Here is a 270,972-nt window from a genome sequence, read left to right as displayed (position 1 = left end):
GTTGGCCTGCAAATTAACAAGTCATACCTGGTCTGCCCTCACTGAAATATTTGAACCTGCCTTTGGAAAGATTTAATAATTATTGGTGCTAAAAGGGAAATTCACATTGGTTTGGTTTCAAGATCATGGAGGTGGGGAAGCTGGAAAGTAGGTGGCGTTCAGACATTTTAAAAACTGATTGAACTGCTGTGATTAGCTATAGGAAACAAAAGCTTGCAGTAGATTCAGCTAAAGTCTATGGAAATTGCTGAAGGAAAGCAGTCTCTATAAAGCACTGAATGGACATTCTTGACAACCACTGAGATGATATAGCAACATTTACTGTTCAAAATGCTTGTGGAAAATACCTGTTCCGAAATGTTGTATGAATGCTGAAACTGTAACGCAAGGAAGCTTGTATGCTTATTTAGCATAAATACCAAAGATGGTGCAAGATCATGTTTTTTTCTTCATAACCACAAATTTCTACTTATTTTTTTACAAATACAAATACTGGAAACTTAACATTAATACCGTCACTCACTTCTCAGCTACTGGTAGACCAGAAAGACATTTCAACATTTGCACTTTTTGATTATGTTTGCTGTTGAATTTGTATATAAAAGCGTATTTTTAACTGACTGATTTTTGGTGTGGGGATGGCTGGGGGTGGGGTGGGGTACGCCCTGATAGAGCTTTGTAAGACTTGTTTTGCAAAGAACTGGAATAGACTCAATGAGTTTACCAGCCTCCTTCTCAGCTGGTGAGTTACTTAATAGGAGGGATGACTGCTTATTAAATGCCTTATTAACTGCACATCTCACTTCATTAATATGCAGCTTACTAAGCTCGCCAAACAAATTGGACATCAAGAATTCTCTACATGGAAGTCAGAACGGGTAATTGTTATTTGAATGTGCCTGCAGGTCAGCTGCAGCTCAGAGAAGATGTTTCCACTGATATGGGGGAACTAAAATCAAGGGTCACAAATATAAATGAATCACTAATGAATCCAACTGGGAATTCTGGTGAAAATTCATGTTTATAGTCTTATCACAAAATCATATGTTGATAGTGTTAAACAGGTAAAGTTGCCGTAGTCCTACCAGAGTACAGGGTTGCTCTGTCGTTAGGGAGAGAGATAGAGGATAGTGATTTTAACTGGATGGGTTACCAAGCCTCAGGCAAGGCAAGAAGTTGAGAAGATGGAACCTTCTTGCTGACCTCACCTGGTGTGAGAATTGAACCACCATTTTGGTGTCACTCTGCATTGAGTGACAGCCACTCCATGTAAATCCTTGGTGCAGTCTTTTCTCAATTCCATTTTTTTTCAAGTCTTTAACAGAAAGGTAGACCAGTAAAACTTACGAATGAGACATTTTGTTTTTATTCATTCAGAAAAAATGTAGCCATCGCTGACTGGGCCAGCATAAGGATTGCCCAGCCCTAATTGTCCAGAGGGCAGATAAGAGTCAAACACATTGTTGTGGGTCTGGAGTCACATGCAGGCCAAAACAGGTAAGGATGATTGTTTCCTTCCCTAAAGTGAACCAGATGCTTTTTTTTTTCCTGATGATCAGGAATGGTTACCATTCGACTCTTAGTTCCAAATTATTTTATTGAACTCAAACTGGATTCAAGCCCAGGTTCCCAGAACATTACCTGAGTCTCTAGATTAAAGCCATGTCCTCCCCAAGGTCCAGTTGATTCAACTCATCTTGCATATTTCAAAATGGAGTTCCAGTACAATGTGTACACACATTTGCAAGAATTACTGTTTATTTAAATGAAAGAGTCATGTATCTATACATAGTGCCTTTCACACCTTCTGGCACTTTACATCTTTTCTTAGTGCCATCAGTTCAAATAAGAGTCAGACTGGGCTCAAAGCATTACCTCTGTTTTTCACACTTTAGATGCCAGCAGACGCGCTGAGTTTCCCCATACATTTCTATTCCTCAGCATCTGATGTTCTTTGTTTTATTTAAGACTGGTCACAATGTAGGATGTTTGCCAACAGATGATCTGTGATGCTACTTGCTTGATAAATATTGGATAAAAATACAATGTTCTTCTTCTGAAAGGTGTCCAGAAACCTTTTACATCCACCTGAAAAGTTAAGCAGCATCTCACTTTGTGATGTCAGCTGAAAAATGGTAACTTCCCCAAGGTTACCCTAGAGGGAGGGCCTAGCCTTTGAGCTCACTACTTTGGGTTTTAAAATCCTCAGCTAGTTCTCAAATCCTTTCATGGTCTTGGCACTCTCATCTCTGTGACTTTCTCCAGCACAACAACTCTCCAATATTATTAGTGGAATAATGGTAAAGGGGAAAGTGCAGGCAAGTGGATGTGAGCCATGATCTTATTGAATGGCAAGGCTGACTCAAAAGGCCAAATGCACTACTCCTGTTCCTTTTTCTTATGGTCTTATATCTCTACATTCCTCCAATTCTGTTCCTGATTTTAATTACTCAACCACCAGCAGTTATGCCATATGTTATGATGTGGAGGTGCCAGTGTTGGACTGGGATGGACAAAGTTAAAAAACACATGACACCAAGTTATAGTCCAACAGGTTTATTTGGAAGTACAAGCTTTCGGAACACTGCTCCTTCATCAGGTAGCTAGTGGAACAGGGTCATAGGACACAGAATTTATAGCAAAAGATCATAGTGTCATATAACTGATGCAATTTATTGAACAAAACTAGAGTGCTGTTAAGTCTTTCATCCTTTAGACTGGGTTGCAGGTTTGGATTCATTTCTATGTGAATCCCTGAACTTCTTTCAAGTCACATTCCTGAGATAGCTTAAGGTTTTATAAAGAAGGGTTACAGTTCAGACAATGTATGAAAGATGTGGGGTATGTCCTTCAAACGAAGCAGCAGCATCAAGTGCACAACCTAAGTATCTGCTCATTCAATACACTTTCTTCCTCTTACAGAAAAATGTGTCCATCAGCAGGGGGTGAAATGATGCTCAAGCTCAGCATGTCAAGCTCCAAATTGTGGTGGTTACAATTGCTGGACTATTGGACAATGCTCTCTCTATCCAGTAGACCATTAATGAGCAGTATGTTGACATATGGGGTGTGCCAGAGAGTTTCAGCATTTCTCAGGACATGTTTATTTGACGGCTGCTGAAAACTAACACATTTTGTTGAAGCTCTTCATCTTGGACTCATCAGGAAAATTCCAATGCAAGGAATGCCAGTGGAAAGAGAAAACAACAATTATAGCAGATGGTGCTGTGAAGTCAAAAGAGCTCTCTCTCCTTGATGAAACTACAACACAGGAGGACCTTTATGCCAAACAGCAGAAGCAGCATGCAATAAACATGGCTGAATAAATATACTCAGTGATGTGCACCTCTATGACATCTTTGTCAGGTTGCTTCAGGATTCTGAAACCCTTCTATAACCATTTTCATTCCAAAAATGTTCACTCCAAAGATTGGAAAGAGATGGATGCTGATAGCTAATCTGTCAGTTTGATGGTACCATTCCTTTGCTGAGCCATGTCCGAGAGGTCAGTTCAAGAGCTGACCAGCCATCGATACCTTGCTTGGCTAAGTTAAAGTCTTATTAAGGACAAATATTATAAGTGAGTCTTCAGGACTTCCTCGGATATTAAGAGCTGGGCAGTTGTCTGAAGCTGGTGATAATAGAACAAGTTAATATGAGCAGCCTGGCCATGTATGAGCAGGTAAACAGAAACATCATTAAGAGCTGCCCCAAATCCAAAAAAAACACAAAACAGAATGGAAGCAGAGATTATAATTTGAAATGGTTAAACTCAATACTTAGTCCAGAGAATGCTATCACCTATATTTTTAATTCTCCCAACCACTCCCATTCTATCGTCTACCAACCAAATTACCTGGTGACCCTGAATTTATACCCCTGCTTATCCTAACATTGACAATATCCAAAATGGCATATTAAATAAATTTGTAGGTAAAACTTTGTGATGGCTATCCAAAAACGCATGCAGGCAACAAAAAAAGTAAATCAATAAATTAGTTTCTCCTGCAATTTTACTCATCCTCCACAAATACCAACATGTATAAATATAAGTTGTTGTTCTCATCCCAAACAGAAATGTTTTTAACATCTAGAAGGCGGACAAATTTCAATCATTTGTTGTAAATTTCAATATGTTGTTTAATCTGTTGTTTCACAAAAACTTCATGCAACAATAATGTATTCATACAAAATAGACAGGCTATTGAATAACTATAGATGCATTAACTATTATTTTACATGATGATACATCATTACCTGGCAGTTTTGTTTTACATTCACTTAGAGGATGTGGGCAGCAATGACAAATTCAGCATTTATTGCCAATTCCTAATTTTCTTTGAGAACACAGTGGTATGTTACATTTTTGAACAATTATCATTCGTGTGGCATAGGGGCATCCACAGTGTGGTGAGGGATGGAATACCAGGCTTTTAAGCCAGCCCCAATGAGGGGACAGTGATATATTTCCAAGTCAGGAGAGTATAGGACTTGGAGGGTAACTTACAGGCGCTGGTGATGATATCATGCATTTGTCGCCCTTGTCCTGTGTGGTAGAGGTGACGGGTCTGGAAGGTGCTATTGAAGAAGTCTTGGTGTGTTCCTGCAGTGCACCATGAAGACAGTTCACAGTGCAGCACCATGTGTAATGGTGAATATTTAAAGTGGTGGATGGGTGTCAGTCAAGCAGTTTACTTTGTTCTAGATGGCATGAAGTTTTTTTTAAAATTGAGACTTATTGTGCAAAAGAGCAATCGTTGCAGATTTAATTTTCAAAATGAGATCAGATAAATGCTTGAAAAGGAAGAAGGTGCAAGACTTGGAGGGTCGGAGGAGTAAAACTAAAAAGTGGAACTAAAAGAACTGTGCTTTCAGAGAACTGGTAGAGGTACAAAATAGAAATGTCCTTCTAGTGCTGTACGATTATATGACTCGTGCAAGTCAGTGTTAAAGTGTTAGTTTTGACATCACTCCTCAAACAAGGGAAATACAAGCAAAAAATATTTGTCAACAAATTGTATTTTGATGTAACATTCTCCAACTACCAGATTTCACATGTCTGAGTTAACTCCCCCTGAGATTCAAGTGATGTGTGAGAAATTACAACTGTTTTATCAAATTGCAATTTGGGTAGAGAACAAATAGGATTTTTTATTTTATGTCCTACAACACATGATTAAAGCTAATTTTCCCAGACCAAGCTAAGTCCAGACATGGAAAAATAATGAAAACATTCTAAACTCTACCTGTAAAGCAACTGAGAAATGTTGACGTGGTAAAGCCGCTTCTGAGAAATACTTGCGATTCAAGTACCTCTTACAGAACATCACTGTTGTACTTCCCAAAGATGTTCAGTCAAAAAGCCACACAGATCATTATCAGGTATAATCTGTTTGGTTTTATCAGATGGGGTGCAATATTTGATCAATACAATGGTACATTCTAGGGTTTCCTGCTTAGTATTTCATTGTAACTTTATCTTTGATGGATTTTTCAAACTAGCCTCTTGATTATTAAAGCTTGAACTATCAAATGAATGAATCCAGTTGAAAACTTGAATCACAACACTTTTGTGCATGAGTAATTCATTGTCCCTACATTATAGTAATGAGTACATCTCAAAACTAAATTATTGAATGCAAAGTAAGTGGTCTGTTGAAGGTTTGAGAGTGAGATAAAAGAAAATAATACCAGGAATCAATAAAACTGGTTTCACAGCTTCCTTAGCTTTTGTTGTTTTTGCTACAGATTCCAGCATCGACAGTAATTTGCTCCTACATTGTGTTCCTCAAAACATTCAAAGATGGATCATTCATTCAATTCAAAGCATTGAGTGGCATTCAGTTTCAGTGTACCTTTCTACTGCATGTTTTCTTGATTTGTAAGTAGGGATATAGTCTCAAGAATTTTTTAGCCATGAAATTCCACATAGTGGGATTCACCAGATCTGTGTCAAAACATCTGCTCTTGTATTTGTCCATATTTGCAGATCTTTCCTTGTGTTTGTCTACTCATGCATGGAATGTAGGTGTCACTGGCAAAGCCAACATTTATTGCCTTTGGTTTAATTGCTCTTCTTGAACCATGGTAGTCCATTTGATGATACTCTCAGAATGTAGAGAGTTGCAAGATTTTGATCCAGCAACAATGAGAGAACTTATTCATCAGTAACCCACTCATTGATCCTCAGTTTGGGTTCCACAAGGAGCATTCAGCTCCAGACCTCATCAGAACCTTGCCCAAACATGGATTCCATACAGGTGAGAAGAGAATGACTGCTCATGATATCTTGGTAATATTTGACTGAATGTGGTGTCAATGACCCTCAATAAAATTTACTATCGATGGAAATGAGGAAGAAAGTTTTTTTCTGGATGGAGCGAAACCTTTCACAGTGGAAGATTGGTGAAGTGATTGGACTTCACTGGAGACATTCCAAAGAGAAATGTCCTAGTTCCCACCATCTGAGGTCAGGAGTCAAGTGGTCCCGGAGGAACCCAAACTGAGCATTGGTCAACATATAATTGTGAATAAGTTTGGTTGACAGCATTACTCCTAATGATTGAAAGTAGACCAATGGGGTGGTAATTGGCTGGACTGGATTGTCCTGCTTTCTCTGGACACAAAATTTAGAAAGTTTCCTATTTTGTCAGGAATATGTCAAGGTTGTAACTGGAATGGTTTAACTAGATGCGTACAAGTCCTCAGTAATGCAGCGAATAATTTTATAGAATCCTTCCATGCCAGGTGGAGGCCATTCAGCCCATTGAGTCTGCTCCAACCCTTGAAAGAGCATCCTGCCCAAACCCCTCCCCAACCTTTTCTCTGAAATCCTGCATTTCCCATGGTTAATCCACCTAGCCTACACAATCCTGGGCACTATGGGGCAATTTAGCATGGCCAATCCACTTAATCTGTACATCTTTCGACTGCCGGAAGGTAACTGGAGTACCCAGTTGAAACCGTTGTAGACAGTGACCCAAAGCTGGAATCAAACCCAAGTCCCTGGCATTGTGAGGCAGCAGTACAAACCACTGTGCCACCATGCCAAGTTGTTGGGCACTTGACTGATACCAAGTGAAGTGAATCAAATTGACTGAAGGCTGGCATCTGTGCTGGTGGGAATCTGAGCAGGAGGCCACATTCAAACATCTCCTAAACATTTCTGAATAGCTATGGCTGCAAATACTTCAGCCTTTCCATTCATCGAGGTTTTGAGTCATAGAGTTATACAGCAGTTCTACAGATATATTTGGTTTTATATCCATTGTGTATGGAGTGGGTCATAGATGCGCTATGGTCACACTGAGTGACCAAACAAGTTTGAGTGGCTGAGTGTCCTACATCAATTCCTTAGTTTTTAATGGTCCTTCTGATGATCTATGCCTGTCAAAGCAGCCCACACAGCGTAGGTTTCAAGACATATGCCTTTAAAGATGATCTATTTGGCTTCTAGTGTCTACCACCAACATTATGAGAAACAATTAACTTAACTTTTCCCTTTGTTTATTTACAACCAGTTTATTTAAGGTTATTCTTTGGAATCTCAGTTTTGCTTTTCACTGATGACCTGATCACATTAAGCTTAATAATTCCATGACTGCACATCCTACACACTAGATGTGTTGTCTAGGTCATTATCAATTATTGACTAAGACATATTGTTTCCTGAATGCAATGCATTGATTTGGAACAATTTGGAAGTTGCCCTTTGCTGGGTCAAAATTCTGGAATTCCCTCCCCAAAGGCACTATAACTCTACCTTTACAGATGGACTGCAGCGATTCAAGAAGACAGCTCAATACCACCTTCTCAACGGCAACTAGGGGACAAACAGTAAATGCTGGTCCAGGCAGTGAGGCTCATATCCCATGAGTGAATAATATTTAAATTAACCTGCTTTAAATCAGATCTTTAAAAGCTGAACAATTAGTGGCATTTGATTTTATTCTCATTGCTGCCAAGAAGTGTGTCATACCTTGCCCAAATGATTGATTTAAAAAACTTAGAGTTGAGAGACATGGCCTTGTGGTTGTATTCTCACAGCAGGGTTTGAAGGGACAGGTTCACTGGGCCACCTTGTCCCAGGTGTGGGGTGTAAAGTTTCCAAATGGGTTGACTTAAGAAATTGTTGAAGAAGCAACAATAAATCTGTGCTGGTCAGTCTCTGAAGTATGACTTTTTTAAAAAAATCACCATTGTATTTTCATCCCTCTCATGTGTTTTAGGTAAAATGTGAATGCCATGAAAATGGTGGGGAATTACCTATTGCCCCTTTCCTGCTGGAGTGGCAACATCAACTGGGAGTGCGTTGGGTCAAATAGAGCCCACAACCCTCAAGCCCTTGAGTCAAGTGTTAGAAATTAAACTTTGATGGAAAACACCCCGCTTGCAAGAAGCTCATCAATGTCCCATACAAAGTTGTACCCTTAATTGTAGCTGCCAAGGAGAAAATTTTCTTTGGCTTTACACATAAACTCTTGTCTGATAAAGGCTAACACACTGTCTGCCTTCTGAACTGAATTCTATAGCTGCCTGCTAGTTTTCAGTGACGCATGAAGGATATTTACATTGCTTTGTACTTTCCAATCTCACATCATTTAATAATTACACGGCATCTTTGATTATCTTGCCAAAGCAGACAACCTCACACCTACTCCCATCTGCTATGCTCTTGTTCAGTCACACAGCCTATCCACATTCCCTTGATGCCTCCTTGCATCTTCCTCACAACTTTTATTCCCACCAGATTTTATATCATATGGAAAACTGGAAAGATGACAATTTGCCCCGCACTCAAATCATTGATATAGATTATAAATAGTTGGGTCCCAAGCACTGATCCTTGTGCATCCCAGTAGTGATAAGCTACCAAGCTGAAAATGGCCCATTTATTGCTACTCCCTGCTTTCTACATGCTAACAGGTCATGCTAATATAATACCCAAAATTCCACGTGAAATAACTCCCCAAAAGACCAGTATCCCATCACCAAGTCAACCTTTATTTACAAGTGCATAGTGCATGATCCAGCAAGCACAGAGCTACTCCTAGAGTGAGCAGAACCCCTGACTCTCCTGTTTACATGAGTCAGCCAGAGCTCCCTGACTGAACCTGCTTAACAGCCTCAGTCAAGGAAGTCACATTCTATGAGGCCCACCTGGCTGGCCTCATTAGAATCACTTCACCATGTTCTTTCATTTTGTTTACTAACCTCCTTTATGGGACTTTTTCAAAAGCTTTCTGAAAACTGAGATTCATGTGGGAGTACAACAGCATCAGAACAAATTATTTCCAGACATCGATCATCCATTTACAATAGTTAAGAAGTCTGAAGTTCACAGTGTTGAGAAAAGACAAGCTAAAAATGAGGTCTGCAGATGCTGGAGATCACAGCTGCAAATGTGTTGCTGGTCAAAGCACAAATGCTGCCTAACCTGCTGTGCTTTGACCAGCAACACATTTGCAGAAAAGACAAGCTAATCCTACAAAGAAAAACCAAAATAGTACATATGCTGGAAGTCAGAGATAACAGAAAAGTGTTGGGGAAATGCAGTATGCTTGGCAGGGTCTGTGAAGAGAGAAACAGAGTTCTAGAAAATTATGGGTTTTATGCTGTTGACAGAGGGGAACAAAGAGTAAATGGAACAGGTAGTGAGGCTACTCAGAGCAAAAGACAAAGGCAGTGATAATTCAGGAAATGAGAAATAAAAATGTAAATATTAATGATTTTCAGATAATCATATGACTAGGTCATCAGAATAGCACAGTCAAGAAGGCAGCTTGTCCTGTGAATTGATAGGATGGAGAAGGCAAAATGGGAAAATTTTTTCTCATAGATCATAGAATCCCTACAATGTGAAATGAGGCCCTTTGGTCCATCAGGTCCACACTGACCCTCCAAAGAACACCCCACTCAGAACTTCCCCACCTCAGCCAGTGGGGAAAGAAAACAAAGAGTTCATTCCAGTGAAGACATGGACACTGCAGAACAAGCTCACCACATGCTCCATCCTGAAGGAACACTATGACTAACGAGACCCCCCCTGCATCAAGGGAAATGATTTGAGTTCGGGCTGTAGACCACGAAAAGAAACAGGCAGCCTCAGGAATACGTTGTTTTAAACAGGAACAAGAGAGGCAGTGCTAAAATCTTGGCGGCACATTGTGGTATGCAAGCCCTTCCCATTTAATTAAAAAAGTGGGAAATTTTGCACTATCGGACTGTGTGATAAAAATACAGAGAGTTGGAACTTCTATGCAGAGAGATTCCATTATATTGTTCAAACTACCAACGTTGAAGGAATTTTAGTCATCTGGCATTCCTGATAATTATAGTCATGGTGGGGTCTGAGGACCTTTAACCTCCTGAGGAGTCTTGTACAAACAGGGAAAACTGTTTCAAAGGTTGTGAAGATAGGAATTCTACAGAACCATTTTTCATTGAAAATATCAGTAATTGCCGTAAGTTTCAGATTCCACAAACTCAATTTGGATGATGATGAATCTATCTCCCAGTTCGCAGCAATTTTACAGAAGTTGGTAGAATTTTGCGTATTTGGAGTACATGTAACTAATGCTATAAGGACTATATTCGATGGCTCAGTGGTTAGCACAGCACCAGGGTCCTAGGTTCAATTCCAGCCTCGAGCAACTGTCTGTGTGGAGTTTCCACATTCTCCCTGTGTCTCTGTGGGTTTCCTCTGGTGCTCCGGTTTCCTTCCACAGTCCAAAGATGTGGAGGTTAGGTGAATTGGCCCGTAGTGTTAGATGCATTAGTCAGGGGTAAATGTAGGGGAATGGGTCTGGGTGGGGTTGCTCTTTGGAGGGTCAGTGTGGACTTGTTGGGCCGAAGGGCCTGTTTCCACACTGTAGGGAATCTAATCTAATCTAATATTAGTGTGTGGGTTAAGATATAAAAAAAATACAGAAGACATTACTGACGAAAAGGAATGTTGACTTTATGAAAACACTGGCAATAGCTGTCTCGATGGAATCCTTCCTATCATAGAATCCTTCCTCTATGGAAAAAGGCCATTTGGTCAAACAAATCCACACCAACCCTCCAAAGAGTATCCCACCCAGACCCATTCCCCTATCCTATTACTCTACATTTACCACTGACTAATGCACCTAACCTACATATTCCTTAACACTATGGGTAATTTAGCATGGCCAATTCACCTAACCTGCTATATACCTATAGATAATGAAGCTCAACAACTGAGCTTGGTGGTTGAGAGACGAGCTCCAACACAGACTCTAAATTGTCATCAGTACAGAAAAAACATTACAGAGCAGCAAATTTCTGGTAAAAAGAAGCTGTACTCAGAAAATGCAGTGGAAAAGGGCAGGTTGAACGGTGTTTGAGGAAGAAACATGGACAAAATACCATAAAAGTACAGACAGCAAAGAGTAGGAACAAAACACACATGATATAGAAAAAGCAAGAGAAAAGCCAAGACCTACAAGCCAAAGAGGAGCTGTTATTCAACATACCGCCCTTGCTGATGACACTAACCAATACTGGGTCAATAGACAATAGACAATAGGTGCAGGAGTAGGCCATTCTGCCCTTCGAGCCTGCAGCACCATTCAATATCATCATGGCTGATCATCCTTAATCAGTATCCCGTTCCTGCCTTATCTCCATAACCCTTGATTCCACTATCCTTGAGAGCTCTATCCAACTCTTTCTTAAATGAATCCAGAGACTAGGCTTCCACAGAGCATTCCACACAGCCACCACTCTCTGGGTGAAGAAGTTTCTCCTCATCTCTGTCCTAAATGGCCTGCCCCGTATTTTTAAGCTGTGTCCTCTAGTTCGGCACTCACCCATCAGCGGAAACATGTTTCCTGCCTCCAAAGTGTCCAATCCTTTAATAATCTTATATGTCTCAATCAGATCCCCTCTCAGTCTTCTAAACTCAAGGGTATACAAGCCCTGTCACTCCAGTCTTTCAGCGTAAGGTAGTCCTGCCATTCCAGGAATTGACCTTGTGAACCTACACTGCACTCCCTCAATAGCCAGAATGTCTTTCCTCAAATTTGGAGACCAGAACTGCACACAATACTCCAGGTGTGGTCTCACCAGGGCCCTGTACAGCTGCAGAAGAACCTCTTTGCTTCTATACTCAATCCCTCTTGTTATGAAGGCCAGCATGCTATTAGCCTTCTTCACTACTTGCTGTATTTGCATGCTTACCTTCATTGACTGGTGTACAAGAACACCCAGATCTCTTTGTACTGCCCCTTTACCTAAATTGATTCCATTTAGGTAGTAATCTGCCTTCCTGTTCTTGCCATCAAAGTGGATAACCATACATTTATCCACATTAAACTGCATCTGCCATACATCTGACCACTCACCTAACCTATCCAGGTCACCCTGTAATCTCCTAACATCCTCCTCACATTTCACCCTGCCACCCAGCTTAGTATCATCAGCAAATTTCCTAATGTTATTACTAATACCTTCTTCTATATCATTAATATATATTGTAAAAAGCTGCGGTCCCAGCACTGATCCCTGCGGTACTCCATTGGTCACTGCCTGCCATTCCGAAATGGAGTCGTTTATCACTACTCTTTGTTTCCTGTCAGCCAACCAACTTTCAATCCAAGTTAGTACTTTGCCCCCAATACCATGTGCCCTAATTTTGCTCACTAACCTCCTATGTGGGATTTTATCAAAAGCTTTCTGAAAGTCCAGGTACACTACATCTACTGAATCTCCGTCGTCCATCTTCAGAGTTACATCCTCAAAAAATTCCAGAAGATTAGTCAAGCATGATTTCCCCTTCATAAATCCATGCTGACTCTGACCTATCCTGTTACTACTATCCAGATGTGTCATAATTTCATCCTTTATAATAGACTTCAGCATCTTTCCCACCACTGAGGTCAGACTAACTGGTCTATAATTTCCTGCTTTCTCTCTCCCACCTTTCTTAAAAAGTGGTACAAAATTAGCCACCCTCCAATCCACAGGAACTGATCCCGAATCTATCGAACTCTGGAAAATAATCATCAACGCATCCACGATTTCTCGAGCCACCTCCTTCAGTACCCTGGGATGTAGACCATCAGGCCCCGGGGACTTATCAACCTTCAGACCTAACAGTCTCTCCAACACCAATTCCTGGCAAATATAAATTCCCTTCGGTTCAGGTCCTTCAGCCATTGTTACCTCAGGGAGATTGCTTGTGTCTTCCCCAGTGAACACAGATCTGAAGTACCAATTCAATTCTTCTGCCATTTCTTTGTTCCCCGTAATATATTCCCCTGTTTCTGTCTTCAAAGGCCCAATTTTAGTCTTAACCATTTTTTTGCCTTTCACATATCTAAAAAAGCTTTTACTATCCTCCTTTATATTATTGGCCAGTTTACCTTCGTACCTCATTTTTTCTCTGCGTACTTCCTTCTTAGTAATCCTCCGTTGTTCTTTAAAAGCTTCCCAGTCCTCCATTTTCCTACTTATCTTTGCTATTTTATACTTTTTCTCTTTTAACTTTATATGTTTCTTAACTTCCCTCGTCAGCCACGGCCACACATGCCTCCTCCTAGGATCTTTCTTCCTTTTTGGAATGAACTGATCTTGCATATTCTGCATTATACACAGAAATATCTGCCATTGTTCCTCCACTGTCATCCCTGCTAAGGTATTGCACCATTGAACTTCGGCCAGCTCCTCCCTCATAGCTCCATAGTTCCCTTTATTCAACAGAAATATTGTCACTTCCGATTGTACCCTCTCCCTCTCAAATTGCAGATTGAAGCTTATTGTATTATGGTCTCTACTTCCCAATGGCTCCTTCACTTCAAGGTCCCTGATCAATTCTGGTTCATTGCACAATACCAGATCCAGAATTGCCTTCTCCCTGGTAGGTTCCAGCACCAGCTGTTCTAAGAATCCATCTCGGAGGCACTCCACAAAGTCTCTTTCTTGAGGTCCAATACCATCCTGATTCTCCCAGTCTACCTGCATGTTGAAATCCCCCACAACAACTGTAGAAACATCTTTGTGACAGGCCAATTTCAGCTCCTGATTCAACTTACATCCAGCATCCAGACTACTGTTTGGGGGCCTGTAGATAACTCCCAAGAGGGTCTTTTTACCCTTAGAAGTTTTCAGCTCTATCCAGACTGACTCTACATCCCCTGATTCTAGGTCCCCCCGCGCAAGGGACTGAATATCATCCCTTACCAACATGGCCACCCCACCCCCTCTGCCCGTCAGTCTGTCCTTACGATAGCACGTGTAGCCTTGAATATTCATTTCCCAGGCCCTGTCCACTTGAAGCCACGTCTCAGTTATCCTCACAATATCGTATCTGCAAATTTCCAAAAGAGCCTCAAGTTCATCCATCTTATTTCTAATGCTTTGTGCATTCATATGCAGTATTTTTAATTTGTTACTGCCCTCACCCTTCCCATCAACTCCTATTTCACTCAACCTTACAGCTTGATCCCTTTCTGAGTTTTCTGCCTCATTGATACCGTTGTCTTTCTTGACTTTCCTTGTTCTAACTTTCCCTTCAATTTCCTTCTTAAGCATCCAGTTTGTCCCCTCCCACCGCTACTTAGTTTAAACGCAGCTGTGTTGCAGTAGCAAACCTGCCTACCAGAATGCTGGCCCCCAACCTATTAGGGTGCAAACCGTCTCTCTTGTATAATTTATGCTTACCACAAAACATACCCCAGTGATCCAAGAATTTAAATCCTTGCTTCCTGCACCAGTTCCCCAGCCACATGTTCAAGTCCATTATCTCCCTGTTTCTGGTGTCACCAGCCCGAGGAACTTGGTGCAAACTGGAGATAACCACCTTGGGCGTCCTGCTTTCCAGCCTTCTTCCTAGTTCTCTGAAGTCCCGCTGTAGTATGTAGCTCCTCTTCTTCCCAACATCATTTGTGCCAACATGTACCACCACCTCTGGCTCTTCACCTTCGTCCTTGAGGATTTCCTGCACTCTGTCTGTGATGTCTTTAACCCTGGCACCAGGAAGGCAACACACCATCCTTAAGTCCTGCCTGCTGCCACAAAAACCCCGGTCAGTTCCTCTCACTATGGAGTCCCCTATTACGACGGCTCTGTACGATGTCCGACTCTTCTGCTCTGCCTCCAAGCAAACTTGGCCGCCTCGCCGCCTCGCGGACTGGCAGTGTCATCTGTCTCTACTGTTTCCAAAAGATTCAACTTGTTCCTGACAGGTACTTCCCCCGGGGTCTCTTGCACCTGTCTCCTTTCTGCCTTCCTCATCGTCTGCTCTCTTCTGCTCTCTTCTGATATGGTCGGTGTAATAACCTCGCTGAAGGTCTTGTCCAGAAAGATCTCATTCTCTCGGATGAGCCTAAGGTCTTTGAGTTCTTTCATCAGTGCTGCAATATGCTCTGTCAGTAGCTGAACATACACACACTTTCCACACTTATATGAGCCAGACACACCAGGGTCGTTGACCTCCCACATCAAACACGTAGCACACTGAACCAGCTTGGCAGTCATGTCTTCACACTCTTCAACTGTGGCATAATCACTTCACTCAACCTCCTTATTGAATGGCAAAATAGTTAAAATGGAGGTAAAAGCCTCAGTTTCATTGGTGCCTGAAAGTGTGTGTCGGGAGCTGTAGAGTCACATGGAGCTGCAACCCTCAAAAATTGTTCTAAGAATTTAGTATTTTTTATAATTCTCTGCAGGTAAAATGGTGCCCTGAAGGGAGTTGTAACAATGTGAATGTCCAATTATGTGCTCACTCTAAAGATTAGGCCATATACGTTGACAAAAGAAATCTTTCAGCTTCATAGAGAAGAGCATTGTTGGAGAAAATCAAACTTAACTCCAATTGCTTGTCAGATTCTGAGGCTGATCTATCACAAATTCTAAAGAAACATCCCACTGTTTTCAATGGAAATCTGGGTAGCATGGAAAGGTTCTCTGTGGAACTAAAAGTCAAGGACGAGAACCAAAAAAATTACAAGCCTAGTTCAGTGCCTTCCATAGTCAGGCAAAAGGTGTTGAGAATTAGAGAGGCAAGTCAAGACTGGAGTTCCTGAACTTGTGAATGTGAGTGTTTTGGTCACGCCTAACATAGCAGCAAAAGAAAGAAAGATCTGTAAAAATCTGAAGTGATTTTAAGGTCACTATCAATCTGGCACAGTTGGTTGAGCAGTATCCTTTGTCCTTAATCAATGATCTTTATGCATAATAGCTGGAGGTTAGTTTTTCAGTAAAATTGACCTTAGTCAAACCCTATCTCCAGATGAATGTAAACCCTGAGTCACAGAAATACCTGATTAATGTAATGCATAATGGACTGTGCAAATACAAGAGACTTCCAGTTGGAATCACGTTTGCATTTGTATCTCCATTATTCCAACATGTCATGGATCAGACCTTAAGTGGATTTGAAAGGGTCCTGTGTTACATTGATGACATTTGAGTCAAGGGGAGAAATGGAAATGAGTATCTTTGCAATTGAGATGCTATTCTGCAGAGACTTGAAGATTATAGACTGAGAATGAGGAAAGACAAATGTGAATTTTTTAAAACCTTTCAACAAATATTTAGGCCATGTCATTGATGCTTAGAGAGTACACAAGTCATCTTAAAAGTAAAATCCGTAACTGTGGCACCAATTGCAATCATTATTGAGCTTACTAAATTACTATGGCAGGTTTGTCCCAAATTTCAACCTGTTGCATAATGTATTATACTAGAATAAGAATTGAAACAGGGAGATCAATATGAAAAGGCCTTTACACAAACCAAAGAATCTTTATAAAAGCCAGAAGTTCTGACCCAATTTGACCTAAAGTTATCAGTGCAACTAACATGCAGCATATCACTGTCTGGAATAGAAGCAGCTGTTCCTCACATTTTACCTAATGATTAAAAAAAAGGAATTGCTTTTGCATCAAGATCATTAAACAAAGCAGAAACAAAGTTCACAAAGATAGAGGAAGAAGTTCTAGGCTTCATTTTTGGCATTAGACAATTTTACCAATGCATATATGGCCAGGAATTTACCCTACTAACAGACCACTGACCATAACACTTGGGTCTCACAAGGAGATACCTTCTCTGGCAGCAAGCCATCTGTAGAGCTAGATGTTGTTACTATCAGCACACATACATATACAACGTAGTATCAGTAATCTAACTTACATAGGAATGCCAATTAGCTGGAGAGATTATTTTTGCTAAATGAGTTAACTACAAACAGTGCTTATGTGGACTCTTCTACTTCAAACAAGTAAAGAACAGTCTAGTAATGGTGCAACAAATTAAGAAGTACACTGAAAATGATCCACTGCTACCAAACGTGATGGACATTTCACTTTGTACCAAGATTACAAGAACTACCCCAGAATTGAAGCTATATATCACATAGAAACTAGAACCATCTGGACAAGTAGGATATCATCTGTGGAGAATGAGGGTTACCATTGCATTGCAGTTAAGGTAGCATGTTTTTATAACAACTATGTGAAGGTCAGTCGTCATCGTCAGAATGAAGGAGATAGCCAGATGCAATTTTTGGTGGTAAAAGGCTCGATTCTGAAATTGAGGAAAAGGCAGGGGGTATGTACAAGTTGCACAAACGTTCACAAGCTACTTCCATCAGCACCACCACACCCAGGGGAATGGCCAGAAAAGCCAGAGAAAAGAATCAATATTGACCATACCAGATCTTCTAAAAGTGTGTTTCATAGTGATTTACACACATTCAAAATGACCTGGAGTTGTCACTATAAAGACAACACCTTCAGAGAGAACTGTTGAAACATTAGGGTAAATTGACATGAGATGTGGTTGTCCAGAACAACTTGTTAGTATAATTTGTTCCCAGTTTATAGACTACCTAAAGCATAACACAATTCAACACTGGAACAGTGTCTTATCAACCAACCACAGATGGTTTGGCAGAAAGGACTGTTCAATCAATGAAGTATTTCTTAAAGGTAACTCGAGAACAAGAATTACTATCGAAAGTATGCCTCAGCTCCATGTTCGGCAACTGGATCCTCAGCTTCCTAACCCACAGACCACAAACAGTGAAGACAGACAACTGCACCTCCTCCATGGAAATCTACAACACTAGAGCCCTGCAAGGATGTGTTCTCAGTCCCTGACTATAATCCCTGTACACCCTGTGTAGCCAAATTTTGTACAAACACCATTTGCAGGTTTGCTGATGGCATGATAGGCTGGGGTGTCAAACAATGTTGAGTCAGAATACAGGAAGGAGATAGAGTATCATGATGCAATGATAACGATCTCTCTCAATGCCAGAAAAACAAAAGAACTAATAGTCGACTTCAGGAAGAAATGAGGAGGACATGCCCCTATCAAATCAACGAAGCTGAGGTGGAGAGGGTCAAGAGTTCCTCAGAGTGATGATAACCAACAATCTGTCCTGGACTTCCCACATAGACGCAACAGTCAAGAAGGCACAACAATGCCTCTTCTTCCTCAGGTGGTCTAGGAAATTCAATATATCCCAAAGGACCCCCACCTACATTTACAGATGCACCATAGAAAACATTAAATCCCAACGCATAACAGCCTGGTACAGCAACTGCTCTGCCCAGGACCATCAGAAAGTTGTGCGCACAGCCCCGACCATCACAGAAGTCAATTTTCCATCCGTGGACTCCATTTAGACTTCTCATTGCTGTGGAAAGGCTGTCAACATCATTAAAGACTCCCTACCATTCTGATAATGCTGTCTTCTAACCTCTTCTATTAGACATAAAATACAGAAAGTTGAACACACACACACACACACACACACACACCCAACAGGTTTAAGAACAGCTGAATGGCCCCTCTAATTTCAAATAATGTCAATCTTGCTTTGTGCCCCTCCTGTGCAGTGCAAACTGTATGTCTCATTCTGCCTAAGAACCTCTCTATGTTCTCGTTTGCTATGATCTGCCTGTACTGTTTGCAAAGCAAAACTTTTCACTCTACTTAAGTACAGGTGGCTGCAATAAATCAAATCAAATCAGAAAAGTAGGAGCCAGTTATTGTTAATGTACTGCATTGCAAAGCACTTGACAACCCAAGCGTTCTCCAGCATTGCTCACAGGAAACTGTCATTTGCATATGATTTCTGGAGCATCCCACGGCAAAAGACATGCTTGACAAGAAACAACAGAATCAGGTTTTCCCATTAGAGAACAGGGCCAACCCTGTTTCCCACAAAGGTCAAGATGTTTTGGTGTGTAACTAGACTATTGGTGAGGAGTAGGTACCAGCCACCTTTGCATACCAGGCTGGAATGAGCCCCTGCACCATACAATGTAGCATGGAGAAGCCATGCAGATCAACTCTTGGCAAAGAGCCAAACACAACATTAACTGAAGATCTGCAAATAACTGTGCCTAAACAGAGATGTGGATCTAACAGTAACTGCAGCATGTGAGGGAGACATTAGCTTAGCAGAGAACACCATGGCATTATGTGAACCTCCAAACATTCAGTCTTCTCAGGAAAAGACAATGACAGATGATGTTCCGAATACACCTAAAACAGCAGAGGTTAAAGGCAACGAGAAAAATAAACACAAGTCTGAAGTGCACTGACAGCCACACAAGAATCAATGTCCTCCAGAATATCTTACCTACTGACTGTTGTACGTAAGGTTGCAAATATTGTGAATATTGAATTGCAGGACCCTCTGATGGTAAAGGAGTAAGGATATTGTGTAATCGTGAATGCATGGTGGACAGTCACTTTAAGATGACATAATCGGATATTTTGGAGGGAAACGGTTTTGTTTAATCGTGCTGCTTGCAAGGTGTACATTTCCTTAATAAAGCTCATGTTTTTTAATACTTTGGACTCCTGGTCTTTCCTGGAACTTAACACCACTTCTCACCAAAAGATCCATTGAAATAACTCCACTGAGGCCAGTATCCCGTTACCAAGTCACCCTTTATTTATACATGGAGAGCCCTTGACATTGACCCAGCTAACTCAGAGTTGGCTTTTAGAGTGAACAGAATTCTTGACACTAATGCGGCTATGTCAAACTCCGTTCCTGGCCAGCAGACATAACATCGCACTGACACCTCATTTTGAAAACCACTGGATGGCTCCGGTGGAGTTCAGCTAGTATCTGGCAGCAACATTTGCTTAGGAGAATCACTCTTGCCGCCCATAATAATATGCTATACTCCATGTGGCCCAGACCCTCCTGGGCCATAAACAGTTTCAATTCTGGTTGTGATGGCCCTTCCGTTTCCCCCATCACCGCCGGCCATTTCAGTTTTGCCAGGACCAGGTCTTTCTGCACCCAAAGTCTGATACTGTCAGCTGTAACTGGAAATGTATCCAAAAAAATTTAAAACCATTGCGGACTCTTCCGGGGCATTACCACTGGTAGCGCATCTGCCAGTGGGAAATATCGCACGTCAGCGCCACATTCATTTGGGATCAGAGTGGGCCAACACCTTAGATGAAGATGGCTGCTTTTTCACTTCCCTAAAGTCTACATCTTGACTACGGGACCATTTTCAAGGCTGACCCTTTGTGAATAGCAGGTATATTGGTGCCAAGATAGAGGCCAGGTTGTGTATGAATTTTCCGTAATAATTCACCAACCTAAGGAAAGACTAAGCTCCAGTGGGAGCAGGGTATCTTTGATTGCCTTCACTTTATCTTCCAATAGGTGTAACTCCAGTCTTAGTGACTCTGTAGCCCAAGTAAATCACTTGGGGTGCCGTGAACACACATTCCTCCCTTCAAAAGCATCCACCTACCTTGGAGAAATATTTAACTCCAAGTTCTCTAAGTGCTCTTTATCGGTCTTCCTGGTTATTAGCATGCTATCCAGATACATGGCAAGCTGAGGTAGACTTGTAAAATGTTCTCCATTGTCCTCTGGAAATGGCACAGATTGACTATACCCCAAATGACAGTCTTGTTTATAAGTACAAGCCTTTATGGGTATTAATTGTAGTGGGCTTCTGGGAATCTTCATCCAACAGTAATTGCAAGTCCGCATGGCTCATGTCCAGCTTTGTGAAGGACAACTCCCTTGCCAGATTTGCTATAAGTTCTCAATGTGAGGAATTGGGTATTTATCCAACTGTGAGGGGCAGTTTATCAATTGTTTAAAATCCCCACAATGGCAGACCAATACCTTGGGCTTCACGATTGGTCTGACCAATGCGGCCCATTCCACAAACTATGCTGGTTTGATGATTTCTTCACTTTCCAGCCTTCTGATTTCTGTCTCTACTTTTGCCCGTATGGCACTGGGAAAGCCTTGCAGAATCATGGAATTGCTTCCTGTTCGACATTCAAGGTGGTCCTGGCATCTTTGATAGTTCCTCGATCTTCCTGAAAAATCTCCAGGTATTTCATTAGGACTTCACTCAGGCAGTCATTTTCTAATCGAAAAATGTTGAACCAGTCGAGGCGTATCTTTCTCAACCAGTGTTGCTCCCACAGGCTGGGACCTGAACCTTTTGACTGTGGTAACTGAACCAGCTGCTTCTCTTAAGAAATAGCAACCAAACTTGTACGCTTAATCTGTAGGGGTTCCCCAGTATAGGTTCTCAGTCTGGCTGAGATTTTACACAAATTTAAGGAGTACAGAGCTATTTTTGTTAAGGACTGATTCTGTAACCACTGATACCCGCCATGCTGATTTCGCCATCCATTAGAACCGGGTGAAAATTTAATCAGATATTTATTTTGATTGGTTCCAATTTGGATGTTGCTAAACAATTTAGCTATAGGTGGACTTTCCAGGGTGCATAATCTCCTGGATAGCAGCCTTTGAGTTCTCTTCCTCAATTCAGGCCTAGTTGGACTCTTGTTGTCTTGAGTCTGCATACTGGCAGCAACTACAATGGACCGCCAGCCCAGATCCTGCAGAATATTTTAACCATTTGGCCGAGACTTGGCTTTGTTTTAGGGTTTCGCTGATGATTGACCTAGAGTCCCTCTGTTCAGGATATTTCCTGAGGAAGGCTGTGCAATTGCCTTCATTCAAGTGGTGCTCCCCAATCTCAGTCGGCATGGCGAAGGTGTCCATTTCCATCAACTGTAACTCATAAGCTCTACTTGTCACATTTTCCAATGATAAAGCCAGTTGTTGTGCCTGTTTGAAGTGCAGTTCAGCTTCAGCCAGTAGGAGCGCTTGTATGGTTACATCATTAATCCCATATATCAAATGGCTTCTCAGAACCGATTAAGGATTAAACCAAAGTCACTTGTCCATGCCAGTTGTATTAACAAAATTCCAATACGGATCCCTTTGGTTCTTGAACTACTAAGTAACACCGATAGCATTTCAGAATTAGAGGAAGCTTGAGATCATAATATTCCTTAATTAAATCTGTAAACTCTTGAAAGGTTTTGGTATTTGGTGCCTCAGGGAATGTAAGGCTCCCAATAACCGAAAAAGTTGCAGGTCCACAAGCTGTCAGGAGAATTACTCATTGCTTTTCACCTGCTCCAATTTCTCTATTATTTTGGAGTATATAGTGCATTCGTTCCACATTCTGGGCCCTGTCTTTGACAGCAGAATCAAACGAGTCGAGTTTCCCAAATAGTGGCATGATACCAGAAATGCTTACCCCAAAGATGACTACTGCTAGTGAATCTTTTAAGGGTCATGTTTCTCTCTTGTCACCACTGAAATAACTCCACGAAGGCCAGTATCTCATCACCAAGACTCCCTTTAATTTCAAGTGCATAGTACATGATACTAACCCAGTTAGCTCAGACCCAGCTCCTAGAATGACACTCCTGTTTATAGATATCAGCCAGAGCTCCCTGATTGGACAAAGTTAACAGTCCCAATCAGGGAACTCATATTTTATGAGGTCCACCTGGCTTACCATGTTACAATCACGAGCATGCCCTCCATGTTGTAAGAGCTGGTCATTAACCCATTACATGTTTAGATCCTAAAAGAATTTGGAACAAAAAGGTAATAACACATTTGCCACCCTGCCCTGGTCTGACCTACATGTGATTCCGACATACAGCAAATGTGGTTGGCTCTCAGCTGCTCTCTGAAATGGCCCAGTGTTCAATCAAAGGCCTGATGAAGGACTCTGGCCCGAAACGTCGAATTTCCTGTTCCTTGGATGCTGCCTGACCTGCTGTGCTTTAACCAGCAACACATTTTCAGCTTCAATCAAAGGTAACCGTTTCCGGATGGTTGCCTGGGCCATGCAGATTGGAGAGTGAAACACAAGGCTGCCATGGTGAGAACGGGGGTTTTGATTCATGAACCCTGGCCACAGTAATCAGGTTCCATTGGGATGAAAACTGAAATTGTAGCTTCATGTCACTGTTTGAGGTGGATGACAAAGTTATGCTTCAGGTCATCCCCAAAATTGTCAAGTTTGCTCTGAAGTTGGCTTCAGTCTTACCAGAATTTAGTTGGAGAGGTCATACAGTACTGATGATTGAACAAAGAGATAGGGGGGCTTGGGGTAGGTGCCATAGGTTTAGGGCTGCTATTAGCAGATTGGTTAAATGTCATCTCCAATTTTCTCTGTGTAAGTGGGGAGGCAGGCGGAGATTTGGATGGGCACTGCTGGGCAACGTATCATGAAAAACTATGATCCTGCTGGCTGACTTTGTTCTGATCAGTACACCTCCAAACCTGAACTAGTTATTCTCGCAAAACCCCACCACCACATGCCCTCCCCCCCATCCCACCAAGACCACACTTTCCCCAACCACCTGCTTAACCCCATCCCTCCCAACAAGAGCTTATGTTTTGTGCCCATCCCATACACCATTATGCATGTGCGTTATTGATCCTTGAAATACAGTGCTCACAGTTGCCCTTCAATCACTGCAAAGTGCCAGAATATGGATGGCAACTACATGACCAGTATCCCAGTAGGAATCAACAACTTCAGGTGGGAATATCAGGAGATCCAGAAAATTATGCAGCGCAGAGGAGGCCGCTTAGTCCATCGTGTCTGTCTGTCTCATTTAAAGGTGCTGTTCATTGAGTTCCACTCCTTTTTCATTGGCATTCAAATGTTTTATTTTCAATTAAGGATTCATTTCTCTTCCAAAAGTGATGATTGAATTAGTTTCTGTCATGCTTTCAGGCAGTGCATTGCAGATCACCATGTGAAAAGAAAAATTGCCCCTCCTCTCTCTTCTAGCTTCAATTATCTGAAATTGGTGGCATAAATTGTAAAGAAGGAGAGACGGTGCAAGTAGATTAGAATGAAAACCACATCAATGGATCAGTAGACTGCGTCAGCTCATGCCTAACTGATCTCTGATGCATTCAGCTCCTTCCTCCCACACAAGTAATGACATATACCCCAATAGATACATATCTCATCCCTAATAAAATACCCAAATTGTCCCCAGCATCAAAAGCAAATCTTCTTGTAAATTACTCCAATCATTTGAATATTTGCCAATAAGTCTGCTGATTAGAAAGAAACAAGAATTAAAGCTGTGGTTTTTATCTATACCAATAGACGCAGATAACTTCAGTGCCTCCACTTAAAAAACAATGTGGCTGGACTCTGTATTCAAAATTTTGTCTGTATTTTGTATAGGAGGCTGTTTTCCTTTTATCGCCATTTTGCTATAAGGTTTGCTGAGCATTAACTTCATCCTTCCCAGAAAAAAAACTACGCAACACCTCCAACTTTTAGGAATAATACCCACATTCCTGAACACATAAATGAGGGGTTTTTGTAAAATTCTGGGGGTCCATTCCTACGCTTAGCCAATTTTCTGCAAAATCCCTTATCTATCATGAACATAATTTGGAGATGCTGGTGTTGGACTTGGGTTTACAAAGTTCAAAATCACACAACACCAGTCAACCACCTGATAAAGGAGTGGCACTCCGAAAGCTAGTGCTTCCAATTAAACCTGTAGGAATATAACCTGGTGTTGTGTGATTTTTATCATGAACATCGTACCCTCCAGAATCAAATATTCCATTGAGATTTTGGCCTCTCATCTGCTGCCTTAAGAAACTAAAGCCATTCCAATATTTTGATGTCCATAACCTAAATTTCTCCAAGTCTCAATCATCGATGTCAATAAAATGTGGAACTGGAGAAAGTACAGCAGGTCAAGCAGCATCAGAAGAGCAGGAGAGTTGATGCTTCGGGTAGGACCCTTCATCAGGACTCATCAGTGCACTTTCTAAAACTATGCTGGCTCGAGTCTAGCAATGTCTCAAGTTTGAAATTACCACGTTTCTGTTGAAATCTCTCCATTAATTCTCTCTTCTCAATCACTATAACATCTTTGAGCCCTAAACTTCATGCCTCTACAACTGTTGGCTGACTGTCTTGGTACCTACATATGGAACTTGATGCCAAATTTCACATTTCATAGCAGTTTGGGATCTTTCACTTAGCTAAAGGCATTGCGTGAACACAAGTTGCTGATGTTTCCTTAGAGAAAGCAAAGTTTTTGAAAACAGTGCAACCTCTGAAATTGTTAGGTTTGTCACGTCCGGTTGTAGTTTTGTTGGTTCGGCAGCGGTATACAATGACAGGACGGCTAGCTTGTGAGATAGAGCGATGTCAACAGCACAGGTTCAATTCCTACACTAGCTAAGGCTACCATGAGGACACTCCTTCTAGACCTCTCCCCTTTCCTGGGGTATGGTGACCCTCAAGTTAAACTATCACCAGTCATCTCTCTCCAATGAGCGAGCAACTCTTTGGTCTGGCAAGATTATATGATGTTCACCATTTCTTTTGTGACATTTATCGAGGGGAGCAGACTCAGTCATTTTGGGACTGAACTCAAACTGAATATGTTGCAAATCATTACATCATTCAGTGCCAGCATGGAACTATGACATGGAAATATGAGCATCATCGTATGGAAAGAGGCCGTTTGGCCCAACAAGTCCACACCAAAGAGTATCCCACCCAGACCCATTCCCCTACCCATTACTCTACATTTCCCATGACTAATGCTTGATGAACAAATGAACATACAAAACATGAGCTGAGGTAGATCATTCAGCCTCTTGAGTTTGCTCTGTAAGATCATGGATAATCTTCTTCTGTTTAGAAATGTTCCTATCTAACCTGATAACCTTTTATTTCTTTTCCAGAAAGGAATTTATTCACCTCTGCCATTAAAATATTCAATGATGCCACCTCCAACATTCTGTGAGGTAGAGTTCCAAAGTCTCTGAGAGAAAAAGAATTCTCATCTCTGTCCAAAAAGGCTAACTTCTAACATCCATATAGAGCTCCCCAGTCCTGGACTTACCATAACAGGAAGTGTCATTTCCACTTCTACATTTTCCAGACAATTCAGGATCTTGTGCACTTCTTCCATGTCAACCCCCCAGCCCTTCTCCCCCACCCCACTCCAATGGAAACCTTTCCTTTTAAGATGACCCATGGATACCAGGCATCGATATACAATATCTGATGAACTAAAGGACAGATAATGGAAGTTGAATTCAATAACAATCTGGAAATAATTGTCTAATGATGACTATGAAACCAGTGTTAATTGTCAGCAAAAATCCCATCATGTCCTTAAGGGAAGGAAGTCCATCACTCTCTCCACTGTGCCTTTGGGCTAACATTCATGTCATGAATCTGCTGTGATGTTCCAATGAAAGCACAGCATAAGCTTGATGAACAACACCTCATCTACTACTTAGACACTCTACAGCCTCAGGGACTCAATATTGAATTTCACAACTTCGGATCCTGACTGAACAGTATCTGATCTGCATTTTACTTAGGTTCCTTGCCCCAACCCTAAGCCTCACCACTCCCACAAACTTGTTTTTGTTTTGTTAACATTGTGATTGGAATGGGTTGGCCTGGTGGATCTCATTAAGAATGAGTTCTCTATTTGGTTAAAAATCACACAACGCCAGGGTTATAGGCCAACAGGTTATGCCACAACCACCTGATGAAGGAACAGGGTCCGAAAGCTAGTGCTTTCAGTTAAACCTCTTGGACTATAACCTGGTGTTGTGTGATGTTTAACTTTGTACACCCCAGTCCAACACCGGCATCTCCATATCATGACTTCCCTATTTGGGGTTGTTAACCTGGGTTAATCAGGGAGCCCTGGCTGACAGATATAAACAGATATAAATAGTCTACATGTAGCTCCAGAGCCACAGCAATGTGGTTCACTCTTAAAACAAAAACAGCAATTGTTGGAGAACCTCAATATGTCTGGCAGCATCTGTGGAAAGAAAGAAGAGTTAATAATAAGAGCCCGGTGACTCTTCATCAGAGCTTTAACTCCTTCTGGTCAAATAGCAACACACGCTGATCCAGCCAGTGACACCTACTACCTGTGAATGAATTTAAAAAAGTAAAATAGTTTGGATATTGGAAATCTGAAACAAATGTCGAGAAGCTGGAGAAACGCTGCAGATCTGGCAGCATCTGTGGAGAGATAAGCAGAGGCAACAGTTCAAGGCCAGAAAACTTTTTTTTTCAAAATTGAAAGGCATTGAAAATGTTTTTTTTTAAATACTTTTGACAGAGGCGGAGGAGGTGTTTGGGGTCACATGGAGTCCCAGAGTAAAAGGTAAAAGGGTAGTCAAAGCAGTGACTGTGATAACAAAAATGTAAAATGCGTGTACAGTAAGGTGTAAAAGGATTCTTTTTTCAAGAGCACTTTTAGCAAGTAAACTGAAACATCTCCACGGAGCCTGGTATCCTCTCACCAATTTATTCTTTGTTTATATGTGCACAGTACATGGGCTCTGACCAGCTAGCTCAGAGCCAATCCCTAAAGTGAGGAGAATCTCTGAGACTCCTGTTTATATCTGTCAGCCAGGGCTCCCTGATTAGCCCAGGTTAACAGCCCCAATCAGATAACTCATTCGCAATAAGATCCACCTGGCCAAACTCATTCCAATTGCTATGTAAGCAAAAAAGCCAAGTTTGTGAGAGTGGTGAGGCATAGAGTTGGAGGAAGGAACATAAGTAAAGTGCAGGACAGATTACTATTCAGTCAGGATCTGAAGTTGTGGAATTCAATATTGTGTCCCTGAGGCTGTAGAGTGTCTAAGTGGAAGATGAGGTGTTGTTCATCAAGCTTATGCTGTGGTTTCATTGGAGCATCACAGCAGGCTCATGACAGGAATGTTAGCCCAACATAGGTGATTTATTGAAACGACAGTGATCGTTAACACTAGAACTTTGAAGCAACTGCACCTGTGCCCTCACTTGACAGTGTGCATACATGCAGCTCCGAGCCCTGGATGTTGTTGTGAGATATGCAAAGTCTGCATTGCCCATGAGCACAGAACGTGACGTTGAAAGAGGAACTGACAGAGCTTGGGGTAGAGATCGGCCCAGACAGGGGTAGAAAACAGATGGGGGTTGGTTGGTGATGGTGAGTAAGAACGAGCTGGAGGGGAGTGAGAGAGAATGGACAGGGTTTGTTTTTCCAACCTCACCCAAACCTCCTCCTGCAAACCCAATCATCCCCCTTAACCTCTTCTCTTATGCCGCCCAACCCTGACCCCCACAGCAGCCCTGATCACCACCTCCCACCTCCAACTGGACTGCTCTTATCCCAACCATATCCCTTTCCCCAACCAGCCCAATATCTTTACCCCAGCCCAACTCCATCCTTCCCTAAACTGTTCCCTGTTCATGACCCAAACTGTTAATATGCATGCATGTGTTCACAGTGAATAGTGAGCATGTTCTGCAGTATGGGTGAACGCAGCCTTATTGAAGGGACAGGTAACTGAGAGGTCGATATCATTTTTACGGGCTGAACGGAGGTGGCCCACAAAGAGGTCACTCAGTCTAGGTTTGGTCTCGCCAGTATAAAGGAGACAGCATTGTGAGCACTAGACTAGATTGAGAAAGGAGCAGCAGTCAGAAAGCTTATAGAGTCATAGAGATATACAGCATGGAAACAGACCCTTGCCGACCAGATATCCCAACTCAATCTAGTACCACCTGCCATCACCCGGCCCATATCGCACCAAACCCTTCCTATTCATATACCCATCTAAATGCCTCTTAAATGTTGCAATTGTACCAGTCTCCACTACTTCTTTTGGCAGCTTATTCCATACACATACCACCCTCTGTGTGAAAATGTTGCCCCTTAGGTCTCTTTTATATTTTTCCCCTCTCACCCTAAACCTATGCCCTCTCATTCTGGACTCCCCAATCCCAGGGAAAAGACTTTGTCTATTTATCCTATCCATGCCCCTCATAATTTTGTAAACTACTATAAGGTCCCCCGTCAACCTCCGACGCTCCAGGGAAAACAGCCCCAGCCTGTTCAGCCTCTCCCTATAGCTCAAATCCTCTAACCCTGGCAACATCCTTGTAAATCTTTTCTGAACCCTTTCAAGTTTCACAAAATCTTTCTCACAGGAAGGAGACCAGAACGGCACGCAATATTCCAACAGTGGCCTAACCAATGTTCTGTGCAGCCACAACATGTCCTCCCAACTCCTGCACTCAATACGCTGACCAATAAACGAAAGCATACCAAATGCCTACTTCATGGGTGGCACGGTGGCTCAATGGTTAGCACTGCTGCCTCACAGCACCAGGGACCCAGGTTCAATTCCAGCCTCGGGCAACTGTCTGTGTGGAATTTGCACATTCTCCCCATGTCTGCAAGGGTTTCCTCCGGGTGCCCCGGTTTCCTCCCACAGTCCAAAGATGTGTTAGGTGAATTGGCCATTCTAAATTGCCGATAACATTAAGTGCTTTAGTCAGAGGGAAATGGGTCTGGGTGGGTTTCTCTCGGAGGGTTGGTGTGGACTTGTTGGGCCGAAGGGCCTGTTTACACACTGTAGGGAATTTAATCTTCACTATCCTATCGACCTGCGACTCCACTTTCAAGGAGCTATGAACCTGCACTCCAAGGTCTCTTTGTTCAGCAACACTCCCTAGGACCTTACCATTAAGTGTATGCATCCTGCTAAGATTTGCTTTTCCAAAATGCAGCACCTTGCATTTATCTAAATTAAACTCCATCTGCCACGTATCTGCCCATTGGCCCATCTGGTCAAGATCCTGTTGTAATCTGAGGTAACCCTCTTCGCTGTCCACTACACCGCCAATTTTGGTATCATTTGCAAACTTACTAACTGTACCTCTTCAAATCGTTTATGTAAATGACAAAAAGTAGAAGACACAACATCAATCCTTGTGGCACTCCACTGGTCACAGGCCTCCAGTCTGAAAAACTACCCTCTACCACCACTCTCTGTCTTCTACCTTTGAGCCACTTCTGTATCCAAATGGCTAGTTCTCCCTGTATTCCGTGAGATCTAACCTTGCTAACCATGGGGAATCTTGTCGAACGCCTTAGTGAAATCCATATAGATCACACCTACCACTCTGCCCTCATCAATCCTCTTTGTTACTTCCTCAAAAAACTCAATCAAGTTTATGAGACATGATTTCCCAAGCACAAAGCCATGTTGACTATCCCTAAGCAGTCCTTGCCTTTCCAAATATATGTACATCCTGTCCCTCAGGATTCCCTCTAACAACTTGCCCACCACCAACATCAGGCTCACTGGTCTATAGTTCTCTGGTTTGTCCTTACCACCCTTCTTAAACAGTGGCACCACGTTAGCCAACCTCCAGTCTTCTGGCACCTCACCCGTGACTATTGATGATACAAATATCTCAGCAAGAGGCCCAGCAATCACTTCTCTAGCTTCCCATAGAGTTCAAGGGTCCTGATCAGGTCCTGGGGATTTATCCATCTTTGTGCATTTCAAGAAATCCAGCACTTCCTCCTCTGTAATATGGACATTTTGCAAGGTGTCACCATCTATTTCGCTACTTTCTACATCTTCCATATCCTTTTCCACAGTAAATACTGATGCAAAATACTTGTTTAGTATCTCCCCATTTTCTGCCGCTCCACACAAGGGCCGCCATGCTGATCTTTGAGAGGCCCTATTTTCTCCATAGTTACCCTTTTGTCCTTAATATATTTGTAAAAACCCTTTGGATTCTCCTTAGTTCTATTTGCCAAAGCTGTCTCATGACCCCGTTTTGCCCTTCTGATTTCCCTCTTAAGAATACTCTTACTTTCTTTATAATCTTCTAAGGATTCACTCGATCTATCCTGTCTGTACCTGACATATGCTTCCTTTTTTTCTTAAGCAAACCCTCAATTTCTTTAGTCATCCAGCATTCCCTATACCTACCAGCCTTTCCTTTCACCCTAAGAGGAATATACTTTCTCTGGATTCTTGTTATCTCATTTCTGAAGGCTTCCCATTTTCCAACCGTACCTTTACCTGCGAACATCTGTCCCCAATCAGCTTTCGAAAGTTCTTGCCTAATACCGTCAAAATTGGCCTTTCTCTAATTTAGAACTTGAACTTTTAGATCTGGTCTATCCCTTTCCATCACTATTTTAAATCTAATAGAATTATGGTCACTGGCCCCAAAGTCCTCTCCCACTGACACCTCAGTCACGTGCCCTGCCTTATTTCCCAAGAGTCGGTCATGTTTTGCACCTCTAGTAGGTACATCCACATACTGAATCAGAAAATTTTCTTGTACACACATAACAAATTCCTCTCCATCTAGACCCTTAACACTGTGGCAGTGCCAGTCTATGTTTGGAAAGTTAAAATCCCCTACCATAATCACCCTATTATTCTTACAGATAGCCGAGGTCTCCTTACAAATTTGTTTTTCAATTTCCTTCTGACTGTTAGGAGGTCTATAATACAATCCCAATAAGGTGATCATCCCTTTCTTACTTCTCAGTTCCACCCAAATAACTTCCCTGGATGTACTTCCAGGAATATCCTCCCTCAGCACAGCTGTAATGCTATCCCTTATCAAAAACGCCACTCCCCCTCATCTCTTGCCTCCCTTTCTATCCTTCCTGTAGCATTTGTATCCTGGAACATTTAGCTGCCAGTCCTGCCCATCCCTGAGCCATGTTTCTGTAATTGCTATGATATCCCAGTCCCATGTTCCTAACCATGCCCTGAGTTCATCTGCCTTCCCTGTTAGGCCCCTTGTATTGAAATAAATGCAGTTTAATTTATTAGTCCTACCTTGTCCCTGCCTGCCCTGACTGTTTGACTCGCTTCCGTTCTCAACTGGAGCAATCTCAGATTGATCTCTTTCTTCACTATCTCCCTGGGTCGCCCCCCCCACACACACACCACATCTTAACAGTTTAAATCTTCCCAAGCAGTTCTAGTAAATTAGTCCCCTTCCAATTTAGGTGCAATCTGTCATTCTTGTACAGGTCACTTCTACCCCAAAAGAGATTCCAATGTTCCAAAAATGTGAATCCTTCTCCCATACACCAGCTCCTCAGCCATGCATTCATCTGCTCTATCCTCCTATTCCTGCCCTCACTAGCTCGTAGCCCCAAGAGTAATCCAAATATTACTACCCTCAAGGACCTCCTTTTTAAATTCCTGCCTAATTCTCTGTAATGTCCCTTCAGACTCTCAACCTTTTCCCTTCCTATGTCATTGGTTCCAATGTGGACAATGACCTCTTGCTGGGCCCGCTCACCGGTGAGAACATTCTGCACTCTCTCTGAGACGTCCTTGATCCAGGCACCAGGGAAGCAACACACCATTCTGATTGTTTGCTGCTGGCTACGGAAACATCTGTCTGTACCTCGGACTAGAGAATCCCCTCACACAATTGATCTCTTTGAACCCGACGTAACACTCATTGCATTAGAGCCAGTCTCAATACCAGAAACTTGGCTGTTCGTGCTACGTTCCCCTGAGAATCCACCCCCCCCCTACATTTTCCAAAACAACATACTATATTTTCAAATAAACCTGTTGGATTCTAACATTTGTCATGGGATTTTAACTAGATTGAAAGATGTACAAGTAAAATTAATTCTGTTAATTCTGTTTGTCTTTCTATGGATGTTCCAAACATGCTGAATTTCTCCGGTGCATTCTGTTTTGTTCACTTTCCATGCTTTTTATTTTCCCCGGAGAATCACTGAATAAGAGTGAGAAGTTAGGGGTAAGAAATCACACTCAATAAACACTGTTGATGGAAAAATTATTAAGATTCTCAAAGAGTTTCAGAGAGAGGGAGATTGTAGGTGATGGTGGATGAGTTGGGGAGCTGAATTCCTACGATGGGTAAGAGTCCTGGTTTGGCTGAAAATTGAGATAGTGGGCGAGAATGGTGTCCATGTCACTAATGTGGATTGTACCATCACACTTGCTGATGCTGTTTTAAGACACAGACAAAGGGAATGTTGATGATATTTTGTTTGGAGAACTCTGGATACCCAAATGGTGTGATTTATTCTGACCTCTTGTGCTCAAACATTAAATGGCCGCAGGAAGGAGAACTCATTTTGTCAACATTCTATCATCTTGACTACTCCATGTATAGCTTCTCTTTCCTTATTTATTGATGTCTCCAAAATTGCTCAAGTGACTTGAAGATACAAGTTGCCAATTAAAAGCAATTTGCAAACAAACCATGCTGTACTCATTGAATCACTAGCAGTGTGCAAGCAAGCTATTTGAGTCCTCCAAAGAGAATCCCACCCAGACCCAACCTGTCCCTGTATCCCTGCATTTCCCAAGACTAAATCACCTGAGTGCACATCTTCGGACTGTGAGAGGAAACCAGACTACCCGGAGGAAACAGGGAGAATATGAAACCTCTACATGGACTATCACTCAAGGGTGGAATCAAACTTGGGTCCCTGGTGCTGTGAGGCAGCAGTATTTACCATTGGGTCATTGTACTACCCCAACTGCACCATAGGGTGGAATATCCTGAAGTTAAGCTTTGATTTTTAATGCACACCAAGCTAATTTGTTATGTTCCTTTGCTTAAAAACTTGAGGTCATCTAAAACTCACTGCTCCTATCCCTAATTAAGGATTCCCAATTAAGGAACATCTTGATCCTAAAATTCTCATTCCAGTTTCCAATCCCACCATTACCTAGGCTTTCCCTGTCTGTGTAATCTCCTCCGTCCTCACCACCCACTGAGAACATTGCACTCCTCTAACTCTATCCTCCTGATGATTCTTGATTTTCATCATTCCACTAATGGCATTCAAGACCCTAAGCTCTGGAATTCTCTTCCTAAAGTTCTGGGCCTTGTGCCCTCCTTTTAGCTATGTAATACAAGTTGTTGTTGCTGAGTCACTAATATTAGTCATCAAAATCCACCTGCACAATTAGTCATCAATCAAATGTACATTAACTCTGTCTTCTTTCCACAGATGCTGCCAGACCTGCTGAGTCTCTCCAGCAATTTCTACCCTTGTTTTTGATTTTCGGCATCTGCAGCTTTTGGTTTTTAATCAAATGAATTACAATCATTCTTGGTTCTGCTGCTTTTAGAATACTGTGTAAGTTCCTGGCTGCCCTTCTGTAGGAAGGATGTTGTTAAATTTGAGACGGTGCGGAAAAGGTGATGCCAAGACTGGAAGGTTTGAGTTGTAGGGAGAGAGGGAATAGGCTGGTGCTTTTTTCCCCCGCGGGTGACCTTCGGGAGGTTTATAAAATCATGAGGGGCATGGATAGGGTAAATAGCCAAGGACTTTTTTTCCCAGCGGAGGGGAGTCCAAAACTAAAGGATATTGGTTTAAGGTGACAGGGGAAATATTTATAAAGGACCTTAGGGGTAATTTTTTCATGCAAAGGGCAGTGCTTGAATGGAATGAGCTGCCAGAAGAAAGGGTGGAGGCTGGTACAATTACAAAATTTAAAAGGCATCTGGATGGGTCCATGAATAGGCAGGGTTTAGAGGGAAATGTGTTAAATCCTGGCAAATGGGATGATGTTAGCTAGTCAGCGTAGATAATTTGGACCGAAGGATCTATTTCTGTGCTATTTGACTGTATGATGCTATGGAAGACATTTTACATCGATACATGTGATGTGACATCTACCTGCTTTTCATTGCCAGATGCCTCAGCCACTATTTGCCAGATTTAGCATACTTCCCTCTCTCTTTGCTATTTTTGCATGTCCAATTCGCAACTATCTGCATCTATTTCTCATTTCTGGAATTAGCGCCTGTCTTTTTCCTTTGCGCCTCCCCCCTCCCATAACCTGATATTTAGTGAGTGTGACTTGGATTTACCCACCTTTCTGAGTAAGAGCTGTGCCCATCACACTGCCCCATTGGCGAGATTGCTCACTGGATTGGGTGCCAATCAGTTAATTAAGAGCTCAGAGGAAAGTGACAGCAACTGTCTCACCCTATCAGGCACTTCCATACTGGGAACATGGGTCATTGGAAACTGCTGACCAATCAGGGGCTGGCAGTTACGATGAGGTAAGATTTTCTCATTTTCTTGAAACGGGGTTAATGGAAAGAAGAGGGTCAGAGGCATGGGTAGGGGGCTGGCTTATTTCAGACATTGTCCTCTTGCTCCCATCTGTCCCTCTGATTGTCCCCATACTGGGTCAACTGGAAATGCCTCCTTAATTTGCCATGGTCTCCCAGTTCAGAAATTCACCACTTTTCTAGCTTTGTGAGAAAGGCAAGAGATCATCAAGGTGATGAATTAAGGCCCTTCAGGCTCATAATTACTGGTGAGTTGAGAAATTTGCCTATAAAACCTCTCACCCAACATTTAATGCACAATTGACAGGTTAGTCTCCAGGGCCAACCTGCCCCAACTTCCTTGCCGACTCTCTCACCATCTCCATGGAGAATAAAATTCTGCCCACATCCCCTATATTCCCAAATCATGTTATACTCGTTTGTCTGCAACTCGTCATTTTGCCCCTCATTGCCTTTGGCTCTGTAGTTGTTTAAAAACTGTTAACATCTTCCTGTGCTGATGGAGGGTACATTATTGACATGAAATCCCAACATGTGTTTCTGTCTCCATAGATACTAACCGAATGCTTCCTGCATTTTCTGCTTTTACTTCCTACAACTGTTCCACTGCAGTTATGCATCAAAGCTCCGCGTGCAGCAGTTAAATGACTCAAGCTCAGCTGCTTTTGCAAAGAATGTGTTCCTCACGTAGCTTCAAAAACAATGCTTTCATAACCGACACCAGCTTTTTTTGTGGCTGAGTCTTTGTCACATACAATATGTCCTACCTGCATGAGTTTGATCTCTGAGCTGGTTTCATCCAGTTCAGGGGTATCACTGTGAAACTTAAGTACAGTCCTTTCCGCTACAACACGTTTTTGTGTGACCTCGTGCTGTAGAAAATCGCGCAATAAAAATAACAGGGCTTATGGAAAAAAAATAGGGTTGGGGCAGACCACCAAGTATTACTCAAAATCGAAACAAATATCGTAGTTAGGCTAACACAAAGGATATCCCAGTTTCAATAAATGGCGTGAACATTGTATTCCTGCACGCACTGCAATGCTCAAAGTGTTGGGGATGGAATAGCATAATAGCACCACAAGTTTGCGAAAGTTTGTGTTTCACAAACAGCATTCACCCATTCATCAATCGCAGTACAACCAATTCAGGTGGACGAAACACATATAATAGCAAAGAGGTCTGAAATGTAATCCAATCAGACAGCATAGAAAGAGATCATTGAGCCCAGTACGCCTATTCTAGCTTTTTGAAAGAGGTATCCAACATGCCCCACTTCACAGCTCTTTCCCCGAAGCCCCATAATCTCATTTCTTCAAACTTTCCATCTAATTCCCTCTCTGCAAGTTACAATTAAAGCTTCATTTCTCAGGTAGGACTTTACCAGTCACACTGCTATTAACTTTTTAAAAACTTTTCAAGTTACCCCTCTGTCTCTTTTGGCATTTATGATGAGCGCGTCACAAAATCAGAAATTGCCAGAGAAACTCAACAGGTCTGGCAGCATCTGTGGGGAGAAAACAAAGTTAATGTTTTGAGTCCAGTGACCTTTCATTTATGCTGAGTTTCTCCAGCAATTTCTGTCTTTGTTTCAGATTTGATTGCCAACTCTCACAGAATTGTAGAATGATACACTCCAGAATGAGGCAGAAGGTGGATACTGCAGATGCTGAAGATTAGAGTCAAGGTTAGAGTGGTGCTGGAAAAGCACAGCAGGTCAGGCAGCAACTGAGGAGCAGGAAAGTTGATGTTTCGTCAGGAATGAGAGGTGATGAAGGGCTTTTGCCTGAAAAGTCGATTTTTCAGCACCACTCTAATCTCAGCTCAGAATGACAGCATTCATCCCATAATGTCCGTGCTGGAATTTTGAAAGAGTTATCAATCCCATTTCCTACCTCTTTGGCCTAGGATCCAGCAAAAGCTTCTTATTCTTCTCGCATGCTAGTGGACTTCCTCCCTATTAACACCATCGAACCCTTCAAAGTTGGGAAGGAAGACATTAAAGAAGACACCCATGATCAATTTTGATTTACAAGGATTCTCCTTTTTTTGCGGCTTTATTCCACAATGAGCGGCTTAAAATGTTTCTACTTTATATTGAGAGTAGCCACACTTATCATGATCTCAGTTGAATGCCTTTCACCAGTATTTCTCTGCATGAGATCTTGAGCATCTCATAGAGAGACAGACCCTCACTGATGGAGTGCTACACAGGGCTCATCAGAGATGCCTCTGACAGAAACTGGTTACGCACATCTTTTATGTCCCAGAAGTACACCCCAACTGAGCAGCAATGGAATGGCCATACCAGATAGGAAAATACAACCGAGAAGGCCAAAGAAGTCCTAACAAAGTACATTTACAAAGAGGATCTTCAAGAATGGGACACCATTAGGGCTAGAGCAAAAGCAGTTGTGAGGGACCAAGAGAGGTGGCAGAGCCTTGTTGCCCATTGTCCTACACAGGCTTGGAGGAACTAAGTCAAAATTAAGTCCCATAGCTAAATTGCAGGGTCAATCAACTCTTAAGCAAAGAGCTTGACACAGCAGATGACAGAAACTAGCTAGAACAAAATCCAAAATTAAGCAAATTTGTTGTTTTGGAGATCTAAAGAGCTGAAACAGAAATTGCTGGAGAAATTCAACAGGTTTGGCAGCATCTGTGAAGAGGACATTTCAAGTTGAGTGATCCTTCATTAGATGACTTAAACGTTAACTCTGTCTCTTTTCTCTCCATATGTGCTGCCAGACTTACTAAGTTGGGCCAGAATAAAATCCATCCTCATCGAATAACCTTCTATGTCTTTATCACCTAACTCATGTTAGCTATTTAATTGACTCCAAGGTATTTGAATCTTTACTTCATCCAATATTTCCTTTCTTAAGTGAAGAATTTCTGACTGTGAGGTTATCACTGTGTGGAGTTTGCAAGTTCTCCCCATGTCTGAATGGATTTCCTCCAGATGCTCTAGTTTCCTCCCACAGTCTAAAGATGTGCAGGCCGGGTGCATTAGCTATACAGGGTTACAGGGATAGGGTAAGGAGCCTGGGCTGGGTGGGATGCTGTTCAGAGGGTCGCTGTTGACTCAATGGTTCGAATGGCCTACTTCCACACTGTAGGGATTCTATGATTCTATTTCTGCCCTTTCACAACAAGACCTTCCACCCCTCCTTGCATTGATCATGAAATGGGAAATAAATCTCCAACCTCCTCACCAGCTGAATGTTGTGCATTATGAATTTTATTGCACTGCTTGTGTTCCTAACCTTTCAGGTAAAGAGAAGTTACTCAGAACATGATCTATGGTGATTCTGCCTCTCAACAATTGAGCAGTTGGGCAACATTCAGTTTTTGCACACATTGAACCATTGTATGCCTAAGAAACTGTTACTGAAGGAAAGTTATCAAACCCTTTGATGCAGGCAAATCAGGGTGCATGTAGAGAGAAGGTGAAAGTAATAAAGTCGATCAACTTGCATCACTGTTTCATTTAAGAGGTGCTTCCTTAGTGAAATTTTTTTGTGGCTGTTTAAGAAGCCTAGAAAAGAGAAGAGAGCTGTAGATCTGTGGCTTCATCACCACTGATGTCAGTATGGGGGTGGACCTGGTGATCTGACCATCATACAGCCATTGACGTAGTATGTTTTTTTTGAGAAACCAAACAGCCCTTTTTTGTGGTATGCATCACCAGGGTTGTGATTTCACAAATAGCCATTAGCAATTTGGGCGAGTTTGAAATCATCCAAGGAAAGGACGTCTTTGCCTTTCTAATTCCTCCCATCAACTTGTGAAGCTCACACTATGTGATAGACCCATTTGCAATGCAATTCAGGGCCCTTCAAAAGCCCCCATTCCTGTAATTTTGTTCAGGTTGTAACTTCACCTATCCAAACTCAGGTCATCAACATACAAATTTTGTTGTACCTACAATGGTGCAATACTGATGGAATTGTCATTGTCAGTGACACAGTATTTCAATGTGGTAACAAATTCATTTTTTTGTCTGATTGAGGTTTGTATCATTTGAAGAGAAAAGAGGCAGAAGCAACAATTTTATAACAGAGGGACCTGGGGTTCAGGTACATAATTTTTTGAAGTTTACATGACATATAGACAGGGTGGTTAAGAAGGTGTTTAGCACGCTTGCCTTCATTGCTCAGTCCTTTGGATATAAGAGTTAGCAATGCTGAAAATGTGTTGCTGAAAAAGCGCAGCAGGTCAGGCAGCATCCAAGGAACAGGAAATTTGACGTTTCGGGCATAAGCCCTTGAGGGCTCATGCCCGAAACGTCAAATTTCCTGTTCCTTGGATGCTGCCTGACCTGCTGCGCTTTTCCAGCAACACATTTTCAGCTCTGATCTCCAGCATCTGCAGACCTCACTTTCTCCTACAGGAGTTAGCAAGTCATGTTGAGGTTAAACAGGACATTCATGAGGGCTCTTTTACAGTATTGTGCCAGTTCTGATCACCCAATTATAGGAAGGATATTATGAAACTAGAGAGGGTTCAGAAGAGATTTATGAGGACGTTGCCAGTTCTATAAGGTTTTAGTCATAAAGAAAGGCTGAATAGACTGGGACTTTTTTCACTGGAGCATAGAAAGTTGAGAGGTGGCCTTGGAGAGGTTTATAAAATCATGAGGGGTGTAAATAGGGTTAATGGTAAGTGTCTTTTCCTGAGAAAGGGGGATTTCAAGACTGGGGGCATATTTTTAAGGTGAGCGGAAAAAGATTTTAAAAAGATACGAGGAGCAAATTCTTTACACAAAGGGTAGTTCGTGTGTGGAATGAACTTCCAGAGGAAGTGGTGGATATGGACACCATTACAACATTTAAATGCCACTTAAATAAGTATGTGAATAGGAAAGGTTTGGAGAGACATGGGACTAGCTTAGCTTGGGATTAAGGTCAGCATGGACTGGTTGGACCAAAGGGTCTGTTTCCATGCTGTATGACTCTATGACTCTGTCAGAAGCTCCACTAAAACGGATGAATTAATTATTACAATTTATTCTTTTGGGAATAATTCAGGTGCTTGGGTCACTCCTCCTGAACTGGATAGCCAATAAGAGCCCTGCATCATTTCTTTAGAAAAGGCCTGAGAGATTAAATGCCGATGGAACATTTAAATGGGAAGTCACCAGGATGAAGAACCCTGAGGACAGAAACCCTGCTTTGGGCCTACACATCCTTGCAGACAGTGCAACCAGGGGTGGAGTGGTAATAGTTGGCAAATCACCAACCAGAGGTCTACAATCTCACTGACCCTGCGCCTCTGAGGAATCCATTGCTGGAAGCTACCAATGGTCTCCAGGTGGCGCTGTCTTCAACTTTGAGTTACTGGACTCTGATTGACTGGCAGCTTCTGAGAGGTGGAGCATTTCTACACCAGGGGTTCTTAATGGCTAATGGCTATTTGTGAAATCACAACCCTGGTGATGCATACCACAAAAAAGGGCTGTTTGGTTTCTCAAAAAATGCCTCATGGTGGCTTTTTCCTAAAAGGTGGCAATACGGAGCTCTCAGCAGCTCTCTGGAGGAAGATGCCGGTTCCTGGCTTAATATTCCATTCATATTTAACATTTAAATTGCTGATGATAACTACCATATGGTAGTTTCCAGTGATAATAATGATTAAAACAAACTGTTCCTTTGGCATTGGATTCAAAACTAATACATCCAGTTCCGAGAAAGTATACACAAGTTTGTGCAATTGTCAGACTAAAGGAGTAATTAGCCTAGGATGATTCACCTTGAATGATTCACCTTGAATATTTGCCTATCATAAATAAGATATTGTGTAGATTAAAACTGAACATGTCAAAGTGTTGCTGAACTTGCCTTTGGAGTAAATACACAGAAATTACTCTCAGAAATGAAGTGCAGATAAATCAGTTGAAGTTTTTGCAAGATTGCCTAGATCTGTGGAAAGATCAGGCTTGATTGGACAAATTACCTTGTTTTCTTCCAAACCATCTTCTCCTTTGTGGAGGTTTGAGATTGTCCTCCAGCAGCACCAGATGTTTCATGGCCAATTTTTAACTTTAAAGCGAGCGGGATAGTTAATGATTAGCCACATATGCTGAGGGCTATGGGGCAAAAGCAGGTACAACTAGAGTGACATAAAAGCCTGCAAAACCTGAGACTGAGAGCAGACCAGATGTCAGAGCTTGCTGGTTCAAGTGGGGTCAGGAGCCATTTCGGACCACAAGAAAGGACAGACATGCAAAGCTCATAACAAGGCAGTAGCCACTGACATAATGCAATACTTAGCCAAGCAATTTGGTAAGACATTTTATCGATTTGACAGTCATCCAAATTCATCATTTAAAAAAGTCTGAATTTTTGGACATTGTCGGTTTTTGGAGAGCCGGATTTGAGACACCTTTACAAAACATGCCAGAATGAACTGTTACTTTTGTAAGAGACAAATCCTTATCACCGGAAATGCCTATGTATCATATGATCAGGAAACAGTTTCACTGTTGAGGTTTTGGTTCTTCCTCAACACAGCTCACTCTCAAACTTCCATGACCTTAAACCCCCACTCTGTGCCCCCGGCCTTCCCCACGCCTATCCAATCTGTTTACTGATGTAATGCTACATCACTGCAAGAGTCCACAGAGAAAACTAAATGTATACATTCTCTCAGATGACTGCATGGAAACACACCCAAAAACTTTCCAACTTTTTTGCAAAATGGACTGTTGATTCACTCAAGGATCCAAAAAACACAATCAGCGACAACACAAACCCTGGCACCTGGGAGGCAACACACCAACCGTGAGTCTCTCTCATTCCCACAGAACCTCCTAACTGTCCCCCTAACTATAGAGTCCCCAGTGACTATTGCTCTGCTCCTCTTCTCCAATCCCCTCTGAGCAACAGGGGCAGACTTGTGCCTCATTGCTTACTCCTGGTAAGTTGTCACCCCAACAGTATCCAAAGTGGTATACTTGTTATTGAGGGGAACCACCACAGGAGACCCCTGCACCACCTGCCGGTTTCCTTTCCTACCCTTGACGGCAACCCTTCTTTATGTGGCTGTGGAGTAACTACCTCCCTGTAACTCCTCTCAATAGCCTCCTTCACCCATCGAATGATCCGAAATTCAGCTCCAGCTCCAGGAACTAAATTTAAAAGTAAATAACAAAAATAAGAAATACAATTAAACTTAATTGTCCAAATTAAGAATTAACTTGGAAAGGAATTTAATAGTGCACCAATGAGGGAACCAGCTTTTTACTTATGGCTTTACTTCCATGACTTGTAGCAAAGAGTGATATACTGATTTAATTTGGCTTAAAGTCCAGCACATGTCGTACCTTTCTGTGGTGTTTGTGTTTTGTCACTGTAGGGAAATTTTACCATTAACCAACACAGATGACAAATATAACATTCAAACTGAACATTGTGCCAACTCTTGTGGAATAATGTTTGGTTTTCTGTCGTCCCAAAATTAGAAAGAATTAAAATATCACATTATTGCCATTGAATATTTGTTTGTTGCTAAGCAAACATTGATGACATAGTTTCCCTCAAGGAGAAAAAAGATTTATCCCTTTGCTACAAAACCATATCTCAATTGAAGCAAGTCTCTTTGCAGAGTGAAAGTATGGTAGTTCCGTAACTGTTTTCACATTCCTCCTTCAGAAAGTTGTCATCAGTGTTGTAAATACAAACAAAGTGTTTATTTGTTATTGACAGGATGTTAGTGTTGCTGGTGGAGCCAGCATTAATTATCCATCACTAGCTGCCCATGGGAAAGTGGTGATGAGCCACTGCAATCCGGGGGTGGTGGGGAGGAGGTGGGATGGCAGATATAACCACAGTGTTGCGAGGGAGTCCATTCGCAAATGATGACCCAACAACATAAGAGCAACAGCAATACAGTTCAAAATCGGAATATTGGGTGCAAGTTGAAAGGGGTCTTGTCAACCTCATGTTGATGGAAAGTTGCTTTTGAAACTGAGAGTAAGAGTGGCTATGAAACCATTCCAGTGGTAAACTCACGTTTGCACTCTTGTGCAAGATATAAAGGGCCACAGCATCTTAAAAAGACAATTACGAGCTAGAATGTTATTAATCCTGTTGCGAAATGGAAATGTCCCATCGACAGGAATTGTAAGAGCTTGCAAATTCACTGCTGAGGGTGTGCAACTGCTCTACCCTGACTTGAGGTGGACAAGGATGTACATTTTGAATGTAAATTCCCTCGCAGCTACATGATGACTACAAGAGGCATTTATAGAGCACAGCAAATAATCCACAAGTGCTACATCAAACTGTAGAATGAACAAACATTCAGGTAATAAAAGATACAGAGGGATCAAAACTTTGATCAAAAAGGTGAGTTTTAAAGAGAGTGTTCACAAATGAAAGAGAAAAAGAGAGACAAAGAAATAGAATACTTTAGGAGATCCAGACAGAGGGAACTAGGCAGTTGAGAGAAAAACAGAGATGTACTATGCCAAGCATAGCATCAATGAGTGCTGGCAAAATTGATGTCAATGATAATCAGGGGAAAAGATCTTCATTGGTTGGAACAATATTTAGCACAAAGGAAAATGGCTGCAGTCACTGGATGCCATTGCCTCAGTCCAATACACCTCCTTGCCGTCGTATCCTCAACCCAACCACCTCCAGCTGCTTCAGCAGTGACTGTTCTCTCCATTATAAAGTTAAAAGTGGGATTTCTGTTGATGATTACACAATGTGTAGTATTATTCTAAACTCCTTTAGATACTGTGACTGTGTGTATCTAAATGCGGCAAAAGTTGGACAACATTCAGGTTTGGACTAATAAATGGCAAAGCATATTTGTGCCACAAGTGTGTCAGGCAATGACCACTTTCAACACGACAGGATTTAACCATTGCCCCTTGACATTCAATGGCAAGACCATTTCTGAAACTTCCACTGTCACCATTCTGGGGTTTTCCATTGACTAGAAGCTAAACTGTACTGTGGCTACAGATGCAGGTCAAAGGCTAGATTTTCTGAGGTATGTAACTCATCTTCTCACTCCTTAAAGCTTGTCAATCATCTACAAGGCACAAGTCAGGATTGTGATGGAATAATCTTCACTTTCCTGAATGAGCACAGTTCCAAAACCTCTCAAGAAGCTCAATATCACAGGAAAAGCAGTCTGCTTCATCATTGAATCCCTACAATGTGGAAGCAGGCCATTGGCACATCAAGTCCACACTGACCCTCCAAAGAGCATCCCACCCAGATCCAATCCCCCCTACCCTATCCCTGTCACCCTGCATTTTCTGTGGTTAATTTACCTAGCCTGCATATCCCTGGGCACTTTGGAGCAATTTAGCCTGGCCAATCCATCTAACTAGCACACCTTGGACTGTGGGAGGAAACCAGACCACCCAGAGGAATCCAATGCAGACACAAGGAAATGTGCAAACTCCACACAGACAGAATCGAACCCAGGTCTCTGGTGCTGTGAGGCAGCAGTGCTAACCACTGAACCCCTGTGTCACCCATTGCTTAGAACATGCACCAACCTAGACCTGCATTCTCTCCACCACCAACACATAATGGCAGTCAGTGTGTGTACCATTTACAAAATGCACTGCAGAAACTCATCAAGGCTCCTTCAACAGTATCTTCTCAACCAAGGGACAAGGGCAGCAGACATATGCTGCAAGTTCCCATCCTAGCCAGACATTATCCTGACTTTGAATTATATCACTGTTCCTTCAATGTTGCTGAATCAAAATCCCAGAACTCCCTTTCTAGCTCTGAGGGTGTCCTTGAACCAAAGCAGTAGTCCAGGTTAGCAGCTCACCACCTCCTTGTCAGGGACAACTAGAATGGACAGCAAATGCCAGCAACACCTACATCCCATGAAACAATTTTTAAAAGACACTTAAAAATAAATGGAAAGTCTGTTTCCTGTAAAGGTTGTCGGGAAATGGTTGGGTTTTTTATTGTGGTTTTGTTGGTTCTCAATTACTCTGCTTCACGAGTTAGCTGTCTTGAGTGTAAACAAATACCAGAAATGGTCATATCATTAACTATTAATGTTGGTTCAGGCCTTTATAAATGTTCTCTCAACTCTTTTCCTTTTCTGTGAATAAGGACTGCAATAACATTTCTAATTAATAGGATTGGAGCCATGTAGTGGAAACTCATCCACCCCTAACTCAGGCCAAGTAGAGGTCACCAACAACTGCAATTAATCTCACCCATATTATGATAACAGCCTTTTTAGCAAAATACGTTTTCTTTTAGAAAAGTGCATTTGCTGATTGGGGGTGGAAACTACCTGCTTAGATTCAGTTTTAGTCTTGAAAGATGAGATGGAGAACCATTTTTCCGCAGTGTTCATAAGTAAAATAGGCTGACACATAGACTTGTCAGGTCTTATTTTTCCCTCAATGACATCCTGCAGCCCCACAACCCTCCAAATTCTCTGGTGTGCGACAGTTTTTGGTTTATCCACAATTTTCAGCTCTGCATCTTCAGCTTTCTAGTTTTTTTAGGCAATCGAAGCCCCTCCTCAAACCTCTCCATCACTCTCTCTCTCTCTCTCCTTTATGAAGCTTCTTAAAATCTACTTTTTAAACCGGGCATTTGTCACCTATCTCACTGTGGCTCCCCATCAATGATTTTTTTTCTAATAAAATCCTTACAAAGTGTCTTGGGGCATTTAGCTACATTAACAACACTATAGAAATGAAAAGTTGGTATGAGCAGACAGATGCATATGTTTCCAGATTGTTGATAACTGTCGAGATGGAGATTGAAAAGGCACTACGGACTCCAGGTTAAATAAAGCGAAAATTACTTATAGCTCCTGCTTTCCGTTGTTTTGGATTGTACTGTATGCCTGGGCAGGCCCACCTGAATAGACAGCCAATGTTCATCCTGCACAAACCATTCCATGTCCCCTACCATTCGGAATGGAGAAATTCAGACAGCGTTTACCATCCCAGTACACTTCAGCTATGCAGGGAAACCATTATAATTTGATATCAAATCTACACTTTTTGGGCCCAATCCTTTGTAAGATATACATCTTTCAATCTATCATGGCCAGCACTTTTGATGCTTCAGTGAAGTAATTTCCTTATTAACCATTCTTACTGATATCCAAATTACGGTATGTTTCTTGTTAAGTATTTTAATATCAATGAACTCATGGCCAAAGTGGAGTTTTCCCTGCTTAGTGTGACCTTTGTTATTTAGTTTTCAAGATCCAAGGTCTTTACATGATAAGGGAATTTTAAAAAAATATTTGCTGAACCTTTAAAAACTTCACAAATGAATGCCAGTTTGTTCAATAAATTTCCAATTATTTTTATTGAAGGTGATAAGATTGTAAAGAATTCCAATTTGTAGATTGGTTACAAGAATCCTGTCCTAGTAGCAAGAGAAGCTAACAACAAAATAAAATTTTGCCAGTAAGTGGTTTTCACCTGTACCATTCAGCCCTTCTGCAAAAATGTTTGAAATCACCCTAACATCTTTCCATCTACTATTGTTTAGGTTTTTAAAAAATGATTATTTAATAGGACATTGGCATTCTTGCAAGGTCAGTGTTTATTATCCACCCATAATTACACATGAGAAGATGGTGAGCTGCCTCTTTGAATTACTGTAATTCCTCTGGTAGGGTACTCTTACAATATAGTTAGGGAGTTTCACAGTAACACTGAAGAAACAGCACAAGGTCCAACTGTGGATGTTGGTGACTTGGAGGAGAACTTTCAGGGGGTGGTGTAACCATAGATCTGTTGCCCTTGTCTGTCTGGGTGACAATGATCATGGGTTTTGAAGTGCTGTTGATGGAGCCTTGGTGAGTTGCTGCATTGCATCTCATGTCTGGTACACCCAGCTGTCACTCTGCATCAATGTTGTAGAAAGTGATTTTCAAATTAGTGGATAGAGTGCTGATCAAGCAGGTTGCTTCGTCCGGGATGGCGTTGAGTTTCTCGAGTGTCGTAGGAGCTGCATTCAGGCAGATTTATTCCATCACACTCCTGGATTGTGTCTAGTATTTGGTACATAGACTTTGGGGAGTCAGGAGGTGAGTTCCTCTCTCATCCTAGCCTCTGATCTGCTCTTGTAGTCACAGTTGACCCAGTTCAGTTTCTGATCAATAATAAACACAAGATGTTGACAATGGGAGAGAGGATTCTGGGGAATTCCCTCTTGAGTTCAGTTACTTTGAGATTAGATTAGATTAGACTTCCTACAACATGGAAACAGGCCCTTCAGTCCAACAAGTACACACCGAACCTCCGAAGAGTAACCCAACCAGACCCATTTCCCCCTGACTAATGGGTAAGTTAGAATAGCCAATTCACCCGACCTGCACATTTTTGCTCCTGTTTGGGTCAAAGCTGTAATGGGGTGTGGATCAAGCCAAGTGAACCTGGAGGAATCCGAACTGAACATTGATGTCTAGGTTATCGCTGTGGATATAAACTGGATAGCATTGACCACAACCCTTTCCATCACTTTGCTGACAATCGAGAGGAGGTGGACGGGACTATAATTGGTTGGCTTGGATTTACGCTGCTTTATGTGGATTGTATGTCTCTGCACAACTTTCCACATTGCTGGGTAGCTGTCAGTGCTGTAAGTGGACCAGAACAGGAACTAGTTTTGGAATATAAGTCTTCCAGACTGTTGCTGGGATGTTGTCACAGCCTTGGAAGTATCCAGTGCCTTCAGCCATTTCTTGGCACTACATGGAGTGAATCAAATTGACTGAAGGTTTGTACCTGTGATACAAAAGGAGGCTGAAATGAATGTAGATAGTTTCAAATACTTCAACCTTGTTTTATCATCTATGTGTCGTACTTATCCATCCTTTAAGGAGCCTCCTCCTCTTGCTAGTTACTTACACGTCCATCATCTTTCACAATTGGATGTAATGTGGAGATCCAATCTATCCCTTGGTGTGGGATTCCTTAGCCCTGTCTATTGCATGCTTCTAGCTTTTCACATGTAAGTATCTTCACCAGGTTGAAACCACAAGCTCACATTGCTTCTGGCATGCCTTGCTGTCTCTTCATTGAACCAGCCTGATCTGCTGGCTTGATGGCAGTGTTAAAGTGAGGGACATGATGGGGCCATGAGTTTACAGATTGAGGTTGAATACAATTGCAGATGGCTAGGTCTGTTCTGAATTTATCTAGTTTAGCCACACGATACAGAGTATACTCAGTGGAATTTCATCTTCACGAGGCTTTTGTGAAGGTCGCTGCTAACTATACTGTCATAGACAGCTGCACGTGGGACAGGTAGTTTTGTGAGGTTGAAGTCTCATAGGTCGCTTTCTCTCTTTTTAATTCCCGCACAACCTTGTGCACTCCCAGTCTAGCAGGTAGGTTAATTGGCACTCAGCCAACTGGGGCAGTTGTGTGGGCTACTGAGATCAGTGAATTCTCCCAATCAAAGTAACTCTGAACAGATCAGTTCTGAAGAAAGGTGACTGCACCTGAAATGTTAACCTGCTTTATCTCCAAAGATGCTGCCACACCAGTTGAGTTTTCTCAGCAATTTCTGTTTTAATTCTGAGTTCTTAATCTCATTAAATCTCCTTCAAATTGGTGTTCAGTTTGGGGCAGTGTTGACTCATAGCTGAGGTAGGGAGTTAGGTTTCTTTGCCCATGTTTGACCTTACTGTGAAGATTTCTTAGCTGCAAACCTGTCATGCAATTGGATTGACCTTTACTTCAGGAAACCACAATCATTGTTAAATAGAGCACTAATATTCAGAATCAACTGGGGAGCAGGATAGATCAACTCAGGCACCAATTACTCTGTCAAGACTCCATAACAACAACAATGGCTTGTGCTCATCTCAAACATTAAATGTAATTAAATGTCCCAATCATCTCAACAAGAACTTTACCAAGCAAAGTTAAAAATCACACAACACCAGGTTATAGTTCAACAGGTTTAATTGGAAGCACACTAGCTTTTGGAGCGATGCTCCTTCATCAGGTGGTTGTCAAACACTGGCATCTCCAAATCACGGTTACCAAGCAAACCTTCTGGTGATGTTTGGACAGGCTTAGTTAAGTGGTGTATTTTAATTGCCTCTTAAAGGAGAAAAGACATGCACAGAGATAGGGAAGGAATTCCAGAGTTTGGGTTTAGAACGTGCAGGAAGCCGGACTTGGTGGAGAGTTTGGAGATCTTGGGAGGTTGTGAACTAGAGGCAGTTACAGAAGCGTGAATGGGTGAGAAGAAAACCAGGATGAGAGTTTCAAAATTGAGTTGCTAGTAAACTGGGAGCCCATGGAGTTAATTAACCTCAGGGCTCATAGATGAACAAGGCTAGTACAAAGTAGCATATGGGCAAGAGTTTTTGATAAGTTCAAGCTGATGGACAGAGAAGCTGGGAGGTCAGTTAGTAAACATTGAAAATCATTCAACAATTCTTACATATGACTTGTACAGAGCAACATCAGAGCAGAGTAAGTTTACCACTTGAGGAAAACCAGTTACATGTTGTAGCTTTGACCCAAAGTGAAGTAGAATCATTGAATTTGACAATATAGAAGGAAGATATTCAACCCATCGTGTCAGCACTGGCCATTGAAAGAGCTACCCAGTTAATTCCACTCTCCAGTCGTATCTCCGGACCCTTCAAATTCATCACTTTCAAATATGGAGCCAGCCTCTTTTGAAACCCACAACGGAATCCACCTCCATCACTCTCCCTGGCAGCACGTTCCCAAGTTCTAACAACTCTCTGAAATAAAGATGTTTCTCCTCATCTCACTCTTAGCTCTCTTGTTGATAATCTTAAAATTGTGATCCCTTGTTACTGACATCCCAACTAGTGGAAACTGAAAATCCTTCTTTATCCTGTCAAAAATATTCATAATTTTTAACACCTCATTATTGTCACTTCTTAATCTTCTCTGACCGAAGGAGAATTAACCTAATTTAACTCATGGTTCCTTGTGTCTGAGATCCCTCATTCCTGACATCCTGAATTGCCATTGCTCTCTTTCTGAAGCTTTAACATGCTTCCTTAAATAAGGTGCCCAGAGTTGAGCACAATACTCCAAATATGGTCTGGCCAATGATTTGTAGAGGTTTAGCATCACTTCCTTGCTACTATATTCTATTCCTCTCTTTGTAAACCCAAGGATCCTGTAAGCTCTCTTAACAATGGTTCCAACTTGCCTGAACACATTCAGAGAATTACACACTTGAACCCCGGTGATCAACGCCAGGACCACCACCTCAACGATCATCGACAGGACCACTGCCCCCGTGATCATCGCCAGGACCGCCATCCCCACGATCATTACCAGGTCCACCGCCCCCATGCTCATCACCAGGACCACCATCCCCACATCATCACCAGGACAACCATCTCCACAATCATCATCAGGACTGACATACCCGCGATCTCCGCCAGGACCACCACCTCCATGATCATCGCCAGGACCACCATCCCCACAATCATCGCCAGGACCACCATCCCTACAATCATCAGGACCACTGACCATGCAAACAACACCAGGACCACCATCTCCATGATCATCGCCAGGACCAACACCCCACGAAGATCACCAGGACCACCGCCCCCATGAACTTCGACAGGACCACCGTCCCCGTGATCATCGCCAGGACCACCGCCCCCGCAATCACCGGCAGGAACACCAACGCCATGAGCATCACCAGGACCACCATCCCCACAATCATCACCAGGACCACCATCCCCAAGTTCATCGCCAGGACCACCATCCCCAAGATCATCGCAAGGACCACCATCCCCACGATCATTGCAAGGACCACTGCTCCTGTGATCGTCACGAGGACCATGATCCTCATGATCACTGCCAGGACCACCATCCCCACGATTATCACCAGGGCCACTGCCCCCACGATCATCGCCAGGACCACCGCCCCCACGATCATCGCCAGGACCACTGCACCCGTGATCATTGCCAGGACCACCGTCTTAACGATCAATGCCAGGACCACCACCCCGCGATGATCGCCAGACCACCATCCCCACTATCATTGCCAGGACCACCACGCCCAAGATCATCGCCAGGACCACCATCTCCACAATCATCGCCAGGACCACTGTCTCCACGATCAACACCATGACCACCAACCCACGATCATCGCCAGGATCACCGTCCCCACAATCACCGCCAGGGCCACTGCCCCCACGATCATCGCCAGGACCACCGCCCCCACAATCACCGCCAGGGCCACTGCCCCCACGATCATCGCCAGGACCACCGCCCCCACAATCACCGCCAGGGCCACTGCCCCCATGATCATCGCCAGGACCACCGTCCCCACAATCATCGCCAGACTACCATCCCCATGATCATCGCATGGACCACCACCCCCGTGATCCTCGCCAGGACCACCATCCCCACAATCATCGCCAGGTCCACCGTTCCCACGATCATCGACAGGACCACCGTCTCAGTGATCATCGCCAGGACCACCGTCTCAGTGATCATCGCCAGGACCACCGCCCCCGTGATCCTCGCCAGGACCACCGTCCCCACGATCATCGCCAGGTCCACCGTCCCCACGATCATCGCCAGGTCCACCGTCCCCACGATCATCGACAGGACCACCGTCTCAGTGATCATCGCCAGGACCACCGCCACCACGATCATCGCCAGGACCACCGTCCCCACGATCATCGCCAGGTCCACCGTCCCCACAATCATCGACAGGACCACCATCTCCACAATCATCGCCAGGTCCATCGTCCCCACGATCATCGACAGGACCACTGCCCCCGCGATCACTGCCAGGACCACCACCCCCACGATCAATGCCAGGACCACCATTTCACAATCACTGCCAGGACCACCACTCCTGCGATCATCGCCAGGACCACCATCCCACAATCACTGTCAGGACCACTATTCACATAGGTGTCAGGACAGAGGTGGTGGTGGCAATTGCGCGGGTTGTGGTTCTGATGACGATCATGGGGACAGTGTGGTTGGCAGTGGCCACAGACATTCCCCCAACCCCTTCCCCCACCCTTTTATTTATCACTCAGGCCCCTCTCCCACCCTCACATTCCTCATGAAGGACTGATGCCCGAAACGCTGACTTTCCTGCTCCTCGGATGCTGCCTGACCTGCTGTGCTTTTCCAGAGCCACACTTTTCGACAATGTGTGACAATAAACCTAACTCAATTCAATTCAATTTAGTTGTAACAAAGATTGTTTTGGTGTTTAGCTTCTTATGTCTCCCAGAGGCTTGGATACATGCAAAGGGTTTTCATATGAGAAAACATCAAGAATATTTCAGATAACTTTGAGGTAAAGATTCCTCGCCTACTGGTCGAGTCCGCAAGTGTCCTTGTGGAGATTGATATGCCTCCATTCACTGGTCAACTCAATAACATTGCAGTATGCAAAATCTCACGATTAGAAACTCAGCCTGGGGAATCTCTGATATCAGTTCTTACTTCTCCTTGTCATTTTCCCAGCAAAAATCAGACTGAATTTCTGTCTATTACTGGCAGAGCATTGAAATAATCCACAAAGAATTTCAACCTCAATCTGCTATGACTCCGCAGTGATTCATCTATTCTTCAAAATACTAGATAGTAATTTAAATGTAAAAACAACTAGCATTGTCTTGTTGCTTAAGGTGAGTTGGCACCGTGTATCAATGTCAAATAAGGGTGGGATCATTTTCTGCCATGATATTCCGTTCTCTGAGACTGTCCTGTTTCAGACAATGTTGAAGGTCCATGATGAAGCAGTGGAGAGCTCAAGGGTGCTACTCATACAATGGCACAGAAGGCTGTGGAGACCAGATCATTGAGTTTACTTAAGATGGAGATAGATAGGTTTTTGATTGTCAAGGGGATTAAGGGTTATAGGAAGAAAGTGGGAGAATGTGATTGAGCAACTTACTCGCCATGATTGAATGGCAGAGCAGAATCGATGGGCTGATGGCCTAATTTCTGCTCCTATGTCCTATGGTCTCATGGGCACTACATTCAGAAAAAGGGAGACAAAAGTAACCACAAAAAAATGACAAACATAGATAATACATTGAAAGTTGGGAAGTGCAACCAAGGAGTTAATCAGACTTAAACTAATCGGAAGATAACAGCTGCGCATTCATTTTACAAAGTCAGTTCATTGTGCATCTGAGTTGGGAAATTCTAGTCACATTCGATTTACAACAAAGTCTCTCACCATCAATTTGCTGGGGTATGACTGTAAATTACTATTGAGTCATCAAGCTATTTAATAATGTAGGCTCATCCAGTGACAGCCAATAACTGTAAATGTCATTCTGTCCTCCCCTATTTTCCTGAAGATGCTCTTTAACCCTATGGTACCATTCCATGTGCACTCATTGTGTGATGACCTTTGTGTTTGCTGAAAAAACTTTTTAAAAATCTTTTTAAAAGATGTTCCTTTCAGTCTGAAGTTAAACTAAGATAAATCATTTTTGCAATTGATCAATTGATCTAAGTTGCTATAGAGGTAATACAAAAGCTAACTTGACATGAGATTACAGTTAGTCTCAGAGCATAGAAAGTTACATGTCTGTGTGTAGGTCAGATGGAGGGGAGTAGAGGAGTACAAGGTGCTGTATATGTAAAACATTTAAAAAGAAACCTGAAGGCAGGGAGTGTAGACAAGTTGATTGCTGCAGCTTCAGTTTGTCCAAACAAAGTCATTCCATTTAATGGGATCACAGAAAGTTGTCTCTGGGGGGTTTTGTGCCATCAAGACTGCAGTAATCCTAGCTAAGGAGGTTTTGCAAGGTTGTGTTGATTGGTTCCATATCCTGGAACTCTCGACAGAATATTGCCGCCAATCATAAAAGGTACTCAAGAGCTAAATCAATTCAGTGGGAAAAAAACAAGCCATTTGTTTATCTTTACTCTCAAGATGGTAAGATGAAACCAGCTGCAGCTCTCTTTTCCAGCTGAGATTAGCTGGCACACAAATCTGGGCCTTTCCAGAATGTTTGACTTGTTGCTACTTTGGGCACAGCCTTTGCAAAGCTGCTGTCACATTCATAGCTCTAAGTGCAAATTTCTGGAATATTCTACAATCAAATTGGTTTTCTGGTTACTCATCCAATTAATCTGCTCACCAAAGGTCGACAATCTGGCATGGAATCCAGGAACACGTAGCCCTGAGCCAAGAAGTTATAAAATGATTATTTGCTATTCAAAAAGATATTTTTCATATAGTAAGCAAAAGACCATGATGACACAATTGCCGTTTAACATTACATAAAATCCGATACAGTGCAATTTCTTTCAGAGTTGTAAGTGGCACTTTGAGGTACCTAATTACACATTAACAAGATTGATGACAGTTTCCATTTCATGGCGGAGCTTCATGCAGCTTCCTGTACAGGTGTACGTTTTTGGTATAATATAATGGGATGTCCTTAAATGATGGTGTTTTCTCATTGCAGGACTGTAGTGACTATCTCTCAGCAAGGTGTCCTAGATCATGGAATGGACCAATCTGTAACACTTGGTTGAGAATGATTCTTTGCATTGGAAGACCAGCAGGTCTCAGGCCTGACAAAGGGGATAGTTCACTGAGTTGATGCTCCTCCAGCAAAAACTGATATTTATCTCAATGTACTTTGCTGGGAGCACGGAAAGCAATGAGTCAGGTGTTTCAGAGCTGCTCAGATGAACCTCTGCAAAAATACCACTGCGTACCATAGAGTCATTAAGATGTACAGCACAGACACAGGCCCTTTGGTCCAACTCATCCATGCTGACAAGATATCCCAACCCAGTCTAGTCCCATTTGCCAGTACTTGGCCCATAACGATTCATATACTCATTCAAATTTAAATTATTGCAATTGTATCAGTCTCCACCACTTCCTCTAGCAGCTCATTCCATACATGCACCACCCTCTGTGTGAAAAGGTTGCCCCTGAGGTCCCTTTTAAATCTTTCCTCTCTCACCTTAAATCTATGCCCTCTAGTTCTGGATTCGCCTATCCGAGGGAAAAGAGATTGTCTGTTTACCCTTTCTATGTCCCTCATGATTTTATAAACCTCTATAAGGTCACCCCTCACCCTCTAATGCTCCAGGGAAAACAGTCCAACCCCTGTACTCAATACTCTGACCAATAAAGGAAAGCATACCAAACGCCTTCTTCACTATCCTATCTATCTGCAATTCCACTTTCAAGGAGCTATAATCCTGCACTCCAAGGTCTCTTTGTTCAGGAACTCTCCCCAGAACTTTACCATTAAGTGTATTCATCCTGCTCTGATTTGCCTTTCCAAAATGCAGCGCTTCACATTTATCTAAATTAAATTCCTCAGCCCATGGCCCATCTGATCAAGATCCCACTGAAATCTTGAGGTAACCTTCTTCGCTGCCAACTACACCCCCAACTTTGGTGTCATCTGCAAACTTACTCCTATGTTCACATCCAAATCATTTATATAACTGATGAAAAGTAGTGGACCCAGCACCGATCCTTGTGGCACTCCACTGGTCACAGGCCTTCAGTCTGAAAAACAACCCCCCAGCACCACCCTTCGTCTTCTACCTTTGAGCCAGTTCTGCATACAAATGGCTGGTTCTCCCTATATTCCATGAGATCTAACCTTGCTAACCAATCTCTCATGGGGAACCTTGTTGAACACTTTAACTGTAGTCCATATGGATCATATACACCGCTCTGCTCTCATCAATCTTGTTTGTTATTTCTTCAAAAAACTCAATCAAGTTTGTGAGACACAATTTCCCATGCACAAAGCCATGTTGACTATCTCTAATCAGTCCTTGCCTTTCCAAAGACATGTAAATCCTGTCCCTCAGGATTTCCTCCAACAACTTGCCCACCACCGACCTCAGACTCACTGGTCTATAGTTCTCTGGCTTGTCCTTACCACCTTTCTTAAATACCAGTACCACATTAGCCAACCTCCAGTCTTCCAGCACCTCACCTGTGACTATCGATGATACAAATATCCCAGCAAAAGGCCCAGCAGTCACTTCCTGAGCTTCCCACAAAGTTCTAAGGTTCGCCTGATCAGACTTTGGGGATTTATCCACCTTTATGCTTTTCAATTCATCCAACCCCTGTAATATGGACATTTTTAAGATGTCACTATCTTTTTCCCTACATTCTATATCTTCCATGTCCTTCTCCAAAGTAAACACTGATGCAAAATACTCATTTAGTATCTCCCCCATCTCCTGCGGCTCCACACAAAGGTTGCTTTGCTGATCTTTGAGGGTCCCTATTCTCTCCCTAGTTACCCTTTTGTCCTTAATGTTTTCATAAAAACTCTCTGGATTCTCCTTAACCCTCTTTGCCAAAACTATCTCATGTCCATTTTTGCCCTCCTAACTTCCCTCTTAAGTATATTCCTATTGCCTTTATGCTCTTTTAAAGATCCACTCGATCTCTCCTGTCTCTACCTGACATATGCTTCCTTGTTTTCCTTAACCATACCCCAATTTCTCTAGACTTTCTTTGGTGAAACAGACTCAATGGAATGCTGTACTCCAATATGTTAGAGCCTTAAAGCATATTCCAACCCCACGAGCGACTGACCTGAGCTGCTCGGACAGATTTAATTGCCCCAGCTCAGTGATTGCATCCATCAACTACCAGCTCTTAATAGGAACATGTTTCTATCTGTGTGCTCTTATGGGTTTAATCAAACACGTTAGCTTCAGCCTCATACTCCAATCAGTTCTCTGTGCTGCGCTCCTAGAGCTGGAGCTTTCACTCATTCACTGAATGCAGGACACAAACCCAAACAGCAATTAACTTATGTAACATGTTGAAACAATCTTCTATGCCCACTTCGTGCGTACATAGAGTCATAGAGATGTACAGCATGGAAACAGACCCTTCGGTCCAACCCATCCATGCTGACCAGATATCCCAACCCAATCTAGTCCCACCTGCCAGCACCTGGCCCATATCCCTCCAAACCCTTCCTATTCATATACCCATCAAAATGCCTCTTCAATGTTGCAATTGTACCAGCCTCCACCACATCCTCAGGCAGCTCATTCCATACATGTACCAACCTTTGCATGAAAAAGTTGCCCCTTACGTCTCTTTTATATCTTTCCCCTCTCACCCTAAACCTATGCCTTCTCGTTCTGGACTCCAGGAAAATGACTTTGCCTATCCATGCCCCTCATAATTTTGTAAACCTGTATAAGGTCACCCCTCAGCCTCCAATGCTCCAGGGAAAACAGCCCCAGCCTGTTCAGCCTCTCCCTGTAGCTCAGATCCTCCAACCCTGGCAACATCCTTGTAAATCTTTTCTGAACCCTTTCAAGTTTCACAACATCTTTCCAATAGGAAGGAGATCAGAATTACACGCAATATTCCAACAGTGTCCTAACCAATGTCCTGTACAGCCGCAACATGACCTCCCATCTCCTGTACTCAGTACTCTGACCAATAAAGGAAAGCATACCAAACGCCTTCTTCACTAGCCTATCTATCTGCGACTCCACTTTCAAGGAGCTATGAACATGCCCTCCAAAGTCTCTTTGTTCAGCAACACTCCCTAGGACCTTACCATTAAGTGTATAAGATGTGCTTTCCCCAAATGCAGCACCTCGCATTTATCTGAATTAAACTCCATCTGCCACTTCTCAGCCCATTGGCTATCTGGTCCAGATGCTGTTGTAATCTGAGGTAACCCTCTTCGCAGTACATGAGCAATCCATTATTCCAAAGAGGAGGGGATGATAGGGGTAATTCCAAGTGCCTTGGTCAATATTTATTCCTCAATCAACATCACAAATGCAGTTTATCTGATCAGTACGACACTGCTATTGAAGTATTGTAGAACAACATTTGAAATGTTGTGATGCAGGAAATGTGGTGGCTAATTTAAACACAGCAAAGTCGATGCCAGCTAATTAGTTTCAGTGATACTGGTGGAGAGCAGAATATTGGCCAGGGCACAGGGGGGCGGGATCTGAGCATTGAGGAATTCCATTGACATCCAACTTCTGATCTTCCTTTCGTTCAAAAACACGAAATCCGTGACAATACAGCAACCCCCACACTGGAGTATGAAACTTGACTACATTATCAACATTCTGGAATGTGAACTCAACGCCAAAATCCTCTGACTCAGAGGCGAGGGTCCTGCTGACGTTACCTCCCACACGAAAAAAACATCATCCTCAACACGCTCGAGTCTGGGTGAGACCGAGCGTGACTGGGCGTCCTGCGCCGATACTGTAGGAAGGGTTGAGGAAGGAAGAAGGTCGTGAGTTGAGTCACGCCCTCATCTTTGCTATTAAAGGGCGAGGGGAGCTGTTCTTTCCAACAGTTTATTGCAGGTTCCTCATTGCAAGCTGCTGCCAAATGAAGCTGCTCCCAGCTCTTGTGCTACTCTGTGCGTCTGCGGCAGGATCTGCAGCCGTGTCCCCTGGGTGCCCCGCAGAGTTTGTCAAAGTGATTGGAGCGGGGAAGTCGACCTGTTGCTCCAAGTGCCCACCAGGTGAGAGAAGGAAACTTTACCCTGCATTCAGAGCAGTGAAAGCGGTAAATAGTAAGTGTCATCCGCTTACAGAAGAATTCTGAGAGAGAAAAGGGTGAGCTGGAGGCAGTCATAGAAATAAAAAAAAATACTGCGGATGCTGGAGATCTAAAACACACAGAGATTGCTAGAGAAGCTCAGCAGGTCTGGAAGCATTTGTGGAGAGAAAGCAGAGTTGACGTTTCGAGTCCAGTGACCCTTCTTCATTGGAAGGATTTAGTCTTCTCTTCACAGATGTTGCCGTTGAGTTTCTCCATCAATTTCTGTTTTCATTCATTCTGCAAGAGTGACTTGGATTAGTATCACAGGTCCCTGTTGCAATGCATCAAACCACTGGTCAAGGGAGTGGACGAAGGACTCTCTGTAACAGGGGTAGTCTTCCAAACTTATTTGCCTCAAGTTGTAAAAGTTTAATGAATATGTTTAGTTTTGCAGTTTATTTGAAATATTAAAATAGGAAGTACTTTAAATTAAATAATTAAACTATTTGATAATATTTGGTTTTCAGAAACTGCATTGTCTTCAATATTTGACATGTACCGTAGTAACTCAAAGCAAAGCTGTTCTGAAAATAATTGACTGAAAATGACCGAAGGGTCACTGGACCCAATAAGTTAGCTCTGATTTCTCTCCGCAGATGCTGCCAGACCTGCTGAGCTTTTCCTGTTTTTGTTTGTGCCTGAAAATGATATTTATTTGGGCTGTTTGCTTTTATTTATGTTTTACTGTATGGAGAAAGATCACAGATCACATTATCTCTCGAAGTCAGAGGGTTTGGGGTGAGAATGTGGTCGAGACAATCCTTTGGCTGGGGATGGAAGTTGATGGGATTTCAATGACAAAAACTTAACTCGTGGTCCATCCCAAGTGCTTCACAGGAGCATTGCAAAGCAACATGAAAATGACGCCAAACCAATGGTTTGGCATATCCCCTATTTACCAATTGTTGTCAAGCCAGGAGATAGGGTGCATTGAAGAGAGCAGGAGGGCATGCTTGGAGCAGTACTGAACATAACTAAAAATGAGGTGACCATCTGCTGAAACTACAATGCAGGACTACTTGCTGTCTTAAACAACTATCGGGAGTTGGGAGGCTCTACATATATCCCCATACTCAGCAAAGCTGCAATCCAACACATCAGTGCAAACTGCAAAGCTGAAACATTTAGCTTCAGTTGTAAGTGCAAAGTGAATGATGTATATTGGCCTCCTCCTGAGGTCCCCAGCATCAGTCTTCAGTCCATTCACTTCACTCCATGTCAGATCAAGACACTTTTTACTGCAAAAGCTATGGCCCCCTGACAATATTCCAGCAATAGCTTGTGCTCCAGAATTAGCCACATGCCCAGCAAAGCTGTTCCAGTCTAGATACAATACTGCATCTGCTTGACAATATGGAAAATTGCCCAAGTCTGCCCTATAAACAAAAAGCTGGAAAAGTGCAACCCAAGCAATTTCTGCCCCACAGTCTCTCTTGATCATCACAGAGTGATGAAATATGTCATTAAGAGTGTGATCAAGCAACACTTGAGAAGGAATAGCCTGCTCAATGACTTTATTGCAGTCTTGTTCCAAAAATGGACAAAAGACCTGAATTCCAGAACTGAGGTGAAAGTCAGTGCCTTAGACATCAACGATCCCTAGCAAAACTGGAGTCAGTGGGAATCAGGGAAAACCTCTCCACTGTTTTGAGTCATGCCTAGAACAAAGGAAAATGGTTGTTAATGTTGGTGGTTAATCATCTCAGTCCAAGGACAACTCTTTCGGAGTACCTCAGGGTTGAGTCCTTGGTAAAACCATCTTCAGCTGCTTCACAAATGACCTTCCCTCCATTCTAAAATGAGAACTGGGGCTGTTTGTTGATGATTGGACATGTTCAGCACCATTTGTGACTTTTGAGGTACTGAAATAGTCTGTGTCCATATGCAGCAAGACCAGGCATAGGCTGACAAATGGCAAGTAACATTCATGCCACTGCCAGACAGTGACCATCTCCAGCAAGTGAGATTCTAACCATTGCTCCTTATTATTCAATGGCATTGAACCCCTCCTCTCTCAACATCCTGGGCATTCTCATTGACCAGAGACTGAACCGGACTATCCACATACAATGTCTACAAGAGCAAGAGCAGGTCAGAGGCGAGGAATCTTGTAGCATGTAACTCACTTCCTATCTTCCCAATGCCTATCCATCATCCACACTGCGCACGTCAGGAGTGTGATGGAATACTGACCATTTATTTGGATGAGAGCAGGTCCACCAACACTCAACTAGCTTGACACCATCCAGGATAAAGTAATCCCCATGATTGGCACCCCATCTACCCTCTTCAACTATTGTTCCCTTTACCACCAATACGTATTGGCAGTGGGGTGTACCATCTATAAGATATACTGTAGCAACTCAGTAAACCTCATTTGCCTGTACCATCTCAAAGGGCAAAGGCAACAACTCTATTGGAATGCTACAACAATAGGTTCCCCTCCAAGCAACACAGCAATCGCCATTGTTCCGCCATTATCACTGGGCCAAAATTCTGGAACTCCCTGCCTAACTCCCTAGCTCATTACCACCTCCTCCAGGACAATTATAGATGGACTATAATTAGTATGCCCACAACCTGTGAATTCATTTTCAAAACATCAATATTTGGACAGATATCCAGCAACCTAGTTGGAGCTGTAGGCTTTCAGAACCATCTTAAAGGAAGCAAAAAGAATAGCATTACAATGGAGTATGGAGTGATAATTCTAGAATTAATGGCTTAGGCAATTGGAGGCATGGTCACCACGTGGCAAAGTTCAAATCCGAAATCTTCAAGGTGTCAGAATTAGAGTGGTGAAGAGATTTCAGAGGATTGTGGAGCTGGGGAAGACAAAGAGATATGGAAGGGCAAGGCTATGGGTGGATTTGAAAACTAAACTGCAAATTTAAAATTAAGCTGTTGCTTAACCAAGAGTCCGTGTTGGTGAGCAACCACAGGGGCAGCTGAATCTTGAACATCCTCTGGTTTACGGAGTCTGTTTGAATAGTCAAGTATGGAGCTAACAGGCATGGATGAGATTTCAGCAGAAAACGAGCTGACAGTGAGATGGTGATGGAGCTAGGAATGGTGACACCAGAGATATGTGGCCTAATGCTCATTTCAGACCTAATGATGACTCAATGTTTACATGCGTCTGGTTCAGCTTCAGTCAGCTGCCAGGCTAAGGGATGGAGTTGGTATCTACAGAACAAATCTTCAGCCCCTGTGGCATGCTAATTGCTTTGATCTTTCTGAAATTTAATTGAGGATAATTTCTGTTTGCGCAGTACCAGAAATTCATTAAGAATCCATTGACAATCTAGTTGACAGTGAAAAGGTCAAGAGAGGTAGTGATGAAGTAAAGCTGGATTTGTGACCATACCTGCTTCTGCATGATGTTATTGAGAAACTGCATGTAGATGGGAAATAGGCAGGGGCTAAGAACAGTTCCTTAGATTGAGGTCCTGTGTACCCAGTCAAGGTGGGAGGCTGAATATTCCATGGCACTATATTCCTGGTCAAGGAAGACTTGGTTAATAATGTGGAAAATGTTCCAGGTCAGCTGTTTGTCCATCTCCTGGGATGTTATTGGCACAGAAAAGTGGAATTTATTGTAATACTGCCTCATTCATTCCCACAGCTGAACATTGAACACACTTATTCTCAGCTATCATTCTCCCTGCGTGACTGCTATTGCTCTGCACAATTAGTTGCAATATCTGCTACCACTTCTGACTGGATTTAGATCAGTGCTATGGGGTTCCTGGAAAGTAGACATAATTCTTCGCTTTTTGCCTCCAGTAAAAGTATAACATGGAATTCTGTTACCCGCTCCTTCCAAAGGGAAGTGTGAGGATCTTAATGGACCAGGTCGCTATGGTGAGGATTAGATGTTCTACTGTTTTGCCCATCCAGAACTTCCTCTTTCTCACCAAATCAAAACTCTTCTCGGGCTCAATCCTGCTTTTGTCCTGAATCATCATTTCTGTCTCGCGCACGCTCTCTCGACCTCGCTGTTTGTCTCTCTCTCACTCTATTTTCACTTACTACCCTCATGCCTTTCTGAGCTTGTCTCATCCTTAAGCCCTACCTTCTCATCGCTTCTTCTGATGCCCCTAAACACTGATGAGGAAGCTTCTCTTCTTGATGTTGGGCTGGATAACCTCACAGCTCGATTCAGCTGAATCCCTTTTAAAACCATCACCCATGCTGTACTTCTCAAAATAACCTCTATTGTTACAAACTACCACCCAATCCCTGATATCTTTCCCTCCTCAAAATCCTTGAAGTCTTGTCTACCTCCTATTGTCTGCTCATTTCCTGCTTTCAAATATTCCAGTTTAATAATTAGCTTGTGGTCTCCCAATTGCTTGCTCCCCCTTTTTATAGAATCCTATTGAATCATTGTAGTTTAGTTTCTGCTGTGTATTTAGTGACACCAATACCATCCTGTGTCACACTATCATGTATCATCGATTCTCATTAGTAATCCTCCACAGTGAGGCTGCTTTCACATGTTTCCATTTTAACCTGTATCCTGAAGTGGTCAGTGCAGTTGATCAGTGGCTTCCCCTCTGGAGTTTCCGAAGAATTCAGCCTTGATGTCCTACTCAACAACATCTCAGTGGGTCAGGGTATACATGCTAGTTGAGGAGACACAGTTAAAACTCATCATTATCATTTGCACCTTTTATATGTTTCCAACAAGTCCTTCACAGTTTCCACCCTCCAAAATCTTCCAATGGTCTCAAACTACTGCTGAAAATGTGAAGCTGGAAAAGCGCATTTCCGAAGAAGGGCTCATGCGCAAAACGTCGATTCTCCTGTTCTTTGGATGCTGCCTGACCTGCTGCACTTTTCCACCAACACATTTTCAGCTCTGATCTCCAGCATCTGCAGTCCTCACTTTCGTCTCAAACTACTGCCCTCACATTCTATCCTGCTGTAAGCTCCATTCACCATTATTACTAATTGAGATCTGGTACCTATGAATTAGGTTTAAGCTCTTGTCTGAATAGTATTCTGATTCCTCCATAACCTTGATAAATCGCACCTCAGCAATTTTCTGATCCTTCTATCTGGTCCCCTATCTTCCAATCCTCTGACTCTGGACTTTTGTGCTTTGTGTCCCTTTCCTTTCCCTCTGCAAAACATTTTGAAATGTTTTCTATGTTAAGGAATAATGTGGCCTTAAAAGGTACTGTTTTTAAAAAAAATGTCATTGCCTTAACATGTACGTAATCTGGGGTGATCCAATTTGTTCTGCAAATTGCACAAATTTGCAATAACTGCTGCAGCTGAGATTCTGAAGAACAGCAGATCCCTGTTATGCTGAAAGGTTCATTGATAGTTGGTGCAAGAAGGTAATGTTTAAGAGAGCCGTAATGTTGTCAGTGGTTCCTGCCATAATCTAGCTGTAAAGTGGCCCATGTCTGAATTCTACTTGCTGATTTACAGATTAGTGGCAACTATGGAACAACAACTGCTGCGTGTTGTATGCGCATTGGGAATCCATGGATTCTCACCATGACACCAGATTGACTGGAGTCTGTACAGAATACCAAACGGCCAGCTACAGACCTTGTGTTCTCAGCTGCTGTGTTTTTATAAGTTTCCGGCATAGCTGAGTTCACATACTCTGTCTGCATTGATTTCTTGGAAGTCAAACTGGTTTCTTGACAAAGAAATTATTTACCTCTCACAGGCTTGGAAGAGGTATAGCTGGAGGGCTGAAGTTTTTAGACATGTCAGTCAAGCCTGTCCATGTCAGTTTGTTCTCTTTCTCCCTGTCAGTTTTCATCCTAGTTTGTTACTGCTCAATGCAACAACAAGCAAAAAGGCACAGCTGGGGAGTTTCTTGCCCTTGAGTGCTTGAACATCTAGTGTTCAAAAGAAAACCATAAGAATATTATTAATCATCTCAACAATGCTCCCTTGAAGAGATGATCGTTATTCAATGCAGCAAAAGACATTGAAAAGGTCTACCTTATATCCTATTATAGCCTTACAGCAACTGGCAATCATTCTAGTTGATACTGCTGCACTGTTATTGATTATTCCATTTATTTTCTAGGCACATTTATGCAAGAAGACTGCACAGACAGCTCAGACTCCATCTGTGTGCCATGTGCAAGTGGGTCATATGCGAAGGATTGGAACAATATGTATTCCTGTATCGGATGTACTAAATGCAATGATGGTAATGATACAAACAAAATGCAAGTTCAATACTCCTAAAATATAAATGTGAATGCCACCCCCCTGTATAATGCCTTCATCAGATATGAAAGAATAAGGATGCGGCACTTGACAAACTGGCAGTGCCAGTGCGAAACCAAGATTCTTCAAATCTAATCATAGTCACCAACTGGAGCAGCAACTTCAAGGAGAATGGGAAAGTAACATTGCAAAGTGATGTCCCTTAACTCTGATTGAAATTCCTGGATCCTTACCGGTTTCAGGAGAATGAGCACTTGGAATTAAAAACTGCTCCCTCCCTCACCCGGAGGAAATTAGCTAAACTGTGAATGGTACAAAAATAGTATGGGAGGAGCTGACTGTAGACCCATTATTGCCTGTTTCCTGAACAGTTTTACATTTTGTAATCAAACTGCTCAATGAAATTATACAGATATGGAACAGAGGTCGGGACATTAGCACTGAGCCATGAGAACCCCTTGAACATTTTTAGTGTTTCTGAGACCTGGTTACAGGACATTGATTGAATAAATGAATTTATTTAATCCATTGACCACCTAACCAATCTGTCTGATTAACTGGTTTCCCGCCACTTAAATCAATCTCTGTCCCTTCTATTTCCACTAACACCCACTTAAAAGTGTTTTCAATTATTCCCACTATCTACTAAATGAATTTAAAAAGATGACATAGCCGTTGTTACCTTGGTATTATGCATGCAGTTTCCCTGGAATATACATAATAATGTGCACGAGACGTCACTGTACTTTGTATCAGCTGAGCTGGAAGGTAGAGTCTTACGAGAGTTTCAAGTGGAGTCTTATGAAATTCAAGTTTTAAAGGCGATCCTGTTGCTAAGAGTGACTTTTTGTCTTGTGTTGCGGTTCAGCCAAGCCTGCATCAGTTTGGTGGTGTGTGAGGGAGAGTGTGACTCTGGAAGATCTTTGGATTTTCTCAGGTGCAGGTGTGACCTTGTACCTGGGCATTATGAGCCACAATCTGAGAGGGTAAGCAGGAAATAGTGGAAGGCACCTCCTTGTAGCCTGGATCCATCTCCTCACTGGTCAGACAGGCTGTGCACTTTGACTATTATCAAAATTATAAATGTTACAGTACAAGGGAGGTCATTCCGTCTGCATGTCAGTGGTAGTTTTCGCTCCCTTTTTTTGTTTTTTTTTCATTTTTTCCCATCTCCCACACTACTGGCAAACAACAGTAGTGCTTATTTTCCTCCATCGCCCATGTTGTGTAGGTGTAGGACACAGTGAAAAAACATTGAGTGCAGAAAACTTTATTCATATTTCACCACCAGGAAGAAAAATCACCCGAGTGGCCAGTCACAAGCAGTGCCCTTAATGCTAGCTCTTTCAAGGATCTTCCCAATTTAGCCCCACACTCCAGATTTCTCGATTTGTGAACACAGCTTCATGTGTTCTTTATTTGTTCAAGTGATTGGATGTCACTGGCAAGGACTTGTGGACTGAGTGGTGTACTCAGCCATTTCAGAGGTCAGTTGAGAGCCTGCCACATTGCTGTGGGCCTGGAGTCACATGTAGGCCCAGACAGGGTAAAGAAAGCAGATTTCCTTCACTATCTAGCATTAATGAACCACGTAGTTTTTTTTTCTGACAGTCACTGAAAGCTTCATGATACCATTCCTGGGACTAGCTTTCAATTCCAGATTTTTTCAATAGACTTAAATTCCATCAGCTACAGTGAATTTGAATTTGAATTTGAATCCATGTCCCTGACAGCATTTACTCAATTACTCAAGTGGTGACACTGTCACTACATCACTATATCTGGTTGAATTTGTAAAGTTTGTAAAAAGATTCCACTTACAGATAATGTTTTGCAGACGTTGATTACCTTTCACATGCAGAAAATTCTTGGTTGTAGTTCAATCATAAAAAAAATCATTATAATTATTATTATTATTATTACATTGTGAGCATATAACATTAACGCACCTTTTGCATTCCTATAGATGGAGTGAAGTATAAGAGAGAGTGTGCAACGACCTTAGATGCCCAGTGTGAATGCATTGAGGGTTACAGATGCACTGATAAAAATTGCAGGATATGTGATCTGAAAGGTAGGTTTTATTATGAATTCTCTAACCTATAGAAATTGTGCACTGCAGCTAAATCAAATGATTGCAAACATGTTCATGACAATTTACTCTTTGTTGAAGATAATTGTATTTTTCACTTGTTGCGCTGCCCAAACCATAATGATACTTCTCGGGCACCTTCTTCTCTGTTGAGCAATAAACCTTCTCCTCTTCCTTTAAATTGTTCGTCACATGGCTGAAAGCTCCCATGAGAGATCCTAATTTCTCTCCTCTCAGTCTTTCCACTGCACTGAACAATTCCGACTGCACTGGAAGACATCCACATTCCATGATCCTGGCAGGTTGTAACTCATGGCGTGCAGCATGAGTCGCTGCTTGGACTCCACCTATTCACAATACATGATTGAGAATGATTTAAATGAGGGAACTAACTGTGGTATCTCCAAGTTTACAGGTGACACAGCTGGGTGGGAGGGTGAACTATGAAGCGGATGTTGAGATGTTTCAGTGTGACATGTTGAGTAAATGGGAAAATGCATTTTAGATTAAATATAATGTGGATAAATGTGAGTTTGTCAACTTTGGTAGCAAAAAACGAAAGGCAGAGTGTTATCTAAATGCCAATAGATTGGGAAAATGGGATGTGCAACAGACTTGGGCATCCTTGTACACAAGTTGCGGTAGGCAAACGTGCAGCAGACAGTGAAGAAAGCAAATGGAAGTTAGCCTTCACAGCAAGTGAATTTGGGTACAGGAGCAGGGATGCCTTGCTGCAATTGTACAAGGTCTTCGTAAGACCACGCTTGGTGTATTGTGTGCAGTACTGGCATCCTTACCTGAGGAAGGATAATCTGGCTATGGAGGGACTGCGACGAAAGCTTACCAGACTGATTCCTGGGTTGGCAGGATTGTCAAATGGAGAGAGAAACTGGATCATTTAGAACCATATCCACTGGAGGTTAGAAGAATGAGAGGGATCTCAGAGAAACTTATGCAATTCCAATCAGACATGACAGGGTAAATGCAAAAACAATGTTCATGGTGACTGGGGAATCCAGAACCAGGGCTCATAGTCTAAGGATATGGTGTAGGCCATTTAGGACTGAGATGAGGAAAAATTTCTTCACCTGGAGAGTGGTAACCTGTGGAATTCTCTACCACCGAAAATTGTTAACGTCAAAACATTGAATGTTTTTTCAGAAGGAGTTACATATAGTTCTTAGGGCTAGAGGGATCAAAGAGTATGGGGAGAAAGCAGGAACGGGTTTTTGAGTTCTTGATCGACTATGATCATACTGAATGGCCTATTCTTGCTCCTATTTTCCATATTTCAGTTCTTTACCCTTGATGATTTTACATTCTATCTCAGTTCCTGTTGACCTCTGCTCTGCATTTACTGCCCTCCTCCAATCTGTCCGTCTGTCTGAATTCCCACCTACAAAACCCTTTTTTCATGTCAACTCCCTTGAGTACAAATTCTCCATTCACATGGTCTTGATCACTGATAACCCAGAAGAAAAAAATCTGTAAACTTGCAAATGATAAACACTGTTCCAGCTTATCAAAAATGGAGCTACAGTATGGTCATTTCCAATTATCCTTCATTTGTTACTGTGTTTCTCTCTGCAATACCAATCTTTGACTGGGTTTTTTGTATCTCTGACTACCAATGGAACCACCTTTAAGCGCACCCCCATCTGCACTAGTGTTTGAACAAAAATGCCTTGCCTAAAATAATTTACATTGAACTGTCAAATTAGAGTGATTTTTAATGCCAACCACCTAGCCTTCTATATAAGGCAATGATTCTATATTTGTCAGTCTACGTACCTCTCCGTCACATGCAGCATGGATCTGTTTGCAGCAAAACCTGTACCCTTATCAAATTATATGCCTCCCATCTCCCCTTTCCTGTTATGCTATGTTAACCATTAGTCCCATTGTTTTAGAACCTTAAATTTTTCACAAATTATTTAAGGTCTCTTCATTCCCTATCTTTGTAAATAGCATCGCAATGACCCCACCCCACAAATCCTGAGTCTAACCTCTTCTCATCCTCCTCGCCCAACCCTTCTTTCATTTAATCTTTGCTTTCTCTGTCACGGATACTTCTCTACCTCTTTCCTTCTGTGCATCTGTCTGCTGCACTTTCCTTTCTCTCCACATACTCTCATCTGTCTCATCAATGTAGAGTCAAACTAATTAGACATCTCTTCCAAAGGACAGAACCAGCACAATGTGCCAAATTACCTTCTGTAGCTTAAGATCCACTCTTATTGATAAAGGCGCACTTTTATTTCTCCCAGACTTCACTTTTATCTCCTTTCCAATAACAGCAGGTGATATCCCATCAATACACCAAATAGCATTGATGCAGCACCTTTCAATGCAATGAAATGGAAAAAGATAACTGATTCCAAGCCAAAGAAAGGGACCTTAGGACATGGGGTCAAAAGCTGGGTCAAGCAGATTGGTTTGAAGAATTTCTTTTCAGCCTTGTAAGAGGAGAAGGAGGTAGCAAGATGAAAAGGTTGAGAGAGAGAAGTCCAGTGCTTTAGATCTGGGCAACAGAATACATGGCAACCAGTGATGATGTAGAGGAAGTATGAGGTACTAAAGAGGCTGGACTTTGAAGAGTCCAAAGATCTTAGAGGAATGTTGAGCTGGAGCAGAGGATGACAGATGAGGAGGATGGAGAGGAGAGTGAAATGACGCTTGAGAATGACAGTTTTAAATCTGAGCTTTTGGCAGATTGGAAGGTAATGTAGACCAGTGAGTAGTGGGTGATGGTGACCAGGGTTTTATGTAGTTAAAGATCTTAATAGAATACTCCTCCAATATTTAAGGTTGTGAAGAGGGCCATTGATTGGGTCCCTGGCAGACCAAGGTGGAGGACCCTTTAACCAGGATTATTATTGCAGTTAAACCTTGATATATTATGAATGACACTGGTGAAGACAGGAGATTAAGAGGGGATTTGAGGAATTATGTTTTCACTCAAAGGACAATAGGAATCTGGAATGCACTGCCTGGGAGGATGGTAGAGACAGGAAACCTCACAACCTTTAAGAAATATGTGGATGCGCACTTGAAATGTCATTATATTTAAGTCTAGGGCTGATAAATGGTCAGTACAGATAGGCGTCACAGACCTAATGGGCCAAAGGTGTACTTCTGTGCTGTATGATTCAATGACAACATCTCCTAGGTTTACTAAGCAGCAAAATGGCTGACTATCCTCCTTGCTATCTGGAATGTTAGTGTTTCAGGGCCAGAGGGGAGGAAAATTGCTCCTCTCCCTAGCTGCCCTGACAGGACAGCATTTAGATATTAGGAAAGTACCTGACTGAGTTGACTTCTCTGGCCAAACAGTCTACCAACACTCACGCTACACTCCCACACACACACAGGAAACATCAAAGAAAGAAATTCAGAAATAGAGAACTATGTGTGAATAATCCTGGAGTTTCAAGCCATGTATGTATGATTCATGCCTCTGATATGAATCTAAATGACATTGACTGTAATTTTCTTCTCCTGTAATAATTTGCCTGGATTGTAACTAATGTGATGGGTGACATCTCTATTGTTTTCATTCAAGTTCCAAAAAGCAAACCTTGCTCTCCAGGGACGTTTTCTGACACTGGGATCGAACCTTGCAGGCAATGGACAAAGTAAGTGTTGGCGTTTTGTTTAATCTTTATATCTATTAGTTTTGCTATTGTTGTCAAAAAATTAGCTGATGATACATTTAGACCTGGTCATTGGACTATTTCCTGTGTTTTTTTTTAACAAAATTAACTGAAACTGATCATCAGCCCAGTGGTTTCCTGTTTTTGTGATAATGATCTCTTTGTTAAATGACTAACATTAATTCTTCCGGTAACTCAAAATTACGTTTTTCATTCCTGGCTCATCTAAGGGATTAATAGCAAGAAAAGCACTGAACATACTCAGTGTCCCTTGGCTCCATCCCTCAGACACCATCCTAGATAACAGCAGTATGTATTTCAATTTAGGAAGCTCTCCATTTATTTATTTCCCTCACTGCCTCAATCCTGCTGAGGCAAGGTATTTTTAGAACCTTTGTGACCTATCTTGATGTGTAAGCTTGATAGTGAAAGTGGTCAAGAACTTGCTTTTCCCTCCTATAAATGTACTTCTACCAGTTTTGTGAATAAACTATGTCATACAATGACTAATTTGAGCAGTTACATCAAGTGCAGTGCTAGCCAGTTTCTTTGAAAACAAACCTTAAGGTGCATCATGAGGTGCCATTACAGTTATTGTTTGCAATTATAGCATTTTACATTTCCTGCCAAACATACTGCCCAAAGGGAAATTTGCACAATTTCCAATATGCAATACCAATAGTGGGGAGATGATGGTAAAGTCCATGACTGGTAACTCAGGCTCACCTTTTGGGGTCGTGGGCACCAGTCCCATTATGGCAGCCATTGGAATTAATACACCTGCAGCAGTAAATATTGATGATGATTATTGTTAAAAACTCATTTGATTCATTATTGCACTGTAGGGAAGGAAATCTGCCGTACTTATCTGGTTTGGGCCTACACGTGACTCCAAACCCACTGCGATGTGATGGACTCATAACTGAACTGCCCACGGGAATGACCTAGAAAGCCACTCTGTTCAGGAGAGTTAGGAGTGAGCAACACATTCCACCCATGCCAACCATACCCATTTCCCATGAAAGAATAAGAGGCAGCTCACTAATTCAGTCTGAAAAGCATTTCTCTTTTCCTCTTGGATCTTGGAATAGGCCAGTCTGCAATAATGGACAATAGACAATAGGTGCAGGAGTAGGCCATTCTGCCCTTCGAGCCTGCACCTCCATTCAATATGATCATGGCTGATCATCCTTAATCAGTATCCTGTTCCTTCCTTATCTCCATAACCCTTGATTCCACAATCCTTGAGAGCTCTATCCAACCCTTTCTTAAATGAATCCAGAGACTGGGCCTCCACTGCTCTCTGGGGCAGAGCATTCCACACAGCAACCACTCTGTGTGAAGAAGTTTTTCCTCATATCTGTCCTCATCATTGTCCGGCAAGACTCAGTCATCGATGCCTTTTTGTATTGAAAAAGTAGTAAGGAGTCATCATCCCACAATGCTGTAACCCAGAAACAACACAGTCCCCACTGAGAACTTCTTTATCCAACCCACTCATGGGTTCCTTTTTAAAGGCTCAGTTACTACCTTAACAATTAGCTAATTGGTAATGTTGTCATAGTCCCAGGCGACACAATCCGAGCAGAGAGAGTGATGACTGGTGGTGGCCTAAGCTGTGGGTCAGGCAAGGTTGAGAAAGTGGGAACCTTCATAGTAACTCCAATCAGTCCTGGAATTGAATCCACACTGTTGGTACCACTGTATCGCGAACCAGTTTCCAGTCAACTGAACCAGCTGACTGCCACTTAGTTAAATACCCCAAAGAAAGCGGTACTGCAAAACATTCTCTTTATTCCAGCACTGTATTAATTCATAGCACTGGCCCACTTAGCAGCGATAACAAAGTAAACTCTTTGGAAAGGACTTGCTAAATGACAAGAGATATGCAAGGTAATTCAAAAGGTGTTGTGCAATGCAGCTCAGATTCAGGCTGGGCTATAACACCTTGCAGAGAAGAAGGAAAGAACTAGAGGAGCTTGCATTAAGGAATTTGTAGGCTGAAGTGTTTCAAAGCTGTGATCTTAAAAAGTGAATGCCTACCCAATAACGTGCTCTTCATTCATGTTTTGTCTTTTTTGTTAAAAGCTGCACAGCATTGGGTTACTTGGAAATCGTTCCTGCAAGTTTAACCAGGGATGCACAATGTGCTACAGGCACAGTAAAGAGTACTGTCAGCCAGAGAAGTAAGCTGTGTTTTAAAAATTCATATTTACATCATTTGGTGAATTTGTGCAGGTTACGAGGCCATCAGTTACTTCAATATTTAGCGCCCCAATGCACCCTAGCCCCTACACAGCAAAGCTGTTCCTTCCTTTGTATCCAGGTGTGAAAGTTATGACTTGAGTTTCATAGGATTTGGCTGGGTCCCCTTTCCCTGGCAACCAAATTACCTGGGTTTATTGTGAGGCAGAATTTGTAAGAGGTCACTTACACTCTCTCCATGACTCCATTTTACTTTGAATTTAAAAAGAATATTTAAGACATCACCATCTTGTTTAATTTGATTTTGATTTTATTGTCACATATTCAAGTACAAAAGTAGAGCAGTAGAATGAGGTGTGTATAATGTCATGCCATAAGGTGCCATCATAGATATATGATGTGGAGGAGCTGGTGTTGGACTGGGGTGGACAAAGTTAAACATTGCACAACACCAGGCTATAGTCCAACAGATTTATTTGGAAGCACTAGCTTTTGGAGTACTGCTCCTTCATCAGGTAGTTGTGGAGCAGGACCATAAGACACAGAATTTAAAGCAAAAGATTACAGTGTTCTGTATTGTAGATCTGTGATCCATAATCCTTTTGGGATCTTTCCTGCTTTCTTGCATTTCTGGAGAAACTTGATGTCTGTGTCAATATGCGCGATCTTCTTCAAGATCCTCTCCACTTTGAGCCATCAGTTCGTGGTGTGAATGGTAGCCATGATGTGGCGGAGCCGGTGCTGGACTGGGGTGGATGAAGTTAAAAATTGCACAACACCAGATTATAGTCCAACAGTTTATTTGAAAGCACTTGCTTTTGGAGTGCTGCTCCTTCATCAGGCAGCTGTGCAGCAGGACCATAAGACACAGAAGTTTGAATCAGACTAGTTCTGTTCTCAGGGTGGAATTTATAAAGTCTTGCCTGCATTGACTGCCTGCAGATTGTGCACTTTTTGAGCCAAATAGAGTGTGTCTGTAAATGTGGTTCTGCAGGTGCAGGTTCACCCCATGGACTTGGGTGTGCATGAGAGAGGTTCAGGGTGTGAGTGTGTGCATGTGAGTGTGAGGTTCAATATATAATTTCAGCTGCATGACACTGTAATCTTTTGCTATAAATTCCGTGTCTTATGATCCTGCTCCACAGCTACCTGTTGGAGGATCAACGCTCCAAAAGTTAGTGCTTCCAAATAAACTTGTTTGACTATAACCTGTTGTTGTGTGATTTTTAATATCATAGGTACAAGTACCTAGGTATAGAAACTTAAGAACAAGGTAGAAAGAATAAAGTTAAAAGTTAAACATTGTAGTAATTATGGTATAGCATAAAACATATGAAATACAGTTAAAAGTTATACATTGCAGACTTTCTTAGTTTTAAGTAGAAAATAAAGAAATAAAGCTATAAATTCAAACATTATAGGCTTTCTTAAGTGCTTAATCATGGTGCCTAGTGCTTATAACAATAACTTATGCAAATGATAAAGACACTATGCATTGTGGAAACTGCACATAACAATGTGATTTAACAGTGATGTTGAGTCATCAATGTAGTCTTAAGTCTTTTAGATCAGATGGTCTTTGCTTCTTTGGGCCTCAACTAACTAATCTCATCTTGGTCAGCAGCATTGGCAACTATGGTCAGCATTGAAAAGATGAAACTCAGGCCCGATCAAGGTGAGTCGACAGCTTTGAGTGAAAAATCACACAAAATTCCTTCAGCTGGTGCTCCTTTGACAACATTTTCTGATTCACTGTCTGTGCTTTCTCTTGGCAAAGTGGACGGAGTAATAATCATTGTGGCTGTTATCATTATTCTACTGCTGTGTTTTTTGCTTGGAATGCACATAGCCTTCTGGAGGAAGAGTGTGAAGAAAAGGAATAAGCTGTTATCAGGTACATAAAATTTCATAGTCTGTTTTTCCAATTCTGGCTTTGCAACCTGTCGGGAACTCAATTTGGAGTATGCTCAGTGATGTTTTTGTCTGATACATTAAACGAGTGCAACATGCCTAAATGTTCTAGAAAGGGTTGTGATTTGCTCAGTTTAATGAATTTCACGCATAGAAACAGAATGTTTCCATTGTCTTTAGTTGTTCTTGGTTAGCTCTGTTAGAACTGATGAATTTTCATCTCCTGATCATCACCCAATGGACTGTTCTGCACTTGTGGTTGTTCTAGGCATCAGTGAGGGGATTAGACTGGCATGGCTAAGGATGCCATTGGCGTAAGTGCCTACATTTTAGCACTAAGGTAGATGTGGGTTTTGGGCTTACTCTGAGGTAAGGAAGCCCATCAGCACTGGGTTCCCGAATCTCCTGCAGCTCCTCCACCCACCCCAGCAGCTTGATTGACTGCCTGAAGGCCAATTGGATGGCAAAGCCTTGAGTAACAGCCATTGCCCGGCTGGACTGAGAGCAGATAGGTCTAGTGGGGCAGATGGGATGGATTTTCAGTGCAGAGAGCCTCTCATGATGGAGTGAGTGATGAAGTTGGGGTGAGCTGATTCTTATCAGTAGAGCAGACAGGCCTCGCAAAGTATGAAGGTGGTTTTCTGGTAGGCTTGTTGGACCTTTGCACTCCTGCTGCTCCTGACCCCAAGCAGTGCTATAAAGGTCCTAACCTCATTGATTTAGCCAAATCCATCCCCCTGCACGTGTTCCTATTGCAGTTTTTTGAATTGTTCGCCTTTGACCTGACCCCAACCTGCCTATTCTTCAGTGTGTCGGCTTCTGCCTTTGAGGTCTGTGCACCTTTATAAGGAGTAGCTACCTGAGCCAGGTACTGGGAAATTTTACCCATTCTCCAGCCTTCAGGAGAAGAGAGAATTGAGGTTCCTTTGTAAAAGTCAATTATTCGATAAAATGGCCTCGAAATGATAAGTACAACAAATGCATCAAAATGCGAAAGTGCCAAATATGTCTCCAAAAACTTGATCCTAATGTAACCAGAGGCAGAAAATAGAAGTGTGCGTGCCATTGGGATGATCATGTTACCTGTGCATTTTTCAAAACATCCCTGTTTTCTTTGCTCTGCAACAGCTTCATGGTATCGGAATGTGCAGACGGAGGACACTTGGAGCACGCACCTTCCAGAACAAGAGTGTGGAGAATTGTCACACCAAGAAAGGAAGAAAGTTGATGAAATCTACGTTTCTGTCAATAGGGCTTGTTGATCATTGCTTTGTGTTAGGAAGGTCTATCTGGACAGACTGTGAGTGTATTCAAGCATCAGTGCAACACCAAGGGTCAGAAGGACTTTTATGTAGAATTTGCTGTTATTTACTGGAACAGTAACTGCTCAATGATTGAAATGTCGCATCGGGGATCAGGTGTACCAAAATGGTTCCTCCTGCTTGATGATCAATGAATGGAAAGGACAGAGAAAAGAAACAAAGTGATATAAGGCATTGGGAAGGAGGCTGATTGGAATCAGGCCAAATCAGAGACAGAAAGAAAGAGGTTGTGTTGAGAGAGAAATGGGAAGCAAGGGGTTGAAAGAAATAGTAAGAAAAGAAAGGTGAAAAGAGCAAGCAGGAGAAGGAAAGGAAGAACTCAATTAGGCTTAAGAGTTGTCGTGTTAGTCCATGAGCAGTTAAAGAGCAAATGGCACATTAGGAGATGTGGAATTGGCATTAACCATCTTGACTTACAGAAGCAGTAATTCAAATTTATCATAAACAGCAATAGTGGAATAGTTTCCTGCATGGCATTAATGATCTGCCCCACTTGGCCATGCTGAGAATCATTCATTATAGTGATGTAAATCTGAAAATGCTGCAATTGGTGGAAGTTCTGTCAGGGATCCTTGCAGCCGTAAGAATCGTTTATCAGAGTTGGCAAAGCTGGAGAATTGCAAATGCTCTGGCAATTTGAGATCATGGCACTTTTAACTCCTCCGTGTTGCTGGATTCATTTATGGGTTACTAACAATGAACATTGATGATGTTAATGTGTCATTCCAAAAATGTGATGTTGCAGATTTTTTGGGTTCCAAACCTATCATTGCAATTGACCAGAGCCCAATTGACATCACCAGGGGTTTGGATGGCAGACAAAACATTGGGGTAATCCTCATACCAGCTAAAAAAGAACAAAAGCAGACTAGGTTTCTGTTACTGATTTCCATGGCTTTCCTAATGGTAAAAGTTGATTTTGCAGACCATACTCAAATATCTATTGTTGGTTTATGCATGAAGAACAGCCATTTATACAACTTCCACCATGGATTTGAAATCATCAATCACCAATCATTTTCAGTTCATTCACAGGATATTGGCAAAGGGCCCATATGTATTGGCCATTGCTTTTGATCTTTGACCAATATTGGCAGTGAGCTGCTTTCTTCTAACAGCGGTAAGTGATGTCTTATACAAATTAGGAGCAGCCCCTTGATACTGCTCCACCATTCAATAAAATCATAGCTGATCCAAGACTCCTCATTCTACTTTACTGCCCTTTCCCCAAAATCCTTGATTCGCCCTCTGATCAATAATCTATCAGTCTTAATATACACAAGGACTCTACCCACAACTCCTGTGACAAGGAGTTCTCAAGACTTACAACCCTCTGAGAGAAGAAATTCTTCTTCATCTCAGTCTTAAATAGGCACCTCTTTATTCTAAGACTATGTCCTCTGGCCCTAGACTCTCCCATGAGGTAGTCTTATGTAGATCCTCCTCCAATGTCATTAGTCATGAAGATCAAGGGTTTTCACCCAGTGACACTGAGGTAACAGCCTGCACATTTCCAAATAAAGATGCCACATGACTTGAAGGAGAAACTGGAGATAATGCTCCTCCAGCTTCTGCACTTGTCTTGCAAGATTTTGGGTATGGAAGATATCATAAGTACAAAATAGTTTGATCTTTTAAAGGGATATTACAGTGGATAATAAAAACCATAAGAACTGTGGGTGCTGTAAATCAGAAACAAAAACAGAAGTTGCTCGAAAAGCTCAGCTCTGACAGCATCTGTGGAGAGAAATCAAACTTAACATTTCGGGTCCAGCAACCCTTCCTCAGAACTGAAGGTAGCTCGGAAAATGTTGGTTTATGTGCAGAAGAGAGGGGAGGGGATGGGGTAAGGAGGAAGCGTTGGTGAAGATAGAGCTCAAAGAGAGAGAGGAACAATTGGACAGACAAAGGAATCAATACTAATCTGGTTGGGAGGATGAATAGCTGTTATTAGAGATATTAGTGGCTATCAGTACATAGTGTGCAATGGCAGATTATTAGATATTAGATTCCCTACAGTGTGGAAACAGGCCCTTTGGCCCAACCAGTCCACACTGACCCTCCGAAGAGTAACCCACCCAGACCTATTTCCCTCTGAGTAATGCACCTGTCACTATGGGCAATTTAGCACAGCCAATTCACCTGACCTGCACATCTTTGGACTGTGGGAGGAAACCTGAGCACCCAGAAGAAACCCACACAGACTCAGGGAGAATGTGCAAACTCCACACAGTCACCCAAAGCTGGAATCAAACCTGGGTCCCTGATGCTGTGCAGCAGCAGTGCTAACCACTGAGCCACTATACCACCCCACTACATGATAACAAGACCTGGTGTGTAGGATAGGGGGTGTTCAGGCCCTAAAATTATTGAACTCCATATTGAATCTGGAGGGCTGCAGGGACCCCAAATGGAAAATGAGATGTTGATCTTCCAGCTTGCTTGCTCCACGTTTCACTGGAGCACTGCAACATGGTTGAAACAAGGATGTTGACCAGGGAACAGGATGGAAAAGTGTAGTGCTGGAAAAGCACAGCGGATCAGGCAGCATTCAAGGAGCAGAAGAGTCAACGTTTCGGGCATGAGCTCTTCATCAGGAATCAGGAACACGGTGGTATGTTACAGTGGCAGGCAACAGGAAGTTCAGGATCATTTTTGCGGCAAACGTAGATGTTCTGTGAAGCAGTCACCCAGTCCATGCCTTGTTTCCCCAGTGTAGGGGAGACCACACTGTGAGCAGCGAATGCAGTAACCTAGATTATTAGAAGTGCAGGTAAAGTGCTGCTTCACCTGGAAGATATGTTTCGGTTTTTGGATACTAAGGAGGGAGGAGTTAAATGGGCAGGTGTTACACCTTCGGTTGCAGAGGAAGTTGCCGTGAGGCTGTGAAGGGATGTTGGGAGTGAAGGAAGAGTAGACCAGGGTGTCTCGGAGGGAACAGTCCCTGCAGAAGGCAGACAAGAGAGGGAAGGAGAATATGTTTCTGGTGGAAATGTGTCAGTGGATAATCACGTTAGGAGCCCTGTAGCCCAAAATGACCCAAGACAATTTGCCTGAAATCCCATCATGCTTAAACAATGCTTATCCTGTCAGTGAAACTGCTTGGCTTCCCACTCAGAATATCCTGTGTTCCAATTGACACCATTTTTGAATGTTCTGCTGTAGAATAGCAGGTATTCCCCAGAATACATCAGAATCCACAATGTCAATAATGAAAAAATGAACCACTGTTTGGTATTTGTTCAATAAACTTTGAAGAAATTGCTGTGTTATTAATCAAAATGAGTGAGCAATCAATGTTGTCTGAAAGGTCATGTAAAAATGAATCTCCAATGTCTCAATGAGGGTTCACTAACTGGGATCATGTACGTTAGTACAGATCTCCACCTGCTGTATAATTTGGGTATTTTCCATTGATAGTTAAGACTTTCAGCACCTCGCCTGCTGAATTTTATTTTTCTTTGAATTATATTCTATCCCGAGACTTCACTTCTCTTACCTCTTCCTTGCTTCTCCTATTCCCAGGAAATTTCTATCTTTCTTGACTGTACTCACTGCAAGCTAAGTGTAGTGTACAGGTATCTCCTCCAGACCGTGACTGCCACCCCCCACCTAACCTCATACTGCTCATTAAGATCTTCACATCAACTGTTTTTTCTTCCCCTTCATTGTAATGCTGCTGCTGCCTTCTATAATCACTGTTTCCTTGCCTTCCAATTCCAGAAACTTCTTGTTCATTCCAGTTCTTTCCCATCATTCTCCCAATCTCAGGCCAACACATGCTTCTTGTCCAGAGAAAGCCTAATTTGTATTAGGGCTCATTAAGCCCCTCACAGTTATGCATACTCCAAACAACCTCTGCAGAGTTACATAGTCTCTCACCAATCACTCCCAGCAGCCACCACATCACACTCTCTGCTCTCCCAGCCTTTTCCCCGATATCTGGTCAGCAGAGACAAGTTGGACCGAAGGGTCTGTTTCCGTGCTGTACATCTCTATGACACGGCCCACAGGAAACCAGCAACACATCAGAAGATAAGAAATAACAGCGGGAGTAGGCCATTTGCCCCCCTCATAGAATCGCTACGTTGCAGAGATAAGCTATCCAGCCATTGAGTTCTGCACCAGCCCTCCATCACATCCAGACCCAGCCCCCTACCCTATTCCCCCACATCCCATGGCTAATCCACCTAACCTACATATCCTGGATACAATGGGCAATTGAGCGTGGCCAATTCCCATAATCTGCACATCTTTAGACTGTGGGAAGAAAGCGGAGGAAACCCATAAAGGCCCGGGGTGAACATGCAAACTCCACACATTCACTCAAGGCTGGAATTGAACCTAGATCCCTGGCACTGTGAGGCAGCAATGTTAACCACAGAGCCACCATGCCACCCTACTCTCTCATTTGTTAAGATTACAACTGATCAGGTTAGGGCCTTAACTACCATTTTCTGTCTGACCCTTGACTTCTTTGTGGATTTTTAAAAACTAGCTAACTTAATCTTGAATATATTCAATGGCGCATCCTCCACTGCTTTCCATAGACTCTCCATAGGATTCCACAGACCCAATGACCCTCTGACGTGAAATGTTCCATAGTCTTCACTTGGAGACCCTCTTTAAACCATCTCCCATTGTTCAACACATCTCTACAAGGAGAAAGATCACCTGTGTGTATCCATCCTGTCAGATCATCCCAGAATTTTGTATGTGCCAATATGATCACCTCTCACTCTTCTACACGTCAGTGAATGTAAACTTAACATGCTCAACCTATGCTCTTAAGACAATCCTGTTCCTCTGAGGAATCAGGCAAGTGAATCTTCTTTGAACTGCTGCCAATCCTTAAATAAGAAGACCAAAATTCTGCACAGTACTCCAGGAGCAGTCTCATTAAGGTCCAGTACAGTTCCCAAACAAAACCAGAAATTGCTGGAAAAACTCAGCATCTGTGGAGAGATATCAGAGTTAACGTTTCAGGTCCAGTGATCCTTATTCAGAACGGCCCAGTTCTCTATTTTCTTACACAATGGCCCTGACAGGTCAACATTCCATTTCCCAATTACTTGCTGCATCTGCATGCTAGCTTTTTATGGTTCATCCACAAGGATACCCAGATCCCTCTATACCTTTGCTCTTTGCATTGCCTCCCTATTTAAATATCAATCTGCTTTTCTATGCTTCCTGCCAAAACAGAGAAGCTCACATTTTCCCACATTATTCGCCATCTGTCAAATTTTCTTCATTTACTTTACCCTATCTGGTTTCTCTTTGCAGACCATTTCCATCTTCTCTGCAATTTGTTTTCTACCTAACTTTATGACTTCTGCAAATCTGGCTACTATACACTCAATCTATTCATCCAAATCATTGATATAGTCTGTGGCAGTCCACTAGCTGCAGTTTACCAACCCAAAAATGACTGATTTACTACAAATATCTGCTTCCTGTTGGCTAAGCAATTCTTTGTCTACTTCCCTTCTTGCTTTCCCCTCTTCCAAGTGACAGGAGTGAGGGATCGCATGGTTAAGCGCATGCCCCTCATAAATGCTGCTCACAACATGAAGTATTCACTCTCATGGATTTATAAACATGCCTAATTGGGCAGCATAGGTACAGTATCTTGATGGTGAATATTGGCTTTTGGTTTCATCTCCCTGAACTGCCCATCCGATTTCCACTTGCCTCCCCACTCGCACTAAATAAATTGTAAATGACATTTGAACAAAATGCTTATGTGGCATCTACCTCAAGACCCATTACTCTCTAAATTTCCATGTCCTTATCTAATACTCAGTACTGAATGAACTCGCCAACTAAATTCTGGTAAGACTGAAGCCAACTTCAGAGCAGACTTGACAATTTTGGGGATGACTTGAAGCATAATTTTGTCATCCACCTCAAATAGTGACATGAAGCTACAATTTCAGATTTCATCCCAATGGAACCTGATTACTATGGCCAGGGTTCTCACCATGGAAACCTTGTGTTTCAGTCCCCAATCTGCTTGGCTTTAGGACAATCAACATGTGGCTCAGGAAATGATCCAGAAATGGTTACCTTTGATTGAACTCTGGGCTGTTTCAGAGGGCAATTAAGACTCAAACACATTACTGTGCGTCTGGAGTCACATGTCAGCCAGACTTGGGCACGGTGGCAAATGTTTGTCCTATAAGGGTGCAGTGAACCCAAAGATTTTTATTTTATGACAATTTGTTGGGTTGCATGATCAACATCAGTGTTCGTTTTGGACTTAAACTTGTAACCTACGGGGTTAATGACCAATCGTCACAACATGGAGGGCATCATAGTGATTGTACTGAGATCAGCCAGGTCAATCTCATAGAATATGAGTTCCCTGATTGGGGCTGTTAATCTGGTCCAATCAGGGAGTCATGTCTAACAGAAATAAACAGGATTGTTGGGCGGCACGGTGGCACAGTGGTTAGCACTGCTGCCTCACAGCGCCGAAGACCCGGGTTCAATTCCCGACTCAGGCGACTGACTGTGTGGAGTTTGCACGTTCTCCCCGTGTCTGCGTGGGTTTCCTCCGGGTGCTCCGGTTTCCTCCCACAGTCCAAAGATGTGCAAGTTAGGTGAATTGGCCAGGATAAATTGCCCGTAGTGTTAGGTAAAGGGGTAAATGTAGGGGTATGGGTGGGTTGCGCTTCGGCGGGTCGGTGTGGACTTGTTGGGCCGAAGGGCCTGTTTCCACACTGTAAGTAATCTAATCTAAAAAAATAAGTTAAACAAATTCTTCTGTTCCCAGTGATATCAACAATATCATTAGAAAAAAAGAAAAAGAAAAGAAAAAAAGAAATAAACAGGATTGTGACCTTAGAGAAGGAGCACACACTGTCTACGAACACCCTCGAGGTTTTCAGGGAGAGGTGGACAGCATGGGTGTGGAGTGTTTTATTTTTCCCTCTGAATCTATTTTGATTTAGTCCCTGCCCTCCCCTTTCACTTTTTGATCACACAGCATTGCCCTTTGATGAGAACTCCAGATAAAAGAAACCAGCCTATGTCCTTGGACTCAGAGGGGTGAGATATTGTGATTGTAACGAGGTCAGCCAGGTGAACATCTTAGAACATGAGTTCTCTGATTGAGGCTGTTAATCTGGTCTAGACAGGGAACCCTGGCTGACAATATAAACAGAAATATTGAAGATTCTGTTCACTGTAAGAGCTGGCTCAGAAGGAGCTGGATCAGTGTCAAAGGCTTTCCACATGTAAATAAAGTTGACAGGATACCGGCCTCTACGGAGTTATTTCAGGGATGGGGTCAACCATTCAAATGGGTGAGATGCTCTTCAGAGGATCAGTGTGAACTCAATGGGCTGAAAGGCTTGCTTCTCCACACAAGGCATTCTATGATTGTTGGTAGCCATATTCTCAACACCCTACTCCCTAAGCTCTAAAATACCACCCCCCCCCCCGACTTCTGTCTACTTCCCCTGAGACTCTCCTTAAAACCTACCTCTCTGACTAACCTTGTTATGTGGCTTGGTGTTCTATGTTGTTCAATAACAACTCTTATGAAGCACCTTGGGATATTTTACTATGTTAAGGACATTACAAAAATGCAAGCTGTTATTGTTTTTGCTGTTTTTTTATGTAATTCTGCCTATTTACGTCAGCCTTGGCTCACTGGGTAACACCTCTCGAGTCAGGAGTTTGCGGTGTGCTGTAAGGTGTGTGATTTTTACATATATTAATATTTATTTTAGAGTTTGGATTTAAAACTAATGATATGTGGGTGTTTGATCTGTGTGTATGAGGGGCATTAATGATTAACTTATGAGTGTTTCATGGCATTTTAAAAATATCAGTAAGAAAGAAATATTTCTTGGTGTTCTAATGGGAATTAGGAGAATTTTACAAGCAGAGTAAACATTGAAGATCATTGGTTTGCTTTCAGTTATAAAGATCAGGAATTGATCTTTTTTGCTTAGGGGAAACATGTCGAGCTTGGAAAGCTTTTGATTTCACTTCACAGAAGACCTAGTTGAAATTAGATGTATGAAACAGTTTCTCCATAAGAAAAGAGGTAATTGGTAACAGTTTGGAAATAGATAACCTCACTGTAACTACGTCATTTGAACGTTCCAAATGAGAAATGATTGTTTAGAATCCTAAAGAGGTAATGCATAGCTGAGAACGTTTAAGCTCAGTTGTGTGAATCCTCAGTGAAAAGGCTATCAAACTCTTAAAGCTGTGGATTGAAACCAACGTTAAATTGAGAAAGGGATCTTGCCTGGTGTTTGAGTACTGTAAAGGGATGCTCTTCAGAAAAATGGAAAACTATTTTTACTGTGTTTTGAAATCTTTCCAATTGTATGTAAATAGCTTGTTTTATTCTATTTGATTTTCTCTACTCTACATAATAAACTACCATTGATAAAAGCAGATCTTCAATATTGTGCACTTACATTTCAGTGAAGGACAATTGCAATGAAACTCAGAGGCTGAGGGATGACGTTATGAATATTTATAAAATCATGAGGGGTGTGGATAGGGTGAATAGCCAAGGCCTTTTTCCTGGGGTGGGATAGTCCAAAACGAGAGGGCATAGGTTTAAGGTGAGAGAGGAAAATTTGAAAAGGGCCTGAGGGCATTTTTTTGTGCAGACATGATGCATATTTGGAACAAGCTGCTAGAGGAAGTGGCGGAGGCTGGTACAGTTACAACATTTAAAAGGCATCTGGATCAGTATATCAATAGAAAGGGTTTAGAGGGATATGGGCTAAGTGCTGGCAAATAGGAGTAGGTCATATTGGGATGTCTGGTCAGCACGGGTGAATTGTACTGAAGGGTCTGTTTCATTGCTGCATGACACTATGAACACTTCATTAATGTTTTTTAAATGATCCATTAAGCCAGAATTCAGGCTGGAATCTGACTTGTCAAATAATAACATCAGCTGGTAACCATAATGCGCTGGTAACAGTGGGTCTGAATCCTATTTAGACCCACTTCAGCACAAAACCAAATCTCAGAGCAGCTGTCTGCTCTCTCAGATTGTAAAAGATCCCATGGCCCTGTTCAAGGAAGAGCAGTGGTATCCCCACCTCTTAACCTGATCATCCTTCAATCAATCTCACTTAGAAACGGTTTTTCTGGGAGAGCTTTCTGTACACCAATTATTGGTGAGTTACCTACAATACAACAGGGACTACACTTCAAACACATGTAATTTGCTGTTTTAAGTTTGGAAAATTTTGAGCGTGTGAAATAGTCTGTGTGAATACAAGTAATTTTTCTCTCGAAAGGATACTTTGCCAGGTATTACTGAGAAGGTAGAATTCCTAAATACTTTAAAAGGAATGCTAGATGACTCCTCAAACCTAGGACCTATTAAAGGATATAGGAAGTAAGTGGGAGACTCTGACAAGACAAGGTAGCTCAAGCAGTGATACTGAAGGATGGATGACTATTCCATTCCTTAGTGCAATGTTCTATGTAATAATGTAATGTCCACTCATTGGGTTGTGAAGCCGCTCCAGAGAGTAATACAGATAATATACTTACAAGGGATTAAGGTCACATCTATTTCACAGACAATGTGCAAAACTCTCATTAACCTCTTGCAGGTAGATTTTTCCTGAAATTGGACAGTACATAATAACATAATTCAAAATCATTTTTCCCCTCAGCTGAAGAAAAGGAATTGACAAAGTAATGAAGAAAGTTGCCTTCAATGTAAAGCAGACTCAACAGCATTAGGTGCTGTGGTGTGATAGCCTCAATATAGTTAGTGAATAAGGGATAGAAGATTGCTCTATCAGGGATGGCTGACTCTGGGTGTGTTTAAGCTTGTAATGTGCCTAAATGTGGCTGTATCATTTTTAGTAATGGGGGACTGTGTTCCTGCTTTCCCCTGACTCACAACTAATGTTAAATAGGACAAATTTTGGAATTTGACAATTAAACAAAGTCAACTAGTTTTCTGCATGATTTGGAGATGCCAGTATTGGACTGGGGTGTACAAAGTTAAAAATCACACAACACCAGGTTATAGTCCAACAGGTTTAATTGGAAGCACACTAGCTTTCGGAGCGCTGCTCCTTCATCAGGTGATTGTGGAGGGCTCGATCGAAACACAGAATTTCTGTGTTACGATCGAGCCCTCCACAATCACCTGATGAAGGAGCGTCGCTCCGAAAGCTAGTGTGCTTCCAATTAAACCTGTTGGACTATAACCTGGTGTTGTGTGATTTTTAGTTTTTCTGCAAGTTTTCATTTCTAAGTCAATGCTGTTCATTTCCAATAGGGGGAGCAAGTATTCACTGAAAGCAGTCTGACAAAACACAGTTTTCCCAAAGTAATATTCCAACGAGGAAGATGCTTATTTGCAGTAGATGCTTTAATGATTTGCTCTGATTCTTAATATTCAGACTTTTGCTGATCTTTGATCTAACTAGAACTTACATTTATAAAGGTCACCACAATCCCACAAGGGACAAATGCTTGGTGGTGGTTTAATCTGAGCGTCAGGCAAGGCGTGAGTTTGAGAAGGAAAGTCCTTCATAGTAACTTCAGCCAGTGTAGAAATTGAACCCACATTGTTGCTGCTATTCTGCATTGCAAACCAGCCATCCCAGCTAACTGGCTCCTCAACATTTCAAAGTGACTATTTACAGCATTATCAGCAAATAAACCCCACTTCTAATCATCATTCACTGCCTCCTGCTGGCAAGTGTCTGTAAGCATGAAGAGAGGTGAGGATTCAATTGACTGAGGTGCACTCTTGTCTAGTAATTCTCTGTCTTAAACATCTCTTCACTATCCACGCTGATAGAATAATACAGCACAGAAGGAAACCGTTTGGCCCATTAAGTCTAATTTAACAATTGAGTTCAGAAGAAGTGTTTCCATTTGTAAATGGCCTTTCATGTCATTCTCAAAGTTCTTCACAATTAATTAAATCATTCATGAAATGTATTCATTCTTGAAAAGTAGGGAAACATTGTAGCCAACTCAGGCACAGCAAGATAACACAACCATCATTTATTTATTGCCCAGGTCTGGTGTTTCAGTGATGTTGAGAGATTGCAATGCATTGAACAGCTGCATCAATAAAGTCCTTCATTCTTTTTACTCCATGAGAATATACACTGATGGATAAGATGAATAGCCAAGGTCTTTTCCCCAGGGTAGGGGAGTCCAAAAACAGAGGACATAGGTTTAATGTGAGAGGGGAAAAATTTAAAAGGGACCTAAGGGTAACGTTTTCACCCTGAGGGTGGTGCATATATGGAATGACCTGCCAGAAGAACTGGTAGAAGTTGTTAAAATTACAAATTTTAAAAGACATCTGGATGAACACATGAATAGGAAGGGTTTAGAGGGATATGGGACCTCATCTAGAATACTATGTCCTATATCCACCCTGTTATAGGAAGGATATTATTAAGCTGGAGAGGGTTCGGATGTTGCCAGGTATGGAGGTTTGAGTTATAAAGAAAGGCTCCATAAATTGTCACTTTTTTCACTGGAGCTTAGGAGGTTGAGAGGTGAACTTATAGAAGCTTATAAAATAATGAGGAGGTATAGATAGAGTTAATGGTAGTTGTGTTTTCCCTAGGATGGGAGATTTCAAGACAGGGGGGCACATTTTTAAGGTGAGAGGAGAGAGATTTGAAAAAGACATGAGGGGCAAATTTCTTTACACAGAGGGTGGTTTGTGTGTGGAATGAACTTCTTGAGGATGTGGTGGAAGTGGATTCAATTACAACACTTCAAAGACATTTGGATAAGTCCATAAAGGTTTGGAGAGGTATGGGTCAGGAGCAGGTAGGTGGGACTAATTTAGTTTAGAATTATGTTTGGCAAAGACTGGTTAGACTGAAAGGTCTGTTTCTGTGCTGTATGACTTTACGTGGGACTAGATTAATTTAAGATATCTGGTTGGCATGGATGAGTTAGACCAAAGGGTCTGTTTCTGTACTGTACAACGCTATGATGTTATAACCCTATGATGATGGTGCAGAAACAAAATGGTAATCAGAAAGTTATTTCAGTGATTTATTTTAAACGGTCAAGATATTTTGGGCAAGAGACACAGCTGCTGAGAAACTAACTGCACAAGGATGCAAAATAAAAAGACGCAGAAAGATCTTCAGTTGTGGAAAATAGGCTAATGGCAATGATATCTGTACCACTTTTTCCATTACATTGTTATGGCATCCAAGAAAATATATAACATTCACAAACTGTGTTGTAAATAACATCACAAGCATATCTTTACAAGAGACACATCCCTTGTGTGCACATTAATGTCTGGAGAACAACTATGCTACACATAAGAAAAATAAGTGGTCATTCCTTGATTATATACAACATTGATAGATATGCAATGTGCCAGAATCCAGACAGGAATTCCTACAATTGTGTTTATCTATCATGTCATCATTGCTCAGAGATAAACCATTCCTTTGAACAACCCTATTAGGCAACTAACAGAGTAAGTAGTGCTGTTCAGTAAGGTTTTGATATGGACTCAACTGTTTCACATCCCCATATCTGCTAAGCTGGGTTAAGAAGTGTATTATATGTAGTCGCTGGTACCTCTCTCCTCTGCCCTGTCAGTGCTGATACTGAGGTATGAATCCACAGACGTTAAACAGCCTCTTTATCTAAGCTGAAACGCTAGCTGCAATTGTACAACCCACCTTTATTCCCTATCTAAGTTCATGCATGGCTGTGGTCCTATTCATGACAATGGATTTTAATGGGGTATGTGACAAACTATGGCAGGGATTACAACTCTATGTCGGCAAGAGACATCAGGAGTTGGGAGCCGATCTTCACTTTGCCTTCCCTGAATCTATGATAAGGAGGTGCCGGAATTGGATTGGAGTGGACAAAATCAGAAATCACATGGTAGCAGGTTATAGTACAACAGGTTTATTTGAAATCACAAGCTTTCAGAGCACTGCTCCTTTATTAGGTGACTTCACCTGGTGAAGGAGCAGCGCTCCAAAAGTTTGTGATTACAAATAAATCTGTTGAACTATAATCTGGTGTTGTGTGGCTTCTGACTTTACTCTGAATCTAATACGAGCAGTGTGATGTCTAACAGACCCAGCTGAGGTGAACTAACCAGGAAATATCCCAATTCAGTCTTCTCTGTTGTAAACTTCAGCAGTTCATTTACCATCTGAGTTTGTGCTTACTCTCATTAACATATTTAATAAACACAAACTAAATTAATTATCCAACACATTCAACATGCAAGTAGGCCAGAAATGTGTTTGTCTGGCATACTCCACAATTTAAAATCAGACTGTCATTTCACAGATCAAAAAAGGGATTAATTATATCGGGAATATGTTGTTGTAACTGTTTCGTTTTAGGTTGTGAACATACAAACCATTATCATCATGACAGTAACCAGCTCTGAACACTCATCCCACAACAAAATATTGTGCTCAAGAAATTAATATGGGAATGCTGAGAACTGGAGATAGTGGGACATATGTGAGAGATGCAAATACAGGTAGAAGCATGAAAGAATCCTCTCAAACTTTGAAATTTTGGCTTGTAACTTACAGAGGCGTGACATGATCTGAAGAAAGAGCTACTGATTAACAATGGTCTCTACTGCATTGGGCCCAGCATGTGTAGCATGAGTTAAACCTTCAGATCTGCAACCTACTGAACAGCACAATCTACGCTACAGCCGAAATGGAAGATGCCTCTGAGGGAAGAGTCTTATTCCTGCTTTGCTTGGTCTCCTTTCTTCAGGATGAGTTGTCGTTGCCAAGGTGCCAGTTTCGATTCATCATAGCCAAGATTCCGCAGTAGCTCGGACTGTTCCTTACGTTTATCTTCTTCATCCTTCTTCAATTTCTCGTCCTCTAGCCTAATGTCAAAGTTAAAAATGCATCACCAATGTTACATAATTACTGTGAGATATATGCATCTACTGGGTCTGAAACTCTTTCATTAATTCCTCTTGATCAGCAACCTTGAGAAATAACTGATCATCCTGTCTCCACATCCAAATTCCCAGTAATTTTCTCTCCTCCTATTCTGACAATTCACATTTGCAGATTTAATATTCCAAGAATGTATCAGTCAAGCACTGTTTTCATGTCCCTAGTTACAGGCTGCTCAACTCTGAAGCTGGGAGAAATGAGGTGACCTTGGAGCTATGATTCCTGAAGTTCTCCTTTACTGGGATTTTCCTCACTTCCTATCTGGATATATTGATAGAGATCAATTATAAGGATTAGTCAACAACTCCACTGTCATAGTCATAGAGATGTACAGCATGGAAACAGACCTTCAGTCCAACCCATCCATGCCGACCAGATATTCCAACCCAATCTAGTCCCACCTGCCAGCACCCGGCCCATATCCCTCCAAACCCTTCCTATTCATATACCCATCCAGATGCCTTTTAAATGTTGCAATTGTACCAATCTCCACCACTTCCTCTGGCTGCTCATTCCATACATGTACCACCCTCTGTGTGAAAAAGTTGCCCCTTAGGTCTCTTTTATATTTTTCCCCTTTCACCCTAAACCTATGTCCTCTAGTTCTTAACTCCCCCACCCCAGGGAAAAGACTTTGTCTTTTTATCCTATCCATGCCCCTCATAATTTTGTAAACCTCTATAAGATCTCCCCTCAGCCTCCGAGGCTCCAGGGAAAACAGCCCCAGCCTGTTCAGCCCCTCCCTATAGCTCAAATCCTCCAACCCTGGCAACATCCTTGTAAATCTTTTCTGAACCCTTTAAAGTTTCACAAAATCTTTCTGATAGGAAGGAGAACAGAAATGCACACAATATTCCAACAATGTCCTGTACAGCCACAACATGACCTCCCAACTCCTGTACTCAATACTCTGATCAATAAAGGAAAGCCTTCTTCACTATCCTATTTACCTGCGACTCCACTTTCAAAGAGCTATGAACCTGCACTCCAAGGTCTCTTTGTTCAGCAACACTCCCTAGGACCTCACCATTCAGTGTATAAGTCCTGCTAAGATTTGCTTTTCCAAAATGCAGCACCTCACATTTATCTGAATTTAACTTCATCTGCCACTTCTCAGTCATTGGCCCATCTGGTCAAGATCCTGTCATAATCTGAGGTAACCCTCTTAGCTGTCCACTACACCTCCAATTTTGGTGTCATCTGCAAACTTACTAATTGTACTCTAATGCTCGCATCCAAATCATTTACATAAATGACAAAAAGTAGAGGGCCCAGCACCGATCCTTGTGGCACTCCACTGGTCACAGACCGCCCAAACTGAAAAACAACCCTCCACCACCACCCTCTGTCTTCTACCTTTGAGCCAGTTCTGTATCGAAATGACGAGTTCTCCCTGTATTCCGTGAGATCTAACCTTGCTAACCAGTCTTCCAAGTGGAACCTTGTCGAACACCTTACTGAAGTCCATATAGATCACATCTACCACTCTGCCCTCATCAATCCTCTTTGTTACTTCTTCAAAAAAACTCAATCAAGTTTGTAAGGCATGATTTCACACACACAAAGCCATGTTGACTATCCCTAATCAGTCCTTGCCTTTCCAAATACATGTACATCCTGTCCCTCAGGATTCCCTCTAACAACTTGTCCACCAACGACATCATGCTCACTGGTCTATAGTACCCTGGCTTGTCCTTACCACCCTTCTTAAACAGTGGCACCACATTAACCAACCTCCAGTCTTCCGGCACCTCACCTGTGACTATCGATGATACAAATATCTCAGCAAGAGGCCCAGCAATCACTTCTCTAGCTTCCCACAGAGTTCTCAGGTACATCTGATCAGGTCCTGGGGAATTTATCCACCTTTACCCATTTCAAGACATCCAGCACTTCCTCCTCTGTCATATGGACATTTTGCAAGGTGTCACCATCTATTTCCCTACATTCTATATCTTGCATATTCTTTTCCACAGTAAATACCGATGCAAAATACTCGTTTAGTATCTCCCCCATTTTCTGCGGCTCCACATAAAGGCCGCCTTGCTGATCTTTGAGGTGCCATATTCTCTCCCTAGTTACCCTTTTGTCCTTAATATATTTGTAAAAACTCTTTGGATTCTCCTCAATTCTATTTGCCAAAGCTATCTCATGTCCCCGTTTTGCCCTCCTGATTTCCCTCTTAAATATACTCTTATTGCCTTTATACTCTTCTAAGGATTCACTCAATCTCTCCTGTCTATGCCTGACATATGCTTCCTTCTTTTTCTTGTCATGGCATCATGCCACCACTTTGATTCAGACAGCTTACTGGATGGATATTGGTTTATTTTTGTTAAGACATTTCTATGTTGCTATATATTATGTAGAATTCAGTATTCCCGTGGCAGATTCTGGTTACCAGTTGGAGAACTGCGAAGAGACGAGCCTTGCTTCAGTGGAGTAGGCCTGACCTGATAAATGCTTGATGGTCACTTGGGTGGCCAGTGCTGAATCCTCCCTTCTCCCCATCCATGACGCTGGAGGGAGAATTCAGACCTCTCCACCATCACCCTCTTGGGAGCTGCTGGCCAATCAGAGGCTGCCTGTTTCTCCATTGCCAGTCAGTACCATCCAATTGCACTGGATGCTGCCAGCAACACACCCAATAAGGGCCCAGTATCAACCAGAGACCCAGCTAGAGGTGAGTAAGGCCAGGTGTAGGAGCAGAAGTAGGGTGGCATGGTGGCTCAGTGGTGAGCACTGCTGCCTCACAGCACCAGGGTCCCAGGTTTGATTCCAGCCTTGGGTGACTGCCTGTATGGAGTTTGCACATCCTCCAGGTGCTCCAATTTCATCCCACAATCAGGTGAACTGGCCATGCTAAATTGCTCCTTAGCATTAGGTGCATTAGTCAGAGGGAAATGGATCTGGGCAGGTTACTTTTCAGAGGATCGGTGTGGACTTGTTCTGCCGAAGGCCTGTTTCCACACTGTAGGGAATCTAATCTAATCCAGTCTGCTCTGCTGTTCAAGAACATGATTGATCTGATAATCCTCAATTCCACTTTCCTGCCTTTTCCCCATAATTCTCACTTATTTTATTCATAACTTTATGTCACATCTTTAAAGAAAATCAATGACCCAGCTTCAACAGCATTCTGTGGTAAAAAGTTCTTCAGATTACCTCTGAAAGAAGAAATTCCTCCTTATCTTTGTTTTAAATGGGTGACCCCTTAATCTGAGATTGTTCTGTCTGGTCCTAGAGTCTCCCATTCTGACCTATCAAACCCTCGATGAACCTAGTATGTTTCAATAAAGTTGCCTCTCATTCTTCCAAATGCCAATGAGTACAGGCCCAACCTACTTAACCCCTCCCCCTAAGACAATCCCTCCATACCCAGGATCAGCCCAATGTACCTTTTCTGCACTGTCTCTGATGCCAGCTCATCTTCTTTTCAATAAGGGGCCCAAAACGGTTCACAGTATTCTGGCTGTGGACTGATTAATACCCTGTATTGCTTTAACAAGGCCGTCCGACTTTTATACTCTATTCCCTTTAAAGGAAAAGCCAACATTCCACTTGCATACTATCTAATGAATTAGAATATAAGTTTTTTTTTTGTGATTCATGCACTTGAATACCCAGATCCCTCTGTTTTATGGCTTTCTGCAGCCTTTCCCCAATTAAGTAATACCCAGCTATTCAAATTGTCCAAGTGCATGACTTTTATTTTTCTATATAATATTCCATGTACAAAGTGTTCACTTAAACTGTTGACATCTCTCTGCGGACTCTGTGTTTTACCTCACCACTTGCCTTCTCACTTATGTTTGGATGGGAAGAGAAGGGCAAGCCGCACACCACCAGTGAGGCAGGGATGTGACTCTCAGTGGGAAGACGCACTTCCTGTAATTGAGATCCTCGATTATGTACTAAAATGTCTTTGAAAATCGGTGCACTCCCCAGGAGGATATTGTCAAATATGATGGTATTTACTGGTCAACCTTCAGGTCAAAACCCATGCAAGTGGCTAAGAGGCGGCACGGTGACTCAGTGGTTAGCACTGCTACCTCACAGCGCCAGGGACAGGGTTTCATTCCAGCTTTGGGTGACTATCTGTGTGGAGTTTGCACATTCTGCCTGTGTCTGTGTGAATTTCTGCTGGGTGCTCTAGTTTCCTTCCACACTCTAAAGATGTGCAGGCTAGGTGTATTGGTAAATGTGGAGTTACTGGGATAAGGTGGGAGGCTGGGTTTGCGTGGGATGTTCTTCGGAGGGTCAATGCAGACTCGATGGGACGAGCGGTCCCTTTCCGCACTGTAGGGTTTCTATGATTCTAAGTTCAAGAGAATCTGCAACCCACTTCAAAACTAGGGTTTACTGCAGGTGCAACTAAATCAGGTCTGCAAGTTATCAGCTGATTGGTTGCCTGCCACCCAGAGGAGAAAGTGAGGACTGCAGATGCTGGAGATCAGAGCTGAAAATGTGTTGCTGGAAAAGCGCAGCAGGTCAGGCAGCATCCTGAAGAAGGGCTTATGCCCGAAACTTCGAATTTCCTGTTCCTTGGATGCTGCCTGACCTGCCTGCCACCCAGGCCCACGCCCTAAACCTATCCCTATAACCCTACATTCCCATGGCTAATCCACCTAGCCTGCATATCCCTGAACACTATGGGCAACTTAGCATGGCTAATCCACCCAGCCTGCATATCCCTGAACACTATGGGCAATTTAGCATGACTAATCCACCCAACCTGCATATCCCTGTACACTATGGGCAATTTAGCATGACTAATCCACCCAGCCTGCATATCCCTGAACACCATGGGCAATTTAGCATGACTAATCCACCTAGCCTGCATATCCTGAACACGATGGGCAATTTAGCATGGCTAACCCACCTCGCCTGCATATCTCTGAACACTATGGGCAATTTAGTATGGCTAATCCACCTGTCCTGCACATTTCTGAACACTATGGGCAATTTAGCCTGGTTAATCCACCTAACCTGCACAACCTTGGACTGTGGGAGGAAATCCAGAGTGACCCAGAGTGTAACACACACAATCATGGGGAGGATGTGCATACTTCACATAGTCGCTTGAGGGTGGAATTGAATCCAGATCCTTGGTGCTGTGAGGCAGCAGTGCTAACCACTGAGCCGTTGTTGATGACACAGGCTTTCTGCCTGCCAACAGCTATGTAATTGGTTCGAATTGAACAGCTTGTGGGTGTGAATGATAGTGTCAGGAGTCTTCTCTCTCTGCCTGCAGGAAAAAAAACTGAAGTCTGAATGAGATCAGTATATCTTTTCTTACCAGTTGCTGTAAGCTGTTGCTTTTATCAAACAACTCAGAGACCTTATAAGTTGTGAATTAGTTGCTCTGAGCCTCCTGCAAGTGCATGTGGGGAAAAGACTTTGAGAAGCAGCAAGTCCTGGCAAGCTAAAATGATTATCTCAGCAAACCCTATGGACGGGGACCACTGAACTGTACGCCCAGCATTTCCCTCCCCCCATGACATTAATTTTGTTGTGTCTATGTGTATTGGGGAGGATGGAAGCAGGTGGGGGAGTTAGAGGTAGTTTATCAGGAAGTTTGAGTTCCAATCAATAGAGTTATATGTTGACAGTTTATAACTGTTTACATATAGCTTTGATCTTTTATTTGGTCTTAATATTTCTTAAGAACAGAAACCTGTATGTGTTTATTGTCAACTTGGGTATAAAGGACAACTAAATCAGGGAATTTTGTGTGATTTAATGAAATCTTTAAGTTCTGTGATATAGCCAGGAATAGTGGGCTTGATTTCCAGCGTGCTTCCCCAGTGAGGCACATCTTCATAATCCAATATGGTCAAGGAAAGCTAATTCATGGTCTAACTAGAACAGGGGTCGGTTAGCTTCACACTGTAAGTTCATTGATTGGTGATTGCTACTAGTTTAACTGTCCACTGTAGGTTAGTTTCAGATTGAAGGTAAATCGGGGAAATGTTTACAGCTTACAAACTAAAAGACCAGTATGAAACTTTTAAAGACCAAATTAAGAACAAAGTAATTAAAATAGAAATGCAGGGCCAGACACTGTGTTGTTAACTGCGTGATGTGGGAACTGGTTGACTTCATTATAGTTCATAGTAACCAGATCTGTAGCAAGTATTGGTTGATTGAAGAAATCTTGCCCTAAGTTGATGAGTTGGAGTCTGAGCTTTGAACACTGCGATACATCAGGGAGGAGAGATTCTTCGACATTGTGTTTCAGGAGGCAGTCATATCCTTCAGATGAACTACCTCGACCTCAGTCAGAGGTCAGGAACAGGAGGGTGTGACTACCAGTGAGGCAGCTTCAGGGATCCAGGAGGTAGTGCTGAAGGAGGCCCAGCCATTGAGCTTGTCTAACAGGTTTAAGAATCTTGCTCCCTGTTTGGATGAGAGCTGGAGCTGTGGGGATAATGAGCAAACTGACCATAGCACCATGGTATAGGGAGCTATTTAAGACAAAGCAGAAAAGAGAAGGGTAGCTATAATCAGTGCTGGTATCGTCAGGACAAAAGACAGTATTCTCTATAGCTAGGATCGAGAGTCCAGATGGCTGTGTTGCCTGCCTAGTGCACAGGTCCAAGATATCTCATCTGGGCTGCAGAGGAACCTAAAGTGGGAGGGGGAAGATCCAGTTATCATGGTCCACGCAGATACCAATGATAAAGGTAGAAAGAGGAAAGAAGTTCTGTGGAAGTAAATATGAGCAGTTAGGGGTTCAATTTAAAAAGCAGAACCAAAAAAAAGGGACAACACAGTGGCTCAGTGGTTAGCACTGCTGCCTCACAGCACCAGGGATCCAGGTTCAATTCCACCCTCAAGCAATTGTTTGTTTAGAGTTTGCACATTCTCCCTGTGTCAGCGTAGGTTTCCACCAGTTGCACTGGTTTCATCCCACAATCCAAAAATGTACAAGTTAGGTGGATTGGCCATGGGAAGTATTAGGTTGGGAATGGGTCTGGATGGGATAATCTCTGGAGGGTCAAAGTGGACCAGTGCCCTTTTTTCATACTGTTGGGATTCTATGAAGAAAGGTGATCATTTTTAGATTACTACCTGAACCACAAGCAAATTGGCACAGGGTCAACAAGATTAAAGAGGTAAATGTACGGCTTATGGTAATGGGTTCGAATTCATGGGACATTGGTACCAGTACTGAGGAAGGAGGGAGCTGTTCCAATGGGAATCGTGCTGGATCCAGAGTCCTGGCAAATCACATAACTCGGGCTGTGGATAGAGCTTTAAATTAAACACTGGAAAGTGGATTCAGTTGCATGGAAATTTAAGGAAAAAGTTAAAGGAAAGGAGGGCCCAATAGAGGTTATTAAAGTTTCTAGAACAAGTGATAGGACAGAGAGTATGGAAAGGGTCATAAATCTAACTTCAGGCACAACAGATGAGGGGGCAACTGTAAGAAGTGGGTCAGTCAACACAAGACTGAGGGTGTTGTACTTAAACACCACGTCATAATAGAAGGACGGTAAATGAGCTTGTAGCACAGAGTTAAAGTGGCAGGTATGATATTGTGGGAATCAGAGAGGTGACTGCAGGGAGATCAAGGTTGGGAATTAAATATCGAAAGATGCCCATCTTACTAAAAGGACAGGCAAATGGACAGAGGGGATGGAGTTGCCTTGTTAAGAAGATAATCATTTCCAAATATAGCTACTAGCAATGTGGACCCTTTCCCCTCTCTAGCTGTTACCTGTACAGTATCATATTAGAAAAAGATGTTTTTGTGTTTATATGGAGTTATTCATTCAGCCACCTTCAAGTCAGCGATCTTGTACCGAAAATGATCCTTGACAATTCAGTTTTTAGTTTAGAAATTCACAGTACTAGGGCACAAATCATTGGGCATTGTCCTTTGGAATTAACTGGTACAAAACTAATACACAGTCAAGTCTCACCCTCTGTGAAAACTTTGTGTTTTTCTCTTTGTTGGTGTGTTATGGGCTAGCACTAGAAGGAAATGCAATTATTTTTTTAAAATTCACATTTATTAATGAAGGCTTCTGTTTAATATTTCATATTCACATAGAAAATTAGTAAAGGATTACTCACCTCTTTTTCTCCCTGGGGGGTAAGGGAAAGAAAATAAGACATAAAATTAGATATTGCAAAATGTATCGGATTAAAATTTTAGACAAATGCATCTCTTCATATCTCAGGACCACATACCTTTCTTCATCCATTTTCTTTTTGACGATATCCCTCTTCCATGCTGGCATATTAGCAAAACGAGCTTTTTCCTGCTCTTCCTGCACAGAAAAATGGAGATGGGTCAACATGGTCTTCTATCAATTGGGAAACACAGGAGGAGGCCATTCAGTTCATCACTGTTAAGAGTGATGCTTCAAGAAAGAGCTGTCCAATTGATGCCATTGTCCTGCACTTTGACCTAACTCTTAATTTTTTTTAATCCAATTTCTTTTCGAAGGTTCAGGTTGAATTAGTTTCACTACATTTTCAGACATCCTTTGCTGTTATAAATGCTAATCTTTGTTTTACCAATTACCTCAGTCATTTGAAGACATTTAAAATGTGAAATGCTTGAGACTGTAACATATTGACTCAATCTCTTTACCTTTCTTCAGATAAAAAAAACTTTCTTTGATTAAAATGGCTGCCATTTTTTTACCACCTCAGTCTATTTATTAAAGTTTTATCCAGTCCTGATAAAAGGTCATCAACATGAAAACTTAAGTCACAAGTCTGGACTTCTTTCTTTATTTTTTCATATTTCTGCCTGTATGTTCTATGTTTAGGTTTATTTTTCTGTGTTTTAAGATGGTGCCAGAGAATGCCGACACTATACAACATGTTCCACTGTATTTTGTAACAAGACACATGTGACAATAAATAAATCAATATCAAAATAAAACAAAAATTGCTGGAGAAACACTGCATCTGTGGAGAGAAAGCAGAGCTAATTTTCTATGTTGGGACCCTTCTTCAGAACGTGAAACATTGATTGTTTCTCACCTCAGAGGTGCCACCTGACCTGCCAAGTATTTCCAGCATCTGGTCTTTATTTCAGGATTCCAGTGATTGTCTTTGTGGTATCATTTTATTAACGTTTCTTACATTATGGCACTGACAACTTGAAAAGTAGTTCATGGGCCCTGCAGCATTTTTTTTCTCATTCTTTCACGCAATGTGGGGGTCACTGGCAAGGGCAACATTTGTTGCAATCCCTAATTGCCCTGGATCTGGGTGACTGCCAGGCTGCTTCAGAGGGCAGTTAAGAGTCAACTACAAATGTTAGAATCTATATTGAAAACAAAACAGTTCTGAAAATCACAGTGGGTCAGGCAGCATCCGTGGAGAGACAGCAATCTAACGTTTCAAATCCAGATGACTCTTCATCTCGACTTGAAATGTTAGCGTGCGCTCTCTCCATAGATGCTGCCTGACCCACTGTGATTTGCAACCACGTCACTATAGATTTGGAGTCACACGTAGGCCAGACCAGGTGAGGACAGGTTTCCTTCACTAAAAGGGGCATTAATGAAACAAAACAGGTTTTCAAACAACACTCAGTCATGGTTTTGTGGTTTCTCAACTAGCTTTCTATTTTAGTCATTGAATTTAAATTCCATCAGCTGGATGGATGGAATTTGAAGCCATGCTCTCAGAGAATTACATTGCCTCTCCAGATGATTAGTCCAGTGACATTACTACTATATCATCTTCTACCCAACACTGATATCCTGAGGATGTGAAAGGTGGTAACGAAATGAAAATTCTTTCTAATGAAAAGTCACAAAACTCAAAATGTTAACTCTGCTTTCTCCCCAATGATGCTACCTGATCTTTGGAGTTTCTCCAGCAATTTCTGTTTTTGTTTCAGATACCCAGCATCCAAGTTCTTTATTATATTCTTTCTTTCTTATCTGTTAAAGTCTATTATATTTAATTGAGTCATCATACTGCAGATTTCACATCACTGTAGAGTAATCCCAGCTTCTCATTGTTGTAATTATGTCCAGTGTAACAAATAAATTTGAGTTTCAGTCTCTGGTGTGAGATTACTTCGAGAAAGTTTAGCTTCTCACAGGCTGTCAAAAACTTGTAAACAGCGCAAAACACTTTTCAAAGTTCTCTAAAATGAAAGATTCAAAAGGTTTCGAGTGATTGAGCTAAAACAAATAAACTATATAAGGGAACATTGTGAGGCACTGAAGATTGTACAAAGGATTGGATCAAGCTATGTCTCCAAACTTTATTTTCCTTCATCATTAAATATATTAAGTTACGTAATGCAATTCCACCAAATTCATTGTATTCTTTCCAAGAGTCTGGTTTACCTGAAAACTAAGACAATACATTGTTTCAAATGCCCTCAGTAATATCGAACAGTGTAATGAATGAGATAATTCTGAAAGATGAGAACTTGATGAATACTCCTCCTGTTGAGTACCAAATGGTTCAAGCTAGCACTCCAACACTCGGACTTGCAGTGTCCCGACTCCAATCTGATGGTTTAATTTACAGAAGCCAGTAAGAAAAGCTGTGTTTCAATAATTAATGATTCCCCTGGGAATTGTCGCAATGTAAAAAAAACACAAGTGACGACCATGAGTAGCTTGGCAAAGGCCACTAGATTAGCAGTACTTTATTTCAAGATACAAGTTACACACCATTGTTACATCAAAAAAAAGTGACAACAAACTCGCTACAAGACATCTTCATACAATTTCAGTAAGACGTTTTCTTTATGCTGCTACTTAACCAGAATCATAGTTGTTAATCAGATGAAAATTCTCTTTTCCTGAATAGATACATTTTAGCTAAACTGAATAACACACTACTGTTCTCTCTTTTATGTAATGTCTTAATTATAAATAGATATTCTCATGTTTCACAAGTTTACTTAAGTCAGTTTCAAAGATCAAATTCAATTGTAGCAAGGAGGGTGCTCCACAGCAGATTACTTGAAGCGTTAGTGCATGAGCAGTTTTTATTCCTTAGACAGAAACAGAGAACACTGGTCAAATTCAGGAGATCTGGCAGTATCTGTGAAGGAAGAAAAATAAATGGAGTTAATGTTTCAAGTCCAGTGACTCTTCCATCCCAAAGAAGGGTCATATCAGACTGGAAACATTGACTCTGCTTTTCTCTCTATACAGATGCTGTCAGACCTGCTGAGTTTCACCAGCACTCTCTGTTTGTATCTCACTTTTCCAGCATCCCCAAATTTTGCTTTTATTATTAATTCAATGCCAGCCGTGGTCCAATGCTATTACTCTCAACTCACAAATTTTGAAAGTTCAAATCTCCAGGGACTTTTAAATAAATCCTGGCCAATATTTGCCCCTCAAGCAACATCTTCCAATTTGGATTCCAGTTTACCTACCAGCACATTTGTTGTTTTAAAGTTCCCCAAGTTCTGTTAGTCTGATAGATTTTGAATATTTCAAAGAATTAATGATAATTTTGATTTCTAAATGAATGAATCTCAATTCTTTTGCTAATCTCACGTACGCACAATACAAACTATAATGGATAAGAAGTTCAGCAGTAGAGACAAAAGAATGAACACATTGTCCTATTACATCTACATCTTTGTAATGACAGAGATAGTGAGATAGGCTGTATTTATGGTCTAATATGTCGAAGTCATGGTTAAGATTGCGAAGTCCATAAAATATTCCTAGGGAGAAAATAATCATTCACAGTTGTCCTGGAGGCTCCTACATGGAGCTCCATATTATGGCACCAGGAGTCAATGGAGGAACACCACCTAAAAGAAGCTACGACAAGTCCGAGTCGATAAGTGTCGGGAGACCTATTGAGAAAAGAAATTGTTGGATTAGGGATTACCAATTTGTTTCTCCAAATAGAGTGAGATGTAGATTAAGTGCCATTTATCTTCATGATTTACATTGTTGAGTGGTCCAGCTCAATGAAAACCATTGAAAAGTGACTTATGTGTCCAATCTTGCCTGGCATGCTTTCTGGTCATAGAAGCACATTATTCAGCATTGGTTTTCTTGTCATTTCCTAACAAAACAAAAACCCATTGAGTTGGGCAGGATTTGAACCTGAGCTGTTTGGATACAATTTTCTCTCTGAAGGTCTCAACAAGAAAAAAGATATTTACTCCGATTCTCTCCACTCCAAGTTCTTTGCAGTTGGAAGTTTTGCTTTGCACGGTCTGTTTCTTTCCACATTTCTTCCAGTAAAAACAGACTTGCTGCAAAAATACTCGTTCCTTTCCTATAAACAGCTCACCTCAGACAACTCCAGTTCAAGATGTCCATTCTGCTAACCTCTCCATTAAAACTTTCCCATGCTCCTTCCATGACCAGCCTTTGCTGAAGATAGTCTCTTTCCTTCTATATGCCAAAACTGAAGGGAATGTTCTTAGGAGCTCTGCTCTGCAAGCAATTATACAAGAAAGCAACTCTCTGTTCTGGCCCAGTGTACAGGCCACATGCCCTCTCTCAACTTATGGGGTCAAACCTTTAGCATCATCAAGGTTGGCAGCCTACAGCAGGAATGAGTACTCCACACCAGCTCCACTTAGAAAAACCTGAGGAACCCTTCCTGCACAAAGAAAGCAGTGAATAACTTGTTCTTCCAATCCTGGGCATGTCATGGAAGTATTCAAATAATGATAAACCATTCTCTCCAGGATCAGGTAGAATATTCTGCAGTTTTTCCAAATGTCTTGATGCCATTGTATTGGGTGACAACTATGTGAGTCCTCACAAGGACATCATAGATATGGCCTCCCTGGTGGAGTGAGAACTGTCCCAGAAATACTAATGTGCCACTTGAGTAGAATGTATGGATGAGGCTGATGGAATGGCAATAAGGCAAAATCAGTTCACCACAAATGCCACTTGGAATCATCCAATCTGGTTCTTCACCAGCTTCTCAATGTTGGGTCCCGAAGCAACGGTTCACAAAAGAAACAGGACGGTGTTGCAACTAAGCCAATTATTTAAGAAAAGCTTTAGGGCACAGCAGTGGTAATAAAATTTGCCTGGGTTAGGGAAAGGGAGAAATTCACCTCAATGTCAATCCTGAAGATCCTAGTGAAAGGAAAGTAAGTAGGAACATTGGAATCTGACAGGTTCAAATCAATTCATGATTGTTCAGTCAAACTGACAGACCTCCTGGCTTGAAGAATGGCCTTCTGGGTGAAAACAGCCAGGACTTACCCAACACCACAATGGATCCATTCAACAATAGTCAAGATGATCTTTTTACTATTCGGAGTGGTCAGAAACCTTGATACATTAACTTGCAACCAAAGATACGTAGGAAAAGGAGCAGAAGTAAGACATATCACTCTTCAAGCCTACCTCAAAATGATCATGGCCGATCCTTTTCCTCAACTGTTTCCCAGCTTTATCCCAAAAGTCAAATTCAAAGTTATAACATAATGTAGATTGTTTTTGAAGGTTCAAAAGTGATCTTTATTAGGATGTTGACAAAGACTTAGATTGCTACTTAGACTTAGGGTGTCACGGTGGCTCAGTGGTTAGCACTGCTGCCTCACGGTGCTAAGGACCTGGGTTTGATTCCTGCCTTGTGCGACTGTCTGTGTGGAGTTTGCACATTCTCCCTGTGTCTGCGTGGGTTTCCTCTAGGTGCTCTGGTTTCCTCTCACAATCCAAAGATGAGCAAGTTAGATGAATTGGCCATGCTAAATTCCCTGTAGAGTTCATGGATGAGTAGGTTAGGTGCATTAGTCAGGGTAAATGTAGGTTTGTTTGGGGTTCTCTTCGGAGGGTCGGTATGGTCTTGTTGGGTTGAAAGACCTGTTTCCACACTGTTGGGATTCTGAAATGCATCAGACCGAAACAAAACTGTGCCAAGTACCAACGCAGATTTGGCTGCATCTTCAACAAAAGGTGACTCGATTACAAAAAGAATGCAAAAAAGGTGATGCATAAGACAGGTGCTGAACACAACACTAGACAGTTCTATTCCATTGCTCTCTTAAACAAGATTTCTCATTTAATTCAAACATACTTCATTCATCTTCAACATGGTGGAGAAAGGGCCATTCATTGTAGTGGTGGAACATGCAGTAAAAATCTGAGATTTGGCCCTTACACAATGGTCCCTTAGTTTTATTATAAGTACAACATGAATCGCCCCTTTTTCTCTTTTTTATTACATTTTCCTAAAATTTCTCTCTCTGCTTTTCTTTTTCAGAGGGTGCAGGCTCGGGGGAAAATTGCCATCTTGTAACTTGGAGTAAAAAGTGAGGTCTGCAGATGCTGGAGATCAGAGCTGAAAATGTGTTGCTGGTTAAAGCACAGCAGGTCAGGCAGCATCCAAGGAACAGGAAATTCGACGTTTCAGGCCAGAGCCCTTCATCAGGAATGAGGAGAATGTGCCAGGCAGGCTAAGATAAAAGGTAGGGAGGAGGGACTTGGGGGAGGGGCGATGGAGATGTGATAGGTGGAAGGAGGTCAAGGTGAGGGTGATAGGTTGGAGTGGGGTGGGGGCGGAGAGGTCAGGAAGAAGATTGCAGGTTAGGAGGGCAATGCTGAGTTGAGGGAACCGACTGAGACAAGGTGGGGGGAGGGGAAATGAGGAAACTGGAGAAATCTGAGTTCATTCCTTGTGGTTGGAGGGTTCCCAGGCGGAAGATAAGGCATTCCTCCTCCAGCCGTCGTGTTGTTATATTCTGCCGATGGAGGAGTCCAAGGACCTGCATGTCCTCGGTGGAGTGGGAGGGAGAGTTAAAGTGTTGAGCCACGGGGTGGTTGGGTTGGTTGGTCCGGGCGTCCCAGAGGTGTTCTCTGAAGTGTTCCGCAAGTAGGCGGCCCGTCTCCCCAATGTAGAGGAGGCCACATCGGGTGCAGCGGATGGCCTCCTCTACATTGGGGAGACGGGCCGCCTACTTGCGGAACGCTTCAGAGAACACCTCTGGGACACCCGGACCAACCAACCCAACCACCCCGTGGCTCAACACTTTAACTCTCCCTCCCACTCCACCGAGGACATGCAGGTCCTTGGACTCCTCCATCGGCAGAACATAACAACACGACGGCTGGAGGAGGAGCGCCTCATCTTCCGCCTGGGAACCCTCCAACCACAAGGAATGAACTCAGATTTCTCCAGTTTCCTCATTTCCCCTCCCCCCACCTTGTCTCAGTCGGTTCCCTCAACTCAGCACCGCCCTCCTAACCTGCAATCTTCTTCCTGACCTCTCCACCCCCCCCCCACTCCAACCTATCACCCTCACCTTGACCTCCTTCCACCTATCACATCTCCATCGCCCCTCCCCTAAGTCCCTCCTCCCTACCTTTTATCTTAGCCTGCCTGGCACATTCTCCTCATTCCTGATGAAGGGCTCTGGCCCGAAACGTCGAATTTCCTGTTCCTTGGATGCTGCCTAACCTGCTGTGCTTTAACCAGCAACACATTTTCAGCTCACATCTTGTAACTTGCCCAAGTGGCTCTCGTGTGAAAATGGATGAGAAGTTTTGGCAGTCCCCAAAGTAAATCCCTACAAGAATAACACTACTCTCTCACACCCCTCGCACAGCTGAGCAATTGGGAGGGACTATTTGCTCTTTTAACAATTAGTTTCACATTGACAATAGTTCATTATTCCTTTGTTAACCCTAATCTCAGCATTCATCAAAAAGCATATTCACGTATCATGGACACATTGTAAAGTCAACCAGGATGGAAGAATGCACCGTCAACAGGTTTTTAGTTTGAATGGAGGGAACTTACTCTTTCTGCTCAAGAGAAGGTCAGCTCCCTCCTAGAAACCCTTTCTCATACATACGATGAAATTCATTAGTATATGGTCAGTAGACAATGTCAGAAACATAAATACCTTCTGTCAAGTAAGAGCTAAAATAAACTTCACTGAATGTGCGAACCAAAGATCTCTTTAAAGATGTAAAATGGGTTGCTATTTGAAAAGAATAATTAAGTTGGTGCTAGTAGGAAGTCAGAATCGTACCATCAGATCATCAATGCAGGTAGATATTTACTGTCATCATTCCAGATGGAAGTTTCTGCTTTGCAATATCATGTGGCAGAAATCTCAGCAAATTGCAGTTAATTCTTAATGTCATAACGTCTTAAATTGCTGGAACTTCAAAGTTAGCAGCTAATAACATAAGAAAACAAAACTACCTTTTATCTATTGAATACTGAGAACAATAATTATCCATTAAAACCACAGCTATCTTTTCACACAGAGTCATGGCTCTATATCAGGAGTACCAGTTACCTAGAATGGGAGGATGAGTGCAATTGCTACTTCATTCCCTTCATATGAGAATTTTTCAACAGATGGCAACCTAATATTCAGAGGCCAGAGTTATAGCCTGCATTCTCGAGCACTTTTTGGAGTGTAACACCATTCTTACATATTTTGGTTAGAGATATACAACATACAATAATTAGATCAGATTCCCCACAGTATGGAAACAGGCCCTTCGGCCCAAGAAGTCCACACTGACTCTCCGAAGAATAACCCACCCAGAATCTTTCCCCTACCCTATATTTACACCTTGCACTTTATCGCAAAACATAGTAATCTTGCACTTTACAGCAAAAAACAATTAATTTTACTCCAAAATCTGACAAGAACAAATAAGTGGACAATTTAGTTTGGGACCCTTTGGTAGTTGCAAGCAGCTCTAAGTTTGTAACAAAAGCAGATTGAAAAGAGGAAAGCACAGAAGCCAGACTCACAGCTTGGCATTTCACTGCCAAATTATTGAGCAAGAAGGAAATATAGTTGGGATAATGATAGATTAGAAGTCTTGAAGATAAAGAAAACGGCACCAAGTCAAGCACAAACATATAAGCACGAACCTTTGAGACTCAAACTGGGTTTCTCTTAAACACCGTTAACTGGTGCTTCCCACAACTTGTCCCCACTTTGGGAAAGCCTCCCATTTCGAGGTTTGAAAATGGTCAAATTCTCGAGTGAGGAAAGGTTGAATGGGGAAGAGACTTGGACACAAGGTAGGAGACCAGTGGGGGCATGGCAGGGGTAGCAGGCAGAGGTCCATGTGACTATTGCTGTTTCAGAGCTAGTGATCCCAGACTTTCAATGCTCAACCTCACCTGGGGAAGCCCTGCAGGAAAATGATGAGATGTTTTACTCACTTAGCTCTGGTTTCTTAATTCACCAGCAAAAGACACTTTCCAACTGGTGCCAGTGATTGGAGATAAACCCTCAATATTATTTTATACAAAGGATAAATTAAATACACTTTGCAATATTTGTTACTTCTTATTCCTAAGCAAACTGTTGATGGACACCAAATAAATTAATATTTGAAAACGTCATGCTGCAAAGTATTGGATCCTTCAGTTCAGTCTTGCCAAGTGAAAACTCAATTCAAACAGATCATCTCTCAGTTAACTATAATACCATTACATCTCATTATTTTCTTAAAAAGTAGTTACCTCCTACAAGGCAGTAAGACAAGTATTAGCTTCCTAATCTAAAATCATTGGTGTCAGTTTAAATAACAAATAACTCTGCTTCTTTCTCCTTCCAGAATGAAAAGCTTCGATCAATATATCGGCATATTTCTTCATTGCAGAATTCTCCAAGTTCAGAGATGAGTTGAATCGATTCCTTTCTAACCTTGCTTCTCTGCATCTGCTCATCGACTGTATTGTCACTGACTGAGAAACTGTTTGTAGTACTCACAAATGACTCCTGTCGAGATAATTCTGCAGGTTCTGTCTCTGACTGCTGTTGCTGGGTTGTTGCCTTATATTGGTGAATGTCAACTGCATCAACCCTGTCTCCAAAGAACTCCTGCTTAATGTCTTCAAATCCATCAGCCCAATCCCGTTTTCCAGACTCAATCTCTTCCATGACAACTTTGTGAAAATTTCTTATCAGTTCCCAACTGTGGCTTCCTAGGCGGTCAAACATCTCATAGCAAAGGATGTGTCGGAATTTCCTCTCAGAGCGAGTCATGTTCATTTCCAATAATTGGAAGTACCCGAGCATGAACAAGTCAAGGCTTAAGCTATTGTAATCAACAGAAGCACCATTAACATGAGGGAGAAACTGCTCAGGCCAGTATATCTTGTAATGTTGACTTAGTCGCTTTATTTGGCGGGATGGGACTTGAGAGATAATTGTCCTCCAATGGCCGATTAGTTTGCCAACGACTTGCCTCTGTTTCATGAAGTAGAGAAGGCGATCATCATCGCTTCTTCCTCTGATGATCTCAGACTGTAATTCTGACGTATTGTACAGCAGTCCATCATGGTATTGAATGTCTTTGAAATCCTCAGCCATAGCATCTGAAATACTTGGTGCCATTTGGTTTTGCCTGAATGATTCAGTGAAAGTCCATTTTCTCCAGTGTTCAAGGAAGAGGTACACAATCCGTTCCTTCCTCATGTCTATATATTGTTGGACACAGCTGAGGTCTGTCTGGACTGGGAGGCTTCTGGTCATGAGATCTGGACTAAATAAAGTCTCATTGTCTAGATTTAAATATTGGTCTACATCATTTTTGCTTGTGTCTGTTGAACTAGAAAACAGCAAAGATGCATGGGCTGGTACAATTAATGGCTCTTCCACCATCAACGGCTTATTATTACTTTGCATTCTATACTCAGAACTTGGAATTTCATTGATAGCAAAATTATGAGGTTCTTCCAAAATAGTATTTGCACTAGGAGGTACAACGGGTAAAGATCTCTTCCTTTTATAAACTCTGTGTTGCATATCATCTGACATTTTTGATTGCAGTTGCAACTCATAATTTGCTTTTATGTTTTTGACTGACACACCGCATTGCAAGATTTCTTTCTGAACGTCCTCTCTTGTTGAACTGAATGATTGAGACCGTCCGATGTTCATATTTGTCTCCTTAGCTGGAGAAACCTTCATTGGATCAGTCACATGTACCCTGTATTGGTCATGGGAAGACACTGTGTCTGGAATGTCTATCTCCTTGCCACCTAAAGTGGCTAGAAGGATCGCCATGCTCTTCAGTAAGGTCGATATTTTGTTACACCAAGCTGGCAGGTCATCTGCCTGTCCATGTACCTGTTTTGGGTTCACAGTAAAATGCTCGGGAGATAATGCAGCAGACACAGGCAGGAGTTGCTGAAGCTCAAGCTCTAGCTGCTCAAGCTCCGTCTCCACCTTCTGAACTTTATGCATGACTTGAAGGTTTTCAATTTGCTTTTCTATACGGATGATATCTTCTTCTGTCATAAGTTCTCCAAATGGTCCCAGAATAGCATTGTGTGCATGGGAGTATCTCCACCCTTCAGGTTGACTATAGTTACTGTTGTGAAACTGCCTCAGGAGAAAGCACAGGGCAAAAAAAATCTCTCTGAACAAAAGAAAGACCCAATTTTTCCCTTCTTTCTATATCTTTATCAGTCCTTCACAGGCTTGTGGTGCAATGGAGTTTATACATTACAAATCTGTTGTTTGTTCCATGTTTAGAGGTGCATTGTATAATTTAAGTTAACCTTGCAGTCAAATAAATATAACTTTCTGTTAGCTACAGTTCAATTAATCATTCTTTGTTCCAATTGATTATTCGTTACTTGCAATGCAATCAAAGACATTTTATGTTCTTTTAGATAATGCCCTAGCAGAAGGAACACTCATCGATAACAATCAAAGATGAAAAAGGAGTATATAAATTTGCCAATAAAAACATTAATTGCACCACTCACCACACAAATATATTTAAAGTTGCAGTACCCTTTGTACTTCTATATAGATGAACAAGCACATTGCAATTTTCTCCAGAAATACTAGGCAATTAAAATTTGGTACAGGTACTGCAAACAATTTGCATTATGAGTTCAGCTGGAATCCCTACAGTGTGGAAGCAAGCCATTCAGTCCCTCAAGTCTACACCGCCCCTTCAAAGAGCATCTCACCCTCTCCCTGTAACTCTATTTTACAAGGCTAGTCCACCTAACCTGCACATTTTTGGACTTTGGAAGGAAACCAGGGCACCCGGTGAGGATTCACATAAACAGTCACCCAAGGCTAGAATCAAACCTGGGCTCCTGTGAGGCAGAAGTGCTAACCACCGAGCCACTGTGCTGACGGCCAATGCTCTCAAGGATTGCTACCACGCACTACTCAAAACAATTCCAGACATAAGGGGCACATTCTAACTTTGGACCCATTTCAAATCAACACTATTTGGCATTTTGAGCTTTAGGGCTTTGAGTTGCACTGGCAGATAACATGGCAGCTAGTTATTCATTACTACTCCCAGTCACAGGGATCACAAAAATCTTCCGACAGAAAACTGCATTACTTAACAACCCAAGAGAAAATATGAAACTCATTTATCACAAGACAATGTAAAATGTGTTCAAATTACTAACAGATTAAAGTGTGGAGGTATTAACATATCCACTGGATGCATTAAAGCAAGGTAAACTCGAATTCAGGAAGGAACAGTCTTCATATCCTCAAGTTGACCATTCCTATATCCAATCACTTATTTTGTCAAAAATGTGCAACAAGAGTTTTAGAACTGCCTGCTTGTCAAAGAATTCAAGTGTTTTTAATAATGCCTTGCAGAGTTTTAGGATTGCTTGGAAACATATTATAGCAAAATGTGATGTTCCTTTATTTTCCTGAATCAAGGGAAACCAGAAGATGAAACAATGGACAAAGAACCCACTCAACCTCCATTAAACTTGGAGATGCTGCTATGCTACTTCCCCTGGAAAGCCCTAGTTGTGTTGGAGCTAGGTAGAAGACAAGTAATTATCTGTGTTTCTGCTCTATTTTCCTAAACTGCGCTCTCAGGGAATGCTCTGATGAGAGGTGAAATCAGAAATGTTAACTCAGTTTCACTCCACAGATGCTAACTGACCTGTTGAGTTTTTCCCACTTCTTTTTGCTTCTCAAGAAACTAGATATTTCTAGAGGTCAAAGGAAATTCATGTTTCTGCCTTCTTAAGCTTTAAAACTAAACCTTAGCATGCAGACTCGCTGTTACAGAGGACCTAACTAAGACTAATAATGGAACCTCACATTGTAAGGTAGAAACAGGTCCACACATAATCTCACTCTTTCCCACTGCAGCCCAATGGTCAAGGAATCATTTTCCTGATTAATTTGTACTCCTGTTTTCTAAATCACATGTAGTCAGTACCAACAATGCATAGCCTCACCAGCATCTGGTTTCATGGGATTTGCCTAGGCTTCACAATGATGGAAGAAACAAGCAACAAACCAAATGCGAGCAAACTTAATAGTACAAATGTAAAATGGATACTGCAGCTTTACAACAGTAACACTCCAAACACCATCAAACCCTCAAACACATGCAATGCAAACACATACAAACACACACAATTTGGTTTTAATAACTACCGACACAAATGTTGCACACTTGGATCAGAAAAGAAATTGTGAATTGGACAATGGACAATGGAACCTGCAGTTTCCCCACCCACATTATGGGCGGCACGGTGGCACAGTGGTTAGCACTGCTGCCTCACAGCGCCTGAGACCCGGGTTCAGTTCCCGACTCAGGCGACTGACTGTGTGGAGTTTGCACGTTCTCCCCGTGTCTGCGTGGGTTTCCTCCGGGTGCTCCGGTTTCCTCCCACAGTCCAAAGATGTGCGGGTCAGGTGAATTGGCCATGCTAAATTGCCCGTAGTGTTAGGTAAGGGGTAAATGTAGGGGTATGGGTGGGTTGCGCTTCGGCGGGTCGGTGTGGACTTGTTGGGCCGAAGGGCCTGTTTCCACACTGTAAGTCTAATCTAATCTAATTCCAACATCCCAATGGGACCCTGTGCAAATTGTCCCCAATTATATGGTTTGCTTAATCATAAGGATCGTCTGTGAGTTTGCAGGAAGGATAATGTAGATTCTCCGATGCAGTAATAGGCAATTTTGGAGAAAACTCATGCAGGTATTGGAAAATATATTATCCATAATCTTTTCTTTGTTAATGTCATTATAAAAATAGAGGGAAAATTAACTTCGACAAAACCTCTCTGCAACTAGAGTTGGTCACTCTGCTTATTTAACAAATTCCAGCAGGGTGATGTCCCTGTATAAAAACTATCTCCAGTTTGGATGTTTCTTATTGCTTTAGTGTGACCATCAATACATCATGAACTTGGGTACATTTAACAAAGACAGCTCCCCAGACCAGGCCTCATCAGCTGGATGCATGTTACAGACTTGTGCATCATTTTTTGTTGAATTAACAGTCGAAAGCTGGGTACCAGCAATTTCACAGTATGCACGCCACTCTGGAAGGCTGTGCACTGACAGCCAAATTATAAACATTTACCAATAATAAAAAGATTAATAAAAAGGCCTCTGAGGAGTTTTGAATTCCAGCTGCAAATGCAAACGGCAACTCAGACATAGGGATCTATAAACCCTTCCAAGGTGCATTGCATATAAAAAGCCTTGAAGTATGCAAATATATTTATGTTGCACCAAATGACGAAGGTATAAAAATATAGCTCCTGATGGATTTCTTTTAAAAAATCAATAATCTTCAAGTAACAGTCCTGTTATGACATGGGCTGCTTTTAGCACAGTCATCCAATCTCACATACTCCTCAGCCCATGATCACATTATATGGGTTGCAGTCAGTACAGTTCACCTATTCTGTCCTTCAGTCTTATTACCAGTTATTCTGCTTTTCTTCTCTCCTGTCCTGGTCTCTCCTTGCTATACCCCTTCCATATCCCTTTCTCTCTCTGGGCTCCATTTGCACCCATCTGCTCACCTCTCCCTTACCTGCACTCTCAACTTTGTCTTCAGCTTAAATACAACCTTTTCCTAGCTTAGAATTGTAGAATTCCTACAGTGTGGAAGCAGGCCATTCAGCCCATCAAGTCCACACCATTCCTCCAAAAGAGCATCCCACCCAGATGCACCCCATCACCCTGCAGTGCTCATGGTTAATCCTAGCCTGCACATCCCTGGATACTGTAGGAAATTTAGTGTGGCCACTCCACCTTAACTGCCCATCTTCAGATTGTGGGAGCACCCGGAAGAAACCCTCACAGACACGGGGAGAATGTGCAAACTCACACAGACAGTGGCCCAAGGATGGAATCAAACCTGGGTACCTGGCACTGTGAGGCAGCAGTGCCAACCATGGAGACACTAACAGTTCTGATGAAAGGCCATTGGACACAAAACACCAAGTCAGCTTTCTTCCCACAGATGTTGCCTGACCTCTTTGTTTCAGGTCTCCAGAACTTATACTAAATTTTCTAAACATCACACTTATCCATTTAATGTATTAAATGCAATCACTTGAATGATTGGAGTATTTCTGCCTGGAATCCGATTGGAATCATTGGAATATCTGCAGTATTTCCAATGTCGGTTTTCTTACCATTATATTGAATTTTACCACACAGAAACCTATTGCTTCAACTGGTCTATGCCTCTGTTTATATTTCAAAAGAACTTCCCCCTCCCATTTTATCTCATTCCATTAGCATATCCTTTGATGTGGTTCTCTCTTATGTATCTATCTCAGGTAGAAAGTAAAGTTGCCATAGTCTCATTTATTTGGATTCTCTTTAAGTGCATCTGTGCCATTTGGCTCAGCAATTCCTTGCCATATTAAATTCCATATTCTAAATTCTCACTCAGGTTTCTCCAGAGCTCTTTATTGAATTTACCATTGCCCATCTTAACATTTACAGTAACTAGCTTTGGATTCTCCCACAAGGTGAACCACCCCTGCTGACTCAGAACATTAATCTCATCACATCATTGGACCTTTGAAGCCCCAGGGGAATCCTGCTATCCTCTTTATATTTTTAAAATTTATTGTTTGATGGGATGTGGACATCACAAGCAAGGCCAGCATCTATTGCCCATCCATAGCAGCCCTTCAGACAGTGGTAATGAGCCACCTTCTTGAACCACTGCAGTCCGTGGGGAGTGTGGGCATCCACAGTATTTTTAAGGAAGGATTTTGACCCAGCAACGCTAAAGGAACAATGAGATATTTCCAAGTCATCATGGTGCATACCTCAGTGGGGAACCTGTATGTGACAGTGGATCCAGGTGTTTCCTACCTTTGCCATTCAAGGTGGTAGAGGTCACAGTTTTGGAACACGTTCAATTACTGTAGTCCATATTACAAATGGTAGACACTGCTGCCCCTGTTCAACTATGGTGAAGGGAGTGAATGTTGAAGTTGCCAATCAAGCAGGCTGCTTTGTCCTGAATGGTGCTGAGCTCCTTGAGTGATATTGGAGCTGCATTCACCCGTGCAAGTGGAGAGTATTCCATCACACTCATACCTAGGCAAAAGTGAGGACTGCAGATGCTGGCGATCAGAGTTTCTTTTCCTGATGAAGGGCTCCTGCCCGAAACATTGATTTTCGTGCTCCTTGGATGCTGCCTGACCTGCTGTGCTTTTCCAGCACCACTCTAATCTTGACACTGTTTATCCTAGTGAGCTGCTTCACAAAACCTCCATTAGATTAGGGCGGCACAGTGGCTCAGTGGTTAGCAATGCTACCCCAGAGGCCCAGGTTCAATTCCCGCCTCAGGCAACTGTCTATGTGGAGTTTGCACATTCTCCCAGTGTCTGCATGGGGTTCCTCCGGGTGCAAAGATGTGTAGGTTAGGTGAATTGGCCATGCTAAATTGCCCAAAGTGTTAGGTGAAGGGGTAAATGTAGGGCACTGTGTCTGGGTGGGTTGCTCTTAGGAGGGTCGATGTGGACCCTGTTTCCACACTGTAAGAAATCTAATCTAATCTAATTTCGTAGATCATCCCTTAGACTTCTCAACCCAAGAAAAGGATCCCAGCCTTTGTGATCATTCCCGATGGTGAGATTATCTCAATATTATTTTGCATAATCCAATCTTAACTGGTTGGAAATGCAATGGCACAACAATCAGCAGTGATCCAGAAATATCCAATCAAATGCTGAGGAAAATTCTTTGACCTCCTGGATCGCATCCTTTCAGAATACCAACACTCCCATCCCATCGCTTCATTACACGATTATTATTCAGTCATACAGATTACCTCTGCAACCTACTTCAGCTCTACCTTTGTACACTCTGCTTTTCCATCACTGGGCTGCGAAACATTACCTCCCTCTTCTCCTGCTGTTCAGGGATGAGCTATTGTATCATCCGTGGCCTTGATTTCACTCTGAACCCTGGATCCTGCCACATATCTTCCCACGTTAGAGACAAAAAACAAGACTGCAGATGCTGGAATCAAAAGTAGACAGACAGGAGGCTGGAAGAACGCAGCAAGCCAGGCAGCGTCAGGAGGTGGAGAAGGCAATGTTTCAGGTGTAACAGTAACACCTGAAATGTCAACTTCTCCACCTCCTGATGCTGCCTGTTTTGCTGTGTTCTTCCAGTCTCCTGCCTGTCTACATACATCCCCACAACAAGTTGCACTTAAGTAACAATTAACAAGTGATAAAATGTGCCAAATCGCTTCACAAGATCATTAGTGAGCAGGAATTGACGCTAAGCCACATAAGGAGATATTAAGGCAGGTAACCAAAAGATTGATCAAAAAGTTAAAGTTTAAGGAGCATATTAATTGTGAAGGGTTTGAGATAGAACATAGAACATTTCAGCACAGTACAGGTCCTTCAGCCCTCGATGTTGCACCGACTTGTCATATCAATCTGAAGCCCATCTAACCTACACGATTCCATGTACGTCCATACGCTTGTCCAATGACGACTTAAAGTACTTAAAGTTGGCAAATCAACTACCGTTGCAGGCAAAGCATTCCATACCCTTACTGCTCTCTGAGTAAAGAAACTACCTCTGACATCTGTCCTACATCTATCACCCCTCAATTTAAAGCTATGCCCCCTCATGCTCACCGTTACCATATTTGGAAAAAGGCTCTCCCTGTCCACCCTATCTAATCCTCTGATTATCTTATATGTCACTATTAAGTCACCTCTCAACCTTCTTCTCTTCAACGAAAACAGCCTCAAGTCCCTCAGCCTCAATCCTCATAAGACCTTCCTTCCATACCAGGCAACATCCCAGTAAATCTCCTCTGCACCCTTTCCAAAGCTTCCACATCCTTCTTATAATGCGGTTACCAGAACTGTACACAATACTCCAAGTGCGGCCGCACCAGAGTTTTGTACAGCTGTAATATAACCTCATGGTTCTGGAACTCGATCCCTCTATTAATAAAAGCTAAAACACTGTAGGCCTTCTTAACAACCCTGTCAACCTGGATGGCAACTTTCAAGGATCTGTGTACCTGAACACCGAGATCTCTCTGCTCATCTAACTATCAAGAATCTTACCATTAGCCCAGTACTTTGCATTCCGGTTACTCACCTCACACTTGTCTGCATTAAACTCCATTTGCCACCTCGCAGCCCAGGTCTGCAGCTTATTTACGTCTCTCTTCAACCTACAACATCCTTCGTCACTATCCACAACTCCACCGACCTAAGTGCCATCTGCAAATTTACTAACCCACCCTTCTACGTTACCTCATCCAGGTCGTTTATAAAAATGACGAACAGCAGTGGACCCAACACTGCCCCTTGCAGTGTTAAATATAGTAGGATCACCAAGATGACTCAATTGACCTTATGAAAGCCAGTCACATACAGACCAGACATTAACACTGACCTGTGCTACATTAGTTGCTCTATATTATAGTAGTGGCAGTAAGCACTCTACATCAGCTTCTGTACATCTGACATATTGTTTGCTCCTTACTACTTTCCAACAATCCCTTCTAGAATGTGAGCAGGAGAGCCGATCACACAGTACCTGCTGCAAAAGTATGAGATGCTGATAGCATTCACTGTGACAGTATTAGATTAGATTCCCTACAGTGTGGTAACAGGCCATTTGGCCCAACAAGTCCACACGGCCCTCCAGAAAGTAACCCAACTAGACCCATTCCCCTACCTACATTTACCCCTGACTAATGCACCTAACACTATGGGCAATTTAGCATGGCCAATGCAACTAGCATGCACATCTTCGGAGGAGGAAACCCACGCAGACACGGGGAGAATGTGCAAGCTCCACAAAGACAGTCGCCCAAGGCGGGAATTGAACCCCGGTCCTGGAGCTGTGAGGGTGCAGTGCTAACCACTGAGCCACCATATAGGTGCACAAATGGAAAACCAGCACATTGAGCCAGTGATTACTGACTATTCTTCAGACTGAATGCTCATTTTCAGAAGAGGTTTGATAGAAAAAAACAAATAAACTAAGAAAATTGAAGCCAATAAACAAAATGGAATAAATGTACACAGTAACATTAAAGAGCAGAAGAAAAATTTTATTTAAACTTCAAACTCTAATTTATTCACCAAGATAAATGACCACTTTAATTATTATATGATCTGGTTTGCAGCTGTTTCTCACAATATTCACACTCTACATCACAGTAGGTGACTGAACACAGTTGCAAACTTGACAGTAACTTCAAACACTGCGTTACATCTTGTCGAAAAGTACGAAAAGGTTATCAAAGGCTAGGGCCATTTAAAGGTGCTACATGAATGCAAGTTGTTGTTGTACTGACTGAGCACCCTGTTTTTGTTTCTGTTGCTAGAGGATTTTTCCACGTAAACACACCCCAGGTGGTATTATTAATTTAACTAAGCAAAAACAACTGGCCCCATCACGGTGACCAAACGTGCGCTGGTGTTTACTGAGCACAGCTTTTAATTTGGCACTGATCTAAGCGAGTTCCCAAGGCTGTTGTTTTCAACCTGGATCAGTCTGTTTTCTCACACACTGTCTTGTTTATCTGAAATAGCCACCATCATCCAGAACCTGTCTGCCCATCAGGGTGGATCACATTTTTTTTAGGTTCCTGAAGGGGCACTTAGCTTCCAAATGAAAGAGATCCTCTCTTTCTGTTCTGACAGAATTCCTTCTGGCAGTAACTTGGTCTTCAATCTGACTTCTCCATCTGTTGATCAAATCTATGCAGAATGTAGTAACGCTCATATTCAGCTCATGTGAGCTGGGGTGAACATGCAAGGATGCACAACATTGTTTCATCCAGAGGAAATCTGACCTCTTTCTGTCACAATGTGTGTTCACACTGTACAGTAAATGCAGCTGCTGCCAAGCTAAACATTTTTACCATTATACCAAGCAGTAGTAACCAATAAGGGCTAAGTTACAGTCTTTGCCTAGTGCAGCTCTAGAGTTCTAAACTCTTCAAAATGAGGACACCCTGCAAATATTGTTATGTTGTTTGGGAATACCTTGCAAATATTAACACACTCCCCAGGACTCCTGTCATTATTAACACACTCCCAGGGATTTCTGCTATGTCTAACACAAAGAAGCTCACGCAAAGGCTACTGCACACCCAGGAACCCCCTGAAAAAGTGAATACACTCATATAGACCCCTTACAAATGTTGTCAGATTTCAAATGACTCCCTGTAAATACTACAACCCAGGCCCCAGAGCCCACTGCAAATGTTAAAACATTCTTTGGGATGCCATTAACATTATCACACTCTCCAGGGCACGCTGCCAATGTTAACATATTCCCAGGGACCCTTTGTATTAGTTTCCAAAAGACATCCATGGCCACCCAGCCATTGTATAAAACACTTGGTATCTGTGCAAATTCAGAGAAATGATCAACTGTACATCAATAAAAATAAAGACTTTAAATCTGTTGACAGATGGACAGAAGTCTGATCACCTCTCATACTGAACTTCTCCATGAACCACAAATTCTGGGGTGTGCAAGTAGGCTCGAGGGCCCCTCGACTTTGTTACACCTCTCAATGGCCTTTTTGAAGTAGTGAATGGAATTGTTAAATATTAAGCATTAGAACACAGGGAATATTTCTGTACAAGTTCTGTCACTTGTCTGCTAAACGTTTGGTGGCTTTTTCAGGTTTCTGTAGCTCTTTGGTCAAAATTGTCAGAGGTGGCTTGGAGAATTTCTGTGTTTGAACCCAGGCCAAAGAATAAAACAACTGTTTGACTCATCACATTGGCTTCTTTCCCCAGACTCCGAGGGTAAATTGCACTCTGCCTGTTTAGTCTATTCATGGAAGGTTGCAAATGAATAGCTCCTTGTCTCCAAAGATAATGAAGCGGACATCCAAAATACTTTTTTTGTTGCCAATCTCCATTTTTCAACCTTGATCTGTTATCCAGATCAGCCATGAACGTATTGAATGGCTGAGCAAGCTCAAGGAACCAAATGATCTATCCTACCATGTATGTTCTCATGTCCCATGGACGTATGATGTCTGTTTTATTTTGTAGGGTACTTAGCTATTTCAGTTTGAAGCTTTTCTTAAAACGTCTCATCTATTTTCCAACCAAATGTTTATAAATTTAGGAATAATGGTTGGACTTGCAGCCATTCAAGTTCATTTTATCATTCAATATTGTGGCTGGTTAACTTCAATGACTTGTCCATATATTTCCATAAATGGGGATAGATATATCCACATATGATCTATACATCTTAGTATCCTGACTGATAAAAGTCAATTACTCTCTGTGTGAGACAGTTCTCCATAATTTTACTCCTAAATAGCCTAGTTGTAACTGCAAGTATGTTCTCTTGATCTGAATTTTCTCCATCAGAGAAAATACCTTCTCTGAATCTACACTAATGAAACATTTCATAATCTTAAGCAAGTTAATTTGTTCATTCCTCAATCTTCCAACCTTGACGAAATGTGAGCGGGAGTTGAGAGTGTGGTGCTGGAAAAGCACAGCCGGTCAGGCAGCATCTGAGGAGCAGGAGAATCAACGTTTTGGCATAAGCCCTTCATCAGGAATGTGAGCCAAGTTTATGCAGTTTGTTCTCTAAATGCACCCCCTTCAAGTCTTGGTGATAGTCTGGTTTAATTTGCACCAAACGCCCTTTCAGGCTAAATTTTCACCAGAAGTGGAGGTGCCTAAGACTGAACACAGTGTTCCAGGTCAGGCCTGCCCCAGGTTTTGTACAACTGAAGAATCAATAAAGTGTGGACCTGGAAAAACCACAGAAAGTCATGCAGCATCAGGGGATTCTGATGAAAGGCTCTTACCTGAAACAGCAACTTGTCTGGTCCTCTGATGCTGCTTGACCTGGTGTGCTTTTTCAGCTCCACACTTTATCGACTCTTGACATTCCAGCATCTGCAGTCCTCATTAACTCCATACAACTGAAGTATACCATCCAAACCATTTGGGATGTTGTACATTCACACTGAATCCAATTTTACTACCTGCTACTCTCAGCTACACAGCTTACTATGCTTGCTAATTTACTGTCATCAGCTCATTTAGAAATGAAGCCCTCTCTTTCCATTTTTTCCCATTCAAGTCATTGAATCACAGATTCCTAAAACACAGAAGGGGATTGTTCTTAGATTAGATTAGATTCCCTACAGTGAGAAAACAGGCCCTTTGGCCCAACAAGTCCACACCGACCCTCTGAAGAGCAACACACCCAGTCCCATTCCCCTACATTTATCCCTGACTAATGCATGGCCAATTCACCTGACCCGCACATCTTTGGACTGTGGGGGGAAACTGGAGCACCCAGAGGAAACCCACGCAGACACGGGGAGAATATGCAAATTCTACACAGACAGTTGCCCGAGGCTGGAGTTGAACCCGGGTCCCTGGCACTGTGAGACAGCAGTGCTAACCACTGAGCCACCATGCCACCCCTGTCCATTGTTTTTGCCTGTTCTTTTAAAAAGTTGCCCACTTCATTCCAATGTCTACTCTATCCATATAACGTGGCAAATTCCTCATTTTTCAAGTACTTCTTCAATCTCCTTTTGAAAGTTGCACTTGATTCTTCTTTCATTTGGTACATTGGAGATTACAATAACCCATTGTCTTTAAAATAATCTAATTTACCCCCAGCCTCTACTGGATTATTTATTGGTTATCTGAAATATATGTCCTTGGGGTACTGATCCACCTGTCAGGGGAGGTGGAATGGGTCTGGGTGGGTTACTTTTTGGAGGGTCAGTGTGGATTTGTTGGGCCGAAGGGCCTGTTTCCACACTGCTGAGATTTTATAATTCTATGATTCAGTGAAATCACTGAGTCACCATCAAATCCTGCCATATTAAAACTCCCCTCAATTTTCTCTGTTCCAAAAATACCAGCTCCTCTCATCTCTCCACGTCACTGAAGTCACTCATTCCCCGTGCTTTTCTGGGGAAGAATCATTTCCTTCATCTTCTAGGCCTTCACTCTTCCTAATGTGTAACACTCAGAACTGGACACAATACTTCAGCTGAGGCCAAACCAGTCATTTACATTTTGTGTACCTTAATAAAGAGAAACTGAAGTATCAATACAGATCCCTGGAAACATTGCATTTCATTCCATAATCCAAATCATTTATCCTTACTCTGTCTCCTATGCTAGAATCCAAATCAAATAGACTGCTTTCATTCCCTTCATCTCCATCACCCTGTCTTTCAAATAGTTGGTAGATGCATTCCCCATGTTTCCAAGTCCACTTCAAAAGTCTCAATTCAAAATTTGGAGCCCAGGCCTGGAATTATTCTTAATCAAAACCACAAAAATGTCAAAAAGTAATTCATCACTGATTTATGCAACCCTAAAATAAATTAATTTACTTTAGAATTCAAAACCGCTGATAGGAACTGCAGTCCTCAATGAGACTCATTGGTAACAGTTTCAAATTGAGATTGGAATGTCCTACATAATCACATTCAATTCTATTTGCTGTGTGCCTTTACTAATTGATACCCTTTGATCATATACGTGCTTGCCTACTCTGTTCCCATATGCATTACCTCACATTTATCTGCATGAAAATCCATCTGGTGTTCCTTGTGTTAACTTGCTGATCAGCCTGAGTGCTGTTACCATTTTTCATGGGTAACAATTCCTGGGATGTGCTGAAAAAGTCCTGGGCCATTAAAGCACAAAATGTCTCTCAGTAAGGTAAAATAGTGGAAAATAAAATGAAACCTTGTACTCGCATCTGGTATGAAAGGTCAAGATTTTTCCTTATACTTCTAAGACTGAAATAAAGTTTATTATTTGATAAATGAGTAGTAGCTTTAATATCTGAGGATCTTGCACTGTTTGAATAATCTTTAAATTTTGATTTTATGTTAATCTCTTATGTGATACTTCCTAAACAGCACAATGGAGTTTCAGATATATTTTTGCATTGATGTATGAGGATGGGTGCAGAATATATTTTGAGGAAGTTAAATGCCATTAATTTAAAACTGGTGGTCAATGCATTCAAGCTCATCTTAATGTTTGTAATTTGTAAAGTTTAAATTCAAAACACCGACTCAATGAAATGTTACACTCTGCACAGCAATCCAATCCACACTAGCTATGCCAAGCAAGTTTCATCAAATAAACTCTCAGCAGATAGCCATACAGTCTACTAATGTTCATTTCTTCTTATTCTTTTATGGGTTGTAGGTATCAGTGGAAAGACCATTTGTTGCCATGTTGAATTGCCCTTGAACAGAGTGTCCTCCCCCATGTCAGGGGGCAGTTAAGAGTCAAGCACAGTGTTGTGGGTCTTGAATCACATGTAGGCTATACCAGGTAAGGAGGACAGTTTCCTTCCCCAAAAGACATTAGTGAGCCATGGTTATCAGCACCTCGTTGAGATTTTATAGGCTGATCGCAAAGTATATATATTTTATAAGAATATATAGTGTGTTATGATGTAAGAACAGATTATATCTCTCAAATATTTTGGTGCATTTATCCCAATAATAATAATATTCAATGAAAAACAAAATAAATTCTGGATACTTGGAAATCTGAGACAACCCAAACAAAAACAACCCAAAATGTTAGTTCTGCTTTCTCGCCACAGATGCTCCCAGACCTGCTGAGCTTCTCCAGAAATTTGTTTTTGTTTCAGCTTTCCAGTACCTGCATCACTTTGTTTTATATAAAGATTGTTAAGGATGGCTAAATTTTGGTCAAACCCAGAGATCAATCGCTGGTACAAAGGACATTGGAACATCATTTTCTGGAAGGTTTGTGGAGCCAGTTGTATAAAGGTATGGTCACCACAGTCCCAGAGGACTATGGGTGATCTGTCATTTAGAGACAACCAGTGGTGAGTTGAACCTGAAGGTCACCGTACCTCAGGCGAGGTGAGAAGGCAGGATCTTTGTGCTAACCTCAGCTGGTACAGGAATTGGGCTGCCGGTATCATTCTGCATCGCAATTTCCCAAATGAGCTAACCAATCCCCTGTATCCAGCATACAACTGAGGTAGCAACATTTTTCGTAAGGAAATTTGTATGCAACTGACTTCTGATGGTTTGCAAAGCACCCACACCTTCCCCTTCACCTCCATCCAAAGCCCCAAAAGATCCTTCCACATCCAACAGAAATCTGCCTGTACCTCTACAAATGTCACCTACTGCATCTGTTGCACCCAATGTGGTCTCCTCTACACTGGAGAGACAGGACGTCAAGAGAGCATCTCTCAGACACCCGCAACAACCAATCCCACCACCCCATTGCTGAACACTTTAACTGCCCCTCCCACTCAACCAAAAACATACAGGTGCTTGGCCTCCTCCATTGCCAAACCCTAACCACTCAATGTCTGGAGGAAGAATGCCTGACCTTCCACCTTGGGATATTGCAACTACATGGGATTAATGTGGATTTCACCAGTTTCCCCATTTCGCCTCCCCCTACCTTATCCCAGTTTCAACCTTCCAACTTGACACTGTCCTTTTGACCTGTCCATCATCCTTCCTATCTATCAGCTACCCCCTCCTCTTCCACCTATCACCTTCTCCCCATCTTCGTCTACCTATCGCGTTCTCAGCTACCTCCTCCCCAGGCCACCCCCCTCCCATTTCTCTCTCAGCCCCCCTTGGCCCACAAGCCTCATTCCTGATGAAGGGCTTATGCCCGAAACGTTGATTCTCCTGCTCCTCGAATGCTGCCTGACCCGCTGTGCTTTTCCAGCACCACACTCTCAACGCTGATGGTTTGCACTGAAATAGTACTGCCTTTACAATCCTGGAGTTCTGGAAGCTGCAACCTCTTCTGATGTTGTGTAATCAAGATGTGCAATACACCTCAGTACCAACAGCATAAGCCAACCTCGATCTTCAAGTTCTAAAGGTCTATTTAGATGGAATGGTCTTCAGAATGAGAAAACGGTTGATCCACATCATAACAGAAGTGGAAGGGGAGTGTAGATGTAAGTGACTCTGACAGTGAGGCACTAGAGCAAAAGTCAACAATCCATTGGTTATTGTTCCCATTGGTGGCATTGTTTGAATTCATGCATTAACCAAATAAGTTCAGCAGTAAATCCCTGACAGTAAGCTTGGCACAGAATGGTTGAAATTTCAGCAGAATTCTGCAAAATTGCAATTCAGGACCACATCTCGTCAGAGATAATAACATAGATCTAGTACAGAGAAGCACCAAAACTATCCAAAATAATAAAGGCCTCAATCTGCTCCAGTTGCCAATCAGATTAGCCTAGAGCCTTGCTGTCAATAAAATGACCAACTTGGATCCAGAATGAAACCAGTGAATGTCATTTGGCAGTTAAAGAAAGTAGGCAGAGCTGACGTGGCCCAGATTATTCTGAATGGATTTTGTACAGTTCTGGACCAAGCTCAAATGTGAATTGTAAGTGTGCAAGGTAATTTGAGAAAATTATACACAAGACCTGGCTTCAGGTTACAGCAGGGAGGCGAAAGAGAGGACTGCAGATGCTGGAGATCAGAGTCAAATTGTGTAGCGCTGGAAAAGCACAGGCAGTCAGGCAGCATCCGAGGCGCAGGAGCGTCGACATTTCGAGCATAAGTTCTTCATCAGGAACGAAGATGCGAAACTTACTGTTAGGGATTTACTGCGGAGCTTATCTGGTTAATGCATTAACGCAAACAATGCCACCAATAGGAGTAATAATTAATGAATTATTGGTTTTTGGCAATGCAGGCAAAAACAAGTATCTAAACTTAAGAGATCCAACTCTGCCAGTCTTGTTCATGAGATATTGTGAGCAGGGATAACCAGAGAGCAGAAGACGAGAATCCCCTTGTATCTAACTTCCACAGAAGAGTCTTCAGAACTGCACTTGGTTTGATTCATTCCTAAATGAGTAGGACCAATGATGTTGCTCTGGCAGAGAGTCAACATGGGCTGAACAAGCAGAGTGGACTTGTCTTTGCCATACTCATTCTCTGATTCAATTCAGTTCAATGAGAAATGGTAACACTGAATATTGAAATGCTTGCAGAAAGTTTTGGCTTATCACCAAGTTTTCAATCAAGTACGAAGTTGAGCACTGCCATCTCAATGCCTGACCAACTAACAGTAACCAATTGTTAGTTGGTTACGATCCATATTTCTTCAAATTGATATTTTCATGTGCACAAACAAAATGCAAAGGTTCTTGAAATGAAGGAAACTTGAAGTTACCTTTCGTAAGTTAAGAACAATGTTTGAGAGAGAGAGAGGAGCTTATGAAAAGGTCTCGGGAATGAAAAATTGCATTCATAATGCAAAACAGAGACCAAAAAACAATTCCAAACATAAGTATAGGAACAGTATACTCATATACGAATTTACAAACTTGTATATGAGTAGATGAGTATAGGAATTCAATCCTCGAGCCAGTTCACTGAGTGTGGACTTCTGTTCCAATCACTCTAAAAAAGCAATTGGGAAAGACTTAACAGCTAGCAGAGGGAAGTTATCCCATCTGGATACAAACTAGGTCATTCTTTGAGTCAATGAATTAGACAGCACAGAAGATTGTCATGTACCCCATTGTGTTCATGCTTTTTGAAAGCACTATCCAATTATCCCACTCTTTCCCCATTATTCTACAATTTGCCCTTCATAGATATATTCAATTCCCTTTTGAAAAATACGACTGAATCTGTTCCCCATTTCCTTTCTGGCAGAGTATTCCAATATGTTGCCTGGTCTCAGGCAGAAGGTAAACTTTCTTCACACAGAGATCTACAAAACCATGGTAATTCCTTCCAGGGTTACAGGTGTAGAAAGAAACTGTAACAAGGTTCAAGATTAGATTGAATGGGTGGATGAAGTGGTTGAAGGAGATAAGGGAAAAGATAGGGAGTGAATGTGATTAGAACTATTTCTTGGGATGGTGGGTAAACACTGACTCAAAGTTATTGGGTCAAATGGCCTTTTTTAACATTGTAACCTCCATGTATTTAACTGCATACTTAGCATCAAGACTTATTTGATATTTTTGTAACTTTGCTTGGCATAACAGTGAGAAATTTCACTTCAATCATACTAGCCCTCTTAACTAAGCTTTTCATTCTCTCAGATTTTTCTTTATTCAGCCATGATTTGGTGCATAAACTTTGATGAAATTATAGCTTCAGAAATCTTGAAGTTGATCAAAAAACACAGCGAAGAGGGCACAAGTGATTTAGATACAGAGGAGCAGGGTTTATTTTTAAAAACTCACTCGACGTTTCTGCTCTTCCTCTTCCTGGATCTTGACCTGCAGTTTTCGTGCCATCACCTGCCTCTTCCACTCTGGGATTGGGGTTCCCTGCTCATCGTGAGTTGGTATGAGAGACTCAACATCCATCGTCTGTGACGTTGCCATGCCATTTACAGCTGGTTCAGTTGGGCTGCCCACCTGGCGCTTTGCATATTCAGGCTGTCATGGAGCAAATAAAGTAAAGAAACATTTGAAGAAGTGTTGATTTGCTCACATTTCAGGTCTGCATTGTCAACATAAAATCCTTCATCTCCGATATACTGAGTACTTACTATTGCCCCAGAACTTGCAAAGACCACGGTACATCCTTTACTCTGTGTGGTTGGCTTCAGATTTTTCCCAGCTTTGATCTCAGCCAGTAACTCAGAGTTATCACTTGTAGGGGACATCATGTTGAAAGATTTTGGACCTGTGCAAAGCAGATATGAGAAATTAGGGATCAATGGAAGACACTTGGTGAGCAATTTTACCAATAAACCTCTTCATGACAGACTTCAATCTGTTCAGCTCCTGCTGGTTAGGAGACCTGCAAGTTTGGAAGGACTGTTATTTTGAACTCTTATTTCTCAATTTTTCTAAATTATTGCTGGACTTTTTATTTATTTTATTTTTCTACTAATTTTCCCTAAGAATTTGTACTTAAGAATCTATACCTAGGTACCTAAGATATGACTTGTAAGTGATGACTTGTAAACTTTTCACTGCAGTCATGTGAGGACATGTGACAAATGCTAATTCAAATTCAATTCAACTTCATGTGGAAAGTGTGGGAATCTCTGAGTTCCATGTATGTAAATTCTATATTTTAGAATGTTGTAGAATGAGATTTATCAAGTTTGCGATAATTAGACTAGGAATTTTGGAATTTAGAAAATTCCTGGCACTTGAAAAAATGGGCAAATGGGCTTCATCATTGCGTTTCATCATTTCAAGTATCTTTTGATAGATAGGACCTTGCCACAGGCTTCTGAACCCTGCCATCAGGCTCATAAGGAGGATCAGAAGTCTGCACTATGTGCAAAACACTAATCTGTAATCAGTAATGCTGGAAGGATAATAGGAAGCTCCTCCAGATTGAGAGACACAGTGAGAGATATTTCCTTACAAACCTAAGAAATTGGACCATTTGGCCCTTGAGCTTGCCCTGCTATTCAATAAGATCACGGCCAATGGGCTCGCCTTTCAAATTCCACATTAGATTCCTTGCCTCATCAGAAACTATCTACTTCCACCTTAAAATATTTAATAACCATCTCCATTGCTTTCTGATTCAGAGAGATCCAAAGTCGCACAAAAAAAATTCTCTTTATTGCTGGCCAACAAAGGTACTCCCAAACTTTGAAACAGTACTCCATAGTCTTGGACGCACCTAAAATGGAATCATCCTTTCCACATTCACCTTGCCACAATCTTTCTGGACTTCCTTCACTTCAATCAAAGTAAATTCTGAGTAAATCAGAGCGATTACCCCAAGGTGGAGACAGCCACCTATCCTTTGTTTTAATGTTTAAATTGAAAAACAGCCTCATTCACTGGCCCGCCATTGTCGAGGGGGCTTCTAAACCTGCCTGGAGGGTTGAGCTCCCATTAAAACAACTGGAGCCAACTCTGGGCGCCTAACAAAGGACTGAACATTCCAGTCGATGTTCAATAGGCTTTCACAAACCAATAACTGAACAAATCTGGTCTCCAATGCTTGTGGATGGCTAGCCCTGCCATTACCCTCCCACTCCCTTCATACCACTGGGAAAATGGCCAGGGGCTGGATGGAACTGGGAAGTGACTTTTGTGCCCAACTCCTAAATGTCCCCAACTGGGACTTTAACAAAACCTCTTTATATTCTTTAAGTCAACTATACAGTAACACCCCCAATGTCATCTGTGAAAACTAATTTAATGTAATATTAACTGACATTAAAACATCAAGTAATATAGAAACATAGAAATAGGAGCAGGGTGGGCCATTCAGCCATTTCAGCCTGCCCCACCATTCAACATGATCATGGCTGATCATCCAACTCAGTCCCTATTTAATCACTATCTTCATGAATTTTGTACCTAGGCTTCCTAATTCAAATTAAATATCTAGCTTACTTCCATCTTATTATTCATTATGTTGTACACCACTATCATACTTCCCCAGAGTCCTCTTTATTCAAAATAAGTTCAATTTTTATTTAGTTTTATTTTTCTTGGAACCAGAGGAAGTGTAAAAGTCTAGAAAGACAAGAAAGAAAGAAAATTCTGTGTCATTAATGTGTGAGTTTATTTAAATTGTGACATCAATGAGCGTGTAAGAGCTCCAATTTGAAGATTTATTTCTAAAGGAGCTGTTTGGAAGAGTCACAGCATTTTCACAGCTTTACACCCAGGGACTTAACATTCTAAATCCTAGTGGAAACTGGTTCAATCCTTAAGAGATTTATGTTAATCAGTGTCACATCATGAGTAGACAGTGACAAGCAGATTCAACCACTGATAGTTTGGTCAGTTAACATTAGGCTTGGCAGCAAGTATGCAAAACTATAAAACCATTATGTAAAATCCTACTTCATTCACTATATTCATATGCAACTTCACTTCAATAATGAAGGTGCTAATCTATTTAAAGTAAACAGCAATTGCTAAAATAAGAATTTCATACAGGCATATTTGTGTGCCTATTCCAAACCCCCCACTATGTTATTCAATCCATTGATTTTTTTCTATAAGCCATTAAATGTAAATTTGAAGAACAAATTGCAAGCAAAATAGCATACCCCAGAAAAGGCCTTGTCTCAAAACTTCAATCCAATTTAATCAAAGCTTATAATCATAACAATTAAATAAAGTCTTGTGGCAAAGAGAAGAACATTTAAACAATTAATTCCTTCTAGATAGGTTGCCCTTTGGGAGAAAGCTGGATTTGAGACAAGAAGTGTTTTCATCTGAGCAACATGATAGAAGTTGAGAAATGGTTTGAAGAATATTTTTAATATCCTGTCTCCAGACGTTAGTGATATCACATCAGCTGAGACTGAACGCAGCAGCATTTGGAAACTAGGTGCAAGTCGTTTCTTGCTGAGGCAATGCAAATTGCTGTCATTGGTGTAAAAAACTAATATCTTGTTGTGAGATTGTGTTTTCAACTGTCAAGTTTGTATCCAAACAGTGACATTTTTCCATTCTAAGTACTTAAGAATGTAAAGTAGATGCAGTAGAACTAAACTTCTTGCACAATAATTTATGCACCAAGCCTCAGTGAAATAGGTGGAGTTTTATTGTCCAATCTATTAATAGTCAGTACTAATTGAAAGAACCATTGAGTGGCTGACACCCTGGAGAAACACTAAGCTGCTGTGCAAACTGATGTGTTCACCAGAAAGGTGCATACAAACAGGGTATTTCATAAGGAAAACAAAGGTAACTTCCAAAACTGTTTACAGTTTTGCCCATCTAGATTCAGGGTCCTTACATTTTTAGCAATGCTTTATAACAAGCAAGGTAGGATTTAGTCATTCTTTCACACTTCCTCCCACCATCAATTAGCCCATTTAGCAGGCTGTCCCTCTGTGTATAACTGTGGATGCACAATGATCAAGCTGTAATTCTAATAGGACTAGACATGGAAATGCAGGAAGGATGTTCCCAGTGTCCAGGGAATATTGAACCAGAGGTCCTGGTTTAAGGATACAAGTTGGGACATTTAGGACTAAGATCTGGGGAAACTTCTTCACCCAGACAGTGGTGAGCCTGTGGAATTCTCTGCCGCAGAAAGCAGCTGAGATCAAACAATTTAATGTTTTCAAGAAGGAGACAGATACAGTTCTTGCAGCTAAAGGGTATGGGGAGAAAATTGGAACAGGGAACAGAGTCCGATGATCGACCATGATCATTGAATGTGGATCAGGCTTGAAGGGCAGAATGGCCTACTCCTGCTCCTATTTTCGATGGTATCTCAGATTTGGGTAAAGATAACAGATACCACACAGAACAGATGTAAAGAAATGCTTAAGAGAAAAGAAGTGTCTTTGAGCATATGGTTCCAAAGGGTATCCACCAATGGAGTTTCTCCTTGTGACCATTCTGGCTCTGTTGCTGACTAATTAATGAAAGATAGATCTATACAGTAAATTGTCAATCCTCATTGTTTCACGTGACTACAAGAATGGCAAAAGGTGAATTAAATGGGCTTTGGTCTTTTATCATCTAGTAATTGTCATGAGCACATCCACGAGTTTAGTGTGGCCCTTACTCTGTGATTGTAGATGAATGATATATGTTTGAGTTAGTTTGGCTCATTAACAAGACTCCCTCATGAAGAATGATCATCTGGGTGAAGGCAGAACTGTTCAGCTAGAGTCAGCAGCATCAGGAGAAATGAGATGACATGTCAAGAAAGGAAAACCTAAAAATAAACATATAGCCTTGCACGGTGCTTCAATGCGTACACAGACACAGAACTGCTCTTGTCTTGGTCATACGGCACTGATCAGCTCGCAAAGGTCAATGGACAACAAACTACCAGTTTTGGCTAAGTGGAAGCAATCTCATTCGTGAATCAAAAGGCCATGGGTTGCACTCTTGGCGATGCTGTCGCTCACACAATACTGGGGCTCCATCTACATTGAGGCATGCAAGCTTTGTGGTGCTCTTCAAAGAAGAGTGGGATATTTAGCCTAATGTTCTGGACAACCGAAGAAAAGATCATCAGGTCATTTAGTTCAATGTCAATTGTTTGTGAATCTTACCACGTGCAAATTTGTTATAAAATCTTTAGGACATTGGGCTCATAGGGTCATACAGCACGGAATCAGATACTTCAGTCCAACCAATCCATGCCAAACATAATCCCAAACTGAACTAGTCCCATCTGCCTGTTCCTGGCCCTTATCCCTCCAAACCATCACTATTCGTGAACCTATCTAAATGTCTTTTAAACATTTTAACCATGCCTACATTCACCACTTCCTCAGGAAATTCGTTCTACATGCGAACCAACCTCTATTGAAAAAATTTGCCCCTCGTGTCCTTTTTTTAAATCTCCCTCCTCTCACCTTAAAAACGTTCCTCCTAATCTTGAAATCCCCCATCTTGAGGTTTAAAAGATGCATTAAAAATGCATTGCTTTTCTTTTGTTGTTACCAATATCAAACCTCCCCCCCACCCCCCCCCCCACCCTGCCACAGTAGAATAAGGCCACTGGGTACAGTAAAATGCTGTCAGGATATTCTATTATAGGTTTAACTCCCTGCTGTTAGTACACAACTAAATAATTAATACTTTAACTACTTTCAAATGGGACATTCAGAGCAACATGGTACCTGCCTTAATCTCACAAGAAGTTATATTAGTCATACAGATCAGATCTCATTTATTATTAACTGGCCAAATGATTGAAAACAACATTATCTACTGTAGCATTATTTCAGAGGCTTTTACAACAGATGTCCAACTATTCAAAGTAGCTCTAAGCTACGGATAATCACAAATAACAAGAGGCACAATCCACAAAGACAATATTCACTGAACACAAATAAATAATTTATTGACAGAATTGGAAATGCAGTCTTTAGGAGGTGGTGAGTTAAATACAAATCTCATCGTGACAAAGTACAGCTTATGAGCATTGAATATTGTTCGACGCAATAAATATTGCAAAAGATTTTTTTTGCTTCTTTTCCTTCCAATTTCCCCTATATCAGCCTCACAAAATAATTAACTCTCAAGAGTATATATCGTGAAGCTCTATGCTAGTTTTCCAAGCAACCATGGTACAAGAGTCTAGATTAGTGTGGTGCTGGAAAAGCACAGCTGGTCAGGCAGCATCCAAGGAGCAGGAAAATCAACATTTCAGGCAAAAGCCCTTCATTAGGACTGAAGGCAGAGAGCCTCCAGGGTGGAGAGATAAATGGGAGGGGGGTGGAGCTGGGGAGAAGGTAGCAAAGCATACCATAGGTGGATGGGGATGGGGATGAAGGTGATAGGTCAGAGAGGAGAGTGGGGAAGGTAGCAAAAAGCATCCATGGATAGAGAGCGAGCTAACATTTCGAATCTAGATGATTCTTCATCAGGGCATCTAGACTCAAAATGTTAGCTTGCTCTAATTCCATGGATGTTGCCCGACCCACTGTGATGTCCAGCATTTTGTTTTCAGTTAGGTCAAAGAGGTAGGTTTTAAGGAGTGTCTTAAAAGAAGAATAGAATAGGTTTTAGGTACAGCTGTCAATGACAGAGGCACAGAATAGCAGAGGAGCGCAGATATCTCAGATGACTGTGGGGTTGGAAGAAATTACAGAGAAAAGGAACTGGCAGAGTCAAACAAGTGTTGAAAAACAAGAATGGGAATTTTATACTGAGACATAACCAGCTGAAAGCCAAACCAGTTCATTGAGCACAGAGATCTAGTGGCTCTTCACTGGATAGGAACATGGGTATTTTTCAAAAGAGGTAAAATACTCCTTCTATTCAGTATGAGTTGGATCCCGTTAGATGTAGAGTAAGTGGAATTCATATGAGGAAAAAATTAAGATCAACTGTTTTATACCTCGATGAGATAATCTGTCAACACAATAAATAATCAAATCATAGAATCAACAGCACGTCATTCAGCCCATCAAGTCCACACTGATGCTTCAAGCAGCATCCTACCCAGGCCCACCTCCCCTCCTCTATCCCTGCATTCCCCATGGCTAATCCACTTAGATAACACATCATTTAGATATCACTATGGGCAATTTAGCATGGACAATCCACCTAACCTGTACTTCTTTGGACTCTGAGGGGAAACCAGAGTACCTGGAGGTAACCCATGCAGATACAGGGAGAATGTGCAAACTCCAGACAGGCAATCGTCAAAACATATGACACTGGAAAAGCACAGCAGGTATGGAAGCATCCGAGGAGCAGGAGGATCAACATTTCAGCTATAAGCCCTTCATCAGGAATGCTTGCCCAAACATCGACTCTCCTGCTCCTCGGATGCTGCCTGTCCTGCTGAGCTTTTCCAGCACCATACCTTTTCTCCACACAGGCAACTATCTAAGGTTGGAACTGAACCCAGGTCCCTGGAGCTGTGATGAAGTAGTGCTAACCAATGAGCCACCATGCTGTCTAAATTAAAAATTATTAAAATTAAAATTATTTAAAGTGCATACAGAAGGAATGACCACCAATCGGAGTTTTTGAAGGATATATATATGAAGTATATATGAAGCTCTCATGCCTAACAAGTAGTCTGTAAAGAGAATTCGGGGGTTATGAAAGGGAGAGTAGGTTACCAATGTAACATCATTGTAATGTAGAAACACAACCAGCAATTTACATGCAGCAAGCTCCTACAATGTTATAAAGGCCAGACAATTGGCTTTACTTCTGATGCTAATCAAAGAATAAATATCAACCATGGCCCTGGGCAGTATTCCCTGAATACCTTCAAAAGAGTGTTGTGGGGTCTTTCAGATCTACCCAAGAAATCCCAAAGACCTGAATTCAATACCTCCACCCAAAAGACGACAGCACAGTGCTTCCCTAATCCTGCACTGCGCTGTCAGCCTGGGCTTTTGAATTCAAGTCTCATGACTGGAAGCTGAGCCCATGACCCAGTGAAGAGGTGAGGGGGCTACCAACCAAGCTATGGGTGACATTACCAAACAATTTATCAAATATAAACAACATAAAATAGAGTGAATATGTTTTTAAGAGCACAAGACATAGGTGCTGGCAACTTGTGGAGTCTGCTCCACCATTCAATAAAATCGAGACTGGTCTATTATCTCAACTGCACTTTCTCAATTTATCTCCATATCCCTTGATTCCCTTTTGGCCAACAAATCGGTTCATCTCTATCTCAATGTACTCAAAGGTGAAGCATCCACAACCCTCTGGGGGGTTTCAAAGAGTACAGGGGTTTTGAAGAGTTGAACCTCTGACTGAAGAGATGTTTCCTCTTCTTGGTCCTAACTGGTGAATCCTTTGGTTAGGACCATGACCAAGGTTCTTACTCAGAAACTAAGCTGAGAAGGTTAGGCACCATTTATGGAGAGAATCAAAGTTAACGTTTCAGGTAGAGTGACCCTTCCTCAGACCAGTTGTGACCCGAAACGTTAACTCTGATTCTCTTCACAGATGCTGCCAGACCTGCTGAGCTTTTCCAGCAAATTCTATTTGTGTCTCTGACTTATCACATCCACAGTTTTCTCAGTTTATATGAACTATACTGTGAAACTCTCTTAACAACATTGGCTGTGAAATCCTAAGCTCAAAGTAATGGGTAGATTACTCAAACTATTGTCTGAAAAGGAGCTGTACATAGAAGTTTCTTTTAAAACCCTCATTATGTATCAATATTCCAGGTGATAGCATTCTGTTTGTTTTTATTATTTCACAGGACATGGGCATTTGCTGGCCAATCCAATAATTAATTTTATTTTTTATTCATTCACAGGGTAAGGGTGTCACTGCCTACACCAGATTTAATACCCAACCCAGAGTGCATTTACTAGTCAATCACATTTGTGGGTCTGGAATAACATGCAGTCCAGACCAGGTAAGGATGCCAGTTCCCATCACCAAAGGACAATAGTGAACAAAAGATGGAATTTTTTTTCAACAATGGTATTATTAGGCTCTTAATCCCAGATTTGTTTGAAAACTGAATTCAAATTCCACTGATTCAAGTTCTACGGCAGGATTCAAACCCGAGGCCCTAGAACATTACCTTGGTCTCAGGATTAGGCCATCGTATTTGTTTGCCATCCCTAATTTTTAGAGTCATAGAGAAGTACAGCGCGTTAGTAGACCCTTCGGTCCAACTCATTCATGTCGACCAGACATCCTTAATGAATCTAGTCTCATTTGTCACATTTGGCCCACATCATTCTAAACCCTTCCTATTCACACACCCATCCAGCTGCCTTTTAAATGTTGTAATTGTACCAGTCTCCACCACTTTCTCTGGCAGCTCATTCTATACATGCACCACCCTCTGCATGAAAAAATTGCCCCTTAGGTCCCTTTTTAAATCTTTCCTCTATCACCTTAAACCTATGTCCTCTAGTTTTGGACTCCCCCACCCCATAGAAAATACCTTGTCTATTTACCCTACTTATGCCCCTGATGATTTTATAAACTTCTATAAGGTCACCCCTCAGCCTCCGATGCTCCAGGGAAAACAGTCCTATCCTATTTAGACTCTCTCTGTAGCTCAAATTATCCAACCTTGGCAACATCCTTGCAAATCTTTTCAGAACCCTTTCATGTTTCAAAACATCCGAACTAAAGCAGGAGACGAGAATTACATGCAGCATCCCAATAGTGGCCTAACCAAAGTCCTGTACAGCCACAATATGACCTCCCAACTTTTATACTCAATGCACTGACCAGTAAAGGCAAGCATACCAAATGCCTTCTTCACTCTCCTGTCTACTTGGGACTCACTTTCAAGGAGCTATGAACCTGCTCTCAAAGGTCTCTTTGTTCAGCAACATTCCCTATGATTTTACCATTAAGTGTATAAGTCCTGCTCTGATTTGCCTTTCCAAAATGCAGCACCTTACATTTGTCTAAATTAAACTCCACCTGCCACTCCACGGCCCATTGGCCCATTTGATCAAGGTCACATTGTACTCTGAGGTAACCTTCTTCACTTTCACTACGCCTCGAATTTTTGTGTCATCTGTATAACTCTTATGTTGACATCCAAATCATTTATATAAATGACAAAAAGCAGTGGACCCAGCATCAATCCCTGTGGTACACCATTGGTCATAGACCTCCAGTCTGAAAAACAACTCTCCACCACCACCCTCTGTCTTCTACTTTGGGGCAAGTTTTGTATTCAAATGGCTAGTTCTCCCTATATTCCATGTGATCTAACTTTACTAACCATGAGGAACCATGTCGAACACCTTAGTGAAATCCATATAGATCACATCCATCACTCTGCCCTCATCAATCCTCTTGGTTACTTCTTCAAGTAACTCAATCAAATTAGTGAGACATGATTTCCCACACACAAAGCCCTGTTGACTATCCCTAGTTAGTCCTTACTTTTCTGTCCCGCAGGTTCTTCCAACAATCTGTCCACCACCAATTTCAGGCTCACTGATCTATAGTTCCCTGGCTTTTCTTTACCACCTTTCTTAAATAGTGGCACCACATTAGCCAACTTCCAGTCTTCCGGCACTTCACCCACAGTTGTCGATGATACAAACATCTCAGTAATTGAAATGAGTGGTGTTTGCTCAGCCATTTCACAGTCAACCGTAGATCTCAAATCACATGTAGACTAGGTCAGGTAAGGATGGCAGATTTCCTTCACAAAAGGGCATTAGTGAACCAACTTTATTTTTAAAATCCATTGACAATGGTTTAATGGTTTGATTTCATTAATTGAATTTAACTTTAAATCAGTGAGAATGAACACCTGTTTTTAATGGTCTTGAACTGTTATTCCATAGCATTAGCCTAAACCTCAGAATTACTAGTCCAGTGTGTTATCACTACACAACCACACACCACCCAGTGGCTAAATTTATGAATTATCTAACTTGGCATGACTGAATCATCACTGATCTAGAGGAAAGCGTGAGAGATTGGAAGAAAGAGACATTATTTACATTGGAAACAAATAACAGCGGCACAGAAACACCAGGAGGCAGTAATGTATTGGCAAGGTCACTGGATGAGCAGTCTAGAATTCCAAGCCTCTGCTCTGGCAACATGTGTTCAAATGCTACCATGGCAGCATGTGAAATCTGAACGTAAACATTTAAAAAAGAACTGGAGTTAAAAAGCTAAGCCCCATCTGGTTTACTAATGTCCTTCACAGCGGAAACTTTGTTGTTCTTCTCCACAAGTGACTCTTGACCCATAGTAATGCCTTACCACATGACCCTGGTAATGTGAATGACTCTCAATTACCATTTGGGCAATAAATGGCAGCCTAACCAATGATACCCATGCCCTGTGATTATATAAAAGACAACACCGAATGCCTCTATGGAAGGCAAAGTGCCAAGCTTTCAGTGTGAAAATAAAAATGGCCTCTGAACAACAACTTATATTTAGTTAGCAGCTCTAATGTAAACATCACATGTGAGCAGGAACAATGTTTGACACTGAGCTACATAGGGAGATATTAGGTCAGTTGTCCAAATACTTTCTCTTAAGAGAGGAAAGTGAGCAGAAGACAGAGGAGTGTAGGGAGAGAATTCCAGAACTTAAGGCCTATACAATTAAAAGCACATAATGTGAAACAATTATAATTGGAAAACCACAAGAGGCCAGGGTTAGAACAACACAGATATCTTGGAGCTTCATGCAGCCGGAGGCGATTGCAGAGATGGGAGGGGCAAGGCTGCAGAGGGATTTGAAAACAAGGGTGAGAATTTTAAACTCAAGGTGCTGCTTGACTGGAAGCCAGAGTTAGTCAGCGAGCATGGGGTTGCTTGGGAAATAAGACTCGCTGCAAATTAAGTCATGGGCAGCAGTGCTGTGGGTAATCCATATGAAGGGAGACCAGCCAGGGGTGCTCTGATCTCCAGCATCTGCAGTCCTCACTTTCTCCTAGTGCACTGGAATAGTTGATTCTCAGGGTAACAAAGGCATGGATGGGAGCTTCAGCAGCAGATGAGCCAAGACGAGGGCAAAATTGAGTGACATTAAAAAGTGGAGGGGGCTCCTAACGGCATGAATATGAAGTGAGGTTCACCTCAGGATCAAAGACAACACGAAGGCTATAAAAAGCCTGGTTTATACAGATCTTTTCCTGCAAGAAGGACAGAGTCGGTAGGTAGGAAACAAAGTTAGGAATAAGAACAAAAGACAATAGCTTCAGTTGTCCCAACATTTAATTGGAAGCCATCTATTACTGGTTGTTCGATCAGTCTCTGCAGCAGAGAATTCGGCAGCAGTAGAGACAAGGTGAAGATGCAGAAGAGTTGTGTGCAGTGAACTTCTCTGTGAAAACTGACACTGTACTTTCAGATGCTGTTGGCAAGGGATGGCTTGTAACTGAGAAAGAGGAGGAGCGAAAGTGGTCTCTTGCAGACCCACTACAGAGCAGCAACAACTGACATTTCTATGGCATCTTTAACATCATAAACTGTTCCCAAGAAACTTCACAAAAACTTGTTACTGAACACATAAGAAGGTATGGGGACAGATAATCAAAAACTTGCTCAGAATGATCTTGAGGTGAAGAGGTTAGAGAGAGAATTCCAGCATGAGGCGAAGAACTCTAAGGGCTAGCAGCAATTTAACTGTTAGAATTAGAATGAGATCTTATTCCCTTTCTAGATATTTGAGAGTGTGCAGAAACACCAGTTATTCTAACAAAATGACTGTGTTTTTGTCCACCCTTTTGAAGAAATCTGAAGTTCCAAGTTTAGGCTTAAATTGAATCTTATTGGCACTGCGCAACCTAAGCAATTGAGACTCCAAAATGAATACTGCTTTGGCTGATCCCAGCGATTGACCTGTACAATCTCACAACTTGTGCATTTGACCCAATACTGTGCTGAAGTCACATCTAGGAGTGACTGTTTGAGCAGAAGTGGTGGGAGGTTAAATAGATGCAAAATTTCACTGAATTACTCACTTTGCCACATGGCAAACATGTTCACATTAAAAAAACCTGTCTTTTATACATCAAATGGAGGAATCATCATTTATGCATTTGCAATGCCATAGAACCAGAGGAATCCTTATCCCATTATTGGACAATAATGGACAGGATATGCTGTATTGGTATAAACTGTCCATCCAGGGTGAGAACTAGATGGGGTCAGAACAAGAACATGGATGATGAATTTCCCAGGAAAGTGATGTCTTTGCAATGCAGTCAGTACCACAAACCAAAAAAAGCTTACAATACTGAATGAGGGCCTTTATTCCATTCTGTACCTTTGCAAATACACTCCAAAATTCACTACACTGCCTAACACAAGCCCTGTAACCCTCTAATTATTCAATCATCTTGTTCTTTAAGCAATGCAACAGCTATTGTGATGCCTAAATACTAACCAAGGTAATAGATAAAAAATATAGTCTATAACATTAAAGTATTATAGATTATAACATAGACAATTATAACAGTCTATAACTCAACCACACTTTGTTGTGAAATATTCCAAACTCCAATGACTGTCAACGAAAATATATTTTCCCTAAACTCTCCCCTCAATCTCCTATAAACAATTTTGAGTAGATGACTGCTCAGCAATTGCTTCCTAAAACTCCTACTGGAATCCAAAGGTTTATACTTTCAAATACATAATTACGCAAAGCCCAACAGAAGAAGTCTTTGTGACTGATTTATAAAGCTGCAATACATAAGCATATTGTTTAACTTTTTACCTTAATATTATCTGAATTTAAATTTAGACTTGGAACAAAAGTAAGAATGGCTACAAAAAGAGAACTTGTGATGAAAACATTGCTTATACCCACTTAAAAATAAAGATTATGCTGTATCAACAGTGAACATATCACAACATGTAACAGTGATTAGAGCACTTCTTAAATACCTGATCACAGAACAAGCTAAAAACTAATCTGCAAACTAAAGGCCTTTTATACAGCAGTTGCATTGCGGCTACTTAGCGAGACAACTGAAACAATACAGTGAAAACCTGAGAAGATCAGAATAAAAAATAAAGTCTGAATTGATACCCACCCACCTTTGGTTCAACAGGAGACCGGAACAATTTGCTTTAGCTCGGCGTTTCTTCGTATTCAGGTGGTGTGGTCTCACCCAGTTTTCACTGCCTTACCGCGGACTAACTAGATTGTGGGTACGACTATGATCAAGTTACTTACCCTTAATTAGCTTCAGTCCTTTGCCTCCTGGATGGAGAGGTACATTAAGAGAGAAGTAGGCATGGCAAGGGATTTGCCAGTCCCGTGCGCACCGACCATTGACAGAAATGTTACGCAATCGGAAATCACGTGACAAGAAGGTATGAGATACCGTGATCCAAGCAATAATGACACAGGGGAGCATTGTTTGTCAGTACAGTATAGGGAGATCAGGCAGGAGGAATGGAACAACAACAGAGAGACACAAAAGAGACAGCAGAAAGAGAAAAAAAAGAAAGGCTGTTAGCCAGATCAAAGACACAAAAAGACCGTAATAACAATTATCAAAATGATTCTGGAAATTCTGAAAAGAAGGGGAGGCTGTTAATTAAATAGCATTTTAGGCTTCAAACTATTTAGCCAGAAAGCAACCTTCATGTAACTTTGCAATTCCACCTTATCCTAACCTGCTGTGACAATTTGCCACTGTTGCCATGGAAATTCAACGCTCAATGTTTCCACTCCGTTAACTGATATCGATTCGACCAGTCACGGGCTGTGGTTCCAGAGCTAATCTCATAGGGTCTGTCCCAGTGTCTGCAATGTTCCAATTCTGCTCTGGCCAGCATGTATTTTCTTAATTAAAGACTGACTGGACTGAAAGCTGGACAATCTTGCACAACGCGCTCAAAGCAGCTGTTGCTTAATGGGCTGCACATGTAAAGGCTTGGTTGGTTTACTCATGTCCTTTACCGGAAGAGGTTTGTTGCCTTTGTATGATTATAAACACAACATGACATGGGTATCTCTTAAGTGCCTCTGAAGTGGACTGGCGCCTCACCCAATCATTTCAAAATAGGTTTGAATGATTTTGAAAGAAAGCCAACCACCCACCTCAACTGACCAACTCTCCTGAGAAACAAAGGATGGACAACTAATGTTGGCCTTGCTAGCATTGTCCAGAAGTTGAGAATGAGCTTGAAAATAACCTTTGTTATAAAGTCCAAATTAATTGTATACAATGAGATGTCTTTAATACAGCAGTAAATGCAAGCAAATGTTTCATGCAATATTAACACAACAGAACACACCTGCAATATTAACGCATCTTTGCCTTGCACATTGCAGACGCACATGCTGTGTGTGTCCTGCATTTTCTTAGATTAGATTACTTACAGTGTGGAAACAGGCCCTTCGGCCCAACAAGTCCACACCGACCCGCCGAAGCGAAACCCACCCATACCCCTACATTTATCCCTTACCTAACACTACGGGCAATTTAGCATGGCCAATTCACCTGACCCGCACATCTTTGGAGTGTGGGAGGAAACCGGAGCACCCGGAGGAAACCCACGCAGACACGGGGAGAACGTGCAAACTCCACACAGTCAGTCGCCTGAGTCGGGAATTGAACCCGGGTCTCTAGCGCTGTGAGGCAGCAGTGCTAACCACTGTGCCACCGTGCTGTTTATTACAGACGTCCAGCGTTTGCTTCCATTTTAAAAATCACAGTACAGTTTGTTCTGACAAGAGCCGTTCTTCACTTCTGACAGAATAGCATTTTACATCTTGGTAAAACACTGTGAATTATACATTATAAGCTCAGTGAACTCCTGTTGCAAAACCACAATTGACAGGAGCTGAAGTCGCACTTGGGCCTATTACGCCCTTGATGAATTGGCCTTGATGTTAGAAGAAAGAATATGAATCTAAATAGCATCTTTCATAACCTTCAAATGTTCCACACCACATTATGACCTATTAAATGATTTTGAGTTGAACGAAATGTGACAGCCAACTTGTGCATGTCAAACTGCCATATACTGCAATGATCAGACTTAGAAATTAAAGTTAAGGGAAATACTTAAATCCTGAATGGTTTCCTTCCTGTACTTCAAATAGGGCCTTGTGGTCTGTTAAATTCACCCACTGCTGAGTAAACAGCGGCAACACAATCAGTTGTAGTAACCTTGAGGTGAAAATTGGGAAAGCCTCAGGGTTGCGATACTTCTGTGTTCACTGATATATCATAAGGCACAACCGAGATTAGCTGAAATACCCTTCCTGACAAGAAAATATCGCTTCATTAATGTCTTGTACAACTGTAAAATGATGTCCCAATGCTTGTACTCAATGGTCTGACCTGGTCGTGTCAGACCAAAGGGCCTTTTTCCATGCTGTATACCTCTATGAACCTAATGTTGCCTTGATTTCTTGAACATCATTTTTGCAACCTTATTATCGTAATAAATTATTTATTGGTTTTCCAATTGATATTCTTTTCAGCTGAAGATATTCTTTCAAAAATAAAGAAAGGGATCAAAGGAAAGAAACAAAATGTATTTTGATAGAACTTTATCATATTATTCAGAAGTACTGGAAAGTAATTAATCAAAAACTATGAGCTCTCTTTACTATTGTTATATCAGTAAATAAATGTAAGTACTATTCTCAATCCCACAATTGTTTCAAGATTAAATTAAGTATATTTTAACGATTCAATTTTTCCAATGTTCAAACTTGTCAAACATTATTTCAAAGGTTTATTATCACTTTGCACAATGTTGGCTTAAAACATCATGCTGTGCAGTGTTGGGATCTGAGTTTAATATACACCCTCAAAATTTATTAGGGCTATCTTTTCCTTACGTATCCAGTCCTGGCCTCTCACTACTGTTTAGCAACACGCATTATTATAATGTTATGTGTAAGTGACTTTGCATAAATAACAGTAGTTAACAGAAGGTGGGTCATTCAAACTGGTCTACAGGCACCTATTCAAGATGGTCACCTTGAATGATCAACTTACTTCAATTAGGTTATCATGGCAGAGTGGTGGAGCTGAACCAGATATAGTGAGGAACACAGAATGTAATGGAGAGTTGCCCTGGGTTTCACATTTGAATTCTTTAGGTACAGTTTAGTGTGGTGCTAGTGGAGATCTGGTTTATTGCCCACGGTATTGCATAGGGAATAAAATCAAAGCCACAAAGAAAATAAAGCTGTTTTTGAAAGGCCCTCAGACATAAGGTTAAAATAAGTAAAAGTCATTTCATGGTTCTATTTATAAATAATAATGTCATTTTACTGATTTTCCATAGCATTGCAACGACATTACAAATAGCGTGAAGGGCACCTTGTTTCATTCAGTCTAAATTTTTATTTCCTTTGAGATTTGGTATTCTTGTACTCCTGCCTTGATCAGAGCAAGATGAAAGGTTTCAATGGCATGTCTCTTTTTTCAGCAACTCTCAAATTAATTGATAGTGCATCAAGAGAAAACATACAATGGATCAATTGCTAATTAACCTAGTGGGAGTTTGATAATTCTTTCACAATTTGAGGTACAAACAATAATGTGTTTTGTTCATCAACGCAAGATTACCAATCTACTATTCAGCTGCACATATTATACTTCCACACTTACACTTCCAATTTTTTTCTGATGAAGGGCTTTTGCCCGAAATGTCGATTTTCCTGCTCTGTGGGTGCTACCTGACCTGTATTTTTTCAGAACCACATTCTCGACTCTAATCTCCAGCATCTGCAGTCCTCACTTTCTCCTATACTTCCACACCAGCCTGTGTGCACACAGGCATCAGTTATTCTTCTACTTCTGTTTCTGTGTGCATCCAAATACCTCAGACATCCAAATAGCCAAAGCAACACATGGAAGCCTGAGACAATTGTTGAGTAAACTCTCTGTCCAATCTTTCATGAATAAGTTTCCACAGACTGGGGCAAAATACCTATCCAAAGTCATGCCTAGGATGTGGACATAATATTTATTACTGAATTCAAAGTCTTTTTGCCTAAGACCAAGTGTTGGAACGGAATTATTGCATCATTCAGACCTTTCAGTTTGGGGAAATTTATTAAAGATATTTTGAACATCTGTCTGTTTCTATGGGTTTGATTTTAATCTTTGAGGTGGTATTGGGGAAATATCCCACCTCACAGCTCTTGCATCAGTGATTCTCAGGTGAGATTTCATGCTGGTGAAGGGGAGTGTGAGGTATGAGTTAAGCTGAGGCAGAATTTAGAAACAACTACAGGGACTGCCAGATGCTGGCTTTTTTTAAAGTCTGCTGTGGACCTTTGTCCCAATTACAACAAAACAATAAGGACCCTTAGCCCTCAACCCCATATTCCAAGCCAATCCAATCAACTGCTGTAGCCCCTCTTATATTCCAGGTTATGCTAAGTCCCACCCAGACTGTATATCTAAGGGAGAGAGTGATGGCCCAGTCATACTACCACTGGGCTATTAATCCACAAACTCTGGTTATGTTCTGGGGGCTTGGGTTCAAATCCCACCATGGCAGATGGTTAAATTTGATTTTTTAAAAATCTGAAATTAACAATCTAATGTTGCTGATTGTTAAAAAGAAACGCTCTAGTTCACCAGTGTGAGGGCAAACTGACAAACATGTCGCAGTGAGGGGATAGGCAACAGGTTTGGGGGCCGAACACTAAGATCAGGGCAAAACCTTACAACTCACGTCTATTCTAATGCTGCCTTCTGCCAGTTTGAATCCTTCCCAATCACCCACAGGCTGACCTGGAATCTCAGAGAAATGTATCCTGGCAAGGACTGATCTGGGATCTGGGGCAAAAGGCCAAGTTAAATTACAAGTTCTGGAAAATCCAGGATGATTGGTCACACTGTCTCAAGGTCTCCAAGATTCTAAAAATAATGCTATATTTCTGTACAGATCTTCAACATCCATTGTAACGATGTAACATTGAGGCGTTAAGGTTAGGACATCGGTCAGCATTGTCCAGCTTCTTTAATTGATTCATTTACAGGATGTGGGTGTCACTGGCTAGGCCAGCATTCATTGCCCATCCCTAATTGCCCAGAGGACTGTTGCGAGCCAACCACATTGTTGTGGGCCTGCAGACTAGACCAAGTAAGGACAGCAGTTTCCTTCCTTAAAGGACATTAGTGAACCAGATAGGCTTTTCCTGACAACCATCAATGGTTTCATGCTCATCATTAAATTCTTAATTCCAGATTTATATTTATTGAATTCAATTTCCACCATCCACCATGGTTGGATTCAAAACCAGGTCCTGAGAATGTTACCTGGGTATCTGGATCAATAGCTGAAAAATGTGTTGCTGGAAAAGCGCAGCAAGTCAGGCAGCATCAAAGGAGCAGGAGAATCGACGTTTCGGGCATATGCCCTTCTTCAGGAATGAGGAGGGTGTGCCAAGCAGGCTAAGATTTCTCTGGATCAATAGTCTAGCAATAATACAACTGGTCGATTGTAGTTGACAAGGCTCTCAGCTAGGTCTGACCCACCTCCCACTCTTCAACCCCCCTCCACTCTCCTCCCTCCCACAACAGCGATTGGGTCCCCCTTTGGAAATGCATTGTGTACAGCATCACTGCAAGAGAACACACAGCGAAGTACCTGCCACATGCTTTGTCAGTGAAATGCTACTAATAAGACAGCTCCCACCACACACAAGGAGTTCAACCTGCCATGCAATAACAGAATTGAAAACAAAGAAAAAGGAAGTTTTTTCCAGTTGCGATTGCAGATGCACACTATAATCACCCAACATCCAGATGACAATGTTCAGACACAGAAAGCAGCAGCATGTACCATTTCTTTAAGTATATTCAAGTATATTCAAACATGTTCTCACAAGATAGTCCCCTCCGACACAACTGACTTGGTTCAGTATTACCACAGAATGAGTTCTCCTCTTTATTTATTGTTCAGAAGATTTTTGTTTTCCATGGAACCACAACATTATGCACTACTGAGTGCACAAATCTGATAAATCTCAGAAATCACTCTGAAAAACCTTGGTAAAAAAACACATTTTCAGTGTCAGGATATATTTGCATCAGAGACCTGTCCAGTCAGTCTGTTGCTTCAGGTTATATGCTGTTGTGTTTATACGCATCAGCAAATTTGGGTTTATTTTCACTTCTGTGTTAACAGAATAACTTTTTGTTTGGTAGCAAGAGCAGACTAAATGGAGGAAACATCTATGAAAAGCTTTTCTGTGAATCACAAATTCAGCTTTTATAAAATTGCTTATCAACCATTGTTATGGGATGTCAGATAAGATCTTGTGTACTCACATCATAAAGCAATAGCATACCATTCTAAAGTGATATTCAATACGCAAAGGGAAATATTTACTTTCCTAATATAAGAACATATTAAAGGCTGATAGTGACTCATTAACAAATGAAAAGGGCACGATGAGTTTTTGTTTACTTGCTTTCTGCAGCTTGACAATCCTGTTCCCAACATGTTGCATTAGCTTGCATTTTCACTTCATGCTGACCCACCAAGGTCACACAATTATTTAGAGGTATAATTTTCAGAGACCGTATTGATAGTTTGCAGCCCCACCAGCTGCCTGAATTGATCGTAAAGTGGGCTCTTCAACCTTGTGGTGGCATTATCTCCTTTATCCCACACAATGACAATGATACTTGCTTCATCTCTCAAATTACCCCATGCATTGTGATGAAGGCCATGCATCTATTATGAATCAGTGTTGCCATATCAGAATAGCCAGAATTGAACAAGTCAGCAGTCTTAGCTTGAACCCGCCTCCATCTTGAACTCCGATTTTAACAAACAAATCTCCAAGAATAGTTTCAGTAATGCAGCTACAGGTTTGAATGTTAGATAATGGCTTCATGATTTGTTCTCTGAATGTTGCAAAGATCAACGTGGATTGGCTTCTGGATCAACTCTTTAACTCTGATGCAACCAAAATGTTGAGAAAAGGGTGAATTTTCTAAATCTGTGTCAGCAGTGTACATCTGACAGTTACAGGCTGTGCACCTCAGGTTCCTCAGAACACCAGTGTCTTATCACTGATATGGACACCCAATATTTAGACTTTACCCCAGTTAGCAGACATAAGTAGATGAGTTTGGCATTATCATGCACTGTTGAAGGAATCTATTCTTCCCAAAGCTCAGCACTAGATTGATGGCACTTGGCCTTCTTCAGTGTTACGGGCAAGGTGTGACCTTCATACTGCTCTAACTTGAGAGTCTCCACACAAAGATTCCACTTACATTTATCTAAAGCGTCTTCCACAACTTCACGGCATCCCAAAGCTCTTTACAGGGAATTAAGTATTGTGTTATCATAGTTGCAATGTATAAAATCCAGCAAAACAAATTTGCACATTGCAAATTCCATAATCACAATGTGATAACAATGTATTTTCTTTTTTCTAAGTGGTGTCAGTTGAGGGATAAATATTCCTCAGGAGCCCAGAGGGAATTTCCTCCTCTTCTTTGAAACAGCCCGAAGAAAAATGTTAAGGTCCACAGTGTAGGGCATACCTCAGCTAGAAGATCACAAAGCCAACAATCCCCATTCTCTCAATAATGCTGGAATCAAGCCAGACTTTGAAATGGCCCTTGAACCTACAAGTTTCTGGATCAAAAGTAAAAGCCATTTGAATCTGCTCTTAGAAACAGGGAAGTGGAATGCTGCCTTATGAACATGTTCTTCAGGAATATTTATGGATTATATACTTTTTAAATACAATATTATTGACCATAATCAGAACAGCAAGTGGTCTCTTCAGAATAAAATAAGAATATCAAAAAGGATTACCTGAAGCAAGTATTGATCAAAAAATTCTTTCCAAGTTTCTAGTGGTGGTAAGACAGATAACCCAGACACAAGAAAACATGGAATCCTAATGAGATCTACTCAGCTTAAACACTTAAGAGGAAAATTTCACTTGTGCTGCCTAATTTCTGTTTATATCCAAATAATAGGTCTGAGTTTTATCTTTCCTTCAAATTAAGTTAAATCTTCACCAGTAAAACTGGCTGCTAAGCGAATCTTTACACTTTTTTTCCTTTAAACAATCCAATTTACAAGCAGTTAGCATGCTTAACTCCACTCATTTCAAAACCAGGCACAAATCAATACCAAGGGTAGAATTTTCTAGGCTCGCAGGAGCCACAGAATGAGTGGGAAGGTTTGGAAATTGAGGTGGGTGGTCTTTGTGTCAGATACCAATCCCCTCCCATCTCCATCAAGCAAAGTCTGGGTAGAAAGGGCCATTATCAACTTTTTCTCAACTGAAGGCCCTCAATGGTCAATTAATGGCTTCCCTCATAAAGAATCCACATCATATTTCAACTGCTCCATTTGGTAGTAAGTATCCCATTCTAAATCAATCTCTAAGTAAGGCAGTGTCTTCTGATTCTTTTAAATGCATCAATTAGTGACTATCTTATTTTTTACAACCCCTTGGCTGCGGACTCCTGCAGTTCTGGAAATATCTTCTTTAATTCCACCCTTTCAAAACCCTTCATAGTTTTAAAAACCACTATTAGATTATTTCCCTTCCCCCAGCCATTTCTTTCACAAAAATCTGTGTAAAATGGTTAAAGGAATTTGAGAAACCATAATAAATTTGAATACTTACTTGCCGCAGATGATGAAGGTCGTCGCTGTTGGTTGCTGGGCTGTGAGGGTGGAGGTGGGGGTGGAGGTGGGGGTGGTGTTCCTGTGGATGGCAAAGGAGGTGGGGGTGGTGTCCCTGTGGATGGCAAAGGAGGGGGAGGCGGAGGAGCAAGGACTGACCCAGTTTCAGGGAGTGGGGGAGGAGGTGGAGGAGCAGGTATGTCATTGGTGGTTTGCTTTCCTGGTACACTTCCATTCCTCAGTCCCTCCTGAGATACAAGAGAGCCCTAGTGAAAATAATTGGCAATTGGTGATTAAAAATACAGGTTACCATTGACATATGTAACAATTTGTACTTTAGACCCATTACTATTGTCATGGACGATTCCAGACTCCAAGATTTAATCCATTTATAAAAAGTAGTGATCACAAATTGTAATCTCCCAAAGCAGGAGATAGTCACTATAGTGGGGCACTATTTCACCGGAAAAAGACAGCAAATAGGAGGAAGAGTAGGTCACTTAGCTCTTTGAGACTACTCCACCAATCAACATGATCATGGCTGATCATTCGACTCAGCCACCTGTTCCCACTTTCTCCTTACATCCTTTGATCCCTTTCACCCCATGAACAATATCTAACTCCTTCTTGAAATCATCATTATTTTGACCTCAACCACGTTTTGCGACACTGAATAGCACAGACTCATCACTCTGAGTAGAGCGATTTCTCCTCCTCTCAGTCCTAAATCAATTACCCTTTGTTCTTAAATCTAATTATATTAGAGGCAGTTCAGAGTAGGTTTACTAGATTGATGATTTTTTTTATTGTTCATTCAAGGGATGTGTGTATCACTGGCTGGGCCAGCATTTCATATCCATCCCCAATTGTTAATAGTCAACCATATTGCTGTGGGTCTTGAGTCACATGTAGGCCAGACCAGGCAGCTCCTTAAAAGGACATTAGTGAAGCGAAAGGGTTTTCCAACAATTGACAATGGTTTCATGGTCATCATTAGGTTCTTAATTTCAGACTTATTTCTACTGAATTCAAATTCTGCCATGGATTCAAACCTCTGTCCCCAAAATATTACCAGGGTTCTCTGGATTAATAGTTGTTGTTGTGTCACCATAGTCTGCTCTCTCATTAAAGAGAAGCAACTGGTGGTGAGTTAACCTGAGGGCCACCAGCTCTCAGGCAAGGGAAGACGTTGAGAAGGAGAGTCCTTCATAGTAACTCAAACTAGTGATGAAAGTTGAACTTACACTGTTGGCATCACACTGGTCTGTAAACCAGCAATCCGGCCACCTGAGCTAAACCGATTCTCATTAATAGTCTAATGATAATACCAAAGGCCATTGCCTCCCTTTGAGGAAAGGTTAGTTACACTGGACTTGTTTTCACTGAGATTTAGAAGAATGAGGGTGATGTGATTGAAGTATTTAAAAAAGAATGAAACTTAACAATAACTTGGCATTGACTAAGACACTGGAAAAGACAACAGCAAACTCAGTCCTGTTGACCCCACAAAGTCTGTTCATCTACATCTGGGGCTTGTGCCAAACTAGAAGAGCTGTCTCACAGACCAGTCAAGTGACTGCCTGACATTGATGTACTCATGGAATCACACCTTACACACAATGTCCCAGACAATGCCCTCAACATTCTGGTTATCTCCTTTTCCACCAGGACAGCTGGAAGGTGTACATTTGGGAGGAGGTTGCCCTGGGAGTTCTCAACAGTGACTCTGGACCACATGAAATCTCACATCAGATCAAACATAGGGAAGGAAAACTCCTCCTGTTCAAACATAATACCCCCATCCCCTTGGCCAATGAATCAGTACTCATCTGTGTTGAACACAGAAGGACATAGAACGTACTGTGAGTGTCCATCACCATTTGTTGTCAGCAGCAGCACTGATCGAGCTGGTCGGGTCCTCAAGGATATGGCTGCTAGACCGAGTCTGCAGCAGGTGGTGAGGGAACCAACAATAGGGAAAAATATACTTGATCTCATCCTCACCACTGTACCTGCTGCAGATGCATCTACCCATGAAGAGTGACCACCATACGGAACTTATGGAGACAAAGTCCCGTCTTCACACTGAGAATTGTGTTGTATGGCACTATCAGCCTGCTAAGTGGGACAGATTTCAAACAATAAAGGGCCATCAACAAAACTGTACTTCACCACCATCTGTAAGATTATGGTCTAGTATATCAATATTAGCTCAGGACATTGTGAAAAGCTAGGGAAGAAATTGCGGGGTGTATGGCAGAGATACATTTGCATCCTCTTCAGCCACAGGTAAGGTGTTGGAGGACTGGAGGGTGGCTAATGTTGTACCTTTATTTAAGAAATGCTGCAAGGCAACATCAGGGAACTATAGATGGTGAGTCTGTCATCATGGTGGTAAGTTGTTGGAGGAGATTTTGAGAGACAGAAATTACATGCATTTGGAAAGGCAGGGACTGATTTGGGATAGTCAGCATGAAAATCATGTCTCACTAACTTGATTTGAGTTTTTTTTTTACTTTTTTTTAGGATGTGACCAAGAAGATTGATAAGAGCAGAGTGGTAGACACTGTCTACATGGACTTTAGCAAGGCCTTTGACACAGTTCAGCATGGTAGACTGGTTAGTAAAGCTGAATCACATGGGATCCAGATAGAGTTGGCCAACTGCATACAAAATTGGCTTGACTGTAGGAGATAGAAGGTGGAGGCAAGGTTTGTATTTTGGATTGGAAGCCTGTGATCAGCGGTGTTCACCTGGAATCAGTGCTGGGTTCACTGTTGTTTGTCATTTATATAAAATGATTTGGATAAGAATATCAGCAACATGGTTAGCAAATTTGCGGATGACACCAAAATGAGTGGTATAGTGGACAATGAAGAAGGTTATCTAAAAGTACAGCAAGCCAACTGACTGAGGAGTGGCAGATGGAATTTAATTTAGATAAAAGCAAGGCGCTACATTTTGATAAGATAGTCGAGGGCAAGACTTATGCAGTCAATGGTTGGACTCTTGGATGTGTTGGCAAACAGAGTGACCTGGGAGTTCAGGTACATAGTTTCTTGAAAGTGGCATCACAGGTAGACACGGTGGTTAAGAAGGCATTTGGCATGCTTGCCTTCAATGGTCAGAGCATTGAGTACAGGAGTTAGGATATCATGTTGTGGCTGCACAGGATGTTAGTGAGGCTACATTTTGAAGTACTGCGTCCAATTTTGGTCACCCTGCTATCAGAAGGATCTTATTAAATTGGAGAGGATTCAGAAAAGATTTACAAGGATGTTACTGAGACTGGAAGGTTTGATTTATAAGGAGAGGAAGGGCACTCTCACACTATTTTTTTCCCCTCGAACGTCAAAAGTTGAAGGTTGACTTTATAGAGGTTTATAAAATCATGAGGGGTATAGACAAGGCGATTAGCAAAGCTCTATTCCCAATAGTAGGGGAGTTCAAAACGAGAGGGCATAGACTTAAGGTGAGATGAGAAGGAGTTAAAAGGGAGCTGAGAGGCAACATTTTCATGCAGAGGGTGGTTCGTAACTGGAATGAACTGCTAGAGGAAGTCGTAGATGCTGATACAGTTACGACATTTAAAAGACATTTGAACAGCTACATGAACAGAAAAAGTTCAGAGAGATATGGGTCAAATACAGACAAATGGGATGAGTTTAGTTTAGGAAACCTGGTCAGCTTGGATGAGTTGGACTGAAAGATCTGTTTCTGTGCTGCATGACAATGACACTATATTCCCCCATTCAATCATTACCATCAAGTCAGGGAATCACCCCTGGTTCAAAGGAGAGTGTATGAGGGAGTGCCAGGAGCAGCACTGAGAAAATGAAGTGTCAACCTGGTGAAGCTACCAAACGGGACTACTTGCATACCAAATAGCATAAGCAGTAACTGACAGACAGAGCTAAGCGATCAACAAACCAGATCGAAGCTCTGCAGTCCTGTCATATCCAATCATGAACAGTGGTGGACAATTAAACAGGAGGAGTCTCCACTAATATGCCCATCCTCAATGTGGGGGAGATCAGTATGTCAGTGGGAAAAGACAAGGCTGGAGCATTTACAACAATCTTCAACAAGCAATGCTGACTGGAAGATCCATCTTGGCCTCATCTAGGGGTCCCCAGCATCACATGTACCAGTCTTCAGCCAATTTGTTTCAGTCCACGAGATGTTACAAAGCCACCAGAGGCACAAGATACTGTAAAGGCTATGGGCCCTGACAACATTCTGGCAATAGTGCTGAAGACTTGTGCTCCAGAACTACTGTGTTCCCTCGCAAAGCTGTAGCTGCAACACTGACGTCTACCTGACAATACGCAAAATTATCCATATGTTAAAAAAAAGGACAACTTGGTCAATTACAGCCTAGTCAGAATCATCAGGAAAGTTAAGGAAGGTGTCACCAATATTACTGTTGAGCAGCACTTACTTAGCGACAATCACCTGATGCCTAACTTGGGGTCCACCTGGGCCACTCACCTCCTTACTTCATTAATGGCCTTGCTTCAAACATGGACAAAAGGGCTGAATTCCAAAGTTGAAGTGAGAGCCCTTGAAACCGGGGTACATTTGACAGAGTGTGGCATCAAGGAGCCCAGCAAAATTGGAGTCAATTCAAATCAGAGGGAAAACTCTGCAAAATTGTTGAAGATCAGTTATCTAAGCTCCAGGACACCTTCAGTTCTCCAGAGAAATGTCCTAGGTCCAACCATTGTCAACTGCTTCATCAATGACCTTCTTTCAGCATAAGGTTAGGTGTGGAGATGTTCTCTGATGATTGCACAATGTTCAGCACCATTCACTCAATGTGGAAGTTATGTTTCCTCATATGAATTAGTCCAGAACTAGGGGCAGTGCTTTAAAATTAGGGATCGCCTTTTTAGGACAGAGATGAGGAGAATTTTATTTTCTCAAGGGATTGTGAAACTTTGCAAATGTCTCCCTGAAGAGATGTTGAAAGCAAAGTAATTGAATATTTTTAAAGCAGAGGTCAGTAGGTTCTTGTTAGGCAAGGGAATCAAATGTAATGATGGCAGGTTGGAAATATGGAGTTTGAATTACAACCAGATCAATGATGTTACGGAGTGGCCAGGCAGAATCGAGGGGCTGAATGGCCCATTTCTGCTCTTTCTTCATCCTCTTATCTCATTTAAATTTCCGGGTTTCTACTGTGAAAATAAAGCCTACATTTTATAAGTATATGATAATGATCACCCGAGTAAGGTTGGCAAAATACTTGCTAAAGAGATTTTCACAGGGAGTGAAATTTTGCACTTGGATCATCTCAAAGTATTTTATCTCCTAGGCCGGAAATATGATTGTAGTCACTGATGTAATATACAGGAATGCAACACCCATTAATGCACAGCAAGATCCCAGAATCAGAAATAAGTTAACAAACTCGATAATCTATTTTTAGTGAAGTTGATTGAGCAATAAATTGCAAATGTTGAGGGTGTAAGTTTGCTCGCTGAGCTGTAGGTTTGATATCTTGACGTTTCATTAACTGGCTAGGTAACATCATCAGTGGCGACCTCCATGTGAACTCAAGCTGTTGTCTCCTGCTTTCGATTTATACCTTTCTCCTGGATGGGGTACCTAGGGTTTGTGGTGATGTCATTTCCTGTTCGTTTTCCGAGGGGTTGATAGATGGCATCTAGATCTATGTGCTTGTTTATGGCATTGTGGTTGGACTGCCAGGCCTCTAGGAATTCTCTGGCATGTCTTTGCTTAGCATGTCCCAGGATAGATGTGTTATCCCAGTCGAAATGGTGTTTTTTTTTCATCCGTGTGTAGGGCTATGAGGACTATGCAAATATTGAATCACATGACTTTACCATTGATATTTTGTGGAAACATCTTCTCCACGTCTACTCTATCCAGGCCTCAGTATTCTGGAAGTTTCAATAAGTCACTCCAATCATTTTAGTTTCAAAACATAATGAAAATGTTATTATTTAAATTACATACAGATTGATCTAAATCTGATGAATTACAAAAATGCTTCTTTGGTTGATTATCCACAGGTTGCATTTATGTAAGATCTGAAGGTGTATTGCTATCTTAAACTGTAGAAAATATATTCACAAATAAATTCTTTCACCAAAATGATTATCGTTTACTCAACAATGTGGAATCTTTCTGCACTAAGTTGGCAGATATGTGTGCACTGGGGAATGAGTAAGAAACAAAGATTCAAGATGGGCAAAATCAACGTGGCAGCTAGAGCGGGTCTTGCACAGACTGGCAGTTCCTCCCAGTGGTTGGAGATAGTGGTGGACACAGCTGTTCATGGCAAATGGAGGCAGTGGTGGTGGCAGCAGCATGGGCATCCTCCTGGCATTTGGGATTGGAGGCAGCGGTAACAAACCTTTCAAGATGGAGGCAATATCTCTGAGGAGGGCAGCTGGTGTAGGACTCTTGGTGAGATGGTAGTGGCCACCTGGTCTGGCAGTGGAGCAAGGGACTCTTGGCTGCAGTAGGCCCAGAGCAGCGCCAGCAACGTGGTATGCCTGGAGCCAGGATTTCTGGCATCACCGAGTTGGCAGCCAAGGGACTCCTGATTGCGGAGTGAATGTGGGTTCAGCATGGGACTTGGCAAGGGCATCAGTATTGGCTTCAGTAAGGTGGGCCCTGTGGCAAAGAGTTGGTGCCTAATGAGTGGGGACTCCTTTGTTGGTGGGTCTAGCACAGCCTGCGGTGAGGTGGTAGGGGAGGGATGGCAGTGTAGGTGTTGTCAGCGAGTTGGTTCAGTGATCAGGACTCTCTTTCAGTTACATCTTATATAGTTTAACAATAGTTTGAATATTCTTAAACTATTCAAAATAGTGCCAGATTATGGTGATAATTGAAGCTGTCCATTATTTTACTGTATCATTCAAAATTGAATGCAAGTGGCAATAAATATGGGCAGCACGGTGGCACATAGTGGGCGGCACGGTGGCACAGTGGTTAGCACTGCTGCCTCACAGCGCCTGAGACCCGGGTTCAGTTCCCGACTCAGGCGACTGACTGTGTGGAGTTTGCACGTTCTCCCCGTGTCTGCGTGGGTTTCCTCCGGGTGCTCCGGTTTCCTCCCATAGTCCAAAGATGTGCAGGTCAGGTGAATTGGCCATGCTAAATTGTCCGTAGTAGGTAAGGGGTAAATGTAGGGGCATGGGTAGGTTGCGCTTCGGCGGGTCGGTGTGGACTTGTTGGGCCGAAGGGCCTGTTTCCACACTGTAAGTAATCTAATCTAATAAATCATTTATTCACACTCAGAAAAGATTATAACTACCTTTAGATGTTGCTACGTGCAAAATAGACAAAGGGCTATTCAAAAATTAAGATTAATCAGCTTGTTAAATGTGGGATGAACCTGGAATTAGAATTTACTTCAATCCTGTTATTTGTGAGCAAATATGGAGCAAAGCTGATTGTCCTGGAGAATATCCATCCCTCAATCAACATCACAAAAACAGACTGTCACATCATTATCACATTTATGGCAGCTTGCTGTGTGCAAATTGGTTGCCAAGTGTTACAACACCGACTATACGCTGAAAACATATTTATTTATTTAGTTAAAAATGACACAATACCAGGTTATAGTCCAACAGGTTTAATTGGAAGCACTAGCTTTTGGAGCGCCGCTCCTTCATCAGGTGTTGGACTATAACCTGGTGTTGCGTGATTTTTAACTTTGTACACCCCAGACTAACACCGGCATCTCAAAATCATAACATCTTTATTGGTTACAAAACATTTCAAACAGGAGTGATTTTGCATGGATATACAATCAACCCCTAAACTCTGTTGTGAAGAAAAAGTGTGATTTTGGTGATTTTGGGATATTGAGCTTTTCAGAGAAGACTTGCATTCATGTAACATGATTCTCAGATCATCCCCAAAGCATCTGCAACAAAGGAAGACATTTAAAAGTGCAACCACTGTTGTGAGGCAGCAAAGATTTGCTGCTGATTTTAAAAGACAGCACATGCTAATACCCATGTAGTTGCATATCAGTGATAAGCCCTCCTTCATAAAAATGCGCAACATTTTGTATGATCTGTAAACATAGGAAAGATTACACACCCAAATTGGAAGCAGTGGAGTTTTTTTATTGAAAAGCGCAAGCCAAATGGTGGTACAACTATCAATCGGGGTTTTTAGCAAGAATGGAGTAAGGTACAAATGGAGACACGTCAATGTTTCAGAGGAAGAGGTGAATGATCTTGATAGGATATGAGTTTTGAAACTTAGCTCCCATAAGAGCAGTAGGTTGCAACAGGGAACAGGGTAAAATCAAGGTCAGGTGGCTGGAAGACAGTTACTGGCTACAACTTGAGATTGAGAGGAAGATGGCACTTGATGCATGTAGCTCCTCACAATAGGTGAGAGGATAAGGGAAATTTGAAGGAATTTGCAGCAGAATTTTGCCAGAAATGAGTCATGAGTTAACTTTACTTTCCCACAGGCTGCAGAACATTGGAAGGAAGTGCAGCAATCCTCCAGCCAACTCTGGCAATGGACACGATCTCAAATTACTTCAAATAACACTTGCAATCTTTCACCTGGACTGTTTAGTTTTAAAGAAACCTGTCCTGTATTTCCTAGCTGTATTTCCCATATATCCTGTATTGTCACTGGCACAGTGGTTCACAGCATCAGGGACACAGGTTCGATTCCAGCCACTCTCCCAGTGTCTGTGTGAGTTTCGTCTGGGTGCTCTGGTTTCCTCCCAAAGTCCAAAGGTATGCAGGTTGGATAGATTGGCCATGGAAAATGCAGGGTTATAGGGATAGGAGAAAGGGTGGGTCTGGGTGGGATTCTCTTCAGAGAGAGTCGGTGAGGACTCGATGGGCTGAATAGCCTAGTTCCACACTGTAGGGATTAAATGATTTCTCGGAATGATGTAGCACTGAAGGAGGTCATACAGCATTGTGTCTGCCTTTCGGATAACTTCATCATGTGAGCCCTTACTAAGTTAATGATGTTCCAATAGATGGATGAGTGTGTTATTTCAAATAGAAGTCAGAGGAAATTCATTGAAACATATTAGTACATTGGGTGTTGGACTGGGGTGTACAAAGTTAAAAATCACATACCAGGTTATAGTCCAACAGGTTTAATTGGAAGCATTAGCTTTCAGAGCACTACTCCTTCATCAGGTGGATACGCTACCAGACGAAGGAGCAGCACTACGAAAGCTAGTGCTTCCAAATAAACCTGTTGGACTGTAATCTGGTGTTGTGTGATTTTTAACTTACTAGTAAATATTCATGTGGTGACTTCAACCAAATAGCGAATTGCTCCACTTTTCTGTTGTGTTTAATTCCAGCCACAGGCTGGCACTAAGCACATTCCAACCAGGATACTGCAGTTCTTGTTACCTTCACATAACAGTACTGCACTATAAATTTTTAATTGTTAATACAAAAATGAATTTAACCTTAATTTGATATCATGTGGAACTTAGAAGGGAGTGAAATGAATCAAGAATTTATTTTGTCGACGATTTATTCTGGATCAAGGTTGACCCAGTTCCCATGAAAGGTCGTTGACTTGTAACATTAATCAGTTTCTCTCTCCACAAATACTGCTTGACATTTTGGGTGTTTCAAGCATTTTCTGTCTGCACTTCAGCTTTTGCAATAGTTTGCTTTTGTTTACTACCTTGTTACTCTGGCTTGGAGGTTACCCACAATCAGGGTTTTAGATAAACACTTTGTTTAGCTGTGTCATAGAGCAAACTCACCTCCTCATTGGGAGCCATTCCACTCTTCTCCTCTGCGTCGTTTCCCAGACTCTTATAGTAATCTGCCGTGCTGGGCTCTTTGTTAAAACTTCTTGATTTTCGATTTGATTCTACCCTCCTCAGTCTGTTTGGATTTATTTCATTGAGGTTTAACTGTATGTGGAGATAAGGAGGATGGAGGTAAAGATCAAGAGCCAAAACCAAAGAAGTGAAGGCATATGTACATATACAGCAGTTCATCCACAAATACAGTTCATCCACTGTAAATTATGGTCAAACTTCAAACAGTAAAGTACTAGCTGCATTCAGATACAGAACAGCATAGAGTCTAATGTTTATCTGTGTAGTTCAGTCAGGTTGTAGGATTTTGGCATTGTTGAGCTGATTGTCCATACTTGCCTCATATATGTTCTAAGAAGGTGTGTTGCTTTGAAGAGATTGTGTTGCAACTAAATAATTACTTCTGTGGGAATTATTAGTTAACAACTCACCGAAGAACAGAACCACACAGAGAGATTCCTTTCTCTAAAGATCAGACAGTGCTATTCACTGATGACCACAGCAGTTCTTCCAGATTCCTGGCCTCAGCATATACCTTAAAATACCTATGATTTATCATTGATGAAGCCATTTACACATCATTTCAGCTATTCATTTTCTCAATGGGCCACTTTGGAAATTTGACCCAAATTGCCTTAATGTAATTCCTGTAGCTTTTGCACATGCTGTCTTAACTTAGCCTCTGATGGAACAGCTAATGAAGACAGCCACAATGGACGAGGATAATGTAATAAGTGAGATTTATCAGGTAGCCCTTCCCCACATGCACTACACCTCGGGTAGTCCTTCAAGTGAGGCAATGGCAAGCCTGGACGTTAGCTGGGATCTGGTACAGGTCCTTGGTGGTTAGCTGAAACCAATTGCATGGTGTAAAGCTAACAAAAACGGGTATTCAGATCTTGCTGCTGGACCACTAGGAGCAGCGCGATGGCTCAATGGTTAATACTGCGGTGTCACAGCACCGGGAACCCAGGTTTGATTCCTGTCTCGAGCGACTGTCCGGAGTTTGCACAATGTCTGTGTCAGTTTCCTCCCCCAGTCCAAAGATGTACAGATTTGGCCATGCAAACTGCCCAGTAGTGTGCAGGCTAGAAGGACTAGGGATGGGGAGTACAGGATTACAAGGTACGGGTGTGGGTCTGGGTGGGATGCTCTTTGGAGGAGTGGTGTAGACTTGATGGGCTGAATGGCCTGCTTCCACACTCTAGGGATTCTACGATTCACATTTTGGAAGGGTGTGGGGAGGGTCACCCTATTGGCTGTGCCAGATCTAGCTTTATACTTGAAGGGCAGCTAGTCTTGCTTTGTGGAATTTTTTTTAAAAGGAAATCTCTGCTTTTCAAATCTCCAACATTTGAATTTCAGTTGCTGCAGCAAATGAAGATGTCCCAAAGCCAACACAGAACGTACCTACATTGTGACACAGGTCAGTTGTTGGCATTGGTGGTTTCACCTGAAGGTATGGTGGATGATATACACAATCTCCACTATCTCCACATTGCATTGCAGGCTGCTTCCTACATGCCCTCCCCTTGGGAACTTGGATATGTGACACCACTTTAAGGATCGGCTCAGCCTCTGAATTGTATGCTGCCCCTTTAAATATGGGCCTAGCATCCTGGGTTCTAAATTTCCTGAATCTCAGTCCTACAGTGTCAGCTCAGTGAGTTTTGACAGAGGAAACAATGCCAAGCTCAATCCAGTGCTCTATGAGCTAGTGTCCTGCAGCCTAAAGGATTCTAACAGTGAGTCATGGAGGCCACATGTAAATCACCAGCTTCCACTGGGCAGGTTAGATTAGTTTCACTACAGTGTGGAAACAGGGCCTTCGGCTCAACAAGTCCACACCGACCCTCCAAAGAGTAACCCACCCCTCTCTAACTAATGCTCCTAACACTATAGACAACTTAGCATGGCCAATTCACTTGATCTGCACATTTTTGGACTGTGGGAGGAAACCGGAGCACCCGGAGGAAACCCAAGCAGACACAGGGAGAACGTGCAAACTCCACACAGTCGCCCGAGGCTGGAATCGAACCTGGGACCCTGGCGCTGTAAGGCAGCAGTGCTAACCACTGAGCCACCTTGAAAATTTAAGAGACAGGTGCAAATTTCATTAAATTAGAGTGGATTAAATTACATAAAATTGTATTTAAGATCTATGTAAATTGGTGATTCAGCTCATCAATGTACTCCTCACTGCTAATGGGTGAGTGTTCCATTTTCTCACCCTCCCAATGTTGTTGGTTGCTTACAGGTTTGTCACCACTTACACAGTGTGACACATGCACTCCTTACACAATTCTCCATGTTCACTTATCACTTTGCCCACTCAGTGGGCAATGAGCTCCGGCCCTGTGCGTGAGTTTTTTTTAAAATCGATTTGACCAAGGTGTGTGGTTAGAATGATTACTTTCTTTTCATTTAGCGAATTCCAGAAAGTGAGTACATCCCAGGAGATTGTGCTGCATCATGTTATTGGAAAGCTGTTTTGTCCCTCCTTTCATTGTGTTTTCCGCAACTATCCTCAGATGATATTGAGGAGAATAGGCTCAAAATTTTCTCAAAATTGTTCCTCTCCTCTTCGTTCACCTGTTTAACAATTACCCTCAAACTCTTACAAAAAAAACGAGAGAATTGTCAATGCTGGAAATCAGAAACCAAAACAGAAATTGAGAATGAAGTTATAAGCAGGTTTGGCAGCATCTGTAGTGAGAAATCATAGTTAACGTTTCAGGACGAGTGACACTTTCAGTTCTGAACCCAAAATGTTAACTCTGATTTCTCACCACAGATGCTGCCAGACCTGCTGAGCTTTTCCAGCAATCTAGGTTTTTTTGTTTCCCTCAAACTCTTCTTTGCCCTTAGATTCTTTCAATAATGGAATATGGATATTGACAAAGATGATAAAATGTACAGCACATATGATTGGTGTCAGACATGTGGTGTGGGCCTCAACAGTTAAGGTCACCAGCTATCACTAGACTACACCTTACATTAGCTGCATGATGATGCACCTTACCCTGACAATGTGCTCGCAAAAGGTATCTGAATCATTCCAACCTGGTTAGCTTCTTGGCTGAACCAGAAAATCTACTTGGAACCCCATTGCTCCACAATAACTCCAACTAATCCTACCATCCAAATAATAAGAAACAAACAGCAAATAAAATACAGAAAACTCTTCCTTTCTTCAGGACAGATCAACAAAAAGTTGAATTCTAGGAAAGGAGGGACCCCCTCATTATTCAAGACACAAATGCTCAGTTCTCAAAATGTGTTTTGTTCTTGGATATTTCACAAGACCATTGTAGAGTAGTCGGAAAGCTCCATCAAGTTGGTTTCTGGACTTTGTTCACTATGCCTCTATGAAACAATGTGAAATACCAGCAGTTAAGGTTCAGTCTCGACCCATGATCCCTACATGACAATCACAAACTTCATAAACCTGTCATACTCTAATAATCAATTAAACTTCACACCCTCAGTCTGAATGGATCTTATTGACTAGAACTAATGTGTTTAACTGCTCATCCATACTCAGATGGATTATTTTGGTAAAGCCAGTGGAGGGAGTAGCCAAATTGTCCAAGATTCTGGTTGATATTGCAATAAATATTCTCTTCTTTACTTCAGCAATTGCCTTTCACAAAGTGCACCTTGGTGAATGCCAGATGACCAATGAAATGACACCTTTTGAATGTTGAATATTCTATATAATTTGGAATGTTGAAATTATCAATTTAGCCCATTATATTCCACACATGCCTCTTTCCCTACTGCTTCATCTATCCTCATCAGTACATCCTTCCAATTCTTTCTCCGCTGTATGCTGGCTGGCTTCCCCTCAAACGTCTTTATGTCACTCACCTCAACTACTCCCTGAAATGGCATAGTTCCACATTTCAATTACCTTCCCATTGAACAGGATTCTGCTGAATATCTTATTGGATTTATTAGGCTCCATCTTATATTTAGTTTTGGACTCTTGCTAAAGGAAAACATCAAACTTATTAAACCCCTGGAAGTAGGTTTGCCCACTGAGCTGGAAGGTTCATTTTCAGGCGTTTCGACACCGTATTAGGTAACATCTTCAGTGAGCCTCCAGATGAAGCACTGCTGATGATTCCTACTATATATAAATAGAAAGCAGGAACCGTCAGCAGTGCTTCATCCGGAGGCTCACTGATGATGTTACCTGCTATGGTGTCGAAATATCTGAAAATGAACCTTCCAGCTCAGCGAGCAAACCTACATCCAGAACCTCAACCTGAACTACAAATCTTCTCAAAACCCGTTAATAAACCCTTCCTAAATTCAAACACAATTGTCAGGTCACCCTTGAGCTTGTTCTTCTCTGAAGAAACAGACCAATCCTGTTCAGTCTTGTATGAGCAAGAAATCCTCTCAGTCCTGGTATCATCCAAGTAGTTGTGTCTCCTCCAGCGCCTCTACCTTCTTGTTTGTAATTTGGAGAACCCGTTTATTACACTCAGAGAGTGATCAACACGAGGTTTAACAGAACCTCTCTGCTTTTCCTATCCTATTCTGCTTTCACTAACTCTCCAAGCTACCACAAGAGAAGCAGAAACTGGCATAGAGATGCCAGAGGATTGCCATTCCTTGCAGAATTGTGCCCCATTGGAAACCAGCTCTTTTGAGAGAAGAAGGGAAATTAAATGCAAAGAGCTAAGCCCTCAGACAGGTTATAGCATTGAAGATTCTCAGGGAATAATTTGCTGGGATACTCTGGGGACAATGAGCCACACCTGTCACCGACAGGTATCAGAAAACCATAGACAGACTGCACACAAGCTGCTCAAACGTTGGGCATACACAATGGGTCACTACTTTTACAGGAATTCACTCCACACAGGGATAAATGGCCAAGAATTCATATTTTAAGAGCAACATAGAGAGATGTGTGAGACAGATTTCAGAATTTTCACTGTTCAGTGGAAAAAAAACATTAGCTCCGTGGGCCCAGAAGGGACTAACGCCTGAAAACTGATGATAAATCATAAATCCCAAGAGAAGACCTCACACGATAAATAAAAATACATTATGTAAACCTGGCCTGGTGAGGTACTATAGCTTTGCAAAAGTCAGGCTCCAAATCCAATCACGTGACATTTCAAAGCCATGGTGTTGGATTTGTAAATGCAATTCACAAAACCAGAAATGGGAGTGTGCACAACCTGCTTCTAATTAATTGTGAGCAGGATCTAAAATATAATTCACATTAAGTTCCAAAACAGCAATTTCATTTCAAAGTGACAGATTAACTCTTCAAATCCTCTCAGGATAAAATGCTACATCTTTCTTTGCCTGAAGCGATTTCCAGTGTTTGGAGAGATTGTTATCATTCTCACTAAAAGTTTAAAATGCAAGGGTGAGGAAGGTTGCAGGCAAAACGATGAGAGCAGACAGCTCCCTCCTGAGCCTGTCTGAATGCCTTTGCCCTGTCATCCAGTTCTGATACGGACTTTTCCAAGCATGCAAATGTTCCCTCTTGCAACAAATTGTTTTTCTTCATATTTGAAAAAAATTGTCGAGTAATTTAATGCCAGGAGGTGAAACTTGGCAGAGTGAGTGCAAATGCAAAGCCAATCAGTGGGATAATACATCACCGTATAGCTTGTCTCCTTAACATTCTCAGTATCAGTGGGGTATGCACCTGGAAATTAATATTGAATGTAACAAACGTAGTGCAATAATCATGGGGAACTTTACATCACTAGATATGGGTTATTTAAGGTAGATTTTGGAGCTAGATCAAAAGGTATGTTAAACATTTAAAATAGAGTATTAGATTCATAAAATTGTACAGCATGGAAACAGACCTTTTGGTTCAACTCATCCATGCTGACCAGATAACCTGAATTAATCTAGTTCCATTTGCCAGCATTTGGCCCATATCCCTTTAAACCCTTCCTATCATATACCCATCCAGAAAAATGTAATTGTACCAGTGTCCACCACTTCCTCTGGCAGCTCATTCCATTCACACCGTGCCCTGCTTGAAACAGTTGCCCCTTAGGTCTCTTTTACAACTTTCCCCTCTTAGCTTAAACCTTTTAGTGTTGGATTCCCCTACCCTGGGAATAAGACCTATTTAATTTATAATTTGCAACAAATATTCAGTGCTTCAATGGTTTTAAAACAAAATCTCACAGCAAATATGGTCTGACCATGAGAGGTTAAAGATACTGCTTTAGTGTGTCATGAAAGCAGGAAACCTCACTATATAAAGTTTATTCACCTGCACACACACAACATGGGTGCTGGAGAAAAAATAAGCATTACCGCAGTTAGGCGGTAGTGTGGGGGAGTAATAAAAAAAAAACAGGAGTATCAGGGGTTCTGTTCACTCTAGAAACCAGCTGTGTCCTAGGTGGGTCAGTGTAAGGTACTATACACGTGTAAATACAGGGTGACTTAGTGATGGGATACCAGCCTTCATGGAGATATTTCAGTGGCACTAGAGACAAACGCACACCTATGGAGATCCATTTTCAACAGTCATCTTTGACTTGGGGAAAGCAATTCTGAAATCATTCCGCTATTTGGGAACAAAAGAAGAACAAAAAAAAACAACATTCATGGATAAGCGCTTAAAATGTTATAATATTCAAGGCTATGGGCCAAGTGCTGAAAAGTGGGGCTAGTGTCGATAGGTCAGCACCGATTCAATGGGTGAAAGGGACCTTTCTGTGTTGCATTACTCTACAATGATACAGCAAAGTCTTCAGAAGAGGCCAGAATTCAAGCAAAACTCGACAGTCACTGCAGCTACTTCAGCTGTACAGGTTAAACATTGATGAATTAATTAAAATAAATCCAAAATTTATTCTAAAACTAGCAGTTGTGAAGTTACCAAATCATTCGTCCTGTTCTAATTCACAAATGACCATATTCTTAAACAGAAACGACCTTAAACCCTACTCATTTCACTATGTACCCCATCATGCCACAAGTGGTGAAGCTCATGCAATGATTTTCTGATCCCTATCTGTAAGTAGCAAATGAAAACAGGCGTTTGCCAACACAAAGAGGATATAATAGACTCTGCTCCTTCATCCATTCTAATATAAGGTTTTGCCACCTTTGTTCGGTATTTGAAAGCACAGAGGAAGTAATTCAACGTAAAGGGATCTTGGGGCAAAGTTCAAGAGAAAGAAACGTGATGTCTTAAAAGAATGGCTAAAAATGGTGAAAAACATTGGAAATGAAGATTAGACCAGGTCACAAAAGTGAAAGAAGTCACTGTACCAGATCATGTAAACACTTATAGGCGAGAACGAGGATTTTGAAAGTGAATGTGGAATCAGTACTACCTGCTCAGAATTGAGGTAATAGAGGCTGCAGGTAGAAACAACATGCACAACACCAGTTTAGCAGGGTTGGAGTTTATGGAGTGCGGAAGTTAGGATGCCAGCAAGAACAGCATTTGTAAAAACCAAGTCGGCATTATTAAAGGAATGACTGAGGGTATCTGTGACAATAAGGCAGAGAAATGCATTATTACAAAACAAAGGGAGAAGGCGACCTTCTCAATGGGATTGATTCAAGTACTGGTAAAAACAAGGACTGCAGATGCTGTAAATCAGAGTCTAGATTAGAGTGGTGCTAGAAAAGCACAGCAGGTCAGGCAGCATCCAAGCAGCAGGAAAATCGACGTTTCGGGCAAAAGCCCTTTATCAGGAATAGAGATTCAAGTACTCCTGAGCCTTCCTTCATGAAAGAAAAGACAGCCATCTTATCAGTCCTTTCCTGATAAGTATAGTCACACATTGCAGGTATAAGAACATAAGAAATAGGAACAGGAGTGGGCCATTCAGTCCCGCAAGGCTGCCCTGCTATTCAACAAAACCATGGCTGAACTATCCTAAACCTTAATTCCTTTATCATGCCAGCTCATCGTAAGCATCAACGCCCTGATATTTTAGAAACCTATTTACCTCCTCTTTAAATATTTTCATTGATCTAGCCTCCACAATTTTCTGGAGGCATGAATTCCAGTACATCACTACCCTCTGGGAGAAGAACATAAAACAGTACAGCACTGGAATGGGCCCCTCAGCATACCATGTCTGTGCTGAACATGTTGTCATTCCAAACTAAATTCCTAAAAAATTCCTTTGCATCTCAGTTTTAAATTAGGGTCCCGCTATTCTGTAACTACAGCACCTAGACTGACATCCCCCCACTGGTGGAAATTTTTTGAGAGGTCATTTTTCAAGGTTTTTCTGTATGAATCTCCTCTGCACCCTCTTCAATCTTTGCATAATATTCAATGCCTATGCTGCGTGAACTTAGTTGTATTCCTTGACTTTTTAATGGGTGAATTGTTTGAAAAGTTTAAAATATTAATACAGATAAGCTATTTCGCTCTATTGAGGGAATCAAATGTGAGGGATATAATCTTAAAATTATAACCACCCCATTTAAAAAGAAAATCAGGAAGTGATTTCTCCATATAAAAGTCATGAATTTCTGGAATTTTCTCCCATTAAAAGGTTAGAGCTCTGAGGAACAATTGGAGCTTTTGAGGCTGAGATTGGTAGTTGCATGGGTCTTGAGGGATTATGGAGCTAGATCAATGGAATCAGTACAACAATTAAATTGAAGGACAGAACATGCTGATGGGCTGAATGGCCTATTCATGTTCTTTATTACGGAAAGTATCTCATTTCCTAAACTACAAAAATTTAAACTACTCTCTTTACGATGCCAATTTCCTTCTGTCAGTATTTGCAGAAACAGAATTATTGTCATACTCTTAATGCTTTGGGTCCTGTATCTAAGGAAGGATGTGCTGGCTTTGGAGATGGTCCAAAGGAAGTTTACAACAATTATCCCAGGGAAGATGGGTTTGTCATATGAGGAAAAGTTAAGGACGCTGGGTCTGTACTCGATGGAGTTCAGAATGATGAGGGGAATCTGGTTGGAACATACAAAATACTGAGGGGCCTGGATAGAGTGGACATGGAGAAGATGTTTCAACCAGTGGGAGAGACTAGGACCCGAAGGCACAGCCTCAGAATGAAGGGACAACCTTTTGGAACTGAGATGAGGAGGAATTTCTTCAGCGAGAGGGTGGTGAATCTGTGGAACTTGTTGCTGCGTAGGGCTATGGAGACCAAGACATTAAGTGTATTTAGGACAGAGACAGAGGAGTTCTTGATTAGTATGGGGATCAAGGGTTACAGGAGAATACAGGGGAATAGAGTTGAGATACATATCAATCATGATCAAATGGTGAAGCAGACCTGATAGGCTGAATAGCCTAATTCTGATCCTGTATCTTGTGGTTTTATGGTCTTTTGTCACCGAGCTCTTTCAAAAGCTCTTTTCACATGTCTTTCCAAATTCTCTTTATCCTTTGTACTTTATCGTACGATTGGGGAAGCAGTTAAAGCTCAGCTACAATTGTGATAGTGGCCATGAAGGCAGACCATGACTAAACTGCAACACTGTCAGGAGTTCCAGCTTTCGCAAAGGATGATAAATCCTGTCTGGTTGATGAAATAATCTGAAAGTCTTGGAAGAAACATGGAAACCAAACTGCACCCAGCAATTCGATGATTGAAAAATATCTTGAAAAATACATTTTACCGCACTGCGGTGAGGGCCTTTTGGGGTTAACTGGCAGACCATATCATTACAATTTCACTGAAGGTAATGCCCTGGTGGTAATACTGCTCGACTATTAATCCAGAGACCTAGGTAATGTTCTGGGGACGTGGATTTTAATCCTGCCATGGCAGCTGGTGGAATGTGAATCCAATTAAAACCTGGAATTAAGAAGCTAATGATTATCATGAAACTATTGTGATTGTCAGGGAAAATCCATGTGGTTCACTAGTGTTCCTTAGTAGGGACATGATGGCTCAGTGGTTAGCACTGCTGCCTCTGAGCACCAGGGATCTGAGTTCAATTCCAGCCTCTGGCGATTGTGTGGAGTTTGCACATTGTCTGCATGGGTTTCCTCCCACAGTCCAAAGAATTGCGGGTTAGGTGGATTGGTGTCCAGGGATGTGTAGGTTTGGTGGATTAATCATGGAAAATCCAGAGGTACAGGAATGGGCTGGGCCTGGAAGGTGCTCTTTGAAGGGTCAGTGTGGACTCGATGAGTGAATGGCCTGCTTTCACACTGTAGGGATTCTATGATTTAAGAAATGAAACTGCCATCTTGACGTGATCTGGTCTACATGTGACTCTGGGACCACAGAAATGTGATTGATGCTCAATTGCCCTCTGGACAATTATGGGATGAGGAATGAATGCTGGTCTAGCCAGGAATCCCACATCCTTGGAATGACTTAGGGGCAGGCAGTAAATGCTGGCTCAACCAGTGATACCAAGTGAATGAATAAAGACATTTAGAGGCAATATCACTGGGAGCACACGTGGTCAACTCAGAGGATGTGACTTCCTGTGTTTGTAATGACTTACAGTATGTGATGCACTCATTTCTGAGCATGGACTAGGCCCAAAACACACCAATTTAACAGCAACCAACCAAACTGGTTCCCCTACTAAACTTGTGACAACCTTCTTTAGGTGTCTGAACAAACTGGACCTTTACTATTAACTTCTGCCCAACCATGCAAATATCTTGACATAAGACGGGGCAAGGATTCAGCTTGGTTCTAAGTGCTCCCATACTTCAATCAATCATTATCATAAAAACGAGCCAGAGCATGATTCAGCAGTTTTAAAAGCAAAAAAAAAGGAGAGAAAACTGAAATGGCGAAAGAAGCTTGAGGGCTGCTGAGATGGATTCGGAAACAGTGTGCAATTCCCTTTATCCAAATGTACAACACAGTTTCTTGGCTTACATCTGCAGGTGTCTGCTGGTGAAATAATCGGTTGTATGCACTGCTCAGAAGAAGCAGTATTCAAAGAGTTAAAACAATGAGCGAGTGTTTGTCTATTAAAACAAACACAGCTGCAGCTTCCACAATAGCCTAGCCTACTCTTTGGCAATACATTAAAGCAGTTAAGCAGAAAGATTTATATTTATACAGCATATTTCACCACTTTGGGACATCCCAAAGAGCTTTACAGCAAGCAATGTAGTTTTCAAATGCAGTTGCTGTTGTAGGAAATGCAGTTGTCAATCTGCACACAGCAAGTTCCTACAAACAGTAAAGAGTATTACTGAGTATCTCAGTCATAACCATAAAGCAGAATGTACATACAGAAAGCTTCATATTTTAAATTGTGTGGCCCTATCCTTTACAGACAGAAAGAACATGTGCACACAGTACACCTGTTTCAACTAAAACAAAAGGTGACCAGACACTCTGGTTCATTTCTCAGGGCAATGCCTTGTCCAATCAAAGCCAACCTGCCTAATTTAAAAATGAACATGGATTGGCAGTTAACCATTAGTCTTCATTGAACTGGTGCATTCTCCATGGCAACACTTTTACAAATGGGTTTCCTCCAGGTGCTCCGGTTTCTTCCCACAATCCAAAGATGTACAGGTTAGGTGAACTGGCAATGGGAAATTGCCCACAGTGTTCAGGGATGTGTAGGTTAGGTGCATTAGTCAGGAATAAATGTAGGGGAATGGGTCTGGATGGCTTATGCTTCAGAGGGTTGGTGTGTACTTGTTGGGCTGAAGGGCCTGTTTCTACACTGTAGGGATTCTATGAGTCAGAGACCACGTGCTGAACTCTCCTCACACACAGTATAAATTTGGTTGCTCCCCTTATTGATATTGTGAATTGTCCTGATGTGTGCCAGATGAAACACTTCAACAAAATGAATCTTTTTTCAGCAATAATCAAGTGCTGTCCTATCAAATGACTATTTGTAAACAGCAATGGGTTAATTCATCGAACAATCTGCTTTTAGTGATACTGATTGAGGGCTAAGTACTTGTTCGAACACTTGATGGAACTCACCTATACTTCTTCAAATTATTATCATGGGATCATTTATATCCACCTGAGGGAGCAACTGGGCACAGATATAGTCTTGTCAACATCGCTTATAACCAAGAAAAAACATTTTGAATAAGGTTGTTGATTTAAAGAGAGAGTGAATTAAACCTGCGTTTCCCCTTTCACTCCCCTTTGCACCATTTTGAAATCAAAAGTAGGAAGGTTATGCTGCAGTTACATGATTGTATGTGCAAACTGATTTTTGGTAATCCTGTGTAAATGCATTGGAAGCAGTTCAGAAAAGGTTAATCAGATTAATACTTGTAATGGATGGGGTTTTAAAATTTTCTTCATTCATTCACAAAATGTGGGATTGCTGGCTAGGCCAATGTTAATTGATGTCCACAGGGCTGTTAAGAGTCAACTATGTTGTTGGTAGGTCCAGAGTCACATGTAGGCCAAACCAAGAAAGGACAGCAGTTTCCTTCCCTAAAGGACATTAGTAAATGAACAGGACTTTCCTGATATTCAACAGCCGTGTCGTGGTCATCATTCTATTGAATTTCCATGGTGGGATCTGAACACAAGTCCTCAAAACATTACCTGGGACTCTGGATGAATAGTCTAACAACAATACCATTAAGGCATCACCTCCCCTTTGCTTATGAGGAAAGGTTGGTCGGGTTGGGCTCAGATATGCTGGAATTTAGAAGGGGAGGAGGTGACTTGACTGAAAGGCTTTTGCTCCCAACGTCGATTTTCCTGCTCCTCGGATGCTGCTTGACCTGCTGTGCTTTTTCAGCACCACTCTAATCTTGAAATATACAAGATCCCAAGGGATTTTGACAGCATGAATGTGGAAAGAATATTTGGTCTTATGGAAGAATCTAGAACTAGGGGTCACTGTTTAAAAACTGAGGGTCAATTATTTAAGACAGAGATGAAACATTTATTTTTCACAGACATTTGGGAGTCAAGTGTCTGTTCCTGAAAGTAGAATCTTTCCCGACTCAGGCGACTGACTGTGTGGAGTTTGCACGTTCTCCCTGTGTTTGCGTGGGTTTCCTCCAGGTGCTCCGGTTTCCTCCCACAGTCCAAAGATGTGCGGGTCAGGTGAATTGGCCATGCTAAATTGCCCGTAGTGTTAGGTAAGGGGTAAATGTAGGGGTATGGGTGGGTTGCGCTTCGGCGGGTCGGTGTGGACTTGTTGGGCCGAAGGGCCTGTTTCCACACTGTAAGTAATCTAATCTTTGAATATTTTCAACACAGAGATGGGCAGATTCTTATTAGGCAGGGGAAAGTTTGGTGCCTGAAGTAGGTGTGAACTGTCCTTGAGATTACAATCAAAATTAGGCATGATATCATTGAATGGCGGAACATGCTCGAGGGACTGAATGGCCTACTCCTGCTGTTTGTTGATACAGACATATTCTATAGGTTTTGTTCCTTTGTTACATTTAAGATCGTGATTTAAATGGAGATGATATGACTTCTGTCTTATTCTTCACCCTAATAGGTATTTTCTGATGTTGATGGTAATGGTTTTGAGGGAGTTAATATTCATGTTTCATTTACTCCATCCACTCACCATGTTTGGGTGGTGATAGGGAATTCTACTTTATCTTTCAGATGGTGCAGATTCCCCACTATCAACATCCTGGGGACTACCGTTAACCAGAAACTGAATTGGAATAGCCACATATAGATACTCTGGCTACAAGAACTGGTCAGAGCCTGGGAGTACTGCAGCAAGTAGCTTACCTCCTGAATCCCGAAAGCCTGTCTACTATCTCGATGGCACAAGTCAGGAATGTAATGGAACACTCCTCACTTGCCTGGATGAGAAAAACACTCCAGAACTTAATGCCATCCAGTAAGAAGCAGCCCATTTGATTGGCATCACACTCACAAGCATCCACTTCCTTCACCACCAATGCTCAGGATCAGTAGCATGTACCAACTACAACATGCACTACAGAAATTCACCTTGGCTCCCCTGACAGGACATTCCAAACCCACAACCACTTTCACCTAGAAGATAACAGCTACAGTTACCAGGTTCCCTCTAAGCTAATCACTATTCTGACTTGGAAAGATATCAACATTTCTTTACTGTTGCTGTGTCAAAATCCTGGAACTCCCTCCGAAAGGAATTGGTGGGTCTACCTATATTAAATGGACTGCAGAGGTTCATGAAGGTAGTTCACTACCAGCTTCTCAAGAGCAGCAAGGGATGGGCAATAAATGCTGGCCCAGCCAGCACACCACATCTCATGAATAAATTTTTAAAAATGCATCTGCATCAGTTCCCTAAGATCCTTAGTAATTATGTTTGAGGAATTGTATTTGCACTTATCACTATCATGCAATTAAGGTTCTTGTTATTAAGAATAATGCCTCTTCTGGAGATACTTCACAGTGGTGTATCCTTTAACACTAAATCTGTAGTTGGACCAAGGATAACACCAAGGACAAAGGAGGACTGATGGCCATGAACTATCAGAAACAACTCTTACCCTCAAATCGTGGTCGAAGTGGCAAACACCCCATGGTCCCAGAAATAGTCATTTGAAGAAGTGTTTCATCCCCGACACCTGGGTGAAACTACTCATGATGAAGAAGATAAAAAAAGCGAGCTATTGTTTGGGCTGTTATTTCATTCAGAACTTGCTTGTATGCACCAGTAATCATTCAATCACAATTACCATACAGGAGGTGGTCATTTCAGTTCTCTGAAAAGGGCTATACAATTAGTCTCACCACCTCTGCTCCTTCCCTACAGCCCAGCACTTTGACCCCCTCTTTAAATCTTTATCAAATTCTATGTTGAAACTGCAGTTTAAACTGCTTCAACCATCCTATCCGACCAGATCATGACAACACATCCTTCAAGCGCCTCTCCCTCTGAACGGAAAGGAGCTATAATCTGAATATGAAAACTGTCAACTTGTCTTTCGGGCAAGCACATAAGTTAAATAAATTTGAAATTAAAAGTTAAATTCCAAAATGGTTCCTTTCAGCCAACAATAAGGGGAATGAAAGCAATAAGTTCTCACCTGCCTGGCTCAGCTTTACTCACTTATCAGGCTTTAGGACCACAGCACATCCTGCTTTAGAAAGACAATTGTCACACACTTCTGAGTTCCATCTGTGAATGGAGCCTCCAGTTGAGAGGTAGCCACAGCTTTGCATTCCCATGTTAGCAACTAAAAGGCTTTTGTAATACTTTACACCTGCCGATATTAACCCACAAGTTGTAATTTTGCCAAATGGGAACAGGTTGTTGACATTAAACAGCGTGTCACAGGAATTTGTTAATGATGCATCAGAGTTTGCAATGGACAGCCAAGAGGCTGTGTTGGGTTGAAGGCTTGCACTCTGTTCTGGAAGTGCAGCACTGACCAGTTCGGGGTAAGTGGTTCCAACGCAGTGGCTTTTGAGGGCCTTTACAGGCAGAAGGGAAAATCCCAGATCGAGGGCCCCCTCCCTGTAACTGGGCAGCCAGCAGCAGACCAGCTGCATTTAGGATAACCAGGCCTACATATAGCCTAACCCACCATCCTTAAAAGAGACCAACTCCCTTTTGAAAGGTGCTACTGAACAATGTACTGATCAAGGCATCTCCTGCAAACGTCCAGAGTGCCACCTACCAAAGGCCTTAGAATCAGGCAAAAATGAGTTTCTACTCACTTAGATTTTGGACATTTTTATGTTCCCTTCACACCAAGATTTGTCTTTTCAGCCATCAGCAAAAGTTCACCTCATGAAGTGAAACTATTCCCAATGGGTTTGAATTCCCACATATCCATCGTAAGACCATAAGACATAGGAGCAGAAATTAGGCCATTCAACCATTGAGTCAGTTCCGCTATTCAACCATGGCTGATATGTTTCTCAACCCCATTCTCCTGCTTTCTCCCTGTAACCCTTTATAATAAAGAACCTCTCTATCTCAGTCTTACATGGACAGAAGGCCAACAATAGGGTCCATCTAAAATGCAGCACTTTTTATTTTTCCATCAGAATTCCTAGGTTAAATCAAAGTCACACATTGCATTAAAGAAACCATCGTTACTTCCCTATTCTACTGCCTGATTACTTTTCAATTGAAATCACACAGAGGTTAGTTGAATGGAGTGGTGAATCAAATCCAATTACAACAGTTCAACAAAGTTATTGACATTAAAACTACAAAGCCAAAAATACAAGCATTGAAAAGAATATCACAGTATGAATTTTCAGAGAAAAACATGCTACATACAACCCTCTTCCAAGTCTCACTGCAATATTCCTGGAACTAAAATTCATCAAGCTCTGTATATTTGTACAGAAATTAAATCTGTTAAAAATCAAAATCTGATATCTACATGAACCTTACATTACCAACAAAGTCTCTGTATCACTAGAATAAGAGAAGGATGTAAGAAAAGGACAGAAACATTCAAATGACATTGCAACTCGAGTGCAATTTTGATTTATCTTTGTAGCATTTCAAATGGAATGACTCATTGTAAAGATAATTTTAATCAAACTATCTTAGTTAAATTGGGTTTCACTTTCTCCCCCAGGTGTTCCAGACACAGAAACCAAAACATTCATGAATCTAAAACAGGCACAATGTTAAGATAGGTACCAGGCTTGTAAACTGAAATGTTTTTCTTACCTGAGGTTGCATGGGCATAGTCTAGAAGCTACTGATCCTTCAATAGTAGAATTGTACAGTAACCCAGAGTTGATACCTGAAACACCAGCTACACACTAGCTACCTTCTACTGTTACCATGACCCTAAATATATTATTTAAACCTATCAGCTGAAATGTCAATGACATCATTCATACTTACTGCCCAATCAAGTTCCTCCTTGCTTGTGTGCAAGGTTTTTTTTCCTTTCTTTACATATTGAACAATAAATAATGGTTAAGCTATTGTCTCCCTGTGCACTCCACCTCACTGAAGACAAAACATGTAGAAATGAACATCAGAGAATATGCAACAAAGGCCCAATTACAGAGATGAACCCGAATGGACACAGAAAAGAGAGAGAATCCTTGATGCCAAAGCTAAGAAATTTGTGGACCACTGCCTCAGGAACATTTTGTGATTGATCTTTGCACTGGGTCAAGTTAACTAATATCAGCCAGAGGGCCAGGAAGCAACAATGTACCTCAATGTCTTTGACAGACAATTAAAAAATTAACCACAGTAATCACCATCGACTGCTGTGTTGTGCCTTTACCTGGAAAATGTGCATATGGGACAATCTCAAACCACGGGTTCAAAGGCTCAAGTCACATTCCTGATCCTGCTGCACAAAACCCAGCCTGACACTTCAATGGGAGTGCTGCACTGCCGAAGGTGCCAGCTGAGATGTTAAATTGTGTGCAACTGCATATGGAAAGATCCACTGGCACTACTCAAGGATGAGTAGGAACCTTGGCTCCTTCAATATATCAGTGTTGGCTGAGCCTTCAGTTATGATGTGCACTCACGATAGAACTCTCGGCCTTAAGCTCCACATTTTGTCACAATCCCTTCCACTCCCAAACGTGCATCTTTAACTCTTCATTTTGTAGCAATTCTCTCAACATCTTGCTAACTTTAGGGGAGGTGATGGCCTAGTGATATTATCACTGGATGATTAATCCAATGACTCAGGTAACATCCTGCAGACCCATGTTCAAATCCCACCATGACAGATGGCAGAATATGAATTCAACAAAGCGTCTGGAAAAACCCATCTGGTTCACTAATGTCCTTCAGGGAAGGAAACTGTCAACTCTACATGTGACTACAGACCCACAGCAATGTTGTGGTTGATATTTAACTACAACTAGAGACAGGTAATGAATGCTGGCCCAGCCAGGAGCACCCACATCCCATGAATAATTAAAGAAAAATTGTCCAGTTCCTCTTCACAAACTGATTTGAAGAATTTTGTTCCATAAATATGAGGAATTAATGTTGACAGGTACAAAGAACAGAGAACATTCTAACCAGTTCTCCAAGAGTATTCATTGCAGCAACAGAAACCAAATAATGGACTCGTGTGGTTAAACACATTTCCTCAAAGAACACTCATCCAGGCAAGTGGGGAGTATTCCATCACACTCCTAATGTGTGCCTCGTAGATGGTGGAAGGTTGGGGAGTCTGGAGGTGAATAACTTGCTGCAGTATTCCTAGCCTCTGACCTGCTCTTGTAGCCATTATGTTTATGTGGTGAATCCAGTTGAGTTTCTGATCAATGATAACTCCCAAGATGTTGATTGTGGGGGAATTCAATGACGGTAATGCCATTGAATGTCAAGGAGTGGTGGCTAGAATATAAGCAGAATTGCATGTTTTCCTTTAAATGATGCCATGGAGTCTTCATTGAACATTTAACACATCAACAAGGCAGGATAAACTCCATTCACAATGAGTTCAACCACCTTCTGGGTATTCTGTTCCTTGAAACGAATTCCTTCACCCATATTGCTTAGTAATAGTCATTGTCCCTACTGGGGTTGGCTATTTATGGCTACTCAAAGGATATTCATTTTGCAGACCCAGTCAGTGACTGTCACAGGCTGAACCAGGCTCCAGTTCTATGTTTCAGCCTGAACTGAGTTTTCAGCATCATATGTGCGTCATTACCAGGATCACCCTATTCTATAGCTGCAACAAAACCCAACTGCAATTTTAAAATTCCCATCATTTCCTCAAACCTTCCAAGCTCTAGCCCTCCCCATCTGTGATCGATCCAGCCCCAGAATTCAGTAAGTATCAGCACTCCTCTAATCCTGGCATTTGAGAATTCCTGATTTTAACCATTCCACTATAGGTAGCCATGTCTTCTATTGTGGAAGAACAAAGCTCTGGAATGCATTGCCTAAGCTTCTCCAACTCACATTATTTTGTTCTCCTCCTGTAAGGCACTCCTGAAAACATATCTCTTTGACTACGTTTTAGACATCTGTCCCACTGAAGGGAGGTGATAGCCTAGTGGTATTATCACCAGACCACTAATCCAGAGACCCAGGGAATGGTTAGGGATCTCTGACTCAAATTCTACCGTGGCAGATGGCGGCATTTGAAATCAATTTCAAGTAAAGCTGGAATGTACAGTTTGATAATGAGCAGGAAATGATTGTTGGGGGAGAACCCACCTGGTGCAATGATGTCTTTTAGCATCTGGTCTTGCCTTCATGTGACTCCAAGGTTAACGCAATGTGATTGACTTTTAACTGCCCTCTCAGCTGGCTTAACCAGCCTGTATTCTGTGAATGAATTTTAAAATTCTCCTAATACGTGTTAGTATTATTGTTTATTTTCTGATGCCTTGAGACTTATTATTTATTAGGGGCACCATATAAATATCCAAATTGTTGTTGTTATATTTGCGCACTGTATGCCAACACTTCCCAACCTTTTTCCTACTGTGATCCTGTTTTGAGGCTTGCCATACCTCCTCAGGGACCTTTTTCTGGGAGGAGGCGAGGGTGATGCAGGAGAGCAGAAGACCATTAAGAGAGGGGAAGGGAGGGGGGGGTGGTTTGATCATTGCAGTGGGAGGGGTGGGTCAATCCCAAGTTTTCACTAGACACTCCAACCCCGACTTTACGATGCTCTACTGAAAGCAACAGTGCAACTTGTCCCTACAAATTATTAAATACTGACAGAAGCAACTTTTGTTGTCCTGTTAATCTTCATTTTGAGTGCTAAGTACCTTGGAAAGTTGTTAGGTTTTTGATTGTTATATAGGGGTCAATGCTACTCTCAAAAGTACCTAATTGTTGTTTTCCCTTTCATCTCCCTTCAGTAATCACTCTCCCTTTCAGCTTTTGTTTTGTCACATAACTGCATTGCTTTCTCTCTGATGACCCAATTTAAAAGTATCTTTTTCCCGAATAATGAATTGTCACCAAATACTTGCAGAAGGGAATTTCAATTTTTAATGAGCCGAGAGCTCACTGGAGCCCTGGTCAAAGCCACAAGGGAAATGCTGAGCCAGACAGAACCAGATAATTACACGAAGGACTAATTTGACCAAACATCATTTACAAGTAATTTTTTTTCAATTAATTAGATTGATCGTGACAAATGGGAACTGCACAAATACAAAACTTCAAGCCAACCAGACTGGAAGAACCAGCCCCTTCCTATCTTTTCCTCTCTCATTTAAAAGAAAGAAAACTTGTATATATACATTGCATCTTGAATGAATTCCAGATGTCTGAAAAGCACGTCACAGGTTTCTCTCTTTGACATGCCGTCATTGTTGTGAAGTGGGAAAGATGGTAGGCCAATCCTGATCAGTAAGATCCCAAAGGTAGCCCTGTGACAATGACCAGATAATCTGCTTTAGTGAATGTTGGTTGAGGGATAAATGTCAGCCTATTATAGTGTCATGGGTCCTTCCACCTGAGTGGACAGACCGAGCCTTTATTTAATGCCTCATCGAAGGGCCTCAGTTAAATCTCTCATCAAAAAGACAGCATCTCCAACTGTGCAGTCCTCCACCCATTCATTGTGATAATGTCAGGAGCGATGTATTTCTCTAATCTCTGGAGTGGTAGCTGAAGCTCCAATCAGTTGACACAGGGGAGGAAGAGCTACACACTGAGGGGCACTGATGACACCAAGATACCAACATCTCCATTCCCAGAGCGGAAATGTGAAACTGCAACTCCCAAAAGGTTGTTGAGGCACACCTGAAAATTCCAGTCTTTCGAGAATGTTAAATTCTAGTTCAGCAGCAGATTTAAAGGCCACAGAACCAAGATAGATAGATTCAAGGCTGGCCTGGTGTCATTAATGACTGAGCAATATTGAGGGATGAATGGGATCCCTCTATTTAAACATGTTATGTCTAATGTGGGCATCACTGAAACTGCCCGATAAGTTCCTTCCAGCCACCAGGACACCAGTAGTTGAAAGAGGATCCTATTCCCCCAGCTCTTTCCCTATTGCCCTAGAAAAATGGTCGAATGGCCTTGTGTTTCCCCGCGTAGATTACCCGTCCCTAAATGTGAATCTAACAGCACTGGCCGCGGGGTGGGGACAGGGCACTCCTAACCCTCCACTTTATTTTTTTCCAACGAAAACTGTGGGCCATCCACTTTCACATTAAACCAAGAACTTGACCGTCCTCCAACAGTTCCTCTGTGTCACTCAACAAGGAACCCTCAACTCACATCAGTTTATCCAGTCATTATCACATTGCTGTGTGTGGGAGCTTGCTGTGAACAGAATTTCCCATATTCAAACAGTGACTACACTCCTTGTGTTGCAAAAAACTTCAGTATGGTGTAAAATTGAGAAACTGGATAAGTGCAACTCCTTGCATGATGTTGTTGCTATACTGATGTTTCATATAAACTCTGTATTGAAACAGCATCAACTCCCATTAGCTTTCTGCTTCACCCAAGTTCCAAAAAGATTATGCAACCAGTGCAGGTCCTTGAACAAGCAGGAAGACTGAGACTGACGACATTCCCAGGCCGAGAATTAAATGGAATGAGTTATTTTGTTATATTAGTACAGCTGTCTGCATCAGGTTTGATGTTAATTAAACAGTGTAAGTTTTCCTAATGGGGCAGAGTGTTCAGTCAGTGCTCACTGGTCAATAAATAAAAGCAACTGATTCTCACAACAACCCTGAGGATTCCTGCTACACTTAATGGAACTTGACAAGACTGATTGATTGTTTTGACACGATCAGCCTTGGACTGCAAATGGGAAGGGGAAGGGGAGGGAGGGGGTGAGGGGGGAAGGAAGGGGAGCGGGGAGGAGGAAGGAGGGAGAGAGGAGGGGGAGGGAAGGAGGATGGGAAAGGGAGGAGGGGAAGGAGAGAGGGGGAGGGGGAGGGGAGGAGGAAGGGAAGGGGAAGGAAGAGGAGGGGAAGGGGAAGGAGGGAAGAGGAGGGGAAGGGGAAGGAGGGAGGAGGAGGAGGGGGGAAGGGGAAGGAGTGAGGAGGAGTAGGATGGAGGGGAAGGATGGAGGGGAAGAAGGGAGGGGAGGAGGAGGAGGAGGAGGAGAAGGAGGGGAAGGAGGGAGAGGAATCGGGAGGAGGTGGGGAGGAGGAGGGGAAGGAGGGGGAGGGAGGGGAGGAGGGGGAGGAAGAGGGAAGGAACAGAGGGGCGGGGAGGGGAGGAAAGGGAGGAGGGGAGGGTAGTGGGGGAGAAGAAAGGGAAAGGGAGGGAGGAGAGAATAATGGAGGGTAAGAGAGTGTGGTGGAGGAGAAGGGAGGGGAAGGGAGGGAAGTGGGGGGAGGGTAGTGCAGGACAGGGGAAGGGATAAGAGGATGGGGTAGTATCATATCCTCAGGGTAGCTGCCACCATCTTGACATGAAGTTCAGCAGGATCCCAATACAGACAGCAAGGAGAAAGCAATGGAAAAATATGTTGACAGCAGACGACAAAGACGTATGGGAGGAGGTTCATATGGAGTTTGGAATAACAAGGGGATTTCACAGAAACCTAGAAATTTCAAAGAGAACAAGACAGTGGTGAAGGTGCAGTTTGTCTTCTGCTGCATTCTGACCTGGTAAGCGATGATGGATATGGAAGTAGCTGGATTTTACAGCGGGAAGAATACTGCTGATCTGTGACTCCTGGAAGAAATGTCGAATGGCAGGCCTCCTGCACACAGCAAGGTTCACCAGACAATAGCAGCTGGCTAACATCGACATGTACAAAGTGAGCGAGGGAACCCTCCTGTTCCTCAGTGCCAACAAGTGCCACCCTCAAGAGCTACAGGACCAGAACTGGGTGATGGGTGCCGCTGGGAACGTAAGGAGGGCACAAAAAGGAGGAACATACCCTCCCAGGGGTTTATGCTGAATTAGGAGGGAATGGGAAGGCAAGGATAGAGTGGGAGACAGGGGGCAAGGAGAGACGGGCTTTGAAGGCACAGTGGGTGGGACAAATTGAGGTGGGAGTTATGTCGGGAGGTGTGCAGGGTATCCCCCATTGGTCATACCCCCCAGCCTTTTATGTGGATTTCTTTAAAAAACAAATGGCCTACCCAGGCCATTGCATGGACAACAGATAATTCTGATCAATGAGTCATGGCAACAAGCTCACTGGTGTATTACTTCAAAATGGTGGGTGGGCTGCCATATTCAACCCCAGCCCCCATGTAAGGAGGGACAGATCAGAGGAGGATACAGCAAGGTCACCCCTCATATATGAAATGAACCACAACTCCCCCTCCCAGACCTTGGATCAACTGCATGAGGTGCTGTAAATCTCAGCCCAGTGTTCCCAGTGACCAAACCAAATGTGTTCAGCAATTGATTTCATCGCAGCTACCTGGCATTGCCAACTGCAGCCCAGCTGCACTGTCAACAACACACCATGTAAAGCTAAAGTGAACAAAGGTGTCCTCCCCTCAACACTGACACTCATTTTTAGCAACGAATAGCTGTCTGGAACTGAAGTCATCTTGACAGGATGTGGAGTATTTATTAAGGAAAAAAAAAGCCTGAAGTAAATCTTGGCATTTGACGTTGTAAATTTCTTTATTCATTTGTGGAATGTGGGCTAACATTTTACTGCCCGTCTCTCGTTGCCCTTGAGAAGGTGGTGGTGAGCTGCCTTCTTGAACTGCTGCAGTCCACCTGCTGTGCCTTGACCCACAATGCCATTAGGGAGGGAACTCTAGGATTTGACCCAGCAACAGTGAAGGAATGGTGATATTTTTCCAAGTCAGGATGGTGAGTTGCTTGGAGGGGAACTGGAAGGTGGTTGTGTTCCCATGTATCTGCTGCCCTGTTCTTCTAGTTGGAAGTGGTCATGGGTTTGGAAGGTGCTACCTGAGGATCTTTGGTGAGTTTCTGTAGTGCATCTTGTAGATAGTACACACTGCTGCTCCGGTGGTGGAGGAAGTGGATGCTTGTGGATATATAATTGATATATAATGGTTAATTCAGAACTATGGAGCTTTGTGCCTTCCATTTATGACAATCTCCATTGCCCAGATACCCTTACCCTCAGTCTCTCTCACGACCCTGCTGCACTCCCTACTCTTCACCTTCCCTCCCCAGTCTTTGCCCCCTCAAGATGGGGAAGACTTTAGGCTGATTCAGGTGACCATCCCCAGAGCTGGCTGGAATTGTCATCAGACTGTGTGCCAATCAGGGTTCTGGAACAGTACTACAACAGCCTGAATTGGAGTCCCAGTTGGCATCCTCAATGACGACTATGATGCTCCATTATTTTTACCCACCACCACCACCAACTCATCCCCAAAGACTGTAGCAGTTCAGGAAGGCAACTCATCAACCCCTCTTAAGGACAATTAGGGGTGGGCATTAATGCTGGCCCAGCCAGAGATGCTCACATTCTCTTAAAGGAAAAAAAAAGTAGAGAACCGTATACTGTATCGAGTAGGCCCTTCAGCCCATCATGTCTGTACCAGCTACATTAAATCTACACTAGTCTCACTTTTCTGCAGGAGAGTCAAATAGATGAACAGCACAGAAACACACCTGTCGATCCAACTCATCTGTGCTGATCAATATTCTACATTAATCTAGTCCCCTTTGGCAACACTTGGCCCATATCCCTCTAAACCCTTCCTATTCCTACACCCATCCAGATGCCTTTTCAATGTTCTAAAAGCCTTGAATGTTATGCCATTTCAAGTACTCATTCAAGTACTTTTTAAAGGTTGTGAGGTTACTCATCTCAACTACTCTGAGGGGGTGTGTTCCAGATTCCCACCACCTCGAGCTGAAAAAGATCTCCAGGGACAGAGACTCGGGAAAAGGGTAAACCATTTAGGACTGAGATAAAGAAACATTTCTTCAATCCAAAGGTAGTGAACCTGCAGAAGTCTCAATCATAGAAGGAAGGCACAGGGGGTATGGGGAGAAAATGGATATTACATCGACCACGGAACCTCAGGACAGTTTCAGGATCTCCAGCACACCATCTCTGCGCCAACTATGATGCCATTCTCAACACAATCCATCTGCCTGCACATGGTCTGTATCCCTGACCTGGACTGAGATAGAAGATTATAGTGAATGGTGGAACAGGAGCAAAGGGCCAAATGGCCTACTCCTGTTCCTAGTTTTTTCTGTAACCAAAATAAACATTGATAATTAGCCACTTGCAGGAGCTATCAACGTGGGTTATTCAGCTTGGCACGTCTTCATTCCATTATGGGATGATGGCTGGTAATTTGATATTTGGTTGCCATAGTAATTAATGTAGCATCCTCACCTCATGTCTTTTTGGCGTTTCATTCTCGGAGTGGCGAAGATGACTCTTTGCGGCCACGTTCTTTTCTGAAGTTGGGTTTGCCTCCGGAGGGGTTGGTGCTGGGTAAGTGGGAGGTGGAGGCATTGGGTCAGAGGTCACTGGCGGAGTTGGTGCAGGAAAGGTGGGGGGTGGGGGAAGGGCTGTGCCTTCAGCTGCCTTGCCCTTCTGTTGGCTCTCCTCAGGATTCAACATGTGTATGTACGTGTCCATCTCCGTCACAGTTGCTGGCCCTGTGAATGAGGGAATACCATCAGAATATGGGAGGGACACAGAAACAACTTTCACAGCACGTGCAATCTCCCAACTGTGTTTATCCCTCCAACTTAAAAAGACTTTATCTTAAAACAATACAAACAACATATTTTAACCTTTGTTCTTTTTCCTTTACTTTTCATGCATCTGGATTTGAAGAATCTGTACCTAGTTACGTTGTTGCTAAGATGGCACTGTAAGTGGTGACTTGTGAATGTTTTTCTGTACTCATTTCAGTATATGTGACAATAAACCTAATTCATTTTAATTGTCACTCATCCGTAGTTGTGCTTGAGAAGTGACAATGAACTGCTTTCTTGAACCACTGCAGTCCATGTGCTGTAGGTACACCCATAGTGTCATTAAGCAAGGAGTTCCAGGATTATGACCTAGTGGCACTGAAAGAATGGAAAATCAGGATGGCGAGTGGGTCAGAGGGGAACTTGCAGGAGTGATGTCCCAATGTATCTGCTGCCCTTGTACTTGGAGATGGAAGTGGTCTATGAAAGGGTATGAAATATGCCGTCTATTGGTTAATTTCTGCAGAGCATCTTGTGGATGGCACACACTGCTGCTACGGAACGTTGAAGGTGGAGGGAGTGAATGTAATGTAAATCAAATGGCTGCTGATGACGCCAAGCTTCTTAAATGTTGTTGGAACTGCACCCATCCAGACAAGTGAGGTGTCTTCCAACACACTCCTGACTTGTGCCATGTCGATGGTGGACAGGCTTTGGGGAGTCAGGAGGTGAGTTACTCACAATAAGATTCCTAACCTCTGACCTGCTCTTGTAATGATGTGACCAGTCCAATTCAGTTTCTGGTCAATGTGGGTATTGCTGTGGGGGCTGGACACTAGACCAGGCTGGATGACAGATTTCCTTCCAGAGATCAGTTGTCATGGTTATCATCAAGAGCCCTATATTCGCGATTCATTAACTTAGCTGCTGTTGTGGTTGGCCGAATATCTCACGTTGGTAGCTCCTGCAAGCGCCCATGTCCCCAGAGCAATAATCTGGGTTTGCCAAATTACTAATCTGATGGCACCACATCTACACCATTGTCTCCCCTCACTATGTCTTAACAATATCAATATAAGGAAGCTTGGGAGCAAATAATTTGAGTAGAACTCTCTGACATTATCCGCACTCCAAAACTCCCAGTTATTATTTAAAACAGGATTTCTCACTAAGTGTCTGCTCCCCCCCGGACTCGTCTCAAACTGCAGAAGTAAAATGATGGGTCAGTCTTGACTTAGTAGGTAACTCTCACTCTCCGCTAAATCAGAAGATTGTAGGTTCACTTTCAACTCTTGAAGCTTGAGTGTGTGATCTAGAGTTGACAGTTTGGTACTGAGAGTGTGCTGCACTGTCACAGCCCTGTCTTTCAAATCAGCCCTAAACCAAAGGCTGTATCTGTCATCTCGGAGTCTCCCTGATGACCAAACCAATATCTGACTCTCACCCAGTCCCACAAACTGGTCATTAACTTCACTGATGATTGTGGGAGCTTGTTGGGTGCAAATTGGAGGCTGAACTTCCCACATTACAGAAACAATTATATTTCCCATATCACTGCATCACAGAAGTACTCTGTGGTCCTTTAGGGCAAGTGAAGATATGGAATGTACTATTGTAAATTCAGTTTCCCACTTGACATCAGGAAGAACCCACAGGTCTCCCTCTTAAAGCCCATTGGTCTGACCAGCTAGTGACAGAGATAAGCAATCCTCTGAATTTGACCTGTAATCTTTCTCAGGTTATACCAGCTGCAGATGTCAAGATCCAGATACTGCTGTCCTCCTAGCAGTGAGGCACTACCTCTACTTACAGAGTCTGCAGCATTTCAAGAAGGCAGCTTGGCACTGCTCTTTGAAGTGCAATTAGGGATTGTAATGCCGTATCTATCAAATGAGTAACTAACGGGAGGTAATGGTCTTGTGGTATTAGTGCTGGACTGTTAATCCAGGGACCCAGGTAATGTACTGGGAGCCTAGGTTCGAATCCCATCGCAGCATTTAATGGAATTCAAATTCAATAAATATCTGGATTTAAGAGTCTAATAATGACCATGAATTGATTGTTAGAAAAAAACAACTCTGTTCACTAACGTCCTTTAGCGAAGGAAGCTGCCATCTTTACCTGATCTGGTATAGACAGGCAGGAGGCTAGAAAAACACATCAGGCCAGGCAGCATCAGGAGGTGGAGAAGTCGACATTTCAGGTGTAACCCTTCTTCAGGACTGCTCTGGTCTGGCCTACATGTGACTCCAGACCCACAGCAAAGTGCAGTTGACTCTCAACAGCCCTCTAGGTAATTAGGGATGGATACTAAATGCTGGTCCAGCTAGTGACACTCTATCTCATGAATGAATAAAATAAACAAAAGCTTGTGTACACCTGAACAAGAAAAAAATAGGGTAGCGAACTCAGTCGAGGTAGCTCTGACTGGGAGCAGCCCAACCAATATGAAGCCAGAGAATAATGAGGCCCCAGTATGATGTCCCCTCAATGTTCTGCTGTAACTAATACTGACTGTACAACTGGGCACGAGCGTACATCACTACCTCAGTAAAGGGACACAGCCAGCAAGGAAAGAAGGAAGAATCTAAACTCCTTTTCTGACACTGATACCATCCTTCAGGTGAACACATTTCCTGTTTAAATAATTGAATATTTCGTACAACACAAGATTTTAAGAGCTCTGTTGTCACTCCCTACTTGAAGTTGCATTCAACGCTGCAACTCTTCCTTGCTTCACAAATTTCAGATATAAAGTGCAAAGTATCATTAAGCCAGAGGAGAAAAGGTTGGGCTGGTTGCCAGGACAGAATGAACTCCTGAAGGTACTGGGTTCAATATGACAGCACTACTTGCATACTGAAATGTTTGTATTCACTCTGTAAGAAAATATAAATGGAAGTTACTCAATTTGTATGTACAGCCTTAACATCTGTAAGACTAACAACATTAGATGCTATGGCAAGGGCAGCACCACAATTCACTGCTCAAAGTTGTTGCTCGTTTCAATGGAAATTGTTCCAAAAAAGACCTCCGTGCTGACTGAATGAAATGGTTCAATTCATAGAAGATCATTCCAATTATTTTCAAGCATGAAATAACTTTGAGTTGACACAGGTTAAGCCACGTTTGGAATACTGTGTTTAGTTCTGGTCTCCCTACTAATAGGAAGGATGCTGTGAAATGTGAAATGGTTCAGAAAACAATTACGAGGATGTTGCCAGGGTTAAAGGGTTTCACTTTACGCAGAGGCTGAAGAAGCTGGGGCTGTTTTTCCTGGATTGTCAGAGGCTGAGTGGTGATCTTACAGAGGTTTATAAAATCATGAGAGGAATGGATATGGTAAATAGACAAGGTATTTTTCCCAGGGTGGCACAGAACAAAACCAGAGAGTATAGGTTTGAAGGTAAGAAGGGAAAGATTGAAAAGACACCGAAGGGGCAACGTTTTCAAGCAGAGAGTGGTGCATGTGTGGAATGGGCTGCCAGAGGAAGTAGTGGAGGCTGCTACAATTAAAACATTTAAAAGGCTTCTGGATGGGTAAATGAATAGGAAGGGTTTCAAGAAATATGGACCAAATGGGACTAGATTAATTTGGATTTCTGGTCGGCATGGACGTGTTGGACTGACGGATCTGTTTCCGTGCAGTACATCTCTATGACTCTGACATAAGCAAACCTATACTCAAGTTACTCATGCAATGGTGACTGTAATCTTTCATAGTACCACTAGATGGAAGCAGAGCCTCATTATCCAACCACAACAGCCGAAGCACCTGCAATGTTTGTAATGACTTAAGGGGCACAAACATTTCAGTTGCATGTTTTTACTATCTTGCCACCTGTACAGCAATATTTCAAAAATAAATTTTTGTTCAAATTAAAAGCACTACCATGAGACATGAGAGCAAGGTGGCCTGCTAACAGTACTTGATTCTAAATTTTAACTCTTTGATGTTTGCAGAGGTGTTCATCAAGTGACAGAGTTAAGCAGCACAGAGACAGGTTATTCTGCAGCAAATGCTGACCTTGTCAGTGACGCCCACATCACATGCAAGAATAAAAAATAGCTCCTTTACTATAGCTCAAAATGTCTTCACTTCATGTATACTGTATATCCGATTTTTAAACATTCATTCATCAGATGAGTGCGTCGCTGGCTAGGTCAGCATTTATTGCTGATCCCTAACGACCCAAAGGGCAGTTAAGTCATTGTTGTGGGTCTGGAGCCACATGTAGGCCAGACTAGGTAAGGATGGCAGCTTCCTTCCCTCAAGATTTTTCCAACAATTGGCAATTGTTGTCATGTGGTCATCAGAGGACTCTTAATTCCAGATTTTTATTAAAATTCACATTTTTCAGATCAGAATTTCAAAAATTCAGATCTTTAGTCAAATTCCACCATCTGCAGCGATGGGATTCAAATCCAGGTCTCTTGAACATTCACTGAGTATCCAGATTAACAGTCTAACTATCGTACCACTGGCCATCACCTCCCCAGTAAATTCCCCATTTATAAATTACTATTGAAACTGATATCTTTCAGCCAGTGCATTCCAGATCACCATAATAACTGGGTAAATAAAAATCTTTGCTCGCATCACCTCTGGTATGTTTTCCCAATCCCCTTAAACCTGTGAGCTCTGGCTTTCCTCCCTGTCCCCTCTCCCCCAGCACCTCATTGTCAAAACTTTTCACAATTTTGAATACTGCTCTCAAATCTCTTGTTTATACTCCTTGCTCAGAAATGAACAACTCCAGCTTCTCCACTCCCCCACCACTGGGTAAAACTCCTCTGCGCTCTGTCTGAGCTCTTGATGTCCTGGGTAAGACCCGGATGTGAACACATTATTCCAGTGGCTTTAGCCACTCAGTGAGACCAGTTACTGCTCCGACACATCACCTTGCCCTGGGCCCTGCCGACTGCTCCTCTTCTCTCTTGTACTGGACTGGCTTGAGTGGCAGGAGTCGTAGTTGGACAGAGTGCTGGACGGTGAACCTGAGTCAAACCTGGCTTGCTGCTGCGATGAGAGAGTGGTGTTGGGGGACGACAGTCCAGAGTCAATCTGCTTGTATTCAAGATCCACAGACGGGTCTCGAGACAAGACCCGGTGTTCCACACTCTGAAAGAAGACAAAAAGATGGTGGTCAATGGCAATTCAAGCTGTAGTGTCTGCCAGTGCAGAGCTTCTTGTTCCTGGCCACTCTGTTCTGGATGCGCACTCAGTCACTCTTCAAGGGTACAGTCTCATTCTTGGAGTAAGTGAGGACTACAGATGCTGGAGATCAGAGCTGAAAATGTGTTGCTGGAAAAGCGCAGCAGGTCAGGCAGCATCCAAAGAGCAGGAGAGTCAACATCTCGGGCATAAGCCACAGCCCTTTCTTCCTGAAGAAGGGCTCATGCCCGAAATGTTGATTCTCCTGCTCCTTGGATACTGCCTGACCTGCTGTGCTTTTCCAGCAACACATTTTCAGCTACAGTCTCATTCTTCACACGTGTTTCAGAACTGACTGTGTTTGGACACCAAGCTGAGTCCAATCCTATCATCCATACAGACACACACCTTCTGTCAGAAGTTTCAGTGCAGAAAGAATGCATCTACTCAGGCAGGGTACATGATCTACTGCTGACTGAAGAGTGAGCAAGATCGACTAACCCACTAAATTGTGATGAGGATCTATTGATGACTGACTATTGAATAATGACCAGGATCGACTACTTCACTGAATAGTGACTAGGATCGATCAACCTACTAAAGAGCAACTAAGATCTTTCGGTAACTGACTAGTGACCAGGATTGACTAATAATAGTGACCAGGATCGACTACCAACTGAATAGTGACCAGGATTGACTAATCCACTAAATAGTGACCAGGAAGAACTAGTTACTGAATAATGACCAGTATCAACTACTGAGTAGTGACCAGGAACAAGAAGTCCACTAAATGGTGACCAGGATCGACTGCTGAATAGTGACCAGGAATGACTAGTCCACTGAATATTGACCAGGAATGATTAGTTCACTAATTAGTGACCAGGAACAACAATCCACTGAATATTGACCAGGAATGACTAGTTCACTAATTAGTGGCCAGGGGAACAACTCCCACTGAACAGTGGCCAGGATTGAGTAGTCCAACGAATATTGACCAGGAATAGGAACTCCTCATTGATTTTGCCCTCCCTATACCATGGACTATGAGATAAATTGCTGCACCCACACACATGGCTCCCTGACGGAAAACTCATGGGTGAAGTATGACCTTTGTGCATTTAAATACAGCCAAATTCTTATACTTGCCATAAAGAAATAGATGCAGTGCTTGAAAGCAGAACACACAGAAACCTTGCATATTCTACTGGTTATATTTTTAAAAATTTTTTTGCAAACAGCAAGTTGCGTAAATATATGTACTACTTTTTAAAAAAATTTAAGATCTGAATTTATACAGTCTTTCATGGCCCAGGCATCTCAAAGTGCTTTGCAGATAGTGAAACAATTTTGAAGTGCAGTCACTATTATACTGTTTGAAAAGTCACTATCAATTTATGCACTGAAAGCTTCCAGAGACAGCTAGGTCATCACGACAACATTATCTATTACTGTGCTGTTCATTGAGAGATAAATATTGGTCAGGACAGTGTGAATGGACCCTATCAAAATCCTACATGCTGACAGTCAAGTATGTCCAATTCCAACATGTTCACAAATTATTAAAATTGTTTAAAATTAGAATCTTCTACTACAGTGAGAATAATAGTCGAACTCTCCAGCTACAAGACCTGCCAATGCCTCAGAAAGAAATTCACCAACGAGTCAATGTAGCCTTTGTTACAGTACTGGATTCAGTCTTAAAAGATTAAACTCTACAACCACTACGTTACACAAACAGGCTTGCTCTCTCCATCTTAAGATTTTAAAATATTAAATCAGAACCTCGCAGCTCCAGCTCAAAGATAATCTTCTTAAAAGTTAACCTGGCCTACCTTTAGTTAATCAATTAAACTATTTCCATAAACGTATCTTCACCACCCAAAGGAAGAGGTCAAACAAAAAGTTGCTTACATTGCCCATAGCGTGCTGAATACTGAAAACTTGCAAGAGAAAGCGTGTTCCTTTGCAATCTAGTCTGGTCCAAGTTAGAGGTAGAGGTTCCATATACGTGTGAGACAATACTTAATCCACCTGTACGTCCTCAGGAAGCACACAGAATGCTCCCTTAGGGAATCATGGCAAAATAATTAGGCCTTTTGTGACCAGTTTTTTTGGGCACCACATGACCAGCTTCGGTCTTTAACACCTTCATTGCTGAGGCTGTCACAACTGAAGTGAGGAACTCGATCATTTGCCTTTCACAGGCTGCTTCGCTCGCTTGTGTACCATAAAAAAAACAAGTTGCAGCTTGGCTACTGATCAACACAACCCGTCTACAAGGTCAATGCAAAGAATGGTCCTGTTCTCCAATGGGGCAGGCAGCATGAACCTTCCCCTTGTTTTAATTCTTTGAGAACGCTACAATCCAACAGTAAACTGTGTGCATGAATACAGAGAGTGCAATGCTGCTTCGCATGTTAAACAGCAGAAATGTTTCGAACGAGAAGTAGTTCTGTGTGCCATCAAGGATGCTCTGTAATTTCTCTTCGATGCCTTTCTCCTTGGCTATGATTGAGTGCACAGTGTCCGTGTCCCTTCCTCACAGAGAGGAACCAAGTGGTTATTCGTAGAGTCAGAAACAAATCCTTTTGTCCAACCAGTCCATGCCAACCATAATCCCAAATTAAACTGGTCCCACCTGCCTGCTCCTGGCCTACATCTCTTCAAATCTTTCCTATTCATGTGTACATCCAAATGTATTTTAAATGTTGTAATTGTACCCTTAACCTCAAGAAGTTCATTCCATAGTCAAAAACACCCTCTGTGCAAATAATTTGCCCCTCATTCCTTTTTTAAACCTCTCCCTTCTCACCTTAACTATGTGCCCCAGAGTCTTGAAATCCCCCATCCAAGGAAAAGACAACTACCATTAACTTTATCTATACCTCTCATTATTTTATAAACTTCTATCAAGGCACCCACAATCTCTTACACTGCAATGAAATTTATCCCAGTCTATCCAGCCTTTCTTTATAACTAAAACTTTCCATTTCCAGCAAAATCCTGGTAAATCTCTTCTGAACCCTCTCCAGTTTAATAATATCCTTCCTATAACAGGGAGACCAGAACTGAACACAGTACTCCAGAAAAGGCCTCATTAACCTCCTGTACAATCTCAACATAACGTCCCAACTCCTACACTCAAAGGACTCAGCAATGAAGGCAAGCGTGCCAAATGCCCTTTTTACCATCCTGTCTGCAAGTGACAAACTTCATTCCTCATTCTTGATGATAACAGCAAGGGTTTATAATGCCGGAGTGCAGTTAGCAACCTAGGAACTGCAGTCGGAGACTGGAAGCTTCCTCTCCAAATCGAGTTCTGATCTTCACTAGGAGTGCAGTGAGGAGGGCAGAACAGTGGATTGGCCCTTGAAGGGGGAAGTGGCAGTGCCCTGATGGTAGCAACCCTCTGTCTGGGCCAGAAGGTCCAGGTTCAAGATCCACTTCAGGATTTGATGACCACAGAGTCATACAGCACAGAAAGAGACCCTTTGGTCCAACCAGTTCATGCCGACCATGATCTCAAACTAAGCTAGTCCCACCTGCCGATACTCAGTATGTCCTCCTGAGATATGTCTGGTGAGCACTATGCTCTGCTCTGTGAGAACTATGTGGTAACTTTAGTGCAATGCCTCCTCATGTTAAAATATTCCACTTGTAGATTCTTGCCAGGAGCAAGCACTGTCTTCATTTTAAGGGAGAGAATCCCCAAAGTAGAAATGGCTAATCAACCACAAAGGTAATCATGGCCTGGATGAATTCTTCCTTTGTTAGGACACATTTCCCCAGGATTTATCAGAGAATAATGAGTGGAATCCAAAGCAGTTATTTCTTTCCTGCTTCCTGTCTTCAAGGTGTTGACCAAAGGGGATGAGTTAAGTTGTAACAGACTGGCATGACAGCCTAAATTTATGGTCATGACGCAACTGCATCTGTCAGGCATAAATACCAATTCCGCTGAGAGATTCTGGTCAAATTATGTTATAAATGGCAGTGGAAGTGAGTGAACGCAGGATGATTCTCCTTGACCATGAACCTGTAAGGAAGTCATACCCTCAGACCCAAATTTTTCAGGATATTAAATGGAACAGATGAGGTCGATTCGGAGAGACTATGTCCACAGATCGTAAAGTTGTGGACAATGCGGTGAAGATAAAATAAAACAGAGCCAGACCTTTCAGGAGAGTACTGGGGTAAGTGTTCTTCACTCAGAGAGTAGCAGAGATTTGAAGTGCTCTCAAACAATAAGCAATTGATGTGGGATCAAGAATCGATTTTAAAACTGAGATTGAAAGATTTTTGCCATCCACAAGTATGGAGAGATATGGGCAAATCATCCACTCCTGTTTCTGTGTTCCAATCCGGCAAAAACTTCCAGCGTATTACTGCATCTGGAGGGAGGCTTGTCTATTAGCTGCACATATTGGGGATTTGAGTGCATGTGACTATTGAAGCAATATGCATTGCTGGAGGAGGCATTTCCAGTCAGTGCTTGAGTGGACAAGGCTGGAATTCAGCACCACAAAAGCAAAGAGCTCTCTTCATCATCTCATCCTGATTGTCTGCCTTACAAGACAATATTAAGGCCCTACGTTCAAACTTGTGATAATTCCCTCTTTCAGACTCTTAAAAACATAAAACAAAGAGCTGAGTAGGCCATATGGCTCTTTAAGCCCCTGCTTCATCATTCAATATTATTGCAGCTGACCCCTTACCTCAATGCCATATTCTCACTTTCTCCCCATATGCTTTGATACCTTTAAACATCTGAAATGTATCTACCTTTTCCTTGAATATATTCAGTGACTAGGCTTCCACACCTTTCTGCAGTAGAGAATTGCATTTGGTCACTACCCTTGGAATGGAAAAATTTCAGACCTCTAAAATGCTCCACCTTGCATCATGTTTCCCTGTGTCCCAACATTATTCCACAGAAATATCACTCTGTCACAACTCCCTAACCTTCAGTTAACTATCTCCTCAATTTCTTTCTCTTGAACTGTTGAGACAGGTTTATAATTCCAACTGCTAGCATGAACCTTTCGTAATTCTGATGGCCAAACCTTTTTGCTTCTAACAATCTGAAGACCGTCACCACCACCTTCTCAAGGGAAATTAGTGATGGACAATTATCGCTGGTCCTGCCAGTGAATGTCATATCTCCTGACTGAATTGAAATAAAACTATTCAAGCTCTCCTGACCTGGAAGCTTCACCAGCCACCTGGCTAGGGTATTGCTTGCCACTGAACTGAAAAAATGTGATTCTCCTGCAAGGAGAAAACTATTCACCTTTCTGAACTGAACTCCTGACTCTTCTGAACTGAAGTTAAAAGCTATAGGCCTCTGGTCTGTTTATAAAACTCAGCAAAATAAATAACTCATCAATTAACTCCACAGTCACCCGCTACACAATGAAGGCACATTTCTTGATGAAATAGTGTAGTTAGGTCACTGTTTCAAAAGAATTTCTGACTATGCACCTTCACAGAACTCTGTCTTAAATGCCAAATGATAATGTATATTTTAAACACTTTTTTTTCACAGTGTGAATACTCAAGACAGGTAAAGGTTTAATCCTGATTGCTTGAAGTTAAATGAATATTTTTAAACTTCTTGGATGGACATCAGAGTCAGATATTGAACAGCCATCTGTGTCTGTGGAACTTGTCCCTAAATACACATTGGTTCTATGTGGAGAAAAATAAAAAACAAAGCAGGAACAATAGATTTGTCCTCTAACTTGGAAATGATTCTTATGGTGATACTGATCACAAAAATCTCACTTGTAAATAAATGCCTGTGAACAGTTCTCTGCTCTATTTGTCTTACCATGTTCTCAACAGTCTTGAGGTACTTGGCACATTGACTGTGTCCATTGTACTCAGCTAGATCTGCAGATGTGTAGCCATCACGATCACGGACAGTCAGATCAACACCATTAACCACTAAGATTTGACAACACTGTGGTAAAATAAGAGAAATAGTAAGAATCTGGCACTGTGGAAAAATATAATAGACGTCACCACTTTGGTTACAACACATTGTTTGATAATTCGCCAATAGATCAGCAACAGAAGATAACAAGTACAATTTCAGTCTACATTTTAAACATCGAATGCAGCCATTGCAATCATAATAGAAAATAACAAAGTGATGGCAAATACTGTGATGCACTATTTGTATATTTATTTATAGTATCTGAGTTAGAACATAATTTTATCTTATTCTGTTTTGTGCATCTTCAAATTTATCATCCGATATGTGCTGTTTCTCATATTATTAAACTAACCTCTCTCTACCAGAAACAATTTCCCTTTCTTTTTAATCACCTGCGTATCCTTTTGTAATTAGCCAATGTATATAATCTTCCTTTAAAAATGCAGAATCCACACTCATCATCATCTTGACCTGTATCTCTTATTTTTCATATATCATATAAAACAATGCGTATGTGTGTTTTCAGTTCATTATTTGTGAAGTAAAAGATTAAGGAATGAATAACTCCCTTATGGGGATTCTCAGATTGTCGATCAAATGCAGGCAGATTAATTAATCAACATTAGCCCTACTTCTAAAGAAATTGCGGTGAGCACTGAGTTTTGCTTAGAAGGTTTCCAAATGACATGAATCTGTGGACAGTAACAAAGAAATCCGATGAAGGCAGAGTGGTGGACATTGTTATAGAGATTTATAAAATCATGAGGGGCATGGAATAGGTGAATAGTCAAGGTCTTTTATCCAGGGTAGGGGAGTCCAAACCTAGAAGACGCAGGTTTGAGGTGAAAGGGGAAAGCTATAAAACAAACCTTATCGGGCAACTGTTTCACACACAGAGAGGTGTGTGTATGGGAACGAGCTACCAGAGGAAGTGGTGGAGGCTTGAACAACAACACATTTAAAAGGTATCTGAATGGGTATATGAATATGAAGGGGTTAGAGGGGTACAGCACTAAAACAAATATAACCATGGCTGGGTCATTAAGAGGTGAAGGGCTTTTGCCCGAAACGTCGAATTTCCTGTTCCTTGGATGCTGCCTGACCTGCTGCGCTTTAACCAGCAACACATTTTCAGCTCTGGGTCATTAAGCTCTGGATGGCACTGTATTTGAGACTGACAATATCTTCTGAGCATTATACGACTTCCTTGTCAAAGGAAAAATCCAACCAATCAAATAGCATCAGGCAGGGAGAACAGGGGAAAGAATCCACTGTCCACTATCCACTGTCCACTAACCACAGTGGGATTTCACCCAGCAGTGCCCTCTGGGGCTTGCAAAGCTAATCACCTCCTGTGCATTGCTGACTCAGTTTGTCTGACTACTGGAGACTATCCCTTCAGCTGCCTGGACCTGAAGATCTAAAGCTGTCTTCAATAACTTCTCTACTTCTCTCTCTTCATTGAAGATGCTCCTTCAAACCTATCTCTTTGAATAAACTTGCTGTTATCTGTCCCTCTGTCTCTTTTTGTGGCTCATTAGTGGTCTATTAGTGTTCCTGTGAAACATCTTTAATGATGCTACATTAGTTCAGTAGGTGGGAGGGCTAGAGAATCCTATCTCTCTCTCTCTCTCTCTCTCTCTCTCTCTCCCCCCCTCCCCCTCTCTCTCTCCTCTGCAGGTCCCTCATGTTTGCTCTGCTCTCCAAATTTACCCACAGAATGTTCAGCATGCTTAAAGTAGTTCCACTTAAAGGAAAGTAGGAGCCTGGACATTGTGTCTAGTTGAAATCATAGAATCCTTCCAGCTTGGAAGCAGGCCATTTCGCCCATTGAGTCCACAACAACCTTCCGAAGAGCATCCTACCTAGACCCACCCGACCCCTGTAACCCTGCATTTCCTATGGCTAATCCACCTAGCCTGCACATCCCTGGACCCTACAGACAATTTAGCATGGCCAATCCACCTAAACTGCACAATTTTGGACTATGGGAGGAAACCAGAGCACCTGGAGGAAACACACGCAGTCACAGGGAGAATGTGCCAACTCCACACAGACAGTCAGCTGAGGCTGGAATTAAATCTGGGTCCCTAATGCTGTGAGGCAGCAGTCCTCACCACTAAGCCATCATGCAGCCTTTTACTAAACGGGACTGTGATTCATACTGGGGTCACATTTGCCTCACAAATTGTGCTAGAGCAGCATCAAATCAAACACAAGGGCACTGAATCACAAGACAGACTGCAGTGAGATGCTGCCATTGAAATATTTGAAAAGGGCTGGTATCCTATCACCAAGTCACCCTTTATTTACACTGGGGTGAGTCATTGACACTGATCCAGTTCTCAGAGTGAACAGAACCTCTGACACTCCTGTCAGCCAAGGCTCCCTGATTGGACCAGCCAATTCATATTCTATGAGGTCCACCTGGCTGACTTCATTCCAATCATGTTACTCAGTGAAGTGACTTATGTGTCATGTGATTCAAATGAGTCACATGGTGCTTTGGGTCACACATTGCAGAGATGCTAGTACTACAATGTAATGCAGAGCCATGTCTTTCACAGAAGTTAAAGCAGTGTTCATTTCCATCTTCAATACCAAGTGTAATTTCACAGTCTGCTACAGGGATGCAGCATGCTCCGACTGCTTCATAATGCGTTCTCTGACATCTGTTCCCAGAAAACAGTCAGTCCCAAAATGTTACTCCAGTGGGAATATTATGTAATGTGAACCTGTCCAATTATGCTCTAGGCACCTGTTGCTGTGGGACACGATGACAGTCACTGTCAGGATAGCAGCAGGAAGTAAATGGCAGGTCAGGTGAGAAGGAGCAGTACACAAATGTGCAGAGCTCACCTGATCTAAACCAGAGCATGTGAGCTTTAAAAAGAAGGGAAGCCTAGGGGAGTACAAAATGCTGTGCCATCAGTGTTATTAAAAGAAGGAACAACTCTTTGTTTCACTGATTAACTTCCTCTGTGTCAGGAAATGCCAGTACCAGCTGGGCACTTAAGTTCCAATTTAGTGTTTTACACTGTGAGCATTAATGGTGTGTCATTGCTCCCCAAGTGAATGGACAAAGTGGTTCCAAGATGCACAAAGACCCTGTGCATTGTCAGGTTTATGCTGGGGGTGAGCTGATAGTTACAAACCTTAGGCCTTGGAGGAGCTACAGAACAATTTCTCGGAAGGTGATGGAAAATACTCTCTGATTCTTAACTGAGACGCAACAAGCCGTGCTTCCACACTTCAAATCAATGCAGTTGTTACGAAACTTGCCTCTAGTTCCCCGTTCTCTGCAGCATCGTGTAATGGGGTGCCACCCCAGTTGTCCGTGACGATTTCACCTCCGTGTAGCAATAGCCAACTGAGAACCTTGGCATGTCCTCGGCTGGCAGCAAAGTGCAAAGCTGTGGCCCCTTCGTCATCCTGGTCCGACAGACTAATGTCTGAAAAGCTCACCTGCACACAAAGTAGGAGGAAACATAAACTGGTTAAATAATCCAAAGGAAAACAGTTGCTCTGTCTCACATGGAGAAGCATATTAAAATTACAACACTTTTGTGTCTGTTCATTAATCTGTTGTTAAAGAAAACATCTTAATCTTGGATCACTGGAGTTTTGGCCTCATCCTTCAGTAATCATAGCACAATCCAAGAAATGCAAATGTTCCCTTATGTTTCCTTTTCCTAAATGATTTTATAGGCATCCTTTCCTTTACTTCTCTGTTTCCCATACAAAACCCCAACTAAGCAGTAAGGCAAACAGATCCCTGATCAATGCCCACAAACAGCACCTGGGTCTAGAGGACAAGAGCATATGGTGATGATCCTCTCAGCATTGAAATGTTTGGGCTTCATTTGATACCTTCCTCATTGATATTAACAAAATTATGCACTGACCAAAGTCAGGCCAGTTGTGGCTACAAATTAATGTCCTCTCATCCCATCAAAGGTAAAAGAGGTGGAGAAGTGGCATTGCTTATCAGGGATAGTATCACAGCTGCAGAAAGGGTGGTAGCTGAGGAGGGTTTGTCTACAGAGTCAGTGTGTATAGAAGTCAAAAACAGGAAAGGAGCAGTCACTTTATTGGGAGTTTTCTACAGACCCCCTCAATAGGAACAGAGATATACAGGAGCAGATTGGGAGATAGATTTTGGAAAGGTGCAGAAATAAAAGGGTTGCTATCATGGGTGGCTTTCATTTCCCTAATAGTGATTGGAACCTCCTCATCCTCAAATAGTTTGGATGGAGTAGTTTTTATCATGTGTGTCCAGAAGGGATCCTGACTCAATATGTAGGTACACCAGCTAAAGGGGAGGCCATATTGGATTTGGTGCTTGGCAATGAGCCAGGCCAGGTGTCAGACCTCTCGGTGGGAGAGCATTTCGGTGGTCGTGATCACAACTCCCTGACCTTTACTATATTCATGGAGAGGGATAGGAGCAGAGAGTTTGAGAAAGTATTTAACTGAGGGTCGGGGAATTATAATGCTATTAGGCAGGAACTGGGAGCATCTAAATTAGGAACAGATGTTCTCAGGGAAATTCATGACAGAAATGTGGAGTTGTTTAGGGAGGACTTGCTGATAGTGCTGGTCAGGCTTGACCCACTGAGGGAAGGAAGGGATGGCAGGTTGGAAGAACTTTGGGTGACAAGGGATGTGGAATATTTATCTAGTCAAGAGGAAGAAGGAAACTTACTTAAGGTAGAGGAGGCAAGGATCAGACGGGGCTCTAGAGGGTTACAAGGTAAACAGAAAGGAACTGAAGAATAGACTTAGGAGATCTTGAATGGGGCATGAAAAAGATTTAGCAGGTAGGATTAAGGAAAACCTTAAGGCATTCTACACTCATGTGAGGAACAAGAGGATGGTCAGAGTGAGGGTGGGGCTGATCAGGGATAGCGGAGGGAACTTGTGCCTGGAGTTGGACGAGATTGGGGAGGCCCTTAATGAATACTTTGCTTCAGTATTCACTACTGAGAGGTACCTTGATGTTTGTGTGGATAGGCTAATACGCTCAAACAGGTTGATGTTAAGAAGGAGGATGTGCTGAAAATTTTGAAAATCATGAGGATGGACAATTCCCCTGGGCCAGGCTACTACAGGAAGCAAGGGACAAGATTGCTGCATCTTTGGCAATGATCTTTGCATCCTCTCTGTCGAATGGAGTAGTGCCAGATGATTGGAGGGTGGCAAATATTATCGCCTTGTTCAAGAAAGGGAATAGGGAAAATCCTGGGAATTACAGACCAGTCAGTCTCACGCCTGTGTGGGTAACGTACTGGAAAGGATTCTGAGAAACAGGGTTTATGATTACTTGGAAAACCATAATTCGATTAGAGATAGTCAGCATGGCTTTGTGAGGGACAGGCCATGCATCAGAAATCTTATTGAATTCTTTGAGGATGTGACAAAACACATTGATGAAGGAAGAGCAGTGGATGTGGTGTATATAGATATTAGCAAGGTGTCTGATAAAATTCTCCATGGTAGGCTCATACAGAATGTAAGGAGGCATGGGATGCAGAGAAATCTGGCTGACTGGATACAGAATTGGTCGGCCCTTATAAGACAGAGAGTGATGATAGATTAAAAGTATTCAGCCTGGAGCTTGGTGACCAATGGTGTTCCGGAGGGATTTGTTCTGTGACCTCTGCTCTTTGTGATTTTTATAAATGACTTGGATGAGGAAGTGGAAGGGTGGCTTAGTAAGTTTGCCAATGACACTAAGGTTGGTGGAGTGGTGCATAGTGTGGAGGGCTGTTGTATTGCAACGTGCCACTGACAGGATACAGAACTGGGCTGATAAGTAGTAGATGGAATTCAACCTGGAAAAATGTGAAGTAATTCACTTTGGAAGGTCAAATTTGAATGCAGAATACAGGGTTAAAGGCAGGATTCTTGGCAGTGTGGAGGAACAGAGCGATCTTGGGGTCCATGTCCATAGATTCCCCCAAAGTTGCCACCCAAGTTGATAGGCTTGTCAAGGCCTATGATGTATTGGCTTTCATTTAGCAGGGGGATTGAGTTTAAGAGCTGTGAGGTTAGGCTGCAGCTATCCCAAGCCCTGGTTAGACCACACATGGAATATTGTGTTCAGTTCTGGTTGCCTCATTATAAGAAGGATGTGGAAGCTTTAGAGGGGGTGCTGCCTGGGCTGGAGGGCATGTCTCATGGGGAAAGGTTGAGGGAAGTAGGGCTTTTCTCATTGGAGCGAAGAAGGATGAGAGGTGAATTGATAGAGGTGTAAGAGATGATGAGAGGCATAGATAGAGCAGATGGCCATAGACTTTTTCACAGAGTGGAAATGGCTGCCACAAGGGGGCATAATTTTAAGGTGATTGGAGGTAGGGTATTTACACAGAGAGTGCTGGGTAGGTGGAATGCATTGCCAGCGGTGGTAGTAGAGTCAGATACATTAGAGACATTTAAGCGACTCTTGAATAGGCACATGGAAGATGGTACAATGAAGGGTACGTAGGTTAGTCTGATCTTAGAATAGAATAAAAGGTTGGCACAACATTTAGGGCCAAAGTACCTGTACTGTGCTGTATTGTTCTATGTTATATCATACCCTGGACTGCTCTTCCAAAGTTCAATTCAATCAGATATTATTGAGTGAATCATGTGAGTGGAAGTAATTACTCTTGTAAGTTGCAGCTCTTGGGAGGTCCACTGGGGGTTCATTTATTGGTCACTGTACTCTCATTGCCAATTTGCAGCATCTATTTGACTCTACAGCCTTCCTCAACCTATATTCCCCTCTACTTGGGAAACGCAATGATCCTGAAAAAGAACTACTCCTAAACCACAGCCCAATATAGTAAGGATTTCAAGAGAGGAACATCAACTCATGGAAGAGAAGAGGCCACTCTGATATGTGTTTTGTCCCTCAGGATGGTATCTTCAAATATTCTGCTTGCCAATGCTAATAGGGGTTGTATACAGCAGTGCACTGTATGGTTGGAGGTTGCATCAAAACAAAAGTGAGAGAGTTAATCCAAAAGTAGATATTCACATGGAAAATTCCCAACAACCTTGCTGGCTATCACTCGACACATTAAATTTAAAATTGTTGTCCACACTTCTAAATCTTTCCATAGCAACAGAATAGGTTATCAGGTTATGACATCTAGGACCTTCTGCCAACACTTCATTTCTCAAGCTTGTCCTTTTGTCCATGCTCTAACTTCCTACTTCATCCTACCATGAATGGCATAGCTGCCAGAAATATACACTCTGGAATTCCCTCCTTTAAGACTTTCCACTTACCTCTCTTCCCTTGAAAACCTTCAAGTCGCTCCTAATTTCAACATTCCAGGTTCCAACCCACTTTCCAGACCAGAAAATGCTAAGGAATGTGTTTTATGTTCAGGGTACTATCCAGTAGTTAGCAGAAACAATTGGGTAACATGCTACACTTTGAAAATTCATCTGAATAATTTTGTTTGTGAGAATGCACAACATGGACCACCTAAATTGAAGGTAGGACAAAAACTGGCCAGTTCTAGCTTAAGTGATTGCTTTGCCCTGTGTGGATCAGCCTAGCCTGGTGTCCCAAGAATATAACTTACCAGCCAGACAATGACAGTATTATGTCCCATCTGTGCTGCTGAGTGGAGTGCAGTCATCCCATCATTGGCTCGGAGATGTGGATCTGCTCCACATTCTTTCACAAGGTATTGAACAGCCTCCAGGTGTCCTTCCTGACTGGCCAAATAGAGCGGAGTGGCACCATTTTTCATTTGTGTATTTACAACACTGAAAGGAGAAACACAATATGTCATTTATGAAATTCCTTCGTCGTCATCATTGAAATGGAGACATAGAAGGAGGCTATTCAGCCCATTACGTTGAGTGGTCCAGGTCGTATTTGCATTCTAAACCCATTACCTTTCTCCTTCCCGGTAATTTGTAGATTAAAATCTTGAAGTCTTTATCTAATTAAAAACTGTGATTAAATTAATCACAATCACTACTTCCGTCCAATACATTCTTCCCCAGGGTTGTTTCAAACTATGTGATTCTTGAGCCAGTAATGAAGGAAGAATAGCTGAGGTAATTCCCAATTGCATTAATATTATGCAGAGTAAACAGCACAATAACAGACCATTCAGCCTAATGGCCAATGCCAAGAATATTCTCTTTCAGTCACCTACCAATTTCTTCTTTAAATGTACCATTGTAACCTTCTATTCCCTTTCCCCTCATCAGTTTAAATATAAGCAAATCACTGCAAAAGATAGCGATCTGAAATGTAAACAGAAAGTGCTGAAGAAACACAACAGCCCTGGCAGGACAGAAAACTGAGTTAACATTGAGCCCAATATAATTCATCTTTGGAACTGAAATTGTTTTTATGCTGTTGAAATATTGTCTGTCTTATGGTCAGCATGGGCTAGTTGGACTAAAAGGTCTGTTTCCATGCCGTATGATTCTATAAGAACCAGATCAGAAAAGCCATTCTGTAACCTCTCTGCTGCAATCACACACACTGAATGCACATTGCTTTCACATCAACAAAGACTGCTTTCTGCCATACGCAACCCAGCTCCAGCCCAAATTACATATGAATCCCCACTAAATGCCTCAAACTCTGGACCAAATCGAAAAAACTGCAGATGCTGGAAATCAGAAACAAAGAGTCTTCTGAAGACCCTTATGTAAAAGGGTCTCTGGACTTGAAATGTTAACTATGATTTCTCTCCACAGATGCAGCCAAACCTGCTGAATTTTCCAGCAATTTCTGTTTTTGTCTCTTGCTCTGGAGTCAGGGTGAACCCTAACTTCACTTTTGCAGTATGAAGCTGCAGTGTCAGTGAAATGAAAACTGCCTTGTGTTCATGCTAGACCTGAAAACAAAAAATGTTGGAAATCATAGCAGATCATGTAGCATACATGGAAAGACAGCAAGCTAATGGTTTGAATCTAAATGATTCTTCATCAAAGCTGATGTGAAGTTTTGGGGTGGGGGGGGTTGAAAAATGTGGTGCTGGAAAAACACAGCAGACCAGGCAGCATTCGAGGAGCAGGAGAATCGACGTTTCGGGCATAAGCCCTTCTTCAGTAAGGGGTGGGGCAACATCTATGTAATAGTCGGTGGGGGTGGAGTGCTGAGGGAGGAAGGATCTTCATAGTTCAGATTAAGTGACTGGAATGTGAGAATGGCAGTACAATGGTGTGCCTAACTGCCAGACTTGAAAGGACAGAGTCTCACTGGAGGTTCGCTGGAGTATTGCAGCAGGTCAAGGACAGACAAATGGGCATACAAGCAGGATGCTGTGGTTCAATGACCGGCTGCAGGAGGGTTGGGACCCTGCTCACATATGTACTGAAGATGTTCTGCAAAACAGTCACCCAGTCTGCATTTGGTTTCTCGAACATAAAATAGGCCACATCGGGTGCAGCAAATGCAATAGACCAGATTGGAGAAGGTACAGGTGAAAGGCTGCTTCACCTGGAAAGACGGTTTAGGCGCCTGGATGGTGAGCAGGGCCGAGGAGAAGGGGTAGGTGTTGCACCATCTACAGTTACAAGGGACGGTGTAGTGGGAAGGGTCTGTTGAGAAAATTTAGTAAAAGGCATATCTCTCAGCAAGGATTACCACCCAACTAGTAATGGTGAAAATTACCTCCTGGCTATTGTCACTGATGACAACAGAAACCTTTAGCGAAAAATGCATTAAAGAAACCTACTTTGGTCATATTGATGGATCAGTTCCACACTAGCTAGTGTGTTTAGCTACAGAGCTTTGGAAGGGTTGTAATGTGCTTTTTGCAGACCTTCAACAGCAGCATTGAGAAAACTTTGTTCTATGTGATTGTGTAGTAGTAGAAATATATTTGTAAGGTTAACAGTCTCACTATTTATCTATCATTACCTGCGCTTATAAGATTCATAGGTGAAAAAACTCACTCTCCCAATTTACTGGGTTATTTAATATTGAAGCTGCAAACGCTACCATTCATTGAAAAACAATCTGCTGAATGTTTTAACAGGAAGAGCATTGGTTATCATGCTTTCTCATAATGAGCACAAACAGTTCAATAATTCAAGAGAGTGAGGGAAATCTGTTGCTCTCTGAAACTGTGTCTTATTGTGCAAGAGCATCACCCCCTGCACTGGTCCCAGTAAAGCAAAACATCAGTGAAGAAATCTCAACTTTCACGAATGAGGTCAGAGAAACCCTTGATGTTTTCCCACTGCTGTGCAGGTAACTATCCGCAAACTGAAATACATCGGCACCAACATCACTGATTGATCACTATATTGTTTGTGATGTTCAATCAATAACATCACCAAACCTCATGGGTTTGACTTGAACTCCTGTGCTGCAGGGCTAGTATTACTACTTCCAAGCTAAACTAGGCCTGGGTTCAAGTCCAGAGGTATCGCTGAACAGGTTGATCAGGAAAATATCTAAATACTTAATAGGCATAAATTTGTCAATCAGTAAAATGGTTTCATTAATCACATTGTTAATATAAATGAATGGCAGCTTAATTGTCTCACTGTGGCTGTCACAAATTGGTTAAGCAATAGCGTGCAATCATTGGTTAGTCTGAACACAATAACAACTGGATAGTGTTGCAACTGGTTGTTGATGGACATTAATTGGCCAGCCAGTAGACAACAGAAGCCTGCTCGGCCAATAGCCCAAAGGGTGATGAATCACGGCTCATCCTCTGCGATTTACATTCTCACTAATTTCAGAATTTGCTGGTAGAGTCATACAACACAGAAACAGACCCTTCAGTCCAACCAGGAGAAAGTGAAGACTGCAGATGCTGGAGATCAGAGGAGAGAATGGTGGTGCTGAAAAAGCACAGCAAGTCAGACAGCAGCCAAGGAGCAGGAAAATCGATGTTTTGGGCAAGAGTCCTTCATCAGGGATGATCATCCTGATGAAAGACCTTTGCCCGAAATGTCAATTCCCCTGCTCCTCAGATGCTGCCTGACCTGTTGTGCTTTTCCAGCACCACATTCTCACCTTCAGTCCAACTAGTCCATTCTGACCATAAGCCCAAACTAAGTTAGTCCCACCTCCCTACGCATGGCCTATACCCCTCCATACCTTTCTTATTCATGTACTTATCTCAATGTCTTTTAGACACTGTAACGGTACTCACATCCACAAACTACATTTGGAAGTTCATTCCACACATGAAATACTCTCGGTGTAAAAAATTTGCCCCTCATATCTTTTTCAAACCATTCTCCTCTCACCTTAAAAATACATCGCTAGTCTTGAAATCTCCCACCCAAGGGAAAAAGACACCTGCCATTCAGCTGTCTATAACTCCTCATGATTTTATAAACTTCTATATGGTCACCCCTCAACCTCCTTTGCATTGGTAAAAATGTCCCAGCTTATCCAGCCTCCCCTTATAACTCAAACCATTCATTCTCAGCAACATCCTGGTACCCATGAATATGCTTGATTTTCAGACCCCAGTGGTTAAAGTTGTAATCTCCACAGATGCTGCTAGACCTGCTGAGCTTCTCCAGTAATCTCTTTGTGAGTGGGATTACCTTGTGGGATTGTGGAGAGGGGGACCAAACGGATACAGTAGTAGGAAAATTAAAGTATAGAGTAACTCTGAAGATTACAGCATCGGGCAAAAGTGGTTCTCTAAACTAAATAGCCAGCATTGTATCTATAATATGGTTGCCAAACCTGGTCTGTTGTGAATTTTCAATTGTAAATGTTTGGCTGAAAACATGAAGTTCCAATCTATCCATGGTTGGAAATTCTTTCACACATTGACATCATCTGGCATAAGCAGGTGAATATCACCCTACCTCCCAATGCCATGTTGGAGTACAGTCTGATCAATGACAGTCCATCCTTGGCTAGACATTGAATGTTGGGATAGTTGAATTCATCAAGAGAAAAGGACTTGTATTTGGTTAGCACCTTTCAAATTCAAAGTGATTCGTGGAAGATCAATTAATTTCAAATTTCAGTCACTGCTTAAAGTAAGGAAGCACAAAACCAAATTATACACAGTGAAATCCACCAGCAACAAATGAGATCTGAATAGGGAATCTGCTTCACTGGCATTGGTTCAGAAGTGAATGTTGGCCAACTCTCCAGGAGAACTCTGTTTCACTTTTATAAGGCACTGAGCAAAAAGATAGGCCAAAAGATAGTATCACTGGTAATGCAGCATTTGATCAATACTGTACTGAAGTACGAGGCCAGATACAACCCTAAGAAATGACTTGAACGCACAACCTGCTCTGAGAAAAGCTGATTATCAGCTCAAATGCTAATAGATTATTTGGACAGACTCTCAAAAGTAACCAGTTTGGCCAGAATGATAATCCATGATGGGAACATCAAGTGTCTATTTCCTGGCACCTTTCTACTTAGTTTAGGTTCGTCCCTCTGACTGTTTTGGCATTTATCTTAAATCTGTGCCCTCTGTCTGATGGCTAACTGTGGAACCTGCCTACCAGTGGAAATAATTTCTTGATCTATCCTATTAACTCTTTCACCATGGATATAGGTTTGCTCGCTGAGCTGGAAGGTTCATTTCCAAATGTTTTGTCACCCTACTAGGTAACATCTTCAGTGGGCCTCAGGCAAAGCGCTGTGGTAGATAGGTCTGCCACCCCCTGAGAAAAAGAACCAGAAATGACATCACCACAGGAAATGACGTCACCAACTCAAAGAAACCTAAACATATAAATAGAAAGCAGGAATCATGTACAGTGCTTCGCCTGAGGCCCACTGAAGATGTTACCTCGTAGGGTGATGAAACATGTGGAAATGAACCTTCCAGCTCCGCGAGCAAACCTACATCCAGAACCTCCACCTAAGTTACAAATCTTCTCAAAACTCGCTACTCTTTCACCATTTTGAATGCGTGTATTACATCTCCCCTATTCTTCTATGCTCTAAGGGAAACCAGCCCAGCTTCTCTAACCCTTCCAGATAGCTGAAGTTCCTCATCCCTAACACCAATCCTGTAAATCACTTCTGTATCTGGTGTATCTTCTCAGAGGCTCTGATATCCCCTTCTTAAAATGTAATACCCACAGAGTAAATCATTAATATGCAAATATGTAAATAGTTAACCGTCCTTAGTAGTGATGCAGGAGATCACATTACACTACTGAAAGGTAATTCTTAAATAAAAACCAAAAGAACTACGGATGATAGAAATCAGAAGCAAAAACAGAAATTGCTGGAAAAGCTCAACAGGTCTGGCAACATCTGTGAAGAGAAATCAGGTTAACATTTCAGTTGAGTGACTTTTCTTCAGAATTTTATACATAAGTCTTGTTAGCAGAATGTTAAATGAAATGTTTATCTTACCTTAGTTTATCTTGGTTTAGACCCTTGTCTCTATACATCCTACAGAAGTCACAGCTCTGTTAAGGTTCATTGCCATGATAACAGAGACCCTAACATTGACCATTATTCCAGGTGAGGCCCAATCAGTGCTGCATGAAGGTTCAGCATAATGCCCTTCCTTTTGAACTCAATGCTCCTACTTATAAAGCTGTGAACTTGGTCAGCTATTTAAAAGCAATTAATTAACAATCACAGAGCTACACACACTAAACATGCCAATTCCCTGCAGAGCTTTTGGTACCACACTGTAACCATCCCAATATCCAACTGTATTGCCTGCCCCACTAATTCTAAAACAGGGTGAGTGCCTAGGGGAGTGCTCATTATATTTGCTGGATTACACTGTGTGCTCAGGTTGCAACCACTTATCCACAATTCTGTTTCTAATTTTCAGAAGGTTCACTGCACATTGCATATAAAAGTTGTTATTCTTTCAAAGAAGGTACGTATGCTCATCATTATCATGGGAGTGCTACCCTGTCTAACTGGGGAAAAAACAGGTACTTGAAATAGTATTTTTCTGTTTATCTGTGAAAATGTCAAAACCATGCTATTTTAAGTAACTACTTTCAGCACGAAACATATTTATACAATAGAGATTCAATGGTCCAACAAAGTGGCTAGATCTCAAGAGCATACTCTACTGCACAAGTGCAACTTACGAATTTCCAAAACTATTGTCTTTATGTCATCTCTCAGTTAGATTGCTAAACTATTCCAGTCATGACAGAAATGCCCTTTTTCCTGTACAAATTTGGCAAAGTCTCAGAAAATAAAGGGGCAGCAATTTATGACAGAGATGAAGAGCGTTTCTTCTCTCCTTGACAGAGAGAGCTGAGAGAGGTTCATTGTGTACATTCAAGGCTGAGATAGATGGATTCTTGATGACTTAGGGAATCAGGGGTAGGGGGAAAGGGCAGGAAAGTGGACATGAGGTATATTGCTTTTGCCCAAAACATCGATTTCGCTGCTCGTTGGATGCTGCCTGAACTGCTGTGCTCTTCCAGCACCACTGATCCAGAATGAGATATATTCGATCAGCCATTAACCTATTAAGTGGCGGAGTAGGCTCAAGGGGCCCAACAGCTTCCTCTTGCTCCTAATTCACAGACTTTCTCCGCTTCTCGAGTCATAGAATCATACAGCATGGAAACAGACCCAACCAGTCCATGCCGAATATAATCCCAAACTGAACTCGTCCCATCTACCTGAACATAGCCCAAATCGCTCCAAACATTTCTTACTCATGTATTTATCTAAATGTGTTCTAAACAGTGTAACTGTATCCACATCCACCACTTCTTCTGGAAGTTCACTCCATACCCGAACCAGTCTCTGTGTAAACGGTTATGTCTTCTCACCTTAAAAATATGCCCCTAGCCTTGAAATCCCCCACCCTAGGGAAAAGATACCTGCCATTCACATTATCTATATCCCTCATGATTTTATGAACCTCTATAAGATCACCCCACAACCTTCTATGTTCCAGTGAAACAAGTCCCAGCCTATCCAGTATCCCCTAACAACTTAAGCCCTCCATTTCTGGCAACAGCCTATTAAACCTTTTCTGAACCTTCTAATAACCAGCTTAATAATATCCTGCTATTACGACACAGCAGTGAACCCCTCTGCTAATTAAATAAAACACCCAGAGAAGCTCACCTCACCTCATAATCTGTTAACATATGAGTGACAGAGAACTCCCAAATTCCACTATTTAAAGAAAAAAACGTCAATTTATTCTTTAACTCTAAAACTGAACATTAAACAAAACTCCTTAAAATTCTAAGTCTCCTTTCTCCGAACAGCTTGTTATCTGCCTCCAAATCTATAGCAATATACTGATCCAATAAACGCCCCCACTAAAATTACTTCAACTTAATTTTCAAAACCATACAGCAGCTGTTGTCATCTGTGTTTGTCTTCATCTGGTTGTAGATCTCCCTGGGTTGTCTTTGGTCTTTTGTTGCAAAGATGTTTCATATGAAAAAGGTATCTTTGATAGAGAGGGGTTTGCTAGCAGATACTCTGATGATGGCAGTTAGTCAATTTCTCTGGCTAACTCTCAAAATACTTCTTTTATACTCCAAACATTGGGTCATCTCATTGGTTTTATGTTGTCAAAACCGTAAAATTAAAATTTGGTTGGGTTTTCGTATCGTGGGTCATAATTTAAACTGATTGGTTAGATTCGAACTGCTGTGAAAACATAGCAACCAAAAGTCAGGTATTTGTTTCACAACCAAATGTTACATATTTTCAATTTTCGAGTACACTCTGAGACTGCTAGTTAGTTACATGACAGGTACCTGAATTCATTCTCTTCAACTTCATAATAACAGGGCAGCCAGAACTGGACACAGTAATCAGGTAGAGGCTTCACCAACATCCTCACAACCTCAGCATGTCTTCCCAACTCCTATCCTCAGAGGTCTGAACGATGAAGGCAAGAGTTTTTAGCCTGAAATTCTCAATGATCTTCTTTTATAAATCTATGAAGATGAATGCTGGCAGAAATATTCAATTCTGTGTACAACTCAGAGGAGAGATTTGCAGATGAGAAGCAGCCTAGATTGTTGCAAAGGGAATGCGGGAGGGCACAGGCTGGAATGGTGCGGAGGGTAGGGATTTCGAATATTGCTACATTCAAAAATCCAATTTCTATCCATGAATGCACATGACTGTGTGTTAAATGTTTAGCATGTATTTAGACAGTCCAGTGAAGTAGAGACTTATAAAATCATGAATGGCACGGTTCGAGTGAATATTCAAGATCTTTTCCCCAGGGTAGGAGAATCCAAATTTAGAGGGCATAGATTTCAGGTGGGAGAGATTTAAAAGGGACCTAAGGAGCAATGTTTTCAAGCAGAGGGTGATGCATGTATGGAATGAACTACCAAAGAAAATGGAGGCTGGAACAATTACAACATTTAGATTAGCTTTCCTACAGTGTGGAAACAGTCCCTTTGGCCCAACAAGTCCACACTGACCCTCCAAAGAGTAACCCACCCAGACCCATTTCCTCTCTGACTAATGCACCTAATACTATGGGCAATTTAGCATGGCCAATTCACCCGGCCTGCAGGAGGAAACCAGAGCACTCGGAGGAAACCCACGCAGACACGGGGAGAATGTGCAAACGCCACACAGTCTGCCCGAGGCTGGAATCAAACTTGGGACCCTGGTGCTGTGAGACAGCAGTGCTAACCACTGAGCCACCATGCTGCCCCTGGATGGGTATGTGAATAGGAAGGGTTTATGGGGATATGGGCCAAACGCTAGAAAACGGGACTAGATTAATTTAGGGTATCTGGTCAGCTTGGACAAATTGAACCTAAGGCTCTGTTTCTGTGCTGTACATTTCCATGACTCCATGCAGTCCAGACAGAGTTGCATTATTTTAAAATACTTTCTATGGGAACCCACATGAAAACATATGCAGGGATATTCTGAACTGCAAAGTAAACCAAATCCTTTGAAGATTGTGAAAATCAGGCACTTGGTCAGAAGTTTCCAAGGGAACTTGTTTATTTTTGTTTTATGAGGCCAGTGCAGGTTACCTGGAGCTGTAAACCATCCTGTCCTATGAAACTGACAGCACGCATTGTGTGTATGTGCCAACCAGAATAGATAATGCCAAAATCATTTGTCGAATTAAACAGTGACTGTAGAATGGCGATATACTTTTTTCTGTTCTTGTCAAATTTGGTGCTTTCATACAGTTTATTGTTGTACAAGTCATGGTGCTTTTGTCCTCTTTATAACGACAATTAATTCTTTTCACAAATTCAGATAAGACTGAACACAGTAGAATCATTGCTACTTAAATGTTATCAATTGCAGCAGAGGTGTCAACAGATTGGATAGAGAAACCGTTGATCTGGTGCATTAGCATCTGTCAGCTTTAGGATATTCATTCAACCTTGATGAATACTGAAGGCTCATTGAAAGAACTTGTAACGATAGAGCACTCCACAGTGCTCCAGGTCTAATTAATTACCCTCTGAAATCCTGTCACTGTCATGTGGACAAGCAGTGCATCCATAAGATTTCCAGACAGCTAGATCCAACAACAGCAATGAGAACTTGGTTTTATTTTGCGGGGACGGGTTGGGAATACTGTTTAAGGCAGGATGGTGAACAAAATCCCTGGGAGGCCTGCTTTTTCTCTTTGTAACAGAAGCTTTTATGCTCACAAATAGGCAAAGGAGTCCTTAATTTAATGGGCAGTTTTTACCGCTCTCTGGGTGAAGTCCTGATGTGGGGAGGATAAAATATGGAACTAGGGATTAGGTTCATTGTCACATGTCCTCACGTGAGTGCAGTGGAAAGTTTACAAAGTCGCTAAGTACAGCACCACCTTAGGTACAGAGTTACCGAGGTACAGAATGTTAAGAATAAATTAGAAAAATAAAGAAATAAGAAGTTCAGAATCGTAGGTACGAGGACCTAGGTACAAAGTTTTACTAAGAAATTAGAAAAGTGAAGAAATATAAATTTCAGCATTACAGTACTTCAGTATAGTACAGACTGCATCAGGATCTCACCTCTAGACTGTGCCAGGGTTTTGTCTCCAGACCGCACTGGGACCTCACCTTCAGACCACACTGGGATCTCACCTCCAGACCGTGCCAGGATGTCGTCTCCAGACCGCACTGGGACCTCACCTTCAGACCGCACTGGGATCTCACCTCCGGACCGCACTGGGATCTCACCTCCGGACCGCACTGGGATCTCACCTCCGGACCATGCCAGGATGTTGTCTCCAGACCGCACTGGGACCTCACCTTCAGACCGCACTGGGATCTCACCTTCAGACTGCACTGGGATCTCACCTCCAGACCGCACTGGGATCTCACCTCCAGACTGCACTGGGAAGTCGTCTCAAGACCGCACTGGGACCTCACCTCCAGACCGCACTGGGATCTCACCTCCCGACCGCACTGGGATCTCATGTACAGACCGCACTGGGAACTTGCCTCCTGACAGCGCTGGGAACTTGTCTCCAGATCGCCCTGGGAACTTGCCTCCAGACCATGCTGGGATCTCACCGCCAGACTGCACCATGATCTTACCTCCAGACTGTACTGGGAACTCGCCTTCCGACCACGGTGGGACCTCAGCGACCCATTGAGTTCCCACTGTGGGCCTACCACAACTCCTTTCTGAGTACAAAGCTCTGCCGCAGCTGACTGTGCACCAAGTTCCTGAGTCCAGGCTTCAGCCTACCAAAGTCATGAGTCCTCAATCCCACCACCGCTGCTGCCGACATTCCTCCACAATGTCAGATAATGACAGCAGAGGAAGAAAATAACAGAAAAGAAGAGAGAGAGAAGGATGCAGCCGGCCTATAGCATAAGGGCTCGGAGCCCGAACACTCCCTATCATGCTGGTGCCTCATCTTGTGAAATTCATGGCTGAATGGCACCCTGATACAGTCCATTCACTGGGAACCATCTGCAAGAGCCTATGAAGGGCCATTTTACAGGAATTTTGTCAATGGCAAGCGACTGGGGTGCATGATACACGATGGAGGTGGATAACCTAGAAGCCCAACGGAAACATGAGGCACATAGGCAACAACAACATGACATCATTGATTTCCCCCCAATCCCACCCCCTACTCTGAAGGGTTACTCCCCTCCAATTCTCATCAACATTCACATTATTTTTAATTTATTTATAAGAAGATGTCCTTCAGGTCTGCAGCAAGAGGGCAGTTTGTCACAATCTTCCACTTGTAATGGGCAACCAGAAATGGGCAGTAAATCCAGCTGGTGATGCCTACGTGTCATGAATGAATTTTTAAAAAGTCTGCCATGAGATGTCATCCTGTCCCTTTAGAGGCCTTAGAGAATCCAGCCTTGGACTGGGCCTGCAACACTGGGGACCTGCCCGTCATCTTTAAGCACATGTGTTATATTTTCAGATATCACCACCACCAGCATGTGAGATTCTATTTTGGATAAATCGCTACCACAAATTGTCCTTGCTGGACCTGTTTAGGTAGAAAATAGATCGCTGGCAAGGTACTTCTGTTCGATAACAAAGTTGCTTATCGCTTGACAGCAACAGATCTAGTTTACCACCTTCCATTAACTTGCCAGCCATAACTGCCGACGACTCTCAGGTGCTGTGCAGGATACAGCTGCTCCCTTCAAGTTCTCCTGCAAAGCTCAGCTGAATCCAGCCAAGGAGTGAGAGGTGTTATCGGATTGGGTAGAACTAATGTAACACGAACATTAATTCTGTCAGAATCATTATCTTGTACTAATTATGAACCCAAAATCAAGGAGCCAGTTCCGCTATTGGAAAATATAGACTCAGGACCCACTTGTCACCCTGTCATTAGGTTCATCAAGCCTATGGTGAAATTCAACTAAAGACTCATGTGGCACCCCTGGTATTGCAGCACTCCCTTAGTCCTGCACTGGGATGTCAATCTATAGTACACTCTGTTCTCCTGGAGTGGGAATTGAACACAGAACTTTCTGATTTAAAGATTAGTGGTCTATCACTGAGCCAACTTGAACAACCCTAAATAGTACAATATTATCAAACATCTTCAAAACTCTTCCCCTTTCAGAGGAGGTATAAACATCATCTCCAATATTATCATTTTCACACGAGCAAAAATATTTTAATACCTCATCCGCTGGCAAGAAATAAATATTGAAGTCTGAATTGATCGATCTCACATGCTGAATTTTCAGACCTTATCTGGGTTTTTGTATAGAATCTAGGCTGGTACATCACTAGGAAGTTGCTGCATTATTGGAGGAGTCATCTTCCAGAAATCATGTCATAGGACTATTTGAAGAATGGACAATTCTCCCATTGTCTGTCCATTCCTCCTCAGACTTTACTTCTTCATCTCTTGTGCTTCATGTGGGACCCTGCTCTTCTCAAAATTAATTGCCATATCTACCTGCAGTGACTCATCGAATGTGAAGAATTTTAAAATATTCTTTGATAAAATTCTTTATAAAGGTGTGTTCTTTGAAATGAGAAATGTTTGGTGAAGACTGTACTGATCAAGGTTTAAGATACTGATCTGAAACCCCCCCGCCCCCCTTATTGTTAATATTCCCACTTCTCAGTCCATGGGCAGAGGTTTGAAACCACTTTCAGGCAGGTAGTGACCAGAGCTCTGATACAATTCTCGATTCAGTGACGAACGATCTAGCTTTCCCACTCCCACAGAATCAATGGTTTACAGGATTCCCCGAACCTTCCCTTGTGCATTGGCTAAGCACTGAATCAGCTGGTATAATCAGTTTGTGGAAACTACCAGACATTGTCTAGTCAGGACATCTTTAGCTCCTCCCCATCCACTCAAATAGCTAAGAGTATATTAAATGGGAAACTGCCTTTTTACGTACCTAGATCAAGTACTGTCTGATCTTACTGTTTCATCACAAGGAACCATTTTGTGGGTTGTCTCCTTTTCTGGGTTACTTTTAATTCAATGATGGTCTGTGACATTCACATTTTGATCCTCTGGATTTGGCATGCCATTTTACCAGCTCTGAATTCTACTCTTTCTAGTTCAAGCATCCCATTCCTGCTACTCTGTACCTTAATGCCTAATTTCCTGCCCTTTTACCAATTAAATCATTGTGCTCTGCATTCCAATGTGAAGCTTCACCTTGGTTTTGAAAATAATTGCACTTGTGGCCAAAGTCCCTGCAAGCTACAGCGCCATACACTTGTGCGCAAGATTAAAGTAATGCATCAATGCTGACTATCCACCGAGTTCCTGAGTCCAGGCTTTGGCCTACCACCACTGCTCCTCCACAACATCAGATGATGAAAGCAAAGAGAAAGAAAATGAAGGAAAAGGAGACAGAAACAGAGAAGGATGCAGCTGGCCTAGAGCATAAGTGCTCAGGAACCCTAACATTCCCTTTATTGCACATGCAGCAACAAAGCGTCATTTACGAAATGACTTATATGATCCGAGGTTTGATGTACAAATAATAACAATACCTATAATATTATAAGAGATCTGGTTGAATGGGAGTATTCATCCCTAAAAAGATCCATAAAGGAAGAGCCCATTTGCATCAGGTAGGAGGTTTCCATTAATAACAAGGGTTTCCACCAAGGATTAAAAATACTGGCTTTCAAAATAGAGACCCATTGAATTTCAGACCAGAAAACAAGGTAAAATTGACCACGTACTCATATCTTTACAAAATACATTAAGATACAATTACAGTTTTGTGTATAAAGTACCTGTCAAAACATTCTTCCTTTCCTCTTTGGTTGTCGTTGCTTCTATATTGTGGGTACGTTGTGATCACAGCAGCCACTGTTAATTGCAACAACCTACCCTCTGCGTTGAGAACTTGGTGCATTTGGAAATTCTTCCTCCTGTCCTAATATTTTCCATTTATCCTTCATTCCTCTCCGGTCTACTGGTGGGATACTGGCCAAGGGGCACTGGCAAATCTTCAATACTTTCCCGACTGAACACTAAGCCATCACTGGGTATTAGTCAGAGTCCTCATTTCATTCAATGTCCACGTTCACACATTTTATAAGAGGATTCTATCCATCACAAGCCCAGGACAGTAAGCAGGAGCCCTGTTATTGCTGAAGAAGGGCTTATGCCTGAAACGTCGAATCTCCTGTTCCTTGGATGCTGCCTGACCTGCTGCGCTTTTCCAGCAACACATTTTCAGCCCAGTTATTGCTCAGCAAGGATCAGCACAGACCAGGCAGTGACAACGTAACCATTTTCTTTGGGAGTCCTGTTTGGTTCAGTGACTCACCTTCATCAGAGAAAAATGGCTTAAAAGGTGAACAGTAAGCTAAATTCAGGTTTCAGTTTTGGGAGTGCTGTCACATCAGCATTTGGGGGAGTAATTAAGTTTGTAGAGTTATTGGATCAGAGCAGAAAATGGCATCTAATGTCTTGTTAACTGATACAACAATAAGAAGCTTGCTCAAAGAGTGCACAGGATGTCTGGTCAGAGAAAACGGAAAAATATCACATTGATGCAGTTGATCCTCTTTATGAAGGTGACCCATGATTTATGGGGTAAAGCACAACCACGTCATTTTGGTTTTATAAATCTTCATGGGATGTGGGTATTGCAAGCAAGGTCAATGTTCATTGACTAACCTCAATTGCTCTCAAGATGAGCTACCTTCATACAGCTCTGTGGTTTGTGCAATGAAGGTACATCTGCAGTGCAGTTAGAGAGGGAGGCTCAAGGTCTTGACCCAGCCATAATGTCTGCCCTCAAATGGTGTCCAGAGTGAGAAAACAGCTCCATTCCTAACGAATAACATGTACACATTGTTGAGCTGAAAATTCATGAGAAGGGTAAAAGAAATCTAGAAGCAGGAATTTTAAAGTATTCTCGACATCTGGGTCCTGACAGATCCCTAGGGGATCTCAAATCATGGTACAACCATTTGAAGACATTAATCCCTGTTCTAGCAAAGGCATACGCTGCAGGCAATTTGCACTCTGCGTCTTCTATCACAGAGACGAAATACCGATCAATCTCTTTAGATGGTGTTGATCCAGGGATCAACCACCTGACGAAGGAGCAGCACTCCAAAAGCTAGTGCTTCCAAAAAACCTGTTGGACCTTGGTGTTGTGTGATTTTTAACTTTGTACATCCTAGTCCAACACCAGCACCTCCAAATCTTGATCCGGGGAGAAATTTTGACAGAGATATCAGGAGAACATCATTGTCAAAAAAAAATTTCAAGATTATTTACGTTCACTTCAACAGGCAGAATGTGCCAGAATCTAATGTCTCACTTAGCAGTTGGAACCTCTTACAATGCAGCACTTCCATAGTAGTGTAGTGCACTGAACATTACTTCTAAAGGAAAATATTTACTATTTCTTGCCCTAATTTATGTGAGGCAGGAAGTCTGTTGGTACAAATGGTCCTCAATGCCATCCTTTTGTCTTTCCTTCCTGTGCTATGTCAGGGCACAAAAGACTGGTGATAGATGGACAACCTGAATTTGAATGGCCAGGTGATGCCTTCTGTGTGCTATAGCAACCTTAGCGAACAATACTATGTGAAAAATGCTTCTACCAAAAGCTGTAAGCTTCCAGCTAGACTAATTAATTGTTAACGACTCAACATTAGTGACATACAGCCTGCTGTCTTAACGAGACAAGATTCAGCCACAAAATCCCATCGTTATAAAACCAAGTAAAGGTGCCGATTCAGTCAAAACTGCAGCTTCAACATGCTCTCCTTGTGATGTGTGACCAAGTGATTTCCAAATACAGCTCAAGCAGTTTAACTTATTTTAATTAAGCACCACCCACGGTACATTCGGCACATGAACTTAAAACGTGCCCACTGGATTAATGTAATCACACACTTGTTTGCACAACTGTTGGTAAATATAAGGCAAAGGGAAGTGCCAAGCTCAGGTTTCAGGCTCGTAACTGGAGCTAGCCCATTACGACAGCGCCAAGCAGCAGAATTGACTGATCATTGAATAATTAATCTAACTTCTTTACCAAATGGGAAGCTAAAATAAGACCACAAGACCATAATATATAGAAGCAGAATTAGACCAATCAGCCCATTAAGTCTGTCCCATCATTCAACCATGGCTGATATGTTTCTCAATCACATTTCCTCCCCATAACCTTTGATCCCCTTACTAATCAAGAACCTTTCTACCTCTGTCTTAAAGAACACTCAATGACCTGGCCTCCACAGCCTTCTGCAGCAATGAATTCCACAGATTCACCACCTCTGACTGAAGAAGCTCCTCCCCACCTCAATTCTAAAGTCCCTTCACTCTGAGGATACGATTAGATACGATTAGTCTTACAGTGTGGAAACAGGCCATTCGGCCCAACAAGTCCACACCGACCCGCCGAAGCGAAACCCACCCATACCCCTACATTTACCCCTTACCTAACACTAGGTGCAACACTACGGGCAATTTAGCATGGCCAATTCACCTGGCCCGCACATCTTTAGACTGTGGGAGGAAACCGGAGCACCCGGAGGAAACCCACGCAGACACGGGGAGAACGTGCAAACTCCACACAGTCAGTCGCCTGAGTCAGGAATTGAACCCGGGTCTCAGGCGCTGTGAGGCAGCAGTGCTAACCACTGTGCCACCGTGCCGCCCATGTGTCCTTGTTTCTGCTATTAATGGGACCATTAATAGCACCTGGAGGAAACCCACACAGACATGGGAAGAATAAATGAATTTGCTTAACTGTTACTCTATTAAAGTGTTTAACAAAATAGCAGATATATTAACTACTAATAAACTGTTCCAATATAGTAACATCACATAAATACGCCCATGGCAACGGTAAATTCAGTAAAATAGACTGTCTCACATGACATTCCAGCAGCAGGAAGAGAACCCAGCTTTTAGCTGTAACAGACAGAGGAACAGTTTCCACATCCAGCCTCATGACCCTAGCAATTATTACTGAAGTCTAAAACTAAAACTAAATCCTGGTTCTGTGGTAATTGATTCCACCCATTTAGGCTGCTTTGATTGTTTCAACTTTAAAAAAAAATCCCAAGGCTTCACAAGCTGTTTACCTTATTGGCTTTGGAGCAAACAGTTGGCACTTCTGCCTCAACTTTTCTTCAAAAAAAATAAGGGACAAGATACACCTCTTAAGAGCCATAGTATCATCACATAATTCACTGTGCTCACTGGTGGTCCATCCATCATTTGTTCGAGCTATTCTACGTTATATTTGTACGTGAGGTTCATTCACTTATGATCAAGGATAATAGTTTAGGATTTTCCAAACTTCACTACATTCTGGAACGGTCACAGTAAATTGGAAGTTAGCAGTTGTAAGATATTATTCAAAAAATAATCAAAAGAAGTGGGGAAAAATCTGAACTTGTTTATTCTTACAGGACAGTAGAGTATTATTTAAATGTTGACAGACTGCAGAACTCTATGGTATAGAGGAATCAGGTTATCCTGGTACCTCAATCACAAGAAGTTAATGAAGGTACAGGAAGAGATTAGGGAGGCAAATGGAATGACAGGCCACAGGAGATTAGGTTAGGTTAGATTAGATTACTTACAGTGTGGAAACAGGTCCTTCGGCCCAACAAGTCCACACCGACCCGCCGAAGCGCAACCCACCCATACCCCTACATTTACCCCTTACCTAACACTACGGGCAATTTAGCATGGCCAATTCACCTGACCCGCACATCTTTGGACTGTGGGAGGAAACTCACACAGACCAGGGGAAAACGTGCAAACTCCACACAGTCAGTCGCCTGAGTCGGGAATTGAACCCGGGTCTCAGGCGCTGTGAGGCAGCAGTGCTAACCACTGTGCCACCGTGCCACCCACAAATGTTGATGTTTATTGAACTGAATCAAGGATAAAAATGAGAAGCATTATTACGGATATGTAGGGCCAGATCCACAGTGCTGTGTGCAGTTCTCCTTCCGTAAGAAAAGATAGCAAGTTTTGAGAAGATTTGTAGCACAGGTTGAGGTTCTGGATGCAAGTTTGCTCACTGAGCTGGAAGGTTCATTTTCAGATGCTTCATCACCATACTAGGTAACATAATCAATGAGCCTCTGGTGAAGCACGGATGTCAGTGACCCACTTTCTATTTATGTGTTTAGGTTTCCTTGGATTGGAAATGTCATTTTCTGCAGTGATGTCATGTTCTTTTTCTCAGGAGGTGGTAAATGGAATCCAAGTCAATGTGTTTGTTGATAGAGTTCCGGTTGGAATGCCATGCTTCTAGGAATTCTTATCCTAGGATGGATGTGTTGTCCCAGTCAAAGTGGTGTCCTTCCTCATTTGTATGGAAGGATACTAGTGAGAGTGGGTCATGTCTTTTTGTGGCTAGTTGATATTCACGTATCCTGGTGGCTAGTTCTTTGCCTGTTTGGCCAATGTAGTGTTTGTCACAGTTTCTCAGCAATAAACCCAAACAAGCAAACAAAATGCACCCAGAAACCTTAGCCCCTCTCCCCTACATCAAAGACATTTCTGAAATGACTGCCAGACTACTCAGACCTATTGGCATCACAGTAGCCCACAAACCCACCAACACGCTAAAACAGCAGCTAATGAACTGGAAGACCCATATAGACATGAATGTCAGTGTGGAATTTGCACATTCTCCCTGTATCTGTGTGGGTCTCTGCTAGGTGCTCCAGTTTCCTCTCACAATCCAAAGATGTGCTGATTAGGTGGATTGGCCATGCTAAATTGCCCATAGTGTCCAGGGATGTGTAAGTTAGGTGTATTAGCCACAGAATATAAAGGGTTACAGGGATAATAGGGTAGGGAAGGGGGCTCTGGGTGGGATGCTCCTCAAGGGTCAGTGTGGACTCAATGGGCTGAATGGCCTGCTTCCACACTGTAGGAATTCTATGAAATAGGAGTAGGCCATTTAGCCCCCCAAGCCTGCTCTGCCATTCAGCAGCAGTACGGCTGATCTGACATTCCTCACATCCACTTGTGCTGCCCTTTCCTTGTAAAATTCGATTTTCCTACTGGTCAAAAATCTATCTTGGTGCTAAATATACTGAAGGGTTCTGCCCCCACAGCTCTCTGTGGCAAGGAATTCCTAAGTAAGGCGGACAGTCAGTTTGATAAATGTCCTGTGTTGTTGCTTGACACTGAAATGTATCCAACCTCAGTTAAGAAGAGGGACCATCATTCTACAATGAAAGGTAAGTGGGGTCTTTGAAACCCAATGCACTTTCGATGTGCCTTTTGTCCGTAGTGTGGTAGAAAAAGGACTTGACTGAAATGCAATAATGCTGTGGTTAACACTACATCCTTAAACCAAGGGAAGTATGAATTTCCAGGACGGCTGTTTCTCTCCAACATTTTTTAAGTATTTTCTGAAAGATTATCATATACTGGAGGACTACTGTATAGAAGAATGGGAGGTGTTCTAAATTAAAAGTCATAAGATGTTGAGGAGGCTTGGCAGGCTGAGATGCTGAGTGGTCCATTTCTGTTGTGGGCAAGTCTAGAACTAGGAGACACTGTTTAAAATTTCACTCAAGACTGAGATTAGAAGAATATTTTTCTCTCAGAGGGTGGTCAGAGTTTGAGATTCTCTTCCCCAGACAGCAGTGGATGCTGGTCATTGACTATATTCAAGACAGAGTTAGATTTTCCACAGAAGAAATAAAACCCAGTAATACTGGCAAATAAGAAATACTGGACCAACTCATCTTGTATACTTCAAAATAGAGCTCCAACCATTTCCAAGTTGTTTTTCCCTCTGGGGATTAATAAAAGATTCAAGATAATAAAGAGCAGACAGAAAAGTGGAGTTTGAAGCCACAATCTGATCTTATTAAATGGCGAAGCAGACTTGTTAGCACTCATTTTGAGGGGGCCAGAATACAAGAGCTGAGCCTGTATAATGCACTGGTCAGAGTGTGTTTGGAATACTGTAAGCACTTTTGGGCCTGTTATCTAAGAAAGAGTGTGCTGGGGTTGGAGGTGGACCAAAGGAGGTTCACTAGAATGATCCCAGGGAAGATGGGCTTGTCATATGAGAAGCCGTTGAGGCGCTCTGGTCTGTACTCAATGGAGTTTAGATGGATGAGAGGGGATGTAATTGAAAATTACAGAATACAGGCAGACCTGGTTTAGAGTGGATGTGGAGAAGTTGTTTCCACTAGTAGCAGGGACTAAGACCGGAGGGCACATAGTGAAGGCTCATACTTTAGAACAGAGATGAGAAGGAATTTCTTCAGTCAGAGGGTGGTGAATCGATGGAACACATTGCGGCAGAAGGCCAAGTCATTGCATGCATTTAAGTCAGAGAGGGGTTCTTGATTAGTGAGGGGATCAAAGGTTATGAAGAGAAGGCAGGAAAATGGGGTTGAGAAAATTATCAGTCACGGTCTAATGGTGAAGCAGATTCAAGAGCCAAATGACCTAATTCTGCTCCTGTATCATGTGGTCTTAAGAGGCCAAATGTCTACTTTAGTTCCTTATTCTTGAAATCACATCCATTTAATGTATAAAAATGGGGCTTATTCCATACTCACCTTATGGATATGGAAGTACAATAGATGTAAACAATGTCACAGCCTAACTATTTTAGTCCCACTGCCATCAGCTACTGTAATTTAACTCCTAATCAGCTACTGTAAACATTCCCTACTGTCACTATGCTCAATCATCTAATTCCTACTGTAATCACTAAAATTAATTATACCAATCAGTCCCCATTCAAATTGGTATGGACTATGAATAGATTGTACTTCAGAACCACCAACACCAACCAGTACTGACTTTGTGTTTAAGAGGTTTAAACTGGCACCAATCCAAGTTTAATATGAGCTCAATTCAAGTTTACGAACTCTAACTAAAGGTAAAGTTGCCATAGTCCTGCTCTCTAGTTAGAAAGGGATGCATGGTGATGGTTTAACCTCAGGGTTACCACACCTGAGGTGAGCAGTCATTCATGATAAGCTTCGCTGGTGTAGGGACTGAACCCATGCTGTTGGCATCATTCTGTGTTGCAAAACAGCCACCCAGCCAACTTGGCTAACCAACCTCCTTCAACTGTAACCAAACCTTAAGCATCCGAATACTTCTATTATTAACTTAACTACATGGGCCTTTCTATTTTTTGGACAAACTGGAAACATAATACTGAAAATGTGTTGCTGGAAAAGCGCAGCAGGTCAGGCAGCATCCAAGGAGCAGGAGAATCGATGTTTCGGGCATGAGCCCTTCTTCTCCTGCTCCTTGGGTGCTGCCTGACCTGCTGTGCTTTTCCAGCAACACATTTTCAGCTCTGATCTCCAGCATCTGTAGTCCTCACTTTCTCCTGAAAAAATAATACCCCAACATAAAAAAATCGATGAGTCCCTGCATTCTGCAGAATGAGTAGGTAGGGCCTTCACAACATAGTGAGAGGAGAGAAGATTACACACTGGGTTCAGAGAAGGGATGGGAGTTCAGATTTAAGACTACAATTTTCAATCAGAGTTAGGTGAGAATTGGTAATCTCAGGGTCACGACTGGTTTGCATTGAGGTATAAGCTGTACATAGTTGACATCAGGTGTGAGATAAGATTAACAGGTAGGAAACACACAATGAAATGCTGAGTAACTATTGCAAACGAGATAATTCTCAACTAAATTCTTGACAAAAGGACAGAAAAGTACATTACAAAGAACCCTTAAGATAGATAAAAGTGCTGTGATATAAAGCATCAGTTACTTATTCATCAGGTCAGCAGTTTTTGAAATGAAATCATCCTCCCTCAGTCCTTTACAGTAGATCCCAGTTCTGTCAGAAAGTTGGATCTCTCCTGTATTAAAACAGCCCAGTCCCCTCAGAAACATTAAGCACTTTACATAACTAAAGCATGAACAAAGACGGTACTGTTATCACCATACACCACAAGTGCTCTGCAGCCGTTGATCACAAAGTAATCAGCACTGGACTGCAGCAGTGGGAATATTGATGTCCAGGAAGTCATTAACAATGCTGTTTGGTTTCTACTATAACAAGAGTTATTCCCATTGACTCTTTCCTTCCTGAGGTGATGTGCTGAAACCCTGAAGTTGTTTCTATCTGTAAGTCAGTGATGTGTTGAATGTGGCAGGGTTGTGTGTAGTCAATGGCAACTACACATAGTAATCTCCGAGTGCTGACCCAGCATAAAACTAGCCTTTGAGCAGCCCCGAATGAGCAAATAAGGCAGGATTCCTCTCAGGTCTCTATGAGCTATGTATTCATTGCTGTGTAGCCCACAACTTTCACCCAAACTGACACAAAGGAAGACTTCACACAATCTGAGGTCATCTCAAAGTGCTTGAGCCAGTGAATCAGATTTGGGGTGCAGTCACCAGGGTAACAGAGAAGACAAATTTGCTCACAGTAGACTCCCAGAAATAGTAATGCAGTTGTTTTTTAATTCACTCATAGAATGTGGGTATCTCTGGCTAGGCCACCATTTATCGTCCTGAAGGCTATAAAAAGTTAACCACATTGCCGTGGGTCTGGAGTCACATGTAGATAAGGACAGCAGTTTCATTCCCCAAAGGGCATTAGTGAACCAGATGGTTTTTTTCCTGCCAATCAACAATTGTTTCATGGATATCATTAGACTCTTAATGCTAGATTCTTTAGTGAATTTAAATTTAACCATCTGCCATGGCAGGATTTGAACTCAGGTCCCCAAGACATTAGTTGAGTTTCTGGTTTAATACTCTAGCAATAATGCCACTAGGCCATTACCTCTCCCATTGTTACTAAATAATCTGTTTTAGTGAAGGTAGTTGAGGGATAAGAAATGGCCCAGATACCATAGGGAAATCCCCTTTCTGATCTTTCAAATGTTGCTCTTGGGCCTCTTTCCTTTATTTGAGATGGGCAGATGGGGTCTCAGTTTAACATCTTACCTGAAAGACAATAGCTCTGACAGTGCAGCACTTCCTTAGTACCACACTAGATTATCAACCCTTTACTATCTAACTACTGATTTTTTTTCCCCTCCAGGATTTGCATTCCAAGTCAAATTCCACAGAAATGAAAGAGGAAATTCATCCTGTGTCTGGTGTCATTGGAGTGGCTAAAGATGGGGAATTAGCAGGGAATGCCATTCCAAGATACGTTTTGAACAGGTAATAATTAGATGTAAGTTCACCACAATTTTCACAAGGATTCCATCGCTTGTCCAGAGTGAAAAGTGAAACTCCAAAGAAACAGTTGGAAAATCTCTGGGATTTCTACAAACATTAGGGCTCAAGTTTGGGAGGTCTTTACCAAAATCTCTCAGAAGTCCTCACAGGCGCACTTTGAACAGGGAATATCCGACCTCAATTTTTTATCAGATGTGTGCTTGAGCTTTTCCCAAAAGAAAGGAATGCTAGACAGGTCTCTCATTAGTCAAGAAATAGCTCAGTGGGACTGGGCCAAATTACAGTGTGAATGAATAAATCCAAGCTTATTGAGAACATTCCCGGGATTTCCCATGTTTAGAGGAATGTGTTCCATTTCCTGAGAGTCTATGCCTGTTGATAACAAATCACAGAGAGCCAGGTGCTTCAAGAAAAGTTGCTGTTGACTTGGGAGTTTGTGAATCACTTTGTGCTCCATTTTCATGGTTTGATGACAGATGGCATTCTCTTGGTCTGCTTTTCTTGCACTTATAGAGTCATATGATGCTCTCTTTCCTACACATCCTCTCTCCTCACATGTGCACATTCTTGGCAGTTTTTCTGTCTCTCACACACAAACACACACACAAACCATCACAAATAAGAGACAATCCTACCACTGCCCCCTGATATCCAATCGTGTTACCATCACTGAATCCTCCACTATCAATATTTTGGGGGTTATCATTGACCAGAAACTCAACTGGACTCATCACATAAACACAGTGGCTACAAGAGCAGGTCAGAGGCTAGGAATCACTGCAGCGAGTAACTCACTTCCTAATTCCTCAAAGCCTGTCCACCATCAACATGGCAAAAGTCAGGAGTGTGATGGAATACTCTCCACTTGGCTGTACGATGCAGCCACAACACCTCTCATGAAGACTGACAGCATCCAGGACAAAGCAGTCCACTTCACTGGCACAACATCCATAAGCATCTACTCCTTCCACCACCGATGCTCAGCAGCAGCAGGGTGTACGATCTACAAAATGCCCTACAAAAATTCACTAAAGATCCTCAGAAAGCACCTTCCAAACCCACAATGGCTTCCACCTTGAAGTACAAGGGCAGCAGATATATGGGAACAACAGCACCTTCAAATTCCCCTCTCTGCCACTCACTATCCTGACTTTGAAGCATATCACCATTCTTCACTGTTTCTGGGTAAAAATCCTGGAATTCCTTCCCTAATGGTATTGTGGGTCAACCCACAGCAAGTGGACTGCAGTGGTTCAAGGAGGCAGCTCATCTCCACCTTCTCAAGGGCAACTAGGAATGGGCAATAAACGCTGGCCCAGCCGGTGGCTCCCACATTCCACAAATGAATAAAACCAAAGACATTCTGCTCTCCCATCTCCCTTTCCCATCTCCCGCAAACAGTCTGATCCCTGTCCCTCATGAATGCAATCATGATGTGATGTTTCTCACTCACATCACTCTGATGCACACATCAACCATCTTGCACTCTCATGCACATTGATCAGTTGTGTCAACTCAGTAAAATTTGGAAAATAATTTGGAAATATACTGAGGACCTCCTTGACCTTGGCCCATGTTGTTGATGTTTGCACTGAATTTCTGTGCAGGTTTGTTGAAGGATATTTACAAGGTGGCCACCCGTAATGTGTGAAAATTATACAAGGTTTGTATTAAAAATTTTACATGTGTCTTTACTTAATTCAACATTTTGGCTCCAATTTTTCATCCATAAAATGGCACCTGAACTAAATGCAAAACAAAACTGAGGAGAAGTAGTCCATTTGGTCTAACTTAGGGTCTGCTCTACTATTCAATAAGATCATAATTGATCAGGTTCTGGATTAGTGGTGCTGGAAAAGCACAGCAGTTCAGGCAGCATCCGAGGAGCAGTAAAAATTGACATTTCGGACAAAAGCCCTTCATCTGTATTCCTGATGAAGGGCTTTTGCCCGAATCGTCGATTTTCCTGCTCCTCGGATGCTGCCTGAACTGCTGTGCTTTTCCAGCACCACTAATCCAGAATCTGGTTTCCAGCATCTGCAGTCATTGTTTTTACATAGTTGATCAGGGTATGGTCTCAGCTGCAGTCACATGTTTGCACCCTGAAACCATTGACTTCCTCGTCTGTCAAAGATTTAACTCAACCATGAATAAGTTATGTATAAAACACATTTGTTACATGTTCACTGGTTAATAGAGTAGTTGGAGAGCTCAAAACCAATGCTTAACATTGAATGTTTATTCTGTAATTTGCTGATGGTGTACAATAAATCAAAATAAAGGAACGGGGATTTCTGTTTAACTAGGAGCTCAGTTGCTACAAATACCTAATTGCATGACAGTGAAAGATGAACTGATTCAGAGGAAACAGGGACTCAACTGTGGGGTGATTTTTGATTTCAAACTTAGAAGCATAGGATTATACAGTGCAGAATATTGCCAGTCAGTCCATAAGATGTTAAGAAATAGGAACAGGAGCAGGTCGTTCAGCCCCTCAAACCTGCTCAATAGGATCATGGCTGATCCAACAGTCCCCCCATCCACTTTACTATTCTTTCTCCCTCACCCTTCATCTCCCTACTGATGAGGAATCTCTCTCAGTCTTAACTGCACAGAAGGATGTGAGTCAATTAAAGATTGGGCTAGATTTAGCTCTTTCTGCAATCAATGTGGGTCTTCAGTGGTAACTGACCCAATAATCACACTTGCAAGAATGACAGCTGGATCAAACTCTAATTGGACACTTAATAGCTGACTCTTAGCCCCTGGAAGGCTGAGAAGCCCTCAAGACAGAAGTCCCACCTCCCAGAAAGCACCAGCCAAGCAGAGGTTGGTAGCCTCTTTGACCTGGAGTTCATCATTGGAGGCCTGTGTTGCAACAATGAAAAGGTTTTGTTTCTTTTGAAATCACAGGATGGGCCAGTCATAGTGAGAGTTGGGTCAGGAGACTGAGGGGGAAGAGGTGTTCAGAGACAAGAGCAGGTGGTTGGTACTCAATGTGGACTCCCCTGTCCTCCATCTGCCTCAGGATTAGGGCAAATGGAGCCCAGCCAGCAAAGCCCACATCCCAGGAATGATTTTTTCGTTAAAACTGAAAGGCAGATTGCCCTGGATTTCCTGCTGAGAAGCAACCTCCCTGCTCACCTGCAGTGAAGGTGAGTAATTGGGCCGGTGGGGGTCAGGACTCAGAACAGTTGTTAATAAACTGCTAAGCTGCCCAGAACTTAGCTACTGAGGTGGCAGCAAGTGAATGGGTTAGCCCAGCAGTGCCAAATCATCAATTATATGCCTTTTTGGCCACCTGCCCTACCAACTCTAGGAAGGAGTAAAACCCACTTGCATTTTTTAACTTCCCCATGGATGCTGCTTGACCTGGTAAGAGTTTCAGCCTTGGGTTTTTTTAAAATTTGCTATTCAATTCACCCACGAATGTACAGCTTCTTGAAAGGGCTGTCCAATTTCCTCAAATCCTGGCTCTTCCCCTATAAACCTACAAACTTTGCCTCCCTTCAATTATCTATTCAGTTGTGTCTTGAAAATGAACAAGGAAAATATCTAAGGTAAGGGTCTACAAATATAATAGTCAGAAATTTCCTTGGACCAATCCCACTCTGCCATTGGAAATTCAATAGAAGTTCAGAACAAGCTCCATACTGACAGTCCTCTGATGAACCAACAGTGCTGGGGTCCATTACATCTCCAAAAGAATTCTCGCAGTCCATTTTCCTGGATAACAGATTATTGCTATTTCATTGCAAGGAACAATTGCATTTATTTTGCCACCTTAACTCAAAATTTAATGCCAGTTCGATTTTCTCACAATAAATTACTCATTTTAATCTAGCAACAATATATTGTGACTACTCCTTACAGAACACAGCAGGTGAAGGATTTTTCTCACACTCTCATCATAGCTCAATGTCCAGAGCAGGAACTAAGGACGTGCCCATCTTACACTGAAGCTTCTCCTTATGCTTTTCCCCACAAAGAAATATTCCATAACTTCTCAGAATTTAGGAAAAAAACTATTAGGTCACCATTCAGCCTTCACATTTTCAAGAGAAAAACAGGCTAGTCTATCAATCCTTTCTTAATATGTTTACCCTACGTAGTTCTAGCATCATTCTTGTAAATCTACTCTGCACCATCTCCAAAGCCTCCACATCCTTTCATACTGCACACAGTGCTCTCAATATTGTCTACCCATGGTTCAATACTGGTTTAGCATATCTTCCCCACTTTTCAACACTCTACCTCTAGAAATGAAGTCCTGTGTAAGAGGAGGAAAACCCTTTGGTGACCACAAGAGCATTAACAGCCCTGAGAGAGATACAACTGCTATTGTGCTGATATTTCTTTTCCTTGCATTGAATCCTATATTGGACCATTGGTATTTGATTGAATCCCAAAATTCAAGGATCCTTGAAATACCTGTAATTTTACTTGCACTCACTTCTCCACAAAAGATAGCTGCTCAAATATTGCAACCAGGGATCTGTCTCAAGTATACTGCATCAAATAACAATCTCAGCTAAGCACAATCTTCCCTATTACTTACTCAGGACAGTGTCCAAGCAGCAGTCGTAATGATGGGAGGTCACCTTTGGCAGCAGCATAGTGCACAGGCAGAGCTCCGGTGTCTGTTGCTGCTGTTGGGTCACAGCCTCCACCTTTCAATAACCAATCTGTGATATCTTGATGCCCAAACCATGCAGCAAGGTGGAGGACCGTAGCTCCGGAACTGTCTTTATCCTGCAGAAATTGAGAAAGAAAACCTGTCAGTCTTTCAGCTCCACACCACATTTTAAAAGCAATTTCCAAAATGGTAACCTAGGGTCTTGTTAGAATATTGTTCCCAGTTTTGTTCTGCTCACATGGTGAGAGGTATTGTAGCTTTGGATACAAAGGAATGCCACTAGATTAATTCCAGATTGATGAATCATTGTTATAAAGGAAAAATTAAAGAAGCAGGAACTTTACACTTTGGGGATAAACCAATTCTGCAATAACATGTGTTTCTTCAATGCAAATTGGCTTAAATGCCATTGAAAAATTTAGATTGTTATTTGTAGAACGCTATCTTTCTCTACTTGTATTGGATATAACACAATTCCAGCCACATTAGTTTAAATAGGGTGGCTACTGTGTGATTTTCTTATAATGCGAGATCACATGAGAACGAACTATCACATTATATCAGAGCTGACTGGTATATAGAGTTTGGGGTGATTTTATAGAAATCTATAAGGTGTTGGAAAGAAAAGATTGTGTTGAGTTCACAGCTTATTCCAATTACAGGTCGTTCTGCTATAACGCACGTTTCAATAATGCGAACTCGTTATCACATGATTGAAGAATTGGGACACTGCTTCTATAACACAAACTTTTAAAGCGCATATTGTTTACAATGTGATTCCAGGCCCATTAGTATAATTAGTGCTGCTTTATGCAACGTCCTTTTAACACAGGGTTGCTCGAAAACAGAACCGCCACGTTAGAGCAGAACCGACTGTAAATAGGTTCTGAAGGATAAAGACAACTATTTAAAGTTGAAAGAGATCAGATCTAGGTTACAGCTCAGAAAAAGGTTCTTTTTTCCAGTGTTAAGTGAATATAGAGTGGACATGTATTTTGATAAATTACTTCAAAAGAAAAGTAAGACTTGCATTCATACAGCAAATGAGATGTCGAAAAGCACTTTACATTTCAATGAAGTGCTTTCTGAAACATTATCAAGTCGGAAGCACAGAAAGTAATTTGAACTCAGCAAACTCCGATAAACAGGACTGAGATGATGACTGTCTTGGTTGAGGGATAAATATTAACAGGACACCAGAAATAACTTAGCTCCTCTTCTTTGAGATAATCCACCTCCCAAGCAGACAGGTGAGGCCTTGGTTTAACATTTCTTCCAAAGGGTGAAATTTTCCAAAGCTGTTAACCCAAAACAGATGTGTTAAGGATTGAGTTTTTGGGTCAAAGCCGTGGTGTGAGACTTGAACCTGAAACCTTGTAATTTAGAATTAAGTACACCAGCAACTAAGGCACAGCTTACACACATTCATTCCCAAGAGAAATTCTGGCCTCTTTCTGGCTAGGTCAAAGGCTACTTAATTTTTAAAAGATATTGTCATGTTCTCTCAGACTAGTTTCAATCACTGAAATGGAGTAGGAGAGGAATTTCTGAAAATCTTTCACCCCACCGCATCCTAAAAGTGGTCAGAATTCTGACTTTTGTTTGGAGCTTCCATGGTTATGGATGAGTTAGTGAGTGCATATATTGTGAAGCTAATTGTTTGAGACATCTTGGATGAATCAGGACAGCTTTCTTTATCTGGCATGATTCCCATATTCATAATTCCCACCAAGCATGTTGAGTACTTCAGTACTTTTGATAGATTCTCAGTACATGCAGCCAATTTTAAGTGGAATTAAGAAAAGTCATTGTGGCAATTAGTATAGCATCCTTTCATTTCTGAGACTAATGCAGATTGACAGAATGAGACTCCTCTCGCATGTTCCCTTGAGCTCTGGACAGGAAAGAGACTGTCATTCACCTTCTCCTGAAATGAGTCTTTGCAAAGCAGATCTGAAAGAAGATTAAGGAGATTCATTCTAAACAGCTCTGTAATGTAAGACTCAGTGCTCGAAGGGCCAGTATCCTCAACTGCTACTGAAAGACCATCGACTTGATGAAATTTGCTGGTCTCCAGTGCAAAGACCTATCGATGACCAAATGTTGCAGACTGGCACATTCCAAGGTCAAGGACTACAAGCTCAGAGAGACACTGAGATTTGGGGCAGCTGTCACAGTGGGGAAACAATCACTGTGCAGATACTCTCCTGTCATAACAAGGGGCTGACAATTATGTAAAAATGTCTTGAGCCTTACGCACCAGGAACGTTGACATAAAATGTAAATGTGTATTGTGACCTATGTATGGAATTGCACTTTATGACAGGGAAAAATCTGCATTTTTAAAAATTCATTCACAAAATTTGGATGTCACTGGCAAGGCCAGTATTTATTGCCCATCCCAGAATGCCCAAAGGGCAGTTAAGAGTCAAACACATTGTTGTGGCGTCTGGAATCACAGGTAGACAAGACCATGTAAGAATTCAGATTTCTCTCCCTAACGGATATTAGTGAACCAGATAAGTTTTGCCTGACATCAACAGTTTGATGGTCATCATGAGACTCTTAATCAGAATTTTTTTAAAAACTAAGTTCAAATTTCACCACCTGTTATGGTGGGGATTGAGCTCAGGTCCCCAGAGCATTATCTTGATCTGAAGATGAATATTCTAGTGATAATACCACGAGGTCATTGCCTCCCCAGTGTTATATAATGGACCTTTATAAATTTTATGAACAAAGTTTTTGCCCGACAAGAAACAATCTTCCCTCACTTGTGGCCATAACGAGCTTACAAAAGATACGTCAAAATAAAACAAGAAACTGAAAATCTGAAACAAAGACAGAAATTGGGAAGAAATTCAGCAGGTCTGGCAGCACCTGTGAAGACAGAGAGAGACAGGGTAAGTGTTTTGAGTGCGCTGAAAATGTGTTGCTGGTTAAAGCACAGCAGGTTAGGCAGCATCCAAGGAACCGGAAATTCCTTGGATGCTGCCTAACCTGCTGTGCTTTAACCAGCAACACATTTTCAGCTCTGATACTCCAGCATCTGCAGACCTCACTTTTTACTCTAAGTGTTTTGAATCCATTGTTCTGAAGAAGGGTCACTGGACTAACTCTGATTTCTCACTACAGATGCTGTCAGATCTACTAGGTTTCTCTAGCAATATCACTTTTTGTGACAACAGATCATTTTTGATATTTCAAGTTCTCATAGGCTCCACATCCACAGCACAATACTTCTCACAGGCTGGCAACTTCAGTGATGATGAATAGCTGCCTTCTCCACTCCCAGTCTTTCTAAGAGATCATTGAAAGCATCGTCAAGGAAGCAAGCATTGAACTTGCTTTTGAAAATTGTAGGAAAACAGTAGGAAAGCAAACAAAAAATGTGAGACACAGAGTTAGGGCTCTCCCCTCATAGCAAAGATGACAGCAGCTCAAGTTGGAGGTTTATAAGATCAGAAGAGATACAGATTGTGTTAATGGTAGGTGTTTTTTCCTGAGGGTGGGAGATTTCAAGACTTGCAGGCATATTTTAAAGTCAAAGGAGAAAGATTGAAAAAAAAACATGAGGGGTAATTTTTTTACACAGAAGGTGGTTCACGTGTGGAATGAACTCCCTGAGGAAGTGGTGGGTAAGGGTACAATTACAATGCTTAAAAGACATTTGGTTAGACAGTAGACAATAGGTGCAGGAGTAGGCCATTCTGCCCTTCAAGCCTGCACCACCATTCAATATGATCATGGCTGATCATCCTTAATCAGTATCCTGTTCCTGCCTTATCTCCATACCCTTGATTCCACTATCCTTGAGAGCTCTATCCAACTCTTTCTTAAATGAATCCAGAGACTGGGCCTCCACTGCCTTCTGGGGCAGAGCATTCCACACAGCCACCACTCTCTGGGTGAAGAAGTTTCTCCTCATCTCTGTTCTAAATGGTCTACCTTGTATTTTTAAGCTCTGTCCTCTTCGGCACTCACCCATCAGCAAAAACATGTTTCCTGCCTCCAGAGTATCCAATCCTTTCATAATCTTATATGTCTCAATCAGATCCCCTCTCAGTCTTCTAAACTCAAGGGTATACAAGCCCAGTCGCTCCAGTCTTTCAGCGTAAGGTAGTCCCGCCATTCCAGGAATTGACCTTGTGAACCTACACTGCACTCCCTCAATAGCCAGAATGTCTTTCCTCAAATTTGGAGACCAGAACTGCACACAATACTCCAGGTGTGGTCTCACCAGGGCCCTGTACAGCTGCAGAAGAACCTCTGGCTTCTATACTCAATCCCTCTTATTATGAAGGCCAGCATGCTACTAGCCTTCTTCACTACCTGCTGTACCTACATGCTTACCTTCATTGACTGGTGTACAAGAACACCCAGATCTCTTTGTACTGCCCCTTTACCTAAATTGATTCCATTTAGGTAGTAATCTGCCTTCCTGTTCTTGCCACCAAAGTGGATAACCATATATTTATCCACATTAAACTGCATCTGCCATGCACCTGACCACTCACTTAACCTGTCCAGGTCACCCTGTAATCTCCTAACATCCTCCTCACATTTCACCCTGCCACCCAGCTTAGTATCATCAGCAAATTTGCTAATGTTATTACTCATACCATCTTCTATATCATTAACATATATTGTAAAAAGCTGCGGACCTAGCACTGATCCCTGCGGTACCCCACTGGTCACTGCCTGCCATTCCGAAATGGAGCCATTTATCACTATTCTTTGTTTCCTGTCAGCCAACCAACTTTCAATCCAAGTTAGTACTTTTCTCCCAAATATCATGCACCCTAATTTTGCTCACTAACCTCCTATGTGGGACTTTATCAAAAGCTTTCTGAAAGTCCAGGTACACTACATCTACTGGATCTCCCTCAGCCATCTTCAGAGTTACATCCTCAAAATATTCCAGCAGATTAGTCAAGCATGATTTCCCCTTCATAAATCCATGCTGACTCTGACCTATCCTGTTACTACTATCCAGATGTGTTGTAATTTCATCCTTTATAACAGATTCCAGCATCTTTCCCACCACTGAGGTCAGACTAACTGGTCTATAATTTCCTGCTTTCTCTCTCCCACCTTTCTTAAAAAGTGGTATAACATTAGCCACCCTCCAATCTGGAGGAACTGATCCCGAATCTATCGAACTCTGGAAAATATTCACCAACTCATCCACAATTTCTCGAGCCACCTCCTTCAGTACCCTGGGATGTAGACCATCAGGCCCCGGGGACTTATCAACCTTCAGACCTAACAGTCTCTCCAACACCAATTCTGGCAAATATAAATTCCCTTAAGTTAAGGTCCTTCAGCCACTGTTACCTCAGGGAGATTGCTTGTGTCTTCCCCAGTGAACACAAATCTGAAGTACCAATTCAATTCTTCTGCCATTTCTTTATTGCCCATAATATATTAAGTACATGAATAGGAACAATTTGGGCCAAAAACAGGCAGGTTGGACTAGTTTAGTTTGGGATTATGGTCAGCATGGACTGGTTGTGCTGAAGGGTCTGTTTCCGCGCTGTATAACTCTTGACAAGAACTTGCATATACAGTCGCTGTTGTGCTGCAGCTATTACAGAGTTCTAGCTGACCTGGAAAGTCTCTCAGTCTTACCTCTTGCCACAGGTATGTCAGAAGGATTTAAACATTAGTAAATAGCCTGTTTTGTCACAATATGACACACTGTCCAAGGTAGTCAATTCCTGAGGCAAGTCTCGAACCTCGAGCTTCTGGCCCAGAGATAAAGATATTACACCAACTCACAAAGACCTCCAGAAAAAATATATTGGTACAATCACATTCTGAAATTTAGTGTCAGTGAGTAGCAGAATCTCAAGGGATGGAGCATCCATTCATTTATTCCAGTTTTATCAACATGATCTGTGCAAAATTGCTTGAACTAAAGATGTGGAATTCTAAATGTAATTGAGCTACAACCAAAGTTACTTGCATGGTATTGATGTAATATTCAATGTGCTTTGACAAGGCTTTGTTATAAAACTGGTCCCACCTGCAGGACGATATCACCAGATTCCACCAACTGCGCTAGTTTGGAAATACTTTCTAAAATCTTCTATAGATAGTAGGTGTGTTTACTTACTTTGCTGAGTAAACTGACTAGTGTACACTAGTTTAACTGTTAAACTGTACAGTGTAGGTTGTTAAAGGGGAATACCACCACCCACAGATGACCCACCTTTAGAAGCTCAATTAGGGAATGGCAACAGATGGTGGCTCAGCACATCCTGAAAATATTATTCTTTTGAAAAAGTCAGCAATTTTAATTCAGATTACTAAAGACTGGACACTCCTTTGAAAATATTTATTTTGGTGATAAGTTCATTTTCAGCCACACTGATAAAACTGCACCCAGCTTCCAATCTTAAATACACTAAGGAATATTTTATCATGGAAAAAATGAAATAATAGCGTTCTGGTACACTGATTAATGAAAAAGATTACATTTGTGATAACTTGTATTAATCTTATTGAAAGCCCAAACTGCTACACAGCCACAGTAATGTTTGGTGCACTTTGAGTGTAATTTCTTGACTGCATCCAAAGCAGAAACTTGGAACGTAAATTAACGGTCAAGGGCCAATTCAGTACTAACCAAAGTGGCCAATACTAATTCCAACGTCATCCTGGGGCTCTCACTGACCACATCCTCCGGGATCTCACTTAGTACCACTCGGTATCAGTTATTACATCTCCAGTCAACCTCACCCAGAGCCACTCAGTGAGAATGATCACATCCTCCAAGTAATCTGACCACGTAGTCCAGGCATTCTCCCTGACCATGTTCTACAGGCCCTATCACTCAGTACCAATTACTAGATCCTCAGGGCACTTGCACTCAGCTCTCTGCTGCTGACAAGTCAGTCTGTAACACTAGATCCAAGCTGCATTTACACTGTAAATGCGATATTGTTACGAAGCCAAACCACCTCAGAGAGCTTTCAAGATAAGGCCATAGAATCGGAGGGTATGATATCTAACAGCACCTAGCACAACATCCCACACTGTAACTGCCCCACCTTAAATTCACAACTCTTCCACAAGCACTGTAGGGACATGCACATGTAGACACATGCAAACTCAGTGTTTATTGGGCATGCTATTGTATTAAAATGCCCATACTCCACTACCTAGATGTGCTCTCTAGTCTACCAATATGCTGATGCTATACTGTTGCATCGACTGTAATCCACTTTAACTAAATATAGATGCCTCTAAATCTGCTGTAACACTGCAGCTGTTTATTGCTGGATTACACAAAACAAACGAACAACTCATGCCTGGTAGCTCTTCATCACTCAGTCAAATGAGCAGAAGCAAAAAACCAAAGCATTATACTTCAATTCTGACGATATGCCATTCATTAAAATGAAGTAAGTTTTAGACTGTTTCAAGCAATTTTGAAATATTACCCCCTATTTTTAAAATAGCTTTGTCTTTCAGGCAATGCTCACTTGGTGGCATTTTTGCCTCTGAATCTGAAGGTTGTGATTTCAAATGTCACTTGAATATAAGTGAAGCTAACACTCTAATGGAGTACAGTATTGTCAGAGGTGCTGGGTGTTAACCTACGGCTCCCATCTGTCCTCTCAGGTGATTCCTGGCACTTGTCCCGTCGATTATGGCTGATATTTTTCTCAACCTGCCTTCTCCCTGTAACCGTTGATCCCTTTACAAAAAGCAGGTAAATATTCCTCAGTGTCCTGGCCAATATTATCCCTCAACCAACATTCTGATTATTTGTCATTAATCACATTGTTGGGCGAGTTTGCTGTACACATATTAGGTGCCACATTTTCTACATTTCCACATGGCTATATTTCAAAAAGTATTTCAATGGCTGTAAAGCATTCAGGAACTTCTGATGATCATGAACTTTGCCACATAAATACTTGTCTTACTTGTCTTCAAAATTAACTTTGGGCACATCCATTTTTATAAGCGGAGTTATTGCTTTTGCTGATATGCTAGTTTGACCATGTATTAGTAATTGTTAATAGATCACTCATTGTGTTTATTCTTAATTACTCTTAAACTACTCCTCAAGCTCGTCGTTGGAATGACACTGTCTTAACGGCACTACACGTATGCTGGTTAGTGCTATTGAGAAACCACAGTCTTACCAAAGCATAGGGCTGCTCTATCATTACAGAACCCTGATGGTGGTTTAAGCCAAGGGTCGCCACAGGCAGGAGGGGAGATTAAGAAGGAGAGTTCTTCATGGTAACCTCAAACAGTGTGGGAATGGAGCCCACGCTGTTGATGTACTCTGCTTCGCAAACCAGCCAGCCAGCCAGCCAACTGAGCTAGCTGAACCCCAGTGAGTCAAACATCTTAAATTCAATAGTTCAAGTGTGCAAACAGACGTTTCTCAGTCATAATGGCACACGCATTACTCCATGCACACTCTCAACACCAACACCTACCCAACTCTATCGGGTAATCACTTGGACATATAGTTAAATGAGCTAGGATTATCCAGTAAATTTTATTCCTTTTATTACATTTTTTCTCAAACGTGGTGAGTTTTCAATAAGTTAAAAGATTAAATTGATTCTCTAACTCAAATAATTTGTAAGACAATAACAAATCAAAACCTGTTAATATTTTTTGGAACAAGTCAGTTACAATATTTAACTTTCTGGCATTCCTGCCTCATGTGGCAATGTTATAATAAGCCACTCTAAAGAAGGGTCACTAGACCCAAAACATTGACTCTGCTTTCTCTCCACAGATGCTGCCAGACCTGCTGAGTTTTCCTGTTTTCTGTTTTTTCTGTTTTTCTCTCTGACTTCCAGCATCAGCAATTATTTGTTTTTTTTTGTAAAAAACTATAGTCAGTGCACCAGGACATATGGAACTCAAATGAAAACATGTAAAAATATCATTAAGATCTTGACAAGACCTCAAATAGATTCCAATTAGTCATGTGTTTGCCATTTGATCCCAGGGGAATCTCTCAACAATTCCAATGATGTCAGCAACAAGTAGAAATGTTAATTTCATGGGAGCAATATTCTGGTGTTTTCTGATGCTTATTAAATAACTATGCACACGAAACAAACTGCAATATCTCCCACATGATGGTCAGATTACTTATGCATTTTTCCTACTCTCTAATTTTCCTGCTCTCTCTGTAAGCTTTCATGTTGAGGGTGAACACGCACCAAGGAGGCTGTGAAATTGCTCCAGTATTTCTTCCTTGGCTTCAACAACTTTGAGAAGGTAATCTGCACTGACACAGCCAGTACCACCACAAAGGAGTGCCAATCATTCAGATGAGACCTTAAACAAAGGCTCCATCTACCCTATCAAGTGGTATTAAACATTGCTTGGCATCATTCCATAGGAAATTAGGGAGTTCTCCCCAGTGTTCTGACCAATATTTATCCCTCATCCAACATCATGATAAACCGATTACTGGATCAAAATTCAACTTCTGTAAATACTACAACAATAATTACATTTTAACAATATTTCAACAATTGCAAACCCTCAAGGGTTTCCTGAGTTTATAAAAGACACTACATAAATGCAATCTCATTTTTTTCTTATTGATATAGTACCAGTTCTTAAATTGGCCCTGCCACTGAAAGCTTACAGCCCTGACTCAGGATTGATTTCCAACAGAAACTACAGATATGAAAGCTGATTTCTCTCGTATACAATCCCCACAATTAAAGCCTTACCCAGTACGAGTTTGTGGTTACACTTGCCTTCATTGAATAAAGAAACTCTCAATTTCCAGATATGTGCTGCCAGTGGGTAAAATGTCTAGCCTGTTCTCAGCTTAGGAGTAAGTCATTCATCCCTTGTAGTCTACTCTGTCATTCTGACTAATCAAGACAGTATTATCATTTTTTTTTGCAGAAGTGTCACTCAATCTAAAACATCAACTTTGATTTCTCTTCACAGATACTGAGCTTTTCCAACAATTACTATTCTTGTCTCTGATTTACAGCATCCACAGTTCTTTCGGTACCTATCCTTTTCTGTGTCCTCAATCTCATAAACCATATATTGTTACAGTTTTCCAGTCATTATACATCTGTTAATAGGAGATAAAGACATTGAAAGAAAGGCTTGGAATGATTACAGGAAACACAGGAACCATGTTGGGCACACCAAACTCCTACAAACAAGATCACGATGATAAAATTTGCTTTAAGTTTTTAAAAATGTATTTAACTGTGCGATGTGAGCATTGACGGCTTGGCCAGATTTGTTGTCCATCCCTAAAAGGTACTGGGTTTGGTTTAGATGTAGGTTGAGGAATAAATATTGATTTTCTATATTCATATTGTTTCTATATTTCATAATTTGTTTTATAACTAAGAACTGGGATCTTTAAAGTCCAGCTGTGGGGGAAATTGGACCCTCTGCTGAAGAGAAATACCATCTCCAATTGTGCAATATTCCAGCACCTTGCACTGTAAAAAGAAAAACCTTTCGACAATTATGTTTTCAGTCCGACTGAGTTACGGAGAGGTTTGTCATGTGTTTTATGTGTAGGCCGCACTGCTTCTAATCGAGCGAAGTCATAACATCCCATCGGGATTTCAATAACAAAATATGTTGTGAAATCTAAAAAGTGTTCCAGGCACAACAGGTAAGCAGTCACTATTGTTGCTTTCACTAGCTACGTTGAGCAGACTACAATGGGAATGGGAGAAAGACCATTCAGCCCATCAAATCTATTCAATAGGGAAAATAAATTACAATCAATCCCACACACTTTGCAGCTGAACCATTACCCTTCCTGTGCCATACATTTATACTGTCCTTACATATTACTGGCCATTTTCAACAGCACGAGTGGCATGATTGGTATCTAAATGTTCAAAACAGTTATCTATAGAGACCACAGGCCTTGCTGGAACTGAGGCATTTGCACTCCTGGCTCACAGCACTAGGGATCCAGGTTCAATTCCAGCCTTGGGTAACTATCTGTGTGGAGTTTGCACGTTCTTCCTGTGTCTGCGTGGGTTTCCTCTGTGTGCTCTGTTTTTCTCCACAGTCAAAGATGTGCAGGTTAGGTGGATGGGCTGTGCTAAATTGTCCAGGGATTTGTAGTTGTGGATTGACCATGGGAAATGCAGGGTTACAGGGTAAGGGTGTGAATCTGGATAGGATGCTCTTTGACAAATTGGTGTGGGCTCATTGGGCTGAATGGCTTCGTTCCACACTGTAGGGATTTCATGCTTGTTGCTTTTGCATATTATCAGCACAGGAGCAACAAGGACAGCATACAATGCTGCATTGCTATTGTGGATAGACCTGCAGATTGGTACAACTCTTATTCCCAGATGAAAGGTCAACAGCTGCTGACCAGCAGCAGTCTACCCCTGAAGATGGCACAGAACTAATTTTGCTTATATTAGCGTGTTTGTGACTTTACTGCCATCACATAAATCATGCAGAAACAGTTTTAATTGTCAATAATTCCAACCTACAAAATAAACCTATCATCCATGGCTCAGTCAGTGATGCTCTAACCTTTGACACTAAGGGTGATCAGGCTGTGCCCCACTCTGGAAACCTGAGGCTGTGTTTGGGGCCTACACTCCCACCTCCAATATCGAGGGAGTACTGACTATCAGATGAGAATGTAAACTAAGGCCCTGGCTTCTATCCATGGTGGATGTGAAAGATCCCATTACAATACACTGGAGAAGAGCAGATTAACCCCAGCATTCTGGTCAACAATTAAGCCTCCACTAAAATCAACAAAGCAGAATATCTGGCAATTATCAAATTATTTTCTTTGTAGGAATTGGCTGTGCGCACATTGACTACTGGGCCAATGGCATTTTACAATACCAACTACTTCTCCTACGTTTCTAATTGATTATTTAGATTAGATTAGATTACTTACAGTGTGGAAACAGGCCCTTCGGCCCAACAAGTCCACACCGACCCGCTGAAGCGCAACCCACCCATTCCCCTACATTTACCCCTTTACCTAACACTACGGACAATTTAGCATGGCCAATCCACCTGACCTGCACATCTTTGGACTGTGGGAGGAAACCGGAGCACCCGGAGGAAACCCACGCAGACACGGGGAGAACGTGCAAACTCCACACAGTAGGACATCCCAAGGTTGTGAAAGAGGCTGACCCAATAAAACTGAGGTGTACAAAATGCCATAGAATGAGATTTAAAAATATATATCTATTCTGTAAATTAAACTTTTCTGATTCATTTCCTTTTACTCTCCCTTCCTCATGCACACTATGGTGAATGGTGATAATACTGGAGAATATCACATGTCCCTCACGGGAGTCACCCAGGTCTGAACAAAGATAGAACAAAGGCTGAGAAGCATACTTCAATCCCAACTACACTAATGTGCATGTCTCACACTGCCTTAAGATGCTGAATGAGTAATAAATTAAGCACATTAACTTCCACTGTCTAAATACTTTTCACATAGTATCTCAACAACCAGTGATAATACAACTCCAGCTGAGATTTGAAGATATGATTCGAAAGGATAGATCTGTCCCATTGTGCTTCACTTTCCCTAATTATTTTCTCATCTCCCCTTTAATGTTTTCTTTCCTTGAGGTCTGCTTAGTGTTTTTTTTGTTAAGCTGAGGGAATGTTGCTGTTGAGAAACAGAATACTTTTGTATTGGAATCGCTCAGTGTCAGCATCAAACACCCCAAGGCCAGGTTTGGTGCAAATTAAAGCTGGTAGAAAAGAGGAATAGGTTATTCAGCCCTTTGAGTTTCTTTCTCTGTCCCGTACAGGTCATGTACCTTAACGCTATGTACCTATCATGGTTTCATGTTCTCTCAAGAAAACTTACAGATGCTGCAAATCTGAAAACAAACACAGAATGCTGGAGAAACTCTAGCATCTGTGGAGAGAGAAACAGAGTTTATGTTTTGACCCCCATATTACTCTTCTTCAGACTCGAAACATTAACTGTTTCTCTCTTCACAGATGCTGTTGGACCTGCCAGAGTGGCTGATAGAGTTTAATTTGGATAAATGCGAGGTACTGCATCTTAGTCAAAAAACAGTGGCAGGGCTTATACAATTAAAAGTAGAGTCTTGGGTGGTGCTCTAGAACAGAGAGACCTAGGGGTTCAAGTACTAATTCTTAGAAATTTGCATCACAGGTGGACAGTGTGGTTAAGAAGGCCTTCAGCATGCTTGTCTTCATTGCTCAGACTTCCAAGTGACGAGTTGGGACATCATGTTGAGGTTGTACAGCGTGTTGGTGAAGCCTCCTCCGGCGTACTGTGTCCATTCTGGTCACCCTGTTATAGGAAGGATATTACTAAGGAGAGGGTTCAGAAAAGATTTACCAGGATGTTACCAGGATTGGAAGGTTTGAGTTTTAGGAAGAGGCTGAATAGGCTGGGACATTTTTCATTGGAGCGAAGGAGGTTGAGAGGTAACCTCATAGAGATTTACAAAACCATGAGGGGTATAAATAAGGTGAGAGGCAAGGATTTCAAAACTTGGCGTATTTTTAAGGTGAGATGAGAAAGATTTTAAAAAGACAGGGAGTGATTTTTTTTTTGTCTTACACAGTGAGTGATCCATGTGTGGATTGAACATCCAAAGGAAGTGGTGGATGCAGGTACAATTACAATTTTAAAATACATTTGGTTAAGTAAATTAATAAGAAATATTTGTAGGGATAATGGCCAAATGCAGGCAGATGGGATTAGTTTAGTTTGGAATCATGGCCACCATGGACTGGTTGGACTGAAGGGTAGGTTTCCATGCTATGTGACTCTATGACCTGCTGAGGTTCTCCATCATTCTGTGTTTGTTCCGTATCCCCTCAAATTTGACAGAAACAACTCCCCACTGCCTTAAAAACTATTGGATGGGTGGCTTTTTTTGGGGGGTGGGGGGGTAAGGAAGAGTTCTGGACAATTTGTTGGTCTTCAGCACCAAGTGGAGATCACCACCCCATCTAGTTCCAGTGTGAAAACTCTGTCCCCCACAACAGCCATCCCATGGACATAATCAATTTGCCACTGAAGCAGTTCAGATTTGTACAATAGGACCATCCCAAAAACAATATTCCTTTCTCCTTACAGCAGTGGAAGAAGGAAATTTTAGTTTCATAAAAACAGCTGAGTTTTGGCCCCAGGCACAAAAGACCAATGTTTAAACTCAGGCATTTTTAATAATTCTGAATCGCTGCTGTTTTGTAACTAAACCAATTGTAAAGGACTTAATCCTACTTTAAGAACAACACAGAAAGAAATCTGTTACAAGCACACTCAGAGCAGGATTGTTCCTTTGAGCTTCTGAACCCTAATGTCAGATTCAAATATGAATCAGAAAGCATGCTGTGCAGGAAACAATGATTCTGATTTTTCCTGGGATGGCCAATTAATGGTCAAAGGGCCAGCTCACAGCCCACTCAAAGTCCATAGGTAGACTCTCAGGGCTGGATGGTCACTCATCGGCCTTTCAGCTTGAAGGACATAATGAAAGGTGAATAAGGGAGAAGTCACTTCAAATTAGAGACACCCTCTCTCCAAGCTCTTAGTCTAAAGTAAAATTAATTTTTACACCAAGTTTTGAGGGGGGCTGGGGTTTGGGTGAGGGGGTAAGGCCCATTCCTCCAATGGATGGTCTTTGGTTCCTGCTGCACCCAGAAAAGCTCAGAGGGCCAGCCCAACCTGCCCAACTTTTTGCATTTTCCTTGTGGCCATTAACAAGATGGATTGGCTACTTGCTGCATGCAGGTTGCAATCCTCACCACCTCCCCCCCCCCCCCCTCCTCCAACCCCTTCAAAAGGTAGCTCTGAACAGAACAGAGTCGGGAGAGCTCGTAGCATTATTTTTAAGAGAGGGGCTGAAAATTAAGGTTGAAGTTTTTTTAAACCAACAGCAGTAACTTTCAGATGTCTTAGTGCCCCAGGGAATGTGGAAAATGTGTGTAAGAGGCAGGAAGTCTGATTCCTCTGTAAATCTCATTCATAATGATGAGATGTGTGTACCACTTAAGAATTGATGAGAAAAAGATTTTCAATTTAACAACAAGCATTTTCAGGTCTGTTAAATGTATAGGAGAAAGTGAGGACTGCAGATGCTGGAGATCAGAGCTGAAAATGTGTTGCTGGAAAAGCGCAGCAGGTCAGGCAGCATCCAAGGAGCAGGAGAATCGACGTTTCGGTTCCTGAAGAAGGGCCCGAAACATCGATTCTCCTGCTCCTTGGATGCTGCCTGACCTGCTGCGCTTTTCCAGCAACACATTTTCAGCTGTTAAATGTATATACAGTATACATTAAATCCAACCAGTTAGAATGTTGAACTTGGTACTGCAATGGACTAGATAAGGTGAAAAGCAAAAATGTATTTAAGTGCAAACTGGATAAACATCTTAAGGTGGAAAAGAACAGGATATTTTGTTGGGTTAAACAAGGAGAGAGGAGGTTTGGAAGGAACAGGAACACCAGCATGGATCAGTTGGGCTGAATGGTCGGCTCTATGTTGGGAACATGAAGTTATTCAATGTAGTTCATAACCATTGCATAGTCTTCGACTAAGAATGTTTTTTTAATTGTCCAATCTAACATTAATCATTCTCCTCAAGTTATCTTAGTTGTGAGAAAAAGGTGGGAATAAATGACAAAAGATAGAGAAAATAGAAAATAATAGAGGCATGAAGATGAAAACATGACGGAAAGGCAAATGGAAAGTTCACAGAGAAAATGAAAAAGTAGATGGAAATTGCAAAAGATATAGGAAAAACGATACATTGTTAGGAAAGACAGAGGCACATCAATAAGGAACATGAGGGGAGGAAGGAAATAAATTACAGAGGAGTTGGAGGACTCATATGGGGACCACAGCAATTCAGTTCACCAGAGCAGAGGATTGCAATGGAGATTAACAGGATAGAAAGAAGATATAAAGTGAGATGCTGAATTAACATAGAAAAATGTAACACTCAAGCAAATACTCCAAACATCAGTGAAATGCAGGGTTTAGATCAGAGTGGTGCTGGGAAAGCACAGCAGGTCAGGCAGCATCCAACGAGCAGGAAAATCAACGTTTCATCAGAGCTTCTGCCCAAAACGTCAATTTTCCTGCTCCTCAGATGCTGCCTGACCTGCTGTGCTTTTCCAGCACCACTCTAATCTAAATTCTGGTTTCCTGCATCTGCAGTCCTCACTTTTGCAGCAGTGAAATGCAGGTGAATAAAACATCAAGACTGAAAGCAGCAGACAATAATATGAAGAATATAAGTGAACAGTTCCTCAAGTTTTTTCCCATTTTCCATTGCAGCCTAAGGGGCTTAGTTGTGACACCAAAGTCCAGAAGTTTCAATCTTATGAAAAATCTTGTGTTTTTTTTTGTACTTTACAAGGCAAAATCAGATTAAATGGAGATCGGGGAATAACTATCCAACTTCTGATGTTTGTAACTCTGAAGTTCACACAGGCTCCATCAGGACATAGTTCACCTCTACTCAGTGCATTTTGAGAAAATGTGTTGGTAACAGTTAAAATTATCACGAAGCACATTAAACTCTGTGCATCTAATTAGGTGGTTGGATATAAATTGGTCTTTGCCCTGTTTCTGATTTTGCTACTATTCACGGGAAACATGAGGACACCAGAAGGGATTTATTCCTGTCAATAGATATCATTGCAATAAAAAAAAAGTTAGTGCCATATGATGGCAACATTTCGGAAAAGTTTGGATGACATTTCCTCACCCAGTGAGCCTTATTCCTGGAATCAACCCTTGATACCCCTTCCAAATCCCACTCCAACTTTACTATGACTGTATCGACACCCTATTGCCCCACTCCACAGCCCCATTGGCCCAGATACTTTATCTCTGACCCGGCTCCAATCCCACTCCTGCCTCAGTTTCCATTGTATATCCTCCTGGTGCTGCCACCCCGCTCCTGCCCCTCCTCATTGCTCCCCTCCCCGGTTCATGCGCGGCTGAGCCAAGCCCCCTCTCTCCTAACACCCCCCCCCCCCCATCCCCAGTTGCCCCGTCTACCTGGATATTGCAGCCCCCCGAAGCGAGCAGCCACTGCAGACAGAGCAAATTCCCGGTGGCCGCCGCGTCGTGCGCCGGAGTTGCCCCGTTCTTGGCTTTCCTGTTGCCGGGGAGCTTCGCCTCTTCCACCAGGAATTTCAAGGCGCTCAGTTTGCCGCAGCGGGCGGCGTGGTGGACCGGGGACGCTCCGAGATGGTCGGTCACACTCTCCTCGATCAAGCCCTTCCTCTGTAATTCCTGCAGCACCAGCAAGTCCCCGTTCTTCGCTGCCACCAGCGAGCGGTCCAAAACCATTTTAGGAGGTTTTCCTTCCTCGAATCATTTATCCCCGGATTGTCTTGACCTCTTTCACTTTCTTTGGCGTGACCATTTTACACTACAGGCTGCTCCTTTACAAATCCCACTGGGCTGAACCATGGTGAATATTTAATGACAGGAGATTTGAATAATCCATGAGAGAGAGAGAGAGAGAGGCGGCACCAGGTTGGGAAACGGTGTGGGAATCGAGAAACGCTACACTTATCAGAAACTGCCTGGAATTTACAGAGACTCATAAGGAGCCAGTTAGAGACAAGACTCAGTTCAATTTTGTTTCATTTAATTGCCTTTTTACCAATAGATGGTTGTAAACAGCAAAACCAAAACGTCTGTGGATGTTGCAAATCCAAAACAAAAGCAGAAATAGCTGGAGAAACTCAGCAGGTGTGGAAAGAAAGCAGAGTCGGCTCCAGTGACCCTTCTGCAGAAGTGATTGTGGCTGGGAAATGGTTGGTGTGTATGCTGAAGATGGGGGGGGGGGGGGGAGTGGGGGACAGGGCCAGGGGCTGCAGGTAGGAGTCAACCATAGGATGGAGCTCACAGAGAGAGAGAGAACAGTTGGGCAAAAGGAATGGGTGCAGTCAGCCTGGGGAATCGATAGCTGCTACTGAGGGACTGTTAGTGGCTGACAATGGGTTGTTAATAGTAGGAGGCCATGTGACAACAAGGCTTAGCGTGCCAGACCTGCTGTGTTTCTCCAGCAAAACCCGTTCTTAAATGTGCAGAGGTTTAGTGAGGCTTGCACATGTGCCTCCTGGCTCAGTGGTTGGGACACTACCTCTTCGACACCCTCTCCCCACCCAATCCTGGTGCAATATTCACTCTGAATTGAACAGCAACAGATGGTTCAGTTGAGGTGAAAGAATTGCATTCATTCAGCTTAATGGGAAATGGATCATCTCCAGTCCATGCTGATGGTTCTGAACTTTTTAGGAAAATAAATTCTGCTACCAGCAAGGGTGTTTTCTTACCCAGCAATTTTGAAATACATGTCCTAGCATTCAAATCTGCCCCACAACCTGTCCCACCCCTCTCACTTTGGTCCGGTCTATGCCAGTAACCTCCACTTTGATGGTCCTTTAGCCACCTTCCCACTACTCTTCCCCCCCCCCCCGCCAAATTCTTCATTCCTCCAACTCTGAACCTCTGTGCATTCCTTCACCACTGGTAGTCAAGTTGTTCAGGTGCCAACTCTGGAATTCCTTCCTAAATCTTCCCCATCTCTCTCCCCACGCTTAAGGTCCTTCGTACATCTTGCCTCTTTGATGAGCATCTGCCTTCATGTCTTGGTCATGAACTCAGTTTTAGTTTTTATCTGTTTACCACACAGTGAAGAGCATTGTAGTCCCTTAGAATGTATATTATTATAACACTTCCTAATGTCATCACAAAGACCAGCTATTGCCACCTCCATGACATGATCAAACTTTACCTACTTATCAGCTCATCCTCTGTTGAAATCCTCATTCACATGAAACAAATGCAGGAGGAGGCCATTCAGCCCATCAAGACTGCTCTGCACCCAACTAGACCATGGCTGATTCTCTACCTCAATGTCATTTTTAACATTACCTGCAAACCGCTTGAATCTTTAATATTTAGGAATCTTTCAATCTCTGCCTTGAGTGCCAAGTATCCCCACCCCACCCTCCTCTAGCTTATCTCTCCATACTTCCAGCTCACTGCCTTTATTCCCGATGAAGGGCTTTTGCCAGAAACATCGATCTCGCTGCTCGTTGGATGCTGCCTGAACTGCTGTGCTCTTCCAGCACCACTGATCCAGAATCTGGTTTCCAGCATCTGCAGTCATTGTTTTTACCTACGTTTTTGCCAAGTATCCACAGCCCTCTCAGGTACAGTATTTAAAAGATTCACTGCCCCCAGCGTGAAGAAATCCCTCCACTTTGTCTTAAAGGTCTCTTCCCTTATTCTGAGATGGTGTCTTCTCTTAGAACAGAGCTTGATGAAATATCCTTCCTGTCTCCACCCTGTCAAATCCTGTAGGAATTCTGCATGCGTTAATTAGATCACTTCTCATTCTTTGAAACTCCAGAGAATATAGACTCATAGAATATATTCTTTTCAGTCTCCCCTCATAGGACAATCCCATAATCTTGTAAACTTTAGCTGCACTTCCTTTGTAGGAAGTAAATCCTTCCTGAAATGAGGAGACCAAAACTGTACACAATACACCAGGTGCAGTCTTACCAAAGCTCTCTGCAATTGCAGAAAGACATTTTTAGATTAGATTCCCTACAGTGTGGAAACAGGCTCTTCAGCCCACCAAATCCATACCGACCCTCCGAAGAGTAACCCACCCAGACCCATTTCCCTCTGACTAATGCACCAAGCACTACGGGCAATTTAGCATGGCCAATTCGCCTAAACTGCACATCTTTGGACTGTGGGAGGAAACCGGAGCAAACCTACGCAGACACAGAGAGAACTCCACACAGACAGTTGCCCAAGGCTGGAATCAAACCCAGGTCCCTGGTGCTGTGAGACAGCAGTGCTAGCCACTGAACCACTGTGTCACCCACTTTACTCCTGTACTCAAACCTTCTCTCAACAACAGCAAGTTTAACATTTACAGAAGTAAGTTACTGCAGATGCTGGACTCTGTACCGCAAACAATAAGTGCAGATCACAGCGGGTCAGTCAGCATCCATGGAGAGAGAGCAAACTAATGTTTCAAGTGTAGATGACTCTTCATTCGTGCTGAAGTGAAGTGTGGAGGGAGCAGCATTTATGCTATATTTGGGGGAGGGGGTATGGTGATGGTGTGCTGTAGGGTGCTGGGGGAGAAACGATGTTGATAAATCAGATTGAGTGATCGGAATGTGAGAATGGCCGAACAATTGTGTACCTATCTGCCAGACTGGTAAAAGAAGACATTCCCACTGGAATTTCGCTGCTCGTTGGATGCTGCCTGAACTGCTGTGCTCTTCCAGCACCACTGATCCAGAATCTGGACTGGGGGGAGGGGAGAGAGGACATGGTGACAGAGAGTTTAACAAGAAAAGCTCAAAGAAAGAGATGAAATGAGAGTTGAAGGTGGCGAACTCAGTATTAAGTCCAGAAGGTGGTAAAGTGCCTAGTCTGAAGATGAGATGTTGTTCCTCCAGTTTGCGCTGTGATTCACTGGAACATTGCAGCATGCCAAAGACAGACAAGTGTTCCATTCTCTGTCACCATGTCCTCTCTCCCCTCCCCCCAGTCCAGTGGGACTGCTTATTCGTTCCAGTCTGGCAGTTAGACACACCGTTGTTCTACCATTCTCACATTCCGATCTGAACAATCAATATCCTTTCTCCCCCAGCATTCTACACCCCACCACTGCCATTCCCGTTCCTTCCCCACTGTAGCATAAATGTTGCCCTGTCCACATTTCACTTCAGCTCTGATGAAGAATCATCTAGACTTGAAACGTTCGCTTGCTCCCTCGCCATGAATGCTGCCTGACCTGTTGTGATCTCCAGCATTTGTTTTCAATATAACATTTGCCATCCTAAATGCTTGCTTGCCGATGTATATTAGATTTCAGTGGATTAGAATCAAAGGCATCTAAATTCCTTTACGCATCAACATTTCCCAATTTCTCACGAGTTAAGAAATACTCTGTGTTTGTTTATCCCGTAAAAGTGGATACTTATGCTATTTCCCCACTATGTTTCATCTACCATCTTGTTGACCATTCACTTTGCCTGGCTAAATCCCTTGAAACCTTTTCACACCCTCCTAACAACTCACATTCCCATCTAGTTTTGTGTCATCGGTGAAGTTGGAAATATTATATTTGGCCCTACATCCAAATTGTTCATGCCCTCGTTACCTCTATATTATTCCAATGCATTTTTGGCAGGTCTCCAGGTTCTACCCTCCATGAACCTGAGGTCAATCCAAATCCCTGCAGCCACATTTTAAATCTCGAAAGATGTTGTGAAACTTGAAAGGGTTCAGAAAAGATTTACAAGGATGGTGCCAGGTTTGGAGAATTTGAGCTACAGGGAGAGGCTGAACAGGCTGGAGCTGTTTTCCCTCAGTTGGAGGCTGAGGGGCGACCTTATAGAGGTTTGCAAAATTATGAGGGTCATGGATAGGATAAATAGACAAAGTCTTTTCCCTGGGGTCGGGGAGTCCAGAACTAGAGGGCATAGGTTTAGGGTGAGAGGTGAAAGATATAAAAGAAACCTAAAGGGCAACTTTTTCACGCAGAGGGTGGTACGTGTTTGGAATGAGCTGCTAGAGGAAGTGTTGGAGGCTGGTACAATTGCAACATTTAAGAGGCATTTGGATGGGTATATGAATAGGAAGGGTTTGGAGGGATATGGGCTGGTGCTGGCAAGTTAGAATATCTGGTCAGCATGGACAGGTTGGACCGAAGGGTCTGTTTCCATGCTGTACATCTCTATTACTTGATGACTTTAGAAGTCCCATCCACCTAACACTGTGTGCTCAGTAGCGTTTTTAGACTCCCAATCAAGTAACACACTGAAATATCCTCTTTACACCTCTCTGCCTTCGCCTCATTCTCCTCCTTTAAGAAACTTCCTTGAAATTTATGTCTTTAACTAGTTTTGTGGTCATCTGTTTTAAAAGCTTTTTATTTTGTTCAATGCCATGTTTCCTTTTATTTTGTGCCTGTGAAGCTCCTGGGGATGGTTTAAAACACAAAAGGTGTTAAATGAATGTGTTTTATTTGGATAATAATTGCATATAAACACTGAAAGTTTTCTGGCCAAAAAAATAGCAATCCAGCTGAATCCCACTTTTCAGTTCTTGATCTATAGTCTTGTCAGCTTTGGCACTTCAAGTATGCATCCAAGAATTTTTAAAATATTGTCACTAATACTGACATTTTATAAGACAGTGATATTTTGGAAAGTATCTTTAACTCAAGTAAAATAGCGAAATGAGGGATAAGCATCTGCTTTTGGAGACATGCTGATGTGACCCAGTTGCCATGAGGACAGAAATTCACACAGAAACTCACTGAATCGCCAGATGGCAGTTTTAACATGTTTTCACAGAAATAGTATAACTGCAGTTTGAGACAAAGAAGCCACTGCTGAGGAACTATTTTTTAACTTGCAACCAATCGCAATGTAGGTGGGATTCAGTTCCTGTTCAAAAGAAGGAACTGAACAAACAGGATTTTCAAAGAGTTGAGAAATAGACATTTGCCAGGGTGTGAGTTGCAGGTGGTAATGATATTCAATGAAGTGCAAGCTGAATGGATGATTGTTAAAAGTTACTGCCTGTTGTGCTGGAGAGACATGAAACTCTCAAAGGGCGAGGAGGAACTCAGGACTATTCCTAGAAAGTGGCATATCTACAATAAGTGCAGTACACAGTAAAAAGATTTCATAAGACATGCTCTACTTATGTTACATAGTCAAAGCAGCATTTACCTACCTTGATGTATTAGATAACTTTTAATTAATGTTTGATCTATTTTGCTTTCACTTTGTTTGTTACAGTAAAACTGTGCATGCAGATCACATCCTTTGGTTCTTTCTTTTGGTAGCTAGGAAACATTATTTTTTAAAAGTTATTGGGCTGTATGGGCTTTGCAATACTATAGCAAGAGTGTCTGCCTCTCTCACCCCTTGGAGTGGTGAACTCCCAACCACTACTATCCTCCTTAAATTCAATCTAGTTCTTCTGTCAATTATTTTAAGTTTATGCTTCCTGGTTTTGACCTCTCTGCTAAAGGAAATAGATACTTCCCATCCACTACCTGGAGCCTCATGATTTAATACATCTTTTTTTTAAATTCATTCACAGGATATAGGGGTCACTTGCAAGGCCAGCATTTATTACCCATTCCTTATTGCTCGGGAAGGCAGTTAAGAGTCAACCATATTGCTGTGGGTCTGGAGACACATGGAGGGCAGACCGGGTAAGGATAGCAGATTTCCATCCCTAAAGGACATTAATGAACAAGTGGACTCTATTCAAGAGAAAACAAACCCAGCCGATCCAATCGTTCCTCACTGCTACAATTAGAAAACTTCTGGAGACATCATCATAAAGAAAGCAAATATTAAGTTGACCTCCATAATAAGAGGAATCAAGTAAAGGAGCAGGGATGTCTTGCTACAATTGTACAGGACCTTGGTGAGACCACAACTGGAGTATTGTGTACAGTTTTTCTCCTTATCTGAGGGAGGATGTTCTGGTGATGGAGGGAGAGCAACAAAGACACTCTTTGGCTGCGTGGACATATAAGGAGAGACTGGATTGGTTAGGACTATGTTCACTGGTGTTGAGAAAAATGAGGGGTGCATCTCTTAGAAACCTATAAAATCCTAACACGGTAAATGCAGGATTGATGACCAGGGCTTCCAGAAACAGAGGATAAAGATATGAGGGAAGCCATTTAGGACTGAGATGAGGAGAAATTGTTTCATCCAGAGAATGGTGAGCCTGTGGAATTCTTTGTCATAGAGAGTGGATGAGGCCAAAACATTAAATGTGTTCAAGAAGGAATTAGGTATAGTTCTTAGGGCCAATGGGATCAAGGGTGTGGGGAGAATACAGGAACAGGTACTGTGTTGAATGACCAGCCGTGATCATAGAGAACGGTAAAGCAGGCTCAAAGGGCCAAATGGCCTATTCCTGCTCCTATTTGTTTTCCTGGGTACATTTTATTAAACAGTACAACTTACAAACAGTTAACATTAACAGCTGTGTACAGAGAAACAGCAATGTTCAAGGGAGAGGAGCAGCAAAGCCAAACCCCAGACCCCACCGTTCAACCGGTGTTCAGGGAAATGAGGACAAACCTCAAATCCCACTTTCAGTCATCACAAAAGAAACAGTAATAAATACATACAAGACAGTCCAATTAGATAAGAAACAGGGCTTAGAATGCAAAACCTGCACAACCCAGCAAGCCACCTGTACCTCCCACCTTCTGGCCACTCTAAGGCAGCCTGCCCTTATGCCCTTTCCAGTTCTCGGTCCACCCCATGCCCCTTCTGGCTTTCAGTCCACCATCTCACACCTTCCGTCCACCTCTAGGACAGCCCGTCCTGTTTCCCCAACCACCACCCCACCCCCCCAATTCACCTCATAGACGTAGTTGTGTGTGTGCGTCCATGAGAGACAGAGCATGTGAGTGTGTGCATATGAGTGTGAGTGCACATGAGACAGTGTGTGTTTGCATGTGGATATGCTTAGTAAAGTGTGTCTGTGAATGTGATGGAGTATACGCTTTTAAGAGGGCGTGAGAGTGGATGTGAGTGTCGTGTGTGTGTGAGGGATTGCATGAGTGTGTGAGTACGTGTGTCCTCCGAGGCAGATTTTGGGATATGCAATAACGCAGAGTGGCTGGGCAGAGGCTGATAGCCACATTTGGAACCCATTAGGATGGTATCAACCAAGACCTTGGGTTCATGTCACACTACAGGTGGCCCCACTACATTATACACTCTCTCACACACACTGTTACATACTCACACACTCACGCAGACCCTCACACACGCATACACCCTCCACACTCACACCTACGCTCATATTCTCTCACAGGCATATACTCCATCACACTGAGACATGACTTTATCAAGCATATACACAAGCAGATGCACATTCTCTCACGTACACTCACACACTCACACTTTCTCTCTCTCTTGGATGCACAAACATATAAGTCTCTGAGGTGAACTTGCATTTGCAGGATAATATTTGCAGATACATTCTATTTTGCTCAAAAAATGAACAATCTGCAGCAGTCAATGCTGGCTTCATTCAGAGGCCTATTGAAGATGTTACCTAGTGTGGTGACAAAATGTCTGGAAATGAACCTCCCAGCTCAACGAGCAAGCCTACAACCAGAATCTCAACCTGACCTACGAATCTTCTCAAAACAGGTTTGTTAAATATATCATTTCAGTTGTATGATACTGTAATCTTTTGCTATAAATTCTGTGTCTTATGATCCTCTTCCAAAACTACCTGATGAAGGAACAGCACTCTGAAAGCTAGTGCTTCCAAATAATCCTGTTGGACTATAACCTGGTGCTGTGTGATTTTTAACTTTGCCCACCCCAGTCCTACACCGGCTCCTCCACGTCACTGTTCCTATTGAAGATGAGGGGTTGATATGAGGCCTGCAGCTGCAATCTCAGATGGACATAGACCCATGGTGCTACTTGGAAGAACAGCATGGGAATTATCCCGACTGCGCTGGCCAACATTTATCCTTCCATTAATATCCTGCAAACAATGGAATCTGATCAGCGTCATACTGCTATTTGCGAGAGCTTGCTATGTACAAGTTGACTGCAATATTTCATACATTATAATAGTGACTATACCATTTCAAAAGAACGTGATTGGCAGGACAACATGTTGAGATAGCAGGAGGGTCATGAAAGGGTGATATATAATGCAAATCTTTCTGGAAAAATACCCATGTTGTTTTATTCTGTTCCATGGCTAATGTAGGAAAGCAACCTATATACCTCTTTAAACACTTCACCTACCTGTCCTCTTGACTTCCGGTATCCATGGGCATGCATTCCAAAGTCCCTCCTTTCCCAATGTTTTATCCCAGGCTTTTCTGTATTGATTTCCAATTGCCACTTCCTGTGCACATGACCCATCCAGTATTTTGTGGCAGATTGGAGCAATAATGCCCTTTAGTCCTGTGATGTGTTAGGATAAAAATAATCTGTGTTGTCCTTAAGTAATAATTGGCTTTAGCTTGCAGTGATCTAATGAGCAGAAAAAACACTTTAATCCAGTTTTATATGAGGACAGTGATAGGCTTTAACATATGGGTTGCACAGATAATGATTATAATATAGAACCAATTAATGTAGTTTTCAGTAATATTAGCATAATATTATGACTTACAGGAATGTAGAGAGTTAGGAAAGGAGTAAGCTATTCAGTCCCTTGTTAAGAGCATGGTTGACTAGATTGCAGTCTCAGGTCCATTTTCCTTCCTGCCCATGACTCCATAGTCTATCAAAACTCTATCTAACTCAGCCTTGAGTAAGTGTAAAGATCCAGTCTCCACTATTTCCTGGTGAAGATAATTCCACATTCTGATGAATCTCGAACAGAAAATAATCCTCACCTTGGTTTTAAAAGGGAACCTTTTTAGTTGTAAACAATGTTTGTTTGTTGTAGTCTCAGCCACAAGAGAAAGCATCCTCCAGGAATCCACCCTATCCAGTCCCTACACAATCTTCTATGGTTCAATAACATCATTTCTCGAAATAATTCTTCAGGGGCCGGCATCCTACAATCACCCTTTATTCACAAATACATAGCCTTTGACAGGCTCTCACTGTGTCAGGCATTCTTAGCTCAGTATCCCTGCAATTCATCATTTTATGTCAGCCAGGTCTTCCAGAATGGTCCAGATTAACAGACCCAATCAAGGAACTCATATTCTGTGATGTCCAGCTGGCTGACCCCCTCACAATCATGATACTCGTCATTCTTCTAAGGTCCAATGGACATGAGCCTAAGCTGTTAAATCGTCTTCATAAAATAAGCCCTGTGTCACAGCAAAACGTCAAGGCAAACTTCGTTAAACTGCTTCTGGAGCGATTGCAGCTGTTAAGGACACCAGACACCCTGATGCCAGAAATACTCAACAAGTCAGGCCAGATCTGTGGAGAGAGAAACAATTCCTGTTCCAGGTCAATCAGTCAGAGAATCCTTACAATGTGGAAGCAAGCCTTTCAGCCCATCAAGTCCACACTGGCCCTCCCTCACTCCCGACCCTAAACCTATTAAGCTGCATTTCCAATAGCAAACCCACCTAACCTGCATATCCCTGCACACTGTGGGGCAATTTAGCATGGCCAGTCCACCCAACCTGCACATTTTTGGATTGTGGGAGGGAACCAGAGCACCCAAAGAAAACCCAAGCAGACACAGGGAGAACGTGCAAACTCCACACAGACAAATGTCCAGTGGAGGAATTGAACCCGGATCTCTATTACTGTGAGAGAGCAATGCGCCAGAGACCCGGGTTCAATTCCCGACTCAGGCGACTGACTGTGTGGAGTTTGCACATTCTCCCCGTGTCTGCGTGGGTTTCGTCCGGGTGCTCCGGTTTCCTCCCACAGTCCAAAGATGTGCGGGTCAGGTGAATTGGCCATGCTAAATTGCCCGTAGTGTTAGATAAGGGGTAAATGTAGGGGTATGGGTGGGTTGCGCTTTGGCGGGTCGGTGCGGACTGGTTGGGCCGAAGGGCCTGTTTCCATACTGTAAGTAATCTAATCTAATCTAATCTAACTACTGAGCCACCTGAAACACTGAGTCACAGTGCTGCCATGGACTTTCATCAGAACTTTTAAGAGATTTAACAATTTTTAATAAAGCATCAGGTTAAGCAAAAGGGAGGTTGGAGCCAAGGGTGATTAAATGATAAAGTATTTATGATGTAGAGCAGAAACGGGATGGAAATGGGACATGTGCAAAAACAAAAAATTGAGTCGACAGCTTTAAAGTTGTTGCAGAACCACACTGAGAAAGATCAGCCTGGGTCTCCCATTGTCTGCTAACTACTGACATCTGCTGGATAATGTCTGTATATGCAAGCCAGTTAGAGGCAGGATTATATTGTTGTCGCTCATTAGAGTCATAGAGATGTACAGCATGGAAAGAGACCCTTCGGTCCAACCCGTCCATGCCGACCAGGCATCCCAACCCACTCTAGTCCCACCTGCCAGCGCCCGGCCCATATCCCTCTAAACCCATCCTATTCATATACCCATCCAAATGCCTCTTAAATGTTGCAATTGTACCAGCCTCCACCACATCCTCTGACAGTTCATTTCATACATGTACCATCCTCTGCGTGAAAAAATTGCCCCTTAGGTCTCTTTTTTTCTTTCCCCTCTCACCCTAAACCTGTGCCCTCTAGTTCTGGACTCCCAACCCCAGGGAAAAGACTTTGTCTATTTATCCCATCCATGCCCCTCATAATTTTGTAAACCTCTATAAGGTCACCCCTCAGTCTCCGACACTCCAGGGAAAACAGTCCCAGCTTGTTCAGCCTCTCCCTGTAGCTCAGATCCTCCAAACCTGGCAACATCCTTGTAAATCTTTTCTGAGCCTTTTCAAGCTTCATAACATCTTTCCGATAGGAAGGAGACCAGAATTACATGCTATATTCCAACAGTGGCCTAACCAATGTTCTGTACAGCTGCAACATGACCTCCCAATGCCTGTACTCAATACTCTGACCAATAAAGGAAAGTATACCAAACGCCCTCTTCAGTAGCCTATCTACCTGCGACTCCACTTTCAAGGAGCTATGAACCTGCACTCCAAGGTCTCTTTGTTCAGCAACGCTCCCTAGGACCTTACCATTAAGTGTATAAGTCCTGCTAAGATTTGCTAAGAAATGCAGCACCTCGCATTTATCTGGATTAAACTCTATCTGCCACTTCTCAGCCCATTGGCCCATCTGGTCCAGATCCTGTTGTAATCTGAGGTAACCCTCTTCGCTGTCTATTACACCTCCAATTTTGTCTCTCTGCAAACTGTCCTTCTTATGCTCGCATCCAAATCATTTATGTAAATGACAAAAAGTAGAGGGCCCAGCACCGATCCTTGTGGCACTCCATTGGTCACAGGCCTCCTGTCTGACAAACACCCCTCCACCACCAGGGTCTGTCTTCTACCTTTGAGCCAGTTCTGTATCCAAATGGCTAGTTCACCCTGTATTCCGTGAGATCTAACCTTGCTAATCAGTCTCCCATGAGGAACTTTGTTGAACGCCTTACTGAAGACCATATAGATCACGTCCACTGTTCTACCCTCATCAATCCTCTTTGTTACTTCTTCAAAAAACTCAATCAAGTTTGTGAGACATGATTTCCCATAAACAAATATCTGGGCAATATCGGGAAGCAGCTCTGAAACGGAACCCTTCAGGAGCAGAGAAAAGAAAAGGGCCAAGAAAACAAAGTAATGAGAAATTTATGAGATTCTTAAAAAGGTCTTGAGAAGTGCCCATTGATAGGAAGACCAGAGTTGATCACCTGTTGCTGACTGTCCTTGAAAAAATGGCTTTGGATCCTTTTCATGAACTGCTGTAGTCCATATAGTGAATGCTGTACAGTATTAGATTCTGATTAGAGAATCTCCCTAGATAGACTTGCATGAACATTGATGCTTGGAAAGATTGGAAATTTCAGTCCTGTCATATCACAATTGATACAAAATGGAGATGACATATTTCATTGATATAGATTAAGGGATAAGCATGGACCAGGACATTAGGAAGAAGTCAATTACAATCTTCATAACCTTTCACACCCACCTAACAGGGCATATGGGGTCTTATTTGTATCTCTCAGCTGATGTGCTGCACATAAATATATACACACATACCTGCAACAAAGCAGCAGCTAAATATACACACACATACCTGTATCAGTGCATGACCAAAACACATATCTAGATACCTGTAACAGAGCAGCAGCTAAATACATATGTTGTGATGTAGACTGTTTGATTTATGTGTATTGTTAAATCATTTGTTTTAAGTTTGTTTTATTTTAATTTTTTTATTAGTAACGTGGTTTTTCTGTGTATCTGAAGTTAATAATTATAAACATTTCTGTATATGCAGTGATTTTCATGAAAACAGTTTGTGGAAGGTAGTAATGAATGTTTGTTTTCCATAGATTGCTCTGAACCATCAAGATAAATAATGGGACCTTAAAGTTTGTTTGAAACTTCTGGAACTTGTTTTTTCCCTAATTTGGGAAAAACATGCTATGCTTAGAGAGACAGATTCATTTCCAGTCTTACTGTGGTTTCAGCACTTCTGTGAATTCCTTTGATGAAAATTTGTATAAACCAAAGCTCCTGAAAAGAGAAAGATTTGGAGAAAATAGATTATGTAATTAAAATGTTAATATGTGTTCCAGATTAGAAGTGTTAGGATAAAACCTTGAAGAGGTCACTTGAAGCTGAGTATGTTTAAAATCAGGTGTACGAATAGCTCTATTAAAAAAAAAGCTTTTTTGTCTTCCAGTCTATATGCTTGAGTGACAAATAACTTAAACCTTTCAAGATATGAGAGCAAGCAACTCTGGTATCAGTTCTATATGAGTTCTACTTTTGGATTCTATCCATAGTCTGCTTTTAGAACTGTATCAGGGTGTTTTTTGGATACTCAGGCTACGGGGCCAGGGAAGCATCAGTTTGCAGCAAGAAGAGAAGCAGATGTCAGCTCATAGGTCGAACAGGTGTGAAAAACATGTCTGACACAGCCAATGTGCAGAATATATTGCATGTGGAATCTTTGGGTCTTGGAATACAGGTAAATACTTAGTACCTCTTTCCTGTTATACTCTATTCCTGATGAAGGGCTTTTGCCTGAAACGTCGATTTTCCTGCTCCTCGGATGCTGCCTGAACTGCTGTGCTTTTCCAGCACCACTCTAATCTAGAATCTGGTTTCCAGCATTTGCAGCCCTTGTTTTTACCATATCAATGCAACGCATCATCCAGGACATTTCAATATTACCTAGTGCTCACAATTGTCATACATATTTGTGTTGTTTAAGGGTCAGTGCTTAAAGAGAGATTATCGCTATTTCAGGCTGGCTGATGAACAAGAAATGCATCTTTTTTGATTTGATGTATCACAGTTGCCATGCAATATCCACTCGGTAAAAACAATGACTGCAGATGCTGGAAACCAGATTCTGGATTAATGGTGCTGGAAAAGCACAGCAGTTCAGGCAGCATCCAAGGAGCAGGAAAATCGACGTTTTGGGCAAAAGCCCGATGAAGAGCTTTTGCCCAAAATATCAATTTTCCTGCTCCTCAGATGTTGCCTTAACTGCTGTGCTTTTCCAGCACCATTAATCCAGAACCATGCAATATCCAGTCATGCCATTAGATGTGAGTTTCACTTTTAAGTGGAGTTTCATGTTGGTGTCAGGCAGCTGGAAGAAAAGAAAGGTGGAGACATATAAGGAATCGAACATCTGCTTTAGACAGTCTTGCTAGATGCTGAAATGTGCTGGACATTAATTAATCACCCACAAGGCACAGTGTGATGCTCTATGAAATTAGCTTCTCTTGTGTCTTTTTTCCCACACTCCTACAGAGTAAAAGTGAAATTTGGTTTTTTTCTGTTGTTTTTTAATCACAATTCTTTCTCATGGCACCCTTTCATTATGAATACTTAGCCAGGGTAAGTTGACTTTGTTCTTTCAGATATAGGAGCTGAAACTGGTCGTCTCTCTCCAGCCCTCACTGCCATTCAATAAGTTCTCACTAAAGAACTCTAAAGACTCCTCCTCACCTTTCTCCGAAGTGGTTGTCCCTTTATTTTGTTCATGGCTGGATCATTAGAAATATTCAAGGTTCAGATAGACAGATTTTTAATCAGGGAGGGAAACAAGGATTAGGGGGAAAAGACAGAAAATGGAGTTGAAGATTATCAGAATGTCAAAGCAGACTCCATGAGCTGAATGGTCTACTCCTGCTATTATAGTCTGAGACCATGACTTTAATTCCTGATGATCTAACCAGGGGAAACAAATCTCAGTATCCAACCTGTCAAGCCCTCTTCGGAATATTTTTCTTCTGAACTCAAAGATTGACAATTAGGGCTTGTTTTAAGTTAAGCACAATGATCCGTGGTTAAAGGACCAGTTCAGGGTCCCAGTACTGTGCTGCAGTTAGACCTTAATTATTTGATCTCAATGTGGAAGCAATGCCTGAGAATCTGCGTGTAGACGTCAACAGTGCCTGCAGTGACTAAGGTTCACCACTGAGTGGCAGTGCTTTCCAAGGAGTTTGAGGATGATTACTATTTTCACCAGAAAGTTATCAAATAAACTGCTGGAAATCTGACACCAGTACTGAAACTACTGGAATTAAACAGCAGGTTGATTTTGAATAAGAGGCAGGAAAATGCACGTTGTCTTACAGAGTTTTGGACAGAGAGACTCCACTGAAAATGTTCAGTCTTTGACAGAATCCTCACTTTCTGATCTCAGGAATGACTAAGTTTTGCTGGGATTCATGTTTGAAACTTTGTTGGGAGCAAATTTATTTTGTATAACTCTCGGTGTTTCTATACCAGTGCATGTTGGTCATTCATCATTTTCAAGACTGGAGAAACATGACAAGGAAAGTGTCCTTGCTCACACTCTCTCCTTGCAAGGAAACACCCAGGCACAGTTTTCCCAGGGATCGTTTTCTTTCTACACATGGGTGTGACAAGGACACTCGCGGTTTTGACAGCTTTCCTCCACACACCCACGCGCGCTGAAGAATTAACCACATTAAGCAAATGTTCCCATAGTGACAGTCAATCAACAGCCAAGTGCTGCACCCACCACCAAAGCAGCAAGCCCTGAAGCCATGTGAAGACAGTTGGTGGTGTAGCTAAAATGGAAATGCATGGATGGAGTCGATGGACTGGCCTGGTCTCTTTCCTGCTCCAGTCACATGCCTTTTCTTAACTTCATAAATATACAGTATTCATAAAAATATCTTTATATGCATACATAGTCACTGAAGCAGTTCAGTTCTGTGCGGGAGTGCATAAAGAAACAATCATTTGAGTTTGACTCTATCCAACGAACAAACCAAAGGCATCCCTTACATGTGCAAACCTCTGCTTATGTGCATTTGAGGCACATGGGTATCTGATAACTGAACAGACTCCTGTTTAACCTTGACAGACAGACCTCAGACGGTGGTCTTCCCCCGCTGCACTTTGGTGACAGCTGCCTCAAGCTTCAGTGCATCCTTCAGCGCGTAGTCCTGGAGCGTGGAGTGTGCCAGTCTGCAACACTCAATCAAGGTCAACTCTTTATCCTGGAAGACCAACTAGTTTTGGGCAAAGCAAAGAGCATATTTCATCGAGTTAATGGTCCCCCAAGTGTAGTCGATGTTTGTCTCTATGTCTACCCCAGGGAACAGTCCATAGAGCATAGAGTCCTGCATCACGGAGCTGCTCGGGACAAATCTGGACAAAAACCACTGGGTCAGGTGAATTGGCCATGCTAAATTGCCCGTAGTGTTAGGTAAGGGGTAAATGTAGGGGTATGGGTGGGTTGCGCTTCGGCGGGTCAGTGTGGATTTGCTGGGCCGAAGGGCCTGTTTCCACATTGTAAGTAAGTAATCTTAGTCTCTCTCCAGACTTCCTTTGCAAAGGCACATTCCAGAAGGAGACATGTAACAATGTGTACTCCACACCACCGCTGCCACTTTGAGGGCCATGCAGCATGGAACCATGGGCCATCCATGGGATCTCCCCAATTCAGAATCTTGTCAAACCCTCAGGGATGCCAGGACATTTAATGCATTTAATCTCCAGGACATTGCTGGATTTTTGAGTTATAGTTTTAAAGTGCTATTTCCTTCCCAGTGACCTACTTGAGATTGCAGCTGGCTATTCCTCTCAAACAACCCGTCAGCTCAGGGAGAGCTCACCCACCATCTTCTCCTGAACATGAAACCCTCCATGCCAATGAAGGGGCTTCGCAATCAAACTGCCTGGTCAATGACTGTAACGTGTGCACACGCACACAAATTACAAATGTGGAAACTGTCCCATCCACTGCCCAAAGTAAAAAAGTAGACAAGCCGAGGGTTGGAGGAACACAGCAAGCCAGGCAGCATGAAGAGGTGGAGAATTTGATGTTTCGTATATAAGCCTTCTTCCAGCCTTCCACTTGTCTACTTTGGATTCCAGCATCTTCAGTTTTTTTTTGTCTCTCCCTGTCAAAGTTTTACATAATGCATCAGTTATCAGTTTGGTAAATGGAACAATTTCCAATTTAGGATTCTCAGAACTCCACATCTGCTGAACACCCAGATATTTGTCAAGACATGTTGCAAACCTCTTCAATTCGACTCCAATAGGGTTAACTCTCTCTCTTTCTTCCCAGTGTTCGAAGACTTCTCCATGTGATGTCACTTGTAGGGAGGGATTACCCAGTTCTCCTTCACTGGTCTCTGTCAGGACACTGGAAACTGTCTTGTCTCAGCACGTTCATTCAATACTAACTCGTTCCTGGATGCAGAAACATGAGCCACGCATCTTTGTGAAAAAAAAAGCTCTCCTTTCTGCATTCTGCCCCATGCCCCTGGAAGGTGGCGACTCTTAGGAGAGTACCGGTCCATGAGTTTTTTGGCAGTCATTAACATTATCCTCACCAGCAGTTCCCACCACTTTGTATGTCAGCTGGAGCAAGAAAGTAAATCTAAACTATTCAACTGCAGTTGGCTTCACAACCAAGCTCAGTAAGTGATCTCATCTACATATACGCTTTCCTGAGTAAAAGTGCCTTGATAACCAACACTTCTGACTGATTCACCAATTCTCTAACACAGGAGCACAGAGGTCAGATATAAAACCCTGATCCCCACTGGAGTCAGCAAAAACAGCTGGGGTCCTTCCAGAATACCAGAAGATGGTTTTATGTGATGTGCCTCGGCCTTATCAAATGCACAAATCAATGTTATGAGGAGTGAAGATGGACTTAATGTTCTAATACATCATTTATAAAAGTGAGGGCGCCGGCTTGCTCTGGGTGCATTTTGCTCTTATGATGAAGAATTTCTGTTCGACATACGGAGTCCGTAATCCCCTGTTAAACACACGTCGCTTCACAAACATGTAATGAAATTACAGAAACCTTGTCACAATACTGCATCATCTCACGAAGCAATGCAGTATTTGGAGATGCCGGTGTTGGACTGGGGTGTACAAAGTTAAAAATCACACAACACCAGGTTATAGTCCAACAGGTTGAACTGGAAGCACTAGCTTTCGGAGCGACGCTCCGGAATCACCTGATGAAGGAGCGTCGCTCTGAAAGCTAGTGCTTCCAATTAAACCTGTTGGACTATAACCTGGTGTTGTGTGATTTTTAACAATGCAGTGATGTGCTGGTCGTTACTGAACAATGTGAGGTCAGATCCACAGCCGGGGAATATGTGAACAATTAATTAAATAGACAGAAGAAAAACTGGTCTTGGGTAATGGTGACCATGAAGCTAGTGAATTTTCGTGAAAATCCATCTGATTCACTCAGCCCCCATAAAGTTGGCAAGAGTGGGGTGTGTGGGGGAATGTGACATCTTTCCCTGACAGGCCTGTGTGTGTGACTCTGAAATGATCCAGCAAATCAGTTTTATTCAAGAAGGTAGCTCACCACCACCTTCTGAAAGGCAATTAGGGATAAACAATAAATGCTAGTCTTGCCATTGATTCTCACATCCTGTGAATGAGCAAATAGAAACGTTGAGTACAATGCTATTGAGACAAAAGTAACATAAGCCCAATGCAGAAGCTGTAAATCAATCTTAAAACATAAACAGCTCTCTCTGGCTGCTGCAGGAAGATAGTGTTCCTTTAAGGAAATTTATGACATTGCAAATATCCCCAGCAGCATCATGATCTCAAAGTAGCATATATCCCATGTCTGCGTGGGTTGCCTCCGGGTGCTCCGGTTTCCTCCCATTGTCCAAAGACGTGCAGGTCAGGTGAATTGGCCATGCTAAATTGCCCGTAGCGTTAGGTGTAGGGGTATGGGTGGGTTGCGCTTCAGCGGGTTGGTATGGACTTGTTGGGCCAAAAGGCCTGTTTCCACACTGTAAGTAATCTAATCTAATCTAATCTAATCTAATCAATTATTAATCCAGAGTCCCAGGTAATGTTCTAGTATATGAGTGATTATAAAGCATTTTGGGATGAAACATAGAAGGTGCTATCTAAATGCTTTTACATTCAAGAACATGAGAACAGAAGCATGTCCCTGAAATCCTCAAACCTTTTCCATAGCCCATCTACTACAGTCCAGTACAGACTTCAACTCACTGCAACAGAGGGTATGTTCCTACAAATATTCAAAGCAAAACTCGAGGCTATTCATTCATGTTCTCACTATGTCTTCAAGCCTTGAGACTCAAAGGGACCAGGTGGAAAATACTAAGCATCTTCAATAAAGCTTTGTTTAAATCTTTGCACCAGCATATTAAAAAGCACCACATTATGAATTTGGGAAGGAGACATCAAGTGAGTGACTTCAACAAAACAAGTTTCACTGTGTTTGCTCTTTATTGTTGAAGGTTGACAGATCTCTTGTGTACTTCTCTCATTTTTTTTCCATTATTTGAGACCAATGTCCCTCAACCCACAGCACAAGATAGAGAGTACAGGGATGAAATAAAAACCAAAATACATAAAATGTGTGTGAAAGACATGAGTAGTTCTTATGTAACGTGATGGCTGCGTTCTTGTGCAACTCCGCATTAAGTGCGATTTGGACACAGCGCTTACAGTGTTGACAATGTAATCGTGTTACAGCCAACACACATTTTAAAAGTTTGTGCTTCAGAAACAGTGGCTCAATTCATCAATCGTGTTACAGCGAATTCGCGTTAACAAAACACACATTATAGTAGAACGACCCGTATGGTGTTTAATGAATATTTAGCATCTTTTCAGCAGGATAAACAAAGTAAGAGAGAAAACTTTAAGGGTTTTGCATTTTTGAAAGTAGATAAATCACCAGCTCTCGATGAAATATATCCCAGGTTACCAAGAGAAGCTCGGAGAAACTAGCAGAGGTTCTGACCATAATTTTCCAATCCTCTCTCTGGAGTCAAAGCTGATAGTGAGGAACTGCTATCATTATACCTTGCTTTAAAAAAGACAAGAAAGATACAAGTGAAGCAAATTCAGGTCTGGCAGCCCTCACAAACTATCGGGAAAAAATATTTGAGATGTATAAACCATCATTTGAACAGTCACAGATTTCTCACGGGTCAGTATGGATTTAAGAGAAGGGCCTGTCTGACCATTTTCATCACATTTCTTTGAAGAGGTAACAAAAAAGAGTTGAGGAGTGTGGTGTGTTTTATGTAGTCTACATTAATTTTAGCAAGGAGGAGAAAGCAGATGCTGGAGATCAGAGTCGAGAGTGTGTTGCTGGGAAAGCACAGCAGGTCAGGCAGCATCCAAGGAACAGGAGAATGGTCATTTCAGGCATAAGCCCTTCATCAGGAAGGTTTTAGCAAAGTTTTTAGACAAATGACAGACTGGTTGAACAAAAAATCTCACGGAATCAAGGACAACGACAACTTGGATCAAAAAAATAGTCACAGCAGCAGAAAGATTTCATGACCAACTGGCATTTTTCTTTACTGGAAGGTTATTTCCAGTGGGATGCCACAGAGCTCAATGCAAGGTTCCTTGCTATTTGTTGTATCTATCTTTAAATTAGACTACAATGTATAGAAAATAATTAAGTGTCCAGATAATACAAAAATATGGCCACCTGTTCGGTTGTGAGGAAGAACATGGGTGGCACGGTGGCACAATGGTTAGCACTGCTGCCTCACAGGGCCAGAGACCCGGATTCAATTCCGGCCTCAGGTGAATCTCTGTGTAGAGTTTGCACATTCTCCCTGTGTCTGTGTGGGTTTCCTCTGGGTGCTCTGGTTTCCTCCCACAATCCAAAAATGTGCAGGTTACGTGGACTGACCATGCTAAATTGTCCGTAGTGTTAGGTGAAAGGGTAAATGTAGGGGAATGGGTCTTGGTGGGTTGCGTTTCGATGGGTCGGTGTGGACTTGTTGGGCTGAAGGGCCTGTTTCCACACTGTAAGGAATCTAAAACACAGTGGATTGGTCATGGGTCAGAAATGTGCCAAACAAAATTCAGTTCAATAAACCAGGGGGAAGGTTAACAAAAGGTAATGGAATATGTAATTACTAGTCAAAAAAGTGTAAAGGAATACCAGGTACCAAAACAGATAGAAAAGGTTGTTTAAATGGCAAAGTGAGATTTTCCTTTATTATCAAAATCCTGGATAACCCTCTCTAATGGCTCATTCCCTCTGAACCTCCTGCACTTTATCTTAAAACTATGTCTACTGGTCAAAGCTCACCAAGAGGAAATGGTCCTTCCTGTCTATGCTCCTCAAAATTTTATCTGGACTTTGAAACTAAGTATTCTGATTCTGAGGCAAGAATGTAATTTTAGCTCTCGTCAGAACCACGCAGATTTTGTCTTATGATATGCCATCATTAATACAGGAAAAGATGAATCACATCCTCACAGATCATGGCCTCCAACCATCCCTGTGGAGTGCTCGCAATCATTTTTCTCATTCAGTGGTTTATAAATTCATGAGCCATGAATTTACCGTACCTGAGAGAGAAAAAAAAGAACAAAGAGAGAAAGTGAGAAAGAGATAGATACGGAGTTAAATGTGCAGGCACAATCAGCAGTAATAGCAGCTTTGTCCCTTGTCCAGGAGCTTTCTCTGTACAGAAACTCTTGACTAGACTTGAATCCGAAAGGATAGATGAGTCATTGCTGAAATCAAGACAATTAGCACATGTGTCTGTCATCATCTGCCTTGAATCACTTTTCCATTGTACTTTAATTGAACTGGAGCCTTTCATCTTACACCTGACACATAAATTTGCAGCAAGTGCACTTTGTGTCAACGCTCTTTCCTCTTACCCCACTCTTAGACTTGAGAACAATGTTGAAGCTCCAGTGCACTTCTTGACAAACTATGACACACACACAGCTCTCAGCCTTCAGACAGATGTCCCATCTACAAAAGGGGGGTGTTTCTGGTGAAAGCTCATGATCCCATTGTGCCAGTTGAAAAACTAAAAGATGGAAAGACTTCCAATGATACGGTATCTTTCACAACATTAGGATGAAAGGCAAGGAAGTGAATTCGAAGAGTAGTCATTGTTGTAGTGTTAGAAAACAGCCAAAAGTTCACCAAGGATAGCAAAAACATTTTTCCTTAACTGCAACTAACGTGACTGCCTCAAAAAGTAGTTTAAGAGTTGATCATATCATTATTATTTGAGAGAAATTATAAAGTGACTTATCTGTTATCACACAATAATCACTGCATTTCAAAGTTACTTGTCATGAGAGGTTTTGACAGAGTAAATATGGTTAAATTGTAAAAGCAACACAGAGTGTTTCATGTCCATCGGGGTCTCAGTTTAACATACTTTCTGTATGGTTTGAACTTCAGTTGTATTGCACTTCTGATCACATCCAGCTTTAACTGTTCTGGAATGTAATTTTTACAACTTTTTAAAAAACAAATAAAACACATGTTTAGAAAAGACAAGGTGGATCTATTGGCACTATTTGTGTTGGGAATGGTGGACCTACAGAAAGCAACAATAAGTTTGTGTCTCACTGGACCTTATAGAATGCATGATATGTTGCTATGGGCTCACTCAATGGCATGTGTCCCATTGCTACCCAGCATATGTGAAATATGACTCATACACATAACATTGACAAGGAACAATAAGTACATTACTGCAGATACCTGCTCTATAATTTGTGGTCAGACACTCATGATAGTGTTACATGTTTATTTTGGGCCCTTCAGTATTAGAGCACGCAAAGTTGGAAGCTGCTGACAAGTTTTGCATTCACCTCAATCGATGTGTTGTGCTCACATGGATAATAAGGTTCCATCACCATCTGTGTGGCATTAAATGCACAAATGGGTTTAACCTGTTAAGCATATTACCCGCAGGAGAATCCAAGCGCAGGCAAAAAAAATGAAACAAAAATCAATGTCAAAACCCAAACTCTTTATCATTCAACGGTTTGGCACATGAGCCCTTTTTTTGCTGACAGCCTTGTCTCTCATCTTGCCGGAGTTTCTGCTCAGGATTGGCAAAGGTGAAGCTGACCCTGCAAAATTGATAAGTGATTTCATTTTCAGTTCTGGCTTCTGTGAGGGCACTCGTAGTGCTATCAGTTGGATTTAGAATTTAGATTTTATTATCACATGTACTTAAGTACAAGA

At 42.1% G+C, this 270,972-nt stretch overlaps 2 protein-coding genes across 3 annotated transcripts; one reads left to right on the top strand and one right to left on the bottom strand.

Moving 5' to 3' along the window:
• The first annotated feature begins 58,406 nt into the window (after positions 1-58,406).
• Positions 58,407-79,497, top strand: LOC132833627 (tumor necrosis factor receptor superfamily member 9-like). The gene is made up of 8 exons (XM_060852037.1): positions 58,407-58,748; positions 64,887-65,012; positions 66,999-67,106; positions 70,687-70,759; positions 72,866-72,963; positions 74,607-74,657; positions 74,760-74,876; positions 76,022-79,497. The coding sequence occupies exons 1-8, from the start codon at positions 58,613-58,615 to the stop codon at positions 76,153-76,155; spliced, it is 843 nt and encodes a 280-aa protein (XP_060708020.1). The 5' UTR covers positions 58,407-58,612; the 3' UTR covers positions 76,156-79,497.
• A 9,660-nt stretch (positions 79,498-89,157) lies between these two features.
• Positions 89,158-248,213, bottom strand: espn (espin). 2 transcript variants are annotated; one of them, XM_060852005.1, is made up of 14 exons: positions 247,836-248,213; positions 230,725-230,918; positions 202,743-202,929; positions 198,445-198,627; positions 195,055-195,186; positions 188,972-189,191; positions 183,759-184,027; positions 158,591-158,743; positions 148,844-149,108; positions 126,901-127,037; positions 126,590-126,787; positions 98,364-98,443; positions 98,247-98,258; positions 89,158-90,088 (listed from the first exon to the last, which is right to left on the bottom strand). In XM_060852005.1, exons 1-14 carry the CDS (start codon positions 248,127-248,129, stop codon positions 89,938-89,940), a joined length of 2,475 nt encoding a protein of 824 aa, XP_060707988.1. In that variant the 5' UTR covers positions 248,130-248,213; the 3' UTR covers positions 89,158-89,937. The 2 variants fall into 2 exon arrangements, with proteins under 2 accessions (XP_060707988.1, XP_060707987.1); XM_060852004.1 differs by lacking the exons at positions 89,158-90,088; positions 98,247-98,258; positions 98,364-98,443 and adding an exon at positions 101,830-101,973.
• Between the last annotated feature and the right edge of the window lie 22,759 nt (positions 248,214-270,972).

The sequence above is a fragment of the Hemiscyllium ocellatum genome, chromosome 37 (assembly GCF_020745735.1).
Source record: "Hemiscyllium ocellatum isolate sHemOce1 chromosome 37, sHemOce1.pat.X.cur, whole genome shotgun sequence".
NCBI classification, from domain to species: Eukaryota; Metazoa; Chordata; class Chondrichthyes; order Orectolobiformes; family Hemiscylliidae; genus Hemiscyllium; species Hemiscyllium ocellatum.
The sequence above is the reverse complement of the archived record's forward strand: the minus strand, read 5'-3'. Positions and strand labels throughout refer to the sequence as shown.

Bases quoted from the DNA above. Each gene is read 5' to 3' on its own strand.
- espn (XM_060852005.1), bottom strand. From the start codon at position 248,129: ATGGTTTTGGACCGCTCGCTGGTGGCAGCGAAGAACGGGGACTTGCTG. The intron at 189,192-195,054 runs GTAAGACAAATA...GTCTTCTTTCAG, and splicing joins TCAAGACTGTTGAGAACATG to AGTGTGGAACACCGGGTCTT. The intron at 158,744-183,758 runs GTGAGGATGCTA...CTCCACATACAG, and splicing joins AAACGCCAAAAAGACATGAG to TTAAACCTCAATGAAATAAA.
- LOC132833627 (XM_060852037.1), top strand. From the start codon at position 58,613: ATGAAGCTGCTCCCAGCTCTTGTGCTACTCTGTGCGTCTGCGGCAGGA. The intron at 65,013-66,998 runs GTAATGATACAA...GCATTCCTATAG, and splicing joins ATGTACTAAATGCAATGATG to ATGGAGTGAAGTATAAGAGA. The intron at 74,658-74,759 runs GTGAGTCGACAG...CTCTTGGCAAAG, and splicing joins GAAACTCAGGCCCGATCAAG to TGGACGGAGTAATAATCATT.